The sequence below is a fragment of the Tauraco erythrolophus genome, chromosome 1 (assembly GCF_009769465.1).
Source record: "Tauraco erythrolophus isolate bTauEry1 chromosome 1, bTauEry1.pri, whole genome shotgun sequence".
Lineage (NCBI taxonomy): Eukaryota > Metazoa > Chordata > Aves > Musophagiformes > Musophagidae > Tauraco > Tauraco erythrolophus.
Window position 1 is genome coordinate 90,428,015 of NC_141465.1, and position 288,358 is coordinate 90,716,372.

The 288,358-nt window shown below is 38.9% G+C and overlaps 6 protein-coding genes across 6 annotated transcripts; 2 read left to right on the top strand and 4 right to left on the bottom strand.

Moving 5' to 3' along the window:
- Window positions 1-46,476: 46,476 nt before the first annotated feature.
- On the bottom strand, window positions 46,477-63,464 carry KLF5 (KLF transcription factor 5). The gene is made up of 4 exons (XM_086611643.1): window positions 63,225-63,464; window positions 60,358-61,228; window positions 59,201-59,260; window positions 46,477-46,655 (listed from the first exon to the last, which is right to left on the bottom strand). Exons 1-4 carry the CDS (start codon window positions 63,462-63,464, stop codon window positions 46,477-46,479), a joined length of 1,350 nt encoding a protein of 449 aa, XP_086467769.1.
- Window positions 63,465-83,793: 20,329 nt separating this feature from the next.
- PIBF1 (progesterone immunomodulatory binding factor 1) lies at window positions 83,794-212,127 on the bottom strand. Its single transcript, XM_086611658.1, has 17 exons — window positions 211,876-212,127; window positions 210,903-211,003; window positions 208,868-209,066; window positions 202,971-203,090; window positions 193,456-193,589; window positions 191,305-191,413; window positions 186,709-186,890; window positions 181,995-182,120; window positions 177,825-177,923; window positions 138,686-138,851; window positions 133,965-134,115; window positions 129,035-129,125; window positions 123,152-123,254; window positions 116,021-116,151; window positions 107,271-107,355; window positions 86,141-86,320; window positions 83,794-83,850 (listed from the first exon to the last, which is right to left on the bottom strand). Exons 1-17 carry the CDS (start codon window positions 212,125-212,127, stop codon window positions 83,794-83,796), a joined length of 2,286 nt encoding a protein of 761 aa, XP_086467784.1.
- On the bottom strand, window positions 120,011-122,250 carry LOC147529431 (uncharacterized). Its single transcript, XM_086622506.1, is given in 3 exon segments — window positions 120,011-120,505; window positions 120,507-120,553; window positions 122,184-122,250. Coding segments are annotated over 3 exon segments (609 nt in total).
- Window positions 212,128-213,292: 1,165 nt separating the features above from the next.
- On the top strand, window positions 213,293-239,759 carry DIS3 (DIS3 exosome endoribonuclease and 3'-5' exoribonuclease). The gene is made up of 21 exons (XM_086611669.1): window positions 213,293-213,523; window positions 215,658-215,815; window positions 218,767-218,960; window positions 219,076-219,149; window positions 220,910-221,077; window positions 222,026-222,190; window positions 223,122-223,235; window positions 223,357-223,494; window positions 224,536-224,682; window positions 225,943-226,059; window positions 226,860-226,961; window positions 227,629-227,693; window positions 227,789-227,873; window positions 228,493-228,620; window positions 229,102-229,188; window positions 230,207-230,363; window positions 231,945-232,159; window positions 233,215-233,383; window positions 233,804-233,962; window positions 234,344-234,466; window positions 239,638-239,759. The coding sequence occupies exons 1-21, from the start codon at window positions 213,293-213,295 to the stop codon at window positions 239,725-239,727; spliced, it is 2,886 nt and encodes a 961-aa protein (XP_086467795.1). The 3' UTR covers window positions 239,728-239,759.
- Window positions 239,760-244,448: 4,689 nt separating this feature from the next.
- Window positions 244,449-260,668, bottom strand: BORA (BORA aurora kinase A activator). Its single transcript, XM_009985672.2, is given in 12 exon segments — window positions 244,449-244,494; window positions 244,496-244,632; window positions 246,081-246,212; window positions 246,616-247,217; window positions 248,285-248,438; window positions 249,739-249,956; window positions 251,298-251,354; window positions 252,114-252,179; window positions 253,411-253,492; window positions 255,090-255,135; window positions 259,269-259,375; window positions 260,513-260,668. Coding segments are annotated over 12 exon segments (1,803 nt in total).
- Window positions 260,669-262,126: 1,458 nt separating this feature from the next.
- MZT1 (mitotic spindle organizing protein 1) lies at window positions 262,127-267,283 on the top strand. Its single transcript, XM_086611690.1, has 3 exons — window positions 262,127-262,175; window positions 265,568-265,713; window positions 267,254-267,283. The coding sequence occupies exons 1-3, from the start codon at window positions 262,127-262,129 to the stop codon at window positions 267,275-267,277; spliced, it is 219 nt and encodes a 72-aa protein (XP_086467816.1). The 3' UTR covers window positions 267,278-267,283.
- Window positions 267,284-288,358: the final 21,075 nt, after the last annotated feature.

The window sequence follows — 288,358 nt, forward strand, 5'->3', positions numbered from 1 at the left end:
AGGGTCTAGAAAGATAAGCAGCTCTAGAAACAGCAAAATTGTATCACTAAATGGAAGAATTACTGGGCTGTTGGTTCAAGTGGAAAGGAACTCAAATTGTCATTAAGTCTTGTCAAAGATGACAAAAGCTAAGTAGTTGTAATCTGTGTAGCTGGCCATTGGAGTGGAAACCAGAACCTATGTATGAGGCTTTACATACACAGGATAGGGAAGGTCAGGTGCCCCAAGACAGGATTCCAATCTACATTTTAACCATATTCACCATTCAGGCACTTTCAGCTACTTTACAACAAATACAAAGATCAAGACATGTCTTACTTTGCATTTACAGACCAGAACCTGTAAGTAGGTGCCTACATCTCCTCTTTCCAAAAGCATACTTCTGAAATGTATCGCAGATGGAAATGTTGCTGTTTATTTAGCACAAGTAAAGCTGTAGAGCGCGAAGTTGGAGATCAGGATTTAGTGTTTTCCAGTCTTTCAAGTGTCAGATCTTCTACTTGTCTGAATTGAATTCAAAGGATGTTGACCAGAAAGCCTATAAACAGGTCTCGAAAGAGGGAGCTCTGCCAAAATCTATTTGATGCAGGCTACAGAATAAATCATCTCTGTGGAGGTGTCTGTCCAGTGGCTTTTGAATTTTCTGCTACACAGTAAAGCAACTTCAACAGGAAGAGTAGAAAGCGTGCATGAAAGCCCATCTCTCCCCCTCTAAACAATGTCACCCCTGAGGAGGACATTTTCCTCGGAGAAATGTTGGTTTCAACCCCTTCAGTCAGAGCAAAGTGTTGAATCTGTCTAAGTTCCTAAGCAAACGGCTTAACCATGGAGTGTTGTATGAAAGGTGGGTGGCAGATCCTCCTCCACTGTCTGTTCTAAAAAAGCACCCACAAAGTATTTTTCAAGGAGTCTTCTGGGTGTGTATTAGGTGGGTTTTTTTAAGAATGCCTGCAGGTTTGAGCCCCCCGGGAGATTTTAGCAGAGGAATGCCTAGCTTCTTAGGTGGGAGATAGCTATCAGGCTGCTTAAACTCTTCTGGGCATATGCCAAAGCAGAGCTCTGGACACCCAGAAGAGCTGAAGCTCAGACAGGCAGGTGCCTTCAGCAAGATTCAAATAAAACACCTAAGCACTTATGGTGCAACCAAGGAGAATTTCATCAAAGAGAGAGACAAGTGATTTTCCCAATAACATTTGCCCCACTAAGGTACTCAAAATTTCCATTACAAAATTAACTTTGATGCTTAAAGTTACGCCACTGACATCTTGACTGAACTAAACACATAGGCTGCTGTTTCCCTGAGCGCAATTGGGATTTATGAAGTAGGTATTCTATTGCCTAAGGCCCCCAAGGATCCCAGTCTTCTGGGCATGCTTAGATCATGTCTAATGCATATCAACAGCACGGGGTTCAGCACAGGGCAGAGCTGCCGCGGTCACTTTAATTCAAAAACAGTGGTATAGGAGAAGCAGCAGCAGCGGTGGTGGTGGCATCCACCTTTTGCATACCAGCCTACAGGATCGATAGCCTACACAGCCATGGGTGACCCAGGTTCACTGAATTCTGGCATCGGACTGCAAGCACGAGAGCAGATAAATCCTTCCCAGTGAAGCCGTGGTGTTCTCTGGCAAGACTTTTATTATAAGGTAATTACTAGTTTTTTTCATGTTATTCCTAAAAAAATATATTTTTAAGAACTTATGGACATTCTTCCTGTCCCAGCTGACGTTCTTCATGGACCAGTTTGGTCCGTGGTTAGGTTAATTAACCTTTTTTGTTCAATAAGTTTCCCTGCTCTATGAAAAAATAACTCAGTTTAACTTGTCGCATTCCAAATGGATGGGGACTGCAACACCGCCAGTTATCCCCCGTTTGCGACTAGGATGAATTTAGCCCACTTCCACTGAAAAGGGCAAACAGTGACAGTAGCTGTCTGTTGGGACAAGATGATAAGGAAGTGTGAATAACAAGCCTCCCTTTCACGTTGATATTATGCAGATTATTCTTATTTGGTAACACCCGGAGTTACTGAGAAATTTAAACACATGCTCTTTGCTTAAGTAAACTATCAAAGAATATGGGAACCCAAAGGCACCATAAAAAAAACCCCAACCAACCTCATTGCCAGATTGGATTCAAAATTCTGCAAAGCTGGTGAACGTAGGCTGGAGAAAACAAAAGACAGCAATGCTATCTATGACACAAGAAGAAAAATAGGAAACTCAGCACAGGGTTTAAAGATGTCTGTGGAGGTGGGTGAGTCACTGTTGCTCACACTTTGAAGTGAGTGAGACAAGCCTGTGCGTCATATACTGTTTCCTCTTAATCTGCAGAGAACAGGCCATCCCAAGCCATTGATGGAAGCCAAACACTTGGAGCACAAATGAAACGTGACTGGACATGGGTTTCTCTTAGTCAAGCATCCTGGGAGCCTAGAACCGCAAGTCAGACTCTGTCAGCAGTTGAAATACCTTTGGTTTACAGGTTAACAACCTGACAATAAAAATGAACTGTGGCTGAAACTAAGCCTACGTGGGCCTAATGTAACGAGGAGCCAAGTTTCATACCGCTATAGGGCTGATACTACACCCACTGAAGTCAATGATAATCTTTCCATGAATAACAGAGGCAGGTCCTTTCATCTCTCAATGCCTGTACTTATAAAACGGGGATAACGGTACTTTCTTTCTCCTGTGTTTGCAGCCTCAAACACAATTTGTGGCAAGGACCATCTCTTTCTAGGCACTCCATGTGGCATTTGACACCTCTGAATTCCTCTCTTGCTTGGAATTTGAAGCTAGAAAAAAACATTAGGACTAGCATGACATTTCCAGCAGATATGATGTTTTTTGATTACAAGAGTCTATGGCTACCACTACAAACTCTGTAAACAAGAACTATTGGCAGTTTTTGAAACCCCTGTCTAAAAACACTGAGGTTTTTATTTCTGCTTTGAACAGCTAGAGTAGTATGAAGCTTGTGAAGGCAGTATAGCCGCTGAATAGCTAAGAATTTCATAGGGGTCTACAGGTGCAAAGCTGACTCCATTAGTGAAGATAACTGCTAAGTTGAGTAAGTTAGGTAGTTATGTATCTTTTATTCATACAGTGCTGCTTAAATGTGTAGCTCAATATATTACATTAAGAATAGTCTTTAGCACGTATAGGACATATGGCAAAAAAAAACACCTTACATGTTCTATATTCTATTGGTAATTGAGATGGACCTTTCATTTCATCTTTCATTTACTTATATGAACGTATGCTCGGTTTCGGTTTTTTTCCTTTTATGGGAAGCAACTATATTGCATAGACTGTTATTATTCACTGTTTTGGAAGAGATGTTGACAGACTTGTTAGTTTACATCCTTGGACGGTCTTGGGTCTTTTCTCTTTTTTTTTCTTTTCAAGTGAATATATGTTTACTTGAACATGACATGCTGGAAAAGCATTTTATTAGTTTTGTACCAAAATCACACACCATCAAATACTATGCAGACATATACACTACATGAAAGGATATTAATCTTTATTTAGGCTTACAGAGGCAAAGTCAAGCCCTTTCTAGGCTCTAAGCACCTTATTAATTAATATGATTAAGTAAAACAGTGTTAACACTCGAGAGGAATCTTTCGTCAGAGTCCTCAAGTGTCCTCAGTTAGACTTCAGATCCTGTCAAATTGCTGCCATGTCACAGCATACCTGAAAGGTCACAATTTCAGGAGAAAAGCCTGTCAGTCCTTCATAGCTTGCAGAGCTCCTTCCATCTTGAAAACCTGCTGTCTGTTCTAGTAGAAATGCCTGGTTTAAGGCTAGAAAAATCTCTCAAAATGATAGACTCTCCTCAGAACTTTTGTAAGCCAAATACTTTGTTGTTGCTCTTGGAAGAACACAAATCCTTGGGCAACTGAGCATAGAAAATAGGGCTGAACAACCTGTTTAGAAATCCCAACCTGCCTAAACACAGCAAGTTTCAGCTTGACGAAGACTGATTGTGCTGAGGATGGCCTGAAGCCCACATAACGCATCTAACTTCCGTGTCAGTTAATCAGGAGCCTCTATGAGCTGGGGCAGATGCTTTCATTTAAAGAGAAGGCTCCGATCAGCTATTGGAATCAAATTTCGTTTTGTTTACAAAATATAAATAGGACCAAGAAAAAAAAAAACCAGAATTGAAATAATCTGTATGGCAATTTTTCAATTATAGACATCATAATCTCTGAGAAGCTTGTCATGGTTTTATCTTCCACTGCTTACTCAGAAAGCTCCTAGACGTGGAAAATTTCCTTGAATCTCTCATGGTGGCAGTGAAAAAATGTAGAAGAAAGGAGCAAAGGGGACTGATTCTCTACAGTCTTTTAATCCAAAATGGCATATGAATATAATACTGCTGGGATCCATTGAGACAGGTGGACACAAAATTGGGTCAAAGAGACAGTGGATTTGTCTCGAATTATCTATTAGTGTTTTGAGGAAGGGGACGCTGAGTCCTGCTACTTCAAAACAATATGAAATGTTTTTTATGTAAAACAGTGGTGGCTGCCAATAATTCACCAGGCTGGTTGAAAACACTTTCACATGACTGCAGGTAACCATATGCTATAAACTAGCTGAGACCTGGGAAAACACTCTAGGCAGTGGTAGGCAGACAGGTAAACTTAGCTTCATGCTTTGCGTTTAGAAGTTCCAGTACGTACTGCCGTAACCAGTTTTTGTTTTGTTTTTTTTCCCAGAGAGCCAGTCTGTAACCACAGACAAATGTTTTTCTCTGTTGAAACTCATCCTTATGGCACGACAACCTGGCTAATTCTTGGTTATACTGCATACGTAATAAGAATGCTCAAACATAAAAGGGATGAAAGACCAAAGTGGGAGAAATTTTCCCTCAATATTATTTTCCAGAAAAGCAAAATCTGGCATACCCAAGTCTTTTTGTTTGTTCTCAATGCTCAAACAGTGGAACCGAACAACAGTCACTGATGCCAGTTAGTTTCCTAAATTTATTGAAGAAATTTTCTCTTAGGCTTCTCCTTTGTCAATTTTTTCCTACATGTCCTTTCTCTCATATTCTGGATTGAATTCATCCTGTTCAATAGCCCACAACGTACAGACTCTGTCTTCTAGTTTCTGATGTCTAGAATCTGTCATCTCGTTTCTGTTTTGTTCAACTTTTGTGACTAACCTTGTAAATCATCTCTTATCTCGCTTGTGTAATCATGCCAATAAAAATTTCAATAAAATGACGTTAAGAGGCCTTATGTTCATGTCCTGTGACTGCCAAAACACTGGAGTTAGCAGTTTAAGGTGAAAAAAAATTTTGCTCTTTGCTGCTTGCCGTAAATATTCATCCTTGACTTCTGAAAGTCAAACTGCTCTTCTCCCATACATTTAAACAGCTGTAAAAATTCAGCCATGGAAATCTGGGCTCTAGTTCAGCAAAGCACAACTATTTGCTTAATAATGGAAGATAAGAGGCTGATCCATCTCACTTTTCCATGTATGGGCTGTGGAAGGCCAGCCAGAGCTAGGGAAGTAAGAAAACTATTTTCATAAGCAGCGCAGGTGGGCACGACTGAAGGAAAACATACTCATTTCATGTTTATACATATTTGTGCTCCCGCTTTTCGTTCAATCAGGGATCCTCTGTCTTACGCAGGTGCTTACCACATCCCAGAGGAGATTTGGAGCTGCCATTATGGACTGAGCTGGGTATTACCAACGGGATCACGCTCACACAGAGCTCTTGTTCAGCTACCCAGCTGCACCAAAGGAGCTAATACTCTCTTGTTTAGTTGTACTCCAACTATCTTTACTCACAGTGAGTAATTCTTTTGAAGTCAGTGTGTCTACGCAAGTGAGTAATGGCCTCAGGATCCGGCCCTTCAACAGCGTATGACGTGTTAGGTTTCAAATGCTTCTGCACTGTTGTTTTTAATACTGCCTTGCAATTTACTTACTGGAATTATCTTCTGAATAGCTTCTTTCCATGGATTCCATTATGTATATTCTTTTATTTATTACATTTTCACTTTGATCTACATGCCAATCAAGATAAGCTCAATAAAGATAGAATTTTAATGAACACAAGGAACTATGTGTAGCTGCAACAGCCAGTTTTACTAGTTTTATGGGTGTGTGCATTTATTTTTACTTGTGTAATATCCAGATTGTAAGGTTGCTGTGTGCGAAGAACTTCTTCATATTCATTTGATTGCTGTAAAGAATGATATATCTTTATTATTTTCATTACTATCATAAGTATCTCATTTTATCTGTTTGATATTTTTTGTTCGATTAGACAGAACTAAAGGAGACTGTTAAGAAAAACAAATGCTAAACAGAATCATGACAAAGATTAGTATCTTTCAGAGAGAGTACCTAGGAGTCTTTAAGAACAGGGACCGCTAACAGTAAAATGTTTGCCATCTAGCTCCAGATAGGTTATAGATGGATGTTTCCAAGATTGAGATCAAAGAAACTTGACAGCCTTTGCCTGGAGTAGAAAGGGTTGGAGACAAGCAGCAGTTGCTGGGTGTCTGTTTTTTCTGGTAGGAAAGAAGTAGGGCAGGACTGAGGGGATCATATGGAAAACACACAAGGAAAGGCGAAGGCTCGGATGGAGACATGCAAGCCTTTTGACATCTTTATTTACTGTTACATATTTTTTGGTAAGTAATACATGGGTTACCTGAATAAGGTAATTAACCCAAGCTCTTGGAGAGGCGTTTCTGTACCTGGGTCAAATCCATTTTGATTATGATCAGAAGACAGAGGTAGCCTTTCTTAGTCCAAGGTCCAGCCATAGAGTTAAGGGGACAGTTTCTATTCACCATAGACTAAGGCCAGGAAAAAGAGCAGGTTCCAATCATGAGAGAGGTTTAAAAAAAAAAAAGGTAAGAGGAGAGGTCTGTGGTAGAAAAGGTCTTGCAAGAGGATCTAAAACACAGCTTGTCCGGCAAGAACAGAAGGTGCTTTAACAGATAACAGCCACCAGAGCTGTGTAGGTACATGAAATTAGTCAAAATATAAGGTTAGACTTCATTGTAATGTGACAGCATTAATGAAAGTGATCATTGCTTCATAATCAAAGTGGTTGTTACCAAAGAGATAATGTTTTGACTACAGTCAAGCATGCACTTTTTGTTCCTTTTCATTTTTCCGGCAGCACTGAATTACCACATCATTGAAGTCGCTTGTGGGTGTTTGGACTATGGTACAACCTGGAGAGCATATTGGACCACAAAGCAGTTCCCAGTGAGTGCATCCAAAGTAGCTAATGCTGAGGCCCAAAAAAAAGGAACAATCAGGGCTTGACTCAATGCTATTCATGTGGACCTATTCCACAATACATCAATTCCAGCAATGAAGTTGATATTATTTGCCTGTCCAGGGTGCACACTGCAACACAAAGTAGATTTCTGTACAGCTTTGCATTACAAACAGAACTGCGCACCTGCATGGAGTGTGAACTGCTTAAGGACATAGGGAAAATATGCTCTCTCCCTTTTTAGAGGTACCTTGCACCACTATTGGTGGAGTGCTCTGGATGGAGACCCGAGGCCTGGCTTCAGCCTCAGTTCCTGGGTTGAACTCACATGTGTGTTGCACAATTCCAAGAACAGACACAAGGCAAATTTGCACCTAAACAATCAATTCTCCAAAGAACTAAATTGCTAACATAGATGCACTGGCTGAACATCAACCTACCCCTCTGAATGAAACTTGACATGAAACAAACTCATTCTCCTTCCAAATTCCTGTATTGGAAGTTATCTATGCTTTTCTTAGCAAAGATTTACTACAGTTTAGCATCTGGCAACAAAGAGGAATCAGCATTACGTGTCCACCTAGCCCTCAGTGAAACACCAGTGGGGTATGAAGAATCACCTCAGACTCACCATCATGATTATTTGCTATATATTAAAACTGTTATGATAAACAAGGTGAGATGCAGCTGTCAGCCAGAAGAAGAAAGCAAAAGGCAGATTATCTTCCCTAAATCTATCCTTACCTCCCAGTACTCTTTCAGAAGCATGAGGTATTTGAGTATTCAAAGATCACTGCATTTTAATTTTAACCAGTTTCAAGAGTTCATGTGACCATTTTCTTGATGACATAGCTAACGCGCTTCTCGAGAAAATGACAAAAGGATTCCAGCAACGTAGGCAGATGTTGTAGCAGCTCAGGCAATTAGTGCCACAGAGATAATAATAATGTTCAGTGTCCATGAGACAGAGGAAGCGTGGAAAACACATGGCTTTGCCAGAAGGATTAGGAAAAGGAGGATGGAGTACACAAATGGGAATGAAGGATGAGACGCAGCATGTTGTTGCCATAGTAGAGACAGTATATTACACACACTAACAAAGAAACAAGGCTGTATGCCTGCCTCTAAATGATGCAGGAGGTTTGGCTGTTCATGATTTGTCACTGCTTCATCACAGAAGTCGTTTATGCTCCGTTCTGAATGTATGTATGAGAGATTTTGATCCTTGCCTTAATCTTTTGCTCAAATCCCCCATCTCACCCTGTCAAGCTCATTCTCTTTTTTTCAGAGTAGGACTTTTCCTCAACACATCCTCAGTGCAACATTGGACTTACCTGGACAGCCAGGGCTTGGTCTGTGCTCTGCATTTCTGCCGGGACAGCTCTGTCACTGTGTGTGGAATTTCCAGGTTTTGACAAATATGGACAAACCAGCAAGAGACCTGTCTCTACTGGCCATAGCCTTGGAAGAAGACCACTCTTACCCCAACTAAGTACTCCAGTGTAGACAGCTTCAAGCACAGAGTATCTATCTCTCTGTACTTTGTTCAGATTTGACGATAGTTTTCTGCCTTGTTTCAGAGAAAGTATTGCTTTGATTTGAAAGTTGTGGAAGAACCTCTGTTAATTTTCAAGCAGACATGATAAAATGTAAACAACTTCTTCAGGTCTGTGGTATTACAAGGCTTGATTTAAACTTGTTAGCAGAAAACTATTGCTAAAATTTTCGAATGTATAGCTGGATAAAAATCCATACAATAAAAAAAAAAGGTCTCTTGCTGGCTTAAGAATTGAGTTAATGTCTCATTTGGTCCCGATGCATCAGTTGGTACAACCTGCACTGTAAAGGCATAAGACGGTATAAATACGAGTTGGATCCCAGCCTCTGCACTTTCAAGAGCCAGTACTGCTTCATTGGCTTCGGGGAAACCTGAAGAACGAAACCAGAATACGGTGCCCTCCAGGCTGGGTAAATATGTCAGAAAGCTGTGCAGTGTTGCAGGTTCCATCAAGGAAAGCCAACAGCAAGAAAAAGGTGTTTGCCCATTACCACGAGGAAAATGAATGGCATATACCAGGCAAACAATTTCACCTCCCTTGCCTCATAGGGAAAATAACCGCAGGAGGTGCATCCTTGGTGTACACACACCTTCCCAGGCGAGCGGGCTGGAATAACGAGCATCTTTCCTGAGATCCCTGCAGGTGTTTGAAACTATGAGTGAACTCTTCCCAAGAAAGAGTCAAGTTCAGGTTGTTGATGGAAAGGGAATTTAAGCGGAATCCCTGGTAAAATCTCGCTGGGCAGACAAGAATGGCATGCAGGGTTGTTGATGATATGGAACCGAAAGGCGAAGCAGTGCACACACATAATCTACCAGTTGCTTTGACGTGCGTGGGGTGGCTTCGCTGAGGTGGCTCCATGCCTCAGAGGTCTGCTGGGCCACGCTGCCAGACGGCCTGCCTCTCTCGTCCCCCGGGGCTGCAACATTTTCTCCGCTGCCACCATCCCACTGGGAGCAGCCTTCCCTTTTCAGTCAGGCTTGGAACCCATGGCCCGTGGGCTGGGCTGGGTCTGGAGCTCCGTTCCAGAAGACCTGCAGCCACCCCAGTGGAAGGAAGGCGGACACAGGCATCTCGCTACCGCACGGGAGGTGAATGCTAATTACGTTTCTAGTCATCCTAGGAGAAGCTTTCTGCCTGTGTCGATGTGCAGCCTGAAGAGAAGGCACCAAAATCCCAGCTAAGTTAAAAAAAAACAAACTTCCCACCCTGTGACTGCAGAATCTCCTCTGCCTGTGAATCTACAGCAAACGATACAAGAGAGTCATGTTGGGTGCAGCAACATCTGATCCTTCACGTGCCATAAAGCAGACGGTTTATCATCTAACCCTCCACACAACAGAGCCTGCGTTATTATTACAATGAGCATAACCTTGTACTCTGTCAGTGATTAATTTATGTGTGTCTCTTCTGCTAACAAATGGATTTTGTAGTGAGCGCTAATGACAGGACACAACTACTTTTGCTGAAAGAAATGTGGATTTAAGTCAAAACATTTTTAAAAATTAGTGTCACATTTGCAATTTTTTCCTCAAGTGAAACTGTCTCTCCATTTCCTTTGCCGCAAAAACAAATGAAACATTTTGATTTTCTTTTAAGTAGAATGCTGAATTCAGTTTGAAATCTGCACAGTACATTTTATTTTCAATCAATCCGAGATGCTTTCTTAAGCAACAACAAAATCTTATAAAGATAAAAAGAAAGTCAATTATTCTCACAATCTTGTCTCATTGACTGTATTGAGGACATCATCAGAAATCGCTACTTACAGGTAACTATATTGTTAAAGGACAAGTGCTCTGAAATGAAAAACATTGCAAAGTGACGTAAATGAATCAAATGGGATGCAAATGAGCCTCCCTAGTGCCAGTGAGAAAATACTTTGATATATGGCTTGGAAACTGAAGCAACTGGATAATTAAAAAGTATTTAGAATCATGAGTTTTACAACTAAATTTCAGTATGTGCATTACACACAAATGTTACAATTTTTCTGAGAAATATATTAAAACTTTACCCTTTGTGATAAAATATCTGTGAAGAAACAGATTAAAGAGGCATTTGCCGTCTAACAAACACCTAAAACATTATAGCGAAACTCTTTGAAACATAATTCTGATTCAGAAAAGGCCTCCTAAAGCTTCAGTGTGAATATTCATGAAAATCATCGAGTACTAAAAAATACATTGACATCAGAATTACGAAATTATTTGTCTGTGGAAAAAAACGGTAGGGTGTTATTCTAAAAATATACTACCCAAAAAAGTCTCCTAATAATCTATTTAAAAATAGATGTTTGATTTCAGACGCAGTTTTATGGGGTGGGTCAATGAATCAAAACAATGTAAGGCTGGAAATGACCATAAGAGGTTGCTGAGAAGGAGCAAGTATTCCCAGATCATCCTTACAGGTGTTTTTCTAGTCCATCCTTTAAAGCCTCCAAAAAAATGAGATTATAAATTCTCTCAATTGAATCTATCTTTTTATGATAATTTTCTTGCTGTAGTAGACTTTTGCATTCCTTCCTCAGTCTTTTCCTTTTAGATCAAGCAATTTTTTTTTCTATGTCTCTTCTTTTGTATGTCATGTTTTCTAAACCTCCTACCGTGTTTGTTACCTTCCCCCGGAATTTGCCTACATCCTTGTTCAAGTGCAGCGCCTGAAAGTGGGCAGAGTCTTTAGCAGAGGTTTCACCAACGCCAAACAGAGCTAAGCCTCCCATCTCTTATGGATGACGTTCTTGATCCCATCATGCTGAATTTGTCTTGTTCACAATAGCCTCAGATTGCTGACTTGGTTTGTGCTTCACAGTAACCTCCAAATCCTTTCCTGTTGTGCTGCTGTATCTCTCATTCTCCATTTTCTTTGTGTGTTTGTTTTTTCCCTCTGAACTGCAGTTCTCTGCACTCCCCCCTGTTTAGTTTCATTCTGTGGATTTCAGGCCTCCCCTCCGCGTTACCTGTTTGATTTCTGAAGCTCTTCCCCAAAGTGCTTGGAGCATCATCCCGTCGGTGTCACGAGCAAATTAACTGTGTGTGTGTGTGTGCTCTCTAGCCTGTTGTCTAGACCTTTAACAAAAACCCAGATTAGGGCTGGGACCATGACAAAAATCTGCAAGGACCTCACTTGGAAGAACTTCACAATTTTGCAGTGAATCTCACACTTACTCTTTAAGAAAGACATTTCAGGCTGTCCTACTTCCCAATTATTTCCCACAGGCTGTGTTTCCTTACCTTGCTCATGACATCATGAGAGACAGTGTCAGAATCTAAGTCTCACCAAAATATTTATCTCCTGTTCCCATACGCCTCAGCAGGTTAGTTATTCACTTAAAGAAGGAGAAGAGCACACGAAGTCAATACTTTCACATTGAATCATGCAACAATCCTTACCTTCTTAACAAAATTCTATAGTAAAGCAATGTCTAAAATAAATTCCTGAACTCTCCTATCAGTGATTTAATAAACTTCCCATGTTTAAAAAAGAAAAAATAAAATAAAGAGACTCATACTACAGGTATGTATAAATACTTCTGATCAGACAGCAAATGAATAAAACTTACGCTTCACTTAGAAACTGTTTGCTTTGGCATTTGCCATATAAAGTGTCTGTACAAAGAGAAGGCTGGTCATGCAACAACATAATTATTTTCCCACCTATTCTTGTCACAAAGTTTCCCGAAAGTGCAGTTTCTTTCTTCACTCCCTGTATGTAACCTCAAAATAGTATCTCATGGTCACAAAACTCTCATGTTGTGTAAATATCTTTTAAGGCATTTGATCTTTTCTCTCTTCTTTCGTCCTCTTCCATTAGCAGTTTTTACTGCAGTTGCTTGAATACAAGGCAATGAAAGCTCACGTTTCTGTTTACACTAGGTCCGTATTGGTACACAGAACAAGAGAGGAAACAAAAAGTCTGGGCATCATTATAGAGATTGTCATCAAACAACTACTATTTTCTAGTTTGTACTTTAATCAGTGTCTGGAACCTGGCAGTTAACGCATTAAAGGGAATTTCTCAGGGATTTTTTGCAATTCTGCACACAGTGAAAGGCAGCATATTTTAACCTGGTAAATAATTTAAATTAGATAATAACTTATGCTTCTGTATGATGCATGGTCAATGAGTGATTTGTGATTGTGTAATGACTTCTGTTCTTCGGACAGGACATGTGGCCCCTCTCAGTAGTACGCAGGGATGGGAGATGAATCAGGCTGTTATTTGCATAGCCTAGGAGCCCTTTGGACTTTTCCGGGACAGCAATGGAAATTCTCTAACAGTGGGAATGGTGCTGTTATATCACACGAGGGACAACGATGATCAGAAAAGCCAGGCAGAGAGTCCCATAAAGCCTCAGTTTCGTGCTGAATTCCCTCTGCACAGTGACATAGTAGGTACTAAAGTCCAGTGGCTGTTTCATCCACTGCTCCTGTAAGGTCTGCAGGCAGCTTTAGTGTCATGCTGTGCACTAGAAGAGAATAATTTCTCTTCTTCTTCACTTGATCTGATTCATTAAACCAGTTCCTGTTTTCCTGTCCAGGGGATACTCTAGGGGATAGATGGAATCTCTGAGATTCAGGCCTCAAATGTATTTTATCTGGTTTTGTTATTATTCTTATTAAATGCACCACAGCCAGGCTCATTTAAAAACAAGTAAGTCATGTTGTGTCACTGTTCCTTTGAACCAGTGTATTTGAAGCAGAAATATGATCATCTTTTGGTATATTTATTGCAATTGACACTACTATTAATATCAACATTTCTAGAAGACAGTATTCCTAATTCTAAAAATAATTTTTTAATCATCCAAGCCAGTCAGAGCCAGGCCCTCAGTTCTGGGCTAGCAGTTGCTTAACAAACTAGCTCTCCTTGCTCATCGATTAACCTCCAGCTTACCGACAGCTCTTTCTTGGGGGACAGTTGACAATGTGACAGCAGCTTTCACAGAGCTAACTCTAAACTACCCAGACCGAGTGAGAGCAACATCAGTATGAAGTTTAGTACAGGCTGCATGTTGGTCTCAGCCAGGTAAATATTTGTGTGCTCAGCCCAAGCGGAGTCCTATACTGCTGCAGTTACACTCTTAGCTAATTTACAGCTAGTGTGGTGATATCAACACAGGCTACAGCGATACTCTTGATTGAAGTATAGGTACATCTTAAAAAGGAAGAGATTTACTAAGCTCATTTTCTAATAATTCTCGGTAATAGCCAACAAAGACTGTTGATCCTTATTTGGTCTTCTAACTCAGTACATTTTGTAACGTTCAGTAAAAAAAGCAAACACCCCAGTAGCAACACCTAAATGCCTTCAAATGTCTACACAGGAGCTGAATTGATCTCATTCAAAATGTGTGAATCCAGCTGAAAACCAGATAGAGCAAAAACACACAGGAATTTAGAAAACTGGAAAACTCGCCTATTTTCAAGGAAGAAGAGACATGCTGAATTGCAGTTTCAGTCATGTAAAACTCGAAGGATCAAACTGACTGTCAGTGCATTATTGATAGGAAACCGATAAATGAGAGAAGCGTGTAGAACAAATATTTTACTGAGACAACGCCGATAATATACATTAAGAATTTGTTATGGCGAGGTTAAGATAGATAGATAGATAGATAGATAGATAGATAGATAGATAGATAGATAGATAGATAGACAGATAGATAGAGGGACAGATCTGGAATGAGGAACTATCTACACTATATAAAGATAAGTGGTATGGGAAATGTTCTATTTGTATTCGAGTAGTACATAAATACTGCAGTTTCCATGGTGTTGGTATTTGTCAAACTACTTTCTAAGGAGAAGCTCAAATACTGAATAGTTAAATGACTAAGAATGTCATTTGAATGTTAGTTACTTCAAAAACTTAGTATGTAACAATATCCACCCAAAGCATTTACAAATTCCAAACCACCACAATTATTTTTGAAATTATAACCCCTCCCATGAAATATGTATAAACAGAACTCTCCCTAGTGAGTGCTTGAAAATCTGGCCCTTTGGCCCCAATCTTTGGTTCTTTGGTTAGTTAATTAATAGGCTTTTCCCAGAAAATAAATTTCATACAAATCTGAACAATGGACAAATTCATGGAAAACGTGAAGAACTCATAGGCGAACCATGAACAGAAGAAAGAGTTGGAGTTCTTCAAACAACTTGATAGATCATAAGACCTCTTATTTTGCTTAGTACCAGAAAGAGTGGGGTCCTGGTACATCTGAGAGGTCGCATGGTAATAAACCTGTAGGTGGTTAATGTAATTCTAGAGAGGAAATGACACTTGGGTATTGCAATCACTTAGTCTCTCTCTATTCCTGGCATTCCTGTTAAATTTAAGCTGGTTTTCCTAATTCCCCATGCTACAGAAACTGCAGTTTGTTGACATACGTTACTGTACAAGTGGGCTCTGCAATTGATATTCTCTACTTAGTACATGGAGTACTAAAGAAATCATTACAGAGGGAGTGAGGAACATGTTTAAGCGTCTTTAAAAATCCCATTGCACCGTGTCTATATTTTTAGTCACTTAAGCACTTACGAAAAGCTAGCTTTTTGCAGATGTATAATTTCAAGCCCACTGATAGCTCATCACAATCAGAGGATACCGTTCACACACTTGAAGTTACACATGTTCCTGAGTGCTCTGCAGAATAAAGGTCTGCTTTATCCGTCAAATGGAAGTACAAACAGCTGGAAACTCTTCATTAAGCAGTCGGAAGGGAGGGAAATAAAATGAGAACTTAATAATTCATAAAAATATTCCAATGATTGTTTTTGCACGAAAAAATCAAGCAAACCGAAAACATTTTTGGATGGAAGTCTCAAAGGCACATCAATGTATTCTGAGCAATAAAAACCCACCCTTGCACTTACATGTTTCATTTACCCACTTGCTGGCTTCATCCTGCACTTTTGAATAAGACAAACTCTCATTAAAACTAATGGCAGTTTTGCCTGAACATGCACCTGCAGGATCAGGCTTCAGTTGCTGAAACTCACATTTACTCCCTGAAACTACCAGCAGATCAGCATGTTGATAAGCACTGAATACATTACCGCAGGAGAACATACAAAGCTGCGTTTGAACAGGTGACATTTCCTTTTCAAGGCAGACCTGTTCAAAAGTTTAGCATTAATCATTTCCAAGCAGGCGTAACAGAATTATCTACTATATCTGTCAACTTTCTGCTTCTTATAAAGGTAAACTTCTTCAACCTGTAGAAAGCGATGACAAAAACAATAAAACAGGGCCACTGATTAACTACTCAGCGCAATTTAACAGCAGCATCAGAACTTGCTCTATCAACAGTTGCTATATGTCAGCAATATATATGTGTATATATGTACACATATTTATATACTGCTTGAAGTAAGAGACAATATTTGGTTTGGTTGCTTCAGGCTCAGTTCTGCAGAGCACTATGGTCACAAATGACTTTTCACAGATGAGTGAACACACTGAACACGTTGGCCTGGACTAGCAATCGATGTCCATGTATGCTACAAGAGTGTGGAACAGATGCACTTGCCTCCTATTTTGAAGGACCTCCACCAGTTTTGTTTCAAGTACTTGAACTACTACAACATATCGTTTGCAACAAACAGAAGCTAAAAGCACTTGCATACTTCTAACAGTACCTGTAGGACTCCAGAAGCATCTATTAGCAGCCACGAGGTTGCCCATGTGGCTGGGAAAGAGGGTTGTTCCCAATCCTTCCAGTTCCTGTGTGCCGTGGTGAGACTGACTGGCAAAGCTGCCTGGCAGACTGGGGGGTGTACAGCAGGACTGTGAACTGAGTGAGACTCCACAAAGTGGATTTCAGTCACAGCTGGGACTGCACTTGCAGATTTTACTGTTTGTGCAGCCCAGCTGCACTTACACTGATGAATGACGCTTGCATGGGACCATTCTCCAACATCAAAACTGGCAAACGCAGTGTACCGTGCCATTAGCATAAAACTCTCTTACACCCCAAAACAGGGTGGCTACACTCACACGGCCACCTGGGAGCAGTCCCTGGCCTCTGCTGAGTCCCCAGTCGAGACAGGGAATTGTTTCAGGGAAGTGCTTGATAGCCCAGGCCAAAAGCATGTCAGCAACTGCTCTGATGACTTCAATTCCAGTGCCCTGGCACTGTTTAATTTACTAGCGTAGAGGCAGACTCAGTGCATGTGGTCTTGGGAGCAGCCTCAGGGAACATCTCGGAGTGAATGTAGAAATATCCCCTGAGGCTATTGATGGGATAAGTAACTCCTTGATCTGAGCAAGATTATCAACATCTGGCCTATAATTAACACCACTGTCCGAGCTGGCATTACACCGATACAGTAATACTTAGCATTGTTGTAGCTTGCTCTGTTTTGATTAATGAGTATGCATTTAACTAAACGGTATACATTAACTATTATTAACAGCATATTAATTGTTAACTACACATTACCTAGGCACTTTATGAGATAATTGCCTCTCTGTTAATACATTAATCAATATGCTTATGGATTAAATTATTTGAAAAAAGGTCATCTATATATCAGAAATACATTTCTTAAATTATGACTCTGTGAGGATACTGATTAAAGAATTCTGAGCATTTTCATTTCTTTCCTACTGATATTTTTACTAATCTGGCTGTGGACATACCACTACTTGTATGATCACCAAACAGCTACCACATTTCTATAACCTCGGATTTTATCATCATCTCTACAACCTTTGCAGCACCAGTTATGAAAGTCTGCTCATCATGAAGCTTTTCATTCCACAATAAAAATGAATTTCAGTGCCAGAGTAATACCTGGATAAAGCTTCCTGATAACCCTGAACCCAGGAGTTTTTGTTTGGAATTAGACTCTTAGGTTTCCATCTCTATTTTCCTTCAACAGGAGGTTGAGCAAAACAGTATGTACTCAGATGCTAATGCCATAGGCACTAATTGAAAGATCAAGCTAAACTATGGATGGAGAAGGCCTTGTGTTTGTTGGTGCAGTGCTGAATGTGCCGAACTCTCTGTAATGATGAGTAACTTGGGCTAGGACTGGGAGAAGCCGGCAATGTGGGACTTAACCAGCATGTGAGCACCTACATCCAAGCCTGCTTTCCTGCAACTTCCCAGTACCACCACAGGCACTTTACTTTCACAAATTCTTTCCTTTCTGACTCAGGAAATCTCCCACACACCTAGAATTGTGCCCCAGATGTATTTCCCCTGTGACAGAGCTGAGAAATTTGGCCCCTGCTCAAGCCTCAGTCTCAGCGGTATCCACAGCCTGAGGAACTTTGGTCCATTGGTCTTTCCTAAGGCATCCTACACACTGTCTGGATCCATCTGCCTCCATACAACACAGTGGTTCATACCACTTTTTGTAAAACATAGCCAAAGGAAGAGCTGCCAAGAACCACTTTGTATACAACAATTTAGCGGCTAGGTTGTTCGTGAAGGATGGGTGATACAGAGCCTACGGTAGTTTCCCATATGGAGAGGTTCAGCTATCCATCTTCCAAGTCCTCAGGGAGTGCTCCAGCCACCGTTGTGTTAAATTTGCCAGGCTGTATGAAAAACAAACACAGGAACCTAGAGAGAGAGAGAAAGCAAGAAAGGGTATGGTTCTGCATCCATCGCCAAAGAGAAGAGTCCTATGTGTTTGTCCTTGTTCCAAGAGTTGTTTGTATATTTTATCTAGTGATTATTTCATGTAAACAGTCCTCCTGTGAGGGGTGGGAGTCTCTGGGGCCGATTCAAAGCCAATGGAAATCAAAGCCAACTGAAGTCAATAGAAACTTTTCCACAGATTTCAGTAGGCTTTGGATCACTTCGGGAATACTTCTTGGGTGGTAAAGGCTCCATGCCAATGCACTGAAGGCATGCACCGATTGCATACTAACACACACGTTGTTGTGGCTTATTGCTATATTGGAACCAGCCTTTGAAAACTATCATAACATCCTGAGGCAAACTAGAGAGTCAATTATTCAAAATGTTGGTCTTGAATGTTTAAAGGCCCACTCATGGGCTCCTTAGGCTAAGTTCCCACTGCCTGCAATGAGAACTCTCTCTGAGGAGGACAGGCAGAGTCAAGCTCTGAGACTCACATTTGCAGGGTATTTGGATGCCCTTGGCACAGCCACGACTGCAGTTTAATGCGGAGATAGCCAACCTGACTTGAAACTATGTAATGTGGGTAGCGAACACAATTTAGCCATATTAGCAGAGCACTTCATATGGGTTAATTAGCCCTGCCAAGAGGCAGAGTTCATTAGCCTGAGGAGAAAGCTGCATGAAGATAGACTACTTCCGACTCATTTAGAGGCAGCTTTGCAAAGCAGTGCTTTGTGCCATGCAGGCATGCAAACTATCCTATTCCAAACATTGCACAACTTCCGATTCTGCGGCAGCTACAGCAATTGTGCAGTTACTGTAGACCCATCTGCCCTCTCCATGGAAGGGTCTGTCATGCAGTTTGGTATTTTGGTTACCAGAGCACACACACTGAGGCTTCCCTCTGACCAGGCAAATCGGTCCCAGGTTAAAGTTTGGCATACAAAATTTTAGCAAAGATTTTAGTTGCTTTCCTTTTTCTAAAAAAAAAAAAAAACCAAAAACGCACAATCAGTTCTCTTAGTGATTTCAGCAGGGCAAGGCTTAGATTCCTGGAGACAATTTCCAGAATTTCCAGCACAAACCAGCATAGTCTCATCACCAAGCCTTGACCGTGTCCCTCATTCCTGCCTGCAGTGACCATCTCTCTAAGATTTGATGGTAGCCTTTTCACGCCTAAAGATTCTAGTTTGGATTCCTTTTTCTAAAGACATACCTTCCATTAGAACAGTTTTCCTGGCAACTCTGCAAGTCTAATTTGCCCAATGCAATTTTAAGCTTTGTTTATAATTTGCACAGGACTCCAGTTAACATGCAAGCCACTTTAGTATCCTGACTGTAATAACACGTAAAACTTTACTCTAGGAATAAATTCAGATACAGTACATGATTCTGCAATCCGCTTTATGCACTATTTATACTTTGGTATCTTGATGAATATTGTGCTGGATCTGTCCATGTCCATGTCTTCAGCTTAGGATCTACTCACGGCGTGTCATGGGTTCAGTCTCAGAAGATGTGCAATCTATGAGAGACCTAAATGAGAACTGAAGTTGCTCAACTGAGAACCCCACAGGATTTTACCTGTAAATGGAGATAAGATCTTCTCCCTGTAGATCTAAAAAGATAAATAAAACACAAGCAGACAGATAGACCAGACACCTGCCGTGTTTCTCAAGTGAGTTGCCACATTGTGAAAATTCGTATTACCAGCTGGTGAAGTGCAAGAAAAGGGAAGAGCAGCATTTGATTTAGTGTGATCCACCTTGATTCTAGGAGCATCTCTACGGCAATGAATTTCATACTAATTGCCTGTGCTGGGCACGTGACACCACACATCTGCACCCGGTAGGCAATGCAAAGTGTGTTTCTGTACAGTCACCCCAGACTGTTTTGCTGGCAGAATCATGCACTTGTGCAGGGTGCAAACTGCTGGAGGACACAGGGAAGATATGTTTTCCCCTTTTTGGAGGTACCTTGCGCCCATACTGCCAGTGAGATGCTCTCATGTGTATGCCGCATGACTCCTATTATAGACACAAGGCAAATTTGCACCTCAACAATAACTTCTCCAGAGCACTAAGTAGCTAAAATAGATAGACCCATATGGTGTAGTAAGCACCTCCTTACACAGACCCCTAGAAGCTACCATGGAGGCACTAAGACCCTTGCAGGTTCTGGCTGTAAATTTTATTTCATGTCACGGTAATGAAAGAGTTGTACAGTGCTAAGGTGAGATCCCAATGCAAAGTCAATTTTTGACTACTCCCATTGAAAGTTACATTTCAAAATCCACTCAGCCAGTTGCACTTAGAAAAATAACTGCTCAAAACAACAAAGTGATGTTCAAACTTAGAGAGGAGGTAAAGAATGCAGCTATCCCCATAACGTAGATGTACTTAAGAGGGAACCGTGCATTAGTTTTTGTGAAAAATCTGAACATTTAGATCTGTGAAAGCAAACGAGGGTTTCGACCAACATTTGCATTACTCAGAATTGCTGATTTTTAAAACTTTACAGAAATCCTCAATGGGCGAACATGCTATGTGCTTGTTGTACGTTCATATGCCCAATAGGCTGAATAACTTCAAAGAAATTTACTTCACTGTTTGCTAAAAAGCCTTTTTAACATTATATACCTTCAGAAATGTTATGGTATCTGGTGCCAAGAGTCTGTATTTTTAAAATTCCCTACTTCGGCCTGAGTTCTGAACCCACTAAACTCAGTAAGAGTTTTGACATTGACTTAAAAGAGTGAAAGATCAAACAATTATCTGACAGACTGTAACAAGACTCAGAAATAATTAGGGAGTTTTGAAGCCTATCCATACAGGGGATTTTTCTTTGCTTTTAAATAAGAAACATATTCACAAATGTATTTTGGAAATATTAGTTTAAATTTAGAAGTGGGAAGATCTAGCATTAAGGCAGATGTTTGACTCAAGCTTTTCGTCTTGTTTCATATATTTTGCATATTTTTGACATCTCTTCTTATCTAAGTAAGACTAGGGGAAGCCAGGATGACAGTTAGGTTGGAAATAATGTGATGTTTTATGGTTTTGATAGTCAGGGATGGCATTTTACACTGAAGTACACTTTAATTATCTTTTTCAAACTTTCTTCCTGTTCCAAAAATTCATCCTTATTCACAGAAGACATCATGAGAAAACCGTTTCACTGAACTGTGTGGGCTGCAGTAAGACTTTTGGTATCTCTGCAGTTACAGCTTGAGAGCTCTTCAGTGAGGCAACAACTGCAAATTGTTTCCAAAATTGAATTTATCAAATGAAAAATATGTGGATGCATACACGGGTCCCAAGTCATTGATTTCTGCTGAGACGTATTGTCAAAACACAGTGTTATTAATAGTGCAAGTTGCAGCTGCATGCAACAAAGCAACCACTTTTGTTATTCTCAGGCCATCAGAAAATTTGTGGAAAAGAGAAGCCACAACCCAGCCCAAACCGTTACTCTAGAAAAGGCCAATCTGTTTTTAGATTCAACTGCTGATACGCATCCTGTGCTCTCACCGATCTCCTAGAGCTGAGTAGTTGCTGGTCCTACTTGTGGATATGTCCATGTCACAGCCTCCTGAGCAACCAGCTGCCTAGACATGGTCTTTCCCAGGTCATGGAGATGTGGGAGACTGGGTGTCTCTGTTCCTGGGGAACAATATGACCAGGAAGTACAGAAACACATGAGTTAGTGAGAGAACTTGGTGTCTATGCAGGTGTCTATGCACAAATACACTCTTTACTCTTAAATGAGAGTATGGTAGCATCTCTTTGAAAAAATTAAGAAACCCTTGGGCACTCCTTGAGCGTCTTCTATGTTCCTCATGTGGGCTAATACTTTTAAAAGTGTCAATAGCTCTCCCAACAACACAGAATGCCTGAGTTTTTCTAAAATGTGCTGTTATTCTTGTTGAACCTACATATAAGTCATATCTTTTTTACCTTTAATTTGTTTAGCACCTAAATAGCAACATATGCCCTTTTCCTACCACTATGTGCAGTCACAAATCCTGAGATAAATAACAAGATAGTAGGAAAATGATGGATTGTGTTTCGTGATTTGTAAAAGACAAACTGACATGTATTATTCTCGTAACAGGACAACAAAATTTATATTTTGTAGATATTTTCAGGAGCTCATCACCATAGTACCACATTGCTGTATAAGAGTATCTGCTCCTAGTGCATAAAAGCGAAATTAAAATGTGGAATTGGTCAAGGTGTCACATATCATGTACTTGTTTCTGGAAAAGGTTCAGACACATCTGCATCAAGCACATAGTTATAAAAGACTACATATGTCAGTTTTCCAATGTTTGAAGTCATAGGAAACTTGAAGTTCAACAGGCCTCCAAAATTTGTGCCCTGTGGATGTATTGTTTTGTAGAATCATTTAAATAAAGTGCATTTTATCTCTTGATAAATTCACTGATCATTTTTTTTCTTTCAGTTTTGACTGAGAATCATAGTCTGATGGCTAACCTTGATGATATCTCTGCCATGACTGCCTAAAGGCACCCAATAGAAGGGCCTGAGCAAACCTGACCCTATGTAAAGCTTGAACAGGAAGTAATTTGAAAATCCAGACGACAGAGACGCAACCCAAGCAGTCTTGAATAAGCCCACAAAAAATGAATGAGCTGAAAGGCTCCATTTGGTTCCTTTTTGTCATGACTGAGTGGGCAAAGTAAGAAGAAAACCAAGAAGTCTAAATAAAGGAACAACATTGTTTTGAAGTTTCCTTTTTTTTTTTTCACCCCAAGGATAAAGTTTATAATTTTTGTTAACAAAATAAAAATTCTATTAACTACATTGCCTCCTGTATAGGAGGACCAACTTTTGGCGAGGAGAAAAGCGTCTATGAGTAAGGCCCAAGATTTTGCAGCCAAATGTTAAAGGCATTTTTTTTTTTCATTTGATTCCCACTGTTAGACCAATTCATTACCTGGTAACCCCAGATATTTCCTTTCATGTAAGGAGAGCACCCAGTAAGAAGATGTGGCTTTGTGTCCCACAGAGAACTTGGACAAGTAGTAGGAAAGCAGAAGACAAGGACTTTGACATTTCTTAGCCTCTCCAGTAAATCAGTGCTACTGGTAAGGAGTGAGAACTGAGCTGCATGCACCGGTGAGTGAAGTGGACAGAAAAAAGTGGATGAGACTCAATCTGCTGAGCAGGCCTCTGAGGAGGGCAAACCATTGAAGCTGAATGAGTCCCTACTATGAGTAAATAGGTTTTAGTGAAACCAATACATGGAAAGACTTTCTTCAGGTGCTGTCCACATACCCCAAAAACATTGAATTAATGGTATGGTTTCAGCTCATTAAAAAACAAAAATTGCCTCAAGTTTAGCTCAGTTCCCCTGCATAGATAATTGTAGATAATTCTTGGCTTTTTTTTTGCAACATGCAGCGTAATCCCAGAAAGTGCATTCAAAACTGTGTACAACCACTCATCTATAAAAACTGGAATATGCAGTCAGTTCAGTGGGGTCCAGAAAGCTATTTAGCTCATAGCAAGAACAACCTTTCTACCTTGTAAGAAGATCTACCACATAGCTCTCTGGACCTCACTAACTGTGTTGGCTAAAACTCCACTGACCATGCTGGTTTCTCAGACACTTGGCTTCCATGCTGTACTCGCAGCGACACCTAAGTTCAGGTGTCTACAACGTGGAGCTGAATCCCACTCCTTCAAACTGTCATTTGGGGCTCAGTTTAGTTGCCTGGACTCTAGTCTTTAGGGATTTCCAAGGTGTTGTGAAGCATCTCACACAGCCTCCAAAACATCCCAGTACTCCTGTGCCCTATCTGCCAGCCCCATGCAATTTCCCTGGCTGCCCTGGGAAGTCCAATGACACCAGACATTTAGCGTTCATCAAACAGCACTAGACACCTAAGCTCAGGCACCTGACGTGAACCTTTAGTTTGCATAGACACAGTCTACATCAAAAAGGGGAAATATCCAGCCAGATTGCATAGTCTCACTTGTTAATGATATTCTCTCAGCTTTGTGGCCCTTGCTCAGACAATGATTTCAGGACCACACATTTTTTCCCATCAAAATCCTTAAAAAAATGTTAGTTAAACTGTAGTTTGATTTCTTAAATTGTCTAAGGGGGAGTCATACCATTTTTTCAACCAGTGATGCAGAAGTTCTCCATGTGCCAGCCAAGTGCCTGCCCAGCAGCACAGGTCTGGGCTCCACAGTGTCCCTCCCCAGGCTCCCACACTCAGGTTTCCAATGGGGAACTCACCAGCCTGCATAGAAAATGTTAGGTTTTCTCTTCCCTTCTTACTCCATGCCTTCTGAGATTGAATAGCAGCCTGGTGAAGGCAGTGGGATGAGAGGGAGGAATGAGTAAAAGCAGCAGGTGACATCTGACAGACGGTTCAGATACTGAAGCACCCTGTCTTAAGTCGCAGTGGTGTTTCTCCGGAGTTGTCAGTGGCCCTTTAAGTAACCCAATCTGTTCTTGCTGCTGTTGAGATGGCTACTTTAAAACAAAAGGCTTTGTCAGACATAATCCTTCCAGTTTAAAATAGAGACAAGTTAAACGAGTTCTATATTTTGCTTCTTTAATCCGTTTCCTTATGACCAGCATTTATGGGAAAGCTTTAAACTTTTAAACTTGCAACTCGTAAGATTTCAAGCATCATGGATGCTTGGCTGTTACACTGAAATAAGAACTGTTACTCTGCAGCTGTTGTTGACATCACAAAAAAAAACTTACTGAAGTCTCAAAACCAAATAAAAATATTTTTATTAAGTCAGAATAATACAATGTTTCACATTATGCCATTGGCAATCTTACAAATAGTCAAGGACCTGAAGTTTGTTTACTTGAAGGGAAGATATTTTTTAGGATTCTATTACTGGGGACCTGAGTGGCCTTATTTGAATACTGTGTTTTAACCTTGGCCAGCAACTAAGCCCCACACAGCCACTCACTCTCTCCCCCCAGTTGGGATGGGGGAGAGAATCGGAAGAGTAAAAGTGAGAAAACTCCCAGGTTGAGATAAAAATGGTTTAATAGAGAAAGAAAAGCCACACACGCAAGCAAAGTAAAACAAGGAATTCATTCACTACTTCCCATCGGCAGGAAGGTGTTCAACCATCTCCAGGAAAGCAGGGCTGCATCATGCAGAATGGGTACTTGGGAAGACAAATGCCATCACTTCAAACGTCTCTCTCTTCCTTTTTCTTCCCCCAGCTTTACATATTGAGCATGACATCATACAGTGTGGAATATCCCTTTGGTCAGTTGGGGTCAGCTGTCCCGGCTGTGTCCCCTCCCAACTCCTTGTGCACCCCCAGCCTACTCGCTGGTGGCATGATGTGAGAAGCAGAAGAGGCCGTGACTCTGTGTAAGCACTGCTCAGCCATAGCTAAAACATCCCTGTGTCATCAACACTGTTTCCAGAACAAATCCAAAACATAGCCCCATACCATCTACTGTGAAGAAAATTAACTCTATCCCAGTCAAAACCAGCACAGCTGATAAGTTACCCAGCATGTTTTCCAAAGGTCTTATTATTTAGAGCCGATATAGTTAGGTTTATATTTATGAGTGTACTCAGTGGCATATTCATAATTTCCCACTTAATTTACTTACAGGTCTTACTAAGTTTATGAAACAAAAAAACAAGTGTACAGTGACAGACTTGGGTTTAAATCAAATACATATACACATACTCTCACAAATGAGATCAAAGCAACAACTTGGAAAATCCATCTAAAACTCTGTTTTGATCCCTTTGAATGAACCCATTTGCACTAACCACTGTGTTCAGAGAATAGAAATACCTTTTATTTTTTTCAGCTATCAGAGTAATGAATAAGAGGAATAATCTACTAAAGGATCAAGAGCATTCTCCACCTGAGACCCCTAAACAAAAACTAGATGGCCCTTTGAAAAGACATGTCCCAGCTAAACTGCCTGCAACGCTGGAGATTTGCTCATCTCTTTGTTACATTCTGTTTTCTTTAATCAGCTCCTGAGGAAGCTGCTATTGCTGTATTCCTATGTTGTGTTCAAATTAAAAGAGATGAGTCAAAATAGATCAAAGTGACTGATGGATAAGTAGTCACAGCATCTTGTTTAGAACATCTCTTTTCCTTAAACAAAATTGATTCAGATCTTGTGTGATAAATAAAGTGCGTTCCACAGAATCTGCTGTTCCACAAAGGGGTTTTTTTTCAGGATGGCTCCATGGTATTTGAAGTCCTGCCTCCTCCTCCTAGACATCAGTGAACCTCATCCTTTCCGTGGTCCTTAAGCAAATTTTTTTGTCTTGAATGCTCCTTTAGAGTTCCTTCTCTCCTGACTGGTTTTTCCTTTTGAATACCAAAATACACCCAATTGCCAACACCCTTGCTGTATTTAACAGAGGGCTGGCTGCTGGGAGCTATTAGGCATACAGAAGTTGTCAGTGCTCACTGCTTTGCAGAATCAGGCCAAACTTTGTATGCTACCTTGTGATGAAATGGTCACTGTCCTCTTCAGAGGGAAAAGGTTGACATGAATCAACCATGCACCCAACAGCAGCCCCCAGCACCTACGGAGAGGACAGCAAGAGATGGAGTCAGGTCCTTCACAGTGGTGTGTGGCAGGAAAACAAGAGGCGGTGGCCTTAAATTATAAAAGAGGAGGTTCCGAGTGGCTGTAAGGAAAAAAAATCACTGTGAAGATAACCAGCCCTTGGAAGTTTTCAAGACTCAACCAGATAAATCCCCAACACCCTGATCTGAGTTTGCGTCTCACCCTGCCTTAGGCAAGAGGTAGGATGAGAGACCTGCCAAGGTCTCTTCTTACCTAAGTGATTCTGTGATTCCGTATCTATTAGGAGCACATTTCCAGGTTGTACGTGTATATGAGTACAGTATCTGAGCTACAGACGTATTTATCTTTGCCTGAAACACTGCGGCGATTATCACAGGGTGCAGAGGAAGACTTTGTATTTTTGTATGGGCAACGTGAGGACAGAAGAAAGCTATATTCACATCATCTACGTTTACTATTTTAGATGTGTAGCACAGGTGCAATTTAAAATACCTAAAGTGAGGGGCTTGTGATCTTTATATAATCTTGGCAAAAACAGGTGCCTCCAGAAGGTGATCAGAACATCTATTTTGGATTCATAAAGCTAGCGTCAACGTCTCCTCCATCTTCAGGCTATGGATGTCGTTGATTTGGATGTATATACGGATATAGATGTAGTTCTCTCACTCCTTTCACACAACTAGTAGCTATATATGGACACTGTTATTTTGATCAGCAACTGGAGCTGAGATGTAATATGTTCCTGTTGGCTGTTATATTTTCAGCTGTATCGGAGAGATGTGAGTAATATGTTTATTTTGTATGTCAGTAATTTGCAGTTTGCATTCCACAGCACTTTCTGCACGTTTTTAGATTTCTCTTTTTTATCCTGGATGTTTCGTAGAGCGGCCTGTTGAGAATTTAGCTTTAGGACGAAGATACTTCTAAAAAATAAAGAAAAAAGCTTTACACGCACAGATAGCTTTAGAAAGTAACTGGTATGTGCATATGTTTGTTTAACCCCCTAATGCAAATACATACATTCTGAAACGTATTTTAGTCCACCAAGAAGCTAAGAGCAGCTCTCAAGATCACATGACAAGCAAAACATTTGTTAATCAGAAAAATTACAGCCTATTCATACTTACTGTTTGATTATTTCCACTCTGACCTCAAAGATCCCATTGTTGATTGAACTAGTTATAGTAACTTCTATTTATTTTTACAACTAGCTATTATGAGCGCAAACTATCCTTATCTCCAAGTGATTGATAGGCACATTAAGAAGCTGTTCAACAGGTTGCTAGGTTTGAAGAAATGCTTAAATCATGATTAGTTATTCCTTATCAGCCAAGAGTGGGAGCTAAGCTCAGATAAATACACGGTGACGAAAATTAAATTTTCAACGTCAAGTGCTCTCTCACTCTTTTCTGTTTGCTATCGTTAAGCAGAGGTGCAACAGCTTCCTTTCAGTTTTATTTAAGCAGCATTTGGGCTTTCTTGGCAAACTCAGTTGTCATGTTAGTGTGCTTACGAGAGCCAAAAATCTTGTTCAACGATAACTTTCTTCAAGGCCTCTATGTAGCTTTAGTGAGTAGAGAGCTGTGAGTTATACAAATATATATTCAAACTTTCTTCAATTAAGAATTAGAAATAAATAACTTTCATGAGTGAACATGTGTGGAGATGTTAGACTCGTTAAAATTCTCACATGGGGATTTATAGCTTTACTTGTGCTATTCAGAATAGCGTTTATATCAGCTCAGGCCAGCGTGCAACCTGTGGACAAAAAAAAAAAAACAAAAACAGAAAGGCAGCTATAGGCGGTACTGCGGTTTTAGTAATATAGTGAAGTCTCCCATATTAATAGTCTGCAGATAACTCGCACATTTTAGGTACGTTTCTGCCTTTATTCTCCAACGTTTATTACTCTGGGTAACAAGCAGTGTGATTTGATACAATTTGTGAACTCAGTATATGGGAAGAAGCACAACTTAAAAGACCAGAAAATAAAAAAGAACTCAGCTCATAAGTTCTTGTTTTTGGAAAAAGGAACTGGAAAATTCAAAGTCAGCTGTCTCAAAGGAGGGCTGTTTTAACATATTTGTCAAAATGTGCTCTACTCACTTTCTACTCCTTGAACTGTATTTGTAAATAAAGTCACAAAGCATGAACTGACAATCAAGTTGCAGGAGATTTTCTGCATGCAAGGTTTGCCAAAGCAGAATATTTCCTTCTCCGGTTTTAAACCACAACTACTCCAAACAAACTCTTCACACAATTAAAGGGCAGATGAGAGCAGGGACAGAGAACTAAGTGAAGATATCGATCTAAAAGCTAAAAAATGTTTCTGTTTTTTCTATCAACATCCTACAAAGGGTGAAAGGGCTGAGCTTTCACTCCAGTTTACCCTCAGAGTTAAGTGAAAGGGGGAAGGGAAAGATGGTTTTCAGGTGGCTCTGAAGCTATGAGATGCTCCATCAAAACCTCAAATGCTTTCAATTTGTTTTTTTAAAAAAAGAAAAAAAAAGAAGCAAGCGAGACAAAACCTGAAGGTGACATGTTTGCATCTGAGGTGATAAGTCCTTGAGTAGGACTGTGTGAAACAACTCGGCAGCAAAGCCTTCATGGGAAGCACAGAACCCAGCCATGGCTCTCTGCTTGAGCTGCAGGGCTCGGGGCACATGGAGCAGATAAGACAACAAACACCAAGTCTGGCTGAGAAAGGACAGGGTAGCAAATTCCTCTGTGCTCGGTACCTTGCAGTTAAAGTACTTGGACAAGGTTGGAGACACTGCTTCCATCCCTTTGTGTGCCTGAGGAGGTAGAGGAAGGTCACATATCTCACATCTTCTCACGGACATCCCTGCAATCAGCCAGGGATATCCAAGGTATGCGGATGAGCTTTCTGAACCTTACCTCAGAAACGGTCCCATGTTGAACAGAATAAATAAATATTCATTAAGCCAGGCAGAGAAAGATAAACAGAAATGAAAGAAAACACAATGCTACTGCAAGCAAGGGCTGCCAGGCAGGAACGAGAGAGCTGAGTGCCCCAAACGGTCCTGCATCAGCAAATCTGTCATAAAAAAAGCAGTGACGAACTCATTAGAGGTTATGGTCACCTCTAGTTATCACAGAACCACAGTTTCCAGGGTTCCCATATTTCCCCATGAAAACACACAGCAACAGTACGTAGGAACCCTTGCTGTGAGTCAAACACTGTTCATGAAGTCACCAGAGAACTGCTGCACCACAAACTAACATTTGCACTGAGGTTAGAGATGTCTCTGTGAGCGGTTGGCCTGTGAGGCTCATGTGATGATGGTGTTTCGGTAGGCAGCCCCCCTTTTCCAGCTTTCCAGCCCAAGTGGCTGGGAGTCCATATAGAGGTGGCCAACTGTAAGTAAGTGGCTCTTAACTGCAGCCCGCACCCAGGTTTGCACACACATCTCCAGCTCCTCAGCAAGATGCCTCAACCATTCTGCCATCTAACTGGTAAAAAACAAATTATGTTAACAAACTTCCAGATTATCATCTCCTTAGTGTTGTGTGTTTATCTTATGCTTCTCCTTGTTTACAAATGTCAAGTCAAGCATATGTGGGACTGCAAGATCAAGGCAACGCTGGATTCTCCCACTGTGACCTGTTTGCCATTGCTTCCAGTGTTAGCACAGAGTGAATTAAAGCTCTCTGTCCCATGATCTGTGGACTTTCCATCCCTCCATGTGGCAGAAGAAAAATATTTTGACCCCTGGATCGTAAAAGCTTTTCTATGCTGTCAGTCTGCTCACCTTAGAGACATACTACCTTAAAGGAAGGAAGCTTCATAGGGAAATCACGGATGCAAAATCTGCCTTAAGGAAATAAGTGGGTGGCAGCATGTAATTAATAGAAGAAACCCTCCAGAAAATACTTGCTACAGACAGAACCAGTCTTTGCAGGAGACAGCCGTGACAAAATCCAAACCCTAATCTAATTTTTGTGGTATGCGCATCTGAAAATAAATAAACAAAAGCAATCTTAAGAATACCTCTCCCATTCAAGTCAGGCTAGAACCTGATACAGCCGTGGAACAAAGAGACTGCAAATTGCTTGGTTTTGATAGGACAGATCTAGCTGAAAGTCCCAGCTCTCCTTGGCCGTACTAGCCAAAGGAGCATGAAGGATTTGGTGTCTTTGGGTTTAGGCTGACTTGGATGTGGTATGTGACCTGGGCTGTTTCATGGTGTTTTATGTCAGTCAGTCGGTAGACTTCAATGGCTCCATCAATTTTCATACGCACATCAAAGGAGCCAAGGAATCACTGAGAGAATATGAAGCGTACGAAGCCTGAACGCAAGGAGCTACAGGAGAGACACACTGGGAAAGAGAAAATACAGAAATGGGAACGACAGCAGTTCATGAAGAGAATGAGACAGCCGTTGACCCTCAGTGAATGTCAGCCTTTTGGGCAGTCCCTGAGAGGGGTGTATGTGTGGAGCCCCTCTGAGGTCCTGGGTCTGGGAGCACATTCCAGCCACATCCTGGACTCCAGAAAGAGGTAAAACACAGCAGCTTAGTGTGAGTGACCACAGCCCGGGACCATAACTGGTCCCAGCAGGCAGAGCTGAAGTGGGGATCAGACCCCAGTGACCTTACTGAACGCATGGCTAGTGATCCTGAGGGTTCTGCCCTCCAGCTGTCCCTTAAAGGCCATGCCCAGGTGAGACTGACATTTAAAGAACTCTTTTAAATATGTCCTAGAGATACGGGAAACTGAGTGCTTCTCATGAGCAGTCGGGCCCACGGAGTCATCCTATGCGGAGAGGAAAAGTCTTTGTGTCCCAGGCTCACGAAAACACACAGCACCAGACGGTCATGTCTGTGGGTGTAGCCTGAACCTGGCTAGCAATAGTATAGGCAGTGGTGGTTTCTTGGATTACTAGCAGCCATGGTGCAGCCACAGATCCAGTGGGCAGCTCAGAAATAAACCTGTCTGGAAGAGAGGCTGGTGGTGAGAGCACACGGGCTGCCTTCTCCGGCTCCTTCCAGGAGGACACAGCGTAAGGCTGGTGGCTGGTGCTTGGGTCCATCGTCCATCCCTGCAACAGTGAAAGATCAGAGAGCAGAATGGTACAAGTCCCACAGAGTCCTGCCCTTTTGGAATCTCTGGGCACTGCTTTATCCACCCTGTTCTTTGCCTTCTGGCTTCTTCTCCCACCCATTTAGATCCCTTAGGAGCACAATTGTAGGCATTTCCCAGCTGAGGTAAGATTGCTTATAATCTAACAAAATGTAACAATACAGCCTGAAATTTTACAGGTGTCTATCTCTTGCAGAGTTTTATTTTTATTCCCTACTATTTCTGAAATTATTTTTTGACATTTTGGCATGTGAATTACTTCTTGAGCTTTTCTGTTAAACAGACCTGGGTTTTCATGTTTTCTAGACCGTCCTCAGAAATCCAGCAATGATGGTAAACCTCATTCTGTGCCTTTCTCTGTCCCTATGGAAATCTACCCAAATTCAGGAAACTGAAAAATTTTAAAATTTGAGGTCTGCGTTTGCTCAGAGTTTTGTCTGAGCAGGTGTTTTAGCCTGCTCAGGCTAAAAACCTGCAGTGTTATTGAACATGTTTGAGTTTCTCACAAGTTCCTACATGGGACCATGCTGCACAAACATGGTCCCAGGCACCGCACGCAAGTCTGGGCAGGTACCTGATTCTAGATCACCTGTGCAGGACTCTGGTCTCACTGTGTAGGTAAAATCGAGTTCTTTGCTCACACTCTGATCAACACTATGTCCAAGGTATTTGGCATCAGCCCTTTAATGACCATGCTATAGGATCCTTTTCAGACCAGAGGTAGAAGCATGGCCTCTGTAGACCCAAGCACTGAGTGCCCCCACAAAGCAACTGACCTAGAGTAAAGCAGACTTCCTTCATGTCTTAGTGGCTGGTAGCAATGGTTAGGATTGGAAAGGGATCATGCAAGAGAACCAAAAGCAAGAAACTTGTTTCTCCTGCATCCTCTGGGATATCATTTCTGGGACCAAGGCAGCAGGAAGAGAAAGCAGAGATGTGGTTTGAAGGGCAAGATGATAAAAGTCAGACTAGAAGGTCAGAATGGGATCAACTGGGAGGAGAAGTTTTGTGAGATGGTCCCAAAGCAGGGAACTGAAACCGAGGCTGTCTGGGTGTGGAGACGGAGAGCGATGACTGAGTATGGAAAATTGGACTGGGACCTGGGACTAGAGAGCCAGTTAGCTGAGAAACAGCGGCTGCATCTGTACTTACTTGCTCTGCAGCATATCTTAGGGCCCTCATTTCCTGGTCATCCGAATTGTCAAGCCTGTTGGGACACGCTGCAGCTCCCATCCAGCACACATGTCCAGGTTTCCGTCCCAGCATGGAGCCAAGGCATGACTAAGCACACATCCAGACATGGGAACTGGGAAGCATTCTTGGGTCCAATGGTGTAAACACAGACAGCAAGTCTAGATAAGGAGCTTGAGAAAGAGGAAGACAATGACTACATGACCATGATTTGCTAATGGATATAAGTAGTTTGGGCATGAGGGAAGACTGGGCAGGATACAAAAAGACAATGAGATGAAGTGTAGGAGCTGCAAGTAGGCCTGGGGAGAGCGTGCCAGTGGCGTGGACATGGTATAGTGGCATGGAAAGACCAGCGGGCTGGGCATCGGGGCAAACCGCCTGACAAAGCCAAGAGGCTGGAGCAGTGTGATCAGGCTGCCCTCACAAGTCCTGGCAGAGGGCTGGGACCAGCTATGCAGGGAATCAGACATCAGGTGAGAGGCTGCACACAACTAGTGCCTATTTCTGACATTATCCACCATCCATTTAATCCCATTGTTTAATTCTTGCCCAAGTTGTTACATACAATTGGACATTACGATGCGTCTCCTCCAGTAAAAAAGATCATAGAGTCATAGAATGGTTTGGGCTGGAAGGGACCTTAAAGGTCATCTAGTTCCAACCCCCCTGCCAAGATACTTGGCTGGGTGATGATCTGCCTGGTTGTGGTACTTGCAAGTAGAACTTTCTTGCTAAATTAATGTATGCTTTTGCATCCATCTTAATTATGATTATTTTGGTCAGGGAGCCTGTTTTTTTGCTAGTCCTAACCTGAAATACTGAATACAGATTCTCTCACTTCTTTTTTATGCATCAAAAACATAGGTCAAGCCTTTACAGATCTCTCTGTCTAAAGCCAGTCTCTTGCACCTTTCTTTGATTGCTTTCCTGCTGCTCACATTATTCTTTAAAACATTTAAGGCTCTTTGTCCTCACCACTTAAACCAAAATCCTACTAGTCCTAAAAGCTTCTTTTAACATTGATAATAGAAACTGGGAATAGACTTTCCCAGAAACATTATGCTGAAAGCCTCAGCTCCTTTTTGTGGGATCACGTCCTTATATACAGCAGTCACAATGCATGTTTTGTCTCAGACAGGCTTTTCAATAAAATCGCGATGTAAATAACCTACCTCTGGACTTTATTCCACTACATTTTTTTCCCAGGTGCTCTATCTGCTTTGCAAATCTCAGGCTAGCGTCCAGTTTGCAATTCTTATATTGGTAACTGAAAAAAAATAAATAATTGTTTCCCAGCAAGATGCTTGCCAGGCCCCTTTTAGCAGTGGCAATAAGTAGTTTATGATCAGTTTCAACCGGCAAAGATTCCAATAAAGCTTTTTTACATCTCATGGCCTGAGATCAAGTCTTCCTTCTCTATTTGAGTGCTGTGACGTTTCATTTCTATAAGTACCCATGACACATGATCCACTGTATTGCTACTTCGCTGGTGTCCAACCAGCCAGGGCAGTTTTGCTGAAGCTTGTTAGCTGCTGGTGGAACAATTTAATCCTGGGTCTTCCTTATGTGAGGGGATTTGGGTATTGGTGTGGTAGGAAAGAGCAGAGGGAATGCAATGGTCCTGATGTGGTGAGGAAGAAGAGGTTGAGCCTCTTGCTGGCTTGGAAGAGGAAATCACCTTCCTGGTAGTAGGGTGGTGAAATGACCTCGGTTAGGATGGACATCCCACCACACCACCAGCCAAACTATGCCTAGAGCCACAGCTCCAACTAGGAGGAGAAAGAAAGGAGGAAAAGGCAGGCCATGAATGATCAGGATAATCTCGTGCTAGGGCTGGGAGATAATCGGGGAGGATGGGGAAAAGAGGGTGATTCAGGGCAAGGGAGATGAGGTGATGGGTTTTAGGTTGCTGCAGAAGTGAAGAGAGTTCCATCAGGACTATACAGAGACATCTTGATCGAAGGCCCAGAAGACCTGCAGTTCTCAGTCACTTCAGTGCTGAGAGGTTGATGGCTCTGAGAGTCAAAGTTTCAGCTAGGGAAAGAGACTTGTACCTCTAGATTGCTAATTTGTTTTCTGGTTTGAGTTAGTTTTGGTTTGCTTTTTTTTATTATTTATTTCAAAGGTTACAACCTTATCTGCAAGTTTAATCACATTACTGGAAGAGGTCTGAGCCAGTCCTGTCACAAAGATGTCTGGAGACAACTTCATCTTGCATTTAAAATCACAACATCTAGATTTTGGATGTCTGCTTTACTTCTATGCTCCATAACAGTCATTGGCTTCTGAATTTATTAGCTGAGACAAATCCAGTTTTCCCTTCTTCCAGTCTTCCTTTCCGAGGAGTCCTTGTACCCTTCCTTGCCTACCTGGGCAAGGCTACTAGGGATGCCATGCTGGTGGCAACCTCAAGAGTAGAATAATGTAAAATGTCTCGTGGACCTCTGAGTCCTTGGGAAAGTAGTCCTCTCACAAGCCTTTTATGCAAAAGCTGGCTACCACCATCATTATTCGTAATAAGCAGAAGGATCACTGGTTTTAGGCTGATTGTAGAGGTACCTTTAGAAGTAGGGCAGTACTAGCAAGCTGGCCATCTTGACCATCGTCCATGATTAGGCACCTAAGGTACCTTGAAATCTCAATTTAAAATCTTAATCTAGATCTAAGAAATTATTTAAAAGTAATTACAAGGGTTAGTATTTGCCTCAGAATCCAGACCTGCAGGTTCGGCTCCCAACTGGGCCACAGCCGTACCAGGTCTATCAATCAAGGTAGCTCTTAATGCTGTTATTTCCTCAGCCAGGATATTGTAGAAGCTACTTCACCAACTTTGGAACGTGCAGATTTTACCGAGGCTCCCACTTGAGTACTGTTAAAATGCTGTTGCCGTGTTCTCTTAAAACAACAGGCATCTCAGTCTAATGCAAATATTAGTAAAACGATTCCGATCATTTCCAAGTACGGCTGCAGGCGAGCATATTCTCACAGATGCCTGCTACGATGCAATGCAAGCAGCCTGGGAGCCAGAGGTCTGTGTGGCAACCGCTCATTTAAAAGGGCTGCTGTTAGCACGTCTCTCAGGTGGGCAGGCAGGCAGAGGAATAGCAGAAAATGCTGGAAGAGAAGGCATAAAGCCACAAGCAGACCTGTCTTTTGGAGAAGAGGGTCAAAGGAGAAGGTTGAAAATGAGAGGGCACCAAAGGAGCAGAAGAGGAGACTGATTTGGCAGCCCCTGCAAGAATGAAGGGAAGGGGCTGCCTGCACCTGTGAGATGACAAGGTGTTGAACTGCTCTAGCTCGAGAAGAGCCAATCAGCAGATTTAGGAAGAAGGATAAAGGCTGGGAAAAAACATGGATGCTGCTAGGAAAAGACGCCTTTATCACGGTGTCTTTCTCTACCATTTTGACTACTGAGTCTGCCCCTCCTTTGAGGTATTCTTATTTCAAGGTTTGTCAGTAAACGGGCAATGCTGCTTCTTGACAGGTCTCCTAAATCCTGAGCATCCTCTGAGAGATGTTGTCTGACAAAGTCAGCGTGGCTGGGTGCTAATCAATGGAAAGGTACCACTATGGCCACACTCAGGTATTAGAAATACGCTTACATGCCTAAAGGAGCCAGGTTGGTGTTTTTTTTTCAGCTCTCACCTGTCCAATGGTTTGTGGATTCCCAAGGTCAGGAGCAATAAAATATTAACATCTAATCTACCATATCACCAATGAAAACTATAATCTGGCCCATGACCTCACATGAGTAGCAGGCTGTTAACTAAAGAAAGGAATCAAATCTTCCTATCATAAATACTCCAGACTGTGACAGGTAAAACTCAGGTCATACGTCTCCTTTGAAGTTTTAATGGCCACTCCAATTTTATGATAAAGCCACTCACCTTATGTTTGTAGTAATTTTGCAAAGCCTGAAGCGGCTCTAGTCATCTTTGGTGCACAGTTCCCAAGGATAAAGCTCTCATAAAACTGCAAGCTTCAAAGGGATTAGACCTCTTCTTTTCTCTCCTTCTCTCTTTTTTTTTTTTTAAAAGGAACATTTCTGTAGATTTTCTCCCCTATTTTCTACATAACTCCCTCAGGACCCTCCCAATTGAGCCCCTCAACTAGAATTCTTCCTCAAGCTCTATCTCTCACTAAAATAAAATAAAATTAAATTAAATTAAAAAAAATAGAATAAAATAAAATAAAATAAAATAAAATAAAATAAAATAAAATAAAATAAAATAAAATAAAATAAAATAAAATAAAATAAAGTAAAATGCCTTTTCCCTTTTCATAGTAATAAGGCCATTTTCTGGGTAATTTCTGCTTTTTGTCTTTATTCTATTGTCAGTGAGGAGTAATTTGAAATAAATCAATAGAGCCTGTGTATTTGCATATTTCTCAGGCTCTAAGAAGGACCACATGCAGGACAACTGCTCCCCTGAATGCCGTTTTGTTTGTTTGTTTGTTTCCCTGCTTTTAAAGTCAGGGGGAAGCCAAGTTGAATCTGTCAAAGCTTGAACTCCAAAGCTAATGTCCATCTCGGTAAATGAAACAGTGCCGGGGAACATTCCCAGGCACTGGAAGGCAATTGTCTGTGCCGTTTAATTGTTAGCACAGTGCCTGGCATGACAGAGCCGGTGCCAACTTTCCCAAACAATTCCCAAGCACGGGCCAACAGCTGGCATGGGCCGGGGCCACACTCAACATGCAGTTTGGGTGTAGGACACGGAGCAGGGGGGAGGCCAGTAGTTTGGATGTGGCCATTTCCATCTCCATTGGCCTCAGCACCAGGGAACGGTCTCAACCACGCTTAATTTACTAGTACAGACACAGCGGTGGTTGGTTGAGCTTAATGCTTGTATAGCTACACGGTTGTGAGGAAAAAGCTGCTCATCCAGCTTCCTGGCATAAAGACAGTTATTTGCTCCCAGACTAATTTTATGCATTGCCTTGGCTGTAAGATTGATTTGTTTCCATTAATTGCTAAGGGTGTTTTTTTTCAGATGTTTATGCTTAAATGCCAAGGATGAGACACTTGGGCGAGGAGACCCCATTTGTCCATTTTGTTCATTCCCCAGTGGCGTTAACAGGTAAAAGTCTGAGCGGGAGCAGATGGGAACTTTCTGCACTTACTCTGAGCACTGGAAAACGGTTCAAATCAGGTGTCTGTCCAGGCATGGGCCAAACCATCCAAATCACAGTTGTTCAAACAGCATACAGTTCAAGTAGCGACAGCCCTAGATGTCTCTCCAGGCATGGCAAAGGCGCACCAAGCCACGCACATTATGGCAGTGGTAGCTGGCGGTATTTGCAAGAAAAGAATACCTGCTTGGAAACAGGTTGAAGATGGGGCAGATGGTCATTCTCCTTCCAGCCACCAGACCTCAGCTAACACCCTGTTCCCTTCTGCGGGGACAAAGTGAGCAACACGGAGAAGAAACAACAGGAGATGCCTGTAAGGGACCATCACAAGGTAGCTATGCCAGCTGCAAGCAAATGAAGGAACATCTACCAGTCATTATATGCAAGTTAAATAACGTAAATACACAAAATAATCTCACAAAGACAATAAAAGAGGAATATGTGAGTCCCCTGAGCCTAGTGTTTCTGTAGATGGTACATGTCAGGAATAGCTGGTGCTCAGAACTGTCTTTTCAGGGTATGCTTCTTTAAGGTTACTGAAAAGTTCTTTTATTCAAGAAATTAGCTTAAATGTCCTAAGGCACAGTATGTACTCTGAAAATACTCACATTTCATTTGATTGCTGTTGTTAATGTTTCAGAAATGAAGTAAGTTTTCCCCTGGGGACGTTTAGCCTGGCTTACCCATTTGTCTGAGCTTCTTCAAAGGAGGAATGATTCTTAGTTCTAGCCTGATAACAGCACAGGAGAAAAACCAAATGCAGTGTTAGGAAAACAGTGATTTATTAATTTTTGGGGTGGAGGGGAAGCCACAGGTAAATTTAGTAATAGCATACAAATATTTGTATAAGAACACTGCTGCTGTTTCATTATTTAGCTGAGAACATTGAGAACAAAAACCCAAGCCAAACCAATTTCAACTTTAAGCGTATCTGAACAAATTACTATTGCTTTTTCTTACCAACACTTTATGAATTTGAGTGTTCATTTAAGGGATTCATCAGAGATGGGCTGAGGGGAAAGGTTTAGACCATGTAAGGTTCCTACGGAGAAAACTGTGTTAATCTGGCAAGAATTCTGCCATCTTCCACAGCAGAAATCTTACAAATTTTGCTCTTGGGAGATTACTGTATTCGAACAAAGCTGGAAAATAAACTTCTTTTTGAGGATCAAATCTGGACCTGGCCCCAGGAGAGACTGCAGATTAAAAGACTGGAAGCCAGAAATTTTTTGTGAAAACTCCCCAAGAGCACTACACTCAGACTTGAAGTCTTCTTTTGTGTCATACTTAAATACAGCAGCTTTTCAAATTAAATCCTATTTCACTATATCATTTCAATCAGTGATGGAGGTTCCTGGTTCAGCCTGGAGTCTACAAGGTGCCCAGAGTCACCTACAAGGTGGTGGCAGCGCTCACCTGGTGCCAGCTCTGCACCATCAGTACCGAGGGCGAAGGCTGCTCCTACAGACCCAGACCTCAATATGGCTCTGGCGCCAGTGCAGCCTGCAGAAACAGATTTCTCAAGCCTTCTCCAGTCATGTGAGTTACTGAAGCTGCACATTGCTTCTTCTCACTGAAGCAAAACATCACGTCTGATCCGCCTAAAAGGGATTTAGCACCTAAGGTGGGGTGTAATGTAAGCACTTAATCCAGAAAACCTTCATACTGCTAATGTTTAACCCTACAGGTTGAACTCTGTATGTTGATAAATTTATGAGTTTAAAATTCCTTATGGTCCTAGAGCTGTGCCTGTGCAGATACGTGGCAGAGCCTCAGGCTTCGCACTGTTAGGGACTCAGGTCATGTTCATCCCTGGTCAGGCTCCAGAAACAAGGTATTGCCCTGCCTAAATCCTCTGGAAGTCTTAATGTCGAAGGCACTCTTCTGGCTCGCGTTCTGCACGTGTGCAGGGTGAAGCTTCTCACAAGCTGCAGCTGCTTTTCTTTGCAAAGATACTGGCTTGAAGGAATTTGGTGACGGTGTGCCTCTTTGATGGACTAACCTATGAAGCAGGACAATCCGCCAGTGGCCAGGAGATGCAGTACCCACTCCTCCTGGGCCTGAGAAAACCAAAAGCCAACATCCTGGACTTCCCAGGAGACCCACCAGGCCCTGGGCTATTCAGAGGCACAAAGAGGGCTCACTGTGTTTGCTTTAGTCCTCCTCTAGGCCAGATCAGCGAGAAGTCAAGAGCGTCGGATTCACAAGACTGGAAAAATAGGGCCATGAGTCCACAACCTTGCAGCACGGGTACTGACCTGGGAGACTGGGACTCTGGTCCCTCTGAGGGTGCCTACGTCCTTTTTTTGGTCCAGTGATCCACCCCAATGGGTTGGAAATAATGACAAACCACAATAACAATAGCCAGCTAAACAAAACAAGTATAAACAGAAACAACCACTGAGGCTGGGAAGAGAAATGGCCTTTGGGGATATTATTTAGAAGAGACTCGAGACTTTGATTTCCCAGGCAGAGGAGATGGCAAATCGGCCAGTGTGACTCCTCGGTTCTTGAGAAAAAGGCAAACCACATTTTCCTAAAGCTTCCTGTAGCCAAAGCCGTTGAACTGACTCTACTACAGTAAAAAAAGAATAAGGCAGGAAAATGGGGAGGTCAGCACAAAAAGCAAGGTTGGAAATCCCGTGACTCCATGCCGAACAACTAGACGTTTCTGAGTTGCTGCCTAGAAGTGCGAGAATCCCCCTTGGCATCACATGCCTTTGCTCGGTCCCACGGGACGGAGAAGGCTCTAATCGGCTTCCCGAGCCCCCACATGGAAAAAAGATCACACTGGGTGCAAAAGTCGTTACGCACATCGTAATAGCATGTGCTATGTATTGACACAAACACTGCATGTAAAGAAAAAAAAAGGAAGTTTGCCTGGGTTATACAACACAACGCAGGGAGACTGGCGGAAAGTAAACAAAGCTGTGCTGTTTTTCTTTATGGCACAAATTAAAACCTGGGGTAGGTGAGATACCTGCCCCGGCTGGGAGCAGGGCAGCAGCAGGGCACGTGCAGGTAGAAGCAGGGTCAGGGCCAGCGCTGGCCCAAGCCCATCACCGGCAGCTGGCTGGTGGGTTGGGAAGGAGCAACAGCATTAGCTGGAGCTGTGGGAGCAACCGGAAATCCCAATTAAGCCTGAGACTGATGGGCAGCAGAAATAGGGCCGAGTAGAGACCGGGAAGGAAAAGCAGAGCTAAGGGACGAGGAAGTCTACTTTGATAAGCTACACCTGAGACCCCATTTCAGTATGCTGCCTGCTGCTACCTGCACAGGTTCTCCTGCAGAAATAACTCACATTTTTATCTTGCCTAGCTGTATAGTTACTTTCTTTTTCAGTGTGAATTCACTTTGTTTCTGCAAGAAAACTGCCCTTCCCTCTCCCCACAGCTCTCTCTCTCTCTCTCTCTGAAATTCAGAAGACTGAAAAATAAAGAAATAACCTACTCCTTGAAAACAGAAGTTCATTGTCGCATTTCTTCCTCACTACAATACACATAGCTGGGAAAAGAGACCTTTAAATTTCCCCAGTGGTTTGGAATTTTGGTGTAGAAACACAGGAACACCCATTTTCTCCTCCCCCGTCCGCTCCTCAGCTAACCTGTGGAGCTCGCTGCCGGGACACGTCGTCAAAAGCAAGTGTTTGCCAAGATCCAGAATTGAACTGAATATGCAAATGAACACGCACGCACACACACGCACGTGCCAATATATATTTGCATACATATTTATATATAAACAGTAACTATTTTTAAAAAGCACAATAACAACATCAAAGAAATCTCGGGAACCACGGCACTCTTTGTTTGCCATAGACTGGCCTGTGCTCACCGTAGACAGACCAGACTCTGCCTGATCTACATTAGGCTTCTCCAGTGGCCTGTGTCAGCTCAAATCCCAAATCCCAAACAAGCAGTGTTGGTGAGGGTGCTAGAAACACAGCGGATGGCAACAACAACCTAATGGTTAGTGGTGGAGGAGAAGAGGAATAAGTCAACGCAAGCAAAGTATGTGAGTCGCTTTATCAAAAGCACACCCATCGGGCTGCTTCTGCTACCTCCGGTGGCCAATAAACTCCCTCAATCCTAATACTCTCGAACTGCCAGGGTGCATTATTCAGCACATGAGTAATTCACCACATTCTTTCAGATCATAGTCAGCTGTTGAGCCGGACTCGCTTTCAAGAAGGTCAACAGCAACACCACTATTGTGGTTGTCGAGCGTGGCAGAGCCTCGTGGCACTGAACCGACCAGATTAAAGCAAGGATCCACGCAAGGATCCCATGTAATGAAGGCCACAAGGTTCCCATGTGGGCACAGAGGCACTTCTGTGGAGGATCAGGCTCTAAAAGCACATTGAAAACCACAGGAAGGAACTCGGCACCCAGTCAAGGGGACAACAAGGTGTCCGTGTGGCCACCAGAAAAGCCAGTTGGCCAACTGGAGTTTCCCTCTTTATGTGGAACGATAATTCAGGTGCTGAAGGATAATGAGAGAGCTGCATTTGAGGATGGCCTCAGTACCTTGGGGGCACTCTGCACCAACTGCTTTAAATGAATCACACAGGGGCTGTGGCGACACTACTTTGTCTTGCAGGTTCTGAGATCAGTCATGCTGTCGAACTGCTGTATGGATACCGTGCGTTGAGGTTCAGCGCTTGCCAGCCAAGAAAGCTCCTCTACCTTTGGTTCCGTAATGTATTCTGCTGCATGGGTCGGCCGTGCCCGTCTCTCTGTTTGCATTAGGCCAAACACTGCTGAAGTGGATGGGCTTAATTACGGCCTTTCATTCCAGATTAATATGAAGCCATTAAGCCGGTTTATGCAACCAGGTAGCTGAGCAATAGAAACATCTAAAACAAGGATGAGGCAACGTTGGAGGCTGAAACCATGCAATCAGCCGGCTTTCGTTGTGAAAAAGCATGGGAAACGCAGAAGCGAGCGCTACCTTCCTCTACGGACTTGAGACAAAATGCAGGACGAGAGAAGATTCGCTGTGGAAGACAAGGAAGAGCGGTCAAACCCACCATCAGTCCAACCCCAAACCAGTGGGCAGAGCTCAACAGGGAGGCTCCGAACGCCCCGCGACACCGCTGTTGTTCACCTCACCCTGCGCTCAGCAAAATAAGCTCCGGTAGCTCTCTTTCGCGGCGACGGCACATGAACGATTGCCCAATTCCTTGCCAGCTTCCCCTCCAAGCAGAAACGCTCCACACAAACTCAGGTGTTTTTCTAATGGCTGGATCAAAACAAGGTAACGCCATGGCAATGCTCCTAGGAGTTACTGCTCCCTGGTCCCCAAAACATCGCTCTTTTGTTTGCGGTTGTACGGAGTTAGGTGAGGGGCAGGTAATTAACCAGGAGTTCATTGACTTCGTTAATGCTACCCTAGGTATTTTTAAAAAGGAGGGATTAGTCGATGTGTGGGAGAGGCTAATTAAGAGAGAAAAATCCATTAAAGAAAAATCAAAGTTAGGTTGTAAGGAAAGAACAGAGAAATTCGAGAAAGAATTTCGGAGCCACAGTTTGTGAGACAACAACTGAATTTTGAATCAATTGATAGTTGATTTAATTGGATTGTTATGATCTGGAATAGTAAATCAAATTTAAGATGGATCTTATATGGGTTTTAAGATCAATTTCTTTAAAAAAGCTCAGTGTGCCCATTGTCTTTATGCTCTGAGGAACGGACAAGAAAACAGCTGTAACCCAGATGTGAACGTACACATCAACTCGAATTTTTTAGTTGGACCGTACTTCCATCTTTCAAGGGAAAAAAACTGAAAAGGAGACATCACACTGTAGAGCGCTGCTACAGGACCTCCCTGTCTTTCTAGGGCATGAAAGGAACTTTTGGGGGAGAGAGGCGTTTTTGGCAACACTGTAGATGAGTGTGAAGAGGTTTTACCCATTTTGAAAGTGGGAGAGAATTTGTGTACTTCTTCTACGCACCCAACAGGTACCTTTAATCTACAATCGTGCTACTGTGGAAGGACTTCTGCAACCGTGTTCAGGCTGCTGTACGCTCCCTTGAAAGTTCTGATGGCAGAAAAGCACCATAAAATACTTCTCCCTTCACATTTATTATTTTCACCAAGGCAGGATGCAGAAGTGCCAGGTACTTTCCAAAGAGACAGCCCCTGCTGTGAAGAACAGACGTTCTTAGCTGAATATTGCCACCATTTCCAGCTCCCAGTGCAAAACCACAGCACTTTCATTGTCAAGAGCTACAGAGAGCACAGGCATGCACACATACAAACACACACACATTAGGCACTTTGTTTTATTTTGCAAAAAAAAAAAAGTCTTTATATATAAACCATTTCATTCTCTCTCAAAACATTCTACAACTATACAGCTGTTTGCTCCGTCATTTGCATAGGAAATACCACAATACAAAAATAAGGTAGGGGGGAGGCAAAAGAAGCAAAACAGCAACCAATTTATGCATGTGTTTCCACGTATAAACATTTGAAGCCTTACAAAATTATTTACATCGTTTGTCAACTATTTACATTAAGAGCAACATTTCTAACTATAACAAACAAAACTATAATTTATCAAGTATATGTAAAATTGTCTTAAAAAAAAAAGAGTCTATCATATACCACAAATAAATAAAGACAAACAACAGTTTTAACAAAGCTAGGTTTTCCTGCAAGACCCTTTTTTGGTATTTTGATTGTCTATTCTAGCCTTTGGTTGACAGCTTAATGTTACGGCTTGCGAAGTCCAGACACTTACTAGGTTCGTTTGGTTTTCTCCTGTTTTCTGGCCAAATCCTACGCGGTCTAACCTCATCTTTGGCCCTTCATCTACTATTTCAAGGCTGAACACTGTGAATCAAAGTCATTGTCAGCATAAACGGGCATCACTTCATTGACTTCAGTGGAGTTTCAGCTACTGTTGTCAGCAGTAAATTTTCCCCTGCGTCTGTCAATCTGAACAGTGGATTAACTAAACTTCACTGTAATTTTGAACAAAATTACTGTATCCTTTACCTTCTAGTAAATTACATGCAATATCCACACGAAACTAGATCATGCTGACCCAGCTTAACATGTCCGTATATGAAAATTGCATCCCAAATCCTTCTTTTAAAAGTGATACTAAGTTTAGCTTATAGTAAGAGGTTTAACATTCTGTGTTCGTTGTAACTATCCCCGTTATTTAAGCTTCTGACATTGACTTTACAGTTCATTCTAAACGTTTTACCCTTTTAAGCAATTTGAAAACAAAATCCTGCATTGAGTATTCAGTGCACACCGTTTGAGTTAACAGGTACAAAACATCTGAATGCTTAGCTCGTTTCTCTTAAAAAAAAAAAAGAAGCTAAGTTGGTACTGTTTTGAGAGGTATTTAAAAAACTTTTTTTGTAAATGTGCCGTGTTACCAAATGTAAAACAACCGCTTTTAACAGATGATTCTTAGAAAATTTTTGTATTAAACCTAAAAAGCTGATTTGCATATTTACAAAATCTTTGTCATAGCAAACATGCAACATAGAGAACAAAATGTTTTGTTCTATGGCTGTTTATGAATTTTTCTATGTATTTTAACTCCACAGAATGACTTAACATTTAAAAAAACCCCACAAGTACTAAATATGTCCAGTAAAAACCTGACAGATTACAACTCATGGCTTTTCCACTGCATTCACTCACCCGCAGCCTCTCATTAATTCGTTTACTAAACATTGTCACAATAATGACAGTGCTTTGGTCAAAACACCGCAAGAGAAAAAAAAATAAAAGTATAAAGCTGCAATGTGTCAGGACATAATACTTCTAAAGAGATGAAACCTGCTGACTAAAGCCATATACATCATGAGAGCAAACAAACGACCGAACACTCTGGTATTGTGATACAGTGTCTTCCCTTTTTTCTGCATAAATATACAAAATATACATTTCCAGTTTCCTTTGAGATTTCTTTTAAATGGATAAACCATACTCAAAAATTAAACTAATTTTAGTTGTACGTCGAGAGTCAATAGGAAATTGCATAGATACAAAACAGCCTCAACGACAAGTCCAGCTTTCAGTTCTGATGCCTCTTCATGTGGAGAGCCAGGTGATCGGAGCGGGAGAAGCTGCGATTGCAGACAGCGCACTGGAAGGGCTTTGCCCCCGTGTGCTTTCTGTAGTGGCGCGTTAATTCATCCGAGCGAGCGAATCTCCAGTCGCAGCCTTCCCACGTGCACTTGTAGGGTTTCTCACCTGAAAAACAGCACAGAGAAATCAAACTGTCAGCTGTCACTCCTCGGGAGAAAACTGATGTGGTATCACACTGAATGGCACTGCTGTTCAATTTAAAGGAGAAATAAACAACAAAATAGGAGCTGATGTTTCCTGGTTATTCACAACTCTATTTAATAGGCTCCAAACTAACAGCCCCTTCGTTTTTTTTCCAGTGAATTCAGCTCTTGAATCTGTGATTTAATACCTCCATAAAATGTAAGAAACTTTCAAACACACAAATTGGAGACAGCTACAGTACAGAAATGCACAGAAGTAAAAAAACCTGCATGAGATTGAAATAGGCTCCTTTGCAATCATCTCAATACGAGAAGGAATAGGAAAAAAAAAGCAGTCTCACGTGACAATCCAGCCTTGTTTGTCACTTACGCTTGCACTTTTTAAAAATAGGTAAATTAAGTTATACAGGGCTTTTTTTAAGAGGTCTGAAATGGGAAGGAAGATTTCTATAAAGATTCTTTGTAGTGTGCAGATCTTTTCAAGAGCTTCTGATGTGCAAAGAAAGGGGCACAGTGTGTTACAAACACAAGGGGGATAGTATTTTCTAAAACGTATGGGGCAATAAAAACTTGCGGTATCCTGCTTTGGGCTAGCTATATATAGGAGAAAGGACCTAAAAGATCAAAGCACCCGTTTTCAGAATTGCATGTCTACAATCAAGTGCTTAAATAGCCATATTTTAGAGGTGGTAAGTGCTCGCTGTCTCCATCAGTCTATACGGACACAGGGGCAGCACAGCATCTCTGAAAACTTGCTGTGTTACAGCAGCTCTGAATATAACTTCCAAGTATCCAGCTCGTCTTAAATACACCAGTCCAAGCACCCAAAATATTTGCATTCATCCATTTTAGAACTATAAATGGGGTATTTTAAATATGCCTATAATTTATAGATTCGTTTGTGGAAATGGGAGAAACGTGGGAGCCACAAAGCCAAGATGACTTCTGTGTGAAACCAGAACTTCAAGCATGTACATACACCTGCTCAGGAGCTGGTATGGACATGACGTCACCATGCAAGCAAGCTCCGTATAAATAAAGAGGCTACGATTATCTATTTATAGGCTATTGGTTGATGCTGGTTGACAAAAACACCTTTCAGTTGGGAGAGCTGACTGCTATCTATATCCTTTATATTAACTTGATCCATTTGGCAAAAAGAGAAAGAAAACCGACTTCAACAAAGCACTCGGCAGTAGCTTCATCTGGAGCAGAATCAGACCAAGGCTTCCCCAGAAGTCCTTTCCAACACATCTAACAGATCTTCTCCCTCTCCATTGGCCTCAGACCTTTACCCTCACAGACTCAATCCTACAGCACTGCAGAGCCACGACTCCTACTTTTCCCTGCTTTACCATCACACAAGCAAGTGAAAGAAGGACAGAAGCCAGTATCCTGCAATTAGACTGTTCTGCACTAGTTAGGCAGAGACCACCATCTGAGAAACTTAAAAACATTACTTCAGAGATGCTACTTTATCATTCAGATGAAATTATGAAACTGGTTTTGCCTAGGAGTTTCTACTGCTACTTCTGATTGACTAACTAATAACTTTGTCTACTACTAAGAGCAGAATCAGCCCTTTGCTCACAATGCAGATGTGACTTCACGTTGGCAGCACACTCACAACCAGAACCAGACCTCTACAAGGAAATCTAATGGTCCAGTCAAACGACCACCTCTTTCCATGAATGGTGACCAGGATTTATTGAAATCACAGTGGAAAAATATCATCCCTTAAGAAAAACAAACTTAGAGCCTGGCATAACTTCTCACCGAGTTCAAAATTATTTCATGCATGGCAAATCAGAACATAAGTTATTACAAATTTCTATTACAGTTGAATTTACTCTGCCTGATGCTGATTGAAGACTGGAATAATCTACTATATAGGACTCTTTTTTGCTTCGTGCAACGCATACTATAGGTTAAAATACAGACTTCATTCAAACTCAGTGCATAAAGCTTTTCTAACATTTGAGAAGCCAGTTCAAGATAATACATTTGTCTTCACGGCAGAATGACAGGAAGGGGCCTCTATTCAGAGAGGGATCTTTTGCAGTATACACATCATGTATTTCAGCTGGGTTACTAACGCAGTCTGCAAAAGTCCGCATTGCTGATCCATAGGCACAGCATCAGGGAGATCTTCTGTGAACACTTTGTGTTAAAACACATGTGCACACACAAAGGTTGCACAAAAGCATTACTTCTGCATTTGAAGCATCTTAATGTAAAGTCAGTGTATTCCTTTCTTCTTCTCCTTTCCTTCCCCTCTTCTCTCATATTAGTTTCAAACTATTTTTTAAAAACCTTCACCTAAAACTGTCACATTATACTTGATGCTAAACTCCCAGTCTTGTGATCCTGCCACTCTGACTGCCCAGAGAGAGCAGACAGGCCTCTGTATACTCCAAACACTTGCTTATCCATTTGCCAGAATTACATGGCGATGAGGGAAATGGTAAAGAGGTCAGCAAAATAGCACTTGTGGAACTTGTATCCAGATCGAACCAGACCAGAATGAGGACGAGGAGATTAAAATCAAGAGTTTCCGAACTTGGTGTTGAGGAGGTACCGAAGTATGTGAAACCTCACCGTGTGTCACACTACACTGTACTGGAAAAGCAGTCTCAAAGTTGTCCCGTGTAGGTGTTACGTGACCCTGCCTGCATCCAAACAAAACTGCTGCCCCCCATTAGAACTTTTTCTAACCTGCGAGCAGCGTCAGCAGGTGACATGAAGGCTCCTGGCATACAAACCGCCAGCATTTGGGGCAGCGGTGAACCCTGTGCCTTGCTGGGTGCCACAGCTTGCAAGTCGATACTGAATCCAATAGCCAGACTCCCATCAAATTCCAGGGGACCCAGATTCCCAGAGACACCATCTAGAAACCTCCCCACTGTCACAGTCACTTCACTGCCTGCCACAGCCACGAATCCTCCCAGGCAATGGCACTGCTCAGGGGAAAAAGCTCGACAGTGTCATGCAGAGCAGCACGGCTCCTCCTTGCCGGCCGACTTCGGCAGACCCCAGCTAAACCGAGCAGCGCTCAGGGGATGCGCGGAGGGGAACGAGCTGGTGCCTTACACAGATTGTTTTAACAGTGTTACTTTTATGCACTGGAAATTAAAGCCAGAATGCTGCTTTTAACCCCTGCTTTGGCCAACAGCAAGAACTGGAAAATGTATTTTTAGTGCCAATGCACAGGCCTGGATTATTTTGAATAAATCCTAGGGGTAAAATACTGAATATCTATGTTTGTAATGCTAGTTTCCGTTGGAAAGTTCTATTTAAGAACTGAATCAATTTCAAATGTTTTCCTTTTGGGCAAGGAGGAAGGGGGGGCAAAAAAAAAGAAGGTGGAGATTATTTTCACTCCTTTAAAGAAAGCAGAAGAACAACTAGCTGGTAGTATTTTCTCTCTCTCAACCTATACACATGCTTTTTGTCATTTAGCAGAAATAAGAATTCAGTTTAGGTTCCTGAGGCAAGGGAAAAAGAGCTTCATGTTACATATTTTCTGAAGTGATCCCACTTCTTTGCTTTGCTGACTTTAAAGCACGGAGAAATCTGGGGTTGCAGATTTATTTTTAAAAAAAGCAGGTATACACAACAAGGGACACTGAACTCTTTATCCACTGTTTTCATTGGCTACACAGTAATATAAGATTTGTTTACTTTAATGATTGTGCAAAATACAGTAGCTGTAAAGTTTCAGAAATATTTGGTTTTCCTCCAGCAATTTAGGGCTTCTATAGGGTGTTAAACCAAGAATGCCACTGGTCATCAAATCCAAAGGTAGTACGGCTCAGTTACTGGAACACGATCGCGGTATCAAACAGATATTTCACTGTAAAAGCAAGAAAACAGCTAACTCCTCCACTTCAGGGGAGCTTCCACGGGATTTGTTAGAATGTCAACACTGTTCAACTAAAACACCATGGAGGAAGCTGGTACCGATTTCCAGCCAAATAGCACACTCCAATCCTTTCTTCCCAAGCCAGAAATATTATACACAGCACTTCTGGGAAACAGAACTGCTTTCCTTTAAATTATACTTCAACAGGATAGGGATTTCATAAGTTTAATCGGATTTCTGCATAACCTCCTTCCAGTATCACTGATTTAAAATATTTTGCTAGGCTTATACATCACAAAATATATTTTTAAGTTCTTGCGCTGTTAATATGTATCCATTCTCCAGTTTAAAAAAAACACATTTGTAGAGCACGAGAAACAGACTTGGACTTGAGCACAGAAATTTTAAGCCCTCATGTTTAGTTTGGAAGCTCTTTTACAGAAAGCACCTCACAAGAGATAAGGGAGTTTAGCCTGAAAGGAGACTATTTTGCTTGCAGTGCGTGTCTGTTAAAAAAAAATAAAATATTTGTAACGGTGTGAGATTGCAAGGATGTCAAAAAGATGTCTGGATATCCACATAGAACATGCTAACCTAACCAGTCACTTCAACAGATAAGCCACTCCAAGGCAGATCCCAAGGTTTGGGATCCTTGCTGACACCACAAGACAATGGTCCGGACCAGTGAGGCACACTGCGTTGGCTCTTCCCCCTTTAATTTATCTTCTTGGGATTCAGTCATTTCAAAATATGCTCATTGCTTTCCTAACACTAATTCTAGCCACTGGCAGTGACCGTTGCGGCCGTCTTCACTTGGGTAAGGTACAGTGCCACTCGGAGGGCAGTGATGCCCATTTTGAAGACACCCTCCACCTTCAACACGTAGCCCCTATTCAAGAAAATGCTTCTGTTTAAAATTCTGTTTGGAAAAAGTGAGTCACCGAAAAACCTCCATTAGTGATGAATTTCCCCATTAACAAGAAAATAAGCTTCCTTACTTCACCAAAGAGTTGTGTGACTCTATTTCTGCAATTCACTGCTAGGACAGCTTTCTTTAAATACAAAGTTGCAAACAGCAAGGGCTGGATTTTCAAACCTGAAGTTTGGTAACTCTGTTGGTATGCAGAAATCCAAATACAGGTATTACAGCAGCCAACGCCTGCAACTTCTCTGATTTCCTATCAGAAATTTCTGTCATCAGTGAGTTCGCAGCTTCCTTAAGCAAAAGAAAGCAGTATGGTTTTCAAAGACTCCAAAAAGACACCACCTGATCACAGCTCATAAGGGTATAAAAGTATAAAGACAGCCCCTTGCCATTCCTTCCATCACTTCGTTACTTGTGTTTATTATGGAATTATTTCTAGTAGCAGGTGTTCGACCTTAAAAAACTAAGTGTGATAAAAAGGTGGGAGGTAAAGCAGAAACTTCCGCACTGTAATTGCACCAGTTATGTACATAACCTGTATTATGTCCAGTTTTAAAACAGGTTATTATAAAGATTTATGTTGTCTCAAAGTTTTCTGGTGCATTTGTGTTGAGATTTTTCACATCTCAACATCAGTTGTCTTAGTTCCCTGACATGCTATAGCCTCAAATTTTTAGAAAAAAATAAGAACAAATGAAATGTTTTTCCTCTGGTTTAGTTTGCCTGAAATAGCTTTCCTCTAGTTCATAGCATCACGATTTTAAACTCTGGTCTCTTCCAGGCTGACTGGAACCGAGAAGAAGCTACTTGGGTCTATGTCTGCGCTCATTCACAAGAAAGTTTTAGCTCCCTACGTTTACCTAAAATTAGACCTTCCTTGTGCTATTGACTAAGTGCTGTAGTCACTGTTAAAAGCAGCTTGTTGGTTGGGTTTTTGCCCTTTTTTAAGACAGGTTGTTTTTTTGAAGAAAGAGCAGAAAGCCAAAATTTCAAAATAAAAAAATCTCTCAGGTGTTCAAAAGCTCTTTAATGCACTGAAATTCAGGTGTTTAAAAGCTCTTTAATGCACTGAAATTCTCAGTTGTTCGAGAGGGAGACGGATCAGAGGGCTGATGGCATGCAAGGCACGCCCAGCTTATTTTGTGTGACGAAGTGAATTTCGTTCTTGAAACATCCAGCCCACCAGTGATATGATATCACATTTTCAAATGTGATAAAGCTTCTGTTAGCACAGTAACGGCTAGAGGGTGACCATTAAGTACTACTTCACCACAGCATTTTAAGGAATCCTGTAACAGGGAGCTGTTGCGCTTCGTAAGTCCGATCACTGACAAATCAAGCAGTATTCCATCTCTAACACCAGCATGAACAGGAAAAACGATACTGACTGGTAAGCAAAGAGGACGGTCAAAAGCGTTGTGCATCATTCACTTTCTGACTACAGAGGTGCAGGAGGCATTATCTTCTCGAAGCTCCCACCAGTGCCTGGAGCACTCTTATTTAGCTAAGTGTTGTCTTACGCAGTTCAAGGATTACTGGGGAATCTCGACTGGGCTGTGCAGTGGTTTATTTTCTTTCTGGCGTAACATTCTGTCTTAACAGAGGTGGTCTCTCTTCAAGGAGATATGCAAACAGAGAGGAAAGGAATTTTTATTTTTTTTAAAGTAGGTTTGTAAGAAATCCATGCTATCTGGGGTGCATGGCTGTGCTTACACGTCCTATGCTGAAGAACACATTTCCTCATCTACGCCTGCGGTGCAAGAACAGCTCTTTAGCTCTCACACCAATAACACTGGCTCTTGTACAGTCAGATAAGAGGTGCTCTTAAAATGGAATTTATTAAGCACGTACTGTACACTTCCAGATTTCCATCTACTGTATGCACACAGACATTGAAAAAAATAATTGAAAGCAATACATTAAAGCTTTTTTAACTCAAAGCGAAGCACTGTGCACTTGCCAAAATCAAAGGTTTTAATATGTCCTTAATCTGAGTTGTTAGACATCACTGAATATAAATAATGCAGCCTGACAGGACAGGAATGCTGCTACCAAGATACTCAGACTAAACTAGGACATTACTTAAATGTTTCTAATCTTTCACCAATGGGAGGTGCAGGTCATCTAACAAACAACAAACAACACACTACCCTGGAACCAGGAGTCAATCGTCACAGTCAAGCTCAGAAAGTAATTACAATAAGGAATGTCTAATCAAATAATGGAAAGTTTTAATCATCGGCAATTGCTGTGAATCTTGGGACTATATTAGCCTATGTAGGGCGGTCTCAAAATGAACTATATTTAAAGCCGGTCTCTTAGGTCAACAGTTTCCTTATCAGGAATCAAATATCCTGGAACTGAAGTTTAATCCTCTCAGGGAGCAATTGACAGAAACAACAGGTTTTTTTTTAAGCTTTCGTGCTTAGAGGGACTTTCTAGGCTTTTAATCAAAAGGAAAACATTAGGCTTTTCTTTTCAGTATCTAAAATCTAACAGGAGTACCCCGCACCTGACACCTTGGAATTTAATTCCTGCTTCATAAAAACTGTGTGCTGGACTCTGATGTGAACGACCAGTAATATCTAATTAAAATTTAGGTTTATATTGCTAAGATTTCACCCTCTTCTGAGCAACACATTCAAACATGTCTCATTTAGGTTATGACTACAGATAAAGAACGGGATCAATTAATCCCAAGGTCTGCGATCATTCACAAAATGTTTGAAAAAAATCCTGCATTATTTTCCCTCAAACTGTGGTTTGCACAGGAAAATAATGTACTTCCATTTCTCACACAGGCAACTAATGGATTTAGCAGCATTCATAAATAAAAGATATCAACATATTCTCCAGCAGTGTCTAGCAACATTGCACTTTAATGCGCTTTGTCAACAGTTTTATTTAACTCTCCTCCGTAGTGTCTCTATCGATGACGGCATTTACTGATATGTCTTTAAAGTATAATCTGTGCAACTGACTCATCTGACAGGTTAAAGAAGCAGAATCTGCACAGAAATATTACTTAATGTTATTTTCATGATGCAAAGATTTTTCCAGGAGGAGGTGTGCTACCGAATGCTGCAACCATGAGCATGGCAGAGTCTTTGGAGGCCTCCGTTCCCCACTTGCACACCAAGAGCGAAATCTCTCACCTACGTCTCAGGATAATTTGAGTCAATACGTGCTTTCGCAAGGCGCTTCTTTTGCCAGCAGCAGTCCAACTGCCACTCGTCTTCCCTGCTGAAGAACGGGCATTCTGAACTCCCAGGCAATTCTGAACGGTATCACTTTCAACAGCTACGGTAAACTCGGAGAGCCAAGTCCTACAGACTCCTGAAGCCTATTGCACACAACTGGTTCTAATTCCGATGTACCATCAGAGCCTAGTTCTGGATTTATCAAGGCAGAGATCTAAATTAAAATAAAACGTTTAACACCTTGAGGAACCACACCAGTCAGCAGCTGTCCCATGCCTATATAAACATTTGAAATAACTAGGGATGGTGGAAGTATTTTGAGTGCATCTCATTTAGAGAAATGCCATTTCTCTTGACTTATCTCGGCTTCCACTTCCCATCACCAAATACAAACTAGATCTATAGATAGAGACGAAATAGTTCTGCAGTTAATGCTAGAAACTATTAATGGCAAGCCCACCATGTGACCCAAGAACATGCCTGTACAAAGACTCTGTATACTGAAAACCAACATGCAGCTGGAAAACGTCCTCAATGTGCGTGCCTTGATGTGTTCAAAACAATGACAGATTTTCCTCTTAAAACCATACACAATTCTGAAGTGTGCAGCTGTTCACAGAAATAATAAAAAAATACCCCAGCCAGGAGCCAGCAGCTCTTCTGCAGCATTACAGGTAGGGTACAGGTAGGGCGTTCCAGGTGCCTGCATATCAAAGACTCAACTTCCACAGTCCAAACTTTTAACATATGAAGAAATGTAACAGGACAAGTTCTAGGACTGCTGTTTCTAAAGGATCACTTGAAATGTATGTATATACTCGGATGCCAGAAAAGGAACCCAATGAGGTTTATCTACAACACACAAGTAACTGCTTTTCACTGACATTTGGCACGTTTTTCAAGTGGGACATATAGCTGTTACGCCAGAGCCTTAAGGTGGTTTTACTGCTGGTCAGCCCTCAATAAATGCATAACCCCCTCCCCCATTATATACCGTAGTTGCACAACGCCGGCTATGAAATGAAACTTGTTCCGTGACTAACGGGTAAAATTATTTTAAAAGAAAATCCCGGCTTCAAAAGGTCAGAAAATCCAGTACGTTTTGAGAGATGTTCCAACAGGTACTTTAGCATACTGAATATCATTTCACCTGTTCCAGGCATAACTAATATCAAGTTAAGATATCACACTGAAGTATTTTAAGATATTAAAATGTACCAGACATCTGCTCCAAAGGTGCATGGAGATGGATACAAAACACCCTGTATCTTTGCAGCATTCAAATATTTGTTCATGTTCAATTATGAAGTCACCAGTTTACCAATAACTAAAATTTACTTCATAATTTACAAACACTAAAGCATTACCTAGAGAAAGAAAAATGTGTGCCTGCTTCAGTGACCGATACAAATACATTAATCTTGATTAGCTCTTTACGTGAATACTGGATTCCTAATCAACAGCAAAAGTCCAGTGTAATTACATTTAATCGGAATAACCATACCAGTTTATACCAGCTGACTTGGTGCAAGGTAAACACCTTGGGAACACCTGAGAAGAAAAATGCAAGGGATCTTCCTCTTGCCCATCTCCTATAGTTTTATTTAAATGTAATTTACTAAGTCTGACAGTGTGTTCATATCTGAATTAGAAAAAAGACTACCGGCTACATTCCACCTATCAAAGAAACAACACTTCCCTTCGGTTTGTTCTCAAAGAACATCTCCTAAACCCAGTGAAAGCCTTTCAGAAAAGAAAGGTTGCTAAATAAATACTGTGAAAAGGCTGAGATTTTCCGATACAAAAGGAAAACCTTAAGGTCTGTCTTGACTTCTAATGGCAGACAAACTTTGCTGCAGGCTCTTTTATTTTAAGATGACAGATTGCTGAGAAGGGTGGGGACTGGTTGGGATGAGAGAGAGACTGCAGCCAATTTTGAAAGGTATTGTTAAGAAACTAAGAATAAGGAGAAAACAACTTCAGTGGTCCATGATTACTAAAGAACGGGTTTAGCCAGATAAACAGGTCTGCTAACCCTGAAGGGATTTGAAAGAATATCACACACGACTTTATTAAAATGGATTACGTGACACTCGCTTTAGACTTTGAAGGTAAAAGCTTCACCTAAGTCCTTTAAAAAAAATAAAATTAAGAAATAAAAAAATAAAAGCCTAACAGTGCTGTATGAATCCATAGTTCTGGGGGATGGGATGCACAGAGGCACACACCCGAATTTAGCCCTCAGCTCCGAGCCCTTGTCTCTCTCTCGAGATCAATAGCGAGATTCCCCTGCACTCCCGGGGTAGCTGTGCAACTTCACAGCTCTCCCCGAGTTTGTGCCCATTTACTTTAACATCCATTTAATCGACTTACAGCACCGGCGAAGTCAGAGATCTTGCTGGTAATACACATTTCAACCAGTATGTTAAGGCAGAGAGCAGAATCGGTGCTGGAAATCTTCAAGTATTAAGTGCATACTCAAGAGAGCTAAACTAATGCAAACTCTGAAATAACACAGGTAACAGGATAAAGACTTCACATTCTTGCATGTAATGCACGCTTTCGACAGTTTATCCCCTCATTCACCTCCCCAGAAGACCCTTTGTATTACAGACCTGCTTAAGTTCACTAGATTTTTATCTAAAACAACATTCTTGTTTCCATGAATACATAGCTCCCTGACCTTTGCACATTTATCCACATTTCTAAGGTCAAATATCTACAGGTAAAAAAGTGAAGGCAACAATAAACATTAGTGACCCTAAGCAATGCCCATTAGCGATGTGCTATGTATCTCTACGCATACAAGTATTAACTTTATAAAGCCTAAAGTCATTACTACTCAAGGCACAAAAAAAGACATAAATTAATTTAAAAAAGGAAAAGTGTACATTTCAAATGCTGACTATGTAATGTTCATTTGTTTTGACTAAAGCTTTGCTTTTATCTCTCTTCCTACCCATTGTATAATAGAAAGTGAGATATTTAAAACCGGTATTTAGTTGCTGGCTTCAGTGGAAATTGTACACTCTTAAATTTGCAGATTATTTATTAAAGAGCAACAGGATTACACTCTGACATTATTCAGGTTTAGAGCCTCATGAAAATATTCCTTTCTTACTAAGTTTACTTCTAACAAGTGATTATATATATCAAAAATATTTTTTACAGTGTTCTTAAGTCTGTTACTAATGCAAAGCAACAACCTTTGTACAGTTGCTTTTAATTTTTTACTGTGACTGCAACACAGGTAACTCATTTATCAAAACAAAATTTCCGTAGTAACATTCAGCCTGAAGATACTCAATTTCTTTACGATAATCCACCGATCCATTCAAAATAGCTGCTGGATAGAAAGGCTTGTTTCCATAGAGACAGTGAAACATTTTGCTAGATCACAGCTCACCCTAAGTTTTGTTTTGACTTTTGGTTTAAACTTAGGTGAAACCCCATTACTCGAACGGCACAGCCGTAGCGCTGACAGGCTGCTTCAACAAGCGAGTCGCTCGAAGTGTGACTCCTGTTTTGCTCTGAATCAACATCCACACATAAAAGAGCTGGGGTTCAAGCTCAGTTTTAAACACAGGAGTCACAGTCCTCTCATTTGGTTTCTTTACAAAACCAGTCACATGCTTTTCACTGATTTACCATGAGCAGTTCTGTGCTAAGATCCCAGCAAAGAACCGTCCTGAATACTTTCAGACGTGCTGATGGTGAGCTACGTTTTCCTCCCCGTCTCCTCTCTCCTCCTTTGCCCTGCCTCCTTCCACCTCCCAGCCGCTGCCCGCCGCACGCGTGGTTCCTGCGCCCACGCACGAGCAGCGCTCTGTCCCCGGCCCCGCTCCACGCCGGCCCGTGAATGGGGACGGCCTCTGTGGCTGCAGGCAGAATTTGATCGAGGTACAGAAAAACAACTGTGACGCGCCGACACTTCTCATTTCCTCCATTTTAATGTCTTTCACTGACAAAAAATTGAAATTATGTCTTTTTTTAAAAAAAAGTAAATATATAGAAGCACTTGTCTTGGAAAAAAAAAAGAGCTCACTTAACGCTAAGGATGAAGCAAATGGGAGTTATCTTGGGAGTTTTCATGATGTTTCTGTAAAATGCTAAGATTAAATAATTCTAACAGGTCAAAGAGAAAGCCCAAACTGGAAAAATCTATTTAGATAAATCTTGAAAACTGTAACATGTTTACTATGCTTAATTCATTATTCAAGGGAAAAAAAGTCCTTTTTTTTAAACACTTTATAGCATTTTAGATTGAAAAGAAAAGTTTCCATCCATTTTATTCTTAGCTGTTTTGAGTTCTGTGTTATAAAAGGTTTAACAAAACTGCATTAAAAGTAATTTTTCTTCTCATTGACTAAACCTTAAGATTTTTCTTAACTGAACCGCCAGCCTGTACCCACATCACTCTACAGAAAGTAAGGAGAAGATAGCAGGTCAAACACGCTTGCTTTCTCAGAAAACACGTAAGCCATGAACGAACAAGAGACAGTGAGGGAGCAGCTACATACCCGTGTGAGTTCTCAGGTGCGCTTTTAAGTGAGAAGACTTTGTATAAACTTTTGTGCAGCCTAAAACAAAACAAAACAAAAAGCAGAGAGGCATTTCAATAGAGAGAACAGGAATGCTCCACGTTACGTTTCAAGCTCCTTAATGCTGAGGTACTATCTGGAAACATTTAAGTTTACTACCTTCTGGCACCATCATCATTTAGAAGTAAAATTTGATACAGAAAGCTCCTAGGGATATGTTGCTTTACATAGAAAAGAGAAAAATGCGTATGTTTCTCGTAGACTTACTATCTTGCAGTGCACTACAGACCAATAGCTGCTACAACCTACATACAGTAACACCTGCTACAGAAGTTAGCAACTCAGAGGGGGACTTTATTTTTTTTAAATTTCCTACAGAATTTGATCACGCCAGACTCGGTGTCATCATTACCCAGGGCTCAGCATAACTCTTCCACTGAGCACTTATGTATTTCTTATTTTATTATTTTTCTCTGTCTGTGCTCGGATGGGTGTGAGCGTCTTTTATGTGGGATCATGCACTACGTGGAGATATGCTTTATAGTCAGGTCTCTCTTCCATTTCAGCATAGGAGAAGGAGAGACTAGAAGGGAATCCGTTTTCAGAGGTAGCTTTAATAGATTTATTTATGTGGGCAGCTGAATCCCCTGTTCGTAACAGGGAAGATACAGCTGGGGCCTCGGCTACCAGGAGCTGAAATGATTCTTTCAGCGCCAGAGATTCAAACTGAGCTGTAGTGCCTTGGACAAACCGAGCCTCAGCTCCATCGCGGGTACTGGAAAAGTGAGAGCAGGAGCTGCGTGGTCACACTGACTTACATTAGACAAGGTCACCATGTTTATTTTTTTTTCCTACGGAATACAAGTTTTGTAACATGGTAAAATGAGCTTAGGTGTTTAAGACAACTACAAATGACATGCAGAAAAGGGTATATATTATTCAAAGAATATGAAAGTGTGACAGTGAAAATAAAACAACAAAGAAGGTAAATTCTACTTTGACAAGAAATTATTTGGTTCTCCCTAGGTGTAGGTAGACTACAGCTAAAGGAAACCACTAATACCTCGTCCACAATTATCCGTACTTTTTCTTATTTTTATTGCAAGAGCTGGGATTTTCTGGCACAGATCGCTTACCAGGATAGTCACAGTAGTGGATACGTCTTTTCTCCAAATCTGGGTTACTTCTCCTGTTGTATCTGACCGGTTGGATATTCTGGGGGGATATGGGCAGAGTCGCTGGTAAATTCGGATTGTGAATTGCCAGCTTGGAAGCTATAGTTGCAGCGTATGACGGAGGAGGGGTTAAATTCTGTAGCATCTCTGCTTGTCTGTCTGGACTTCCAGGCTCTGAGCTTGGGGGTGAAGGAGGGAAATAAGTGGCCTGCTGCTGCAGAAACTGGTTTGGCATGCTGTAGGTGCAGGGGGGGATGCCCTGGAACTGTTTCATTGCAGTCTGTGGAACAGCCGAGGAGAGGGTGTTAAGGCCCGCCATGGCTGACGGCATGGAGACATTGTTAAGAGAGTCCATCACAGCTGCCTGAGAAGTAGTGTTGGGCATATCTAAATCCGGTGAGCTCAGGAGCTGATATAACTGGCCTTGCTGGGGCGTGACAGAAAGATGAACATCTGGAGTAGGAAGCTCCTGCTTGATGAAAATGTTGTTCACATCGGGAGTTTGGTGGGAGCTGAAGATGCTGGTAAACTCGGGGAGGGCCTGAGTGGGGGCAGGGGTAGGGGCAGTAGTTTCGCTCTGGTGACTGAAGATGGTGACCGGCTCTGTCTTGATGTGGGTTACACAGGGTCGCTGAGATTTGTACAGGCCAGTTCTCAGGTGGCTAATGTCGGGGAGGAAGACGTTCATGTTGATGCTGTAAGGCAAGCCTTCGCTGTCAGTGAAAAACTGGTCTACGACCGAGGCACTGTCTCTTCTGTATTTCTTATGTTCGGGGATGACGGGAACGGGCGGGAGCTGAGGTGCCAGGTATTTCTCCATTTCGCATCTTGTCTACAAAAACAAAACATACCATAATCCACATGATGTGTTACCAACTAAGAAAGATGACGGCACGCAAGTCGCACGAGGCTTTGCAAATAAAAGGCAACACTGTTCAGCCAGCCGCAAGCTACCTACGGAGGAAGTTATAAACATTAACGCTAATGAAAACCTGTCTTTTATAATCGGTGCGCTAATCAACATCATCAAGGACAAGGAGATAAAGTCATGGCACAAGTCGTTCAAGCAGAGCAAGCATTAAGATCGATCTGATGTTTCAGCGTAGGACAAACTTTTCATCTTTTATGCCTACAAGACAGTGCGAGGTGCAGAAATGACAGGCGCTGTGCCTAATCTGCGGATCTCCTGCTCTGGAATTCACTGCTCGAGCAGGGTGACTGCCTATCTGTTTCACCCGCTTCTCTTTGAAATGCTAACTTTAAAAGCCACATCCTCAGCTGGCTATTTGAATGCTAATACTTCAAATAATGTTTGTGTGTATACATACATATATATATATATTTAATTTTTGTACTTCCAGGATTTTTCATCCTTAAAAGAAAGGTATTTGATTAGAAATACAACACCAAAGTGTAAAGTATCAAATAAAAAGAAGACCAGCTGACTGCATCGGAGTACCTTTTGTGTAAAGTGTCTCCGGGACTACACTTAAAACTGAAAAATAATAATCTATGCCGTCTATAATGGGCGAATAGCGTGATAAACACGTCCCTATCCATGCCTCGGTCCTAGGAGAGCTCTTTAATTACTGGGAAATCATTCTCTTAGCGTAGTGGTGCGAGGGAATCCGTGGGTGGCTGGAGCCCGATACATTACTGGTACAGTCATCGGCAAAACATTTATCACGCACTCTCCAGTGGGCAAATGCCACATTCCCCCCTGCCCCGTCAAGATCGCTCATACCAGACCCGTTCAGCGCCCCGCAAGAGAAAGCAGCTGACAAACAGCAACTCTTCCCGAGAAGTGGCGTTTAGGACTTTTCTTCAAAGACCCCCGGTAAACACCACAAACAAACAGAGCCGCCTTCCCGTCCCTTTGATCTGGATCTGCCCCGACATGCCAGGCTACTTTTTCCAGCTCTTGTTTACGAGCCGAGGGCAGCTCGCTTTGAAGGCGGGAGTTATTTATTCTTTGGGGAAGACACCCAGCGCCCGACACACCGCTGCCCGGCACCGCGGGCTCCCCGGGACCCCCCCTCCCGCCCCGTCCCACCACCGACCGCGGGGGCCAGGGCCGCGGGCAGCCCCCGCGCAGGGGGAGGCCGGTGCCTCACGGGCCGCCCGCCGCGGCCCACCGGACGCGAGAGCCGCCTCTCAAGCGAACACCGTCCGCGGGCTGAAGCGCGGCTGCGGTCGGCACCTCCCGCTTTCAGCTCCTCCAGCTGTTTGCGTGTGGATCCGCTCCCGAACGGCCTCCCGGAACGGGCAGAAAAGTCCCGGGAAGTCCCCCCTCGCCCGGTGTGTCGTGTCTCCCCCCGCCGCCCCCCTCCCCGAACATGACTCCCTGCGTGGGCGCGGAGGACAGGCGGCCGCTCTAATTCTGCCGCCGGGCAAGTGCAAAGGCAGCAGCTGTAGCTTTCAACACACCCGCGGGGGCAGCCCTGCTTCTCCCCCCCCGTCCCCGCCCGCCCTGGGACGGCCCGTCAGCCGCCGCCGGCGTCCGCGCCCCACCTCAGCGCCGGCCGCCTCAGCCGCCGCACCCCGGGCCGCTTCCCCGTGCTCCGCCGGCGGGAAGGCGGGAACCCCGACGCTCTCCCCGCTCCGCGGCCCTCCGCACAGGCGGGCCGGGCGGCGGCGCTCCCCCTCACGCACACAGCCGCCGCCTCAGCCCCGCACCTCGGGGTCCGCCGCCCTCGCCCCGCAGCCCGGCCCCACCCAGTCCCGCCCGGCCGCTCCTCAGCGGCCGCTCCCCGCCCGGGCGGCCCCGCCGCGGGAGAAGGGCGATGGCCGGCGAGGTGTGAGGGGGTGGAGGGGTGGCCGCTGCCTACCTGTACCATCTCCTCCGCCGGCAAGGTCGCGCCGCCGCCCCCGCCGCCGCCGCCTGGGTGCTGCTGCTGCTGCTGCGGCTGAGGCGGCGGCGGCGGCGGCTGCTGCTGCTTCAGGTCCTCCCCGGGGAAGATCGCCGCCTCCCTGGCCCCCAGCACGGGCTTGAGCTGCGCGAACACCGGCTCCTCGGGCTGCTGCACAGGACCCAGGCGGGCGCTCATGGTCAGCACCCTGGTGGCCATGAGGCGGTCTGGCGGCGGCGGCGGGCGCGGCGCGATCGGGCTCCCGCCCCGGCGCAGGGGGACTGGCCCGCGGGCGGCTCCGGGCGGCGGCTACTCGTGCGCTCGCTCCCCAGGAGCCCCGGCCCGAGAGCGCATCCACTTGCGGTGTCGTCAGTGCCTCCGCCTGTACCTGGCCGCGGGTACTACCCGGTGACACACGCCCGCCTCTATTTCACCCTACCCCACCCCCGGCCCCCCCTACACCCCACCCAGTCCGCCGAAGGGGGCCGGCCCTGCGGGATGCCCTGCCTACGGGGAGCGCGGGCAGCTCCTCCCCGCGCCGCGCCCGCCCGCCCTGCCCTGCCCTACCCTACCCTACCCCTCTGCGGCGTGACCGGCCCGGGAGAGCGGGGCGGCTGCGTCCGGGTCCCGCTCCCGGTCCCGGTCCCGATCCCGGCCCCGGCGCCGGCCTCGGTCCGAGCCCCGGTCCCGATCCCGGCCCTGGCCCCGGTCCCGGCGGGGCCGTAACGCGCGGCTGGCAGCCCGGCTTCCCCCGGCGTTGTGCCTCCGGCCCAGCGCCCCGGGGAGAGGTGCCCGGCGGAGGGGCAGGTGGCTGCCGGCGTGCCGCGCTGTGCGGGCAGGGGCTGGGTGCGGGCAGGGGCTGGTTGAGGGCAGAGGAGCCCTCGCAGCGAAGTGGAAGAAGGTTTTCCACAAGTGCGGCGGTTTGCCGAGGCCCCTCTCGTGCTTCAGTATTATTTATAGTCTTCTAAATAAGCGCAGCTAATGTAGGTATTTTAAAATAACCGTCTCCCCTACCTTTCATCTTCAAAAGGGTTTTAAAGGCAGTCATTGAAATTTATTATTTTGTGTCCCGAAGGCAACTCGTACGCGAAAACCTGCTGCTAATAAATTTCAGCGCTGCGATGTACCTCATCGTGCGCTGTGAAAATGCTGTTACAGAAACAGGTCAGAGGAGAAGGAAGACAGACAGGGAGAGGAAAAGAGATAGCGACAATTGTCGCTTCTCTTTTTCTCCTTTCTCAGATGAGGCAAGTTTCTATTTACTTGTTTTGAGGTGTGGTTTCGACGCAAAGTGTATTTCCTTGTAGACACCGGACGGTGAGCTAAGCTCCTGCGTGTTTCGCTGAAGGAGGAGAAAAAGGAGGGACGCCGTCCTGTGCAACAGCAAAGGGCTCACGTTGTATGGTAAAAGTACAGCGTGTAGTGGAGCCTTGGAAAAAAAAACAAACTTTCCACCTTTCTCCTGGCCCTGCCAGCCCTGTGCTCCCGGTTTGCAGGGAGAGAAGCTGTGAATGCGTGGAAATGTTGGCAACCTCCCTCTCCCCGCGTTTATCCCCTGTCATTTACAGACAAGGCTCTTTTTTTAAACTTAAAAAAAAATATTTTTCTCATAAACCTGGCAGTCTTCCTCTTTGCTTTCCAGGCCACTGCGAGTAGGATGTCTCAGAGCCTGCACGCAGAAAGCTAATTACAGAACCAGGAAAGAGTTCAGCATAACATTTCTTTACACAAACTGTCTGTTTAGCAATATGTAGCCGCTTGATGCTTGTTATTACTAACATAGATCCGGCTACTCCCGTCAGCGTAGCATTTAAAGTCATGCGGGCTAATTTCCATCCAACACTAACACGTATTCACATTCATATAATGTGCAACTTCAGTGTCCTTCTCCGAAGACTCATCGCCGGCATTTCTTTCCCCGTTCTAGCCTAGGAACACGGAACAGGTGTTTTAACCCACAGATTTTAAAATCACGTTTTGTTTTTGTGCGAATGCCCTTCACATAACTCTAGTTTAGGCTTCAGACTATGTCTTTGAATGCTCTTTGTGCACCCTATTTCAACCCAGGCAGGCTTTGAACTACGTTTTCATCTGAAATGACAAGTTTAGTATAAACTGCTCTTTAACAGTCTTAAAAATGTGAAACTAGTAACACTGCACTATGCTTTCTGGAAATTATTTTGGCTGTAATTCTCCTATAGGGCTAGGCAGCATCTGATGTAACGTATATACTAGTAACTTTCAGACATTTATGTAAATTGTATGGCTGTAGTAACTGAAATGTTTCTTAGACTTGCATACTTTAATTATATGTTTTACCTCTATCTGATTAAATGGATGATAAACAGATAATTTCAAAATTGTCTTTTTGTTTTGCTTTGTTTTATATATGTACATTTACAAAGGGCCTGCTCTGGCAAACGATTTGGCAGGTTAATTAGAACGGTATCACTGAGTAAAGCTCTGTGTATACTTAAACATTTCCAGAAGCAGCTCTGAATGTGTTTTAATTTTTTGAAAAGGATATAATTAGGTCTGAACTGCAGGTAAACAAATCCAATCCCATCGCCATGTTTTTGCACCAACGTTGAGCCTGGTCCTACAGTCTTTTGTCAAGCAACAGCTAATGGAACATTACCAAAGAATATATAATTTTTAAAGGGTGATTTTTTATTTTAGCATTTCTACTGTCACTAACAGTTAAACAAGTAAGTCAGAGATAATCGTTCCCGCTCAGGTTTGCTGCTTATCTGACCAACACAGTGCTGCACTATTTAGCTTACAGATAGTCTAAATGCATGTTTAGATCCAGATGAAAAAATGTTCAATGGCCCATTTTAAGAATTTCCATTGTAATTAGATTTTATACTTCTTTGAACAAATCATTTTTATTCACAAATTTAAAGTTTGTAAGAAGCTGCCAACTCCTAAACTAAATTGAAATGAGAGTTTGTTCAGAATTAATAATCAGAAAAAAAAATACCAGTTTACAGTTATAATCACTTTGGAACATTTCTGTTTCTTCCCTGATTTTGCAGGCAGAGTTAGAAGTGAGTTTGCATCTGAACAGGAAAATTTGCAGCAGAAAAATGGAGTAAGCTCTTTTAAAGACGTGTGTAAGACGTTCGTCAGAAGCCTTCAGGAGTTACGGTAAGTGATCATTCCTCTGCCACACAGTTGCCTCAGCATCTTATAAAAATGACAACTCAAGGTCTTAAATTACTGCCCCGAAGAGCAAGAAGGAGAAATAAAAGGTTGAGTGGTAAGCACCTAAAGCTGGATACGTGAAGGACACCTTCCAGCGTTTTCGGTCGCTGATAAGAGAAGCGCAATGCTCTGCGCTCGAAAAAGCGTTACCAGGATCAGCGAAAAGGGGTTAAACTTTCTGAAACTATGTGAATGCTGCAGGTTCTGAGTGGGCAGGGATCCAGGCTTTCTGAACGACTGTAGACTCAATTACTTTGAACTCTCTTGTTCTGTGCATTCCTCTTCGCTTAGTAGTGCTATACCCATTAGGGGAGGCAGGAGAAAACAAGAACAAATGTCAAGTCCCAGGCGGTGGGTCGGGAGCTTGGCAGTGGTGGAGCACAGCACTGCCTTGTGGGAGAAGGGCTGGGAGCGAAGGAGTTCAGGATGGGTGGGATGGGGGGACGGGATGGACGGAGACGGGCTCCCTGCCCTCCTAACTCATCAGCTCCAGCAGATGTACCTTTAGGGAAGGTACCTGTGTTCCACTGTCTTGGTGGGGAGGACCAGGGCCAGAGTTTACAGGGACCTGCACGTGCGTTGCTTGGAGGGGTAGGGGAGGGGTGGAAAGGCATGGATAAGTTGTTTTGTAATGATGAGGTGAGGGAAACCTGAGGACCTCAGCTGAACTGAGCCAGACTTGAAGCCATAGCAAGATGTGCGATAACTTCGGGAGCTTTTAGCACATTCAGAGGCCTGTTCTGAGTCAGCAAACACCCACCTCATTGTTTCATGTAAACTTACTAGAGAAATGGAAAGAAATTTTCTTCTTGAAAAATCAGTAGCTGCCTGTACTTTTGGTCACCCATTAGACTCCAGCTCCCCAAGGGAAGAAATGGTTTATCTTCTTACTTTTAGCTTTCAGAAGAGAGCCAGTATGATCCTTATACCTCAAGAAAGTAATTATTTTTCTTGTTTTAACTTTCCAGTGAAAACAGGATTGCACTTGCCACGGGGTACCATCTAAACTCATGACAGGCTTTGCAAATGCCACTCGTGCTATATAATACAGCACCACCACAATCAGGAATGTAGCAGGGTGACTTTCTGTTAAAGTGAATGTGGAAAATCATGAAACGATAGTCTATTGCTGCGTACCTTTATCTGTTGCCATTTCAGGATTAGCTTACAGAGATGTTCCCTTTCCTTACACAAAAGCAAGCCTGGTTCCCATTTTTCATTTAACTTTACCAAAAATCCTGTGATAGACCCTGCAGAGAAAAGGATATGCTTCCTGAAACAACAAATGGCGTTCCCTAATTAGTTCAGCGTGGTGTTTTAAGTAAAAATACACTTCAGTTCTTTCCCTTCTTAACATTTCAGTAGTTATCCAGTTCCACCTTTCTGCTCTAGTGTGCAAAGTCTTACAATCAGGAAAATGCCTCTAGTTCCCCTTGGACAAGGCTTTGTTGTGAAGCGTGTACAGAAAGTGAGTTTTTGTTTTGCCAACTCCCCTGTATACCCTAGGACAGTTGTGTAAGAACTTCCTATTCCCAGTGAAGTCCCTCCGGATTTCTTTGCCGCGCTGCTGGGAGTGAAGAGCCTACCTTCCTGAACCAGCATGGCATTTCTTGTTGCTGGAATTGAAATGGCACATCATGAAGTAGAAACGTGCTCAATAGAGTGACTCCAGCATCAGAGAACTGGATTTGACAGTTTGTTAGAAAATAAAGATCTAAAACCTGCAAAACAACCGATTCCTCTATTCCACAGGCCAAGGGAAAGTCATCATTGCAAAGCTTGGTACGATTTTATATTTACAAAATGAGTGGTGTACGCAAGCTCTTTTGCACAGTTAAAGCGAGGCAAAACTTTTAATGTTCAAAGGTTGCTGAAATTACTAAAAGCACCCAGATGTAGTTGTACTTGTGGTTTGTTTTTATCCTTTAGCTAAACATATTTTTCTTCCACTGCAAGATGAGTAAGTTAGTATAGCAGTGAAGGCTTGTGACAACTAAATGATGGTATGTAAACTTACCCGCAAACAACCTTTGAAAAAATTTTTTGCAGCAGCAGGTAAAGATCCTACCATGTCTGCATTTTCTGTGCTTTGACCTGAGTCAGCCTGCACTGTGTAAAGCTTAATTACAGATTAATTATATAAATCTGTCCATGCAGAGATCTGTTCAAGTATTTTCCCTCAAGTTTAACTTGAGCATGTGTGTATACACTTGCATGCATCAGTCTGATTTGCTATTTATCAAGGCCAGTGCTGACTTGGCGGAACAGATGCTTCAAGATGGAAACTTCAACTGCTCATTACTTGAATTCTTGGATTAAGAATCATCAACCTGTCTGGAGGAAACAAGACATCTTACTCAGTAGCTGAACTCAGTCTTTACTCGGATTTTAGGGAGTCTTAATAACTTCAGGTAACAGCCTCGTATTTCATGGTTTCAGGTACATTTCAAATATTTTCAGCCTGTCTGAGAAGAGGAAGTAGAGAAAAATCTTTTATTGTTTCCAGTCTCATTTTTTGACTTCTATGGGTTTAATGTATATCTGAACTGGAGGCTGTTTATTACAACAGGCCTTTCTGAGAACAACAGGTCACTGACTCAGCTTTAAGAGATGAGTGTTTCCTGTATTTTCATCCGTTGTCATACAGCCGCTCGGCTCTGACTTGTTGCACAGCAGGGCCAGAAACTACAACAGCACGCTCCTTAAGCATGTCATTTAATTATTTATGTACTATTAGTGCAGATGGAAATCTGTACACGGGGGTAATTAAGCAAGATTAATTAGAATGCGCACTTAGAAAATAACATTCGTGAGTTTTGGAAAGGGGGGGTTTGCCTGTCACTTGGAAGTTTGGTGGGAGCCACTACCACTCTTTTCTTCCACCTCCCCCGTGCCACGCAGAGGCTGCCCGCTTTATCAAAGTGAACGGTGTTGGCAACGTTTGTTAGCAATGGGTGGTCCTATGCTGATGTTTAACTGCTTGACTATATGAGACAAACCCACATTCTTTACTACTAAAGAAAGCATTTTTGGCTCCGGAGTGTTTATGCTGAAAATTTGTTAACAAACGCTAACTGTAAAACTGTCATACTTGAATGTTTTGGCTGAAATCTCCTAATTAGAGAAATACCGTAGAGTGGTTTGGGTTTTGTGAAGTACTGGTCTGCCAGCTGGGAGATGGAGCTTTTACAGGATCGGACGTGGCAGAAGGGATGGTCTGGCTGGACAAGCTAGGAGGGCATTAAAGCAACGACATGCTACTTGTTTAACAATCCCTAGGAGCATAATGAGGTAGGGCAGCGAATACTCATTTGGAACTAAATCCTGACGTTGAGAGCAAAAATAATTAAGGGATGTGGTCAGAAAAAAATTCCTTCACCTCTTACGCTGCGTTCTTTCAAGCAGAGGAAGAAAGGATAAGCTCCTTAATCAACTGCCTACAATGTGCATAAAGAAGATGCTGGGGATTTTACAGTGTAATATCTGCATGGTACAGTGTGCTGCTCACTGCGATGCTGGGAGCACTGCAGAGACCCTGACAGACCATTTTGCCTGTCCAGAGAAGCTACTGACCCTGTGTTGCTATGTTCCCTGTGGTACCTGAACTGCCTTATTCAGAGCAAGGGTAAGCACCTAAATTTCAGTGTGTCATGTAGCTGTAACTCTTAGTGGTGAGGCAGGAGAGCTCGTGCTATTGGCACTAATGTCTTCACAATTTCTAAAATTAAGTGGTAGTCTCTGTACTCAAAAAATCTTGTCATCCGGCATAGGAGAATTCTGCATACACAAGTTTATTACATCAGATCTGATAACCAGTCAAAAAAAGGGAAACTTTTGGTGGACATTACAAAACAGTTATTTAATCATACTGTCTGAAACAAAAAGGTATCAACTTGGTGATTTAAAGGGGCTAATTTGACAAAGCTGAAATAAATAGTAGGCTTAAGTGGTGACCAGTGAATAATTAAGCAGAGTCTGAGTGAGGTGAGTACAGTCCTCAAAGTCTACCATCCCACAGAAGATAAGTCCAAACAAACCACCCCTTCCTCCAAAGAACGACCTCTTTCCTTCTGCCTCTTTAGAGGGCATTTTGTAAAGCAGTTATAATTATAGATACCCAACAGCTGGGAAAAGAACTAGTAACAGCAAATATAACTTTGACGGCAGTGATTATGGAAAAATAATACGGAGGAAGAAAGATGCCTGAGAAGTCAATGACCCGCATTGAAAAGAACATCTAAAAAAAGTCCATGAAATGTAATAAGAACTCTAAAAATTGTCTGGTTTTAGAGAAAAGATGTAGAACTGTTGATAAGCGCGGAGAAGAAACATCCCAACTATTTTTGTGCTGTATTTGGGAAAAGAGTAGTTAATGTATTTGTATTATATGATAATGACAAAGTATTTTCCATTTCAACAGTAATTCAAGAGCATATTAAAATAGCTGCTATTAATGGTCTTAGATGAGTATGTCTGGATAACTTCACACCAAGAATTTTAAAAGAGCTGGTAAGTGAGCTTTCAGGATTAATATTCAGTAATTGTTGGAATATTAGACATGTTCCAGCAGACTGTTAAGAACGTTAGAGTTAGAACCAATACTTAAAAGAAAATGTAAATTAAATAATGTAGGTAATTATAAATTTGCATTGTGACATTAATTTGAGCAGCTTAATGTGAATAGTCAAAGTGAGGATTTATTAAAATAGAAAGATGATTTATGCCACTTAGTATGTGCTTACGAAAAATAAGACCTTGTTGAACTACCTTTGAATAAAGTTGGTCACAAAAGATAACAGAGTTTATGCAAAATACATTTTTGTGAACTGTCTCACTCGATACAGCTCAACATTTTTTACTAAAGTTTCTAATCGACAAGTCTCAACTTTTTTCAAATGGAGTATCGCTGGGTTGGTGTGTAAGGTCTTATGGTGAATTGGTTTTTAACAACAATCTTTTTAAAGAAAACATAATAATTCATCAATTTTATTGAGGAGATTAAGCATGAGGGAGAAATAAATAATGAAGGTGGAAAATCTGTGTACTGAAAAAACAAACCCCTAGATTCCTTGGTACATGGGATGCTTCTAAACTATACCTCTTCCAGTATAGATATATATGAAAGCATGAAAAGGCTCTTGGCTTCATGAGGGTTAGTTAGCTCAAGCTGATTCCTCAGGTGGCCAAGAAGGATGTACATCTTAGATACCTAAACAGGTGAACCTCATGTAGAGCCGTTATACTGTATCTGGCACCAGTGACGGTGTTTTACTGAAATGCTCAATCTTTTTGAGCATCCACAGTTCAAGAAGGGTTCAGATCCACTCTCTCGCACTGAGCTGTTGAGCCTGCACCCACCTGTAGTGCCTACTGAAACAGTCTGTGTGTAGCCGATGGAGAGGGGCAGGGCTCCAGGTAAAGGCAGACACTACTTCCCTCTGAAGGCCTTAATTCTGTACTGACTGTGCAGTAAACGGAGGTAAACTTATGCTCCTCCCGCCCCCCTTTTTCTCCATTAAAAATAAAAAAGCTTGTGTAATGACTTCAAACTTATTTCCAATAGGCTTGACTTTCTGAGTTCCCTCTTGAGTAGTCCATGAGCACAAGCTCACAGACTTATAGCTCCTTAGAAAGACCTTTTCAGTACGTGCTTAAAACTTAGGTGCTGTTAGAGATGCCTGAAGAGAGGAAAAACTGCAAGAATGGATTCTTTGAGCTGTCAGATAAAGATCTACCAAGGTTGGAGGTTAAATGGCTGGAGTTCAACCTAAGCTCCTGATCAGTCTGCCAAAGTGAAGTTGCTTCAGTATCACTGTTTTATATTCCAGTGGATCTTTTTTGTTAGTATTTGAGAATCACTCTGAAGCAGCTTATAGAGCACTAATGGCATTTGCACCATAGCTCAGGAATTTCCAATTTAAGTAAACTGGTAATGTGTTTTTGTTGCTTCATTTTTGCTGTTGCCTACCCCGATTCCATGATCCATTCAGAGGAGCCACCTCAACTCAAAAGAGCACAAAGAATTAGGCAGTATCTCCTGTCTATCTAAACAGTATGCCCCTGAGGAGAGAAAAAAAAACCCCAGTGGGAAGGAACCAGCCCTTGTGCTATCAGAAACGGCTGCAGCAGTAGTGAAAGGACGATTTTCAGTCAGTCAGAGGATATTAAAATTACGACAGGGTTGTCTCTTGCTTAATGATAATAACTCAGATGACCATTACATTTTTCAACATATCCTGGTAGCTTGATTAACATTCTTTGAAAAAAAGAGGAAGTTGAGGAATGAGCAAGTAATTTCAAAAAACGTCAATAGCAAGTACTGATTTTCCATGCATCTGCCTCAAGACTAAGAGAGGTTTGACCTCCACTGAAGACACACTAAACATCTTTCAATAGTGAGCTGAGTAACTGGATGTCACTTGTCAGGAACGATCACCGCGAAGTACAGATTACATAAACCTACCTCCGGCTGCAGTAGAAGGGTGAGTCAGGTCTTTGAAAGGTGCTTCCCATGAAAGCTTCTGAAGGTGTACTTGATTTTTCATCCCAGTCACACCATAGAAAAGGAATGACATTTTGTGATGAGAACACCAGAACATCTGCTGCATTAATGGCCATCACAAGGTCTTAGTTGACCGATAAGAAAGATGAATGAACCAAATGCTACCAACCTCAGAGGCTCCAGTCCTCCACTGTAAGAAACCTGATCAATCTTGATAAAATGTGGCTGCACACGAGTGCTATCTCCTGTTCACTTGGGGGCTCATAGAGTTGGTGACAATATTCACCTTGGTGGATGGGGAAATTTCTGTATTTCTAATCATGTACTGTAATGAAAAGGCATAGCTGCATCCCCCTTCGTGGTTTCTATTTGCCTCATGGTGAACCCCTCCCATCAGGGAAGCAACTGCCTCCACGCAGTTTGTCTAGTTTCATTTACTTAGGTAAGGCATAGTCAGAAAACGACCGATTTGCCAACACTGGAACAATCTAGAAACAAGATGACAGGAGAAAAATGACAGTGCTTATCGGTGATGACTCAAATATCTGTTCACAATAGGGCTTTAGAACTGTCATACATCTATCCAAATGCATGCACACGGAAATGTCTCTCTTCTCAAAAAAGTAACATAAGTACACGTCCTTTTTTTTTTTTTAAAAAGTCAAATCAAATGTTATAGAAGGTCAGATGTCTAATGACATAGGACAGTATTACAGATCTCACCTTAGTTTAACTAACTATATTATTCCCATGAGCTGCAGATGCATTCAATTTCAAAGCCCTTTAGAATGTTTTTAACTTCCGTTCTCAAAGTAATAGATTATGTTAAATAATATACAACATAGTTAAACAGTTAATTAACACAATGTTGCTTTTTTCCCTCGTTATTTTCTGCCCTTCTGAAAATACTTAAAGCCTGATCAACACAAGTAAATAATTTTTCAGTGAGAAAACCAGGAAACACTTTGTTGAAGTATTAGCACTTGCAGCTTCAAGTATTACATTGTTTTCTACAAAACCTGCTGGAAAAACATGCAACACAATATTCAGTAAAATACTCAATCCAGCTTTATTCTATGCTTATTTTAAGGATAATCATTTATTCAGGTAATTAAGGATACTGTTTTCCAAACAGAGAGATTTAAATTGCAGTCATCTGTTAACAACCAGCTTAGCTAGTTTCCACTTGTAATATACTAATAATTTTTAAATGTTCATTTTTTCATATTTTTTGAAAATGCTTTTTGAAATATTAAAAAATAAATAAGTAAAAATAAATGTTTACTTTCGGAACAAGAGACCAGACAAAACCCCCTTCTCCATTTTAATGATATTTTGTTCATATATATTTTTTTTTTTCACTAGAGCAGCTCTAGATAAAAATATTTACGTATTAGCATGTTTGCACTTGACCCATAAGTATTTTTGTTGCTGGATGACTTAATGAAAACTTGGTCTACGTCTGCCGTGTTACGATATGGAAAACTGCCGTTCGTGAACGCGCAGCACATTTCAAACGCGTTTACCTGACCGGTTGGTAACGTGCTTAGTTAAGCTACGGAGCCCGCTTACGCAGGAACTTGTAACTAGTGTGGCAAGTAGGATGAGGCAAGGTCTTAACAACATGTCTTAATCCCTGTGCTGCTTGAAAGATATAAATAAGATAAAGCAGAGGAAAAGTTGATTCAATCTTTTAACAAAACAAGGCTTCGGTCTCTCTAGATTGCATGTTGATAACTTCGTAGAGTAAAAATACAAAGCATTTTTTTACTGATTAGAAAATCTTGCTTCTGTGCAATTCATGAGGAAGGCCTAATGATTAATAAATCTGGCACACAGTATTGGGTACCAATTGCCATAAGATACTACATAACTGCATGTAACCTGTGGGGAAAAAAAAAATCTGTATTCTGTTGCACTAGAGAAACAAACTAATATTAAACCATATATTTTGGCAGGACCGGGATAAAAATCGCATCTTGTTCTACATGTTTGAAAGTGTTTTACTATGCAGGACTACAGTTTTTTAAATTTTTAAGTTTTGTATTCAGATATGACTTCACTGAAAAGAGAAAGAAGTAGAAGTGGAAGGGACAAAGAGGATGAACTCTGCTTCATGTTAGGATTGCCAGATCATGTGAATAGAACAGGCTGCAATTGCACAAACTGTCTTTCATCAATACCACATCTGCATCCATCCCTATTATTTCAAATCTTACATTAAAACAATTATTTGAACATAGTGAAATTCACCTATGAGATAATTATTAATCACAGTAGGTTAGACCAGCTTGGTCCGCTGTGTTCTATCAGCAGAAGCATTTTGCAATGATCCATTGCAGCACTTCCAATCCAGGTGATGTTATTTATAGTATGAAGCAGTGGCAATAAGCTTTCCTGGTATTGAATTTAAGAAGAACAAAACCAGCTCTATGCTCTTTATCCCAAGGACATTGTGATACCATTAAACTAGTCTCAAATCAGTGTTTCTTTCAAAAATATGGCACTGAGAGACAGTGTGATGCAATGCCTGCTTCCCTCTACTCTGAACGCAGGAGTGAAAACTGCTCATGGAAAGCAAAGTAATTACCACAAGAGCCAAAGAAGTTGCCTGTTCACACTGAATTATGCAACTTAAGGAATTCCCCTCTACAAAGACTTTAAGGAACATTAATGCATTATATTTTTAAATATCCAGCTTCCATCAAACGCTATGGCCCCATAATTCGTTTTATTGGACTAAATCTACTCTTACTGGCAACCTGAAACTGAAAAGTAAGTACTAACCTTTGCAAAGTTGAATGTCGAAGTAGTCATGGTATCCATATTATTCAAGGTTCCTTATTGCTTCAAGAAGTTAGGTTCTTAAGAATGAGATAAATAAAAACTAGAAAACTAGCATTTTTAAAGTAGACATCAGAAGAAGAAGAAGGAAGGGGCATCTATTAAATTCAGCACCTTGTCAGTACTTAGGAGCTTTATGTAGTCTGCAAGAGATGCTTCAAGGTAATAGATTGGAAGCTCTACTTTTTGTCTTGGCCATTTCTTTCCAGAGCTCAAGGGCTGGCAATCCCTCCTTTCTTCAGAAATGCTCCCATCATTATCTTGCCCAAAGTTAACTTCTATGAACACTCAACAGGGATGATCAGATTCCATCCTATCCACTACCTGAGGAAAATGGTAACATACTCAGTTTTCTATGGAAGCAGTAGAACAACTATAGAGCACTGTGAATGAAGCCAACAGCCTTGCCAGTTCTGTTCAGAACCGGGTTCCAGTTTCTGGTCCAATATATATGTATTCCGGATCACACTTGTTCTTACTACCAAACCTAAAAATTGGTATTTCATACAGAGTGAGGCATTGTTAGTGCTGTCATGTCTCTGTGCAGAAGTAGGACTTGGTGGTGTCATGACCAGGCCAAGTCTAGGTGGCAACTGAGAAGGCAGGCGTATCTGTCCTTCTGGTACCTCCATGGCTGAGTGGCACCAAAGCAGAGTTTTAAGAACCTTACAGTTACATCTTTATGTTTTCAGAAATTAGATCGAAATGATAAAGAACACAGAAAATCTCTTACATCAAAGAATAACAAAAATGTAGCTGAGGAGGTGGATCTGGTATTCCTGTTTCCAGAAACATCCAGGGAATCTGAAAGCTTACATATTAAAGATACTGTGTATTTTTATGAAAACTAGGGCTGTCGTTCAATTCAGGAAGTGTGTTGCTGTCTACTCTTGGCCCATGGGGACTTTGCACCTTTCTGTCATGAACCTGACAATTCTTGCAGACAGGACAGTAGATCAGACAAGCCCATGAAGATGATGCAGTACAGAAACTTTTGTACTTTTAAGTAAAATTAATTTCAGGATACATTATTGGCATTTCATTCATAACCAAAAGCACCTTAAGCATGAATGTTCACAGAAAAATATTTTGCTTTGTATTAAAAATAAATATAATTAACCCCAAATAATTTAACTTACATTCATGTTAAAAATGTATTTGTATTTAGATACAATATTTCAGTTTACAACTACAAAAGAATTAATAGTGAATTATCAAAGATTCTTGACGTTACTGCAGCTGGAAACGTAAGAACTTTACAGAGTTTGTTTCTTTGTAATTCCTCAGAGTTTAATGGATTGAAAATACTCTGTACCTGTTTTTAAGTCATTCAGCTATCTCAGAATTACTATCCTGGTGTAAAACTCTTTGACAAAGGTTTGTACACATGGCCTGTACAGATTTGGCATGGTGTGTCAGAATGAAAGAACGCTATATTTCATAGGATCGGGTATCTGGTTTTCATTGACAGCAGATCTAATCAGCTCGCTTAGGCTTCCCTAAGGGAGGTTTCAGACGGTCTCCATTGTGTCGGAGGGCACCCTCGCTGTGCATCGAGATTAGCCTGCAGAGATTTTAGGGGGTTGAGAAAGAGAGGTAAGCTCCCTCCTGCTGTTGGTAAACACTGTCACTGTTCTCCCTCCCCTGCTGAATGGAACAAACGCAATTCTGCACAGTTAATTACTGCAATAATGAAAGAAATGACACAAAATGACAAAGAACGTGCTAATTCAGTAAGGCTCAAGTCATTGACATATTAGTTGCTTTACTGCTCCTTGCTGCTTTCAGGCACGTACTCCTTTACTCATAAATACTGAGTGGATTTGAGGGACTTAATATTTAAGTATTAAGTTAATAAAATAAAGATTAATGTGTAAGAAGCGGTGCCTAATGATCTCTTAGGAGTTGTCTGGTCAGTACCTGAGATCTGAACACAGAAGACCTCTGATGAAGTATCTGAAAGAAAGGATTTAGCCATCCTTGCAGGACTTGCAGCATGCATCCTTTCCAATGTCTGAGAATGAAGACTCGGTAGAATTTTATTTACATGCTAAAATAATTTAACCCCCGAGAAGGAAAATGTGGCCAGTGAATAGACTGCACCAAAACATTGTATTTTTTCCTTGCCTACGCTTCCCACAGTATCACAGAAGAGATGAGTGATATTAATTTTTGTGTGAACATCTTACACATAGCTGTGGATGACAACTTGTGAATTTCCGTTTACGCGGCTCCACTGGCACCGGGAGCTGCGCGCTTGGAAACCACAGGCCTGTGAAACAGAGAGTGACAAGTCTCCTGTATGTGTGGCACTGTACCAGTGATGGGGAGCACAAGAAAGCTTGGGCACGGAAACGACCCTCTCTCAAGGTCTCAGAGAGAACTTGGTGGGAATATTTCCAACTCTTTCTTTTACAAAGGGCCACTGCACTTAGGTAACAATCCTGTTAAAAATTCACATATAAATTCTGGCAACTCCCTCGTAAAAGTCAAAAGTACTACATTGCCAGGCTCTACTTTATAATAATGCACAAAGAAACAAATTCTTCTAAAGAACTGAATGAGAAAGCAAAAGAGAAAGTCTTGCATGCTGCAGTATGTATTTCTAAAATCATGATAAAAAGGAGCCCTGGGAATTGCTAACAACTTCGGCTGCAACACTGAATAATCTAAGTAATCCTTCTTCTATTTAACCAAAAGGAAAAATGAAAAGACTTTCATTGAAATACAGTCATAAATTCCATCCATAAGACTTTTCCTGCAATTAAGTTACATTTACTGATCCACTACTCCTTAAAAGAAGCATTAACACAAAGACTTCAATTATTCATGGTCAAACAAAGTTGATTCTTTTGCTTCAATCAAAGCGGCATTCTCTTTTACAGTGGTTATTTCTGTAGTATCTTCAAAAAGGGCACAGAGTCTATGAAAACACGTAAGTTTCTGAGTAAAAGCTATTTCCATGCTCAATCTTAACTTTTTGCATTTAGTACTTCTGCCATTTCCTGCTTTCAAGGGGATGAAATTTGCTGGATTTCAAAGTCCTGAAAAAAAGGAGTCTCTCTCTCTGGAAAAAACAAAAAACCGAAAAAAAAATCCCCACAGCCATTTACTGTTATGAAAAACTTATCAGTGAGGAAAGAAACCCAGGGAGCTCTGCAAAATTAGCTCTGTGGAACGAAGCTGGTGGTTCTTGTGCTGTCAGTAGAGGGCTTAAAGAGTTGCAGAGGATCTCTCATCTGTAGAGCCATACCTACTTCTGCTGCTGCTAAAAGCTTCTGCAATACCCGCCACTCACTCTTCCGTAATTCCCAACTGCTGCCCATTTCCTCTAGCGATGCCGTCCCCAAGAGTTAGCACCTTGTACTGCTCCTGATTGCTGCCCAGCTTCAGCCTGAAATACCCGAAGTGTAACTGCCTTAATTAAGCTACGGAAGTATGCGTTTTAAAGGTCAAGAGTTCCCAATCAATCCTAGGAATTTAAGAAGGGGATAATATTGCCCAAAGACACTAAGCAAAACTTGATCTTCTAGAGATACTTGTTTCATTTTCAAAGGTCGAGAATGAATACAGATTCTCAATGTTCTTTGGGATAAGAGAATACCAGGGATAGACTTCTTTGACTCACTAGTAAGTCTGGCATGTGTTCTATCAAATGCAATGTTAACAGGGAGATAAATTCTTTCCTCAGTAGACCTCCCTAATAACACCAAGCCTGAAAAATGACAGGCTGTTGCACACTTAAACTGTTGTGCATAAATCTATTTTAATGTAAACATGCAACAGACTGACGACTGAGGCACATACATAATAACATAAACACTTCTTCAAAAAAGTATTATTTTTTTTCTAGAAAGTCATGCTCTCCGAGTCATGTCTTCCAAAGACATGGAAGTTGATGAACGCACACCAGCAGCTAAAGAATTCTATCTGACCATGTTGCAGATGTCAGAGGTTTAGTAGAGTTGGCGTTCCTTTTTTGCTGGAACTAGGTATCATACAAAAGGATAACTGAAATGGAAAATAACAGGTAAAGCGTGAGAGGTCGCAAATCATATCCCAGAGATACTGACAAGTATTCAGAAAAATAATATTTGAATTTACAGTTGTTCCTCTTTTACCAGGTTTCATCACTGTTTTGTAAAGAAAGCGCTGAAGGGGAGGAAGACTACAAATCCCAGTGACATATCGTTTCTTTGCACAGAAAATATTTTGAAACTACAACGCCAGTGAAGTATGACCACAGGATTCAGCAACAAGCCTTAAAAGTTTAGGTCCTTATTAAAAAAAGCCATTTCATGCTTTCAATTTTTTCCTCAAACAAGATATTTCCTTGAAGCTTTAGAGCTTCTTTGCTTCTAGCAAGGGACAGAAAGGTGAGAAAACAACTATACTGTTAAAAAAAATAAATCCTAACCTGCTCTAAACCAACAGTCCCTCCTTCTTTCCTGTTCAGCCCATGTATTTATGAAACTTATCACTTAAGTAACACCAACTTAATGTACCAAGAAATGTAATAATGGATAGAGATTTTTCTATTTTTGGTTCTTTTGGTTTGAAAAAGAGGAACTGAGGATGAATATTTGGGTTGGGCACTTCAGTCACAAGTTGCTTACATGCATGACTACCCTTAGAAATTTCTCTTTACTTCATTATTTTTGACTCACACATCATTTACACAAGGGCTACTACAACGGGAAACTGCACAGACCATTTCATGAAGAAGAATTTTGGAATAATTCATTTGACAACTATGTTTGTGGGAAATAACATCAGTAAAAATGCTGTACAGGTAACACAACAGAACCTTCTCATTACTTAAAGAGCAAAAAGGTTCATTCATTTTTCCTGTAGGGCATTTCACATTTGAATAGTTATATTTAAGTGACATTCTAGCTTTCACATGAAAAGCTTAGAAGGTCTCCTCCTAGATAATTAATTATAGTCTTGGAGTTTAGTGAGGAGACACAGGAAAAATACTAAGTCTTGAACTGGAAAAAGAATTACATACTGAAATTTACACGGGGACTATGTAGATTACAAGAATTTACCAACAGCATTGTGTGTTATCAGTATATGCTAACAAATTGTTTTTATTTTTGCAAATGTAAAGATGGACCTTGTTAGTAATTTTCTAAAAAACACCCCAACTTTGCCAGAATATGTCACTCTCTCATCTGAAGAACTGTTTAAATGTCAATAAAACTTCACAAATCAGCCTAATTTTCTGTCAGCCTTCTTAGAAAATCAGGCTGCCTGGAGGACACAGAAATTTACCATGCAGAATTCATTCTGGAAGCATCAAAATGTTGTTGTGTATTGTATTTCCATGGAAGAATTAAATGCTTTGTGTCTTTTGAATGGTAAGAAGTAAATTAATGTCACTATCTTATATCAGTATACTTAGAAATATAGAGTGATTTAGGTTGGACAGGAATTCTGAAAATCAATAATATAGTCCATCTTAAAGTCAGGTCCAATTATATCAGGTTGCTCAGGACTTTGTCCAGTTGAGTTCTGAATATCTGCAAGGATGAAGATTCCATCACCTCTCTGGGCAACCTGTTCCAGTATTTGAGCACCCTCACAGTAAAAACATTTTCCAGGATTGCTATCTGAATTTTCTAGTGCTCTGCCTTGTGTCCAATGCCTCTTACGCTATTCCTGTGCACCTCTGAGAGGAGTCTGGCTCTGTTGTCTCTGCACCATCCCATTAGGTAGTTGGAGACTGCAACAAGTTCCCCCCCTAAGCCCTCTATTCTTAAGGCTGAACAAGTCCAGTTCTTTCAGCCTCCCCTTCTACATCAGGTGCTCCAGCCCCAGATCATCTTCGTGAATCTCTGCTGGACTCACTTCAATACATCAACGTCTGTCTTGAACAAGCCCAAAACTGGATGCAACACTCCAGATGTGGTCCCAAACAGAAGGAAATGATCACTTCCCTCCATCTGCTGGCTATCCTGTTGTTAATACCACCCAGGATGTGGCTGGCTGGCACATTGCTGACTCATGTTCAATTTGTTGTCCACTAGGACCTTGAGGTCTGTTTCTGCTAAGCTGCTTTTCAGCCATGGAGACCCCAGCCTGTACCAGCATATGGGGTTGTTCCATCCTAGATATGAGACTGCAGTTGCTTTTGTTGAACTTCATAAGGTTCTTGTTGATCCAGTTTCCAGCCTGTTGAGGTCTCTCCGAGACCCTGCCCTCCAGTGTATAGACTACCCCCCCCCAATTTGGTATTGCCTAAGAGCTTGCTGAGGGATGCTACTATTCGCCAGTTGTCCGTTGGACTTTGCATCAATGATCACATTTCCTTGAGTTTGGTGTGGCAGCCAATTTTCCACTCACCTTACAGTGCATGTCTCATCAATTTGTCTATAATGGTAATATAGGAGAACAAATTGTGAGTATTTAAGATTCCAACTAGTATCTTCCCTAAAATAGCTCACAGTCCTTCTAGATAATACAATTTATTAATTATTGGGTGATAACAGACAAACAGGATAGTCTGGGAAGTTGAACTAAGAACTGTGAATCATAAACAAGCTACAAAATTAGTATCTGCGTATGGGAGCTGTTTCACATGAAAAACATGTTAATGACTCTATTCACATAAAAATACAAGTTAGATAAAACGCTAGACTCCAGGAAACCAAAGTTTATTCAGGAATGTCTGTACAGGTAGGTTTATGAGCCCAAAAGTTTTTGTATTTTTTTCCTCAGTGAACATTAGTCAGTCTAATAAAAGATATTACCTCTATTTAAACACTTGGCCTCCCTCACTCACAGAATAGCAATTTTAATCCTGTGATGTGCAATTGCGAGTGTTTCTACCTCAACCTCTCAGAATTAGAAAAAAAATAATAAAGAAACGGAAGCTTACCTGGAGCAGAGGAAGAACTGTTGTGCTTCAAACTGCTGTTTGGAAAATGAAAAGTCTATCTAGGAATTGTAAGCTTGATATAGCTCAGTATTATACAGTAAATAATTATTGTTCATGTCCAGGTAGGAACAATAAATCAGTTGAAGAGATATTGTCAAGGAAAAAGGAAGTAAGAAAAAAGAGCTTCCTCTTAAATGAAATCTAAGCAATATTTCCAGTAGATAGTCACTTACACAATATCATCTATATTTATGTTATATACAGAAATGTACCATATGCAGTCAAAAGCGCTTTAAAATATTAGAGACATTTTCTATAGTCTAAAGAGATGGTGAAGTGGAATAAATAAGTGGACTGTGTTCTTGGAAGAAGGGGCTTATTTTCATACAATTAAATATGGCAAGTTATCTATTTCGCCATTACATGTTACAGTACTCTCACGTCATGGTTCTGTTTTTATTATTACACTGATGTAACTACACTAGAGCAAGTATATCTAGCCCATTAAGTATTGGTGCTGATAATTAACATGTATTTTATTGCATCTTTAGAATATTTTTAATGCCTGATTGGTAGAACAAATGGTATCAAATGACAAACCATACAAAACAAAGGCCGATAAGAAATTAATTTTCTTTTCCACCTAACGTGAATTTCCTTCATAGAAAGCAGGATATAGTCTGATGCTAACTCATGTATATTTTTGAAATTTCTATGAGCCAGAATAGTTGCAAGGAACGTGGCATGAAACAAAAGGTCCAAGAAAAACAATATAAATAAGCTGAAACACGCATTAATTTGAACACTCTGAATAACACATCCTTTAATTGCCCAGATCATAAATGTGTACAATATGCTAGTGTTTATTTATTTTTTAAAATTCAAATATATGTTAGTAAAATAATTGCATGCATTATTTCCACACATTTTATTCACATAACAGATCTAAAAATTACTTTATGAAGCATAAGATCATTTGACAGGTATAAAAGAACAGTTAAAACCAAAACAGTTGTTTGCTTTCATGGTAAAAAGGGCATCATTATGGTGAAAGTATCTTTCTTCACAGAAAAGCTCCCCAAAGGATTATTTTGAATAATTTTGGAAAAATGCTATGGTGGTGTTTTCTTCTGCAGTTTCTTGTACCATACAGGTGTCTCTTTATTTGTCTGTAAAATAAAGAATGTTTTAATTGTGAGACAGTGAAAGTCAGAAGAAAAACATGCAATCTACATTAAAGCCTCTTTCCTTCCTACGTAGTTCACAGTGATAATTCAGTTCTTTGCTTAAATGCAAATAAGTTCCAAATAAGCCTATGCATTTAAGGTTATTATTACTACATATCTGTATTAAAACCTCCCTATTTCTAGGTTATAAAAAGCAGTAAGAAGCAAATGATTTGTTTTAAAATATCTATCACAATGAAAACATGCATCAACTGTGCCATAAATAGATTTCATTTGAAATAGCATCATCTGACTTTCCCATTTGAGAAAGGGATGGAACTTAGAAAAGACATCTTAGGTATGCCAAAATTGACCAACACTCTATGCTGAAATATAGCTCTTAAAAAATTGTAATTAAAAATAAAAGAATTTGTCAGTTTTCCGACAGTGTAGAAAGTATTTTAATTGCAGAGAACGATCTGTGAGCAACTTTGCCTTGCCTTCGTAATTCTACGGGCTACTGCTACGCAGTCAGGACTGCGTAACGTTCTTGTGGCAAATTAGGTGGTTGGTTATATAGAGAAATAAAACTAAAGAAAAGGAGGTGGAACAAGGTAAGGACTATTCTGCTTTCAGGGCAGGGTATAATCTCTGGCGTTAGTGAGTACTGTCTCTATTGTCTGTTGTCCCTGAACTTGTCCTGTTCTAGTTCTGTTGCCTGTCTGCTCTCTATTTGTTCTTTCCTCCAAGACTTACTAACCATGCAATTTAAAAATCAACTTTATTCAGCTGGCCTTGTGGTGGTGGTTATCATCACATTTTAATCTCCACCTTCGTCTCATTTTGAAGATTTCAGTTACAAAAATAAATCTGCTTTATTTATGCAAGCTTTTAAAATGTCTAGAAATTGACCTAAATTGGCAGGATTTTCACAGGACTACTAACTTCTTTCCCCACCTAAGAAGAAACCCTGCCATCTGCCCACTTTCAGTTCCCTACTCTAAAGTCTGAAAAGACTAGAATTTTTCTAAGAGAAATTGGTTACAATTTCTAAATGTAAAAACTTTTTTTTTTTCTAGATTCCTACACCATTTCTATATCTCTAAGTCAGACAAGACAGATTAAACACTGAAACCCTGGATCATCTACACAACCCAATTGTTAGCTCATATTTTGGCTCTGTTTTGGATCACTGAAGAGCTCCATCAAAGACAAAGTTTGGGCAGTATGAATTAGCACTACTAAAAGGATTGTGGATGAGACAACACTGGCTATGCTTGTCTTTAGTCTCATAACACTATCCAAGCAAATTCTGAACCCCTAAAACCCCCAAATGCCCTCATATCATGTCCCAGAGATGCAACCATTTCCTACATTTTGTATTATGAAAGTGGTATCTGATGTGCTGCAATACAAAACTCATACTGTTAATTTAAGACACTGAATTTTAAAGTCTCCACCAGGAAATAAAAGAACAGAAAAAAATTATACAGATGTATGTTTGGACCAAAATAGCACATATGCTATGCAGCGTGGATACAACCGGTTTACCCTAGAAAAAGGTAGCCTCAAGAAGTGTAGATAAGAGTCATGATTTGTTTTGTGATTCAGCATTGTAACTTGGCTCTCTTAAATTTATCAGTTCAGACACAGTCATAGTCAGAAACTTCTAAACCATTTTCATGAAGCTTTCACATACTAGAGCCACTAAATTTGAAGCAGACCACTTGAAGTATTTAAATCCAAACATTTAGTTTCGAAAGGAATAAAAGAGAGTTTTATAACATCAGGTATCCTTAGTAACAGAAACGGTATAAACACTGGGCATGTATTTTTTAATATATATATAAATATATACACACATTAATATACATATATATATATGAATATAAGTATACATAAATACACCCATTTCCTCACTCCTGCTCCTCAATATGTACACACACACATTCAGTTCATACCTGATCAGGGTAGATTTAAAATTGTATACATAGTCTGTGGATCCCTTCAGCTATTCAACATTTGCTAACTACTCTTAATATTGTAATGGCATTTAAAAAAAAAAACTAATTTGCTGTGAACTTAAGATGTAGAAACCACCAAGTAGCTAAATAACATCATAAACTGTAATTTGTTTCCTCAACATTGACCATTCTCACAAAGAGCTGCAAGTATTCAGCTGAATTAGTTGTACATCTCCTTCAAGTATGGACCCACATTTTTCTTTTTATTTAAAAAGTAAGAGGAATTATGAAAAAAAGCTTATGGCACTTACTCTTATCATAGTACTTACAAATAATGTTGGTTTAGGTGTAAATACATTTTCTTCTTCATGTTCTGGCAGCAGTTTTACTGAGGGGTTTGATTTGCTTTTTGCAGTTGCACTTATTACATCAATATGAGGCTGAGGTAAATTTTGTTCATAGCGTTTACCATGCAGACTAATTAGTATCTGTTTCATTGTGGCTAGTTCCTATAAAACCACAAAAGAACAATGCTAAGTTATTCAGTAAAATTACATTTGAACCTACTAAATGTTTATTTGTTAATAATAAATTTATATTCACCAAACTAAATGTGTAAGTGGATCAGTAAATCTAACAAGCATGAACATATACTTGCCATAAGTAATAAGATTACTAATTGGACACTAGTAAAAGTAAGAAAATTAAAAAGGCACATAGGATTTACGCAACTCAAATTTTGTATTGCTTAAAGGCTGTAAAAGAGAACATTTACTGTGTAGTAAGGAACCCACTATCTCCTTTAACTAAAGCTTCTATTTAATTTAAAAGAATTCTTTTTGTCAGGCCGAGGGAGTTTACAAATCTCATTTGAATGACTGTGACAAATTGTACTTTCCAGTGCTGGGTCTTGCACAGAAGTCTTATAAATACATTATTAGAAATACATATGTGTTTTTATACCCAGATCAGAAAAGAAAAACCAATGAAAAACCTTAAGAGGACCTACAGCAAAAATGAGATCAGAGTGGAAAAGAAATTTTGTGAAAAATGAAAGTTCCAACATGGGAAAAGAAAAACAAGAGCACAGAAATGCAGACTTTTTTTTTGGATATTTTAATAATTTGCTTTGTAAACAATTTGGATTAATTGAAAAACTAACCTTTTTTACTACTTATCAGAACAAAACAGATTATTCAAAATATACCGCAGAGTGAGAAAGGAAAAAACATAATATTTTGTGACTTTAAATGGACTCTTTTTTTGTCATCTTGCATCACCTACTGCCGAACGTTCTCTTCCCCGACATGTAGTGGTTGTAATTAGTATAAAAGCAATATTTATTATTATTATTTATTGTACTACTGTTATTTAGAGCATTCATTATTGCAGAACTAGAATAGCAAAGTCAGTAGAAAAGTCTTTCAAAGTAAATTTTTAGACAATTTTACATTTTTTAAACTGTTAATGCTTTTGCTTGCTTGCTTTTTACAAATGCTGTTGTCTTCAACAAGCAACACTGTTAATGTATTAGCATTCTATATAATTAACATTCTATCTTATCTCTCAACCAGAACAGGGTAACTCATAGTTATAGCTGAATGACAAAATTTGTTATATCTTACCTATTTCTTAATACTTGTCAGAAAATTACATTGATGCACATTCTATTTTCATTGCATTATTAGTAATGAGTTAAAAAAAAAAACCCTCAGCCTTTTAAAACATTCTGCCATATACCTTCTCTCTGTCCACTGCTGCCTTTAATAGAAGACACAAAGTCAAAAGAATCATGTTGTTGCGTTTAAATTTGTCCCACACTAACTCGGTTATATGAATGGATGTTACACTCCACAGACCAGCTTTATCGAGTGTACAAATTGTTCTTGTATCTCAGTCATTTAATATTAACTATTTGCATAATTCAGCCATGTGTGGTGGCATGTTGAAACAGCATGACTGCAGAGCAGCTGTTTAAAAGGACTGCATAGTTGATGCCAACATGTTTTTCAAAGTTGTAAACTCTGCAAAGATGTTGCCAAAGCGACACATAGACAGAATTTCTTGATGAAAATAACTCAAGCAAGTACACAGCAAATAAATACACCATCACAGGAGATTAAATTGTACACAAACAACATTTTGACACTAACAAGTGCTGTTCCTATACTTAAACTGCCTTATTCTGTGCACCAAATAGTTGCACGTTTGAAGAAGGCAAAACCCAAAAAGCGTCACGCAGGTTTATTTCAGAAACAGAGCTGAACCCTGTATGTGTAGGGTCAAATTCTCTTGCGCCAAGATCCACTCGGCAGTCTAAGGTCTTCTCTACTTCACAGAATCTGTCCTGTACTTGACAGCCCTGTCTGTTTTCAGCCTTGGAATAGGCTCTGGAGAGTCAGCTCTCACACAAGCTTCCCCTGTGACAGGAGAATTCTCTAACGTGAAGCTATGGGAAGGAATGACAGGGAGTGGGGATGACAAATTAGCCCACAATGAATAAATTATTTTGGCATCACAGCCAAATTTACCACGATAATTTAACTAAAGTTGCCTCAATATTTCCTCTAAAATCCCTCGATATTTAGTGAGAAAGACCTTAACAAACTTGGCAAAATAGCACAGGAAACACTGAGTCCAATAGAATCATTGGTATGTGTACTGCTAAACAAGAAAAGAAAATCAGCCCAACACATTTTGCAAGAGAATTGCTGTTTTCGACCACGTAAATACTGAAAGCAAAGCTCTGTCTTGAACTGCAATATTTTTACCCATCTCTTTAGATTTCTCTGCTTAAGAGAAACAAGAACACAATCTTAATTCTTAGCTTCACTTTTAAATTCTAAACAAAGAGTCACTAGCATTACCTGCTACTGTTAGCATGCTACCATGATTCAATAATATTTTCCAATTCTAAAAACTGGCAAGTCGGTCTAGAAAGCTAGCAAGGAAAAAGAAGCTCTGGAGATTGTGCTTAGCAGAAATATGTGAACTTGTTCCAGTGTGAACAGAATCTTGAAGAAAAAACAGGGAAAGTAAGTATAGCGTTCAAATGGATGGGAAGAATATTTTGTGTAGAAGGACATGTATTAGTTTCAGGATAATCTAAGTAAAGGAAGATGTGGAGAGAAATGGATGGTTAAAATTTGTATACATTTCTACTCTGTCAAGTTCACAGTCCTATGTCCAGGCAGAGCTGTGCAAATTGTTTACTTACAGTATTCACTTTAGTTACTCAGTGTGCTGTAGAAACAGCGTTGCTAAAGCTCTGCATGTCCCAATTTCCCTGTGGAGGTGTTTGGTCCTTGCCACGCTGGCTTCTGGACGTATAAGCAAGCCATGCTATGCAAGCTGTGTGTCACTGCGTTGAAGCTTCCAGGTCTGAGGGCTTTGGAGAGCCAGAAAGCAATCCTTCTTGGGAGGACTACGAGTACTAACACCTCTGAGTGGATTCACCCAGCTTCTCTCTGCACTGGCTTTACAGCTTTGGTCTCACTGTCCCAAACTTTGGCAACACAAGCACCCACTCCTCGCTTACACAATATTCTGTGGGGATGTGGCAGTGCAGATACATGGAAAACAATGCAGTTACCAAGAAGAGGTGGGTTAAGATGAAACAAGAAAAAAATTAAAGCATGCAGCTGGCACAAAAACAGTTTATGTGCAATAAGTGTCACCCATACAAACAAATATCAGGGCTATACTCTAGTATTAGATATTCTGAAAGTCTGTCCACAGAAACCTGATAAATTTTTGTTAATGATGCTAACCTGCTCTGCCTACCAGCACAAATGCCAAAAACCAGAGTAATGAGCACTGTGATGCATTAAATGGGATTTAACTCAAGCTTGTAACACCTAAATTTATGTGTCTAAACTTAAGTACCTACACATGAGCTAGGAATCTAGTTTTCCATTACAGACAGCGTATCTTGGAAAGTGATTCAACTCATTCAGAAGTGGACACCTATTGGTGCATCAGCTGAATCGTGTTGTAAAAACATGAGCCATATTGACTAGGCTGCTATTGACTATAAAGCAAAGTAAGATGCTTACCTCACTGCAGACACCTCCATTTAGATACCTAAATTTAGCTGTCATAAGTTGAATCCATTTCTCACCTCACTCTCCTTATCAGTGAAGCAGGCTTCTGCTTCACCTGAAACAACTGTCATCCTGAATAGCCAACGTGCAATCATAATTCCCTTTGCACACGTCTGAAGTATTGAACTGCTGGGTTAAAAAGAACTGCACTTTTAGAACACACATTCTCACCACAGATCATCTACTTGTGTAGGCTTTCCTAAACATACATAGGTCCGTATTTCAGAACAATCTAACATTCTTTATTCTGCTTACTTATGCACATTAATTCACATTTAATGAAAGTTACTTGCACTATAGAAGAATCACTGAAACTTTTGCATACATAACCAGAAAGTAGCCAGAATTCAAAACAAGTGATTAGAATGAATGGACTGAGAACAATGGGAGCAATGTAGCATGAAGTGAGATAAAGTAACATGTATTGCATTGTAAATAGTATCAGAATAACTTAGCAAGTTTGCAGATGACACCAAGCTGTGTGGTGGTGTGGACATGCTGAAGGGAAGGAATGCCATCCAGAGGGACCTTGACAGGCTTGAGAGATGGGCCTGTGAGAACCTCATCAAGTTCAACAAGGCCAAGTGCAAGGTCCTGTACGTGGGTCAGGGCAATCCCAAGCACAAGTACAGGCTGGGTGGAGAATGGATTGAGAGCGGCCCTGAGGAAAAGGACTTGGGAGTGCTGGTGGATGAGAAGCTCAATATGAGCTGGCAATGTGCACTGGCAGCCCAGAAAGCCAACCGTGTCCTGGGCTGCATCCAAAGAAGCATGGCCAGCAGGCCGAGGGAGATGATTCTGCCCCTCTGCTCTGCTCTAGTGAGACCCCACCTGGAATACTGTGTTCAGCTCTGGAGTCCCCAACACAAGAAGGACATGGAGCTGTTGGAGTAGGTCCAGAAGAGGGCCACGATCATCCGAGGGCTGAAGCACTTCTACTGTGAAGACAGGCTGAGAGTTGGGGCTGTTCAGCCTGGAGAAGAGAAGGCTCCGGGGTGACCTTATAGCAGCTTTCCAGTACCTAAAGGGGGCCTACAGGAAAGCTGGAGAGGGGCTTTTTACAAGGGTGTGTACTGATAGGACAAGGGGTAATGGCGTTAAACTGAAAGAGGGCAGATTTCGATTAGATATAAGGAAGAAATTTTTTACAATGAAGATGGTGAAACACTGGAACAGGCTGCCCAGAGGAGTTGTGGATGCTCCATCCCTGGAGGTGTTCAAAGCCAGGTCGGATGAGGCTTTAAGCAACCTGATCTAGTGGAAGGTGTCCTTGCCCATGGCAGGGGTGTTAGAACTAGATGATCTTTAAAGTCCCTTCAAACTCGAACCATTCTGTGATTCTATGATTCTAACTTATTCGCTTATTTCCATTCATTTTTGGTACTGTGATGTCGAAAAACCTTAGTTAAAAAAAGCAAAAAGCAATTTTGTGTGCCAATACACAGACAGAGAATGAGATATTTAAGTACCGATAAAGGATAAGCACATACCTTTTCCATAATGTTCATTAATTAAAATGTTTTCTGTTTTGGAATTTTACCCTAATTCTACCTTGTTAATTTATTAGGCCTTATGTTATCAGTGGTGTGCTGTGGAACTATTACAGTCTGTAAAAACTGTGTCATATTAAACTCATCAAGCTTTAAAAACAGTGTTAAAGGAACCAAAACAACGAAGTGTCTATCATTTTTAAAGGTAAAGTAAAAAAGGCAAAATAGTTGGATGGTATCTGCTCATATTACTCATTATTTCATAAGAATCTGAGATTCTTATGAAAATGTTTGATCTTGAAGCGAGTAAAAATAAGTTATATTTTATTTAAAATTGTTTTTACCTGTTTATTATAGATAGTTGAAATAGTACCTAGAAAAATGGAGAATGAAGATGTCATGGTTTGATGTGGAGGGGGGTTGGTTCTGGTGGCAGGAGAGGGGCTTTGCTCCCTGCGACCTCCCCGGTTTTGGAACCGGGTTAGGCTTAGTTCTGGCCACCAGATCAGACTGCCATCCCCCTCGGGGTTGAGCCAATAGGGCGCCTCTGCGAATTGCCCTATTTAAGTCAGGACAAAGGAACCGGAAAAGGTGCTTTGCCCAGGATCGAGCAGAGAAGGGAGGAGGGCACTGCCCCCGCTCCCTGGCTCCCGGCTGGGCAGCTGCCTGCGTCGGGCTGGCGCTGCCCACTGAGGATGGCGGCGGCGGAGCCAGCTGGGGAACTCGGGGGCACCCCACTCCCGGGGTGCCCACTGGGCTGAGTTCACCTGGAGAGGACTGAGATCTGAGAGAAACAGCCGCATCGACAGCAGGTCAGTGAGGATGGAGCGGGAGGAGGTGTGCCGGAGCCGAGTTTCCCCTGCGGCTGATGGTGAGATGGCAGGCGGCCCCCCTGCAACCAGGATGGCCTCGGTGGAGCAGAGACCCAGTCACAGCCCGTGGGGAGAAGATGCCTGAGCCTGAGGATGGTCGTGTTGGGGTGCACGACAAGGCAGAGAGGCATCTGGAGTCTGCGTGACGACCCACGCCGGAGCGAGTGGCTACAGCTCCCTAAGTACCCGAGACTGTGGTAAAGCCCACACCGGAGCAATCTGTGGGGAAGGATTGTTTCCAGTGGGCTGGACTCACGCTGGAGAAGTTTGTGGATTTTTCCTCGTGGGTAGGGGATCCACTGGAGCAGAGGAAAAAAAGGGTGTAAGGACTCCTTCTTTAAGAAAGAAGCAGCAGTAACAGCACGGAATGAACTGACCTGCACTCCCCCAGTCCCTGCCCCCTGTGCTGCTGGGGGGAGGAGGTAGAGCTGGGAGGAAAAGGAAAGGGGGGGGGAAGGTGTCGGTTTTAAGATCTGGTTTTGTTTCTTTCTGTCCTCTCAAGTAATCGTGGTTTTTTTTTTTTGTTTCCCTTTGTCCTTCTAAGTAATCATTAATAAACTGTTTTGCTTTGAGAAAAGCTCTGCCTGTTTTGCCCGGGACCATGGTTGGTGGGTGCTCCCTCCATTCTTGTCTCAACCCTCAGGCCCTTTGTTTTTTTTTTCTCTCCTCTCTACTTTACTGGAGAAGGAGAGACTGTGTGAGTTTTAGTTGCTGGATCAGCCTAAAACCACGACAGAAGATCAGTTTGGGAATATGAAGGATAAGATTTTATTCCTTCAACTAGCAATGCAACAAGAAGATAGAGATGAGCAAATGCAAAAATAAGGCATGCAGTCATATAAAATGTAAATGTACTTCAAGTTATAGATACTATAAAGGGATCTCTATTAACATTGTTTTTGTTATCCTTGATAAATGCTCAAACACACATGTATCAGAAAAGCATCTTACATTTTCCTAATTTGGTACTAAACCAATTCAAAATTAGTATAATATTAAATATTATAACAAAATCATAACTTTCATAATCAAAACAAAATTAAAAAGAACTCCCTGATATGGAAAATGATTGAGGCATAAAAAGGAATGCTGTTTTATCAAGTAAATAATTGATTAAGTGTATGCAAAAATTGACTGCATTAAGCACAACAGAAGATATCAAAATAGTAAATATCAAGATAGTAATTCCATTTCTTTTCAGTGTGTTGTCAACAAGTATAAAGATTTTTCTTCTATGTCATGTAGCTATAACCAAAGCAAGCAAGAATCCTCTCTGTGCACTCAAAAGCTTGCCAATGCACTTACCATTATGTATGTGTGTCTATAATAGTAATAAATATGTAAATTCATGTAAGCAGTTAAAATGCTATATATTTAAATATCATGCTCTGGAAGCAGATGCAAAATAACAGTCTAAAGAAAAAGCAACTAGCTTACAGGAATCAATTACATAAATGCCAATTCTTATGTTCTTATGGCAAGGATGTTTTCTAGATTCAAAGAATTTCCATACAATGATCTCAAAAGAAACAGATCAAACTGAACAGTAGGAAATGCTCAGCAGGAAGACACATCTACCTTTCTGGCCTGAAGATAATTAATTCTGATGGTAAATTTAGTGTTTTTCCTATCACTAAAATCATCACAGAAGAAGCCAATGGGTGTCAGGTCCATCTGGCTCCTTCCTCATGCACTAAAGCCCATGGTTACTGCACTCAGATAAATATTCTCAAAAGCAAAAGTGACCCTAACAATAGCACATACAGTTAACTGAACCTTTACCATGACAAACGATATTCTACTTTTAGCTTTACATATAGAATTTATGATTGCAAACTTCACCTTGCATTGGAACTCCATTTTGAAGCAGAGAACTTGTATTGTGGAAGCTGAAAAAGAAATTTCTTCCTAGAAAATGTATCAGGTTCTGGCAAAACTACTGAATTTTGATGACTGACAAGTGTTCCCAGAGAAGAAAACCGCATAAATTGCCAGTGAAAGAATGGAAACACAGAAAAGGCACTAAATACTACAATCTTTAAACAAGAAAACCAATTACACTGGTAGTACTCTTCAGTAGCATTGGAGTTCACCAGTTAAAATGGAGGTAAACAAATGAAGCCTTCTGTACAGATTGTTAGCATAGAACATCAAGTCACTGACATATTTATGGAGAACAACAGACCAGAGGACTGAAATAGAACCTGGTTCCACCTTTCAACATATGTAATGACTTGTATACAACATTCTGAAGAAGAAGTTTGAGTATGGTTTTCTAACTTTGGCGTGCACTTAGAGAGACATGTGTGTCATTATCAAGGAATGAGGCTCTCGAGCAAAAGTAGTACCTAGAATGTCTTCTCTTTAGAAGTACTGACAATTCACACAAAGAATTATTTTAGAACTGTTCTTCACAGGTTTTATTTCTGCCAAACAGCTAGAGACACGCTGCAGAAGAGCTATAGCCTATAACCTGGAATAAATCATTTGTCTCCCTTTTTTGGCTGAAAGTGGAAAAAAGACCAAGACTATTAGCACAGAATTAACAACACTGGACATTAATATTAATGATGACAAAGTGTGAAATAGTAGCAAGACACTACATAAGCTCCATTTTGATGTGACAGCAAAATGAAGCAAATGATAAGTCAGACCATTCCACTATTTATGACTGCAGATGGATAGGATGCAGTGGCACAAATGGTGCAAATTTAGCTTCAACAGAGGAATGCTCTGGGCCTGTGCCTATCAGGAGTAGAACTTACATGCGTAACAGAGCTCAGAGAAGATTTTAACAACCACCTATGCAACTAAGAAAACATCACAAGTCCTGGTTTAATCCCTCAAGTAAGGCAGAGTTTATTTGACACAGTTGCATCCTCAATTGCAGCTGTACTGGAAATATGAGAAGTCAGCAAGAATTCTGGTGTGAGATTTGCACATATGGTCATCTCAGGCACATGGATACACGTTGTGAAGCTGGAAACTGGAAGACAGTATGAAATGTCCTGATCAAACAAATGAACCTGATAACTGGGTGGAGGAAAGACGCCAGACCATATGTAGGATGTTGATAGCTTCGCTGCGCTACATTTAATTCAGGAGTTCTCTATATCCCAGTGCATATAAAAACTTAAAATGAACTGACAGATCTCTGACTATATGGATCTACAAACTAATTCCAGTTTTATAAGGTGAATGCATTAGAACTGTGGCAACAATAAAATGGTCCAGTCATTGCACTGAACAGCTTCTGTCCTTTTAGATACATAAAAATCTCCGCCTATTTCAGCTGTATCTTGAATTTGTTCTTAACAGTTAAATCTTTCTAACTTCTTAAGAAAAATAGAAAAGAATTTGCCTCATAATTCAGAACTTGCATATCAAATTCTATTTTTGTTTTCACTTTTTGTATTGAAGATCAGAAATCTATTTGCAATTATAACTAGGACTAAATCCCCAAACATTTTTTTTTTTCTGAGTCATTGTGACATTCATTTGCTCAAATTCCAGTTTAATAAGAAGTATGCTTTCTTGAGTAAGTTCTACTTACAGGAAACAGATGTTAAAAATGCAATATATCAAAACAGCCTTATTTGTATAAATTATTAGGTAGAAGTTCCTGTATTTTCTGAGAGGGTAACATTTTAGTTTGCTTCTCCCTGTCTTTGGTATTTCTCACAGAGCATTTAAATTCACTTTGCACTTGGTAATCTTCAAATGCTACCATAAAGTGAACAAAAGTAAAATTTTTGCACAGCTGGATAAACAGCAGAATGTGATGGAAATATTCACAGTCAATACAGGAAAAAATATAACAGAACATCAGTTAAACGTGCAGAATATCTGAACAATTTCAGAATGTTCAACAGCCAACAATTTCTTGTTTAAATGTTTATCACTTTAACTGATTCTTGCTTTCTCAAAAACATGTAATTTAAAATACACATGCCAATTCCATCACATAATCCATAAATAAGTGGCATTTTGCCTATGAAACTTCCTATTTTTGAGAGCAAAAAATGTATTAATATTTTATTTATATTAACTGACATTACTAAATGCTGTGTTATTATTACAGTTTCTAAGATTCTAAAAAAAAAATTAAAAAATTGCTGAATAGAAATCACCATTTAGTACACAATTGTTTAGTGTATACCAATGGAAAGATAACTTGTAAGAGAATATATATGAAAACTAGTAAAACATTCTGAATAATACAGCTCCCAGAAAAGAATGAATGTGCCCAACTGTTAAATCTTTCCTCTTCCTAAATTCAGTACTATTTGGAATTCAAGTTTTATTAAAGCTTGAGAGCAACAAAATAGATAACAAAAATGAGAAATACTGCTTAGGAGCATATTTTTTCCTTGTAAAAAATGAGCCAGAAACTTCTCTACACTCATTTTGCAATGTAAATGTCACTTTGTTTCTCCAAGCTTTAAGCTGAGAATAGCTCCGGGGCTTACTTGTGATGCAGAAATGTCCCTGTAATCTACTTAGAAAACATGCAGAACATTAATAGAAACTAGAATCTTGGAACATAAACGTAGCATAAGAAAAATGATAATTACTCTGTGGCTTAACATTTAAAAAGAGAGCTAAGCATTGTACATCAGCATTTTTTTTTATATAAAACAAGTTGCAGCACATAGATGAGCAGGAAGTCATTCACTTTAGAAACACAAATAATTTTGACATTATCATGTACAATCTTTTACACAGAAAAGAGGGGAAAGAGGCAGAGCTAGAGATTGTTTGAAGGCACCTGTTACCAATCACTTCTTTTCAGTCGTGTCTTCCCAACCCCTGCAGATATCCCTTCCTTCCCCTCTCGCCCAACAAAGCAGTTTTCTCCTTTTATCCACTAAGCTTCCATCCCAGATTAAACACGTACTGCCCTCCCCTTATGACTCCAAAGCTTTTTATGAGCCTCTGAACTCCTCTTTACGTCTGTTTTTTTCAGATGGCAGCTGTTGCTATTCTCCAGGTTCCTAAATCCAACACATTGGCTTTCTGTCCTGGGTTACTTCTAGTCAATCTTCTTCAGTATAACTTAATTACAGCTAAGGATAGTATTAGCCATACTTCAAAGTATGACTAATGATGAAATGCTGAAAACTCATCTGGAATCCTCAAGGTCATTGCTGAGATGGAATGAAACTGCGGGAGTAGAGAATTCAGCAATGAGGGGCATTCCCCAAGAGGAACACAAAAGTTGGAAAGATAAACATGGGACTATAGGAGTAAATGGTCAAAGTAAGGTAAAGCACAGATACTTCAGGAGACCTTACTTCTTCTCAAAAGAGGAAAAAAAGAAGAAAAGCACCTGTCTTTTCTTTCACTTTTGTGGGCCAGATAGTGGGATAACTATTGAGAACTAACAGGGTTTTGTGCAGGACATAGGCATGAGATGAGTATGTGCAAGCACAAGGCCTACTAGATTCTCAGACTCTGGAAACATTAAAATTTGGAACAATGTCACGGAATTGCAAATGCTTCTGATAATTCAAGTGGCCGTGTTCAACATCCAACATTCATCAAGATTTAAAAAAATCCTCAGAAACCTTAGCCTGATCTTTAGAGAAGCTCTCTAGAAACTTTTGGAGCCATTAACAAACTATGCATATCCTAATAGGACTAATTAGTAGCTGTTCCTCCTGCTTGATCATCTGGACTCTCCAATCTTACACACACTTGGAAAATGCATTTGGCAGCCATTTATTATAAAAGAAAAAAAGAAGCCAGATTTTCTACATTTTAAAGATAAATGAAATAACTATTTTTGGTTCTTAACTTCACCTTTCTCTCTCATTTGTTCTGTCTTTTTCTCTATTCTTACTACCTGCACAATGTTGCCTTATGTTTATCACCTTTTTTGCACCCCATCAGATCCTCTGTTTGCTTGGACAAAACAAGATACACTTTTAATCTCATTCACATAAGAGCTCCAGCCTGCTGTGAATTTTTTTTTCTCTTTTTTCAGCTAGAAGAAAAAAAAACTTTTAAAAAAGACTTTTTAAAACAACTAGCTGAAAATAAAGAAGACTAGATTTCTGTAAAAGTAGCTAACAATAGCATCACCCAGTCTCTATGGGTGTATCAGGACTGCTTAGCAGCATAGTGCCAGGACTGAGCTGGAGCACTAAACCCTGCCAACCTATATTGCATAAGCATTACCTTGCTCCCTGACTCTGTTCTGGATGATTTCAGCTAGCTCTCACCTAGATACGGTTCTAGGAACAGTTCATTCCTCAGATTGCTCTGAAAAAGAAGGAAGAACCAGATTTGTCTCCTTCGGTTCTGCAGTTTCCCAGCACTATCCCAGCTGGCTTTGCATACTCAAGCATGTCACATGCCTTCAAGTCATATTCTACCCTTACATTACTTCAGATACTTTGAATTAAAACAAAAAAATCAAACAGAAATAACAGCTCAGTGTTAGGGTAATATAACCATCACATGGGCCTAGATGCCACTGTTGTGGACATGGCTAGCGTGGTCCAGAGGACAGGTAGCCATAAGCAGCATGGAACCAATCTGGCTGTGCCACTTATTTCCAGGAACAAGGAGAAGCCTCTGGCCTTTAATAGCACAGATAAGACTTCTGAAATGAAGGCCCAAACTAAGAACCACTATTCCAAAGTGTGGATGTAAGATACAGGTGCACGCATATTGATTATGAAAAAAATAAAATAAAATACCCATTCTATAGTTGGAATAAAAAAATCATTAGATTTCATTTTTTAAAGACTCACAGGACTTTGGAAAGTGGCCTTTTTCAGGAGATGTGGATTAAAAAATGAATGTAAAGGTAAATTCTGAGAACAATACAAAGTGAAAACGAAATTTGTTTGTGAAACTACTTCCAAATTACTATAAGTTCATATGTAAGAAGATGACTTAGAGAAAAGAGTTAATTTGTGTCTAGTTCTGAAAAATAAATGCTAAGGAGATTTTCTTTTTGGGCTTTTGAACTGAAACATGTAAAGAAAGAAGAAAGGCTGTGATTAAGATACTGTATTAGGACACATGAACTCTTAACCTCTACCACAAACTCTGGGGAGTCTGGGCAAACCACCATTTCTTTCATTTTTGTTGTTGCTTCTGCAAAACAGGGGTAATGATACTTTTCTGCTTTAAGTTGTGAGGATAATATTCGTGAGGTGTTTAGTTACTGTGGTGAAAGCCAGAGAAATACTGAGTTACTAAACAGGATTATTTTGACATATTGTTGAGAAAACCTGCAAATCTGGAAAAGGAGAAGAGATACATGTAAGTAACAAAAAAACCCACTAGGTTTACTCATAAATGGTGAGTTATCCATCATATTTGGAAAGCTTTTGACCTGCCAATTGGAAAATAAGTTAAACATAACTGTCACTTAGGCAAACAGCATTTTAATATTAAACTGGTAGACTATTCTCAGCAAGAACAGCTCAGTAAGAGTGTTTTATACTTTAGTATGCTTTAAAAACAATAGGAGCTTGCAATGGTTAACCCAAATAAATTTTAACCCAGTCCAGCTGAAGATTCATACCAATTCAGGTCCACATATTTAGACAGATTTAGCACTCAATTCAATTTGAGCGACACAACAATTTACTGACATAAGCTAACCAGATTTAAGTAAACAAGCAGCAATCAAACCCCATGTGTTTGTATCCATTTCACTGACTGATATCAAATAGGTTTATTTAAACTACTACTACACGTTTTCTACTTTGTCCCACAGCAGACAGCCAGAGCCTGGTTTCTAGTTGCTAACTTCACTTGAAGAGCCTTGGCACAGTTAACACGTGAATGTGTCAATAAGGCAGGTGACCAGTTCAGCAAGTTTACATTCTATCACTTGTATGCACAGCTGCTAATGTACCACAAGTGCACAGATGTGTAAAGGAGATAAAATATCAGCAGGTTTTCCTATCTTTTTAACCAGACTATAATATTCATGTGCTGATAATTACTCATGTCTGCATAAACAATTGTGTTATAGGAAATTAATGTGTGTTATAAACTGCCTTCATTTGCACTGTTTATGTCATAAATGTTACTCTTTCTTACTACAATAGTTTCACAATATTCATTTTACTTTTGCAGATTAAAAATTACTGTATTGCCAGGCTGCACTGCACACAGATGATTTCAAGCAGTGTAAAAAAAAAGGGTAGTGTAAATTAAGTTATCTTCCTTATATTCATATAAACTGAAACTGTTCTTAGCACTTAGAGGAATACCTATTTAAAGCCTTTTATTCATGTCTCTTACACCACTGTCTTATTTTTGTTTCTTTTTATGCCTCCTAGAATATTTTTATTTAAAGCATAAAAATAACTTCATTTGTTATACTTGTTTTATTTTCCCGAAAAACCAATGAACTCCACATTAAAAATATAAACAATAGTTTAAATTTCAAGATTTTAGAAGTCAGTTTCTACAATTTGTACTTTGAATTGGGGAAGCTAAAATAGACTTAATTATGCACATTATTGTTTTTCTTTACCGTGACACATCTGCACCTTAAACATCTGAAGAAACAGTACAATGCCATACATCAAAGCATAGCAAATTTATAACCTCCTAAATGTAACCTCAGAAAAAGATTACTAAAACTTCTTGCCAAATATCTGAGTGCTGACAGACTGCCCTTCCAAGTTAAATCTGAAGTTTGCAATCCAATGGGTAAAGTCTAAAATTGCACTTCTGATGTTCCAAAATACTAACAACCGCATCAAGCATGAATGGCAATGGAAGTGCCAAGAATACAGAGCTCACAGTAAATATTTCTTTTAGTCAAAGGCTGACTGCTGGAAAAGAAGGAAAAAAATCCCCAACAGATAAAAGGAGTCACGGATCAAGAGCTTCAGTTAAAAAAATTTAGTGGATTCATCCCACTTAACTTTAGCACTTAACAGAGAACTGCATTTTGGTGCCTCTGAGTTACAGATTCCCATTACATATACAAAAGGATAAAGTTTGGATGCAGATAAAGGACGGCACAGCAGCTTGGTGTGTTATACTCTACAGTTTTGGACCCAAAATGCCCTCTTTTTCACAGGTAAGTAATATTGACATATAAATATTTTTACTTGCTCTTTTCCTTGCTGGACCCTTTCCAAAGGTGATCCAAACTGCTAACCTAACAGACAGCAATTCACTTCTGTGGTTTTCATTTTTTAGTCAGGTTAAGTTTCTGCTTAGTGATCTGAATGGTCTCACTGCAGCATCAGAGATGTGGCAGAGCTGGTGCAAGAGGGAGAGAGAGAGGGAGGATCGGGAGCAAAGCGGTAAGGCAGTGTTACAGCTATCGGGTCAACTTGGGCATAATGTGTAATTTCATCTTGATTAATGCTTTGATGTAACCTCCTTCTTAATTGTGTTCCCCTGATTATACAAAGACATTAGGGCAACAAGGGTCCACATTTGGGGGTATAAGGTAAGCGCTGAAGTTGGAATGGGAAAAACCATGACCACAAGTCTTTTTTTCTGGTGTGGTTTGGTTATCCACAGTTAAAGATAGAGGGTCAAAAGTGTCAAGTTCAGCTGATTAAAAAGAGAACACTGACTACAAATAATAATGCAAAAAATAAATCTGGATTTGAAATACCCTTTTTTAAAAAAAACAACACTGTTTACTAGAAAGTTATTAACGGGAGACCCCATTGTTCCTCCAAACAATGTTTTATGTTCTTCTAATGGATTTGGAAAAAGAATTAAAAACTCTAATGGTTATCTGGAAAAAACATAAAATTTCTTAGTCTGAAACAACCTGAAATATTTGGCTGTACTAACTGTACTTGCTATCACGCATTGAGGGGTTTACAAATGGCATCGCAACACTGTGTACCCCAGTTTCTTCTGACAGATCAAAGAGGGCAGCAGCACTGTGAAGGCTTTATAATGCACCTCTAAGAACATGATCTCAGCATGATCCTGGTCTATGATACTGATCATTCACGATGATGCCATTGAACTCCCTCTCAAATAGTGAAGTTTGCATTTATCCATATGAAGATAAGAAATGTTACCATACCAGATGATTCTCAATGATCTAAATGAGAAGCTAGATTAAAAAGTTTTCCACATTCATTTACTAATTAATTCAGAAAAAAAAAAAAAAGGAAATAGAAGGCCAAGAAACAATTAAGAATTTGGGCCAAGAATATAGCCTAAAAAAAAAAGGCTTAGATTTTTTTCCTGTATGCGTAGACACAACCTTTTTAGAATATGTATAGTCAAATGACCAATTTTCACTTTAATTTCCCACAGAAAAACATAATGATCATCATTGAATTAGCTCAGTCTACATAACTTGAAGTAATGAACTATTTTATTATGTGAATATCTAGTGTCATTTTTTTCCTGTAATGAAAGAGCTCATGTAGGAGCCCTGTGTGAATTCTTCCAAGATTCAGACTTTAACATTTAACTTTTTTCTTCCAAAATTAAAATATATGAAAAGGGAAGTAAGATTAAACATGAATGTATTTCTGTATCTAAAAAGTGTATGAAATGCTGTAATTATCTCCAAAGCAAGCATTATGATTCCAGCTGATATCACAAGCAGATAATAATAAAAAAACCAACCCCTCAAATTCTAACATTTCATTAAAAAGAGTTAATATAGTCTGAGACCACACAGGCTTGAATATCTTAAGTCAAAACTGTACACGTATTGAAACATGTCACTGTAAGACAGCACTAACTCTGTTTTGGCATTTTGCTTGTACTTTTAACATACCTGAACTTCAATTTGTGTTAATTATGAAGATCTTGGATTTATCTATTCAACAATTCTAATACTTTTACTTGAAACACAAGGGTAACAAGGTAATTCCTAACAAAACACGACAGTTTAGTATGTGCACTGACTAAACAAGACTGATGGTAATCATATTACATAATAGCATGTACAGAACATATAAATCCATAATTATATTTTTTCAAATTGCATGTATCTGTATTTATAGATTGCATGTTACTTTTATTTAAAAACACACACCTTGTCTAAATGAAGTTAAGTCTTTATTAGCTCAAGATTAGAAAATTTGGATCATCCTTTTTTTTTTATTAGCAAGGATATTTACTGTGAAATTGTGATGTTTCTGCATATTTAACTTTTTTACTAAGATAGCAAAAATTTTAGTTAAAGACTAATTCACTGTAAACAAAGTTGTCCTATGCTGTACAAAGACTTCAATACATGAGATAATTGCTTTTTAGAGAAATTCATTAACCGTAAAACTACTGGGAGAGGTCTGCATTCAAAGTAAAAAATAAAGGGCAGCATTAGGAATAAACAGAAATGACAAGTTAAACATACAAATACATTTGCTATTTTCACACATTTTTGTAAAACAACGGTAGCTTATATTTGTGTTTCTTTGTTGTTTTTTTTGGGTGTGCTGTACTGGCATTTAATAATTTTCTTCTCCAAAACATGCAACTTCTAATGTTTATTTTTCAGCGTTTATATCCTTTTCTGCGTAGGTGACTTAAAAAAAAACTTTATCACTGTTAGGTAAAACAATATGGCTAATACAGCCTATTTTTAACAGATATAAAATGGAATTTGATAAAACCATAGTAATTTTGGAAACACTCGCTCAATTTCTTAACATCCAGGGTATGAGGAACATTCAAGATGATGTCTGTTTCAGAGTCAAGTATTTATTTTATTTTTTATAAAGCCTGCCTCACTCAGCCTTGCTTGCATTGTTGGCCACAGTTTGAAAATTTTAAGTGATGAAATGACCCGAAGAAGTAAACTACTGTGAATCAGGAATTCTTTATAACGGTAGTCATAGGGGCTAATGTTGTTTGGATGTAAACAACGTTGCATAGCTTTGAGATAGAAATTTTACAGTTTTCTTGCAGAACATCGTTAAATTTTACCTTTCTTTATCACTTTCTACTGATTTTAATCAGCTGCAATGCATGTTGGTTGATAAGACACTACTAAAACTAGGCACCCAAGGCATAACTAATTGAGAGCACAACTACTTGGCAGCAACACTACTTGGGGTAGGAGTAGGAACAGGAAATTTTGAAAGAAATTAATTTGAAATTACCCTGCCAAGGGCCTATTCTATTAGAAATTCAGAAAATTCATGACATATTTATAGAATTAAGTCATGTTTCATCAGAGTATTTTTCATATAATTAATATAATGATATGATAATGCATTGATAAAATTATAAGGCTTATAAATTATCTAGAAATGCTTTAAATGTTTTCTATTACATTAATAGGGAGCAGTGGGTTTCATATGAACAAAAAATCACAAAAAAAAAAAAAAAGAAAAAAGCAAATCCAAATATAACCTAACCTAAATATTTGCCTTAGTCTCAGACTTGAATTTCAAATTTAAATATACGATGTGGATACAGGCATCAGAAATAAGAGCTATTGAATGATTACTTCCGGTGCACAGATGATCCTGCAAGGCCAATGACACCTACGGGTTGCTATAAGGAAGCATGTTCAATTACTCTCTTCTGTAATGACACTATTTCGATCTCTATGCATGGAACTTCACAAGCACTGCAATCAATTCAAAGAATTAAATGTAAAAACTGTTCTAGGAGGAAATTGCATCAGACAAACACTCAGCGTGATTCAGCACAGAAAGAAAACAACTTAAGAATTGTTTCCTTTTTACTTTTGTTTAAGGTCATTGTTTCACTTTTGAGATCTGCACTCAGGAACAGAATTAGTACAGTTTTCACTTGAGGCTCACTTAGACTCAGCTGTCACAAAACAGCGAAATTGTTTTGGTCCGGTTCTAACAAAAAATGGTTTTGTAACTGGTAGCAGAAAAACTAGTTTGGACTAATTCATGACATGGTGTTTTGTTTGCTGATCTAAGAAGGGACTCTGAGGGAATAGCAAGGAAAGGAGATGGAGAAGAATAGTTTTGGAGGTGGAGTGAAAGGACTTCAAGAGGTGCATGAATAGTTAGGTTTCTATGGAAATAATGATATTAGAATGAGTGATATTGCAATCTCAGACAGGATAATCTAGGGGAGTTGCGGATTCCTTAAAAGGAATCTCCCTATCTTCTCCTTTCCTCCCGGTCAGAGAATTGAAACAGTATTTTCAGAGAACTATTGATATAATGACTCTATGATGATCTTTCTGAACAGGTAACTGGCTATTTAGATCCCAGCACTGTGTATATATAACTTGTGTTGTTTTTCCTCACATTCATAACTTTTGATTCATTGATGTTGCATTTTCTCTGCAAATCCTTGCCAAATCATTCATCAGCTCTGGAAGATCATTTAATAGCTGCTCGTGGTCAGCTTTTGGGTTTATACCTTCAGTATTCTGTAGCTTCAGTGAACTTTCCATATTACTATTCGCCCTTTTTCAGATAATTTGTGTATGGGACTCCTTCAGTAAACTTCCTTTATTTCTATTTTTTGTTTCAGATAACTAATCTGCAGAAATAATTTCTCTCATGCTCCATAACATGTTGATTTCTTAAGATTGTTTAGAGAGAAATCTGGACAAAAGCCTTATAGAGCATTTATGTCTAAATGGCAAGACATTACATACTTTTAGATCTGAAAGCGTATTTGAGAAACACTCTTGACTACTTGCTTGGATGAAACTTAGGTGAGTACACAGAGAAGTACCCTGACTCTTGTCTGAATGAAACCTGAGTGACTTCCTCCTGTTTCCTCTCCCACATCCTATTTTGGAGCTGAAAAGAAACTCAGATGTGTGTACTGGAAATGAATTGCACAATGTTTTGTCCAGGTTTTTGGTCTCAACGATTAGGGAGTGGGGAGAGATCCGGGGGCATACTGTGGCACATGCAGGCCTTGAAGATTATATGAGTATCGACTTCATCACCTTTATCTAAATACTTGTCAAATCCTTGTCAACGCTAAATAGTTTGCAAGGCAAGTCTGTTGTACGCATAAGAAAAGAAAGAACAGTGAGACTAAGTCAACAGAGAGGCCTGTGTGAACCTCATCAAGTTCAACAAGGCCAAGTGCAAGGTCCTGCACGTGGGTTGGGGCAATCCCAAGCACAAGTACTGGCTGGGCAGAGAATGGATTGAGAGCAGCACGGAGGAAAAGGACTTGGGAGTGCTGGTGGATGAGAAACTCAACATGAGCCGGCAATGTGCGCTGGCAGATCAGAAAGCCAACCGTATCCTGGGCTGCATCAAAAGGAGTGTGGCCAGCAGGTCGAGGGAAGTGATTCTGCCCCTCTACTCAGCTCTCGTGAGACCCCACCTAGAATACTGTGTTCAGCTCTGGAGTCCCCAACATAGACATGGAGCTACTGGACATGGAGCTACTGGACATGGAGCTACTGGAACGAGTCCAAAGGAGGGCCACGAAGATGATCTGAGGGCTGGAGCACCTCTGCTATGAAGACAGGCTGAGAGAGTTGGGGCTGTTCAGCCTGAAGAGAAGGCTCCGGGGTGATCTTATAGCAGCTTTCCAGTACCTAAAGGGGGCCTACAGGAAAGCTGGAGAGGGACTTTTTACAAGGGTGTGTACCGATAGGACAAGGGGCAATGGCGTTAAACTGAAAGAGGGGAGATTTCAATTAGATATAAGGAAGAAATTTTTTACATTGAGGGTGGTGAGGCAGTGGAACAGGTTGCCCAGAGAAGTTGTGGATGCCCCATCCCTGGCAGTGTTCAAGGCCAGGTTAGACGAGGCTTTGGGCAACCTGGTGTAGTGGAGGGCTTCCCTGTCCATGGCAGGGGGGTTGGAACTAGATGATCTTTAAGGTCCCTTCCAACCCGAACCACTCTATGATTCTATGATTTTAATTTAGCAACTCTGTACAACTGAGAGCCTCCTGGATGCCTGACACACACCATCACTTGTGTTTCTGTAAATGACACAGACAAAAAAACCCTCAACAAATCAAACCAAACTAAACCAATCTTTTTTTTTTCCCCATGGTTTAAGGGTAAGGAGAGAGAAAACATACTTATAGTAGTAATGTTAAAACACGAAGATTACCTCACGATGATTTAGAAGTCTTTCCAAATCTGCTGCCATTTGATTCTTGACACGAAGCAAAGCTGTCTTGTCTTTATTTAAAAGACTGGTAGAAAGAGGATAGGAAATGCAGTAATAGCAACAGATAATCACTTTTAATCTTGTATGCTGGCTGAAACATGCATTTTCTAAAGCTAAATACTGGCAACAATGAAAATCTGCTCAAGTAACTGTATCAAAGGATCCTTCTCTATGTTCAAGCATTGGAATTTTTATAAATGGGCCTGAATGCACTGATACATACAAAATCTTATTTTAGTCTAACAGCAATACTATTCAAAATCTTCATAAAATATGGGGCTTTTTTTTGATTTTCTGAAAGGTAATTTAAATTATCAGAATCTTCTATTATTATCTCTTGGTTTCTTCTAGGTGAAATGAGCTCATTTTATAAGTAAAGTAAGGCTCCTTATACCTACACTTCTATATCAAAATGTGGATTTCTTTGTTGTATGCATCACTAGTAGCAGCACACACTGTTCTCTCAATATCACCTCCTTTGATAATACTGTATTTAGAATTTTGAAAATAACAAATACAAGGAAGAACAACATTCAGCTCTCCCTTTTAGCTGTGTAGTTTCTGCAGAAACTGTAAATTTATTTTTGCCATTTTTTATTTTATATTTCGGGAGAATGCATGGGATCAAGTTACTCTTGTGAACCGAAAAGCATGAAGGCATGCTTTTATTGCACCAAGTTTAACTTTAATTGTTCTTTGTTTTCATAGTTAAAGAATATGGGCATTTGAAATGTTTCGCCTACATTTTCCGATTCTAGGCAGCAATTCTAATATAATTAAATGTATTTTCATATTTAGCCCCAACATCAGTTTCCAACAATAAACTTCAGATTAGTGCATACATAATGCCGGTTTATAATCTAGTTTGTTAAAACGGCCATAGAGATTTTCTTGAAAGATCAATGTTATATATGCCATTATCATGACTTAACTAAATAGGTTGTACAATATGAACTACGACATAAATCAGCAGCTATATAAAATGCAATTCTGCATATGGAGAGCAAACATGTAGTAATAAGTACAGGTCAGGAGTTCAAAAGTAAATGTATTAAAATTTTATAAATAGAATGCAGCAATTAGATATGTTGCAAACACAAATTATTTAATATTCACAGTATTTAATCCAGAAATGATCAACAAAATAAATCAACCTTTTCTTTAATTGGCTCTGTATCATCTGCTTGTTTCAAATAAGCAACATCATCCTTTGCCCTGGAGATTTTCTGGCAGTTTCTTGCAAGCTCTGTACTGTAAATTATAACTGTCCTTCTAGGCATTCATTAATTCTCAGAAAAAATGTATGCTTCAGCTAAATTGCTTAGTTGTCTAAGTTATTTAAAAGGAAAGTGGTAACATTTATGAAAAACTACAAAGATATTTTAGTATTTTCAAGAGTTTTATTTTTGGTGACATTTTTAATCATGATGAAATTGCTGTGCTATTTTTTTTCCTGAGTTCATGTGTTGCAACTTACTGATATGTCAGTTTTTCTTGGATTTCTGTACTTCCTAACAGCATAAACCAATCATTTTAGAAAATGACTCACAAACTTATTAGAGTAGCAATAATAAAAGTTCCTTTATGCCTTAAATAGTGTACTGAATAACCATAAACATCAGTGTTTATGACTAAACCAGACGTTCATGTTCAAGGTTGAGTTTCATTTACGGAACAGAACCTATTCTAGTTACACGTTCTGAAACAAAACGACATGACTGATCCATGTGGAGTAGCTCTAATTTTCTTTGTATATGGTCAAATACAGGAATTATATTGCTACATCATTCAGTATCACTTGATATGTGTCTGTCATACATATAAATATACAATTATCAAAGCACGTGCAGACTTCTGATTTAGTAGTTTTGCAGTAGTTCTGCTTTTTAATCATTGCAGATAGAAGGAAATAATTCATATACTTCTGAAAGACTACTGAGAAGAGGCATATATACATTTAACAGAGTGAGAAAGTAGAGTTACCAGACACCACGTTAACAAATTTACACCTGTAATGACCCAGTAAAGCAGAAATACCTTCAAAAGTTCAATTTTGGGAAAAGACTAACCAGTTCAGTCCTAGTTAAGAAAACATTCTGAACCATCATCTTGGATATCAGCAGTCAATGAAGTTCATGCTTTAATCTACACTACACTTCCATCAAAGTAGTTTAAACTAATCCAATTTTAATTGGCAGTGTAACAAATCAGAGAGCAGCTTTACAGTTCATTTCAGCTGACTTAAGTGAAAACTGCTGCTGAAAGATCATCCTTCCCTAACCACCTACTGGTACCCGCAATTTGTGTCAGGACTGGAAATTTGTGACCACCTGTGTAGGTCACTACACTGACCTAGATGGAAGCTGGAGTCTTTTTAAAGGTTATTTTTCACGTGGATCACCAAAACAACTTGATTTACCATGTAGAGCGGAAGGTAAGGATGAGACTGTTCCATTTGGAGAGGGAGTGCCTAAACTGTCTTGCTGTAATTCTGAAATCACAACCTATAAGTCTAGACAAACCAGCTTCTCGCACCTCAGCTCAAGGATTATAACTTTCACCTGAAGAGACAGGATCTTCCTGACCATCTTTAACTAACTATACTTTTAAATTTTCATGATACAGAGATATATTAAAGTACCAGAGTACTAAACAACATTAAGAGAAATCTTCCAATGACTTGTTCTTGGGGTGAAAACGTGAACACTTGAAATAGACTGTGTTGAAATGATCTAATATCCTTGGAGTTATTTAACAACATAAATGGCTGTTGTTACACTGCAGAGCAAGTGTAGTCCATGCTGTGCTTCACAGTCCTGGTCACTGACTGCTCCATCATGAGCGTGGAGAAGGTGCTCTTTGTGATACATCATATAACCATAGCCCCAAAAGTCCAGGTTGGAGAATTAACTCAAGAGCAGTGCAGGTCCTGCATTTTCTGCGTGCCTGGCTTTCCAGAAGAAACCAGAATGTCTGGAAGAAGATTCGGTCTCATTCCATCATGCTTTCAAAACCTAGTCAGGTATGAATCCAGGTACCAGGAACGCAGGACTTAGCATGGAATAGGCTTGTCATATACATGCACGTTGCTCATAGCAACCACTGGCTTGTTTTGGTTTGCTTTCCTCCGGATCTAAAGGTAGTTTGGGTATCGTAAGACAATTTTAGTTGACTTGATTTTTCTGGAGAATGGGGACTAACATACGTAGTTAGAAAGGGAGGTATAAAAAAATTCTGCCAATACAAGTTCTTTAGAAGACAGAATACAAGAAAAATCTGTGATCTCTCATTGCACAGCTAAATAATCACAGATCAGATTTTTAAAGACACTTAGGAGATTATTGCTTAATGATTTCAAGTAGGGTGCTTTAGGTAGCTTAAGTACTTGTCTGTGTAGTGTCCAAATTGGAAGAAAGAATTACTTTTTTAAATTGTAAAAAAAAAACAACAACCAAATAACTTTTAAAAAGTTGTTATATAGGTCAAAATACATTCATTTGTAGAAAAAGAAGTATATTTCTACAATTTTTTTTTGAGCACTTCTCGGGTAAATTGCAGTAGTGTTTGAATAGATGATGCATATTTCACAGAATGATAATGTTCTCATAAAAAGCTCATTGCCCATTCTGCAATGGGAAAAGCTCAGCTAACACTCTATGCTGAGCTTTATAATGTTTGGATGGCAATTAGAGAACCCAAAATATTTAGGTAAGAAACCTTTCAGTACATAGCTTCTTAATGAGAAAAATCCTTGTACTGCTTCTAGATTTGCCACACAGTTAGGCTTTTGAGGAGTGCTTTTGGGTAAGCCAACCACTTTTAAAACCAGTCATTGGTACTGAGAAATTTGAGTAACTGCATTTAAAATAAATAACCTCTCTTTATGAATGAAGTCCTGTTCAATGTCTCCAGTTATTTATAAACCTAGATTTTTTTTTTAGCAGAAAATTATGTACTAAAACTACAATTACTTCACTACGCACATAAGAATGAAATTCAGGCATTTGTTTTCCCACAGCATGACAAAGTTACAAGGCATTTCTTTTCAAAAGAAGTGCTAAATGTGGTGTTTTCATTTCTGGTTAAAGAGGCGTATGCTAGAGAGATCTCTCTATAATAGGAAGAAGTCATCCTCATACATACCACTGCTCTTATTAACCATCACTATTTTCTTTTATTCATGAGAGTGCTATGTGGACTAACATAAGAGGTTACTTAACAGAATATTTTGAGATATGCAGACCACCTATAAATTTACGCTGTGAATGTCCCGTCACTCAAGACCACAGGTTTTGTATTCGAAGCGTATCTGCAGGTGATCTGCTGAGCATATCTGCTCAGCGCACAAGCACATGAGGTGTCCTGCTCCCAGGGCCACCTCGGTTCTCCCCATGGCCAAGTGCCAGCGCAGCCCGTGGCCTGCCTAGGAGAACTCTAAGGGGATGGGAAGGAGCGTGGGCAACATCTGACAGAGCTTCGATTACCCCTAAACAACCTCTCCTTTTATCCTTGAGTGATAATACACTTGTGCCTTCACACTTGAATCTAAGTAGTGATGTCACACACCTGTAATAACCTAGAGCTGGGTCCCTAAGTTGCTCATGCAAATAACTAGCAGCAATGACAGCTGCTCAGCTAAGCATTTACCCCAACCACAATAGCTCTTGCAGTTCTTAGTGAAGGCATGGCTAAAGATCTACAGAGCTCTGCAAAAGATGTCCTGAACAGACACACTTCTCAGCAAGCCATGAAAATAGCTCCAGCTTTGGTGGAATATACTACTTAAAGGCCCTGATTCAGTTTGGTACCTATTTTGACTATTTCTCTCTTTTCCAGGTGAGATTGGATGGGACTTAGAGCAACCTAATCTAGTGGAAGATGTCCTTGCCCATGGCAGGGGGGTTGGAAGGGACCTTTCTATGATTCAGTTTTACAGCTATTACCACAAGCAACCTTCAGTGCTATTTGAACAGCTCTTCCAAGTGGGGAATACATTTTGATAACGGAGTGTCTGAAAGAGCCTTAGCTCTAGAGGTATGATGCTTAAGGATGAAGGCACGTAAGCTGCTCTGCCTAAAGTGAACTTTGAAGACCACATTGGAAGGAAACTTAGATGAATCTGCAGGACTTTTCAAGAGTATTGTTATCAAAATGATCTGCCTGAATCTGTCCCACTCCTCTTTGGAAATAGCTCCTGTCAGAAATGACACTTTAATAAAATGATGAAGTGTGAAGAACCCTGAACACATCTGTTGCCTGTCAAGGGACAACATAACAAGTCACTTTAGACCATTGTGCAAACAGTCGGTAAAAATATGGCACAAGAACACCCACAGCCCAAACTAAGGAGATTGCTGTCATAGATAGCCTTCCTCATAGTTGCCTTCCTCTTGTGCTGATTTCATCAAGACTGTCTATTTCATCACACAATCAAAACCTCATCTAGTTGCAACCAACAGCCTTCTCAATAGACAAGGAAATGCAAAGCACTGCAGGCTGCTGCAAAACATTTATAAGATTGCAAGAAAGTACTGACTCATCATCCTGGGAAATATGCTGGAACCTAACCACCCTAGGAGTATGTTCTAAAAAGATTATTGGCCGTCATCACTGTACACAGAAGCCAATTATGGATTAAATCTAAAAAAAGTACATTCACTTGCAAATTAGTCCTTGCTGATCCTTCCACATTCAAGTTAAGTGAGAGGTGATAGAGAACACCGGCACTGACAACACAGATGTGACTGCTCTACTTAGGGAATCCACGATTTACATAATGCAGAACCATCTCTCTTGATGGGCAGATGAGATAAAAAATATTCAGAAAGAACACTCCTCCACCATAGATTCTGCACACTAAACACGAAGGAAAAAAAAGCATGATCAAGCATAGGGTAGCTGTGAGGATAAAACTAAGTATTCAGTCTTGATTGTCAAGGTGCAGGTATATCAACATTATGTTAATTTGACTACAATCTGGAATTCCGATATGAGATTTTAAAAAAAATATATTCAAAAAAGTCACTGATATTTTTCAAAGGCTGTCTGAAAACAAGAATTTGAATATTATTTTTCTGTTAGTTGGTACTCGTGAATTGCCTTCTAGAAATAAAACTAATACATGTATTATATGTAAAATTTTAAAAAATAATAATGTACTTTGTGTAACTGTAGCATGAATTAAACCTAAACTTAAAAAGGCTACTGCAGAACTGCAGTATTAACTTTTAATTATAGGTAATGGTTGAAAAAATAATTTAATTTTGAAATGGCTTTACAAATATTATCTTACTCCCTTCTCTGAGATACAGAGAAACCAGGCTTCATAACCATGTTTTGTATTTCCCTGTTACTTTTCTAATAGCACCAACACTATCTGCAGAATTTAGGGCCCTCCTTGAGGAGCATTAATTCTCTGAACTCATCCTCTCAAAAACATTCCACACACAAACCAACAAAATGCTGTTTAATAAACTAAGGCAGACAGATAGGAATAGTGGTCTAAATCTTTCGATCCCGTAGAGCTTTGCTTGGCATATATTTGTTAGGGATTATCATTAATTTACTTAAATCCCATTCTGATTCAGTTCTGGAATAGCTGGGAGCTAGACTGGTCCACAAAGTAACCTGAAATCACCTAAAGGATATTTTAATTTAAAACTGTCATCAGCACATTCCAAAAGGCTATCCTCATGACAAAAGACTGCTGGAAGATAATGGTTCTCTGGTTAGAAATCCCTTCTTCTAACTTTCCCCTCACTTACGGGAAAGTAAAGGGTCAACATTATCGATTTTATACCAGATTATGATTTCTCCTGGGCTCCACGGAATATCAAGACAGCAATTCAGGACATTTGTTTTAAATGTGGAGTCATGAATAGCAAAATTAGGGACTACTGATATGTACCAAAAGCACTAAGACATTAGGCTGTTTCCAAGAATTTCACTGGCCTATGAAACTATGGCAAAGTGGAGGCAAAATTGTGATAAGGGAATAAAAGTTATTTTTATTTTACAAGGAATATTGGAAACTACCAGAAAAAAACTTCTTGCCAAAACATTTGATGTGCATAGTAAGTGCTACTTTTTTGCTGCAAAACCATTGAGGTTAAAAATATTTTTTTGTCAGACCACACTTTCATTTACAGAAACATGGACTAGTGGTGAGCACACCCGAGCTCACCACAGTAGACCACTGCTGGTATGTTTGCCTTGAATGCTCTCACTGTGGTACAGATCCATTTTCTTCCTTAACCTCAGGCACTTTAAGATGCCAAAAATTCCCTTTATAGTTAATAGAAAGTAACAGGCATCTCTAGCAAATGACTCACTCCATCCAAAATCTGAATTGCTTTTTGGAGATGCCACTTCCTCTATGAACCACTGAGGAAAGCTGACATGACTAAGTTCCTAATTTAGGTGTCTTAATTTGCAGGCTAAGTTTAGGAAGAATATCTGGGCATACAGATTATTTGTAATGAGCCATAAAAACTCAAGAGAATCAATGCCAATAACGCATTTAAGTTCTTACACATTTCAAAGGCATGAAACATACATTTTCAGAAATGACCTCACCTATCTACTGCCATTTTTTTCTGTCTTTTGAGAGACTTTTAGACTACTATGAGAATAACAAAAGAAGTTTTCATATTACCATAAACTGAAAATTTAATTTGAAAATATTAAAAACACTTGACTGAAATAAAAAAAAGATCTATTCTTACTGAATCAAAGTTAAGCCCAGTGAAATATATCTTGTCAGGAAGTATGAATCAATATTTCAGTTTATTTATAAATGTATTGATTTCTGTATAAATTTACTTGGATAATAAGCATTTTCAGGTATTCATCAAGGCATAACAAATACTATCCCAAATCATCAAAACACTCTGAATAGATACGTATGTAAGATAGTATGTAGGATAAAGCAGCTACAGTGAGTCCTACTTTTTCTATTTTCATTGCTTCAGCAGATTTGCTGGAAAAAACTGTATTTTTCATGTAATTGCTTCATAACACAATCACATTAATGCTTCATAATTGTCACTGTATGCACTTCCTAAACCAAGATACCACATAAGCACTTAATAGTTAAAATGTGAATTCTTCCACAGTGCAGTGGAACTCAGCTATCAAGGTTTCTTGAAAATCGAGGGGCAGAGTATTTTGTAACAGCTTATTTGGGAAACAGATGTTAAACATAGTTTATAAAGCTGCATGATGGTGGGAAGGTGCTCAGAGGTCAAAGAGTTCTGACAGCTGGATATAACAGCAAATCAGAGAGTCTCCTCTAGAGGAAGGCTGCTCGAGTTATGCCCGAAATACCCTTTACTGGTGGACTAGTCTATGATTTTTCCTCTGATTTTATTTCTTTGTTTTTACTTTTGTATATCTGGTGTGTCATTCTTTCTTTTTACTCTTCTGAACTTTCCTCTACTTCATGAGAGCTCTTCTCAACTCCAAACTCACTTTAAACCTGTCATTGCTGCTTTTCCAAACCTATTTCCTATTTTTCTGATAGTATGAGAGAAATCACAGATGATACGAGTTCCAGCATGAAGACTGGGCTTACTCAATGATGGAGTGTCAACATCTCCTGCTTTATGGCCAATCACATAATTGTTTTCTAATGATAAACATGTAAGTGATTTTATTTTCAGTTTAAAATAAAACCCAGTGATTTTAATTACCTGATGTCTTTTTCAAGTTGTGCAATACGTTCTTTCTGTAGACTTATTTGAGAATCTCTCTGTTGCACAGTTTCAATGAGGTATTTGTATGGCTGTTGTACTTGATTCAACAAAGAATTTGCTCTGTCAAGCTGCCAAAAAAAGAAATATTACTACTATAAATTTTATAATTTATAAAGCACAATTACTTGATTATTATTGAATTACTATTGGATATTATTGATTATTACTAATTGCATAATAATATAAAACACAAACCTGTTATTTCACAAAAAAACCCCAAACTACCCTAGAATTACTATCTAGTACATTATCCTCTCACTTTTCTACTCTGATTGTACGATATTTTCACTGCAATCATGCTACTGCTCTCTACACTTCCCTCATCTGCCTTTTGAAGAGTTTTAATGTAACAGCTTCCATTGATGAAAAAAATTAGTATAGACAAGGCCTATGTTTCTTCACCTTATCCACCACAAGTGACTTTTCTAAAACAGTGTACTATTACAATGGAATTTTCCGCTCGGAAATCAAATCTAAATAAAGAAAGGGTAATAATGGAATAAAAGTCCCCTTTCCTCTAATCAATAACTGTATATGAACAGTGAAATCCAACAGGATGTTTACAAGAGTAGTACAAAATGACTGTCATACAGATAAGTAGAAAACAAACCTTTCTAGCCCTATTCCCTGAACAAATTAGGATCACTAGGTCTAAAAGCTTGCATGACATGGCTTGCATCTTGAGCAATATAACAAGATCATTCCCTAAAGTATGTACAGAATTAAGATCACACATCAAGATTTAGCAGCTTCAGCAGCTGGTGTACATATGAGTCAAGAATACCAACTAGATTCTTTGAAAAAGAAATCAAAATCTTTTAAAGTTTAGATACAGGTCTAATGGAATGAATTAAATGGAAAATGGTTAAGCTTTCCCATTAGTTCATAAAATTTCTCAATAGATTAAACAATCTTCATTTACCAAATCAGACTCAGAAGCCAGTTGTCCTATTTTGTGTTGTTCCAAACAAGCAGGTAACACCCCCCCCCCCCCCCTTTCCTATAGAACTAGTCTATTTAAATAATATTTCAGGACTTTCTTAAAATCAGATTTTTCTCCTATTCACAATTTTCAAAACATGAGACTGTGTTTCCTTCTTTCTCTGATTTGATTATATTCTTATTGCAGTTTTAGTTCTGCCCCCTCTACTCTGTCAAATATGCAAAGAACTTATAATGTAATGGTTCACATTTATTAAAAAACAGAACAGAGACAAAAGTTTGCTGCTCACCTTACTGGCCTTACTAAAAGGAGAGTTAACGCCACCTCATGTCTTAAAAAGTGAAATGAGAAACAATAACACTACACTTTTTCAAATTAATGCAAATCCTTAAGTATTATTTAAATACATTAGTTCCATCAGGAAATACCTATTCTAGTCCACAGAGAAATTTCAAGTTTATTGCAGAGAAGTGATAAATAGAGGCAACCATGTTCTTGAAGAAACTAATTATCTTCAATAAACTGATAGGTAATTAAAAAAGCTATTATTTTTCTAAGAGTACAAGCTATCAAAAAAGATATCTTTCAGGAAGACAACAAAAAGAGTCTTTACATGACAAACAGGTAATTCTAAGACATGGAGTACTAATCTCTAGCATGGTCTAAAAATTACTCTATAAAACTTTGAGGCTGCCATTATAGGAGAAAATTAATCCAACTGATCTTGTTTGGAATCCTGTTCTTGATAGCCTAAGAACTTTCAAAGGATGCTGTCATCACAGTGTGATGCTCCTCATTGTTCTCACTAGTAAGAACGAAAGTACTTCAGTTGGAAAGGACAAGTGAGGTGGTGTAAGCTTTGTTTGATGCTGCTAAGTTATCTGTTAACTTGCTAACTTTACCAGCTAAAAGGCATGCTGCTGTTAGGAAAAAAGGCTATCCCTTCTCTCTTCATGGTGGTGCTTTGCTGCCTGTTTGATTCTATAAATTTAAAAGAGGTTGTCATTAAACTGTAACCAATTAAGCATTAAATGCATTTAATAGATCAATTTTAATATTATAGACACATGTATCTAAATTAAGCATTATCCTTGAGCAAAAGCATTATTTATGTAAGCAACTTTGATTTCTTTCTGCCTTAATGTACAAGATTTACTTAAGTATTTCTGTGCCATTCTTTTAAGCAATAAATCTAATACCTTGCAATTGGACATTTATTATTTATTCCTCAATGGACATCTCTATCAAGCTGAAGGATTTAATCATTGTTCAGCTTAACCTATACTCTCTTTCAGAGCGAAATGTAAACCTGCTTTTGGTGAAAATGTTTCAATTGAGGCACATGAAAAGCACAAATACAACGTCTTGATGAAGGCTCGAAAAAGTCATTCAGCAGCAAGCCAAACATATCAGCTTAGTAAATTTCTTTATTTATGATATCACTTTTATGGTATAATGATTCAGTATATGCTTTTTAAGTCTCCCAAAGACCATATTAGCCTTCTAGACACAAGAGATCGTCTATCCATCAGTTTTGGCGCTGTTGTCCAAAACCTCTGCAAAGTGAATTCACTCCAAAATTTACACTGGACACTACATGTACTAATTGCAGATCACTGCTTTGTGGAAGCTGATATGTATCCTTCCAGTTACTTAAACTGAGAGTAACAAAGTGAGTTGCAGAGGCAATAAACTGATTATCACTAGCTGAGGATCTTTCTTGGATCAGGTAATGAGAATTCCTTTATTCTGTTTGTCCTAGACACGGTCAACAAACCTTCTGTAGTATGAAAGAGTCTCAATACCTACTTTAACATTGCAGGTCACTGCTACAAAGCAACAGAAAGACAACTTAAAGGGAAAATTCTTTTCTAAGGCTGTATCACAGACCTGAAAATGTATGGGATCCTGCAGTTAAATAAAGCCTGACAAACTATAATGGCACTAACTGAAGACTAAGTTTTTTTCAGCAGCTGAGCTTTTCCATAGGGTTCTAACTTCCAAGCAGGCACATTATATCAGACTTCCACCAAATGAATGAAATAATGAGGTCAATATTTTCCTCTTGGTAATGCTAGACTTTGCCAGAAGATCAATATGATTCCTTTTTGTAAAATTCAACAGCAGTTGGTTGAGGACAGTCCAAAAAAAGAATCTTAGAAAGAGCATCCATTGTAGTTACTGCAATCTTTTTCTTTTCCTCCTTCCTTTAAAGAGCTTAAAAAAAGAGTTGTATCATAAATACTGCAGTGAAATACCAGTATTTAATCCAAGTTCAAAAGAAAAGTTGGTCCAATCACTTTGACATCAACTTTCATCAACTTTTTTGCCTCATAATTCACTAGCGACCTCTGTTCTCACACCACTTGAGTGGATGCAACACAAGATGGGGACTGGAGGAGCAAAGTCTCTCCCACTGTAAGAGAAGATCAAGTTCATGACCACCTGAGGAACCTCAACATACATAAGCCTATGGGACCTGACGAGATGCATCCCAGAGTCCAGAGGGAATTGCTGATGTAGTTGCCAAGCCACTCTCGATGACATTTGAAAAGTCACAGCAGTCAGACGAAGTCCCTGGTGACTGGGAAAAGGGAAATATTGCAACCATTTTTAAAAAGGATAGGAAGGAGGACCCTGGGAACTACTGACCTGTCAGCCTCACTTCTGTGCCTAGGAAGATCATGGAAAGGATCCTCCTAGAAGCTATGCTAAGACACATGGAGGACAGAGAGGTGATTTGAGACAGCCAGCATGGCTTCACCAAGGGCAAGACTTGCCTGACCAACCTAGTGGCCTTCTATGATGGAGTGACTACATCAGTGGACAAGGGAAGAGCTATGGATGTCATCTATCTGGACTTCTATAAAGCCTTTGACACGATCCTCCACAACATCCTTCTCTCTAAACTGGAGAGATATGGATTTGATGAGTGGACGAGGAATTGGCTGCATGGTCATATCCAGAGGGTAGCAGTCAATGCCTCAATGTCCAGATGGAGACTTGTGACAAGTGGGGTCCCTCAGGGGTCTGTATAGGGACCGGTACAGTTTAATATCTTCATCAGTGACCTAGAGAGTGGGATTGAGTGCACCCTCAGCAAGTTTGCAGATGACACTAAGCTGACTGGTGCAGTTGACATGACTGAGGGATGGGATGCAATCCAGAGGGACCTGGACGAGCTCAAGAAGTGGGCTGATGCGAATCTCGTGAGGTTCAACAAGGCCAAGTGCAAAGTCCTGCACATGGGTGGGGGCAATCCTAAGCACAAGTGCAGGCTTGGAAATGAAGGGATTGAGAGCAGTTCTGTGGAGAAGGACTTGAAGGTACTGATGGATAAAATGCTGGACATAAGCCGGCAACGTGCACTCACAGGCCAGAATTCCAACTGTATCTTGGGCTGCATCAAAAGAAGCATGGCCAGCAGGTCGAGGGAGGTGATTATGTCCCTTTACTCTGCTCTGATGAGACCTCACCTGGAGTATTGCATCCAGCTCTGCGATCCTCAGCACAGGAAAGACATAGATCTGTTGGAGCAGGTCCAGAGGAGGGCCATAAAAATGATCAGACAGATGTAACACCTCTTCTATGAAGAAAGGCTGAGAGAGTTGGAGTTGTTCAGCCTGGAGAAGAGAAAGCTCTGGAGAGATCTTGTTGAAGCTTTTCAGTACTTAAAGAGGGCTTATAAGAACAATGGGGACAAACTTTTTAGCAGGGTCTGTTGCAATAGGGCAAGGGGTAATGATCTTAAACTAAAAGAGGGTAAATTTAGACTACATATAAGAAAGAAAGTTTTTACAATGAGGGTGGTGAAACACTGGAACAGGTTGCCCGGAGAGGTGGTAGATACCCCATTCCTGGAAACATTCAAGATCAGGTTGGACGGGGCTCTGAGCAACCTGATCTAGTTGAAGATGTCCCTGCTCACTGCAGGGAACTTAGACTAGATGACCTTTAAAGGTCCCTTCCAACTCAAACCATTCTATGATTCTACGATTTAATCCATGTTCTAGATTTCATCTACATAACTGAATAAACTGTCAATCAAAACAATAATAATGGGCTACATGAGCATGCTGTAGTCTACAGGATCTCTGTTTTGCTCTTTAAAAAAAAAAAAAATATGAACAAAGAAAGATGATAGCTTGGAGTAAAAATCTATCTTTGCTCAGGGGATGCAGTAGAGAACAAACGGAAGTTTAAGAACTTTAAGTATATAAAGAAAGATAATAGATAGCAATCAGTATAAGTATGAAATATAGAAAATTTACAAGAGGAGCTAAAACTTCAAGGGAAAAGTTGATACCAGCAGACATAGAACTCCTAGAATGAAAAAAAAGGGAGCAAATAAATCTTAGAAATAGTACAACCCATTATGTCAGAGACACGGTAAAACTGCATAGAACGGTGAAGAAAATACAGAAATTTTCAATAAAATTTTTTTCCCTCTGTTTGAAAGGAAGTCAGATGATCAGTTTGTATAACATGAGAATGATGAACTATTTTCCAGTCCATTAATAACAAGTGTAAACTCTTTCTGCACGTATTGAAGGATGGCAAGCAGAATGGCTTAAGTAATTGTTATTGAAGAAAATGGCCTTAACTCATATGCAATTTTTTTTTTTTTAAAAAAGAGGAAGAAATTTGATGAAGCATTCAGGCCTGAATGCCAGACATGAGTCTAATAGCAAGCAGATCTTAAAAGACTTTATTTAACCTTAGGAGTTTGATGTTAGTAGGTTTAGTAGTTGTGTATTGGCTATCTGCAAGACATTTAACTTCCTACTGCATGACATTCTGATTTAAACTACACAACTATATGATAAAAGATCAAGAAAAGGCAACATGACATCTCATGGGAGAATAAAAATGAGGTGAAGATGTTTAGTGGAATTTTGCAGGAATTTGAACTGAGGTCACTGAATCTTTCATAAGTGATGTAGAAGCAAACATAAAACCACTGTGGGTAAGAAGAAATGTACTGAAGTAGAAACAAGACAGATTTAAGTGGTAAATTAAGCACAGATTTTATTAACGATAGTGCAAGAACAGTGATAAAGAAACATAGCAAGGATAACATTGGATTCACAAATCTGATATCTTCAAGTCAGGATTTAAAAAATATGTTTTAGTCAAATACAAATTACTAGGATATACCTAAGACAAATCCATAATAAATTATAGTGTTGGTTAAAAAGTCCTGGACAAAAACTTCACTGTTCATATAGCTTTCATTGAAATAATACATATAATCATATATATACACATATAAATAGATAAAATACAGGTAATTTTAGAATATTAGAAAATACAGAATTTGCACTGTGAAGTACTTTGGTGTACTTATCCTAATTCATAGTTACCATGACTTTAAAAATCAAATTGTTAACCAAATTCCTGGAACAGTCAGCCTAGAAATTCCATATGGTGGCAATATCTAACAGTAAATCTAGAAGTTCTTTAGTTCCTAAGAGAAACTTAGAAGACAATCTTAAAAATATTTAAAAAAATCAGTTCACCCTAATTCTAGGAGATTTCAAGTGGAGTTTTGTTTAGTGTTTGTTCTCCATGTCAATGTAATATGTGATTTCATGTATTATACATAGAATTTTAAAGGATCATTAAATTAAGCTCATTGTAATAAAGTCAAAAATAAATTAATTTTAGTTTTTTTTAAAAAGCAGCATATGTTAAACATTCCTGAAATTTGTATTTTCAAAAGACTCAAGACCTGAACAATGTAGAAAAAGATTTACAGAAATATCTTCAAAAGTGATTTAAGAGAAGAGCTGTGTAAAAAGTAATGAGGTATTCATTGAACAATTAACTATCAAACAGAACAAACTAGTTTGGCTAGCTGGTCTTCTATTCAGAAATCAGAACATTGTCTGTCTGGCTTACATTCTTGTTTAGCCTGTAAAGTAATCCCTCTTTTGATCTTCGTTTCAAAATACAATATAAACTTCTTTGAAAACGTTTAACACAGCGTTTTGGTTAATTATGAGGCCGTTTTTTGACATCAAATAGATAATAAACACTGTTTAGAAAATATTTCATTTTATGAACAGCTGTTCTGCAATGTTTATAGTCTCTACAGATTTTATTTTTTTGTAACAGTAATTTACCTCTTGTGAAATCTGTGTTACTTGTTCCTTCTGATGTTCCAGATCTTTTACAAGCAATGAGTTTTGCTTTTCTAGCTGCAGTAACCTCCTTGCCAAGTGAACACTGTGCCAATAAAAAGCAAGCTCAAGTTGATTTTTTTCCAAAATATGCAAAAGAAATTCTCACATTTATACTTCAGAACTTGATTGCCTTAATTTTTCACCAACGCTTAAATATTAATATATATAAACTACACAGTGAAACATGCCGAATGGCCAAAGTTAGAAAAACAATGAAAATATTACAAAATTTAACGGCACAGAAATAGCATTGCTACGTTATGACATTGTAGTATTTTTTACAATGTAATTAACTTTATAATTTGTGCAACACTACACAATTGCAGTAATCATGTCAAAATGTGTCAACTTTTGAGTATTTACTTTTTAGCAACTTTAGGGAATCACTGTAAATGGTTTCTCCTTAAATCATTTTTTAAAAAAATGCACATTAATATACATTTTGTAGTGGAACACTGAAAAATGTAGTATTTAATCATTTTCAAAACAGAGGCAAAATTGTTTTGTCTGACATTTCATATGCTAAATAATTAAATGTCACTTTAAAAAAAAATAAACTCTTACGCAGATCCTCAAATTAACTTAGAAGTGAAGAGAAAGGATTATTGAGTTACTTAAACATCGTCGTTAAAAAATGAGACCCTCCTCAACCCCTTTCATGCTTCGTGTCCAAAGTCAAAATAATTTATCATCAGTTCAACAGCATAGTTCCATAGGCAGCAGTGGGAACACTCAGTACGCAACTGCAGAGCCTACTTCCAGATATCTAACCTCGTCTTCCAAGCTGTTATTAATCATTTAGTCCTGTTTGATACAGTCTGTAGAGCCTGACTATATTCCACTAAAATTGACTCCTGGATGGTGAACTGAAACGTACTCCAAACTCCACTGATTGTATTGATTAGAATTAAATTGGTTATAAGGGGAGGTTAGACGCCAAGTCTCTGTCTTAAACCTATGATTAGATGTCTAAATTTATGTATCCTGTAATGAATCCTGCCATCTTTGTAGGATTCAGCAGCTTGGTGCCTTATTATCAGAAATTGTATCTACAGAATTTATCACTGTGCCCCTCTGTGTTTAGGTACCATAGTCACCAACCTGTTTCACAATATGACACCGGAAATTCAGAGCCCTAAAAATAAGGAAGATATATAGGGCTAATACCCCTTTTTTAGCGTGCCTTAACCACTGGACTAATGGCTCTCCACAACCATCTATCCTTCCAGTCAAATGTGCGCCATTTTTCAGAAACTTGTATACTGAAGAAAGGGAGAAGTCACCCCAGTTCAGATCTTAAGACTCTCGATGCCTATTGTCCATAAACTGAAAATGTAAGACTGCAAGTCTCCAAATAATGGATAACAAAGTATTATCCAGTTCTTCACCATGATACTGAATCTATAAGCGTGTAAGTGGTCTAAAACAGACGAACAATGAGATTATATTCACCTTCAAGCTAAGGCTTAGAGTGTGTAAAACTACATGGGTGTCTAAACTCTTTGAAAACTTGACCAGTCATAACCTCCACCTTCTCATCCGTAAAAGGGAATACACTTTTAGATTTGGCAGAAGTCTTAATATTCTTCACCTGCATTATAAATCTGTCCTTTCATATGGACAATCTTTTACTTTCATCTTGTATGAGAGGAATTAATTACCTGAAATCCTCAATAGCATTCACTAAGAGGTTGGTTCTCTCAGTGCCTCCTACAAGGAGCATTAGACTGTGCAAACAATAACTGAGAAAAAGAGAAATTAATTCTCCAAACTAGTTATCTGGATTTTTATTTAGGAGATACGAGTTCAGCCTGGAGAAGAGGAGGCTCCGGGGTGACCTTATAGCGGTCTTCCAGTACCTCAAGGGGGCCTACAAGAAAGATGGGGAGAGGCTGTTCAGGAGGGCCTGTTGTGATAGGACAAGAGGTAATGGTTTTAAAATAGAGGGAGGTAGATTCAGATTGGATATTAGGAAAAAATTTTTTACCATGAGAGTTGTAGAACACTGGAACAGGTTGCCCAGAGAGGTGGTGGATGCTCCATCTCTGGAGATGTTCAAGGCCAGGTTGGACGAGGCCCTGAGCAACCTGATCTAGTTGGAGATATCCCTGTTCCTTGCAGGGGGGTTGGACTAGATGACCTTTGAAGGTCCCTTCCAGCCCTAACCATTCTATGATTCTATGATTCTATGTGTTTTAAGATCCCTCAAGCAGAAAAGAGAAACCAATCACTTCTCTGATATCTCTAGTTAGGGATCTTATACATTAGCTATTAGAGCACAAGGGGAAACGTGGATAATTTCCCATGGCACCTTGAGGAATAATTTTCCCAGCTACAACTATTCAGTGAACTTGATCTGAATTTGCAAGATTTTGCAAGTATTTAAGGATAAACACAAGTACGTCTTTCCAGTATGCTTGTCAACATGTTTTTGATCAGTTTAAATTTAAAGCAAAGGGACAAAGGGACTGATCTGCAAAGACATTTTATTCTGGAAAACTTTGATTCCAACTATACCAGAAAATTATGCAGTACTCAAGAATGTGATAATTTATTGCTAGCAAACCACTAGAGCGTTCCTGGTAGTATTGTGGCATTTACTCATCAATGCTCTTCCAAACAGTTCCTAGGCATAGCTGAAGAGCTAGTATGGGCAAGTAACCATTGCCAATACATAGATCACATGCAGCTAGCCTACATTCAGAGTTTAGTTTTATGAGAGTGGACTACTACATGCCATTTGGTCTTGATGGTTGAGAATTGTGCTGGGTTTGGCTGGAATAGAGTTAATTTTCTTCATAGCAGCTAGTATGGGGCTATGTTTTGGATTTATTCTGAAAACAGTGTTGGTAACACAGGGATGTTCTAGTTATTGCTGAGCAGTGCTTACACAGAGTCACGGCCTTTTCTGCTTCTCACACCACCCCACCAGTGAGTAGGCTGGGGGTGCACAAGGAGCTGGGAGGGGACACAGCTGGGACAGCTGACCCCAACTGACCAAAGGGATATTCCACACCATATGATGTCACGCTCAGCATATAAAGCTGGGGAAAAAGAAGGAAGAGGGGAATGTTTGGAGTGATGACGTTTGTCTTCCCAAGTAACTATTCCAAGTGATGGAGCCCTGCGTTCCTGGAGATGGCTAAATACCTGCCTGCTGATGGGAAGCAGTGAATTAATTCCTTCTTTTGCTTTGCTTGTGTGCACAGCTTTTGCCTTAGGCTACAGTCTTTATCTCAACTCAGGAGTTTTCTCACTTTTACCCATCAGATTCTCTCCTCCATTCCAACTGGGGGGAGTGAGCGAGTGTCTATGTGGGGCTTAGTTGCCAGCTGGGGTTAAACCACAAGAAGAATGTTCCCAGGCATGTTTAATTTACCAGTATGGGTGTACGGTGCCTACATCCAAAGTCATGAAATAGTTGTAAGGTAGGTAAAGAGGTAAATAGCAAGTAGGTAAAGAGGTTTAGACCCCACAATGCACTATGCTTGAATAGGTGGGTTTGTACAAAGTTTCAGAGACTGAAGTGCATGCTGTGAACTTATAAGAGCTCTTCATTTAGGATCTCATATGTCTGGAATGAAAGAGTAGGTAGCGGACTCCAAAAGGTTATTCACATTTGTAATAGATTTTCTTTCATTAAGCAATCCTGGAGCGCAGAAAACTTATCTGTGTTTCTTTAACAGCTTTAAACATAGAAGTTGGTGTCACAGAAACTTTGCTTTAAAGCTTAGGGAGCCAAAGGCATCACACACATTTTATGCATAGCAGTTTTCCTTGAGTCAGAACAGCAGCAGGTAAACTATACACAAACTTTGATGATTTTTTTTTAATATTCTTAATTTTAAAAGAGAAAGAAAATCTATGAAGTCTCCAACACCATCATGAAGGATTAAATCAGCTTTACCTGCCAATGCCTTTTGGAACAAAAGAGGAGTATATGAAGCATTCTGATGGAGCCACTTGTAAGTTCAGAAAGTATCTTCCAAACACATCTGAAATCCTGGCTTATGGATCATCAGATTCACCATTCAAAGGTGATTTAGCAGAACATGTAAATAATCTAAACTAAACCTAATAAGGTGGTGAAAAAGTAGCATCTAAGCTAAAACTCATAATAAGCTCACAAACTATTGACACAAGAGGAAGGAACTGAAGTTTTAGGAAATGATGCTATAGAACTCTCAGCAGTCTCCTAAAACAACATACAACAAGGTTATGGATTCCCCCTTCCCCTCTTCTCCCCACTCCCCCCCTGCCCCCCCTTGAATTTTATGCAATATAAAAAGAAATCTTACAAGGAAACAATCTGAAGAGGCTTAAAAACGTGGAAGAGCAAATTAAGTCATGCCAAGTTAAGTACTACATAAAATCTTTATGAGTTTTGTCAGCAATATGTAACTCTGCACAACAGGTCTAATCTAATTGACAATCATATCAACATTTACGTGAAAAACAAATATAAAGGACAAAAGAAACAGCAAGTGGCTCATAAATCTTTGTTGCAAACATGAACAGACTGTCATTTGCCCTTAATTCTCATCAGTAACTTTTGATGTTAAATATTCTGTTGCAATGGAGAAGGTGAGGGTCAAGACAACAAAACCAACTGAACAAACCAACAGTTGTAGTAAGAGACAGCTACACACGACAAGAACTGCACTTTCAGCTCCTGAATGCTAGAAATGTACACTGTGAAGTTACAGTTCATGTTCGCCCTGTCTTTATACTCTTCTTTGTGTGTCCACCAACCATGGTGGAGTTTCTTGTTTTGGTAGAAGACAGCATGGTCAAAGTCTACCACTAACACAAATGATGTAGTTGACTTTCCTGCATTTGAGCAAATTGTGGGCACACTCAAAGTGCAAGCAATGAGTCTAATCCTGGGAGAATCACCATCTTAATTGTGGTGTATCCTCTGCCAGGCTAGAGACACCTGATACTGTGAAGGATGTGGAATCTCTATCCACAAAGAAAATAGAAACTTAGCTGGACAAAATCTTGAACAATTTGATTTGCTCTGAGCATGGTCATAGACCCTGCTGACCTCCAGATGTTCCTTTCAACCTAGATCATCCCAGTATTTCAATCTTAGGTTATGTTTCTTTTTATACTATCTATACATATTTTGAACAACAGCAAAAGTTTTTGTGTGGTCACAGTTTAAAAATATTATATATAAATCCACATTCCCTATACTTTACAGTGAGTTGTAGCCTTTATGCTCACAATGAGCCATTCGAATGTCATTATTACTTCTTAAAGACAATGCATAACATAAACTTATTATTTAAAAATGACTATGATCAAGAGGTATGTTATTGGGCCACGCATCATTTTTATATATTGATCAAATGGTATCAAAGCAAACTGAAGAAATATAACTGGAATCAGGTCCTGCATTTGAAAAGATGAAATACCGATGCTCTGAAACCCTGGCCTTCTTAATTTCCTGACAGATGCGTCTTTGTTACAATTACATACAATAATTTTTAGGGTATAAAAAACTTATTTCCTACTATATATATGCAAACAATGTAACTAGTCTGGTTTTATAGATGTTTAATTTTATATGATTAAAATTAATCTTTCTGAAAGACAAGGAAAAAATATCTCAAAATTATCTAGAAAATTACGTATATGCTCATTTATATGCATCAACCACAATAACAGGTCCTAATCGTCATTCTATTCCTGTATACTTAGGTCATTAAAAAAACTTCTTTATGTTAATCAAATTGGCTGGATTCTAAGACAAAACATAATGCACATATCTTTATTTAGTTTATCTTGAACAAGTAAATTCAGGAGGCACATTTTTACCTTTGCTTCAGTCGTCTTTTGGCTGTTGTAGGAATATTAGCTCCATATCCATATGAGAAGAGAACCCTTTCAGCTTCGGCTTCATTTTCCACTGCAAAAAATTGCAGAAAGGTATTGTTGAAGAACATAATTACAGTGAAAGAATTAAAAAACTTCTAAGTAATTCTATTTATAATTATACACGTGCACAAGCATTTTTCTAGAAGCTAGATTTTCAGTTGGTGTAACCTTCTGGACTTCAGTGGAACAATTTTGTTCACAATTAGTGTTAATACAGTGTCATACATTAATTTAGAACACTGGCAGGTTTTTCATTTTTTATTTTTCTGATTAACATAAGACTTATGCAATATGAAAGTAAAGAGTTCAGCGTCCTTGAGTATTCATATTATTGGTATAGTCAGAAAATATACACTAATAGTATAAGTTTAATACAGCAGTACAGGGTGAGGTTGCTTAGGTTTTTTTACCACAAGGATTAATTTTCTGTGCATACATGTTGAAGCAGAGGAAGATAAAATTAGGGATTGTTTAAGCCAACTGGACATAAACAAATTCACAGGACAACAAGGAACACATCCAAAGTTGCTGAGGGAGCTGATGTCGCTGTGACGCTGCTCACTATCATCTCTGAAAGACTACAGTGATCAGAAATTTCTGATAATCTGAGGAAAACAAATGCCATACTCATCTTCAGAGAAGGGCAAGAAAGAGATTCCAGAGAATGACAAACCAGTCAGCCTTGCATCAGCCTTTGGGAAAGTTATGAAGCAAATTCCCCTCAAAGCTACCTCCAAGCATGGACAAGAAGGTGGCTGGGAACAGCTAGCAAAACCAAATCGTGTGCGACTAACTAGCTAGCCTTCTGAGTTGAAGTGACTGGTGGTGTTGGTAAGAGGGAGCAGCAGAAGTTGTACACTTGAATAGTGTCAAGAGAAAGTCTTTGACAAAATCTCTTATAGTATCCTCAAAGTCAAACTAGCAAGATATGTTCCTGTTCCCACATCCTAAGGTAGACTTGTAGTTTGGAGGTAGCAGACTGCTGCTGAGCACAGCTTCCAGGAACGCCTGATCAGACAGCAACTGTCTGTGCTGAGGTGCTTATCTCAGGGCTTAAACTAGCACCTCCACATAAGCGGATCTGGGAGATGCTTCCTCTTCTGCCACTGTTTGGCAACGGCTCAGTGACCTTGTGTCACTTGCACACCCCTAACATCATACTTGCTACAATCTGGAAACCTCAGACATTAACTGAAACGCTTCATGAATATACAAATAAAATCGTTGACCACTTAATTAATATTACCCATGGGCCTTTTCAATGTCATTTATGATAACATAACAAAAAGTAGTTCTCATCGACAAGCAGACTTTGTTTATGAGACAATATGCTACAGTGTAATTAAGTATTCTAAGTTAAACAACTATGTACAGTCCTAAATATTTATTGGCAGATTATCTCATCTGAAAAAAAACATGTCTAACCTATCATTAGATTCTAAGCAAATTAAAATTATATAATGTAAATATATAAAGATAGAAGTAAGTTAAATACTTATGCTTATGCAAAGTAAAAATATTCAAAATAATCTCTGCCTCCATAGGTGACTGATTTCTGGAAATGTATTTAAAGGATTTAAAGCACATTGGAATTGCTTTGAAAAGAAATCCCAATAAAAGCAAGATTCAAACGTGTAGAGATTTTAATATTTCAGCTTGTGTAATTCAGGTTTCCTCTCTGTAAGATAAAGTGGGCTGGGGTGAGGGGGGGAAGTGTGTGTATGAGGTAGGTAGGGGCAGAGGGAGAGATTGAGAGGAGGGGTAAGAGAGAGGCAGGGGTGTGAGAGAGGGAGGGAGCACAAGCAAACACCGGCCCAGACACCACCCAACAGCTTGGATGAATTGAGTAGTCGTGAACAGGAGAAATAAATTTAGGAAACGACGTGACGGTCCTATCTGACTCATCTTTGCTAATGTTCAAGTGCCTCAAAATCAGAAATATGTTCTCCTCTCAACAACTTGCACAAAGCTACGGCTTCTTTCGTCACTTGTCTAATACCTTTTTAACGCTATTTTAAACAAGGATTCTTAAAACACATTTAGAAAGAAAAAAGCCTCTAGTAAAGCACTTGTGGAAAGCCACATATCTAGTTACATGAAAAACACCACAGAAATTCCAGTAAGTATGATAGAAGATTACTGATGTGGCAGCACACAGGCACCAGAACTTCAGATTGTTGAGGCTGTCTTAGTTATGACAGGAATTCCTAGTACCTTAAACACCTCTGGTTCAGAAAAACATAAGAAATAATTTAACCTGCCTTTGCCATAACCCTTCTTTTTGGTTACACACTCAGTGTTGCTATGTCTTACAAAAATGTAATATCCTTCCCTATAAATTCGTATCTGTCAGTAGCATCCCCATAAATGTCAGATCATGAAGACAAACATAAAAAAATTGGAAATGTTGTAGATATCAAGTCAAAGTAATGTTCTGTATCAGTGTGTGCTTCTTTTATCTTCTTTTTTGTCTTCCCAGGCTCTTCACCTGACTTTGTGGTGTAAAATACGTATTTTACAAGTTAGGGGACACTTTTCAATGACAGTTTTTTACACTACTAAGCAAAAAAGTGCCATTGTAAGGATATAGATAGGTTCAACGTTCTTCTTAAAAAGATACTGACCAATGGAAATAAGAAAAAAATCAAACCAGTCTACAACAAAAATATCCCAAAGTTAATATTTTACCCTGCAAAGGAAGAACAGACAAATACCAAAAAAGTTTACTACTGTTATTCATGTGGAAACCACTAAGATGCTGCAAGGAGTGGCTACATAAATCCTTGATAGCTTCCTGAACAGGCTGTTTCACATTATTTCAATATTAATAAAGTGAGGCATAATGATGAGGGAGTAACAGTCACAATTCAGTGATCTCTTCCACATGCACACTCTCCAAAGAAAAACAATGAAAAGCTTCTATGATTATATGACAAAAGCCACCTCACATGTGCAAACATACAGTTTATTAAAAAGTCCAGAGATCTCAACCCCACCAGCATCCCCAAATATTGTCGAACAGCAGAGGGTTCATAACTCAAGGAGAAGAAAAAAATATTACATGGTATTGAAATATAAAGAAGTGACCACAGGACTGACGAGTAAAATCTTACTCTCACTAAAGTCCATAGAAAATTCTAATTGTCTTCCACACAATGCTTCAGCCTGTATTACGTTCTCTGAAACATAGACTGGAGTATTTCTAGAAAACATTAAATGTGAAAAATAGTTATATTTCATTTTTTTCAACTATTTTTCTACTTTTAGCTATTTATGACATGTAAATACCAGGACATAATTTGAGACATAGGAGGAAGAATGTCTGTGTTCTCTTTCAAAGTGTTTTTAAAAAAGAAATACACTGATTTCTTCTGATTTTCCTCAGAAGTTGGTGCTGGAATTCAGTCTTAATTACTATCAATCCTAACTTTCAATATCAAATACACTGTAATAATAGTAAGAAAAAACAATTTAGTTATTAAATAGAAAGCATATTGAAATAAACTGTAACTCCCTTTTTTCTCCAACAAAATCAGAAAATAAATTAATTATATTTTAATAGAACAGTCTATTTGGAAACTTTCATTTAAGTCATATTCTGTAGCATAGAATACAAATTGTAATTAAAATATATACTTAAGAAGAAGTTAAGAATGATTTCATTCTGTAAAAAACTTTACTGCCCTGCCAAGATGCATAAGAAAATGTAAATCACTGTAAACAAAAAACAGCACTCTCAACTCTATCTTCTCCTTGGAAAAAATGAAGGTAATGTCCAAAAATTCTGGGTTAATATATAAATAACCCTTAGGCAAGTTTACTTCAAAAAACACGTTACTGACTAAAACACAAGCATGTATATAGCAAACACACTTATGGTCAGACTGGAACCTTTGGGTAGTCATGCCATTCTAACAAGTACAAGCTGCAGTGTATAAAATTAGTAAAGTACGTACAGTCTAATTACTAAAGATACCCAAACATCACTGCATCCCAGTAATACATAATTTGCTCCACACTACTGTTTATATATATAAAGCTTATGAAATGATTTTCTGACTGGAAAACATTATTTATAAATTGTGATTATTTTTTGGAGAAGCAAAGAAAGAGAAAAGTACAAGAAGATATATGCATTAGTTCGAAATCTTAAAACGTCCTACTTTGTTTACATATAGGCTAAAAGACTTCAAGATTACAGACTTAGTTTCAAATAAGAAATCACTTGCTTTGTGGATTAATTTAGTCTGAGAATCAAATCAATAAAGAATTCATAGAAATTTTGCTGTGTCTGAGAACAGACATTGTTATTTTTGCCAATCATAAACAAAAATTTTCACAAACAATCAAGCCTGAATTTAATTCAAAGCTTAGTACTTGGAATAGACTGATCTGCCACAAGCAACTACTTTATGTCTAATTATTATTAATTCAATACAAGGAAGAGCTTTTTTCCCCCCAGTTCATCCAATAATTCACATTAATCACTGTACTGTATTATGAAATCAAAAAAACCCAGGGTTTTCTGGTATTCAAAATATACTTAAATAATAGGAGAATCCTAAAAAACATATATAGTTATAATGGATGATTAGAATAAGGAAAAGAGAAATGAGGGAAAAAGAAACACTGAGATGATTTTTAATATCCATATGTCTAAGTTCATGTTTACTTGATACATATTTACAAATACATTTAGAAACCCATCATTAATACTTTTTATCAAAATAATTACTGTATCTTAATTGTCAGGCATGAGAAGGGAGAACAACAGGCATTGTAACACTTCCCAAGTGCCATAAGAAACAAGACATCTTGTCATAATGTCAGAAACACCGACAGATACAATATAATTTGTGACAGAACTTACCTTCTGCTGTCTGTAATATTATCTCATCAAGCTCTTTTTCAAGCTTTTCGTAAGTATCTAGCCTTGCTTGAAACTCAGAATTCTGTGTTTGCAGTTCAATAATGCGTGTTTCACTAGAAGACTGAAGACTATAAAATTCCTTAGTAAGCACCTGTGAGAATGAATAATGGAAAGATCAGGGATTTGGCATTACAGCTGTTTATAAAAGAGGCAAAATGTAATACATGTAAAATGCTTAGCAGTATGATACTAAATATTTGATGTAACTTTTGCACAGAAAAGATTAAAATACTTTAAAAAGCAGTTATTTTTTCAGCTATATTATCTGGCAGCGATTACACTCTGAGGTCATATAACTTATGCCCACCTCCTAAGGTCTTAGTAATTCTAAGACTCTCTGAAAAAGCTAAAAGAATTTTAAAGAAGAGTTAGGAAAAGCAAAGCAACACCTAAAAAATTACTACACAGAAGTCAAAACAGTATAAATGCATTTATTGTTGTTGCTTTAACTGGATTCAGATTTCAGTTATCAATTAAAAAAAGAAGTTCCTTTATAGAATGGTAAATGCACAAATAACAAAATTTGTTGTTTAAGATATTCCTAAATTCCAGATTCTTATTATTTACTTATTACTGGAAGGAAATATAACATTAAAATTTAGAACTAATGTAAATACTTAATCCACTAAGCTTAAACTAAAACCATATATTCAAAAGTAAAAGTTATGAAGGTTTGTATAAGAACTAAAGTTTGATACAGTGCTTGAAAATAGGAATCAACATTGACAACATAAATATTATAAAACCAATTGGAATAAAAAAGTCCTTGGTAAGTAAAGTAGTAATCTACATGCTTTGCAGAAAAAATCCCACCCAAACAGGTAAAGTAATAACCAAGTAGTACTGTAGCTAAGTTTAATACTAACTTCCCAAATAAAAATCCTAAACATTCAAGATGACAACTGAATGTAGATCTTGAGATACTGAAATATATGCATAGTGTATACAGCATTAATATCAGACTCACTGTCAGAAACTAAAGAATGCACAATACTTGGAGAAACCAGCCACTCGAATATAAAAGATTGGTCTAGTGTCACAGAAGGATAAATGTTCAAATTTGACAACATATAAACCATCTGTTTCCTAGTTTTAGCATGCATAAGAAGAGAAACTGCTCTATGCTAAAATCCAAACAAAAACAAGAGTTGGTTCACAAAGCAGCTGTAGCTGAGCCACAAGACACTAGTGACTACCCTATTAATTAAGATCAATATCCTATAAGAAGGACGAGAAAAAACCCTTAGTACATGGATACTATATGTAAGACAGGAAATTGAAATATTAAGAATTCAGTCAAAAGGAACAAAAGTAAAAGCTTCAAACATTGAATATTTAAATTCTGCAAGAACACTTTTTAATGAAAGAGCACTGGTTTCAAAGCGTCTCTCCAAAGAGAACAGGAAGTGCCAAAAGCATTAGTAGAATTGAATGCCAAATACTGAAGATGTTATTCAGATCAAATAAATATCCACAAAGAAAATGGAAATATAACTTGAATTTAACTATCTTCTGAAAGTTTAGATATGTCCTGTGCAATTAAAAATCTGTTTAGCAACCTCAAAGTCTAGCAAAACTGGCACTCCCAGTGCTCGTGACCACAACTAACCTCATCAGCCAGGATCTGAATGTCCCAATACAGAAAATACAAGAAATTACATTTTTTCTAAAACTCTCTAATTCTGTTTCCACTCTGTAGTTCCTTTTCATAAACACCCTAGGCAGGTTCAGCACTAGAAATGCGGGGACTTGAAGGACAGCATCCTTCTCCAAAAAATGAAAGCTGCCATAGCTGGCAGTTGGAAAAAAGGTTGTTATTCTGTCCTGTCCAGTTTGTATCCTGACATTTGTTTTAGACATACGCTACCAATCTCATTTAAATCTCACAAATTCTCCTCAGTGATATGATTTTGAGACTAACTTCACACAGGTGAAGAAATTTTTTTCTAAAGTAAGTTTGCTCCGCTGAATACTCGTCACCTTTCCAATACTAAAATAGGTGAACAGGATAGGATCCATTTTTGAAAGTACATGTTTGAGAGACAATAAATCCTAAGCTTGCAGAGACAAACAGGTCTAAGGCACTCAACTCTATGTACACAGGTACATTAGGCGCAGGTGCCCAGGCACTGGCGGGGATCTGCAGGGCAGCCTGCGTGAGGAGCGGCTGGGGCTGCCCCGTGCTGGACACGGCTCCGACTGACCCACCGCAGGGCACGGCTGAGCCCCTCAGCCATGGTGGAGGCACCTCGAGGAAAATGTATTAAGAAAGGACAAAGATGCTGCATGGCAGTGAGGGAAAAATGTGAGAGAAACAGCCTTGGTGCAGACACCAAGGTGAAAGAAGGAGGGGAGGAGGTGCTCCAGGTTCTAGAGCAGAGATTCTCTCGTACTCTGTGGAGTAGGTCATGGTGAAGAAGGTTGTCGTCCTGCAGACCATGAAACACCATGTGTCGAAGGTTTTTTTTTTTTGGGACTGAGGGTCGAGACAAGAACCGAAAAGGGAGCACCCACCAACCATGGTCTCGGGCAAAACATGACTCAGGCTTTCTTCATAAAAACAAAACAATTTATTAACAGTTACTAAACAAAAGACAAAAGGGAACGAAACCGGTTACTTGAGAGGAGAAAGAGAAAACAAGGCCCGATCTTAAAACAACAACCTCCCCACCCCCTATTTTCCTTTCGTTCCTGGCTCTGCCTTCCCCCCAGCGGCGCAGGGAGACAGGGAATGGGGGAGTACAGGTCAGTTCATCCATGTTGTTACTGCCGCTCCTTTCTTAAAGGAGGAGGAGTCTTTACACCATTTTTCCCTTGCTTCGGTGGATCCCCTACTCACAAAGAAAAAGTCCCCAAACTTTTCCAAAGTAAGTCCTGCCCGCAGGATTGCAATCCTCCCCATGGATCGCACCAGTTCGGGCTTTACCAGTCTCGGCCTCTTAGGGAGCTGCTGCCACTCGCGTCGGCGTGGGTCGTCCCACGGTCTCCAGATGCCTCCACGACCTCGTCGTGCATTCCATGCCCCATTATCAACAGTACCTGGTCGCGCATCCCCTGCTCCACGACCTCTCCTGGGCTCAGGCATCTCCTTCCCGACGTGGGTTTCTCCACAGGCCGCGAGTGGGTCGCTGCTCCGCCGAGTACACCCTGGCTGCAGGGGGGCCGCCTGCAATCTCACACCGATTTGCAAGGGAAGCCTCAGCTCCAGTACACCTCCTCCTGCTCCATCTTTGCTGACCCGGTCGTTGTGGTTGTCTTCTCTTAGATATTAATCCTCTCTAGGGGAAGCTCGGCCCGGCGGGCACCCCGGGAGTGGGGCGCTTACCGAGTCCCCCATGTGGCTCCCCGGCGCCATCTTGAGCACATGGCGCCGGCCCGGGCCCGAGCGGCCGCTCGGCCGGGAGCCGGGAGCGAGGGCAGCGCCCTCCTGCTCTCTCCTCGCTCCTGAGCAAAAAGCCCCTTTCCCGCCCCTTTGTCTCAACTTAAATAGGGCAATTCGCAGAGGCGCCGCCTTGGCTCAACCTCCCCCGGGGGGGGATGGGACTCAGATCTGGTGGCACAGGGAGCAAATCCCCTCCCCTGCCACCAGAACACCCCCCCACACATCAAACTATCACACCATGCCAGAGCAGATATCCACACTGCAGCCCATGCTGGAGCACATCAACGTACCCTGAAGGAACTGCAACCTGTGAAAAGCCCAGGTAGGAGAAGATTTTCTCCTGAAGGAAGCTGCAGCCCATGGAGGATCCACACTGGAGCAGGGCAAAAGCGTGAGCAGGAAGGAACGGCAAAGAGAGGCGGCGATGCACTGATCTTAACCATCATTTCCCATCCCTCCCTGCACTGCTCAGGGAGGGCGAGGCAGAGGAGTCAGAAATGAAGGAAGAAAAAGGGGTGGGAAAAGATGTTCGTCTTCGTTTGGCACCATTCAAATCTATTTCAATTGGTAAAATAAGTGAAATCAATTTTCCCCAGGTCAAGTCTCTTCTGCCCATGATGGTAATTGCTAAGTAATCTTCTTATCTTCATATCAACCCATGAGCTTTCTCAGCTTATTTACCTCCCCACCCCGTCCTCTTGAGGAGGGGGAGTGCATGAGTGGCTGGGTGGGTGTCCGGCAGCTGGCCAAGGTCAACCCATCAGGATAGGATTAGCAATGTTAGCTCTTTTCAATGCTGTAAACACTGTGCTCTCTGTGACTTCTTCAGCTGTAAAAATTTGTTCCAGAATTGTGTATCAATAAAAAGTATTTTTATTGTGTAACAACGCTACTACAAATCCTAGTTTTTAATAATGGTACTGAATTCACCGTAACTGTTCTGGTCCAACCGTCTTCTTTCCCTACAATAATCACATAGACTGATATAAGCAGCTTTGTGATACGAGCATATGTGTTCCTCACGTGAATGAAGTACTGCCTTCAACATCTCTCTGTAAAAGATTGTTTTGCTTTCTTCCTCTCCCCTGAGTCTTGTTTTCCATTGAACTGGTCAAATTTAATAAGCTGTGTCATTAGATTCTGCTTCAGCAGAATTTGGTGGAAATATTAGTTCGGCCATGTATGTTCTTTGCTACTTTCTCCCCAAGCTTCTCCATTTTACATTCTAACTGAAAACAACTATGTAATGCTCTGTAAATTGTCTCTTCATACAACATACCTCCAGCTTTCTCTGATACTTCTCACATTCCATTTGGCACTGCGAAAGATTCTTAGCTGTTTCTTGTTGCATGAGTTGAACATGTTCACTTTCAAAAGACTTTAACTTACTTTGGTGAAGAAGTTCAGCTACTTTGCTTTCTGTGCCAAGCTGCATTTGTCTATACCTAAAAGAAAAAAAAAAAAACCAAAAAAACCAAACCAAAACGTTTTGACAACTCAAAAATAAACAAACTTCGAATACATGCTAGTTCTGTTCATTACAGGTATAAATTTCAGAAATTAATATAGTATTTCTAAGAGTTTAATAAACATTAGTAGGGTTATCTATGTAACTATTGTAACCTGTATTTGAAACATCAAACCTGTATTTGAAACATCATTAGGAAAATGCAATACTATAAATGACAATAAAACACAGAAGGCGGAAAACTCAGTCCATGGCTCTTCTGAGAATGTTGTTAATGCACAATCAAATGAGAATGACCTTACAGTATACTCTATTTTTTAAAAATGTTAGATCAATGCAAATCTCTTTCTCGGTACACAAATGTATGCACTGAAGTTGTTCCATGGGAGAGATACTAAGAAGATATTGTCTTCTGTCTTCATCACCAAGTGTTATAGGCGATAGGGAGGAGTGGTATTAGACATCAGTGACATCAATGGCACATCCCTTGGGGATATCATGGATATCAGCTACACTGCTTTTTCCCATAACCAAAGATAAGAAGAAATATTAGACCACAATGGTGTATTAATTTCCACAATCATTCAGAACCACAGGTCCTTTTCAAAAAACAGAAATTAAGTATATTTTTGAGAATATCACTATAAGATAATTATAGGTGACAGATAAATAATATTCCACTTAGAAGTGGACTTCATTCATTCTACTCATTATACTTCACAGGCAATCTCAAAAAAGCGGGGTAAAAAAGTTTGCTGATAGAATTCTAAATTACTGGAATGTAGAAAAGCTTAAGAATATTGGCATTAAATAGCAAGAAATTCAAAGGAGATATATGCAAAGTAATTCACAGGCTGTAAAAACGATCCTAACCTTATACAGAAAACAATGAACTTCTAGCTGTTTTCATTCACAAGTGAGATCTTGGGGTTATACTAGATAAATCCATGAAAACTTTGGCTCAGTTTTACATAATGGTCAAAACCAACATTTTGGGAATTACTGTGAAAGCAATAGAGAAAATTCGGAAATCACCATGTCACTTTACAATTCCATGATGCTACCTGCATTCTCAACACTGACTACCTTTCTAGTACGTCACCTCACAAAGAATATAACAGAACTGGTGAAGCATCAGAGAAGGGTAATAAGGATTAGCTTTGACAACCAGCAACATTATGCACTTACACAGTTGCACTGTGTGGAAAAAAATTACTTAATTAGGACTCTACAGCTTGGAAAAGAGATGGTGTAAGGAAAAGGAAGAAATAAGGGAGCCCTGTGACATCATGAGTGGCATAGAGAATGAGAATAAGAATCAACTGTATTTTCCAATAGATGAATGAGAAGGCATCTAATAAAGCTAGCAGATGCAGAATCAAAACAAATAGAAGTCGTTCTTCACACACGAAAGCTGTGAAATTCCGTACCATAAGATGCTGTGGATGCTAAAAATTAACACTTACTCAAGAGGATACTGAAAAAACTTGGAGCAGAGAAACCCTTTGACAACTATTAAATGCAAGATGGTACATCTCACACAAAAGTCTTTCAACAACGAATTGTTAGAATGTCAGATAAACCTTTACTCTAACCCAGCACGGCTGTTATGTGAGCTGTCATTTGTCAAAAAGCAGATGCAACACAATTCCATCCTGTTTAGCACCTGATCTTTAGGTGGGATTGAGAGTGTTTAACAAAAACAAGGGGATTACTTCAAATGCTTTCCTGGAGGACTTCACATGTAGGAATGTTTCTAAGGCACAAAGAGGAAGCAATTTTCACTGGAATTAACTTGAACAGAACAAAAGGTGTCATTATGATGCCCTTTATAATCACTCTGTAGACATCCGTGTACAAGTAAACAATTCAATGCATGAATGAGATTGTTCCCACACAGGCTGTGTGAGCAGAGATCGGAAGTTCTGCCTACTGAGCTCATGAAAAGGTCGCTCTTTTTTAAGCAATTTTATTTTTCAGTAGTATGACATTTATTCTCAGAGTTACTGCATTTGAACTGCTAAATGCCAATTATCTATCTGGTTACCGACTACGGCTGTCAATTTTGCTTGAGGATGATTTTCAAGTGCTGATACTTTCAGTATTCCATCACTGCTCTCTGACTGTATGTTCCTATTATCATTTTACCACACAAAAATAGTTTCAGCACTCTTACATTCTCCACGCTTTGTACACGATTGGCTGCAGGCATAACACTAAATCTATTCTGCTATACACATTGTTTACAATCCTGGGAAGACTGTTTTGTTCCAAAATTAGTAAGTCTTCACAAAGATATGTGTCACCCAGTCAACTGACGTGCAGTGCAACACACAAATGAAACTTACCTACAAATCATATTTATTGACTTTCAACAGTCAATTCATATTTTCTGCCCTTACACAAAATAAATGACAACGCCTTCCAGTACACAGCTTCAGACCTTAAATTAGTCTGAGGTTCAATGATCTGTTCTGTGCAGAGCTTACACACTGGAAACATGAAAAAACATAGGCTGTATATACTTCTCTGCATCTACTTTCTGTACTTTCCAGAGAAGTCTCTAGTTCTCTGAGGATTTTGCAAGCCTACTCAATCAGCTGGGTGCTTCCGGAGCATGCCTATCAACCCAATCATGAACAGTAACTTCAGAAAAAAATTTCGCACTTTGTTTTCCAAATTTGAAGTAGCTTCCATGTGCATGATCTGTTTTGTGCTGGGAAGGTTACGAAGGGTCGGTTTTCTTTTGACCTTACGACACTGTTGAGCTCACTAGTAACTCCTCCACCGTAGCACCGTTCAGAGTTTCTTTGTCATATCTGCTCTTACTTGGCCAGATAGTACCTCTGGTTTCTTGGCTACTATTTCAGCGCAAGCGTGTGTGCACGTGTGTACAGAGTCCTGTAACACAATGTCAAAATACATTCCTTAATCTGCCTAGATGATCTCTAAGGGAAAACAAAAGAAAACAAAACCATTCCATGATTTAATACTACTATTATGTAAAAAAAAATACTGGAATGCGGGTGTGCAGGATTTTTCTCCGTCAAGAAACTTTAGCAAACTTGACATAGTGAAAGAGTAGAGGCTTTTGTCTCACAGTAGAATAAGGGTTGGGAATAAAAGGGAAATTACAGACTGAGTTGATGAGGGAAATGGAAAAAAAAAACCCCACATGTAAGAATCATCTGGAATGAGAGTTCAACTTCATTACGCTGAAAGGCCAGGAGGCCTGCATGGATGAAAAAGGAGCTCCTGAATAAACTCAAACACAAAAGGGAAGCCTACAGAGGGTGGAAGCAAGGACAGGTAGTCTGGGAGGAATATAGAGAAATTGTCTGAGCAGTCAGGGATCAGGTTAGGAAAGCTAAAGCCCTGATAGGGTTAAATCTGGCCAGGGACATCAAGGGCAACAAGAAAAACTCCTATAGATATGTCAGTGATAAAAAGAGAACTAGAGAAAACATGGGCCCTCTCCAGAAAGAAACGGGAGACCTGGTTACCCGGGATATGGAGAAGGCTGAGGTACTCAATGACTTGTTTGCCTCAGTCTTCACTGGCAAGAGCTCTAACCGCACAGCCCAAGTCACAGAAGGCAAAGGCAGGGTCTGGGAGAATGAAGAACCGCCCACTGCAGGAGAAGATCAGGTCTGAGATCATCTAAGGAACCTGAACGTGCACAAGTCCAAGGGGCCTGATGAGATACATCTGCAGGTCCTGAGGGAACTGGCAGGTGAAGTTGCTAAGCCACTATCCATCATATTTTAGTAGTCGTGGCAGTCCGGTGAAGTTCCCAATGACTAGAAAAGGGGAAACATAGTCCCCATCTTTAAAAAGGGAAAAAAGAAGACCCAGGGAACTACAGGCCATTCAGTCTCACCTCTGTGCCCGGCAAGATCATGGAGCAGATCCTCCTGGCGACTATGCTAAGGCACATGGAAGTTAAGAAGGTGACTGATGACAACCAACATGGTTTCACTAAGGGCAAATCCTGCCTGACTAATTTGGTGGCCTTCTATGATGGGGTTACAGCATTGATGGATAAGGGAAGAGCAATTGACATCATCTACCTGGACTTGTCCAAAGCATTTGATACTGTCCCACACAACATCCTTGTCTCTAAACTGGAGAGACAGGGATTTGTCGAATGGAACATTCTGTGGATAAGGAATTGGCTGGAAGGTTGCACTCAAAGAGTTGTCAACAGCTCAATGTTGAGGTGGAGACAAGTGATGAGTGGTGCTCCTCAGGGGTCAGTACTGGGACCTGTGCTGTTTAAAATCTTTGTTGGTGACATGGACAGTGGGATCGAGGGCACCCTCAGCAAGTTTGCAGATGACACCAAGTTGTGTGGTGTTGTGGACACACTGTAAGGAAGGGATGTCACCCAGAAGGACCTTGACAGGCTGGAAAGATGGGCCTGTGAGAACCTCATCAAGTTCAACAAGGCCAAGTGTAATGTCCTGCATGTGGGTCAGGGCAATCCCAAGCACAAGTACAGGCTGAGTGGAGAATGGATTGAGAGCAGCCCTGAGGAGAAGGACTTGGGAGTGCTGGTGGATGAGAAGCTCAACATGAGCCAGCAATATGTGCTTGCAGCCCAGAAAGCCAGACGTATCCTGGGCTGCATCCAAAAAAGCGTGGCCAGCAGGTTGAGGGAGGTGATTGAGAGGCTCTCCTCCCCCTCTGCTCTGCCCTGGTGAGGCCGCATCTGGAATATTGTGTCCAGTTCTGGGCCCCTCAGCTCAAGAAGGACAAGGAACTGCTTGAGAGAGTCCAGCACAGGGCCACAAAGATGATTAAGGGAGTGGAGCATCTCCCTTATGAGGAAAGGCTGAGGGAGCTGGGTCTCTTCAGCTTGGAGAAGAGGAGACTGAGGGGAGAACTCATTAATGTCCATAAATATGTAAAGGGTGACTGTCATGAGGATGGAGCCAGGCTCTTCTCACTGGCATCCAATGATAGGACAAGGGGAAATGGATATAAGCTGAAACATAGGAGGTTCCACTTAAACATGAGGAAGAACTTCACAGTAACAGAACACTGGAACAGGATGCCCAGAGAGGTTGTAGAGTCTCCTTCTTTGGAGATGTTCAAAACCCGCCTGGACGTGTTCTTGTGTGATCTAATCTAGGTGGTCCTGCTCCGGCAGGGAGATTGGACTAGATGATCCTTTGAGGTCTCTTCCAATCCCTAACATTCTGTGATTCTGCGTGATTCTGCCCCTCTACTCTGCTCTCGTGAGACCCCACCTGGAATACTGCATTCAGCTCTGGAGTCCCCAACACAAGAAGGACATGGAGCTGCCGGAGTGAGTCCAGAGGAGGGCCACAAAGATGATCCAAGGGCTGGAGCACCTCTCCTGTGAAGACAGGCTGAGATTTGGGATTATTCAGCCTGGAAAAGAGAAGGCTCCAAGGAGATCTTATAGCAGCCTTTCAGTACCTAAAGTGGGCCTACAAGAAAGCTGAAGAGGAGGTTTTTACAAGGGTATGTAGTGCTAGGACCAGGGACAATGGTTTTAAACTGAAAGAGGGTAGATTTCGATTAGATCTAAGGAAGACATTTTTTACAATGAGGGTGGTGAAACACTGGAACAGGTTGTCCAGAGAAGTTGTGGATGCCCCATCCGTGGCAGTGTTCAAGGCCAGGCTGGATGAGGCTTTAAGCAACCTGGTCTAGTAGAAGGTGTCTCTGCCTCTGACAGAGGGGTCGGAACAAGATGATCTTTAAGGTCTCTTTCCAACCCAAACTATTCTGTGATTCTGTCTCTGTGCCATTAGCATAATTAGTCAACAATGCCTGAATTTTGCCAAAGCAGAATCACAAAATGGTTATCAAAAGGGTTATTTCTAGAGTAAAGTAGAAGAGACTATATTCAGAGAGGGACTTGTTTGAAAGGATGGTTTTAAGATTTTAAAGACTCCTCCTTCATCAGAGGAGTCTGGTTTTGGAAATGGTGTATAATGACAACATTTCACAATCTGCGTATGATGAGAGTAAAGTGAAAGATTTCATGGTAAAATCATGTAGTCCATATACTGAAGAAACAGCAGCCAACTGTTTTTTGAGTGGAGGAACTACAAAACACATCCAGCACAGCCTAATCTAATATTGATATTCAAAGATTTCTATAATTTATGTGCGTAAAGTGAGATTCACTTAACATTTCCAATTTCTTATAAGCATCCCACAAGTACTGAGATAGCAACCCTGATCTGTTTTTACCGAACATAAATAGGCTCTTTTTTACCATTGTCTATCCCATTGACAAAACCAGATATGTACGGCAGTACTCTTCAAAAGTGTAATTGAACAATGAAGTACTTTAGATGACAATAAATTTGTAAAATTAAGCATTCAAGATGCAACAAATCCTAGTATTAAGATTAATAGGAAAGAATGCTAAGCAAATACACACAAATAATACATTTTCCAAAGGTAGTCCTACCAAAATTATACAAAACACCAATCTTTTCTAATTTTGCAAACTTGATTATACCACCCTAAAACTCTTTAGGATATATTTTAGACATTATTTTCAAGTTTAAAAATGGAAAACACCCTGTAAGTTGTGAAATCATCCTGACTCCACAGATGGGTCAGTTCCAGATCTAAGATCTTTAGAGTAATTGCAATACACTCTCTTATTTGTACAAATGTCTGTGCTTTGGTTCAGTGCCAAACTTGCTGAGAAACCTAAATGCTAAAGACATTTCCTCCCTAACCTGTCCTATTGCAAATCTCCCACTTCCAGCCCCGACATGTCCTCTAATGTTCCTGCCCTCCTCCCTTGCTGTCCCAGCACCAGCCCTGATTTCTCCTGATTTCCAATTCTATTTTCTTTCTTTCTACTCGAGATATTTGTTTTTCTTCTCCCCTTTTCTTCATTGAGCCACTTGGAGACACAGAAGGAGTAACAGCAGTCTAGACAGGCCTAAACTAAACTCAGTCGCATTACAGACTGCACATACGCTTTCCATACACGTAGCAAACTGTGAGACTCCGGTTCAAACATGAGCACTCAAAGGATCTTGTTTTCACTGGTTCTCTTTTTGATCCTTGATACTAGAAACTGGTTGGCTTGTTTCTGAGCAATCAAAAATTTCCCATGAATTGAGTTCACACGCTACCCACTAAGTAACCAAAAATACAGGAACTCTGATCCTTAGTTTCAAATGCTTTCATTGCTTGGCTTCTGAAGCATTAAACATAAGCCTGATGCTTCATGTATCTGGCTGTTTTCATAAACTGAAAGTCTGTTTTAATATTTACTACAAAATGGGCAAGAAAACGGTCATTCTTCATTTAAATACACGTATTTTATGGAGATTGTTACACAAACTTTATAGACATTTTCTGTCTTTTGTACCATTTATTGCTTCATTCATTCTATCTGTTCAGTCTATCAAATATGTTAAATTATTTCTAATGTAGACTAAAATAACAATGCATTTAGTAACAAAATATTTTAATACCTCCAACAAAAGAAAAAAAAGCTCTGAGTATAATGATTAAACAGAAAATGAGGGATGCCATCTACAAATTGTTAAAACAATGAAAAATTTGTTTGCTGAAATAGTTTTCACTTAAAATGTTTTCCCCAAATAATGTCCTGAGATTTTTTCAGCATACTATTCCTGTTTTAGATTGTTATTAAAAAAAAAAAATCCAGAAACATATAGCTTAAATGCTAAAGGGTAAACATGATTTAACATGCAAGTTCTTGCCAGATGTTACATTTGCTTCGTATCAAGTAATTAAACATCCAGTACTTTTGCATGTGGTTTAGTAAAATCTGTTTGAGAGAGAAAGCTTAGAAGCTTTGTTTAAAGCTGCTTGCTTCAAAGTAGATTTTTGTGTTTTGCAGCATTCTAAGCATTTGTTATGTGTTGGCCTCTGATCCTCAGTCTGTCGAAACATCTTCCTTGGAGGCAACGCTTCCACACACTATTTTGTAGTCTGTAGGAAGTGCTAGTTCCAAACATTAAGATTCAGTAAAATGAATAGCTGTTTCACACTACCTGTAGTTTCAGGACACCTAAACCCAAAATTACGTATGCGATAAGTGGAGTTCCTCGGTACGTAGAACCCACGTACTCTTTCTACCTAACTAGACTAACGCCTGGATCACACTAGATTGGACAGGCATACTTCCCATGTATTCCTGTTCCTTACACTAGACAGAGAAACAGTTCAGCTGCTGCACACATCTTCTCACTAACCTCTAACATGACCGGCAAAGAGCAAAGTTAAAGGTGGGGTTGTAGAATATACATATAAAAGGCACATCTTGATGAGTGGTAGTTGCTTATCTTCCTGTTTATTCCACTGGGACAGCTACAGTGACCTAATTACCACAATGAGTGTTCCATCTCTTTTAAGAATGGGAAGAATTAACACTACAAAAGATAAGTCTGCTTTAGGTATATCTGCTAAATCATGCTGACTGGCAGGGACTGAAATCCATGGCCGTTTCCTTGTCTCTGGACTATGCAGTTGTGCTTCCTTTTATTTGACTCTGACTCTGTGAAACTTAAGATACGCTCCTGCACCGAGACACAGCTTCAACAGTAATGGTAGAGACTGCTTCAGCCCAGCCTAGCCTGCGCTCAGGAGTTCTATTTCAGTCACAAGAATTTCAAAATAAAACTTCACTAGGGAGTTTTCTCTCAGTCCTGGAGCTCTGAGGGACGTGGAACCCAGTCTTCCACTTCCTAAAAGTGCGCATTTACTTTCGAGCTACTGTAAAAAACACGAGCAAATCCTGTCATGCTTTTTTTGTAAAAATGAAACAGGATGTGGTTGCTACACTGTGTTAATTCAGTGCTGCTGATGCATGCTTAGTTTGCTCACAGTCACTTACCTAGACTGTTATTACTTGGTTTAACTAATCAGCATCTTGATTGAGTTAACTCTTTTGTTACTTGATTCAATGAAATAAACACAAAATATATTCAAATAACCTAATTGAACTTTTTCAGTATAGTGACATTAATAACAGCATCCTTAACAAAAAGAATGGATCTGAAGAAACCAATAAGCATATAATAAGGAATGGGATATAATTCCACTGTGTCCTCCTCAAAAACTGTTTTTTAGATAAATTAATAGAAGGAAAGAGTCACTCTGGTAATTTTGAGGAATCTAATGGTAGCTGCTTTTCTCTCTGCCTACACATCTCAGTCAAGATCTATATCCTTTGCGTTCTCATTTACATTTCTGGGGATGAAGAATTCTAAATCTATGTAGAACTACAAACTTGAAACATAGAAAGTATCAGTATACACAGTTGGCCAGAGAATACCTACCAACCAGGTATTTTAAGAGATGCAGGCACAAAGGTATCTAGTTTGTGAATCCAAAATTGAAACTATCAGCTCACAAGATCCTTTCAATAAAACTTCAAAATAACCCCAAAGATAAATGATTCCTCTTTTTAAAACACAAAGGCTATTAAAAGAGTTCTCCAAAGCCTAGTGAAGAGATATCAAAAGAAATAACTTTATAGAATTCTCCTAGACAACAATCTAAAAGGGAAACATAGACAAGTTAAAGGGTTGTCGTGGTTTTAGGCTGATCCAGCAACTAAAACTCACACAGTCTCTGCTTCTCCAGTAAAGTGGAGAGGATAAAAATATAATAAAGGGACTGAAGGATGAGACAAGAACAGAGGGAGCACCCACCAACCATGGTCCCGGGCAAAACAGGCAGAGCTTTCTTAAAAGCAAAACAATTTATTGATGGTTACTTAAAAGGACAAAGGGAAACAAAACCGGTTACTCGAGAGGACAGAAAGAAACAAAAACAGATCTTAAAACCGACACCTTCCCCTCCCCGCCCCCTTCCTTTTCCTCCCGGCTCTACCTCCTCCCCCCAGCAGCACAGGGGGCAGGGACTGGGGGAGTGCAGGTCAGTTCATTCCGTGCTGTTACTGCTGCTTCTTTCTTAAAGGAGGAGGAGTCCTTACACCCTTTTCCCCTGCTCCAATGGATCCCCTACCCACGAGGAAAAATCCACAAACTTCTCCAGCGTGAGTCCAGCCCACTGGAAACAATCCTTCCCCACAGATTGCTCCAGTGTGGGCTTAATCACAGTCTCGGATTCTTAGGGAGCTGTAGCCACTCGCTCCGGCGTGGGTCGTCACACAGACTCCAGATGCCTCTCTGTCTTGTTGTGCGTCCCAACACGACCATCCTCAGGCTCAGGCATCTTCTCCCCACGGGCTGCGAGTGGGTCTCTGCTCCACCGAGGCCGTCCTGGTTGCAGGGGGGCCGCCTGCTATCTCACCATCAGCCGCAGGGGAAACTCGGCTGCAGCACACCTCCTCCCGCTCCATCCTCACTGACCTGCTGTCGATGCGGCTGTTTCTCTCAGATCTCAGTCCTCTCCAGGTGAACTCAGCCCAGTGGGCACCCCGGGAGTGGGGTGCCCCCGAGTTCCCCAGCTGGCTCCGCCGCCGCCATTCTCCGTGGGCGGCGCCGGCCCGACGCAGGCAGCCGCCCGGCCGGGAGCCAGGGAGCGGGGGCAGTGCCCTCCTCCCTTCTCTCCTCGATCCTGGGCAAAACACCTTTTCCGGTCCCTTTGTCCCGACTTAAATAGGGCAATTCGCAGAGGCACCCTATTGGCTCAACCCCGAGGGGGATGGGAGTCCGATCTGGTGGCCAGAACCAAGTCTAACCTGGTTCCAAAACCAGGAAGGTCACAGGGACCAAAACCCTTCTCCTGCCACCAGAATCCCCACCCCCTCCACATCAAACCATGACAAGGGTGCAGACACCAGCAGCTCTACCTCAAGCCAAAACCAGTCAGAAGAAGCTGAGCAGTTCTACTGTCTCTGGCACAGCCTCAATACACTGCACAAAGCTATCTTTCACACTGTGTGCACTAGCACATAAAATGGCAAAAGTCTCCAACCTTGAAAGAATGAGAAACATGCTGAACTGAGGTGGAACACACATCTGGACAAGCAGCAGAATAAGCATGATTAGGTTTCTCATTGCCTAAGCAACATCTTTGCTCAAACAGATAAATACTTTTTTTTAAAAAAATTCACTTTGAAGTGACAGATTGAAAAGGATCCCTTCTATACAATACAGTTTTGTCTGTTGTATATTTTTAATCCAAGAGAAAAAAATTGAAGTATATTTAATAAAACTTCATTATGTCTTTAGTCACATTTTCTGTGCACACTATTCTCTATTTGATTTCCCATGGCATCCCAAATCATTAACTTTATCAAACTGCTATTTTTATCTCATGGTTTACTTCAGTCCTTGCAAAAATTGCAATGTTAACAAAGCTGAATTTTGTACTAAGTAAAAAAAAAAGGCAAGGAATAGCAGAGAGACTTATTCCTCAAAAAGGTATATTGATTGGTACAGAAAATAATTAATGTGAATTGTAACTGTAAGAGATTTTTGATATCAAAAATATATAACAGACCTGAATTAAGAAAATACCAGCAAATTCCTTGCTATAAATCACTAGAAAAAGAAAAACATCAACTTTTAATATTACTCTATACTAATTTAAAATTTGTAACATACACTTAGATTTGCTTCATCACTTTTTCTGCTCTTCCTAATTATTTTTTTAAGCTACCATACAATTTCAAATGACTCAACAGCTTACCTCCTTAAACCAAGTATTAGCTTTTCCAGAAATATTATTACTTCATGAAAATATTTAATAATAGTAGTAGTATTTGTGTTTCTGGAATATAATTGAAAGAAATTGCTATTGTAGCAGATGAAACACACTTGAACAGATTTGGGGGATATAGGAAGCTACAGAAATTGTTCATTACATTTTTATTATTGCACTGTGAACATTGTTTTTCATTGCTCAAGCAAACTAAGAAATTGCAGTCAATAGTTATACAAGGACTCTGAAACTGTTGCTTGAATTGTTTTTTCCTCTTGGATAAAACATACAAAAGTGTATCTTTCAAAATTCTCCTCTCCTACTAGTCACAGAAGTTATTTTTCATCAGATATTCAGTTAAATCAACATATTTTCAGGTCTTTCTTGAGATTCTGAATAGAGTGACTATTGCTTGCTAGGCTAATTCAGTATTCAGGGGTTGTCAGAGTGCCAATATGTGCATGCAGTTCTACTTTACATGAATCAAATATATTTTAATGAGGGAAGAGATGCCATCCAGAGGGACCTTGATAGGCTTGAGAAATGGGACAGTGCAAACTGCATGAGCTTCAACAAGTCAAAATACAAGGTCCTTCACCTGGGTCGGGCCAATCCTAGGCACAAATACAAACTGGGCACAGAGTGGGTTGAGAGTAGCCCTGAAGGGAAGGATTTGGGGGTGTTTATGGATGAGAAGCTCAACATGAGCCGGCAGTGCGCTCATGTGGCCCAGAAGGCCCACCGCATCCTGGGATGTATCAAGAGAAGCGTGGTCAGCAGGTCAAGAGAGGCGATTCTCCCCCTTTACTCTGCTCTTGTGAGACCCCACCTCGAATACTGCATCCTGTTCTGGTGTCCCCACCGTAAGAGAGACGTAGATCTGTTGGAGAGTGTTCAGAGGAGGGCCACAAAGATGATCCAGGGGCTGGAGCACCTCTGCTATGAGGACAGGTTGCGGGAGCTGGGATTGTTCAGCCTTGAAAAGAGAAGACTTCGGGGGGACCTAATAGCTGCCTTCTAATAGCTGCCTTCCAATACCTGAAGGGAACCTACAGGAAGGCTGGGGAGGGACTTTTTACAAGAGTGTCCACTGATAGGACAAGGGGAAATGGGTTTAAGTTGAAGGAGAACAGATTTAGATTAGACTGCAGGAAGAAATTCTTCAGTACGAGCGTGGTAAGACTTTGGAATAAATTGCCCAGAGAGGTTGTGGATGCCCCCTCCCTGGAGGTGTTCAAGGCCAGGTTGGACAGAGCCTTGAGCAGCCTGATCTAGTTGAGAGGTGTCCCTGCCCAAGGCGTCCCCTTCTCTTGATACATCCCAGGATGCGGTTGGCCTTCTGGGCCACATGAGCGCACTGCCAGCTCATGTTGAGCTTCTCATCCATAAACACCCCCAAATCCTTCTCTTCAGGGCTACTCTCAACCCACTCTGTGCCCAGTTTGTATTTGTGCCTAGGATTGGCCCGACCCAGGTGACAGACCTTGTATTTTGACTTGTTGAAGCTCATACAGTTTGCACTGTCCCATTTCTCAAGCCTATCAAGGTCTCTCTGGATGGCATCTCTTCCCTCAAGTGAGTCCACGGCACCACACAGCTTGGTGTCATCGGCAAACTTACTGAGGGTGCACTCCATGCCATCATTCACGTCATTGACAAAGATGTTGAACAGCACTGGACCCAGAACAGACCCCTGAGGGACACTGCTTGACACTGGTCTCCATGTAGACATCGCACCATTGACCACAACTCTTTGAGTGCGACCATCCAGCCAGTTCTTTATCCACCGAGTGGTCCATCTGTCAAATCTGTGTCTCTCCATTTTAGAGACAAGGATGTCATGTGGGACAGTGTCAAACACCTTGCACAAGTCCAGGAAAACAACATCCGTTGCTTTACCCACGTCAACCAGCGCTGTAGCTTTGTCGTAGAAGGCCACTAAATTAGTCAGGCACGACTTGCCCCTAGTGAAGCCATGTTGGCTGTCACCAACCACTTGGTTATTTTTTATGTGCCTTAGTACAGCTACCAGGAGAATCTGTTCCATGATTTTACCTGGCACAGAGGTAAGGCTGACTGGTCTGTAGTTTCCCAGGTTGTCCTTGGTCCCTTTTTTAAAGATGGGGATTATGTTGGCCCTTTTCCAATCTGTAGGAACCTCACCAGACTGCCAGGACCTCTCAAAGTGGCCTAGCAACTTCAGCTGCCAGTTCCTTCAGGATCCGTGGATGTATCTCATCAGGTCCCATGGACTTGTGCACCTTCAGGTTCTCTAGGTGTTCTCGGACCTGATCTACTCCTACCCTGGGTGGTTCTTCACTCTCCCAGACCCAGCCAACATCCTCTGTGATTTGGGTGGTGTGGTTCGAGTGGTTGCCAGTGAAGACTATTCTAGTCAGTGATGAAAAAAAGTAGCTTTTTGGATGATCAGCAATGAAAAACTAAGAAAAGGAAATATCACCACTGAAGCTTCCCAGAAAAGGACAGGGAGAGAAATGAGAAAGTAGAGACAAATCTTTTGAGATAGGCCTAACTGGGAGAACATCAGACAATATGCTCCTTTGACATCTGAAAAAGAAAAGATATTTGTAACTACCGTATCAGCAGAGAGACTGCTCCCTCCCTCCATTTTCCCCACTGAGAGTCTGGCAGAGAAGGTCAGAAGGTTAGGGTTCAAACTGCCATAATTTAGGAAATGAATGGTATGTCCTTTATATCACACATAACAGGTTTGATTTCCTGATAAGCAGAGTTCAAAGTACAGGCATTCCTTGTTATCTGTCAAGGATGTTCCTAAAAGTGCTATGATTCGCAATGATAGACAGCAAAGCAATTTTTTCCCTAAGAATTAAGGTAATGGAGGGTCTTGGTGTTTGCAGTGACTTAAGAAATAAGCAAAATTTAAATGCCAGAATATTGCTGCATAATTTTCCATTTATTCCCCAGTAAAATTGCCCCTTAAAACCAATATCTCAACAATGCAAATGCAAAACAGAATTACTCAATGATTCAGGTTGGAAGGGATTTCAGTGGGTATCTAGTGCAACATCCTGCTCAGAGCAAGGTCAGCTATGTAATCAGATCAGGTTGCTCAAAGCTTCAGCCACTTGAGTCTTGAACACTCCCAAGGATGGAGACTGCCCATAGTGATGCTTGGCTGTAGTGAAAAAGTTTTTCCATATACAAAGTCAGAATCTCCTGTTCCAACTGATGTTCTCTCATCCTCCCACCATGCCCTGCTGTGAAGGGCCTGGCTCAATCATACTGGTGACCTCCTCACAGGCACTGCGGGTGTTGCTGTTAGGTGCCCCAGCAGTCAGACTGAACAAATCCCCTCCTCAGCCTCTCCTCATGGGGCAAGTGCTCCAGCCCTGGCCATTCTGGTGGCCTTCACTAGATTCGCTCCAGTTTATCATTATGTTCCTTGTATTGGATGTCCCCAAACTGGACAACCCTTGATGACTTGACTATTCTCCTGCTAAATACAGCCCAGGATGCTGTCAGAGTACGCTGCTGGCTAATACTGAGCTTGCCGTTTACAAGAAAAGTTTGTTCCCTTCAAAGACAAGAAGGATGATGTGCAGTCACACACAAGATAATTTGCATTTACTTATTAGCATTTGAAAGCTACCCAAAAGCTACTGAAATACTAAAAACCATGTACTAAAGACTACTTCAAAAACGCAGTAACTATTTTGAAAAATAATCAGTTAACTCTGAGCTGTCTCTATTCTTGAACATGTTTGCTTTCACAACATACTTTTCTATATTTTATCAGTTGTTTGACAAGTTTAACAAAATTTTTATAGACAGATACAACTTTGCCTTTATGCAGCTTTTTGACTTTTCTACTACTAAAGTTATTAATTTGAGAAGAGTAGTCCTGTGGGAAGCAGCTGAAAAAAAAAAAAGAAAAAAACATAATCTAGGTTTGAAAAGAAGAAAAGGAAGTCAGAATTCATGAATTATGGGAATACTACCAAGCTTTGCAATAAAAGTTTCAAGCATGCCTTCTAAGACAACCCTTGTATGTGATATAACCATCACCTAGCTCCTGAGAGATTACAGCAAAAAACAGTGAAATTTATTTTATTGCATACAATTCTTAGAGTAAGTTTTCTGTTTCTCTGCTTCCTCTAATTATGTCCAGCTCTCTTTTCCATTCCTACATATCTTTGTCTTATTTTTTTTAAATTTTTCTCCCATTTTCTTCATTCTCTCTCACCATTTAAACAATTCTTTCTTCAGCTGAACTATCATAATCCCTGCAATAACCACACCTGAGAAATACAATTTTCCTCCTTCTTCTTGTAGTGGGCTTGAAAACAAATGTTTGTTCTTTTAGGTCTTTTCCCCTAATGGGACTTGTCTACAAGACACTCCTCACCTCCTGTCCCAACTGAGTACTTGGAGACTATAACCTTTTCTTTTTAACTTTTAGATCACAGCATATCAAAGTAGATATCTTTTTATTGTGGAATAGAAAGAGAAAGCTCCTACTACTCTGTGTGTTCAGTGCTTGTATCATTTCATCCGTGTCATCACCCATTCTTTCTGCTAGGAGCCACAGAATACGGCTACATCTATCACACAACTAACGAAGCAACTGAAGATGCAATTCTTGTACTCACTGAAAAGCAGCTGGAAAGTTCCTTCTAACATAGCCATATTGTTAAGATTAACTCCTTTGATAAAAGTAAAGGAATCCATTCACTGAACAATATGTTAAAACATGGCGTTAACCCTTTGTATTCCTATGGTTTACAAGAAAGACTTTCATTCACTGGAGGTTTAGATATAGATAGGAAAAATTAATTTCCCTTTAAAATTTGAAGAACGAACTGTTGCACTTCAGTCTGACCATGCTAAGTTACTTACCAGTTTTCTGTGAACACTTAGGTCATGACTGAAAAACAGCCTAGTTACTACTGTACTTCATTTAACCTTATTTTGTGTGATATGTAATTCCTTTGTCGTCTTTATTACAAGAAGGTTTAAGTAGATGGAGGTGTTTAATATTTTTCCACAGTAAACTCTATTCCACTCTGAGCTCCATTCTCAGCATTCCATTCTTCCACTGTTAAAGTCTGAAGCAGGTTGGAACCAGACTCTAAACTTAATCTAAAACCACTTAATAGGCTAACAGTTCAACTTGCCTTAATTCAAAATGGAGTCAGTCTTTCAGAAAACAAGAAAATCTGCTTACTGTCAGCTGTTCTTGAAGATGCAGTGTTTATAGGTACATGACACTGAAGTACGCTTGTCTGAGCAATACTAATGGACACAGTCTAATACTTTGCTGTTATATAAACAGGGTGGAGTTTGGCCCGCATTTTCACTACTTCCCAATTTCAGAATTCCTGGTAACCAGAAATGAACATTCAAAGGCAAGAAATGCAGAGAGTGCACTGTGAACATGCATAGAGAGCACACACCTTAAAGAACAGTTATAGGTTAATTTGATTTCTGCTTCAGGACATCCACAATATTAGTGACTCCAAACTGTATTCCCTACAAAAATACCATGAGCATGGGTACTGACTCTTCATTAAGAACTGCAGAATTATCATCCTGAAAGGAACATAAAGTCTAAGGGTCCCAGGAGTTAAAATAGAACAGTGCAAATCTCAGGGGTGAACTTGTGCTCAGAACCATCAATGTGACACAGTCTCGACTAGATATGATTACAAATACTAGAGCTTTTTCACTGGATGAAAAAGCTCTGAGACATCAAGGTTCTCTAGGTTCTCTCTGCTACATACATCAAAGTATTTAAAAGTTTTGAGTCTATTAACATCAAATGAAAGCATGTCAGCTACAGAAGCAGTGTAGAACTTAACTGTAGAAAAGTAAGAGGGAAAGAAATTCTTCTTGTTGCCTGACACAGTTAATGGGCCAAACATTTCAAACTACAGTACGTAATGAAGCACTAGACACATTACTGCAAAAAAGGTCAACAATCTAGCCATAAAATAAGTCAAGAATCTGAATGATTCCACCACACATGTCAACAAATACTTCCTTATATCAGGCTACCCAATGCCTGAGATGAGTAGGAAAACTCTTTCTGACAATCTAGCAGTCCTCCTGATAGGGGAGACATCTGAGGCTTACATGACAAATCTGACCCAATTAAAAAGCAAAATTTTGAAGAATACTATCAGTCTCCTCAAATTCTATGTAGAAAGTCTTATAATAAAGAACTTTATTAGTTACATTACCATTAGCAGAATCCCCACTGTTACACAGTGTTGGGGATATATGATACCGATGATTCTGGTCAGTAAAAGCAACATCAGCAAAACACTCAGTAGCTTCCCCAGCTAAGAAATCAAAAAACTTCTCAGATTCATTCCTGATTCATCCTATTCTGAAGAGAAAGATTTACACTTACTTCCTGTTGGTGTCTATGGTAAGATGACCAATCTTGTGTTATCTCCAAGCTCTTTAAAACCAGCTCTTAAATCATTACTCCCCACTTTAATTATCTTTTAACTGAGAACAAGCAATCCTATTTACTGTGTTTGACACTCCTGTCAGCTGATGAACCAATTCCATTTGATGAGTTATTCCTAAGTGAGGAGATCTCATTTTGACTTCTGTTAGTAAATGATATGTAAATAGTGTCACCTCATCATTACTCATCTAATGATACTGAACTTACAGGGAGAGGACTTTGTGAATATTTTTTCCTATTCTTAAGTTCCAGGGATACGGAAGCGTAAACTGTCCTCCAGAGTGAAGCTTAAGCCTTACATCAGCAGATTACTGGAATGAAGTCCTTAGATGAGGTAAAAGATCTCTGTCATGGGAGTGAAGATCTTAGGAAGCTCGAAAACACTTTTACTCAAAACAGGACCAACATCCAGGTTTCCTGTTTTTGTCAAGGAGCTCATAGATTCTTTCAGAAGAGACTGTTTCTGGAGTTTTTGATAACAGCTTTTTTTTTGTCAGTGTTTTGACCCGTGCACAAAATGTCCATTTTCCTTCTTTAAAGCAGAGTAAGCAAAACGTGAGTGTCAAATTTGAGAAAGTTACCTTCAGTGAGAAAGCTAACAATGGAGGCAACGCCCCTAGAGAAGTGAAGAAAAAGCAGAAATCACAGTATAGTTCTGGACCTCATGCTCTGTATCCACAGCTTTGTGGTGAAAGAGAGCAAGTATGAGAATGCAGGACTTGCTTATAAGTGACATGCATGAATACTGATAAACAAAGGAAACCATCCTTAGACTTCAGTGTATGAATGCGCATACATGGAGATAAATACCTATGGGAATCAGTATTTAATTAAAAAGTTGTTACTACTGGATGAATGCTGCTAAGATGTGCAATTCTTTTGGCCACAGCAGGTTTTCAAAAGAGGTCTGGGCTTTCAATAATGAAGAGCATTTTCCAAGACTCCAGTCAATACATAAGCTAAGCAGAACAGTAAATTAGTCTTCACTTTGCTTTGTTCTGAAACTAGTAACAGTATATGAGCAGTCTAGTATAAAGTTAGATCAGATGTGTTCAAAACCACATTTAACTGTGTATATGTAGCCCTAGACACAGCCAAAAGTAACCACAGAGATCAGCTTGTTTGACCCGCATAAAGCACAGGACTTTCCTGAATTAATTCTTGTTTGAATTAGAACACGTCGGTAAGAGTAAAGAATATTTACTCTGAGGGAAATAGTATTTTAGATATGTGTCAAATTCTAAACAGGGATTATTTTGAAGTGGCCAGTGGCTTAAACTGTTTGAATAATTTTCTTTGAATTTTCAAGAGACATTCCTCCTGTCAGAGTAATAACAAATGTCAATCCAATTCAACTCTGCCTATAACACCAACATTGGGAAGATAAAGAATATTTAGCATTTTACCCCATCTTAAAATTGCTTCCTCAAAATAGAATAAATTTGTCTTAATAATTAATAATTATTACTGTTCTTAATAATAATAATAATAATTGTTGCCAGGACTGTTGGTACATTATGTGCTACACTGTTGAGTCTGTGCCATTACCTCTCTTGTGTTCCTACAATAGTGTGCATTAATACTAGACTTAGCATTATTATACACGATGCTCTGTAATTCAGTACTCCTGTGTTATTAATACTTTTCCTTGACTTTTCAAATTTCCATTTACTCTATTATCTTATATTCTTTCTAAAAATGACAAGCAATCTCTATGTGAATTATTCTCATAAGCACATGGAATGAATTTAAAGACTCTAGCTGATCATGTCAACACTAAAATAAGACAAATATGTTGCTTTGGCACAGTAAAGTCAAATCCAGGCCACAAAAGTTTGGATTACGTACAGACAACTCCCCTCTTCACCATTCCTAAGTATGCTATCATTTACACATACTCTACAATATGAAAATACAAACAATTAAAAAAATTCTTGCAAACATATTTACTTAAAACAAGGAATACAAGAAATTAGGTGCATTTGAAATTAATGAAAGCAGAGATTATTTCTTTCATTCAGATATTGCACATTTACTGAATTGGAACATAATCCTTGACAGTTTGTAAACCCAACATCCACACCTCAAGTACCTTTAACTCCAGTCTAGATAAAGGCATCTTAAATTCATTTTTTTTTCTACTTTGACCTAAGTCAACTACTGTTTGAGTGTTTTCCTAAAACACTACATTTCTCAGCTGTAACAGCATCTGTCATTCTTGGCCTGGAAGTAAGCTCTTATATGAATGTGAGCAATCTTTTTTTGCTTCTTTAGAAATGCAGGGTATGTTCAACAACTGTACTATGGATCTATAGGAATCTAAAGCATGTGTTTAAAGTAATTCAATGCATCTCTCAGATCATGATCAAATACGGCATGCAGTATGATTAATAAAATAAACAGCATACGGCAGTATTCAGTACTCTTATTAAGACAGAAAATAGGACCATAAACTTTGCAGAGAGGAAAGTAATTAAAATATATCCTAGAAGGAGAATTGTAATTTGCATATTCATTTATTTTATGGATTTAATGAAAAAAAGTCTATTGCCATTGCAAATATTTTTGTTAGGTTTTATACTTTAAATTACAACAACAAAAGTAACAATACTTAGGGCTCTGGTACTATTCTCCTATGAACTCAAGATTCCACAGCTCTAATGGTATGTACAGTTCCCATTCTACATTTCTCACTGTCTTCAACTTAGTTTATGCAGTTTCAAAAAAAAGAAATGCAGAGGTTGAGACTTTTCAGAAGAATATCAAAGAGTAAAATAGATCTTTTTTTTAAAAAAAGAGTGAAAGAGACCATTTGACATTGAATTGACTCAAGAAGAGAAAAGAAACCGTTCTACAGTATTATTTAAAATGATGTTTCTTTCACTCTCTATGATTGAGAAGTCATGCTGCTGGTTTTTGCCACTGAGTTTCAATAGTAGAATTGTATGTCTGTTTTTTTGATTGTAATAAACACCACCATCTTTTTCTCAAGGCCTCTCAAAGTAGTATTAGTTTTATATGTATTTTTAGTTCTCAAAGCATTATCATTATTAACATGAAATAAAGATGAAATTTCTGAAATTGTAATGTGAAAAAAATGACAGAAAAAGCAAGAGGTCTTGAGCACAGTTCAGTTGATAGGGCTAGAACTCAGATTTTCCTAAAGATCTAGAAAACCATTTAAATGCCTCAGTGTCTTATTGGCTAAACTATTGTTCTTTCATTTGGCACAATCACATTTCTTTTACCTTTCAATTTTTTTTTTTTCCTTATTTTAGGAGATCCTCCTTTTGAAAAATTTCTTCACCGAACGGGTGGTCAAGCATTGGAACAGGCTGCCCAGGGGAGTGGTTGAGTCACCATCCCTGGAGGCATTTAAAAGATGTGTAGATGTGGTGCTTCAGGACATGGTTTAGTGGCGGACTTGCCAGTGTGTCAGGTTAATGGTGGGACTCGATGACCTTAAACGTCTTTTCCAACCTAAGCGATTCTATGATTCTATATTCCTTCCACAGATACAGAAACTTAATTTTTATTTTGGAAAATATATCATGGTTCTAATTTTCAAACAAATTTAGTTTAGAATTTTGGAAGATTGTTTTTAAATGGTTCATTTACTATTTTAGCATTAATGTGGCAGTAACAGAAAACGACTACTTTCTAACCATATTTAAAGACCATTGAATTGATATGAAATGTGCACACATGCAAGATCAACAATCTTTTTCAGTGATTGTACATTTATATTTATAAATGTATCTGACTCATTTCACAGGAATGTACTAGCACACCATTAAATGCTCTAAGAGTTTGTAAGATGAATCACACATTATAATTTGTACCGCTGGCATCTTGGCATCGGTTTGAATATACAAAGATTTATTTTGTAAGGTGGTAAGCGGAGTAGGAAGGCCAAGGCAAGTAAGTACAAAAACTGCTGGAACCGCAAACATTATGGAAAGATAACAAGTACTAATACTGTAAGACAGAATTTAAGAAGTGATGCTTAAACATGTCTAATCATTTCACAGACGAGCTATAATACATCGGTAAAATACTAAGCTGTAGCAGGCAAGTGAAAGGTAAGCCTATTGCTTGAACTGTAACATAATTTATGCTACTCTCGTCCTAAAACCCAGAGCGTATTAAAAAGGCTTTCTTACAGATCAAATGTTTTCTGTTTAATACAGCACAGAAGGATAGTCCTTTTGACTAGCAATTAGCAAGACAAATGTGATTAAAACCTACATATTTCTAAAAGACAAAAAAGTAACATTAGTCAACATTTTCATAACAACTGAATCTAGTAGCTGCTAAATAAAATGTACAGAAGAGTTAAAACTTACGCAAGTACAAAAATTACAGAGAAACCTGTGTAATTTGTTTTATGTTTTTTCATAACTACCTAATAAAGAAAAAAAATGTCTTGACAGGTTTGTACGAACTGTTAAATGATAAAAACAAGGAATCAACTTACAAGTATTTGTACTTTTCACAAACGTTATTTTTTCCCCCACAATTCAGTAATGCAAGTTCACATTGATTAGTATCATGCACCAGAGCTAAAATTATAAGTTTTAAAACTTATTTCATTTCTTAAGCAATTCAATTTCTGTATGCTACTGACACATCACTGAACAGCTGAAAATTTGAAAAAAAATATTAAAAATATTGATTAAAAACATGTTTCAGGAATTGTTGCTTAGGCAATATCACATCTCAGTCTAGAGAATGCTGTAGGAAAGGAAGATGTGACAGGAAAACAGAAATAAAACCTACTCACAGCCAATCTACTCTTATCTCATTAACGTACGACTGGTTTGTATCTCATATCATTGAATTTTGCTAAATTCAATTCTAAAATGTTTCAAACGTTTCCTTTATGAAAGTGCTGTAGGGGTTAGGTTGTAGAGATTCCTTGACATCCATGCAACATCATCTTTTATTGTATCATCGTACTACTGCTTACAGCTTCTACATTAAAGACTCCATTGGTTGCTTAGATGATACAGTTCATTACCACTGGGTACATGTAAGAGCACTAAAAAGGCGCACAGAGGACGGAGCCAGGCTTTTTCCAGTGGTGCCCAGTGACAGGACTAGAGACGACTGGCACAAAACGAAACACAAAAGGTTCCATCCGGACACCAGGTAACACTTTTTTTTTTTTTCTTTACTGTGAAGGTAACTGAGCACTTAAACCGGTTGCCCAGAGAGGTTGTGGAGTCTTCATCCTTGGAGATACTCAAAAGTCATCTGGACATGGTCCTGGGCCACTGGCTCTAGGTGGCCCTGCTTGAGCGGGGTAGTTTGGACCAGATGACCTCCAGAGGTCCCTTTTAAAGTCAATTATTCTGCGATTTTTTTAAATCTAAGTTTAGAAAGGCTTAGGCATCTACCTGTAAGTTAGGCCCCCAGTATGACTGGTAGAAATCTAGTTACCGCAGTCAAAGGTTTATAAAGAGAACCCTTTGCAGCCCTGAAGCAGCAAACTTTATTTGGTCACCTGAGTGGCTCTCCAAACCCCACTGATTGTGCTTACTAAGTTTCTGCTTACTATAATGATTTCTTAGATGTTCGCAACTCCTTTGTAGTACCCATGCTGTACATGCTTACATTTAGGTGAGCTGTATCTCATGTTAAGTACTTGAAGCAAAAAGATTGCACATCTTCCAGACTGATGTGTCCCTCTGATATGCTGGAGAGAGTGATTCTTGTATTGGTAGCATAATCATAAAAACAAATAAGAATGCATATAGAAATCCAGGACTTACAGCAGGGCTAGAAAACTTAAGGTGGTGCTTCTTTTTCATCCAGACACTTAGACAGAACAGACTGAGGAAAAGGATCTAGATTCATTACATGATATCAGGATAAATAAACTGCAAACGCGATCCAACTATGCAAAAGACATCAGTTCCAGGAATCACTAAGGTACATCTAGTGGAAAAGATGGTATCATACAAGATAGAGCAGGAAATTATCTGAAACATTGTTCAGAATTCCAGTTATCTGTATTGAAGGAAGGCCAAGATTAAAAGAAATGGTAATTGGATGTTCAGGAGAACAAGGAATCTATCCCATGAGAAGTTAGATAAGCTACAATCTAGGAAAATAAAGTCTGACTAAGATTTTAAGAGGGCAAAACAACAGATATTTAAGGACAAACGCTGGCATTAGAACTCCTTGCTATAAACCAGGAGAAAATAATGTTAGAACAGAAATTAAAACTCCATCTGAACATCACAAGTAGAATAGCTTCCAATAGGAATAGTAGAGATAAGAGTTTAATTTACGATGGTTACATGCAATGACAAAAGAATCAAAGATCCAAAAGGCTCACTCTTAAAATTATGTTTATAAACCTTATAGGTAACTACTTCATTTCCAATATCCACATTTGTAGGTTTGTTTGATTTTTTTTTTTTAATATTGGCAAAAGAAATGCAAAAAGGCAATTAACATAGCTAAAAAGGTCTAAAAGTTATACTTTAATTGCCTTTTTATAATTTGGTTTAGGATTTGTACGATTGGCTTTCACAAAAAAAATAAATGTTTATTTTCCCTCTTTTGTGGCATTTTGCTTAACTCATGCATTGTGTATGTCAACACTCGTTGCCAATAATTCTGAGCAAATTGACATAACTTCCAGGTGACACCAAAACCTGTTTAAACAATTATGGAGACTGAGAACGAAAGGACCAAGGTCTTGAACTTCCTGGGCGGGTGCTCAAAGCACGTTACAAAAGATGCAAGCTTAGCTATTACCTCCTCTCCTAACAGCGTTCCAGAGTGAACTCAGTGCTTTTGAATGAGTTAGCCGTGATCTAATGAAAACAGGCCCTTCAGGGACTTGAAAAGAGTTCAAGCACCTCCCTACCCATATCAAAATAAGCACTTAGCTTTCCAAACCAGGAGACTTCCGAGCATGCACAGGGACCTCTACCTAGATGTGCTCCAACTTGGAATGCAAACTGATTTTAAGTGCCTCTGAGGTTAGGTGGTGCTTGAGGACAGGAGGTATTGGTAAGACTTCAGTGGAGCCTAGTTAAGGAAAATCTGCCCCCACATATCACTATGACAACCAGCTGGAAAACTATCAGCATGTGCAAAACCTGTACTTATCAACCATGTATTAAAGTACCGTTATCCCATGTTTTGTTTAATGGTGCTATCACATTCATACTCCTTCAAGGGACTTACATGCATTTTACATTATGGAAGCAGTATGGTGTATTACTCAATTTTTGTCTGTCCTTTCTCCTCTTTTCTCTAAAAAGATAAATGCAAGCTTCCTCTTCATTTGGAAGAGTTACTGTAAAATAGCTAAGATTGAAAATTTTGAAGGAGCATGGTATCTTTCTACCTTCTGTAGTTTCATTTACCAGACCTAATCCTTTGTACAATCACAACTCCAGACCTATATAATCTGAACGAACTTCTGTCAATCAAAATCTCTCCCAACCATGGAAGACAGAGAGCCCATTAAAAAAAAAAACCACAAACAAACAAACAAAAAACCCGCAGCATACAAAGTATGTCATGCTTCATATTAAAACATTCACTTTTATGACCAGCATTTGACAAATGCATAAAAGATTCTGCATTGGAAGAGGACTCAGTAAGAGTGATGGTAAAGCATAAAAGCTCCAAAACCCATGAATTTGTGAAAAGAGCCTATGTTAACTCATTTAACTCAGAAAAGACAGGTGGACTTGCCTCATCTAGCTGCAGGTGTTTACAATGTACCTACATCTGAGCTAATCGTGTAGACTGCCTTTATAAGTCAACGGAAAGAAACAAGTACCTCACAGACATGATTTCATCCCGGCACAGACATTTAAAGTTGGACAAGACTGAAGTCAGTCACAGTAAAAGCTGTACTGAAATCCATGATGCATTTACTTACTTCTCTCAGAAACGAATATTTCGACTCATCCAAAGTCTAACAGTTTATTACATTTAAAAAAGGCTTCAAAAAGATCACAAAATTCTGAAACAGTGGTATGAACGACATGGAGATCTCTGAAAATGGATGTTCAAGGGTTTTCAGTGTTGGAACTGGAAGGAGATGTTCACCTTGTGCTGAGCAAAATGCATACAAGTAAGTTACCATCATAAGATTTACAGCTTCCACCTCTGCAAATAGCTATACAGAAGTAACTGGACAGGCAGAATGGAAGAAATGGACTCTGCCACCATACCCAACACATTGCCTTCCACTCATGTAATCCCTTCATGCAACTGTGTTCTCTTTGTCTGGCTTAGACCACTCTTCCAAAGAGAAAGACTGGCAAAGCGCGCTACATACTCAACATTTAGACAAATCTCACTCAGTAAAGTTTTCATGGCTGCTATCTTTTTTGTCTTTTTTTTTTTTTAATTCACATTATGCCTTTCCCCATCCCCACATCTTTTCCCCTTTCGTCTTTTGCCTATCATGAATCTTCTGGAAGTTTCACAACAACTTAGACATAATGGAAGGAGAAGAATGTATTTGTTTGACAAAATAATTAAGAGTCTCAGTCCCCTAAACTAACTTCTCCCTCTCCTTTTTTCGATTTTCTTCTGGATGAAAAGTTAATCTATGAAGACCAATTTGAGGAGGAAGAGGAAGAAGCATTTTGAAACAGGTTTCCTTTTTATGTTATATCACACAACTGGGAGAAAAGGGATCCCAGAAAAGCTTTAAATGAAAGACTAATAATTCAAGTTTTAAACATTTTCCCCATCTTCTTCTGGGTCTAATAAAAAGCTAAAGAAATTAAGTGTGGTAATCACAGTAAGAACAACTTACTGATAACATGGTGTTGCACTGTGGACAACATACAGATGGTGAAAGTTGGAACGGAGAATAATCACAGACTTGCAAAGTTACACCTACTGACAAGAAAAATGCTGCCAACATTTGGAAAAAAATTAGGGTGGTATTCAAATCCAGAATGTAGAAATGTGAGTGTGTCTAAGTACAGGTATCAACATGTGAGCAAAGTGTTTAAGGTCTCATTGTAATAAATGTTCCAGATACCAGGAAAAGAAAGTTAAAATAAGAAATACTCTAAGTAATAGATAAATGAAAATAAACTTTCTCACAACGGAATACTGGTGATTTCGAGCTGGGTTTTTTTTGTGTTTGGTTGTTTTTTTCTTTTAAATCTAAGTATGCCTGGTCTGTCTCCCTCATTTTCCTCCCACTCCACCCCCATTACTGGTAAGTTCCTTTTAATCATACAAACTATTTAGTCTTGAGTTCTCTTCTAATATTTGAGCAGTCAAGGTAACGTATTAGGAAACAGATTAAAGGGTGGAACAGCATATATAACCTTAAACAATATCATATTAAACTAGAGATAGCACTATATTTATTTTAAAAAAGTTGTAAAATTGTAAAATAAAACAGCATGAAATTTTGCAAAATTCAGTTCATATACCTAAAGAAAGCTATCACAGAATCATAGAACCATTAGGGTTGGAAGGAACCTCAAAGATCATCTAGTTCCAACTCCCCTGCCATGGGCAGGGACACCCTCCACTACACTATCACTTGCCTGGCTAATATACTCCATTTAACACACTTTGCCTGTAAACCGTAAGTCTTTTTCACAAAAATATTCTCCCTATTTTACAGAATGGTTAAACCAAAACATGTTAAAGGTTTTTTTTTTTTAAAAAAAAAAAGATTTTTAAATGCTTTTAGGCTTATCACAAAGGACACTTCTGCATTCTGAAAGGTCTATTCACAGTCATCATGTTAGTAAAACATTATTTGGAAGTAGTTTCTAAAACTGGATGTAACATTCATTTACATGTACCTGCCAAGTTTTTAAATGTTTTAGGAGCTAAACTAAAACATGTTGAAAATGATTCATCGTGGTACCAGAATATGTACTGTAGGAAATAAGAACTCATTTACAAGTGGGAGAAATACACTCACACTTCATCTGTGGGAATTCACTAGACTTCCCTTCCAGTAAACATTATACTTCAAAATAATTGTGGAAAATATGTTTCTTTTAACTGAAGTTTATGAAAAGATTTAGACAGCTGGCCTAACAAGAGGGACAAAGATAAATGTAAAAATGATCTTCAAAAATAATTCACAAATAATTCTGCCAAAAGATATCAATTTAGTAATAAAAAAAAGTTGCAATTATTTTTGCTTACTCTAATGGATAAACTAAAACTGTTTAATACAGTTGTTCTATATAAACAGATACCCATTCAAGACAGAGGACAAAAGGAAGATTTGATTATTTTACAAAGTAAGAAAATGCAGAGCGAGGAGAGATCTGGCAGGCACACAAATTATCATAAGGTAGCTCTTTTCTAATTTGTAGTATGTCAACTAGTTTCTGTTCATCTGCACGCTTTAATAAAGCAATACCTTGCAGCAAATGCACTCCTTTAAAAAGTTTTTTTCTTTCTTTGAAAAGAGGCATTCATCTGGCACTGAGAAAATAAACCTGAAATGTACCCCATTTACCTATGCATATAGAATACTTTGAAAAAAGCCCAGAACTTTGACATAACACAGAAATTAGATCCAGATTTCACAACTTATGACTGGGAACAAAGTGTCATAAGAGACAAATCTAAAACCAAAAAACCCAGCCCCACTAGCTTCTAAAAAGTACACTGCCTGTAAAAACAAAAATGTCCTAGATAAAAAAGATAGAATATTTCCTCACATGGCTTTAGGGCTAAAAATCTTAGAATTGAGGCTTCACTGATCAATCAAGGCTTCACTCCACTTAATTCTGGGCATTTCACAGGGGCCCAGGCTTTACGTCAGCCACACTGTGCTCGTCCTCTGCTATTTAGAGAAACAGTCTATACTGAGTATACTCACGAGATTCAAGAGTCAGTTAATTGCCTGAAGTGACAGGCGTATGAAGACAAGAGGAGGACTTGGGTTTCTAATTACTTTCATCTACTTAAGGTACCATTTTGCACAAACAAAACTTTCTCCTCTTTCCATAGGGTTTTGAACGGGACAAATTCTTCCCCTTCCTACAACCCACAACCGATTCTAGTGACCCCAGCAATGTATCCAAGGTAAAATGGGAAGATGTAACTTTCTGAAGCATCTTGAAACTTATGATCTAGATTATATTTCTGGAAAGGAAAAGGTTAAGATCTCAGAGAAATCAGAGCAAACATTAAGCAAAATTTCAGAAGGGATGAATCAGATGAATCAGTGCAGTTCTATATCTGTTTACCCATGGTAACGAACACTTTCCATGAAACAATTAGAATATCCATGAAAACAATTCCAGATGACAAGTTCCACATCAAAGCTTAAACTAGATCATACACGAACACATGCAGTAGTATTTATGTTTAAATATTAGCCAAGAGTTGCAGCATTTTGACAATATATCCAGTATTTAAATTTTAGAAGATATATACAAATAGGCTTGGAATTGAAAGTGTCTACGTTTACATTTCACGTGTGTATTATGAAATCTAACATTTTAAGAAAAGACTGAATGAGTGACAGGTATAAGTGTTTTACATAGTGCCCAAGATCCATCTCAAAGGAACCTAAATTATGTTTCTAGTACACTTATTTCTACAATTACCCTGCCACTTGATTAAAAAGTTCCCTTTAAAAGAAAGTTTCTCAAGTTATGCTGCCTGTATGAATACTTATTCTGTGGGTGAGAAGCTAGCAAAAACTACGGCATTTTTTTTGCTTCTGGAGCACCTATAAGGGGCACACACACAATCCCTACCCTCTCCATTTTTCATGAAAGGAGTTTGCGGGGTGGTCTGTGCAACATCACCCACAGTCATCAACATTAGTTTCAAGTACAAAAAGCTGTTATTAACAGGCCTTTAAGAAAGGGTTGGGCAATATATGTTCACATGAGCAATGTCTTTACGAATTCTACCTAGTGGCAAAAACTACAGAAGCCCCTTACTGCTCATAGTAAAGCCCCCTGCTTTACTCTTTCCTATGCACTCTTCCGTTCCATCTCTGCTGGGTCTCTTCAACTACCAGGTTCTCTGTTCTTACTGCCTCTCACCACACTCCTGCTACCATAGAATTACAAATCCTCTCACTAATCATCACAAGCTACCATCATCAGCAGTCTGGCATATCTACTTTTCATGCAGTGCTCCCCTCAGAGGCCCATCCAGAACAAACGTTTCCATCTCACTTTGGTCTTGCTAAAGTTCTGTTTATAAGTAACTTTAAAAAAAAAAAAAAAAAAAAAAAAAGCAGTTCATACCTATATACTCACTGATATCATAAATAACTCAAAGTAGCACCGCCTTTTTCATGTCCCCACAATTCAAATGTCATGTCACATCTAAGTGCCACTACGGCTATACGATGTTTGGTACAAACACTGCTAACATGTCACATTCCAGCTATCCAGGATCAAGGTATTCCTTAGCATGCTCTTGAATTCTGGTTAACTATGCATTGAACATTAATTGCACATTCATTTTGCTGGTTTCGCAGAATATTCTAACAGAGTTACCCAGATAGTCACATAACTAGACACAATTGTGCCTTTAGATCATTTAGAAACACAAACAGCTGTAAAAATTATCTAAATAGCTCTGCACTCAGTAAACCAAAGGACATGGCCTTCCCACTATCCAATATGTGATGCAATACTTCAGTGCTGAAGGCATGTAGTTTCAAAAAAAAATTTACTGGTCTCCTTGAATGTAAGTAACTTTCTGAGCCAACCTTGACAAAGTCTGGGATGCATTCTTGCGGAAATCTTATCTAGAAACAAGACCATACAAAAGGGAAGCCAGCCCTCCAACCCTGGTCTTCCCATTCTCATCGAGTCACCCCAGACAAGCCAATCTCATGAAGAGACAAAGCAGCAAACAGGCTGCCAAGGACTTGCATGGTTGTTCTATCAGTTGTGAACGGCGGTTTCATCAGTTGTGAGCCTCACATGTAAATATCATACATCCCTCTCTTTTGGGAAGTTTTCAATGTGATTAAGATAAATTAGGCATATTCAATGCTGGATAGACTAACGTCCAAGGCAGCTCCCTGGGGCTTACAGCCTGAAAGTACCTTGGCTCACTATGTACACTGTTTTGGTAGCGTGTTCATGAACATGGTATGATGGTTCTTCATTTACTCATGGTCCTCCATTTATTCATTTACAAACGGACTAGCTAGCCTCAATTCCAGAACAATATGCTATCATCTTCCTTATTCACGAGAGAGAGTTACATGAAACGGATATCACCACCATGCAAGTGAAAGCAGTAGAGTTAGGCTTCCAATTATATCTAACATTTTCTCAACACTTTGAATGGGATTCTGCAGAAGACAAGCTCTGGCCAAAACTCAGCCCAAAGTGCTCTCTCATGAATGTTAGTCTTCATTACTAACATTTCAGAATTTCCCGTGAGTTTACTATGAGGTTCATAAGGTTACAAAACTGTAACTTCCTTCTCAAACCACATAAACACCTGTTTGGACAGATTGTTCTTCAAGTTAGTTGTCCAGATATGAGTATGGCATCACATCCTTTTCCAGAAGGTAATCAAAATGTAACCACAGATTCAGAATGTAATTCCAGAAGATATATTAAAAGAAAACTTCTATGGTTTTATTAGGCTGAAATATATTACTTAAATAGTTATCATTTGAATATCAAAATTTTTGCACAGCCATCCAGAAAATACTACTTTGAAGAATTTAGCTTTTGAATAGGCATTACAACACACAGTTTTGGTAGATGCAACTAACAATCACTGCACGTATTTACAGTCATGTTGTTATTTGTGACTTGGTTTTCTTCTCTATTACAAAAAACGTGCACTTGGAGTTCCCTATAAATAGGTTCTTTTCTCATCTGCCACTGAAGTGTTAATATTGGGCTACCTAACGCTGCTAGGGACTTCCCACACAAATTTAATCCTTCAAGCTCAGATGGTTAGAAACATTCCAGAAATAAATATTATTTGCATAGGTAACCTGATATATGTAATAAACTTTAAAAAAAAAAAAATAAAATCACACTAACTCCATCTTCAGATAAATGCTCTCAATTGTATCTTGTCATTACATCCAGCCTAGGCTTTTCAAAGGGACACAAAGTTCACACAGCAAACAGGCTGAGAAGTTTCCCAGTGTTTCATAGCTGCTGTTCTACACAGGGTAGCTGTACATAGAATAGCTGTAGTGTATCAGACGAAAGGCCCATGTAGCCTGATAATCCCGTCTCCAACTATAGCCAAAGTTTATGTTTTGAGAAGAGCAAGAAAAACTTCAGTATAGATTGTATTTTTCCCTAATCCTCTGCCACTAGTGTTAAACTATTTCTAGCTCAAGGATTTCCTGAATTGGATGTGGTTTCTCCTGGTTAAGTAACTCTTAAATTTATCTCTTTTTCAGTCTCCTTTTGAACCCATAGAAACTTTTAGAACCTGAAACACCATTCAGTAATGAGTTCCAAAGGACCCTATTTGCTTAACCTGTCCATGTTCATCTTTAATGAGAGGCTGAGCGCACTGAATCACAAAATTGCATGTACATCTGAGGGATACTAACAATCATAGCAAAATCATGGACTGCAGTGCAAGTTTCAACCTTAAAATTCCAGAAATATATGAAGTCTGAGCAGCTGCACCCTTATATCATATAATGTGCCTTTGAAGGAATTTATAACTGCTTTCGAAGTTGTTCTCAAAGGACACTGTTTTCAACATTTCTAGGCTAACAAAAAAACTAAGGACTGAAAAGAGTAAATAGTTACTTAGGTACTCACCATAATAGCCATCAGAGAATTTTAACATTTTGCCTTTACTAATCTTAATGTTTCCAGATTAAGGCATTTTGACTAGCAGGAAATGAACAGGTAAAATGAGAACGTCGAAGCTTAAGGAAAACCTTTATGATATGAGGATATGTTCATACTACAACCTTCCCAAAGCACCCTTCAGAGGCTAGTAATATTTTGTGAGAATTATTTCTTAGGAGCTGGGGCAAAAGAGACTGCAATAAAAAGACTTCTAGAGCCATAAACATCATCACTGAACATTCCTTGCACAGTAAGCGAATAAACTTCAAAGACTGTGTTGCAGATGTGATGAAGCTCAGAAAGGTCAGCCATCAGCCTAACTTACCATTCCTACGAGTTTTGACATTGATAATTCTACAACATGAAGACAGTTACAGTTATGAGGTGACTGGCTACGGAGCTTAAAGCATTCATTCTGGAAGAGCACTATCTTAGATAAGAATGTAAAATTTTGAGATCCTTATTAGGGAACAACCAAAGACAACTAGGCATGCCTTAGCAAGTATGCAGTCTTCCTAACACTACTACCCATCTATGTGATCAAATCAGTTAATTAGATCTTCTCCTGTTTATTAAAATGCAGCTTAGAATCATCCATTAAGATGTAACCTCCAAATAAACATATCCTCAGAAGAAAAGGCAAAAAGAGTAGGAGTCTCCCTAGTCATTTCAGTAGAAACATGGGATGCATAGAACCAGTTTTGTTATGGATTTCAGTGCTTCTTCTACGGCTTGGAAACAAACTAGACCCAGTCTAGTCCATGGGAAATGGACTTTTTCTCTGCTTCTCCATCATACTATAACTCCTGGTCCTTTTACTGCCTTCTTTGCATTGATTCTGAAGTTCCAAGAGGATGTTTTTCAGCAACTTCCATGGCATTAATGGAATTTTATCCTTTTAGCTGCACCTCGTACTTAACTTTGTCATCAAGAGAACAAGTTGAAGGCAGTCTTTAAGGGAAATGTATAATAGTTACATTGGCTAGGGCTGAAATCTAGACAAAATCTAACAAAGACAGTAAAGGGCTCGGCTTTATTCTGATAGAAATCTTAAGTGTTATCGAAATCATATATACATATCATACCATAGAAGTCAAAAATGAATACAGCAGGAGCAAACTATTATTATCGAAAAAGTATTTTAGAAAACAGTAATGAAGTTAGTTGAAACTGAAGATTTAAAGCAGTAGTAATTTTCAAGACCTACATAGCTCTTCAATTCAAGGGATTACAAAACATTTATATGTAAAAGTAGAAGCCATGTCTAAAAGGCTATGACAGTAGTTTTTAATACAGGGTTATGAGAGCTTTGGGAAATAAATATTTTGGCCAGAAGTTTTCAGCATGGATCTGTTTTTTATTCATATTTAAATCTTTGTCTTATACAAATACTCTTGAAGAGAGAATAGGCCCTTATTTAAATATTAGCAGTAAATTCAGCACACAAATACATTGACTTAATAATTTTAAGATTAGAATCCTGTTGTTGCAGTCAGCAACATCTGGATTATAAAAACACGTTAGTAGAGGGAGCAAATAATTAATTTTAATGTTTCTATTAATAATGAATGTGTAACATCATAATTGCTAATCTAACAATGAGATTCCTGCATACTTAGCAGAGATTCTAAATGCAAAGTAGAACATTTCTTTATTCAAGTAAATTTATCCAATTATCTTCTCATCTAAGACAGTCCTCTAGGCTTGTCTGCAATTAATAAGAAGATATAGGGATATTAATTTCATCTAATTTAAACACTTGCTTTATTAACAGGATTGATCACCTCTCTCCATCACCTACAAAGTTTAGGACAGATGGCTAAAGCCACATAGCATTAATCTTGCCTCCAAGCGAATTCTAAAAACTACCACAATTACAAAGAAAACGGGTAAAAAAAAAAAAGATTCAAATTGTAAAGACTAATGGATAGACCAAAAGAAATCTCCAAAATGTATACATGGCTTGCAGCTCACCGGAAAGAAAAGCATTAGATAGGTAAACACGAACATGCAGAGAACTTTTTGCCTACTTTTTTTTGAACTACGAAGCATAGGCAATTGCTATCAAAAAAGGTCAATGACTTTTTTTCTATTTTGCTTTTATTTGAGAAAGGCATTTCTAAATGGAAACACTAAAAATACTCCTGAAAGTATTTTCACCTTAGCAGATTGTCCATTACAAATCTAATAGTTTTATATGGCAGAGTTACATGTATCAATCCAGAAATGTTTAAATAATACTCCTTTGAAAAATTTGTAGAATTCCTCTGAAATCTTTGTAGAACAAACCTAAGACTCTAAACTACTTTTTGCAGCCATCATCCTGACTTTACTCAACCCAACTACAAAAACATTGTTTAAAAACGCCCTTTCATCACCTGTTCATAATCAAATAAGAAAAAAAATAAAATATCCTATTACCTCATATACGGAGGCAGGAAATTAAACATCCCATTAGCTTTTACGAAACTGAGTTTTTTTATAAATAAAAACTACGAAGTTGAAGGAATAGTATTGCTGTAGCATTGCCATAACGCAATTTTCTTGGACACTCTTTTTCTGTTTACTGCATACCTGTTTTGTTTCACGCCATTTTTCTACACTTCTCATTTCATCATTACAAAGACAGGAAAAGAAAAATCACCTTGAGTATATCATGTGAGTAGCAATCAAGTGTAGCAGAGTACAGGTTTTTTTTGTCACTGAGAAAAATAAGATTTTGTAAAATCACACCATCTACGGATTTCCCTTGTGTTCCCAGTAATTCTGGAATTTTTAAATCAGTTTCCACTGATAAAGCTGAGCTGTACAGTCCTGGAAAAAGACATTATACTCCTTATGGTTTAAACAAAGTGAACAATCAAAGGCAAGGAATGGCTCTTGCAGGCGTTCCCTGAGGTGAGGTGCTCTTGTACGGGTCCACCCCATATTAGATCTTAGAGTCCACTTTGAACAAAGGAACCATTTCGGTTCTGTGTTGCACCTTGTATGTAACTAGAAAATTTAACCAGAAGGAAAAAAAGATAGGAAACCCAGGATGCATTTCTTCTACTTTTCGGTTCTGTTTTCTTGTTGTTGTTTTGTTGGGTTGCTTTTTTTGGCAAGAAGAAGTAAGTAACAAATCAACAGTCAATAGTTTGAAAATAATACTCAAGGAATATTACAGAGAAGGAAAAGTGGGAACATATTTAGTATCTACACTTTACTACGTAGTAGAGGATGGAGCTGTTATAGAATTGCTCTCCTCATTCAACCTCAAGACTTTCAGTAGCGGTAATATAGCTTTAAAATTGGAAAAAAATCTTAGTCACATTACCAGTGGTTTAAAACAAAGTGAAAATGTTTGCATTTGGTCAAAATTTTTCAAGAACATATGTGACATTGACCACAGTTTAATCCAAAATATCAGTTAAATTTTTTCATTGTCACAGACATGTGTCGACAGAAACGTGGATTCTCACATAGAATTTAGAGCTGTATAACAGCAAAGACAGCAACAAAACTTACATCCTGACATCAGTGATCTACTTTGAGGTTAAAACAGCAATTCTTTCTCAGTGCAACTCTTTCATGAGTATTATAACCTTGATATTTTCTCAGCATTTGTAAACAGCTGTTTACCAAAAGCTATCATGAACACCAGTAAAAAAAAAAAAAAAGAAAATAACTGCACTTGACTAGAAAATTGAGTATTAGTTACACTTCTGATCACAAGATTTGCCAGAGGTTTTATTTAACCACCATTCAGGCCAGTCAACATTCCACATACTTCTAAAGCTTTCAAACATGTTTGTTTATACAGATTATGATACCACTGGTAACTACGATGAGTCACCTTGTTTTCACTGAAGTAGAACTAGCTGTTATAATCACTTAAATATAGAATTGGACAACACAGGTATTCCTTGTTTATCTTAGAGGGTTCTGGTGATATGAGAAAATTTCTTTGTTCCACAGAATTTCCACATGTCAGTCCACAGTAAATTCAGAATTTGGGGTCTTTTAAGTTAAGGCACTTATTATATCTCATCATGCCAGTGTGTTACTTTGCAGTTCATTTAGGCAGATGATTTGGAATGTGGAAAAAGTCACAGTCTTGACACCTGTACTTTGGTTAGAACGGAGGTAGTTCTAAAGACAGACACCTATATTTTAAGAAGGGAAGTATAGGGTTTCCATCTTCCCAAGTAGAAGTTTTTTCTCTAAAAGGCATAATCTTCTGACGAATAATCTATTTCTTTGAACTCCAAAAAACAGTATTAATCAACTTATTAACTTACTTAAATTGAGGAAAGAATTTTACTTCATTGGTGAGCTTATCACTAGAAAAAGCTACAGAAGACAGAAGCACAAGTGTATCCAACAAGATGACAACAAATGGCATATTGCTAACTCTTTTTTTCCCCTCTAAAGCTTGCATTTTAAAATCTTCTTTCTATGTTTCTGATTGAAGCGGACCTTCCCTCCTCAAAAAAGCAACAGTACGAATAAAAAGGCACATCATATGAGTGAGAATACAGCAGAATAGAAAACTATTTTCTCTGTGGTTCTTAAGTCTAAAACTAAATACAGTAAGAACTATAAAGTTGATATTTTCATTATAAACAAGAAAGTGTGTATACTCAAATTATCATATGCAAGACCTACATTTCAGAGGAGTTTCCAGTTAGATATGAACTCCCCACACATCATAGTGAGTCTCATCACAGTGAAAGGCAGGAGTCTCATCAGAAAGAAACACATAGCTGGCTCACATTCACATTTTATTTTGACTCAGGAGATCAGTTTTGAACCAAGTTTCCTGGTTGTCTCCACTTAACTAGTTTGATTTCCACATTTTGATTTGCATTGTGGAGCCATCATATCAGAGTTTGCTAAGTGAATCCCTTTTTGGGAATCCCAGAACACCTACAACGGACTCTATCCACTACAAGGCATTCAGCCTGGGCCCATTCAGCCCAAACTAGAATTAATCTGAAGTCAAACCCCTGAAACTCAGCATGAATATCAAGTCCTCTGACCCATCTCATTTACTCTAGAACTACCCCTATTGTTTCACACCACTAGTTAGCACTGACATGTTTTTCAGTCCTTTGGGACTACGGTGGGGCAATGCTATTTCTTCAGTAATATCACCACTGCAATTTAGGAGTTATATATAAAAATTAAAAGCTTTAATTAATTTGTGCCTAGGCTTAAGCTAACAACCTTTTAACAAATAATTACTTGCAATCAAAAACAATTCTAAGCAAAACCAGTTCACATCAAGTACTTTCTTTGAGTAGATGACAAGGTGGCACAGTTGTTTAATGAACTGACCTTTTCATTTGGGAAAAAAAAAAAAGGATTAAACAATGAATCAAGTTCAAAATTAAGGGCACATAACAAACTTACCCAGAACAGCTTTGATTATCATCCATAGTTCTAAATTACCTCATAATTTACCATAGCTAATATTCTAAATTTACAAAAAATGAAGACAAGGTGCTGTAGAGCTTGCAAATAGGCAGAAAAATCAATCCTAGTTTCGTTCCTCATGAATAGAATTGTACGTTCGCATTGACACTATGTTTTATACATGGACTATGGAAGACTGAGAAGAGACAGCAGTAAGATAAGAAGCATGTAGGAAGCGTAACTGTTCATGACAACTGCTCTCTATTCACATTTAAAAAAAAAAATTAAGTAATCATACAAGATAATTTTCTACTTTCAACTAAAGAAAAAAGCCCAACAGAACAGGTTCAGAGTTTGACCACTGCTACTGTACAGTATGAAATCCATATTCTTGCTATGAGATGCATAATTACGTTTATTTGTCTTGACAGGATTGTAGGAGAAGAATCAAACTTTCACATTGTTTGGTAGTGGAAAAAAAAATTACTACTAGAATTAAATCTATAACTTCATTTAAACAAAATGTTTGTAATTCAAATTATTCTTTAGAGCTGTAAGCTAAAGCAATCATTTCTCCTATCTGAAACTCCTTAGATATAAATATAGTTATATATTTAGGTTTTTTTTAATATGCATTTTAAAGGATAAAGATTTAAACACTTACTGTTCCAAGAGTTGATCATATTTTCTTAAAGCATCCTTCTCAGCAATAACTGCTCTTTCTTTTTCAGCGACAGCATTATCTCTCGCTTCTCTCAAATTTCTGAAGGAAACAAAAGTTATTCTGTCAAGAATCTGCTAGGAAAAAGACTTTTTTTGCTTCTTGAATTACTACTGAGTGACCTTAACTCCAACACTACCTTCTTCAATTCTCATCAACTGATAGAAGGGTCTGTTTATGTATATGCCTGACCATTACAGAGGCTTTACTTCAGATTACTTTCATATATGCCAGCAAAGTTTCCAGTTCTGAAATTCTAAACACAATTATCAAACCACCTATTTATATGTAGAAATATATGAATAATTCTAGAATACTAGAACTGTAAGTTACTTATTTTTTGCAGAAATTGAATAAATTCCAGTAACTTTGCTGGTACTTCACTAACAGCTAGGGGAATGCTGTCCTCCTACCTAAGATGATTGACAACTTTTATGACAGAGCAGAAAAATATTAACTAGGCATAGAAATCCTACTTCCACGTACAACTAATTGGCTAGTAAGTCCAATATATAGGTTATTGCATATCATTGGTGTCTCCTTCAGCTTCTATTGCTGGCATCACTTTTGATCTGTACAGAACCACAAAATAACACAAACGTTTCATTTTAATCGATCTACACTTTTTCAATTCTTTAACCAAGAATCAGTCAAGACTTGCAAACTATTTCATTCTTATTTCACTGACACAAACAAGAACAGTACCATATGAAGAATAACACGTAGAAGTACTCGTGTTAAAAAAATTTTATGGGTATTAATAGTCTGTTAATCTGTAGTCTGCCTGTAGCATACCATTGCAATAAACTGTACGAAGGGGAAGCACTGCTTAGATAGTGCCTATAAATTGTTTCTCCATCATTTAGTGCAACACAGTAACAATCAATTTGCAGAGCAAACAGTGGTTGTTGAGGACCAGGCACTTACGTTACAATCACTTTTGAGGATTTTCCTTTAAGCTACTTCTGGTTTGCTCCTGTGACCTGAACGCCCACTAGCATTTGGAATATATTAGATGATTTTAGACACTCCTTTCAGTTTCGTTTAATCTAAAAGGAATCCTGTTCATGTGCTACAAACGTGAGCACAATACCGTAAACAAAAGCACAAACTGTGAGGCAAGCAAAAAGGTGGCAAGCAGCAATGACTAGGGGTTTTCACTTCAAAACCACCTTCTTCATCTGAGCTAAACTGTTAATGTAGATGTAACCAAGCTCTTCCCGCTGAAGTTGCTTCTTCCTCCCTCCTCCACAGGAACTTTTTGATTTAAAGCAAAGTGAAATTACAGGCAAATTTTGAAGAAAAGAGAAAAGTCAAGATATGGAGGTAAATAGAAAATTATTAAGCCCATGTAAATGTTATCCTAGGTAATTTTAGCCACACTAAAAGGTATATAATTTTTGGATGAAAGACTATTTTCTAGACTAAGGAAATGTTATCAACATTATTTTTCTGAACTCTAAGTAATTCAAATGAATAGGAAATTGTTACGTATGAAGAATAGAGATCAGAATTATGTAACAGTTAACTGGTTATGAGAGAAAGATAACAAAATTTTCTTTAAAAATTGAGTTACTGGGCTACAGAATTTAACGATGAAATTCAAGGACTGATCTAGAGAGTAGATTCTTTAAAACTGACTCATACCAAAATATAAGAACATAGTAATTAATTTTGTTAACAGCATTAACATTGAGCATATTATGTCTCAGAGTAGGAGTGCAATGTTGTATCCTTAAGACTAGAATAACAGAAACAGGATAAAAATTAAACGGTAGGAGATATACAACAAGTCGTTTAGACAATAAAATATTTTGCATTTTGCTTAACTGAATAGCTAATCAATTAAAAATGCAATAGAAAAAGGACACAAGTGAGGTACTACTCAACCAACTGTATGACAATCACAGATGTGATGTAACTTCTGCTAAAATATTTTCAACAGAGCTAGGAAACACACTAGTGATACTGCCAGTTTTCAAATAGTGTGATTGCAGTTTTAAAAGAGGTAAAGCACCTATCTGATGGCTGCACGTACAGGCCATATGGACCATCAGGTGTCTTCCAAGCCTATCATACAAGTGAAAGCACTTTTCTAAAATGAGACAGAAATACTACCTACAGATTCATGAACAAGTATGGGGGGAAAAAAAAAAAAAAAAAAAAGAGAGATGAGGGCAGGGGAGGAGAAGCAGAAGTACAAGGGCATCTACACTAGCTTTTGAAATGAAGCTCTTTGCAAATGCCATTTATTGCACTTAAGTTTACATCCCTAAACTAGAATGCACAAATTGGATTCCAGTGAGATTGAACCAAGTCAGAAGACGTGCTCAGGGAGAGCATCTAACATGCTCAAAACTAATAAATTGCCCATTGAAATATGGGAACAGACCACAGCTAATCAAAAGTCAAACCTCATGCAGACATTCACGTGCTCTGTGGATTCACTCCTGCTTGCTAATGCAAACATAGCCCATGCTTACTACAGCTAAACAAGTGAAACAGATCCCAAACAAAACTAAGCATGAAAACATCACCTTTTTATCAGTACTCCCCCTCCCCCGACCCCATCTCCATTTTATCTTCTCCAAATGACTCATTCAAGCACCAATAAATTCAAGAGAAACATCAGGTCCACCAGGCTTGGCAAAGCAGTAAGGAGTAAGAGCGACTGAACAGCAGATTATCTTAGCTGTAAAACCACTCCATGCTTCGAGCCTGAAGATGAAGCAATCATCTTAGCTTTATTTTCAGTCACAATCAGCATCTCATCACATCACACAACTTCACTGCAAACTGCTTTGCTCACAATTTGGGGTTCCATTTGTCTCACCACTGAGGGGCACCTCAGATTGGAAAGCACCGTCTTATGGTGGAATTTTTCAGTATTTTATAGCAAAAGCAGATGCTAAAAATCCTTTTTTGGCAAAATATGAAGCCAAATCTAAGGGATTCACATTTCAGAAGTAATTATTTCAAAATGAGGAACAAAGCTTCTGTAAATTGGTTCCAGTCACAAATGAAATACCTTTCAGTAGCTTTCTCAATGATAACCTCCACCAACAGTGGAGGCTTAAATTCATACTTTGTAATTCAAAATAGATTTGCACACAGGAAGTGGTGTGGATGTATGTGTGTGTGTATATATATTTTATTCACACTTGCAAAACTACACAATGATGTAATTTTCTTTTAATTAGAACCTTTCAGTTGACTGGAAGACAGACAGCAGGAGTCATGTTCTTTTTTCACTCTTCCGAGCAGTAACAAAACTACCTATTAGAGGAACAGATGCTGATGCCACAAATATCTTTTTACTACAGTCATTTCCTTCTCCACAAGACACTTTCAGGACATCTACAATGAAGTTATAATGAATTATTAAGCACTTCTCCCATTTCAAAGGAATAAAAGGGGCAAAAAACAAGCTCAAAAAGAAATCCCGTGCCAAAAGTCCAAATCTTTAGATCTCTAAAGGCTTATGTATGTGCCTAACTGCATATAATTCCACGGAATTCAACAAGATGACACACACATAAAATTCAATATGCAGGTCTCTCCAGGACTAGGATCTTCTTCAAAAGGGGATTTTATAACGATTGACAGGAAATCAATGCTTTTGTGAATCATAATGTTGTAAACAATCTCAAATAGATTTACTTTAGAAAGGCACAAGTCTTATTGGTTTCCCTCATTTTTTCCTGCTTTACTTTCTGCATCAACACCTTCTCTTCTGGTTTCCTGGCACAGTTTCAAAATTGCCCATACAGCATGACAAGTAAGCCAACACATTTTGTACTAATTAACTAACACTATACATCCGAACAAACTTTAAACCACTAATATTTATCTAGAACATGAATTTAAATAATACTTTTCATTGACAATGTTGGATGCCCATTATTTAATAATAAATATATCAAATATTTACTGTACAAGTATCATTTCATTTTAGTTTTTACCAGATTCTCACTGGGTTTATGACTGAACTTGAATTCTCACATTTTGATCACCTCTCAAAGAGCCAAGCTAGCCAACCAGGATTATACCTAAACACAAATCAGTACTTGGTCATTTTGGTCGTAATTAGGTTACTGGCTGCATTTTATCTACCTGTTTTCACGTTCATACATCTCTTTTGAAGTGCTTCTTAGTTGCTCGATTTCTTGATCTGTTTTCAATCTTATTTGTTCTAACTCCTCATGCAGTCTCTTTTCATATTCTGTTTTATAGTGGTCTCTGAAAATAAACAAATACATAACATGGAATTCAAAATTAATTGCACTGGCCAAAATATCAAACTTCAGGTACAGCTGTACAAGTATAACAGATCACTTCTTGATTTTACATTTTATTTTAATTCTTAGCCATTTTCCTCCCAAACTGCTTGAAATGCATATTAGCTTATGTTGTTATGCAAACTGAGTGAAAACCAATCAGGAATAAATAATATTTAATTGTGAATAAATGAAAGCTTTCTGTATACTGTTTTCATTTTTTAAAAGTAATTTAACATTGATTAATCATGTAAGAAATCATTCTAGAAATTCTTTGTCAGCCTCTACATGAGGTTTTTTTCTTAAGTAGTTAATTAATATGAAGTTAATGACTCACTTTCTGAATTTTTCCTAGCTTCTTCACCACTGGGTAATGTTTGATTAACTTGCTAACTTAGAACACTGCCATGCTACTTCAAGACTTTGTTGTGTGCTATTTGCATCTCATATGGGGAAAAAAACATCACAATAAACATTGAAGATTTACATGCTGTGGAGATTTGTGAAGTCAAAAACCCCAAGATTTGGGAATTTATCTTGTTGATGTGACTTATAAATTATTTAAAATACAGACTTAAGTTTTTAAGTAGCAGATATCAGAAGATTACAAGATAACAGAATTTCATTTCAGAGTAACATTGACATCTTTTTGTAACTTTGGAAGCCCATACCAGATTGTAGAGAATCCCATAAAGGATTTCTGCTACAAAACTACAAAAAAAAAAAAAGGCTCATACTGTAAGTGTTTAACAGTTAAGGAATGTTAAAATTTTATAGCATCTAGTTGATGTTCAAGAATAATCAAGCAGCAGTAAAGGAACTGGTAGAAATTACGCGCTTCGAAATAAAAGCATGTTTATGAAGAAACATGCATTTACTACTGTAAAAGGTTTTAGATTTCTTCCAATTTCCAATTGTGTGATAGCCCAAAATTTTTTGAAATCAGTACTTCAGCTGGCCAAAAACTCCTTCATGTTAACTAAAAGCCCCAAATACTTAAGTGTCAGAATGCTCACTGTCCAGGTTTTCCTGTTTTCTTTTTCTTGAGACACTGAATTTCAGTTGACCCTTCAAGCTAAAAGTAAATTTATCTCCTCTCTTTCCTCAAGTGCACCACACTAAAGCAAAAGACTTTATGAGGATCTTTGATACAATGAAGACATTTATAATAAACAAAACAAAAAAAAACCAAAACCATCCCAAAACCCACACTGGAATGTACTGGAGTGTAAGTTCCCTATTAGAAACTTTTTGTGTTCTTTATGTGTTATATGGCTCAATATGGGGGGGGGGGGGGTGTGTGTCGCGGAGAAAGGAATGCTGAAGATCAGGACCTCAGGAAAGAATTCTTATGTGCAGAGTCAACAAGCATTACCATTTTCTTGATACTGAGACAATTTACTATTACCATTACTACTTGCCAAAAATAAATTTCTGTCATTGCAGAAATTACACCTTCCCTCCCATGGCAAGACTGCTAAAAGTCAGTAAGGTTCACTGAAAAAATTACAAGAATCTGGAAAAGTCTTGAACACCCACAGTGATGTCACCAGAAGAGAGTTCAAAGTGACGCTTATCTTTATGATGACTAAAATAAACAAATGGTATAGTAAAGGGCATATTCCGAGTATATAGCTTGACTGCCCTGCCAATGCCTTTTAATAAACACCAACTGAGTTGCTGCTGAAGCAAAGGACCATCATTTGTGATTTTTATTCCTGACCTGCTGTTATGGTCTTTTGCTTAAGCAGTAAATAAAACGTTTTTGCCTTATCAAGTTGTTTCATCTTCTTCAGGCTGCAGGCTTTAATGAGCTTCTTTCCAGGCCTGTTATTCCTAAGGCTTTATGCTACGAATAAACTAGATGTGATCTGGGCATCTCAATGCAACTATGGATTGTGTTTTAAGATTAAACATATAAAGGGAAATATTTTGTGTTCATCTGTGCTTACACATAGATTCCCGAGAACCGTGGCTATGAGCTGCTGCCATTCATCTTGCCACAATCTCAACCTGTTTTGAAGCTCATCTTTTTAAAAATTTGGCAGGTTAATCCCTCAGTTTCCTAAAGTCTGTAATTTTCTAACTACAGTACTCCAATGTCAGCAGTTCTGATGGTGACCAGAAGGTGAATTATTCTTCATTCTTAAAAATAGATATCTGGGTTTGTTTTTATCATCTTCATTCCTGAACTACGGCAACCAAAAGAGATTCAGATGTGAAGGGAGCATTAATAAGCCTCAAATTCTTCAAAACGTAGAAAATAGAAGCTTATCACCCAAACTGATGTCACCTCCAGGTAGCACTGAGGACTGTATAATGTCCATTAGTTGGTACAGTTTTCTCCTGCTCTACTTCTGTATCTTTCCAATTTATCTAACAAATAAACAGGATTCTGTAGAGTGCTCTGTAAGAAACCTAAACCATAGATATTTGACCTGAGATAGATGGTTTGCATTTCTGAATAGAGAGGAATCCCCACTATGGGACGCAGTCTCACAACACGCATACAAAGTGTATACACGAGGGTGTGAAAATGTAAAGAAGGGGCCGTTTCTGCAGCATTGCAGATCATATGTAGGCTTTAAAGCACTTTATAAAAGGATAGCATTACTCCCACTTTACAAAAGAAATCTTACATTAACATTTTTACATTTTACATTACGAACTGACTTCTCCAAAGTCCATCAGCAGAACCTTGAACACAACCTAGGCTGCCCAAGCTGCAGTGCGGTCTGGCACATGCTGCTCAGTGCACTACCTTGTCTCCTCTGCTATGCTGTACTGCCTCTGCAAATGACAATAAACAGTCTCTAGAGGAAGGCAGACATACCTGCACTATTCATTAGAGTTAACACCTGTCCTCTGAAAATTAGCATCGTGAAGAGAGTCACCAATACCGATGGTGTCAAGAGAGAGATTTGGTAGCAGTACAGAATCCCAGTGAGAGTATCAGGATCTCTAAAGGCAAAGTAAGAGCCACAGAATTTCTCTTTAGCTGGTATCAGAAGGCAAGAGATGGAGACCTCTGATGTTCCAGAGTACAGTGATGCAGGCTTGCACAGTATCCCAAACTGTGGCAGAGGCAAGCTACATATGTGTCTTTCTAGGTTCCTCAAACAGAGACAGCTCTGTAAAAGTGCCTCTGCATCATTATTACAGGATAAGGATTTCACAGTGGTTTTCTAGAAATAGAAATCTAGCTACAAGAGCCAGTGCTTACAAGCACAGTTCTAGAGGCAGAGTGCTCAGAACTACATGAATTTTTAAAAACTCATTTAAAAGCAAGTCTCAAAAATTTCTTTAAAATGCAGAAGTTCCAGGTGAATGTAGTTCTGAGATATACACATGTAAAACAAACTAAAAAAAAAAAGTTTAAGTGACTGTATTGAAAGGAAAAATAGTATTAAAACCACTTCTGATAAGCAATATGGGCTGGAACTCCATAGCTGATAATTTCAGTAGAGTGCTCTTCTATTTCCATTTAGATAACAATTTATCTTTTAGTTGCACTACAGGAAAGTCATATTAGCCCACTTCATCTTAGTTATACGACAACATAAGATTTATAGATGCTGTTGGCAGTTCCATCTTCTTGATTCGAACAGAAGGCAGCGGCTGAAGAGAAGCTGAACCTACTTCATATTCTAAGCTCATTCATTCATTCAATCCACAGGTCTTTTTTAAGGACACTACTAACCAAAAATGGTTTTGTGTTCATTAATGAAGTACATACAGGCAAACATTTGATGTCATTTTGGGAGATATATATATTGAAATGGTATTTTTTGGCATCTAGATGTAAGAATAACACGAACTGGATAACCTTGAAATCTGAATAAGAAAAATCTAAATGTGGTTTGAAATTTTGTAGTATAGCATTATATATGTAGCAAGTTGTAGCTGAATAGCGTGTTTCCTGTTCAACATCCCATACATACACATATCTGAACACATTCAAATAGCATAAGTATTTGACACTGTTTACCATTGTGGCTAGCACACAGCAATCAATTTCTTTCTCAAGACTACCTTTAGAGAATCCGTATTCAAATTTGAGATATGAAAGACTGATAGCTCTCATAACTGACATGAAACATGCTATGTCCTATTTTAAACATTTGTGATAATTAAATATATTTTGTTCTGCAATAATAATTTAGATTGTCTTTCAGATACTCCTGTTTTTAATGAAGGTCATTTGGGGTTTGGGGGGGGGGGGGGGAGATCTGTAACATAGTCACTTTAAACAGTTTTTGTCTTTTGTAATTAATTAGTTACCTCTGTAAATTTCTATATACATCTAAGAGTAGTCGCCCTAAACTTTCAATACTGACATCTTCACTGCTATGGCCTTATATCAAAGGTTTCAAAAAAATTTTCTGATACATATTAAGAGGCAACAGAAGTGTTCTGATTCTAGTCACATAAATACGGACTAGCTTTCAGAAAAGTTAATTTTTTAAAAATAAAACAGGATTTGTGCAAGAAACAAGGGAAAACAGTTAAATAACTTATCTACTGATAGAAGTGAACACACAATAACTTACCTGGATGCAACATATTTTTCATACATTTCTTCTCTAGCTTTTTTGGCATCCTCTAGCTGAATTTGAAGTCTTTCAAGACGATCTTCTTCATGTGCACGGCGAACACTAAGCTCCATGTTCTGGCGATTAAGATAATCTTTATCTTTTTGCAACAAGTTGAGGGATTGTTGTACGGTTGCCAGCTATAAAAGGCATTAAAAAGAACTCTTAAACATGAACTTCAAGGTTAGTATTTAACCTATGTACACATTCTTGCGATTTCATTTTAACTCTCTTTTGTGAAATCACCCGAACCAAACAACTCTACTTACACTTACATTTAATGTAACTTGGTGAAGCTTTATGATGAAAAAAAAGACTTTAATAAAATTATAATTTTATGAGTTATCATTATTTATTTCTGGTAGCTGGCATCTGAAAAAGAGGTGAAGTACCCCTTAATCTTCCTCAGGACCTAAACAGTACTGAGGTACTGAATAGTGATAGTACTGAATTACTACATTAGAAATACCGATGTTGAGTCTTGGTGCCAACCTGTCATCTTACTGGTTACAACATTCTCAGAAACAGAAGTTTAAGTGCACCAGAGTGATTATTTCTCTGTAAAGAAAGAGTAAAACTACCAGGTCTGGGGCTGAAGTATATGACTGTCATGAACACGGTTATGTTCCAGGCTAGCACCAAGGGCAAAGAGGGTTGTGCATGCCTTGTTTTGACTTTCATTTAGGATGGTGTTGCTACAGAAGGCTGAACTGATGCCCAAGTAGAAACATGAATATCCTGTGAGACTCTGTAACAACATTCACAATCACCAGATCAGTCATCTTTACTAGTCCAAGAAGAAAGTGAGGTGAGAGAGAGTAGTCTCCATCTGTTCGAGGTGAACATTGTCAAAGAACAGCCATAGAGCATAATGGCACTGATGCAGAGTGGCCCAGCTCCTTACTCCTTGTGATAGCAAAACACAGTTTTATCACTTTAAATAATATTGCCGTTCAAGATACTGAGGATGTCACATGCCAAGTTCTGAGAATGATAAACTAATAACTTATCAGAAATATGCCCCCAGAAACTATAAAGACATCACGTACATGTTTCAGATAGAATTCAGCCTTTCCAAGTCATAAAAGAATTAAAAGCTATTTAAGGGAGATACTGGAGTCAAAGACATGGAGCAACTAGTTGAATAGCTGAAAAATCATACCACACACACACAAAAAAAAAGCTTTTAGAGGCATGCTTCTCTCCATCCACCCACTTGCTGAGCACCACAGAGGATGAGACACAAAGGCCTGCCCTATACATTGTTTTATTTTTATTTAAGAAAAAAACAAAACTGCCCCTTCTCTCCAAGCAACAGGTTCTACGTACATCCACAGTGAACACAGACATCATGGATTACTACGTGAAGAAAGAAATCTAAGAAAGTATCTACCTCCCCTCTAATTCCTCCTCCCCTGGAATAAATATTGTGTAAACACTTACAATTGTTGCTTGTCCGATTCCAAACTTGTGATACTATATCAGCGTACACAAAAAACACCACGCACCTTCCAAGACATTCAAGTAATCACATAGTTTGAAGCGGTATTTTAGTTTAAATTAGTGCTACTTTTATTTCCTCTCAGATTACTTTATACTAAAGTTAATGAAAAAAAGCCATTGTTGCTGCTACAGTGCAGTACTTGATGCGTACACACAAACTTGATGTACATGATAATACTATTTTGGCCATTGTTATATGCTGAGAACAAATCAGCATTTTCATGTCCTCTTAGAATTCTAGAACACTGTTGAATAAACAACCTAACAAAGCCTTCAGACTGATATAAAAGAGGAGAATACACAAGATGTTTTCTAATAGAAACTCAGTTTTCTTTCCTAGTGTTTCAGAGTATCTCTCTGGCTACCTGTAAAATTAGTCAGAGGAGTACTATCTCTAAAGTGGTAGTTATAGCCACTGTTTCATCTGTAACACTGTTACACAGAGACACCAAGGAACCTCCCCTGAATTCTCTCAGGTGTAATTGGTCTCATTTACTCACCTGCCAAAATGTTAACACACAAAGATCCTCCATTTGATTCTTGCCTGGACCAGTACAGAAGTCAAGAACAACTCTCATGCAGTGCCCCTTTCATATTACATTAAAAAATAATTTCACAAATTAATTCAGAACAACCAATCAATTATTTCTCTATTCCTTTTGATGTTTCCTAAAAAGATTTCTGTACAGAAACACAGCTTAAAAAATAGTCTTATTTTTGCGGTGAAGTTGCACTGAGCTACAAACCATCTGATAGTCAATGACAATATAAAACAAAAAAGTTGCATTCTTGAGATTCAGTAAAAGCCTCCCTCTCAAAAAGCTGTTGCAAAGATAATCGTACATCGGACAAAGGGAAAAATCCCTTAGTGATACCAATAGTTTTGGATGATTCTAACTCACTTACTTAAGGTGAATAATTAATCCTGAAGGTTCAGTGAAGCAATCTTCCCTATGAACAATTTCGATGCAGAAATAGTGAAAATGGATACTGAGCAATGGAAGCTTGTACTGATATAAATCATCGAAAGTCCTATAGATTAAGGCAGTGGACTTGGAAACATTGTCTACATACATTTCGTCTTTGAGACCCTTGACCCAAAAGTTATCATACATGGTCAGTAAGGGAGTCATCACTGAAGACAACTCGTGACTCTTGGATGAATTAATTAATGAACAGAGAAGCAGCAAGGGACATTTCTCTTGACCTGACAGGCCTCTGGCTCTTGGAATATCTTTGGAGCGGCAGAAACACAATCCCCTGTGAAATATTAGTGCTACCTGAAGGGCAATGACCAAGACCTAAGTGAAGTGACTGGCTTAACTGGATCAGAACTCACTGGAACCCTAACGAAGATGAGAAAGATGATATATGGCGTTTATTCTTTTCTCCAGCAGAAGGACTTTCAAAGACTAATAGAGACGTGTTAGAGAAAAAACAGTCCATCAACCCTAGCAGACAATCCAGCCCAAAAGGGAAGCAGCACTGGAACTCTTCTTGTCAACAGGCAGTATCACAGAAAGGAGAGGTCTGGAATAGCAGTCTCCCTATTCCTGACTCAGAACTAACTTCTGTAAAGGTGAAGTGAAGGAAACTTTGAGCAACTGAACTACTACTTTACTAGAGTCACCAAGAAGAAAAACTGTCTTCTGTAGATGTCTAGAAAAAACATACATAACAAAACATAACCATACAGTAGCTCTGCCCTACTGTCACTATTGGTCAGAAAGAGTTAGTATGTTATAACTAGTTCTGCACCTTTTGAGGGATAGAGCATACTCACAGCATTCAGCCTTCACTAGTAAATTTTGCCCTTGGGCCTCCCAGGTTCCCGAGCTTATTGACAGAGTTTGGAAGACTGAAGCAAAGGAAGACTAAGCTAGAGACCTAGGAAAACATGTACATAATGCCTAGGGAAAAATGGAAAGCACTTGACCAATGTTGAGGGAGATAGCCAAAGTCGCTGTGAGGTCAGCCAGTTGTTTGAAAGATCATAGCAAGTGAGCAAGGCTTCTGATAACCAGAATCCACCTTCAAGGAGGAGGAGCCAGGGAACTGTGGGTTGGTAAATCTAGTCTCAGTCCCTGCAAAGGTTATGAATCAAATCCTCCTGGAAGCCATATCCATGCATATGGAGGAAAAAGTGACTGGAAACAACTAGCATGGATTTACCAAGGCCAAACTGTGCCTAGCAAACCTGGCAAGAAAGCTGGACAGCTGTCTCCCATCCATAGAGTCATGTCATTTACTTGGACATTTGCATGGCTTTCAGCCACCTCCCATAATATCTGTATGGAAAAATTGGCAAAACATGGATAAGCAAGTATCAGTTGAACAAACTAAACACGAGCCAGAAGTGTGCCCTGACAGCAAAGGTGGCCAAGTGCCTACTAGACTGTGTTAGCAACAATGGAGACGATAGGTTGAAGAAAATTATTATCCAATGTTTAGTACTTGTGAGACTGTATTTGGTGTGCCACGTCACATTTCGAGTGCATCATAAACACACACATTAACATACTGGAGCAAGATCAGAAGAGCTCTATCAAGATGGTCATTGACTGCAGCACATGATGCACAAGGAGTTCAGAGAAATGGAGGGATTTTTCAGCCTTCAGAAGAGAAATCTGGGTGGGGAAAATCTTATTGTTATCTTCACCTACCCAACTGGAACACACAGAAAGAATCAGACTCTTGGAAGAGCATAGTAACAGGGCAAAAGACAACAGAAAAAAGCTGCAATAACTCACATTAGGTTTTACAAAAACTTTTTCACAAAGAAGGTGGACCAACACTGGAACAAATTGTCCAGAAAGGTGGTGGAACCTCTATCCTTGGAGATAGCCAAAACTTGACAAAGATCTAAGCAACCTGACCTAAGCTGGCTCTGCACTGCGTGGGAGGGCTGGACCAGCTGGTCTCCTGAGGACTATTCTTATCTAAATTATTCTGTGATCCTACAGGTGATCCTGACAGATTCAATTAGACAACGAATCAAATTCCCGTGGTGAAGAAATAGACAATTACTTGAAATAAGAACTTCACATTTACCTCTTTTGATAAGTCATTTCTTTCTTTAGCTTGTGCTTTGTGTGACACCTCTAATATTTCGTATTTTCTTCTGAGTTCTGACAACTCATGTTCAAATACATCACGTTCACTGTTAAAATAAAGTAAAACTATTAGATGCATAAAGTGTAATGAAAAAGATTCCTGTGCACTTGTAGTTTCTCAGCTTTCTTTCAGTTCATGACACTGTCTTCTTCCAACCAGTCCTACTCACAGAGCAGTTAGAGATAATATTACCTCTTTTAGTTATTAACACCTGTAAGTCTCTTATTATATGAAAGAACTTTCTTCTTTTTTAAGTATTTAAAAAATAAACCTAAACTATAATGCAATAATCCTGAATTCCCATCCTGAATTATTTCATCCTTCTCTGATTATTCCTCTTTAGCGTAACTTTGGGCTATATAATTATCCTCTTACTAATGAACTGTAAGACCCATTGTCCATTCTTTTAGCTTTATCAAGCTTTTGGTGCTATTTCCCATGACATTCTCTTGAATCTTTTGCAGACATTGAAGTCCAATGAAAACTAAAGCAGCTTCATTCCCATCTTCCTGATCAAACAGAAAGCAATGTATACTTGTTCTCAGTTGCTACTCTCCCTTGTACACAGCCCCTTGATGCCAGAGAGGGTTATATTACTCTTCTCATGTTTAAAATATACATGACACAGCTGCAAAAATTATGTTGGTCTCCTGAATAAGAGTGCTTTCCACATACACAAAGAAGCAGCTCTATGTTTCCACTCTATCTGACCCTGTCAGAACAGTAAAATGAATGAGCCAGTATGAACTTGCAATTTGGAAAAAAGCTAACCAGTTTTATATTAAGCATAGCATAGCTTTAAAACTGAGATAACGTGTAGTATAACAGAACTAGAAGATTTGATATAGTATTTTTAAAGGCAGAAACGAGCCTGGAAGCGATTAACTCCGCAATGCTCCCAAATATCCTCATGTAGTCATGCCAGCAGTGCTCTCTCCCCTCCCCTTCATCTGTGCCTACCCAGATGAATACAACCTACTCTCTCAAATACAGTTTTGGCACGTTCATTCATGCCTTTTTCAACTCGTGACTATTTTAAATGTACACTGTTAAACACTGGGGCCATTCACATGAGCGTTATTACAATCCACTTATTAAGATGCAGTTGCACATAGGAAGCAAACCATAGCATCAATCCATCCTATTTGCAACAAGCTTTCAGGTAGATTCCAAGGTTGATTTAGTACATATAGCTGTGAACAGTTATCCAGAAGACAGACTCTCCTTCAAATGGTAAAGTCATTTGTGTCAGTAACTGTGCCTGAGTTCATTCGGTATGAACAACTAAGGAGCTGACAGGGTGTTTTCTATTCATAACCCCCATTTTTTAACCCATTCCCCAACAAATGTGCCAAAGGCAGATTTCTTGTACTTTCAAGCACACTGGAAAAGCCATTTGGGAGCTGGACTGTGAAGTATATGTCTGTGAGCGTATTTATAAGAAGTCCATTTTCACTACTTTGCAATTGCCATTTACAAGATGGGCATTCAAAGCACAGGCTAGAACTGTAAAATCTGTATTTTAAAAATTAAGAGACACTGGAACCTCCTGCAGTTAAACCAATTCACTAAGGTAATCCTAAGACTCGCTAACAAAGAGTTCTCATAACAGCCCTTTCAAATTTATGGTTACAAGGATATCTCAAGTCATAAATACCAATTCCCAAGATCCTACCCTCTTAATTCACTGTGTAGGCACCACACAGTAGAGCACAGGGCCTTTTTTTAGAGCATTGCTTTTAAACTAGGGAAAAAAAAAAAAGAGTATGTTTTCTCAGATGCTTGGCATCAACAGCTCCCACTTCTTTAGTTTCAATGAGAGTGGTAGGCTCTTCTGAAAATACAGTAAATCCCTAAAAATAAACTTTTAGGAAGATAACTTGATGCATCAGATTTCAAAACATTGTTCATCTTATGACTGCAATATACTATAGGAGATAATTGAACTGTTAGCAGATTGAGGTAAAAATAAATATCTGTGATGCACATAAGCCAAAAATCAAATGAAAAACTGTAGTCGATCAAGGTTGAAGTTTATCTATTAACATTTGTATGTTAGTAGAACACTTGAACTATAGAGATACCTACCATTTTACCTTATCGTAGTTCTCTTGTCTGTAATCACCTTGCTGAATCATCTGCTTGGTATCAGCCAGTTCCAGTGTTAAACGCTGGCATCTAACCTCAAGTTCTGACCGATTCCTCCTCTCGTCTTCATAGCTCTAGAAGGTAAGACATTTTTAAATGATCACAGCTACCCTTATATTTACTTAAAGCAATCACTGACTAAGTTTTGTGAAGACCTCGTATGAATATTCAAGTGGCAGTATTTTCATTTGTCTCAGTAATTGGAAATCTAGCATATGTCACAAAGTCACCAGCTATACTAAGATACTCAACTTATTTTTATCTTATTCTAAATAGTTGAATAATGTACCTATTTTTTCTAACACATTTGTCCATTAGCACAACTTCCAAGATCAGTAACCCTCATATATACAGCCAGTGGTCTACAAGCCCACAGTAGGAGCACAAAAGTCGCACCACTTTGACTACATTTTCAAACAAGTTTCCTTGTGAAGATACTTCACAAGGATACTGGTCCATTTGAAAAAAAGAAAGAGGATTGGCTGCTCAGAAACTTTGGCAACTTCTGTCATTATATGAAAAATTTAATCCAGTTACTCCCAAATTCTATCTGGTAACTCATTTTTGCTGAAGTATATCATCCACAGCTTTGGTGGAGGAAGTAAAAAAACAAACAAAAGAAGTGCTTATTTAACGGTCTATGAGCATTAATTTCCATTTTTCCTTCCTTTCCCTCCTCATAGGCTTTGAGAGACTACTACAGGAACTTGAAAAAAGGGACCAAAGCAAGAGAACACACAGAAAGCATTTGTCTTTTAAAACACTGGTTACTCCTTTTGAAGATAAACAGATTTCCTAATCATCATACTATTCCCACTGGAATAGCAGATTTTTGTACCTTAATCCCTAGACTCCATTTCTCAAATTTTTCTACAAAGTAGGTATTTATTTTCACAAACTTACTTGCTTGTCCTAAATGCGGTACTACTTAGTAATTTCAAAAACAACTAAAAAATAATGCTCATCCACCTATACTAGGGAAAACTGATGGACGGCAAAAAGAATTGCTTGTTAAAAATGAGAATACTCCCTGGGTATCTAGATTTTTTCCATATTCTGTTTCTCAGAATACTGCTGAGTTCTGCATTTTTCTGCTATGGTTGATACATGGCAAGCTCTACAATGGATGCTTCATAAAAAATAATTCCATCTGGTTATATCGAACAGACATCACAACATTATTCATTGAAAGCGAACACAAACCAAATGACTGCCTTAAAATTCAATTACTGGACCAACCAATTAGCCACTGCAAATTAAATTTACTTTGTAGTGAGGGACACTGTATGAGTGCATGATTTTTCAAAATATATCTGTGTAACGCATGGCTTTCAGTTAGAGACCATAGTAGTTGTGTCTAACTAGACAAGAAGAGTTTAGGACAATAGCATGTATGGAGTGGATGACTCCTAAATACGGCTTCCTAAGAGGAATGAACACACGGATAATACTCTGGGATAGGGATGGAAAGACAAAGAACACCCTGATCAAATTCACAAGCATATAAGCTGAAAGACTGACAGAAAGTCTTCTTGAAAAAACACACCTAAATGCTTGTAAGACACTACAGAAAGGCCCCCTGAGCTACTAAACGTACTGTAATTGTTCTGCTGATAAATAAGAAATTTTTGGTTTATATTTCACAAATTATTAATTTTAACTTTCACTAAAATCACATTAGATCACAATGACAAAAAATCACACACTGAGAAAGTTTTCATGAGGATTTCGGATGGTATATCGTTAAGAACACATCATCTGAAGACACAATTGTTATTCATCCTAACCTACTGACATATATGGATTATTTTTATGTTTACCCTGATTAATGGATTAAGTAAATTAACTCTATAAAGCACTTTCTTCTTAAACCAATTAACATTCCACCATTTATAAAGATGGGATTATCATAATGGTAAAGCCTCTGACAGATGTTTTTAGAAGTGTTGTCTACAAGTCAGCTAGAGTTTCAAATATTTAACCTACAGGTGCAAGTACCCAGCCAGTTATACAGTGTGAACACGACTCATCTCGCAATAGGAAACGGTGGTAAGGGCACTTCACTTTTCAGTGCAAATCGAAAGATTAAGTTTGGATATAACTCCTCTGAGGATACCCTGTGCCATTGTGCTGCTAATACCATGCTAGAATTCATACGCCCTTCGCAGAGTGGGCTACTGAAGCTCCTATAGCGTCGAACATTTAGCAGCTAGAAGACAACTATCAAAAGTATAAAATAAAACTGGTTAACCTCCGAACAAATTTGTCATAAAGAGCACTAAAGCACCAATTAACAGAATAGTTAAATACCTACAAAATTATTTCCTTCTAATACCTGAGGCCTAAACTGGGTTTTGAATTTTATTTAACAAATCAGTTGTTAACATCACGTAACAACATGATAACTCCAGAGAAGAGGAGAGAACTTAAATTCTACTTTTGAAAAGTGATACTAAGACATACTGAAAGTATCAGACTGTTAAACAGACAAAGAAAGCAGGTTTGTTTTAGTTTGGTGTTTTTTTTAAGATTTATTAAAGTTTTTGAAGAAATACTAATTTTACCGCCTAGGTAACTGTTTTCCAAGTACTTAATCTTTTAGGCGTCAAAATTGTATTTTAATCACAAGAAGAAACATGACAAGACAAGCTAATAAACATTCTACAAGCTAATGCAAAAAAAACCACCCTCCATATGGTATGCATATCTCCAGGTAGCAGATATACAAGCTTCTGGACTTCTACAGCAATACATCTTAAAGACACACAATCAAGCTGCCTGTGCTTAGGAAGAATAAGCCTTGCTTTGCATGTGATGAAGTTAATTCAGTTTATAACAATGTCCATATATCCCAGACTGATTTTAAGATCTCTGCAATGGAACAGCTTTATCTTTCAATTTATCTTCAAGAGATAGCTTGGAAGTCTTGATGAACAGCTTTGTCCTGCTGAAGCAAAAAGGGGGCTTTTAAAAGGATCAAGATACAGAGCACTTTCAAGGACATGAATGAGGTCCTGGAAATAACACCAATAAAAATAACTTAAGTTCATAAACCTCAAAAAAAAAAAAAAAGATAAACAGTACTTGCTCACATGGAATGTGATTGTGATGATCCCAACAACAATGCATGACTCTTCTTCAGCTTCTTACTAATTTCTGCTACTGCAGAGAGCAGCAACTCAGATGAGGTGGTAAAAACAAACAAACCTGTTCTGTGTGTGATGAGTAGGCAACCATTGCCTAAAGAAATTAACAGAGCTGTCCAAGAGACCCAGTATTAACCAGTACAGGTGGTTTCTACAGAGCATGTGAAGCAGTCCCTACCAAGAAGCGCTTCCATTTGGTTTACAAATGCTGTCGACAGATGGATGTTTCAAGCAAGAAGATTCTGAACTTGCCTGATCTGCACCATTTAAAACACAAACTGTTACAGAAACTAAAGATGTAATGACAGACCTCAGTTTTATGATATTAAGCTTCACTGTTATCCTCCATCTGGAATGAATAGCAGCTTATAGCAGTCACTGAAATGAACACCTACCTAAATTTCAAGCACAAAAACTGGATGACATACTTTTTGAACAAAGTTAGTGACACATAATACATGGTAGGAATTAGTTGATCTTTCAAAAATCCTTTGGGGATAAGAAGATAAACAACAGAAATGCAGGGAAAAGATTCATCAGCCAATCAAGCAGAAGCAGCATGACTTCTTCGCAGCCTATAGATAAGCCTGTGGAAGAAAGTGATCTTGCTTCTGAAAAGCTTATTTAAAAGAACTTCATCTCTGAAGGATCATGTACATAAGCCGGCACTTTCTGTTCACATCCTAAGGTACCTAAGGCCCTATACTATTGGGATGTGAAAACCATTTCCCTCAAGTTATTTGGATGAGGTGCTGCTACTTAGTAAAGATGACATCTTGCTTCAATCTGTTTGCATAGTATGCATTCAAAAATTATTGGTCAATACATACATTGACCAATACATTACATACCAATACATACATTATTGGACAATACAATACATTTATTTGAATACAACTGCCCAAATGTCAGGAACAAGTTATACATAAACAGGATGAATAAGACATCTCTTCTAGTATGTTGATATGAAATTGGTAATCTGCCAAGGACTGTAGATGGGGCATTATCTGCCACTAAAAAATACAAAAAAGCCACAACTAAACCACCAACACTGAGCTACTTCCAAAATAGGGAAGCTCTGCAAGAAAGGTAAGAAAAAAGCTTTGGTATAAATGCCTCTATTGCAAAAGAAAGTAGGGGGAATAAATAGCACTTTCTTTCTGAATCTGAGCTGACAAGAATCTGCAGTGAAATATTCTCAGGTGAATTTAAGCTATTTGGTTCTTCTCAACAAAAACTAGCAGTCTATACGAGTCTATATATCAAAAGATGTAGAAAGATATTGGATAGGAACGTGAACTTTCATAGATACATAAGTTCTCTTGAGCCTTCGAAATGTTAAACTGCTGCCCCAAGCTCATAGTTATTGGTAGAGTATTTTCCTTTGCACCTTTTTTCCTGAACAAGGTAAGTATTAACAATAATGAAATAAAGGAGGCACATACCTCACCTAAGACTGAGGCCTCATGTCCTTTCTAGAGAGAGACATGAAGACCAAGTAATCAAAGCACTGCTTGAAAGAATTCGTACCAGGGGGCTGGGGAAGGGTTCTAGAGTGCAGCCTTTAATTACAGATGTGCAAGCTTCAGAACAAATCTTAGTGAACCTGGTCCTTCTGGAGTGACAACAGTGGCCTACATTTTACCACATTCAGATACATCTAGTGATCCTTTGAGTGCAATAGCTTAGTTCATTCTCTGAAGACTATTGATTTTCCTCCAGCTGGGAAACATTATCACAGAGAAAATTGTTAGGTTTGTCTAGCAAAACCTGACAGCTACTAATCCTGATTCAGAGACGAGGTCTTAGAAGAGATCTTTGTCCTACATACATCCAGCTTCGTCTTTAGGTTAACCATAGCTTTTAGATAACTGTCATACTATAAATTTGATTGCAAGTCCTGAAGACAACTTTACAGAAAATAAAAATAACTAAAGAAAGGAAGCCCTGATAAAACTGTATCATGACCAAATTCCAGCAAAACATTGCCAACAAACTCATAGCCAGAAGAAAAAAAGCAATACTTAATCTTCTAGAGCTACAAAGAAAAGCAGAATTTCTTTCTCAGACTCTCTCCCAGCCTTGAGAGGAACACACGAGTAGTAAATTACATCTGTTTGAGGGAAGGTTCTAACCACTTTGGAAGCAAACAACTCTGAAAATAGTATACTGATGTTTAGCATGGGAACACACACATCAGAAGCTGGTTTTGTTTCTGGGAAGCTCCTGCTAATACAACACTACAGCTGGACTTTCTTCTCTATCTTCACCTCCAAAGGTGGTGTTGCCAACATTATTTGTACTTGAAATGCTGAGCACTGCAAAAGAAGGACTGAAACAAGTCTGCACTATACATTTGGTAACAGATCAGTCAGCATTGCAATACGAGAACATCACTTTTACCACTTCCACTCCCTCCCCCCAGTCTATTGCTGCTGCACCTAGAATCAGAGGAACTGCACTGGTATAAATCACAGATAGGACAACTCTGTGCAGACAGTCGTTAACTTAGTGATGGTACTGCAGAATCACTTATACTGATCACTTTAAAAACAGAAAGTGGTGACAAAGATCTTTAGACACTAGCTGTGTTAATCAGATTGTGTTCCTGTGCTAGAAATCAGCCTTTACACACTGTTCTTTGCTACCAGTTGTCACAAGCAGCTCCCCACCCTATTGGGTCTGTGCTACAGATTCATCAGGCTTTGATTAAGTGCTAACTCAGAGCAGCAACAGACAATCAACAAGAGAACTTCGTAACAAAGTCATAGAGTTTTAGTGGTCTTACTTCTCAGCATACTGAGAATCAAATGGGTGCTTACAGAGGCTAATACACACTTAGGACCTTCTGTCCCTTCTGAACAAACAAAATATGTTTTCATATACCTAGAGTACAAATACAGCTGACAAACATTTGAAAGACGTCTTTTATGCCCTGAAGTCAGAAATAAAAGTTTTTCTAATACGAATGAATTAATGAATTGCCAAGAGATAAAGAACATGTGGATTTGTCAAGTCTTAGAAGACTAGCTTCTACAAGGCTACAATGACAATTCAATTTTTACAGAACCAAGCTTCCTAGCTGGTACAGCTTGGATGTTTACAAACTCAGTTGGCTGACAGGCCATAATACCAAGCCACTGCACTCATGCTCATGCCAGGCTAGATCTGCTGTGCCAATAATGAGTTTTGTTTGGTGTTTTTCCCCCCTCCCCCAACACAAAAAAAAAAAAAAAAAAAAATGGCAGCATGTAGCAAAAAAAGATTGTGGGTTTGAACATCTCATTTTATATAACTGATAATCAGCTATATCAGCTCACCATAATAGCATCCAAAGAATATAACTGTGCTGCTCTGCTTTCCCACAACACAGTATAGAGAGGCTCATGAGCGGAGTAAGCAAAACAACGTGTCTTACATGCACACTCCAAAACAAGAACAGTAAAATTAGAGCTCGTTTCCTTTCACCAGATTAAAGGATTACAGCCATCCTGTCATAAAATAACATAGCTGATGTTAGGCAATGGTTGCCTTATTTGATTAATTCATTTCACATTTAAATTTTCCTAGAGTTGGCTTAATACATTAGACAAGTTTGGATTTTCCTTTAAACTTCTTTAATTCTCTGTTGGCTAGACAGACTTTCCTATGAGTTTATACCTAATTCTCTCATATTTCTCATGACTATTTCTGGGTGAATATCTACATCTATGATTCTATGTATAAAACTTACTCAAACCTACTCTGTCAGCCATGAACAACCTGAAAAGCCAGTAAAATCCTCCTCCCTCAAGCCATTAATAGTTAATAGAAAGATCTGGGATAAGCATGTATTTTATTTCCTCTCCATGTTCCACAAAGAGGAAAAAAATCATGTTGAAACTTATTAGGAAGAACCTTAATTATCTGCAATAGTAGAAAAAAAGGAATACTTGTTGTAGGAATTGGTTTATTCTCACAGAAAAAAAAAAAGACAAAAAAGACTGTCTTAACTTCATTGATCACTATTTAAAAAAATCCATATTAGTAGTTTCCTAAAGAAATTTTAAACCCAAAACAGACACTTTGTTGATAAACTATGTAGAGAACAGGAATATTGCGACTGTTGGAGAAAATTTAAAATTTAAGGAATATTGAATGAGATACCAAAGGAAAAATTTGAAGAGTATCAGTTATTTAAGTAACAGTCAAGGAACTTCAGCAACAAGTTTCATGTAGCTGGAAATAAAGAATGATTAGAATACCACAAAAACTGTATAAGAAGAGTGTTAAGAGCTTAAGACTCCAAATGAAACTGCTTTATTTCCTACTGATAAATTTCCTTGAAAAAAAAACTTGACCTTATCAAAGGAGCTCAAATAAATAAGCTACCCCAACGTCACATCTTGAAACCACTTCTTTGTAAACTGCAAGAGATGGTTAGGGAAGTTGCCTTTAGTGTGCTAAGTGTATTAGAGATTCCAAAGCACTCTCACGTGATGCTCCTCTTACCTTATTATCTGAAACAGTCTGAGGTACCTTGTTAAAGTGACACTCGTCAAGTCACCAGGTCAAACCTGAACTTGCCAGAAGTAAAATACAGACTCTTAAGTGTCTCTATACATAAAATACCTTGTATCAGGTCACATTTCACTAAATATCCAAAACACATCATCTCTATGTGTAACAGATAGAGTGAAGACTGAGTTTGGGGGATTTTTGTGCATATGGAAGAACTGTAGTAAGTTATCTTAACTGGAACTTGAGAATCCTAAGGAATAATTTTTATTAACAACTGTAAGCTTTTTATTTTCTTGTGACATTTCAACATCTGGATCTCTTCTCTGATTTTTTTTTTTTAAACTAGACATTTGTTCTCACTAATCGTCTCTCATTTTAAGCACGATTATGCAAACAGGACATAAGGTTCAAAGAACCACCTCAGTTCAACACAGGCAACATTCTAGTGCTTTCTCATCAGAATCAAAACAAAAGCACAGTAAACTTTAAACTTCGAAAAATAAATCAGGAAGAAAGGTGGATACTGCCACCATGTGGTACAAAAAGAGCAAAATTTGAAGTTTCAATATTAAAGAAAAGTCAATGTACCAAGTAAATTGTTTCTAGCACAACTTTAATTATTGCAATCTACTATCCTGTTAAATCGCTGCAGCAAAAATTAACACAGTTGTCAGTCAAATCTCAGAAGGCTGAAATCTTCCTGTAGAATTTTATTAAATCAGAGAATATTAAATGTACAATGAAGGAAAATGCTCATGTAAATCAAAGTTAACAGGATTAATATAATCTCAATTATGATCAGAGATGACGACACAAAATAATGCTGCACAAATTTTATTGACCACTTTTTCTAATTCAATCAAAAAGAGAAGTGAAAACTATACGAATTTCACAAGAGAATTGTGTATAATTAATATTTCTTTACGCCGGATTACTCCATAAGCAAATTTCAGAAAAAAAAAAAGAAGATGTGGTGACTAAACAACAATTTCAAAAGTAGTAAAATGACAGTGGCATTTAAGTCCCTATTGGCCATGGCTTGGATAAATACGTTCTGTGGAGTTGAAACTGTCTTATCACGACTCCAGATTTTTGTTGAACTAAACTAAAATACAAACCATCCTGGCTGGATACATACTAGGAATTCTACAAATATTCATAAATATCTTAAAAACAATATTCTTCTTATACCGTTTCAACCGCTTTACTTTTTGAAAATAAAAATTAAATATATTTAGAGAATTTGTTTCTCTACTTCAGATGTTTATACCTTACCTGAAAGCAAATTATCTTTTTCTTTAGTATAGAAATAAATAGGAAAATTAAAGTATAAAAAGTTGAAAAATATAATAGAGAAGAGACAACTCCAAAGAATGATTAAAAAATGTATTTTCACATCATTAAAACAAAAGAGGAGGCAAATTACTACCAAAACATGACCATCTCAAAAACCATACACTGAACCATCATTGCATCTTCAACTACTGCTGGATGTATCTCCTGCCTCAGTTTCTCCACCTCGAACCTTGCCCTCAGAAAGCAAAACACAGCTGTTAAGAGTCTACCCTGAACAGTCTCATGAGCGAATCTTGCAGAGTAGCCACAACGTAAAATTAGCTGTTATGCAAGGACATACATAGTACGTTTCCCCTCTCCCTCCCTTTCCACCCTCTCTTCCCTGCAGTAATTTTTATACAGCAAAAAAACTTTTCTATCTTACACATGAATAATGATTTGGAGAATTAGTTTTTTGCAATATATATATATATTTACACCATTTCTTAATTGAGATGAATAAGGTGCACAGACCTCTGTCAGACACTTCAGTTGGGATTTGTACCCATTTAGTTCTTCTGTTAGGCTCTCCTTTTTCATCTGTAGGTCACTTAGCTCTTTTCTTAAGGAATGGACTACTTCATAGAATCGGATCTGGAAGAATAAGACACATATACAAAATTGAGACTAGCAAAACTGCAATCCCAAAACAAGTCAGCTCAACAATTTTATGGTACTAATTCACCAAACGATTTCTAGTGCATAGCAGGAACCTGTTTGAAACGAGGAGTGGGGTGGGAAAGGCAAAGTGTTAAAGACAGTGTCTTTCTTCAGCCTTTGACAGCAGCAGCTAAGAAATAATCAGCTTGTGTTTGGCACTGAATAAAAACAGAGGAATAATGTTAAATATATACATTTCTGTTCAACTAAGGCAGCTCCCAATCAGGCTGCCCACTTAAAAAATACAGCTGCTAATGGACCACATGGTCCCACACTTTTACTTGTGCCAAGTCTAGAGCCTATTTGATTAACTGTGTAAAAAGAAAAAAAAAAAAAAAAAGCCTATTTAGCAATAAACCAACTTAACATACTATCTTCCCCCAAGCCAACATAAATTTTTATGGGGTGTGTAGAAATGGAGAGATTAGTTTTGTTTTCTGCCAGTTCAGTGTGCTGAATCTGCACCAAGAAAAATGTAAAAGCAAGCACAGGAAGCAGGAATAGCACATAACCAGGAAGAATCGTGACACCTTCCTTACACACACTTTCAGCAGTAACTCCTTGCTATATGGGTTCAGCTGCATCATGCAACTAAGCCTCTGAAAGACTATACTCTGTGAAACTAAAGCTGAAAAAAAGCCTTGTAAAATGATTTAAAAAAGCAACCAACAAACAGTCTTTAATACATACTCCTCTCTCTTTTCCCCCTCCAGTCATAGGCATAGTCTCAGACAAATAACTCTCAGATCTGTAATGTTCTTTTCCAGAACATTTATACTGAACAAGAAAAAATACTAGAAAACACAGCAGTAAAACACAAAAAGAGACAAAACAAAGAAGAAAGAGCTTTTTTGATATACACCCACTCACACAAGTACACAGAGGTTATTATCCCAGGTTAACTTGATACCTTAAAATGTTTATTTTGGAGAATGAAAAGAAAATAATAGATAATTAAGCAATATTTTCATGCAAAAGCTACTCCATAACCCCCATCATTAATGCTTTGTTTGATATACAGATTGAAGAACAAACGCAAGTAAGAAAGCAAAGATAAAGTAGGCATTCAAGAGCAAGCTGTACTGCACTTCCACACATGAGGAAGACAGGTCTCTCTTTTGCTACCTAAATAGCAGAAGACAAAGAAAAGTTCCAGGTATATTCTGTACAATTGACAGCATACAATTCTAAAAAACACAGAAGCCATGGAAATACACGGTGTAAACATAGGTGTAGTTTGCTTTACACAATAAAGCAAGCGTGCCACAAGACTGGAAGATTAGTAGTAGGGCAGAAGAGTGAAGTTTTCTAAAAAGTGATTTGTTTTGTTTGAAATTTTTGCAAATACCATGCTTGTTGAAAGCTGCAGTTTTCTGAATTTGTTGTGCTCAACAAGAGACTTCCACTTTTCATCCTACCTTTAGATGCAAAACAAACACAAGCTAAAATAGGACATATGCTACACATTTATAGTTACTTTCTTATAGAAAAAAAAGGCAAGCTTTCCCAAAATGTAGTTGCTATTTCATTTTTTTTTTTAAGATAGTAATAAGGCATTCTCAATATGTTAAGTCTAAGTTTACACATAAAATGAACACAATTAAGGACGGTTTTAAAAACTACAATTCAACTAAACCTAAAAAAACAGTATGACAATTTTTTTGTTCATGCTCTGAAAATTCCAAATGCCAAAATGAACCATCAGATGCTACAGTTAAAACTATAAATTGTTCTTCCATTCTGGGAAGTGAACTAACTGCACATTATTGCCTTATTTTACTGCTTCATTACTATTTTTTTCTTGCAGTATTCCATTCCTTCAATATTTAAGGAGTTTTTTCATGTTCATCTGTGAAATCACATTGCTTCTAATGGGTCTGCATGAATTCAAACAGTGAAGTTAGTTTTGTGGCTTCTTTCTAACTTCCAAACAACAGGCTTCAAATACCTCCTTAGGAAAAAAACCCCAAAACTTTAGAAACATACATGCAAAGCAGTAAGTAAAATTTTAGTCTCTTAACTACAGCTTTTGCTGACTACAGTTTTCTTCTATTTGGATTAAGAAGTTGTCTGATTACATCTGAAACTGAGCAACTGAATTTCAATCAAACCACCTTTTTTTAAAAAAAACAAAAACTACCAAACAACAAGTTATTACAAAGTTTTTATTTTCTTAACAAGTAACCTTGATTGTCACTAATTGGTAACCATTTAAAGTACTGTGGGGTTTTTTAAACCACACCTAGCTTTTCCCTAAAGTACTTGTATTTTTGCTGCAATTTCCCTAGGAAACCTAACTTATGCCATCATGCTACATTTACTTCCCAAACCACAACAACCCTAAAACAGATCAGGCAGTATCAAACCAAGATGATGTGGGATACAGGTATCGAGGATAAACCTATGCACACAGCCTTCCCAAGAAAAGATCAATCCATGCTGATAAGAAAGTGCAAATGAATGCAGCAGATGAGGGGATGGATGGTTGCAGCAGAAATTCAAGTCTTACTATTATTTAGCTTGCTTGATGGCCAATAAACATTCATATAGCTCAACAGTCAAAGCACACATCGCCTCTTGCCAAGTCAATATAGCAGCAACGAAAGTTACTGTAACGAGATTTCAGAACAATGGCATACCTTAAAAATTACAAATATATATAGATGTGCTGTAAGGAAAAAGTTACCACTTTCCAGGAAACTTTTAAAAAACTCTTAGCATGTGCCCATCACTTTTTATGGAAAACTAGAGTTAAACTAAAAATGGGTGGGTGCAGAGGATGAGGAAGTTGAATTCTGTTAAATGAAGTCATGAGAAAGCAGTTGCGCCAGTTAACTGCCTTCTTAAACAAAGAGCAACTGAGCTGTAGTTAAGCAAAACGATGCAACTGAAAGACATGGTGATTAAAATCCGACCAAACAGAATTCACAGATACCAATATGAAACAACTTGATGAAAACTTTTGGCAGGAGAATACGCAAGAGCCTCACTTTACCAAACAAATTAAGTGATTCAGCTGCCAAGTACCAGTTCAAAGACCTGAAGTGCTTTAAAATTTTGCATATACTGTTTCTAAAAAATGATTCGTAAAAATTTTGTCCCTACTTATGGCAGGGCAGTTAGAACTAGATGATCTTTAAGGCCCCTTCCAACTCAAAGCATTCTATGATTCATTCTATGATTCTAAATGGTTAAAAAAAAGATGTAAAATTTTACACGTAAGTTCAAAACAAAAAAGTGTGATTTTAAGAGAAAGATGCTTAAAACATCATTTTTCATTTGTCATCATTAACACTAAATATTGCAATATTGCCTAGTCTTTGCTCTAACATGTCACTATTGCACCCCCTTGTGGAAGAACAGTGAAAAACATCTCACATTTGTAGTATTTTCAACTTGCAATATGTCTATACACAAAATCTGTATTCAAGCACTTCTACAGAGGGCAGTGGGTACAGTAGACGGCTAACAGGACCTAAGCTAAGTATCACAGAATCACAGAATGTTAGGGATTGGAAGCGACCTCAAAGGATCATCTAGTCCAAACCCCCTGTCTGAGCAGGACCACCTAGATCACATCACTCAGAGCCTTAAGATTTTTCTGGTACTTTCAAAAGACCAAGTTTTGGAATTTGTGAAAACATGTTCCCAAGGACATCATTCAGGTAAGAATGACAAATTTTACTCCTGTGTACCTATTTAGAGCACAGTATACCATGCTTTCATCCAGCAAGAGAACTCATTCACACAGACAGCATTTATACCTCAACAAACACACCAAGCTTTTTACCATCATATTATTTGCAGCTTCCTTAAGAACTAGCTCTACAGACAAGTAAAACGCTAATACTTTGGTGAATTAAGGTTTACAAGTCTAAATCTCCTTCATTCTCAGAAGTGATCCAGGATGCTCTGGATATGCCCTACAGACTGTGAAGGCATTGCCTTTTTACTGCAAGCAGACTACCCCTCTACCTCTCCATCTACCCATCAGCCATAATGAACAAACTTCTTAAATCAAGAAAATGAGTCTTAAAGCATGCTTTACGGTACACTTTATCTCCTGCATTTAGTCAGATAGGAAAGCATGACGGAAAGGTAAGAGATATTAGCGCAATGTGCGCTGGCAGCCCAGAAAGCAAATCGTATCCTGGGCTGTATCAAAAGGAGCGTGGCCAGCAGGTCGAGGGAAGTGATTCTGCCCCTCTACTCAGCTCTCGTGAGACCCCACCTGGAATACTGTGTTCAGCTCTGGAGTCCCCAACATAAGAAGGACATGGAGCTGCTGGAACGGGTCCAGAGGAGGGCCATGAAGATGATCCAAGGGCTGGAACACCTCTGCTATGAAGACAGGCTGAGAGAGTTGGGGCTGTTCAGCCTGGAGAAGAGAAGGCTCCGGGGTGATCTTATAGCAGCTTTCCAGTACCTAAAGGGGGCCTACAGGAAAGCTGAAGAGGGACTTTTTACAAGGGCATGTAGTGATAGGACAAGGGGCAACGGATTCAAACTGAAAGAGGGGAGATTTCGATTAGATCTAAGGAAGAAATTTTTTACATTGAGGGTGGTGAGGTGCTGGAACAGGTTGCCCAGAGAAGTTGTGGCTGCCCCATCCCTGGAAGTGTTCAAGGCCAGGTTGGATGAGGCTTTGGGCAACCTGGTATAGTGGAGGATTTCTCTGCCCATGGCAGGGGGGTTGGAACTAGATGATCTTTAAGGTGCCTTCCAACCCAAACCGTTCTATGATTCTGTATTTGCAAGAGCCGTCTCAACTTGTGGTTCTGGCAAGCCAAATTTCAAATTCTTGTTTTCAGCCTGCTGCATTTCATAGCAATGCATACCCACCATTTCATTGTAACACCCCATCTGCCTAACCTTTCTAAAATACATCAGCAGTTCTACTCTCTTTGAGACATCAGAGTCTGGGATTTAAAAGTTCCTGTCTTTACTGCAATCCAGTCAAAACAGACTGATCAAGAAGCACATCTGCTTCTGAAGGTCCTTCATTTCTAGTTGGGGAAGAATAAGAATACTAGAAGTATAGACTGGCTTCTAGTGTATGCACATCACTTTAATTCTAAATAAAATAAATTTACAGCTTGTGGTGGGTTAACCCTGGCCAGCAGTCAAGCACCCATATGGCTCACTCGCAGCCTCCAGTGGGAGCAGGACAAAAGAGAGAGTGGGCAGAACAAAAGCAAGAAAACTCAGGTGTCAAGTCTTCTTTAGTTTAATTAGTGAAGGAAAGAGAGAGGTGAATTTAAAAAAAAAAAAGAAAGCCAAAGACAATCACTCACCACCTCCCACAAGCAGACCAATGCCTAGCCAGTCTCTGAGCAACAACCACCATGGAAGCCACCCCTCCACCGCCTTTTTCTTCCTCTACCTCAAGTTTATATTGCTGAGCACGACATTAGATGCTATAGAATATTCCTTTGGTCAATTCGTCAGCTGTCCAGCTACGTCCCCTCTCAATCTCATGACCACCCCTAGATCACCGGGGACAGAGGGAGGCAGAATGGGGAAAAGAGTAAGCCTTGATGCTGTGCGAGCACTGTCCAGCAATAGCCAAAACACTGGTGTGTTACCAACACTGCTTTAGCCACAAACCCAAAGCACAGCAAGATTCAGGCTGCTATGAAGAAAGTTAACTCCATCCCAGCCAGACCCAGGATACAGCTGCATTTTAAACCAATACAAAACACAATACTCACAGAAACATATTCAGGGATAGAAAGCTGATCTTCAGGAAGAGACTTTAGCTTCTCATAGCAATCATCTGTTAATTCCAAGTCTCGCAAGCTACGACGGATGTCTCCAGCCCTTTCCCTTAACTGATGATTTGTTTCCTCCAGTTGCTTCTGTCTCAATAAAATAGTTTCCATTTCTTGTTTCATTAGAGCCTGATGTTTCCTTCAAGATTGATTTGAAAACAGAAGACATTAAGTAGCGAGTAACACAAGTGATATACCTTCACAATACTCTGGCAAGAGAGTGACTTATGCTCATTTTGTAGAGGGAAAATTTACAGAGAGATAAGGTAATTAGCACAAGAGTGCATACCACCATGGTTACACAACCATATCAGACACAGCATATATAAAAAGCCAGAAACTTCATAGTTATTGACAATACAAAGATGAATCCGAGAAGTGACAATTAATCTCCACATATGCTGACTTGAATTTATAAATTAGTCTTACTTTACCAATTAAAAGGTTAAAACCATGAAAAAGTAGAATATATTTCCACACAAAACACAAGGAACCAGTAAATCGCCAAATAAAGCAATAATAACTTCAATTTATGCCTTATCAAGTTTCAGCACATAGATACTTTTGGCCTATTCCACACACAATCCTTGATTTTCTACCCAGTATAACATACAAAGTTAGGGTCCTTTTGAAAAACTAAAACAAACCACAAACATCACTACATTTAAACAAGCAACCTTATTCCCGGCCTTAAAACAATATCGTGACTACCGTCACCAATGGCAAGGTATTACACAGCAAGAGAAACTGCACATCACTTAAGAGATGTTTCAAAGTGTTTATTTTATTTTATTTCAATCAAAGGTGACTGTCCTATTTTTTTGGAGGTTTTAGCTGTAACTCTTGAAAACATATTCAAATTAAATTGTTCTTCAAAACATAATAATTCCTACATTATTTAAAAAGTAATATTAAAAATACTAGATAGTACTACAAGGTGATGTCTGCCCCACTTGTTTCAAAAAGACAAAAGAAAGTCCCAGGTCAGCAAAGCAGTCACACAGGACATATTCCGTACACAGCACACGAATCTGTTCAGCGGGGACAAAAAGTGAGGTAAAAGGTAGACAGGAAAATTAATGAAAAGAGTGGGGAATGGAAAGCAGTTCAACTTTTTTGTGCCATAACGATTTGCACATCAGTACTTTTTTACTGAGCACTCCTCAGAACACTCAAGTATGGTCAACATCAAAATATTCTACTCTGGAGCAAATCAGCATACAGAATGACCAAGATTTTTCTGACATCTGCTCTTAGTTGAAAGACTTTCCTGTAACTAATCTCAGGTCTGGCCTCACATCCCTGTATCTGTTCTAGGCTTACTACAGAATATGACTTTGAATTAGCCACAGCTGTAAGCTGGTGCATCCTCTACTGTAACATGAGACTATTAAGTAATCCTCTTCCTCCACACATTGACACATTTAATTGACAAAGTAATTTGGAGAAGCCTGCTAGCCTGTCTGTTTTCAGCTATAGGGTAATTCAAGATGTTTCGCAAAAGCAAGATGAAAAGTAAGTTTTTACATCATCAACTGAAAGCATTTCTGACCAATAAGCAATCCTGAATGGAAGTGCTAAACATATCCCCTTACCTTTCCCAAGTCATGTAGGCTGCAGAGTTATTAAAAACTCAGTTTGAATTGATGGAAAGTCTGCCCCCTCTACCTACTCCTTTTGCTCTTTACTGGTTTTAAGAATGTGCTTACTCTCAGTTTCGATTAAACTTCGAAATCGGGTAGCAATAAAACCAAAACCACAAACTTCAGCCAGTGAGTGCTGAATCCAAATTTACTTACATGTAAATTAAATATGTAAATCACATTTTAAGAATGGAAATACTAATATAACTTGTGAAATAAATCCTATTCCTGCAATCCATAATCATCAGTTTCCATTGACTGTCCATTCATTAATTTGAATTCATATTAATAAGTTATTAAAGAAGGAGTTCCGAGTTTTACTTCCATCATACCTAGCATCTTCTTGCTGTAATGCCAGCTGACTATCCAGTCGTAATGACAACAGCTGCTTTTGATGGATTGCATCATTAAGCTTCTCTTCTAGCTCTTCAATCTAAATGTAAAGAATATAAGCATAAAATGAAGAGGTTACCTTGGTAATTTTTAAAAAATATTCTACAAAAAGAATGACTTGTAAGAAAAAAGTGGAGAGCCCAATGCCCTGGGAAGTGTAATAACGACTGTCTAACAAGACCTCTAAATATGCTACGGCTTCATAAAATATTATATGGATTTTGCCCTTATGAGCTACAAAATAACAAAGCCTTAGTTCTAAAATTCATCTTATTGAGCCAAATAGCTACTTGTTCAGCTAATTTCAAAGTAGGCTGAAAGTCAGAGCAGCAAGCCAGTGAATGCCACAGTTAGTATATAGTAGGTCGTAAAAGTGGACTGCACACAAGAGTGGCAAAGCTTCTACACTTAGTTTCATGAATGTGAAGGAAAACTGTACACAACAAAACCTCCTACTGTTAGCACGTTGGTATACTCTAGCCACATCTTCATTAACAGATCATTAAATAGTATTCAGATTACTTTTTCCAGTATTCTACAAGTTCAGGTTAAAAGCACTATCAAATTGCTCACATCAGTAACAAAATTGTTCTTCATTTCTGAAAGAAAGCAGGTCTTTTCTTCCTTTGTTTTTAGAAAAAGAAAAACTAATTAGATCTCACCTCATTCATTTATAAGTATAATGACTTGGACAAATCAGCTAAGTTTTCTAGAATTGTTTCCTCCTTTTCTCATTAAAAAAACTCCACAAAACCAACCAAACAAAACCCTACCCAAAAACTAAAAACCCAACTAAGTAGGCTTCTAGCATGCAATTCACAGAAATTCTTTCAAGAACAGAAGTTTCTACCATACTCTAAAAGCACCAGAAACAAGAAAAGATTATACAATGAAAGGAACAACACTTCTTACCTTAGTCAAATATTCTACTTTCAAGTTGTCAATCATCAAGTTTTTTTGAGACAGTTCTATTTTAAGCAGCTGAAGGTTATGGAGCAACTCCTTCCGTTCAATCAGCTGCTTAGTGATTTTAACAGTACCTTCTCTCTCTTCAGAGGAAGAAACATCATCCGTTGGTATTGTGGTTTCTAAGCTAATATCTTCAGACTCCAAGGAGCTAGAAATGTTTACTCTTCTGATTTCCTTAGAGCTTTTATGTGACATTTTCTCCAGCTATTTGCAATGCTTAAGTTATACTTTGAGATGAGCCCCCTGAAGAATCAACTGCAAGAATCAAAACAATTAAGTGAAAGGTATTATGTCATTACAAAAAGAGTCCACCAGTTAAACAAGACCACTAAGCAACACTTCTCAGCATCACATGAATATATTTTTTGTTCACCCAAGAAAAACATTTTAAGAAGCCCTGAAGAGGGCAGTTGCCTGAGGACTCTCTTCCTAAATAATTATTAACAAGGGTTTTGCCTGCAGTAAGCTAAACACTGGTGTGAATCAAGCTTACTAGAAAGACGATACAGCTAAATCAAGATGTGCACTTGCCATTCACACCGCCAGAAGAGCATGCACCGAGAAATCCCCAAGCCCATAAGGAATACAGCGTCAGGGAACATCCAGTAAGGGGCATAGCAAGACTCGCTGGAGAAAACGGCAAAGGAACGCTTTGATGGCCACCTTTGCCTTCCCTGAAGAAGTAGCTCCGTCGTTCTTACCAGGCTCGTTTGCCCAACAGTCACGCATACCACACCCGCTACTGGCGCAGACCGCAGCTTTTACTCAAGAGATGCACAGACCGACGCGGGCTGCTCAAGGCCCCACAGAGAAAGGAGACGCCGTGCCCGGAGCCCAGGCCAGCGCCGGCCGGGCCGCCCCGCAGCGAGGGGCGCGGAGCCCGCCGGGCGACAGCTCCCCCGCGCCGCTGCCGCCTCCACAGCGCAGCGCCAGCACCCCCCTCCCCGCAGCAGCTCGGTGAGGGAGACGCCGTTCTACCCGCCAGGTACCCGGCTCGGCGGGAGGCGACGGACAACCGCCCAACCGGTAACGCCGCACAGCGGCGGCAGCAGAGCGCGGGGGAGCGTGCTCCGTGTCGCCGATCCGCGCGCGCACCCGGGGAGCGCGCTCACCAGCCCCCGCGCCCCGCTGAACGCTCACCTCCGCCGGCGGCCGCGCGCGCAGCGGCGCATGCGCGCCCTTCCGCTTTCCCTCGGGGCGGCCGAGGCGGGGTCGCTGCGCGCGGCTTCCCGCGCGTTGCTTCCCCCCGCGCGGCACGATGGGAGGCGGAATCTCTGCCCCCTCGTTCGCGGTGCGGTGCCGTGTGGCGCGCGCCGGGTAGGCGGCGGGCCGGCCGGCGGCGCGCGCGGGTGCGCGCGCCATGACCTCGCGGACGTTCCTGAAGCGCACGCGGGCCGGCGGCGTGGTGAAGGTGGTGCGCGAGCACTACCTGCGCGAGGACATCCCGTGCGGCGCCGCCGCGTGCCGCCTCTGCCCGCCGCGCACCGCTGGGCCCGGCCTCGGCCTGGAGGCGCGGCCCAGCGGCGCCGCCAGCAGCCTCTGCCCCGGGCCGCACTACATCCTGCCCGACACCAACCTCCTCCTTCACCAGGTGAGCCGCTGCTGCTGCTGCCTCCGCCGGCGGCTCCGGGAGGGAGCGGGCGGGCGCCGGGCGGCGGCTGCGGCAGCGGAGCCGCAGGCCCGAGCGCCGGAGAGGGCCCAGCCGTGCTCCCTGTGGGGCCGGCCGCGCTCTCTCCGGAGCCGTGAGCCCCGCTCCAGCCTTGGTTAAATCCGGGCGAGTGTGCGATATCCCGCTCCCCGTAGGCGCGGGGTTCAGGCATCGTTTCTGGAGGGGCGCGTTAGCGGTACGCCGTGGGGCTCGTGTCTTGCCGTTGTGACTTGTGTCTGCTTGATCCCCGAACGGGTAGTCTTCCTGCCATCGTGTGTGTAGGAAGCCATCAGGAGTGCAGCCTGGTTTTAGACTATGTTTCCGTTTGGTGTTTTCGTGCCTGAACGGTAGGAACAAAGAAGAGCGTGGGGGTTTTTTTTGTTTGTTTGTCGTGGTCTGATATGGGTATATAGTCAGGCAAGGAGAGTGAATACACTGTGAAGCTGCGATTGGGATTTTCAGGTGGTCACTGGATTTTCCTGTCAACCTGAATTTTTCCTAAATACCTGCTCTCTTTTTCAGAGACTGTTGCAGGCTTAGTGTCTTTATACTGTGATACTGATTTCAGGTGATGGATAGAGACTGCAAAATCATCTCGTGTACAATTCTGGAAGCATAGAATGCACTTTACTCTGCAGCCCATCACTAATTTTGCAAAGGCTTGAATCTGGGCAGCGCAGACAGTAGAACATCAGGATGGGAGGCAGTGAATTCCCGAGCTCGATGTTTGACACTTTTTTTGATTGTTTTTGAGTACATCTGCAGAAAGTAGAACATTCCTGTGCGGATATGGGAGACTGGCAGTAATTCATGAATCCTAACATGGATTACTTGGGAGAGGGGCACAACAATCACATGTTTTAGCAGTGATGTTTTAGCACCATCCCAAAAGTTGTAGGTAAGGATTTTCTTCCCAGAATAGCAAGTCAAGAGACATTTTCAGTCTGTTAACCCATGGACTTCTTGGTGTCTGTTGACAAACATTGTATGTACATACTATAGAGCACTCTGAGAATGTTCCAGTGTACGCTGCCATGAACTGGAGCGGCGGGGATTAGAAAATCTTGGTAACAGTAGGAAAAAGTTTTTACCTGGGAACTGGAACAGGATTGCAACAGTAAGATTTGGCCTGGTAATTCAGCTTGTGCCTATAATGATATTGAATTTCTTGCCCTGTGAATATGACCCTAAATCTTTCAGGTCATCTAAATATCAGGTTCAGAGAAGCTTGGTCTGGCATTGCTTTTAATTCTTCTAGTCCTACCCTCTGGAGCCTTTTTGCTGTCTCTTTTTGGAGATGGTTTTGCGGAGTTCCCTGCCACAAGCTTAGGAAATTAAGATTACCTTTTTCTCCTGACAGGAGCGTGGATTTTTAGTGTATGTTTTTGTCTTGCACACCAGGGCCACCAGGGATTGGCAAAGAAAAGTGCTGAAAATTTTATAACGAAGTTCCTTGAAAAACAGGGTCTTTGAAAAGGTGAAGAGCAGCTAACAGAATTCCAGTTGAATTGAATCTGCAGAAATTACAATTGCAGTGCAACAGTGGGATTGTTTTTGGAGAACTTGAGCCTGTGCGTGCACAGGGATATCTGTGTTAGCTGTGTAACAGTGGTCAGGTAGTATTTTATGGTTTGTATTGCTCACAAAGACATATGCTGGAGGGCCTTTGGATTCCAGTCAGATTGTGCATCGATGTCTTTTGTTTACAAAGATTATAATTTACAAGAACCCCATTTTATGTGAACAAAATGTCTAGGGTATATCTGGCCTTAAATTTGACTGGAGTTCTCCGTATGTTGGGGCTTAATTTGGTGGAACTCAGAATGAGTCCTTATCTTTACTCCAGCAAAATTCAGGTCATGAAGAAACTGGAAAATCCTATTTGAACTTTTTGCCCGCAAGCAGGAGGAAGCAGCTTAATATACTGTTGAGTTTCCCAACGTTGAGAGAAAAAGGCATCAGTAGTGCAACTGATTATTCATCTTAGCTTCTTATATATTAACAGAACAAATATTTCAAGTCCTGTTATTGGATGGAATTAAACAAGAATTTTTATTTTTTTCATTTTGTTCCTCAGATTGATATACTAGAAGATCCTGTTATTAAGAATGTCATTGTGCTACAGACAGTCTTACAAGAAGTCAGGAATCGGAGTGCACCAGTGTACAAGCGAATCAGGGACGTGATTGGAAACCCTGAAAAACACTTCTATTCTTTCACCAATGAACATCATCGGTAAGGTGTGGAATAGACTATACTAAAGTTGTACTGATGTCCAGTAAAAGAAACTGGGAAACATAACTGGGACATGTGAACCGGAACATAGGTAAAAAAAAAAATATTAGTCTGAGGTGTGTAGAACTGTAAACTTCTAAGGAATCCTATTGGAAAATAGTTGTGTGTTTCAGGAGCTTTTCTATTTTATAGTTAGGATAAGCATATATATCGTGAAAAAGTGATCAGAATATTGAATAAAGTTTATAGGCAAGACCGACTTGGGCAATGGAATAGAATCATAGAATCATAGAATGGTTAGGGCTGGAAGAGACCTTCAAAGGTCATCTAGTCCAACCCCCCTGCAAGGAACAGGGATATCTCCAACTAGATCAGGTTGCTCAGGGCCTCGTCCAACCTGGCCTTGAATGTCTCCAGGGATGGAGCATCCACCACCTCTCTGGGCAACCTGTTCCAGTGTTCTACCACTCTCATGGTAAAAAATTTTTTCCTAATATCCAATCTGAATCTACCTCCCTCTATTTTAAAACTATTACCCCTTGTCCTATCACAACTGGCCCTCCTGAACAGCCTCTCCCCATCTTTCCTGTAGGCCCCCTTGAGGTACTGGAAGACCACTATAAGGTCACCACAGAGCCAGGTTGAACAGCCCCAACTCTTTCAGCCTGTCCTCATAGGAAAGGTGCTCCAGCCCTCTTATCATCTTCGTGGCCCTCTTCTGGACCCTCTCCAACTGGTCCATGTCCTTCTTATGTTGGGGACTCCAGAACTGGACGCAGTACTCCAGGTGAGGTCTCACGAGGGCAGAGTAGAGGGGGAGAATCACCTCTCTCGACCTGCTGGCCACACTCCTCTTGATGCAGCCCAGGATGCGGTTGGCCTTCTGGGCCGCAAGAGCACATTGCCGGCTCATATTGAGCTTCTCGTCCACCAGTACTCCCAAGTCCTTCTCCTCAGGGCTGCTCACGATCCATTCTCCGCCCAGTCTGTAATTGTGCCTGGGATTGCCACGACCCAGATGTAGGACCTTGCATTTGGCCTGGTTGAACTTCATGAGGTTGACACGGGCCCACCTCTCCAGCCTGTCGAGGTCCCTCTGGATGGCATCCCTCCCTTCCAGCGTGTCGACGGCACCACACAGCTTGGTGTCATCGGCGAACTTGCTGAGGGTGCACTCCATGCCACTGTCCACGTCACCGACAAAGATGTTGAAGAGGGCCGGGCCCAACACGGACCCCTGAGGGACGCCACTTGTGACCGGTCTCCACTTGGACATTGAGCCATTGACCACTACTCTCTGAGTGCGGCCATTGAGCCAATTCCTTATCCACCGAGTGGTCCATCCATCAAACCCATGCCTCTCTACTTTAGAGAGAAGAATGTCATGCGGGACAGTGTCAAAAGCTTTGCACAAGTCCAGGTAGATGATATCCATTGGTCGACCCTTGTCCACCGATGCTGTCACCCCATCATAAAAGGCCACCAAGTTGGTCAGGCACGATCTGCCTTTGGTGAAGCCATGTTGGCTGTCACCCACCACCTCCTTGCTCTCCATGTGCCTTAGCATGTTTCCCAGGACAATCTGCTCCATGACCTTGCCAGGCACAGAGGTGAGGCTGACCGGCCTGTAGTTGCCCGGCTCCTCCTTGTTCCCCTTTTTAAAAATGGGGGTTATGTTCCCTCTCTCCCAGTCATCGGGGACCTCGCCAGACCGCCACGACTTCTCAAATACAATGGCCAGTGGCTTGGCAACTTCATCCGCCAGTTCCTTCAGGCCCCGCGGATGGATCTCATCAGGTCCCATGGACTTGTGCACCTTCAAGTTCCTCAGATGTTCCCAAACCTGCTCTTCAAGTACAGTGGGCGGTGGTTCATCCTCACAGTCCCTGCTAGTTCTTTCCACAGCTTGGGTGGTAAGCCAAGAGGCTTCATCAGTGAAGACTGAGGCAAAAAAGTCATTGAGTAACTCAGCCTTCTCTATGTCCCGGGTAACCAGAGCACCAGTATCCTTCCGGAGGGGGCCTACGTTCTCCTTGGACTTCCTTTTGTCCCCTACATACCTATAGAAGCTTTTCTTATTGCTTTTTATATCCCTTGCCAAATTCAATTCCTTCAGGGCTTTAGCCTTCCTCACCTGATCCCTGGTCACTCGTACAGCTTCTCTGTATTCCTCCCAGGCTATCTGTCTCCGCTTCCACCCTCTGTAGGCTAACCTCTTCATTTTCAGTTGGTCCAGGAGCTCCTTGCTCATCCACGCGGGCTTGCTGGTCTTTTTGCCCGACTTGTTCTTCATCAGGATGCACCTCTGCTGAGCTTGGAGGAGGTGCTCCTTGAATGTGGACCAACTTTCCTGGGCCCCTCGTCCCTCCAGGGCCGCCTCCCATGGCACTTTGCCCATCAGGTCCTTGAAGAGGCCGAAGTCCACCTTCTTGAAGTCTAGGGCACAGAGCTTGCTGTATAGTTGCCTTGCTGCCCCGTGGATCTTGAACTCCACTGTGTCGTGGTCACTGCAGCCAAGGAATAATGCTATCCCATTTTAGTATCCCTTTTAAACATTAAAAGTTTGCTGGTTCGTGACAGAAAAGCTCTAAGAAACGAGGATGCAATTAATTTGCCTTTGTCTGGGCTCACAAGTAGTTTCAGCTACTGCGGTATCATAATTCTAGGAATCTTGAATGCATATTTCTAGCATCTTGAATGCAGTCCTCTTCAATCGTAGGTGACAAGCTTGTATTAGAAGTTAACGCTTCCTTGCTATTTTTCTTGACTTTTCTAGAAGCCTCCTGATCCTTCTTCAGTAGCCTGTAGAGTGTTATACATACTATGAAAATAGATACAGAAGTGATTATTTTGGCCTCGCAGTCTTGATCTTGTTTGTCTGAAGAATTTTTGTACGTATGGATAGATGTCAAGATTCACTTGGTTTTATTTTCCCCCTCTTATTTCTTTAGAGAAACATACATAGAGCAAAACCGAGGAGAAACTTCTAATGACCGCAACGACAGAGCCATTCGGGTAGCAGTGAATTGGTATAATGAACACTTGAAGAAAATAGAGGATGAGGAGAAGATCCAAGTTATCTTTTTAACAAATGACAGAAGTAATAAAGAGAAAGCTCTAGAGGAAGGGATAACTGCTTATACATGTAAGTGAAGTGGCGTGTATGTTTAATTTATTGCTCAGATACACAATCTCAGAGTGTTCTTGTACCTAAATCCCATGCATCACTTGCATAAATATTTGTGTGTGTGTTTTTGTAGGTGAGGAGTATATCAAAAGCTTGACAGCCAATCCTGACCTTGTAGATCGTCTTGCTTGTGTATCTGATGAAGGGGTATGTTTTTATTTTCTTTTTATAAAATAAATTAATCACAAACGGTTTGCAATATATTATTGGACACAATATGTCAGGCTACTGGTATCAGTTTAGAAAATGAGGACTCTGGACTTTATTACCATTTTGGTGATAGAACTTTTTGACAACTGAAGAGAAGGAAGGAGATATTGCAGCTGTTTTTACTGCTGCTTATATGCCTATTAGTAGGTATCTACTTATTTGTAAAAAGCCAGTTGCTTTAGCTAACTGGTGTGAAGATGACAATAATAATTGGTTAAAGAAAGTTTATAAATATTAGAAATATTTATATAATAATATTAGATATATTAGAAATATTAGGAATATTTATATTAGAAACAAAATGAAATTTTCTTTCTAATTTACATTAGAAATTTACATTCTGAATTTACATTAGAAACAAAATGAAAATGCAAAAGTGTATATTGCAAACCATTTAGGTCTCTGTTTTGTGTCTATTATTTGAAAGTTTATGTTAACTTATTATTATTAAAAGCATTTTCTGTCAAAAGCTCTGATTTTTCTGTTGAATTGACATAAGTGCAGGCTGCAGTTCGAAGATGAGCTACAGCCTCTTCTGTTTACTTGTACTTTATGTTTATCAGAATCAAGATGTATTTTCACATAAGAGTGATACAGCTGAAAATTACCACCACTAAAAAATGGGAAGGTTAATTTAATGAGTGAGTTCTAACAGAATGGAGTGGGACACGAAAGAGTAGGGATCATAGAATCATAGAATCGTTAGGGCTGGAAGGGACCTTCAAAGGTCATCTAGTCCAACCCCCCTGCAAGGAACAGGGATATCTCCAACTAGATCAGGTTGCTCAGGGCCTCGTCCAACCTGGCCTTGAATGTCTCCAGGGATGGAGCATCCACCACCTCTCTGGGCAACCTGTTCCAGTGTTCTACAACTCTCATGGTAAAAAATTTTTTCCTAATATCCAGTCTGAATCTACCTCCCTCTATTTTAAAACCATTACCCCTTGTCCTATCACAACAGGCCCTCCTGAATAGCCTCTCCCCGTCTTTCCTGTAGGCCCCCTTGAGGTACTGGAAGACCGCTATAAGGTCACCCCGGAGCCTCCTCTTCTCCAGGCTGAACAGCCCCAACTCTTTCAGCCTGTCCTCATAGGAAAGGTGCTCCAGCCCTCTTATCATCTTCGTGGCCCTCTTCTGGACCCTCTCCAACTGGTCCATGTCCTTCTTATGTTGGGGACTCCAGAACTGGATCAGCTGATCTTTTCAGCGATGAGGTGCCGTTCATTCAGGTTTAGCTAATTGTCTGACTGCTCCAAAGTTTAGTCACAGTCATGTGTTTTCGCAATGTTCCGTATAGCTCACAGTATACACTTCCCCTGGGTGCTGTGCTCTTTACTATGTAGTACTATGCTGGTGTTTTCTTCACTAAGTATTTGTTTGGTCAGCATATCCAAATCAATGTAAAAATGTGTGTCAATTGTGCAGTGTCTTTTTAAGTAACTGCAGGCAAACAGGAAAAGAAAAGGAGGCATTCTTGGAACTGTCATGTTTCTGTGTTCTTTATGCTTTTCATGCGTCATTAGAAAAACTACTGCTTAATAGTAGCTTTTCCTTATTGTACGTATTTGTACCTACACATAATTACAATTTTGGAGTTTGCCAGCTTGAGTGTCATGTTTCTGAGCTGGCTTTTGGAATAATCATGATCACAAAAGAGTGAAAATTTTCTTTTTTTTTTCTTTTTTTTTTTTTTAAAGAAAGAAATAGAAAGTGGAAAAATAATTTTCCCAGAACATATTCCTCTTAGCAAACTGCAGCAAGGAGTAAAGTCTGGTGTTTACCTCCAAGGAACTTACAGGGCAAGCAGAGATAATTATCTCGAAGCTACTGTTTGGGTTCATGGAGACGCTGAAGAAAACAAAGAGGTGAGTTTTTCATTTTGACTTCATGCTGTGAACTTTTACTGGCCTCAGTAATGACTTAAAATGTGATTTTAAATGTAATTTTGATGTACATTGTTAAAAGAGAGCATTATAGTAATTTTTCCTCTTCCGTGTTTTTTCCGACTTTTTTGCTTTGTTTTTGTTTATTTGTATGGATATAGACTACTGAAATGTTGAGTGTGCTCTTTTTGAAAAGAGAATAATGTGTTTAAAACAATACTTTATGCTTTGGTAAAGTATTTGATAAAGCTTAATCTTAGTCGTTAATAGTTTTTCAATTGACTCAACTTTAAACACTTTTTTTAAATTAGCGTGAAATATATGGTGAATGACAGAGAAACAAGTTTGTAGGAGTATTTTCAGAAAAACTGTGGTGAGCCCTGGTGGGGCATTCCCACTTTATTTCCCCCGCTATTTTCATGCTGGCGATGAGCAGATGGATTGTTCCCCTCCAAGCAGTTAACCCAGCTGTCTGCCTACTGAATTCTCTGCTGGTGCAGTTGTAAAGACGCTGTTTCCAAGCAGCAGCAGTAGTTGTCTCCTCCCTTCCTGTTTGTAGTGGCAGCTGGAGATGCTTCTCTGGCTCTCCATTTCTTTTATTCCTTTATCTTAGTAGTCTGTGGAGTCCCTAGCCTGCAAAAATAGAAGGATTGTCTGTTGTTTTTTTTTTTAAATAAAGTCTGAGGAAAACCAATTATTTTTGTAGAAGCAATTGAAATCCTGAAATAACATCATCAGTACTGAAAGAAACCTAGCAGAGGAAGGAAATTCCTCACAAACATGCCTTAAAATGTTCTTAGAGCATGGAGCCTGTTATACATGGATACTCTTCTGTTGTGCTGCTTTGATTTGGGTCTTCTGTTGCTGCAATCATGAATATTTGCATTTTCATTTTTTGTTTGTTGGTTTTGTTTTTTTTTTTAAATCCAGATAATTATACAGGGGCTGAAACATATAAACCGAGCAGTTCATGAAGATATTGTAGCTGTGGAGTTGTTGGCAAAAAATGAATGGGTGGCACCGTCCGCAGTGGTCTTGCAGGATGATGGTCAGAATGAAGATGACATTGAAAATGAAGAGGAGAAAGAAAACATTGTATGAATTAAATAATTTTTTATGTAACTTACATTATGAGAGAGATGAAATCTGCAATGCCCTGACAATGTTGTTAAGGCTTTAAGTGTATATACCCTTTTTATACTGACTCCTAAAAGCTATTGTGAATATGGAAATTATAAAACGTAATTTTAGTCCTACAGTTGCATTAAATACGTCAATATGTATAAAATGGATACTTCTTAATTTTTTAATTAATCCCAATCAGAAATTCCCACATTACTTTGTTAAACTTAATAAATCTGAAAGTTACAGAGTGGTAGTCAGGTAATAATGCAAAGCTATATACTGATGTGCAGATTAGGATTTGCTAGAATAGGAGCAGATGTTGTGTCATAATGACAGTTGGCTTTTATAGGCAATGCATACATTTGGAACCAGTTGTAAAATATTCTTCAGCTTCCTGCAGTAGTTCTGCTTAATTCTGCTTAAATAGTCTGTCCAACAGATATTCTTTAGGAGTGTGATCTTCCCACTGAATTCCATGGGAATGTTTTTTTTAATTACTGTGTTTAGAATTGCTGGAGCATTTTCAAGCAACATAAAAGCGTTCCTAAAAATTATAATAATAGCTTGGAAAAGAAAATGGAGATAGTTGTGGAGTAAGCAGAGACAGTGAAACAAGGTAACCTTTCTTCAGAGCTTTTTTCCGCCGTTCATTGTTTTTCTGAAACAATGTCCATTAAAAAACTAACAAAATAACAAAGTAGTCATGTCACATGCTAAAAATGTTAGAAGTCGTGCAAAGCACAGAGAGACATAGTTCTGTTTATGAAGTCGTAATATAAGTTGTGGCGTTACGGTGACACAGAAGTTGTTAACTACCGAAGTTTGAGATACATGCTGTAGTCAAACATGTTAACATGAGTTCGAAGAGTTTTGTGGTTTTAACCTCTGTGTTTTCTACCAGCTGAAGACTTCTGCTAACAAGGACATGCTGAGACCTACAGGAAAAGTAGTGGGCATTATAAAACGAAACTGGCGACCGTTTTGTGGCATGCTTTCCAAATCACAAATCAAAGAGGTATAGAAATAAGCAAGTTCTTGCAAGTGCAGATCTATTTTTTTTTTTCCCTCCCCCTTTAATTAGAAAGTTATTTGTTCCATTTTTTTCCTTTTTTGTTCCTTTTTCTGGCTGTTAATAGGCAAGGCGCCATTTGTTTACACCAGCGGATCGCAGAATCCCTCGCATTCGAATAGAAACAAGACAAGCAGATATATTGGAAGGACAAAGAATAATTGTTGCTATTGACGGTTGGCCGAGGAATTCCAGGTATCCTAATGTAAGTTTGTGTTTTCTTCTAAACTTTTCTCTATCCAATTATATATGTTTATTAGGTAAGATGTTTACTATTATCTGCAATGCTGAGTATCTTCAAAAAGCATTGACATGAATTTTAAGTTCTTTGAGTGCTATTCTTTGATGGTGCAAATGATTTAGTGTGCTCTTACCCTCAAAAAACAGGTATGGGTTATCATACTTAAAAAGCTTTGTCCTCAGGTTCTGCAGTGAACATGTATGTGCCAGCTAAGGTGTTTTATTTAGACTAACTAGGGACCACCTTGTTTTAGTCTGGGTTCCTGGAAAAGTGAACCTTTTGCTGTCCACACACTGATCACCATCCTGGCAAGTGGTTTCAAATACATTGGCCAAATTCAGTTAAATTGCCAGTGGGACAGAGTTACAGATACTTAAGTTCTTAAAAGTTCTTTGTAAATAAACAGGAAGATATAAGAGAAGTTGAGGATGCTGCGTTGAACACTAACTAGGTTTGAAGATGCTTCCGTTGCCTTGTGTAGAAATGCACAGCTTGTAATGAACGAGAGCACAGCTGTCTCACTCGTGTTTAAAGAAATGAAGGAAACTTGGAAGGAGTGTTAAGACAAAGACAGCATTACTGCAGAGGAGGACAGATGTGAGGAAGGAAGTAGAGTTAATGTGGTGTCAGGGAGTGGGATGTGTGACTCAACCTATAGAGAAATTAGACCTTATTAGTTTTGCTGCTTATGCAGCCATGTTTTTTTCTTTCCTATAAAATTGAATTGCTACGTTTACAATTTTTACGGTCTTAAATGTGGAGAATTTAGTACCATTCTAGGAAAAAAGGAGTAAGTACAAAGTTCGGACTTACTGAACCAATTAATTGTGTGAAATTAAATTTCTCTTTTAAAGATGAGAAAATTAACTGAAGAAGGAAGGATTACTCCTTGTCGTTTCATATACTAATAACTTATGAGATAATGATCTCAAATACTTATTTTTGAGCAAACAATATTGATTGATGTGCATGTGTGTATTTGTATGAATGTATATTGTTTCTCAGGGTCATTTTGTAAAGAACTTGGGAAGTGCTGGAGATAAAGAGACGGAGACAGAAGTTCTGCTGCTTGAACATGATGTCCCTCATCAGCCTTTTTCCCAGGTTGTCCATAGTTTCCTACCAAAAATGCCATGGAGCATTACAGAACAGGTAATAATTTTAAAATTATTGTAATGCTTACTGTGCCTTCTCCTTCAAATTACACTGTGATGTTCTTAGGTATCCCAATACACAATAAATAGAGGAAAAATGTTGTCCAAAACCATTTTGTCTTTAGGTAGACTTTCAGCCTATGGAAATGAGGCCTCTGCAAGTTTTTGGGTTTTGGCTAAAACTGTGTTTGGTAGGGATAGAGATTTTAATATAAAAATGATATTACAGGTTTCATTTAAAAAGATACATTAAAAAAGATTATTTTTTTTTTTGCAAAGGAGAGAGACTACAATTCAGATAATTGTAAAATCCTCCCAAAGTTTTTTTCATCTTGCTAAATAGCTTTGTAACCAAATGTGGCAGCTTATGTCATCACTAAAATAATCTGAGGAGAGGAGACTTTAATATATCCTGCTATAATCCAGTAAAGTAATTAAAGAAATTGGTATTTGCAGAACTGCTCATTTTAAATGCTGTTAGTGAATTTCAGGTTCTACCCAGTAGCTTAATTATGGGGAAATAGTTGCTTTAGAATGTATGGAAAAATATCATCAGGGAACAATTTGATCATGATATATTTTTGTTTTGGGCTGAACTAGGTTGATTTGTTTGTGCATTTTGTGTATTTTAATTTTTTTGAGGTGGGCTACTTTTATTATAATTTATTACCTACTCCTGTTTCTTTTGAACATGGAAACTGAAAGAGGGATCTTTGTGTAAATTAACTGTCTAAGAGTTGTCTTCTCTAAGATACCTATCTGACATTTTTTTTTTGTCTCCATCATACAAAGGTAGATACTTCCAAAGTGTGCAGTTCCTTTCAGCTATCTAGACATCTAAGCCTCAGAAAGCTAAAGTTAGTTGAGAGCAATCGTATCCTAAACAATTTGTCCAACTGGACATCCGTCAAAATTTCACTTAAAAAATCTTGATTCCTGTTCCTACTAATTCTGAGATGATGAAAAGATTGTAGTTTTATTCTGTTTCTCTTCCTGTTTGCTTTAAAGAGGATTTTTCAGTACTTGATCATCTTCTGTCTTAGTTTTTCTGTCACTGTAGTTTCTGCATGTCTGTTTTGATCTTATAATAAATATTACTGCAAATCTTGTCCTAAGACAAAAAAAACCCCAAAAACCAACCCACTCTGAAAATACTTGGTTGCTTTGGAAAAATCTTATGCAAAGTGCCTTTCTCAAATGGTAACTTTTACTTTGATATAGAAGATGTTCTTGAAAACAACTTTTTTTTTTTTTTCAGGATATGAAATACAGGGAGGACTTAAGGCATCTGTATGTTTGTAGTGTTGATCCTCCTGGCTGTACGGATATTGATGATGCATTACATTGTCGAGAAGTAGGAAATGGAAATATAGAGGTATTGGTTCTTTATTTTTAATCAAATCAGTCATTTATTTATTTACTTTTTCCATTATTTTACAAACAATGCAGTAGTGGTAATAGTAAATGACATGAGCAAAGCTTCAGATCTGTTGTAGAAGACATTAATGGTGTTTGCACAACTGTGAGATGGTAATAGAGAAAAGGAGTTGATTTGCATTCAAGGAGTTGATTTGCATTCAGAAGTGGGAATTTAATGTCATCTAAATTCACCCTGCTTTCTGCTCATTTGGCATGGGAAATTAATACAGAATTGGATATCTACACCTAGGATAAGGAATTATCAGTAGAAAAAGTGAATATAGTGGTGTAATCCCTAAGGAATTATTGTTTTATTTAAACAAAAAAAAAGGCATCGAAAAGCTACAGACTTAACACCAGCTCTCTACCCCATATATCTGACTTGGTCAGGTTTTCTTCATTATAAATTAATTTGTAATTGTAATAGCAGAGTGTGCCAAAATGAGAGGTCTAGCAAACAGAAAAGCAAAAACAAATTTCCAGTGAGCCTTGAGGAAAATGAAAGTTACTTGAGCTCCCTGGCAAGAGAGTTGCATTGGTGATGCGTATAATTTTCCACTAAATGTGCACATGCCCTCATTTTGCATAATTGCTGCAACTATTCACCTTTTTAAAATCAGTATGATAGGTTTTACCTATTCCTATTACTGCATCCAGGAGCTGCTGGAATGGGTAAATAAAGACTTGAGAAAGTTTCTTTCCTGTTGAGAACTGTTTCTGTTCCATAAGATGCATAATATGATGCTTGTTTTTTAGGTTGGTGTACATATTGCAGATGTCAGTCATTTTATTCGCCCAGGAAATGCTTTGGATGAGGAGTCGGCAAGAAGAGGAACAACAGTGTATCTGTGTGAAAAAGTAATTGTTTCCTATATAGCAAGCTTTTTGTACAATTAAGTGGTTGGAGTTTTCATTCCTTTCATTTTTAATTCTTGGGAGTAGAGACATTATCTCTAAATTAAGGAGGAAAAAAAAAAAAAGTAGTCTCCTTTGGGCCACACTTAATTTGCCTAAGACTATCAAAATGAAGGTGCTTTCTGTCGTTCAGCCTGCACAGCAAGAGGGAGAAAATTTTTTCTTTTTTTAAAATCCATTATCTGGAGAATATCTCTTTCAACGCCTGTTTGAAGCATTAATAACTTACAGTTCTGAAACTAGATTACTGGTTTAATATCGATCTGGAATTGCAGAAGTGCCCTAGTTTTGCCTTTTTCAGTGTTTTTTCTTGTGGTAGCTAAATTTCTGTTTCCTGTGATTTGTGTTCATGACAGCTGTAGGCTTAGGCCTGTTTATTTTAACTTACTTCTCATAAACGACAATTTCTTTTCAGAAATAACTGTTACTAAAAAATTGATAATTAAAATAGATCTTGGAATTAATTTTCTCTGAAGTAGCTGACTTTTCTTACAGAAATTTGAGCTTTCTTAGCAAAGAAATAAAGTAATTATTTCCAAGCTTTCAGTGTATTAAAAATCAGGAAATTAAAAACCATAACTAGTCATAATTTTTATTCTTTACTTTGCAGAGGATTGATATGGTTCCAGAGTTACTTAGTTCCAATTTATGCTCCCTGAGATCTAATGTGGACAGGTATATGTATATGATTCACACTTTGATACTGACAAGAAACTCTAGATGTTTATATGTGGATTTTAACAGATTTCCCTCCCTTCTCCCTCTCATAGGCTTGCATTTTCATGTATATGGGAGATGAACCATAAGGCTGAAATTCTAAAAACCAGATTTACGAAGAGTATCATTAATTCCAAGGTTAGTTACAAAATATTATTGTACTTCTGAAAAAAAGCTGGAGACCCTTTTGTAAAAACAATGATCAACAGACTTGATAATGAAGTTTTCTTCTGTTTATTGATTTATATTTTCTTAGAATTAGAAAATGATTCATAAATTCTAAAAGTAAAGAAAATGTTTGATTCTGTCCTGTTCTTTTAAACCTCTAACGCCGCAATGATTTTTGTGCGATTACTTTATTTACTACATTTCATTTTAAAAGTATGAATGTATTGATACGTATATCGGACATGGTTGGTAATACCAGTTAGTCATAATTTTCAGTTAAATTCAGTAGATTCTATAGGTTTCTAATATATTTCTGAAGATTAGACTTCTAATGTATAAAATAGATCTGTGATCAGCATAAAAAAAACACTGAGAATGCCTGGTATTGCTTCATCTCTTGCATAGATCTGTCCTGTTTTGTCCATTATTCTTTGAGAATGACATGCATTTAGGTGTTGAATGTAAACCTTTCTGTTATTGTGAACCAACTTTGACAGAAAACTGCAGTTTCTGGAAGACTGAAATATGTTTTTCTTTTCAGTCTTCAATGATGTATCATTACATCTCTCTTTTTTTCTGTCTCTTCAAGGCTTCTCTTACGTATGCCGAAGCACAGATGAGAATTGATTCAGCCACCATGAACGATGATATTACTACCAGCCTACGTGGACTAAACAAATTAGCAAAAATTCTGAAGAAGAAAAGAATTGATAATGGGTAAACTGTGCAGTGTCCCTGTTACCTTTTTTCCTGTTGTTTTTTTTTTTCTGGCTATATTTTCCTGTCAAACTGTATAATGGTATTCTTTGTCCATTTTTCAGTGAAAATCTTTTGAAAGAGAGGTATTTTGGTGTTTCAGTTTGCAATGCAATTAAAAATGCCTATCTTCATTTCCCCAAAAATATAAACTTGGGATGTTAGCTTTTCCTACACAAGATCAATCAATATAGATCTCTCACAGTCATTATAAAAACTCAACCAGAGGAGTAGCATTTGAAACTTTAGGAGCTAATGTTGATGATGTGTGTCAGCATCATAATTTCTGCTAATTTTAACATGAATTCCACAATTGTATTTTTAATTTCTGCTAATTTTAAATTACAGTTTCATGATAAACCCAGACGTTGTGTGCAGGCCTACAACTCAGCTGCTGTTTCTGCTTTACTGTAGTTCATTAATACCACTTCCTGTCTTCTAGAGCCTTGACACTTTCCTCACCAGAAGTTCGTTTCCACATGGACAGTGAAACTCACGATCCTATTGATCTGCAGACTAAGGAGCTCAAGTATGTGTTTTATTTTCCTCAAGTAGTTAGTTTAGGGCAGGGATGGAAGTAAAGGCATATATAAGTAGCAACATTACCTAATAGTGTACAAAGTTCATATAATAGTGCAGGTAGAATTGTAGAATTATAGAATGGTTTGGGTTGGAAGGCACCTTAAACGATCATCTAGTTCGAGCCCTCCTGCCATGGGCAGGGACACCTTCCACTAGATCAGGTGGCTGAAGCCCCATCCAACCTGGCCTTGAACATCTCCAGGGATGAGGCATCCACAACTTCTCTGGGCAAGCTGATCCTAGAAAAGAGGATTCCTCTGTGTTTTCCTGCACTATTAATGAAGCAAGTTTTGAACTGTACGCTTCATATATGAACTTAAGTCTTTACTATTGACTTAATGGAGCACTAAGGTCCAAACTCTACATCCTACTGGCTTCTCTGTGATGCTCTTCTGGTGTTACTAAAGGAGCGAATACAACTTGGGAGTTGCAGATTACTGAAACCTTAAGAACAACAGAGCAGTTATTGCACTTGTGCAGAGCGCTATAGACAGTCTTGCTGAGTTCTAGAAATGGAGCTACTGATTAAATTTCTGAAGTTAGATACATTCTCTCGTATTACCACTTAGTTTGTGTGCAAAACTCTACACTTAGTTACGTATACCGTCACAACTTTATGGTGTGCAACGTGGTGCTTTCAAACTTCATATGCACAATATTTGAACAGTACTCTTAGGAAGAAATCAAGCAGCTTATCTGTTGGTCTTTTGGGGCATTTTAAAGAGCATTTTTTTTTATTTTAGATCTTTGAGGTTATTTTTTTTTCTGACTCAGTATTTGAAACTTAACAAATACTTGTTATGTTTTTAGTCATAAAAATGTTTGCCTAATTGTATAAAAGTTCAAAACCACAATTTTCTGTTACACAATGTTGATAGGATGGTGGAATGCTTCTTCCGTAGGTACTCAAAGTAAATATACAATCTAATGCTTTTCTAACAATACAAAATATTTTACGTTGATAGAGAAACAAATTCCATGGTTGAAGAGTTCATGTTGCTTGCCAATGTCTCTGTAGCACAAAAAATTTACGATGAGTTCCCAGAGTTTGCTTTGCTCCGGAAACATCCTGCACCTCCCCCATCAAATTATGACATCCTTGTGAAGGCAGCAAAGTCCAAGGCAAGTTTCTACCATGCTAATCAAGTGATTTAATTATAAAAAGCTCTGTTTTCTCTCTGTTTGGCCACTTATCCAAGAATAAGGGTTGGAAAGCAGTATTTTGAAAGTGTTATCAGCTACACTTGGAAATTGGTGGTACTTGTAGCAAGGTATCTGTACCTCTAGATGAAAGGTAGACTCTTGCTCTTTTTGGAAACCTTCTCTTGGATAAAGAAAGCAAATCGCTCTTTATGTCTGTTGTATTGTAACTCTTGTGTGCTGTGAGTGTTTCTCTCCAAGCCACAAGCGACTTTTGAGCCAGCTTTTGGCACATTATTGGTGTACTTAAAAATTGGTCAGTCACATCAAACAACATATCTCAAAGTCAGGAAGTAGGAAAATGTGTTCATATGTGTTTATAGTTTCCATCCTTTCCTTAGATCAGCTAGAGGTTAATTTATCCCGAAACAAGTCTGATTTAATTAACAAGTCTGAACTGAAAAATGATTTTTCCAGTCTCAAGATATTTTATTTGAGCTAAACTTTTAAAATTAACTTTCTAGACATTGTGATGTGCATTCATAATTCCTTTCCTTCAGCTCCGCCCCCCCCCCCTTTTTTTTCCAGGTTCTCTCAGTATAAGATTAATAGATGAGCCCTTTTCATTTTCCACTGCTATAAAACTAGAATAATGACAATTTTTGCATGTATACTCTGAAAATTATTTTAAAGTACTGTTTTATTTGGAAAGCTAAATTCCTGTGCATAGACAAGTGTTCTTTTAATTTAATAAACCAAAGTGACTTTTCACTACTCTGACAGAACCATGACATTTAGGTATTAATATGCTATATTTCTGTTACACTTTTTAAATAAATATGCAATTATTTTACCGTAATACAAGGATAATTTGATCTCTAGATCATAGTTTCAGCAGTGTACATGAAGGAAAGTACATTCAGCTGATGCTGTGAGGAAACTTATTTTGTCTGACTGGAAATTAAAAATGAATTATTTATTTTCACACTACCTGAATTTTTATTAGGCAACACTGGCAAACAGGGAACAAACTGAGTGTCGTACAGTACTAGTTTCACAAATGACTTTTCCAAGTGTTATGTTTCCATAATTTTGTGGAGGACATACAACAAGGTTGATTACTGCTTACGTTGTGCTCAGATGAGAATCTTTGTGTGGCATAAGTACTTTTTTCTTTTTATTTTTGCATATCCCCTTTGATTTATTCAATAAAGGGATGGAAAAAAATCAAAGGAAATAAAAAAACTTGTTAATATTAGCATGCAGTGTTTCTTAGTTCCGAATGGATGTCTTTTCTGAATTCCTAGGCTACTGACTTAGCTTTTCATTGTTTGCATAAAGCACTACTAATAATGAGGGAGGGATCTTGCATGAGTGGATCCTTTTTTTTTTTTTTTTTTGTAATAGTGGCATTCCATTACGTTGTTATTAGGTGTGATACCTGTGCCAGTTGCTAAGATCAGCATGGATGTAGCTGTTACATTTCTGCTTACATTTCGTTAATATTTTCTAGTAATACCTAACCTTTTTTCACTTTATTTTTTTTTTTTTTCCTCCCTCCAGAATTTGGAAATTAAGACAGATTCAGCAAAGGCGCTAGCTGAATCATTAGACAAAGCTGAATCTCCGAAGTTCCCCTACCTAAATACACTGTTGCGAATTTTGACCACTCGCTGCATGATGCAAGCTGTTTATTTCTGCTCTGGAATGGATAATGATTTCCATCACTATGGTTTAGCCTCACCTATTTATACCCACTTCACCTCACCCATTAGAAGGTACTTTTACTTTAGGTCACAAAAAGAAGTGATTTATTTGTGAAGAAATTCTGTTTTAAATTGTGGTGGTGTCCATTTCAAACACAACACTGTGTCTGTTCAGATTTCACTTGAAATAGCAGTGGATTTACACAGTGATCTGTCTTTCATGTGAGCTTCTAGGTTCACTAACATCTAATAACATTTCTTAAAAAGACTCAAGAGAAATTCGTCCCTTCTGACATAGAAATTCACTTCGGGATCAGTTAGTGTTGTATAAGTCAACTAGAGACTGAGGTGGGAGAGCTGTGTTTAAATTTTGAGGAGACTGTATTTAACATGTAAAAACATTGCTAATTAGAAACTTGCTGCTGTAGCTGTTGCATTGTAATGAAATTGTACATCTTGGAAAACTGAGGGATTGTCATCTTTTTAACCAAGAGGTATCTAAGTTTTGAGGAAAATAATTATCGTCGTGTTTTGCTCCTAAGAAATATTTCAAGTGAAATCTCTTACAGGTGGATTAAAATTCCTATGCATTTGTGTGAATAATTTGTGGAGCTTCTGGAAGTCTTAATAGTAAATTTTAGTTGCTACAGATGTGTTAAAAAGTTCCTGGCTGAAATTCTGGTAAAAGTTATGTACCAAGAAGTTGAAGTGTGATTATGCTTTGCAGATCAAAGGCATTGAAATACCATTCTACACTAAATTTGTCTAGTTCATAGGAAAGGGAAGAGAGAGCGGCTTAAGCTGCGACTTAAGACATCATTCTTTAGTCTAAAAGTAAAAGTTTGTGTCTGTAAACATTCAGCAATACAGACTCTGTTGGTAGAATACAGTGAAGAAGTTCTCTTAGAAAACAGTACCGTTCATTCTGGAATTGCAGACTGTATCTTTGGTCAGCACAGAGTGGTCATGAGTTAATACAGGGAGTTATCAGCAGACTCATTATTAGAAAAAACTTTTTGATGTATAAGAGTTATAAAAACAAATTATATTTAGAAGCTTTTTTTTTTTCTTACATTAAGGAAGTATGTTTGTACATGTCATTGATCGTTCAGTCTCATCTGTTGCAGGTACGCTGACATTATAGTACACCGACTTTTGGCCGTGGCCATAGGAGCAGACAGTACTTACCCAGAACTGACAGACAAACATAAACTAGCAGATATGTGTAAAAATCTCAATTACCGACACAAAATGGCTCAATACGCACAAAGAGCATCTGTTGCATTCCATACACAGGTAAGTAGTTCTGAGATGTGAGGATTAACTATGGGCAGGACGGGAGGAAACACTGAGTTGTGCTTTGTGGAGCAAAACCAACCAAGTCTGCAGGAACGATTAAGAACAAGGGCTGCTTCTTTGGGAAAGAACTTCAACATTGCACTGCTGGTTCTGAAAAATGGAGAATAATGGCATCTTGAGAATTCTTTTTACTTTGTGGTTTTTATAAATATGACGAATGCTTAATCAGTAATGTTATAAACAGTTTATGGATTTTTTTTTTTTAATCTGCTTTCAGTATATGGTGTGTAATTATCATTAAGTATAGATTTGTATTTTAATGGGATTTTTTTAAGCCAGTATATTTCTAATCCAAAAGAGAACATTCTAGTGTTTTGTTTTATTTTTTCTTAGTCATGTATTTTACTTTTGTTACAGTTGTTCTTCAAAAGCAAAGGAGTAGTGAATGAAGATGCATATATATTATTTGTAAGAAAAAATGCAGTTGTAGTTCTGATTCCCAAATATGGGTTAGAAGGAACAGTCTTCTTTGAAGAAAAAGGTAAACCAACACCAAGACTGGATTACAACAATGAGGTATGTTTTATAAGGTTTGTTCTTAAGTACCTTTATTTTTTGATGAGTATCTAGTTGGATTTAGAAGGGCAAGAGAGGTTTTTCTAAATGCAAGTTTATTAATCTGTAGTAGTAGTACCACTATGGTCTTTGTAAGTCTAATAAACAGGTTCTGAGAGAAACTCGGTTCTGTAATAAGATGCTACTAATATCTAATGATCTGAGTAAATACTGAGAAAACGTATATACCAAGTATTATTATGACACTCTGAACATTCGGGACAGTAATTTGTGTTCGTTTTTCTTGACATGTAACATTAATAATTTCCTAAAAAAGATTTTTTGTATAAAAACATAAGACATGGTAAGCAGTGAGTATTTATACAGAATTTGAACTTTCAGGTACCATCACTTACTGTGGAAGACACAACATTACGTGTATTTGATAAAGTTAAAGTGAACATTATGTTAGATGCTTCCAACATCCAACATCAGAAAATTCGGATGGTGTTGGTAGAACCAAAGGTAAGGCACAAGGTTTGTGATTCATAGAATCATATTACCCTTCGGTAATCTTAAAAAATCAGCATATGGTACAATTGAAATTTAACCCAGAAGAAAAAAATCATTTAGCAGCAGATTGTAGCGATTGCTTCACATCTGCTCTCAAAAAACCACAGGTCTGCTTTCACTGGCTGTTGAAAAGAAGAAAGGGCTCTAAATTAAATTTCCCTTCTGGGCCCATCAGGGATATTTCCACTGATGGGAAAGATGATCATCTGAATTTCACGGTTCTGTAATCAAATCTCCCTTTTGAAAATCTGCCAAAACTCAGTAGGGTCGTCTTTTTGCTCCAGTAAATTACAGTGTAACTGTGATGGGTGGCTCAGAAGGCAACTCTGTAATTGCTGGCTGTAAATGGCAGTCTTTCTTACACCTTCTGCAGTATAAGAATTCTCTCTTGATAACGTCGTGGAAACTGTAATGTCCTAATAACTGTGTCTCTGGTCTTAAGGCTTTTCAGTTCTAGCTTCTTAGTGCATCTGGGACACTGGGGTTTTCACGTGGTCTCGCACCGCAGGCCTGATGAGTATTTTGCATGCCGTTACAAGACGTGTACTTTCATTAAGTTTTACATGTGACTTTTTTGGTAAACAGATGGTTGCAGTAATTGGGTATCTGTAATCATGGAGGAAAAAGAAAACCCAAAAAAAGCAAGAGGTCCTCATTGTTTATACAGTCAAACATTATTATTTTTTTTCTGAGAAATCATCTGTTCCCAAACACATGTAAATATTTTGATCTTAGAGCTGTTATATTACCTTGAGTTGAAGGCAATCCTCATCATTTCAAAAAGTGGGAGTAGATAAGGAAATATGTTTTAGAAAGAAACCTTGCAACCTGCTGTGCGTTCACATGCTGAGCTACCACTGCTTGTGCTCACCAACTAGTGTTTGTGGGCATAACTCCGGAACACTCCTGTTGCAACAACTCCAGTCCCTGAGGGGCACACTTTGTTGAAAATGGACACACAGTAAGGCTAATGCAAGCTGATTTCATGTATCCGTGTCCATCCCCCTCCTTCCCTTCTACTTGTTGTACTAATTTCTGTGAACATCCTTGCTCTACATTGAAGTCAGTGCTGTCATTTTAGTATATCCCTTGATAGAGGAATGGCTGTACTGGTTAATCCAAAATCTTTGTCTTCCTAAACATCAGTTAGTTACTAGTCCTCCTTCCTGGTAAGGAACGAGTATAGGAGTAAGATGCACATACAGCGATCATTCCCTTTGTGTCCATTCAAAGCTTCCAGCAATTTACAACTTAAATACTGCCTCACCCAGAGATACACATCTTTGTGTTCAGTAGAGTCTTGTTCTGTGAATTTGTTTAATTGCTTTTTTTCCCCAGCTTACACTTTTGACTCCCACAGTATCTTGTAACAGTGAGTTCCACAGCTCACCATGGAAAAAGTACTTGACCTTTCATTTGTTTCAAGTATAACGCCTAACATTTTTACTTGATGATACACTGTATTTCCTACACTATGAAAAATAGTCTTTTATTCCTATTTACCATTCCCAGGCCACTCAATTCTATGAACTTCTGTTATCCACTGTGTCATCTCCTGCTTTTCTGGAAACTTATTTTGTATCTTTGATCTTCCTCATCACTTCTATGTTTTTGTAGTTCTGTTATATGATTTTTTTGGAGCTGGGAGGAACAGCAGCACATGCGTGATTCTGAATGTGAGCACACTGTAGATCCATATGGGATCACATACATACAGAGATACCTACAGGATTTTGTGTTTGTGGTGTTATGTGGCAGCACTTTGCATCATCTTTTGGCTTTAAACTGAAAGAGGGCAGATTTAGATTAGATATAAAGAAGAAATTTTTCACTCAGAGGGTGGTGAGGCACTGGAACAGGTTGCCCAGAGAAGTTGTAGATGCCCCATCCCTGGAAGAGTTCAAGGCCAGGTTGGATGAGGCTTTGGGCAACCTGGTGTAGTGGAGGGTGTCCCTGCCCATGGCAGGGGGGTTGGAACTAGATGATCTTTGAGGTCCCTTCCAACCCAAACTATTTTGTGAACTATCATTCCTTCTAGTACCCAGATCAGTTTTAAGCTCTCAGTTTATATGCACCCACAGTTGCTAGCTGACAGTTTCACACTTGCTTTTAGAACGCTACAATGAACAGTGTCTAGTCCTGGCACTGTTGGTATTCCTCTTACCCAGTTTGTTCTAAACATTTTTTTATTATTATTATTTTTTTATATGATGGTCATTTGTAAGAGTTTTCTTGATGATGGGTTTAATTTTCTGAGTGCTTCAGACACACTTGTTGTTCATGCCTGCTTTAGGCTTTTATTATCATCAAGCTATCCATTGACAGAGGACTGAGGAAGAATTCCCCACCTCTCCTTTAGAGAATTTTTGTTACTGTTTGTCGTGGGTTAAGCCGATCCGGCAACTAAACCCACGCAGCTCTCCCAGTCCAGTAAGATGGAGAGGAGAGAAAAATGTAAAAAAAGAGCTGAGGATCGAGACAGGAACAGAGGAGCACCCACCAACCACGGTCCCGGGCAAAAGAGGCTGTTTTCTTAAAGCAAAACTATTTATTAACAGCTACCTACAAAAAAGAAAAGCACACAAAAACGGTTACTTGAGACAATAACAAGAAAACAAGGCCAGGTCTTAACAACACACACACCCCCCCCCCCCCTTTTGCCTCTTCTTCCCGGCTCTACCTCCTCCTCCCCCCAGTGGCACAGGGGGGCAGGGAATGGGGGAGTGCAGGTCAGTTCATTCCAAGTTGTTACTGCCGCTTGTCTTAAAGGAAAAGGAGTCCTTACACCATTGTCCCTTGCTCCAGTGGATCCCCTACTCACGGCGAAAGCGTGAATCCTACCCGCTGGGGGGCAAATCCTTACCCCATTGGATTTGCCCCAAGCGCGGGCTTTACCAGTCCTGGACCTTTAAGGAGCTGTAGCCACTCGCTCTGGCGTGGGTCATCATACAGACTTCAAATGGGCTCCAGCGTGGGTCGTCATATCGACCTTAAATGCGTCTCCATAGAGACTTTAAATGCATAAGTGCATAAATGCGAAATGCGTAAATGTGTCTCTACCTGTGCCCATGATTCACAATAGTCTCAGGCTCGGGCATCTCCTTTAACAAATACCGTGCTCAGGCTCTGGCATCTCTTCCCGACGTGGGTCATCCACGGGCTGCGAGTGGGTCTCTGCTTGCTCCACCGAGGACTTGTTACAAGGGGCCGCTGGCAAGGGGGACTCAGCCGCGGCACACGTTGTTCCGTTCCATCTTCACTGACCTCTTATGTGTGTGGCCGTTTCTCTTAGATTTCAGTCCTTTCTGGGTGAAATCGGCCCGGTGGGCGCCCCGGCAGCGGGGCTCTCCCCGAGTTCCCCAAGCGGCTCCGCCACCACCATCCTCGATGGGGCAGGCATCGGGCCCGGCCCGGGCCGCCGGCCCGGCCGGGAGCGGGGGCCGTGCCCCCCTCCCTTCTCCTTGCTCCTGGGCAAAGGCACACCTTTCCGGTTCCTTTGTCCGACGTAAATAGGGCAATTCGCAGAGGCGCCGATTGGCTCAAGCCCCGAGGGGGATGGGAGTCCGGTGTGATGGGCAGCTTCTGCCACCCGGACCTCCCCCCCACTTCAAACCATAACACTGTTCCTCGGTCTTTCGGCTTGACTGTTTATTTTAACTTAATTTTGCACTTCTTTCTTCATTTGGACAGGATTGTCACTTCTTAAAGGAGGTCTGTGGACTCATAATACTAATCGTTTTACTGACTTTTTTTTAACTGTTCTCTTGGAATTCTATTGATAAATGGCATATTCTTACCCCTGACAGCATTTAATCTTTTTGCAACCTCCTTTAATAAAATCTTCATTAAATTCCTTATTGTTGCTCATGTAATGCATTTTAAAGTTTGTTGGTTTTTTTTTTTCTTTCTGCTGTGGTGATGTGTTTTGAGTAAGTACACCGAAATCGGTATCACAGGGATGGTTCTGTGGGCAACCTCTTAAGCAGGCCCTTGAGCAAGAGTTGCTTCTCCCTTTTTAATGGGTTCTCTGACTAGTTGCTGCAAGGAACAGACCTTTATGGCACCTTGAAGTCTCTCTTGAGCCTTCTTGTGACACTCATTGAAGGTAATTTATCTTTACCGTGTTATCTGTTCTCACAGCCTCTCTGATACCCCTTAGCCCATCATAATCACTGCCATGCTATCTAGCTGACCAAAACCACAGCCTTCAGCTTACGGCAGTGGGTTTAATTCCAGTACAGATGCCCATGTTACTCTAACTCAATTAAATAACTCTTCTACTGGTAAATCCTGTTGTTGCTTTCATGTGATTTGTAACCTGGAATTAAAGTCCAAGTGATCACCTTCCTCACATCAAGCTTCTGCAGTGCCTGTTACCTTCACTAATCAGGCATTACAGTTTGCCCACAGACTCAAGTGTAGAGGTCCAGTTGTTTTAGGAACATTCTTAAAGGAACTGTATTCCATGAGAGCCTGCTTCACCCCTCTGCTTGAATGCTCTCATTTCCACATTCTCAAAGAAAGCAGAGCATGCTTCTTGATGACCCCCTTTCCTTGAGGACAAGTCATTCTCTGTAAACATACAGGCTTTTCTCTGTTCTTGTTGTTCCTTGCTTTATGAGAAGTCTATTTTCCATTTATTTTAAAAGTTTTTCCAGTTTCTACCAAAGCTAAATGCCTTTTTGCTGTGCCATGTCCTGAGCCTGATGGGGCCTCTGCTTGACAGGAGCAGCACTTCAGAAAGCCCTGCAGTGGTGATTGTTTTAAAAGCAAAATGAAAACTGTTGGGTTAAGACCCTTTTCACCTCTCTCATTCGTACCCCCCACCCCCCCCTTACAAGCACTTGCTGAGGCATCACATACGATCTGGTGCAGAGAACTGGTGGCAGCTTAGTCAGGAGGGTGCTGCTACCTGCAGTTCCCTTGGCTTGTTCCAGCTTCTACTGCAGTTGAGTGTTCTACCATATGATGGTAGATCAGCTTTTTGGTGACCACTAACAGAACTTTCTCATGTGGATACAGTGTTTGTAAAAGATTTGTACAAGTAAACTCATTTTATCAGGACAGGATAAGCTAAAATGGAATTAAAAGTGTTCTGACTTGCAATTCTTTTCTTACTGTAGATACTTGGAAGTGATGTGCCTGCAAATCTTTCTACCGAGACAAGCAGCAAGAATGAACCAGAAAAAAAGAAAAAGAAGCTACAAGAATAGCTGGATATAAGTTAATAGGAAGTCACACAAGTTATTTGTATTTACGTATTTTTTCCCCTATGGACAAAATGTTAGAAACAGATTTTGTTTACTTTTAAATACTCATTTTAATAATTTGTAAAACCAGATTTTTTTAAAAAAACTTTTTATGAATATATGTATGCAGGAGAACAATAGTTTTAAAACCAAGTTTGTCTAGAGTTTTGTGTTGTAGCTGAAAATAAATGCTTCTGCAACATAAAGGAGTAGTTGCAGTATTTTTATTAATGACCTTAGGGCCGTTCAAGAGCCTGACTGACAAAAGTCTGTTTTTTCTGTGCATTCTGTTTAGCACCTCAGAGCTGAAAGAATAACTGTGCTAGTTACTGGTCTTAACTGCTAACAGAATTTACTCCTGAAAGATAAATTCCCCAGACTTACACTTCCTTCTCAGAAAGTTCTCCTGCACATGAGCTGTGTGTATATATGCAAACAATAGAGATGGAGAAACCCTATTACAGAAGTGCATTAGTCTCTGTCATAGGCCTTAAGGCAATTTAAAATCATTGCTTAGCCTCTAATGAACTGCCTTTAAAAAAAAAAAAAAACAGTTATATTTGTGCTACACAAAAATCCGTAACAAGTTTTGTGGTGATCGTTTTAGCTTGTATTGCCAAGAGGCTAGAATTTTTAGTTAGTTGGTTAGAATTCTCAAAAAAACCTCAAATGTTTTGTGCTTTGTTAGTCACGCTACATCACCTGGCTGTGTAGTCATAAAGCATGTTTTATGTGCTGTGAGGACTGAAGTAATTTTAAGTGTGCTCCTAGTCTCAGCACTGAACCCCCACCACAGGGACTGTGAGGTGGTTGCTACTGAATTCTCTAAGTCCGTTTCAGTAGAACTGTCCTCCAAAGTGCCTGGGATTATAGTAGTTTTCTTAGACTGGTTCCCCGTTGATGCCAATTCCTAGCTCTCAAAGCCAAGAAACTGCAATCCCACATGTTACAGATGTTCCTCAGAGACCTTACAGGTCACAAACGTCTATACTAGTCACTCCTCAGCGGCTTCCTTGGGTAATCGCTGGGTCAAAGCTGATCAATACATGGTTATCACTTGGCCATATTTACTCAGCTCCCTGTGTGCTGTCATTTGAAAGGACTGGATCAGATTTATAAAGTACATATTTAGAAAAGGCATCAAAAGGAGACAATTACCATGTTTAACTGGTTGCAACAGAAAAATAAAACACAGCCCATGAACAAGATGTTTGAATCCTGTCACCACTACTCTGAAAGGCTTCAGAAACTTCAAAATTGACTTTCAAGAAAGATGTGCAGAGCACTGCATCTGTAACTGGTACTGCCCTTTCAATTCAGCACCCTGTTTTAGAGTAACTGAAACCAGTTTTCAACTGTCTGCACAAGAGCAAAAGCTCCTCACCCCGTCCCCCCTGCCCCCCACCCAAACAATATACACACACATGTGCGACAGGCAGTGCTCACAGGAAAGATGCTGCAAATCGTAGCAAAAAAAAAACCAAACAAACCCACAACAAATTAAGTATGAAAGAGCTGTCTTTATTCTGTTTCACTACTCAATTTACAATTAAACATGGTAAAGGACTCTTGTTAAAACTACTGAAATTAATTTAATGTAAACAATGACCATTTTGTGCAATGTGTGCCAAGCAACGGAGTAAGTACAACCAGAGAAACAGAATGGTCAGATGATTTCCATGGTAATGTGCACAGTAGGTTTCTTCTACAAAACAATTACACAAACATAATAAGAAATATGCATGTTTTCATAAAATAAATAACTCCCATCTAATTGAAGACTATAAAACAGGACAGAGAATACAGGTAATTTATTTGGGGGATCCTTCAATTCTCACATTCATCCATTTCTGCTGTTATTTTTCCCTTACCTTTACGGGTGCAATTAAATATTTTAGTGATTGCTTTTTTTATTTGTGAATACTTTGAAAGCCGCTGATTATTGAACACATCATTATGAAGAATATAGCATTGAACACATCTTTATAAAGGATCAAAAATCTTAATTCAAAATAAAACCAAATCTTAATTATACATATATCATGCCAAACAGTTCAGAAGCAGATCATAATTTGGACGACCCTCTTCTCATCTTCCCATTGACATTACTACTATTTTTAGTAATCACACTTGCAAAAACAAACCCTTTGTACAATCCAGAAATCTGGAATTCACCCTTTCAATTGATTGTTGTTAAAGAGAATTACCATGAAAACCAGAAAAAAGACTTAAGGTCATGAATAACTTTTAAATCTCAGACAAGTTGTGTCTTGTCTACAAGAGCTACAAACATTACAAGCTACAGCTAAGAACATTTTGAAGGCCTTATTCAACAAATTCATTTTCCAGAAATCTAAGTTCATTCTGTACTTCAACAAAATTCATCCCCTAAAAGTTACCAATTTAGTATTACTTCAGCTTTTAGCAGGACACATGCTTCCAGATCACGAAATAGATCAATCAGGACATTGGGTTCAACTGCTGTCAATCTGATAGGCGTTACTGAAATACTGATAAAGTTACTATGGAAGTGAAAACAATGCATGTCATGTTTGCTGGTCAGAAATATAAAGTTATTTTTTAATTATTATTTTTGCAGTGTGATAACTAAAACCATATGATGCTTTACTGTTGTTATGGAAGTTTCCCTTTATATTTTTTACGAAGCCTTCACTGGTGAATCATCAATGAAAATATTTCAAGAACTGTTCTAGTTGTACAACGTTTGCACACAAGTCTCAGGTCTATCCCGTTGCTTTTTAATGCTATGCAATTCTGTTCCTATCTCCGCTTTTGAGATTTAAAAAAAAAAAAAAAAAAAAATCTGTGTCAGTTGCCTTCAAATTTAGGTCTGACCAACTGTTTCAGGCTTAGCGTGCCCATAGCTACTCATCAGCCACGGTCCGTCACTTTGGTATAAGTTTTTTTGTGAGATGTGGAATGGAACAGGAAGGAGAACTTCCACCCAGTGTCCCAGGACTGGATATCCTTGCTCTGAAAGAGCGAAAGACTGCTTCACCTGGAGAACACACTAGAATGGACTTTTATTTTTGATTAATCCAACAAAGTTTATTTCAGAGCTCTACAAACACAGAGCGCTAAAATCTCAGCCTTTCCCTTACCTCTTGTTCCGCTCTTAGTCACTAGGGCTAGAGGACTACAACATGAATTTTTTTTTTCCCCATTGACATTTATAAATTCCAGAAGCTTCTTTCAAAGAAATCCAATCACATTCAAGCGAATCTGATTTGATTAGGCAAGGGGAATTCTGGGCTTCCAGACCCTCCTCATTCTGCTACTTTTGTTCAATGATGCTTTTCTTGAAAGAGTTTGTTTATATTAGTACTTTTTGCAATAAGTGGCATGCAAAAGTTAATTATATTTCTAAATGTTTTGGTAATTTCTGTAAGAAACATAATAATATTGGGAAATAAAACAAAAGATGGATGTAAAAGGGTAATGGTTTACTAAGGAAGGCTGCACTGTTCTCTTAGTGATGTACGGAGACCAGTTAACCTTGTTGTACCTTCCTTACATTCCTTCGAAAGGGTTCTGGAGCATCCATTTGGACACAAGTGTTCTTAGGAGACACTGGTGGAGCCAGGTGATCAACTTCAAGATTAGTATTACCACAATTACTGAAGTAACCCCACTATCATTTAATTTTAAAGTAACCAATAGTCTATTTTACTTAAGTACACAGTAAAACTAACTGATGGATATGCAGTTTTCTGTCAGACCAAGGGAAAAACTATTCAAAGAATTGCTAAAAGGCTTCTTTTGATATAAAGCTTATTTTATCACTAAGAGAATTAAACTTTTTTTTTATTGTGGAAAAGTATGTATGTGATTTCCATAACTAGAATAGCGTTTTCATGCAGCTATTCACAAGGAAAAGGACTAGCCTGTATTCAAATCAAAGCACCCATTTCTAACAGTTTGCAGTCTACTATAAAACATAGATATATTCCAGGGACCCATTTCTGGAACTCTAGTTCTGTTCTTTCCTTGTGAAAGTCACAGCTGAGTTTCATCGCTGTTACTTTAGACTGATACTGACAGACACTCACCCCTCTCGTTTCCCCAGCCCTGCTCTCATCACACCTCTGGCAGCTGATTTCTGTCCACTGACTCTGGTACCTGTGCTGGCATTCCTGAAGCCACAGAATAAATGTGATTGCAGGAAAAAGCAATCCAAATCAAAACTAATGCTCCTTTCCTTTTTCTGTCCCCCAAAGAAAAATTTCTGCAATGCCTTTAGAGAGTTGTGTCTTAAATTGTAAGTGTTTCTGCAGTTACATTGGCTCCTGTGCAAGTTACCCTAGATATGGTCAGTCTGTCTGAAATATTCCTCTTGAAGCTGAAGTTATGTCCAAACTTTCAAAACAAGGCTCCTCATGGAATCTACACTCATCATAGAAGGAACGCAATTCTGAAAAAAAACACTATTTTTCCTTTGTACCAAGTCTAGCCGCCTTAATTTTCAAAAAGATCGCTTAATGATAGCAATAAATCTGTAAACAAGACCCAAAAAATCCAACATCACTTAAAAATTCCCTTAATATATACCAGACAATTTCTTACATTTGCATTAAAAAAGAAAACTAGCCTGTATAATCCAGGTAGCTGAGGTCATACGTATAAAAATTTATTAGATAACACAATTTAAGCTCTCCATCAGAAAACTACATACCATTTTTGTGAAATCCCTGAACTTGATTTTCATTTTTGTTTCCAGGCAGAAATGTTGCAAGTTGCATTTTGACCAAATACTGTACTATGTGGTTTTGCTTTTTGGAAACAGGATTGCTTCTCTGGAGATTTTGCTCTCAGCAACTGATTGTCCTTATGGTTTAAAACTGAACACTCCTAGGTGAATAAGGAAAAGTTAGTTTTAAAACCATCGTCACAAAAATTCCCCAAAACTAATAAGATCCAAACTTACTATCTGAAAATTTCAAGTTACAATTAGTACCTCTGCCTCCCATCTCTCCCCTTCTGAAATGAAAAAGAAACTCAAGATAACGTTTTCTCTGCACAGATCTTTGAGACTTGCTGCCAGCAAGAACCTCCTTTGGGAGCACACATGCTCTGCATGAGCCAGACCAGGTTCTTTCAGCCAGCAACGTCCACACTTTTTTCTTTTCATTCTCTCTGGGTTCTCTGTTGTGAGGGTCAAATGAAGTACTTAATGCCTCCACGCTTAAACCCTAATCCAAAATGCAAAGTTGGGCTTAGTCAGGATCTAGCAATGGAAAGACATTCCGGCACTGGGAGAAGACAGCTGCATGACATTGTTGAGTATCTAGGAGATTTGACATTAGACAACTGATTCTGAGGAGTACATACATCCACATGTATCATCCATGTCCAACAGGGTGACTGGGGCAAGACCTCAGATGGGATATTTTTAGAAGTCAAAGACAAAATATCCATCCATTCTTCCTGTTATCCTAACATTAAATGAGCAGATTTCAAAATTTGATGTCAATGGTCTACATGACACCATCAATCTTCTCTTCACCTTGGCAGAGAAGTGGCTATTACCATGTCAGATACAGAAGTGTAGTCAGGGTTGAGAGGGCTTACTTGGAGGTTTTTTATAGGCTGGTACTACTGGTCAGCACTGTCTCCCTTCCAAGGATTGTAAATAACATTAAGCAGTAGACCACAGACTACTAAGTTTGTAAGACCATAATTACTGAGAGGAGATGATCTTCGCTCTCTCCTCCAAAGAAATTAGCCTTGCTTTCCATCCTCTGGAAGAAGTAGAACCCCTTCCCATCAGTCACAAGATGAAGAGCTTCGGAGTCTTGCTAGATACATGTGGTCTTTTGTCATTTGTTTTGTTTCTAAGACAGGTCATTCAACGGCTTTATCTACCCAAGCAGAAAGTTCCCCACCAAGTCAGCACGCCACACAGAGTTCAGGGAACCTGAAGCTAGTTTATGAAAATTAGCAGCAAACAATTTTTCTCCAAAAATGTGCTTTTTCCACTGGCACACATTTAAAAACTTAGCAGTAAAAAAGCAGCAAGAACAACAGAAACAAAAACAACAGACTACAATGCATCAGAAGCCATGAGCAGCCTCACAACTACCCTTCGTGCATATACCTCAGTTTCCTCTGAAACCACCTCTGCCTTTCTCATAGAACACATTCATTTTATTGCCAGTTTACAATCTTTGTCCTGCATTTACTCCTTGTTTTCAACATAATACTGAAAATGATGCTACAGTAGCATGCTCTCCGTTATCACCTCACTGTCCCTCCCCTCAGGGAAGCCCATCACTTTTGTATCACAGTTTAACTCCTACCTTTGTTCTAAGCAGCTGAGATTTATTCTGAAACATGTTAGTATTCACATCATTTTCTCTGCAACTGTTTTCAGTCCCCGCAGTGTCCATAATGCTGCTTCCACAAGTCTGTGTATTATAACCACTGTCCACCTGAAATCAAGAAGCAGGGCTTTAAAGATGTACTGCAATTAAACACCAATAAACCCTTTCAGAGTCTCATACCTGGTATGACTTGTGTTTGATCAACAGAACTTAATCCAACAAATCAACTACCATCAGGTAGTAACAGCAGCAAGTTGTAAATGGGTCTGTCAGAATTAGTTTGCATTATGTTAAATGTATTACTGTACATAATAACACAAAAATAATTTATAATTGCTATGTTAACTTCTCTGAGAGAGGAAAAAGGGATTGGAGGGGGAAGGAATAAAAGTCACAATACTACCTGCATGCCACATCCAAAAGGAGAAAACAGACAATTACTTCCAGAATGGTATACATACTGAAAGATCAGCCTTACAGAGAAGCAAACAAAAATATTTATTTTTTTTACCTGAATGCTACTGTTGTCACAAGGAATTGCACTGCTTTCTGCAAGAGGCGACATGCACATGCGAGAGTTTTCAATACTGAAAGTAATCCCCGTCATAAAGCTGGTCATTGGTGCATTGCTATTGCCAATTGTTTCTTTTATCCAAGTGTTTTCCTCTGACACTTCAGCTGCATCAGCCATATCTACTGTATTATTTTCCTTTGAGCCTTCTATATCCCGAAATGACGACAGCCTTTGATGACAAGCTTCGGAGTGATCTGGTGCAATGGACACAGTTGCTACCACAAGATGTGTACCGTGTGCAAAAGTATCACCGTCTGGCGGACACAAGTTTATTCCGTTATCTATTTCGGGGAACCGAGCTTCTGCTGGAGAAGCATTTTCCTTGTCTTCCTCATCCTCACTGTGATTCTCAACTGCAATTGGTATTCTAATGACAGAAGTCTGATACTGAGCAGTTCCTCTACACGCTCCAAGCCTCATAGGAGAACAATTTTTAATTGGAGAACAACCATCTATATAAGGGCTTCTCATACTTGGGGGTGTCATTCTATTTGAGGAAGAAGGAATATCTGGAGAACGAAATGTAAATTTTCTTTGGTCTGTAAAAAAAACCCACAAAGTTATTCTATCAGATATTAGGTGGAGTTAAAGTCACCATCCTCAAAGCCCTATAGTCCTTTCAATAATTACAGCCAACTACATAGTAATTCTCTGACCACAGTCTTCCAGCAACAAAGACTTCTTGAAAAAACAAAGCAAAAAACTAACCAACCAAAGAAAAAAAACTAACCCCTCCAAAAAAAACCCACCAAAAACCAAACCACCAGCACATTTAAACTATGATGGTAAAGGTGAGTTTTTATCCCATTTTTACCACCGAATTTGTTTCCTATACCATGGTTTTCTTTTTGAAAGCCTTGCATTTTCAAATGTCCATACTACAGAGTGTTCAAAGGAAAATGTGTGAAGGCTGGTTCTGTGGATTTTTTTCTGAACAAATATCAATACACATATTCTATAGGCATTTAAAAAATTTGGGGCAGCAATGAAGTTTTCAAGAAAATCAAGTTAAGTGAGAAAACGCCTATGCGATCTCCACACATAATGGTGTTGAAACACCACAAAGCTCATCAGAGCAAAATCATGTATGAACATGGCATTAAGTCTTAATGAAACATGAAATACTGACATCTTCCAGAGCAACGAGGACACAAAATGCTTGTCATTCCTTCACTAGTCACTTTCAATCCAAATAATGTTCACAATCACATGATTTGAAAACTCAGGCTAAATGTTCTTTGTCCAATTAAAGCACTTCAGGCTGGGCCAAATCAGAATTGTGACCGGACTTAGTTCAGGCATATGGCTTTAACCCCCTTCTCACACTTGAATAATCTTTAACTTTTTTTAATTCCTATTAGGTCTCAACTCCTTCTTCTAAAATATTTTCCCTACTTGACTTTTTGCAAGCAGATACTCCTCACTGTTTCACATCATTATCATATTTCACTGCTAAACAGTAAATGTGTCATAGCAGTAGACTGCTGGTCAGCCCAGCACCGTAACTGGTCTCTGAACAGAAAGAAGTTCCAGTAAGAACGCAGCAGTTTTTATGATAAAAATATAGAAATCAAGAAAAAGCAATACATATACAATTAAACCATACCTGACAGCGGTGTCTTTCTTATGTGAAATGCAATTGGTGAAAAAGTAGGAGAACCATTACGTGCAGGAGACCCTTCTGGAAACGGGGGACTGGTTATACTTCCCAGACTATAAGCCCTTGCTCCTCCCTGAATAGGACTTGATGAAAACTGACCCTTCAGTTAAAAAAAGAAAGAAAAAGAAAAAAAAAAAGCATATTTTCATAATGTAAATTTTGGCTAATACATATATATAAAAAGTGTCCTATCTAAAAAGCTCACTATAGCAGTACTGAGGAAAACTAATCCTGTACAGTAACAATCTCTATCATTAGTTTAGTTTAAATATTCCAGTCACAGCTCTTCACTTGGACTTTATGCGTCCACACAGGAAAAAAGCAATGGACTCAAACTGTCACATAATACCAATTAAGACTATAATATCCGTTACATTTCAGAACTATAAGCAGCCTAAACAGAGAATTAATGCTATCTGTGTGCATAGTCAAGTATTTAATCTCGATTTTAATCTCAATTTCTTACTCATACCAACACAGCTGAAAGTCAGCCGCTATTTATATTTTAATGCAATCCATATAACCTGAATTATTTAACTCAGCAGCAGACAAAATATTTTTCCTTAAGAAAAGAGAATAATGGTTGTGATCTTGCAAAAAGAAAAGTCACTTCTAGCAGTATAATTATGCTATAGGAATTCTTTGCTAAGATACCACAGTGAAGAATTTTTTTTTTTTAGCCACATTTTTGCTGGGGTAGTTTTTTTCCATGCAGTTCAGCCACAAAACAGACAAAAATCATACCGCCTAAACCAGTTTAGCTGTGCTATGTCCACCTGGGAACAAGACTCATCTCAATTTAAAAAGCAGACATTAGGTTCTGTGTTCTAACAGATGTCTATTCATCTGAAATCTCTGGTCAATGTAAAAGCAAAAAGCATATTTAGCACTGCATTCAAAGATCCACAAGTCATTTCTTTCACCATAAATGGGTTTATGAGCTGTAAGGGAAATAATTATAGCACCTGTTCATATCAACTAGTATTTTAGAGAGTTCATGGATTTAAACAAAGATTTTTTTGGATACACATTTTACAAAAAAAAAGTTTCAACATGCTTTCAGCAAATCTTGTATATGTATCCATTCCTACTTCCTTTTCATAACATAAAATTAAAGCATAATTCCTTCTATTCAAAAGAACAGCAGCACAACATAATTTGATAGAATAAAAAGTCAGTAATAGATTACTTCAAGAACTTTTTTGTTCAAAAAACCCACCAAAAAACAACCACCACACTACCCTTTGGTTCAACACCCACTCTCTCATAAAGCAGTTGTAGCTTATCAAAAACATGGTTGTTCACCTTGTGAAGTCTGTTAGAACACAGAATTGGTACAGGCTGCTCTAAGAACTACTTTGTGCCAGAACTACTTGCAGCCCCCAAACCAGGCTACTTACTGAACTAGATGTTTCCAGAGGGCTTCTGCACCGGACTGGAGATATGTCTATTGAACAAAGCACTCCAAGTGGCTGACTACCACACGGACTATGCAGAGAAGGGGACAAACACTCAGATACACGTCCGTTTTCTTCTAAAAACAACTTTCTTCTCAGTGATGAAGAGCTCAGATTTTCCTGAGACTGATCTGCAAATTCTTCAGTTCTAAAATATTCACCTAGAAAAGTCAAGGAGAAGTAATTTCCAGTGAGAGTAAGGAAAAAAAATAAATCTTCCACTAAAGCGACATATGTAACTAAATTAAAACATTTAATCGAATTTACAAATACCGCAAGTAATGAATCTAATTTAGACACCTCTCCCAAAGCATCACTTGTTAACATTACAGAAAGTCTGCTCTGTGTACTAAGGTTCCACTTCTGCCTACCATCCTTTAGTACTAAAGTCTGCATTTTAAAAAAACGTAAATATTGGCCAGCATCTACTTACTGCCTTTTCCCAAAATTGTATTATTCTTCACATCTGAGTTGCAAAAAAGCAGTTATACTACCCGAGCAAAACTAAACTCTTTTTTCAGGTCTCCTATATGCTTTGATGGTCATCATGATAAATCCAGAGGCAAACCAGATTCAACTTGAAGAAAAGTCAAACCAGTTTACAGTAGAAAAGCATACAGATGTTAAAAGACATAAAGACTCTACCTATGTTGAAACTTTCCAGACTCTTATTTTTTTTTCTCCTGGCTCTATTCTAATTGGATATTCCTCATAGCAGAACGAGGAATGAAGAATTTTCAGGAATTCACAAATTATGCATTGATGGAAGCATTTGTTAAGATGAAACACGAAAGCAGCAGACATGGTTCTGGTTCTCTGTTTTAATTTTGATGGTCCACAATCAGGGTTGTGAGCTTCAATACAGGAACAGGAGCACACAGCCAAAGACCTCTGAGCTGCTATACCCACTATTCCCACATATGAGCTGTAGGAACAGGCCTTTCCAGCCCCCTTGCCTGAGGAAGCTGGCAGCAATTGCTTTATACAGCAGTTATAATCAGACTGTTAATTTGGACTCTTGTCTCCCTGCTTAGTGGTCACGGCTGTTTTGCCACCACACAACTTCGTCACCTTCATGGCTTCAGTCAAATTAAAGGCACAGAATTACAGCACAGCTTTGCTCACGGCAAGGTTGGGCTACGAGCCTCGTGGCCAGCAACCTGTAAGTCAAACAGCCCTGATAAGTCAAATAACTGCTCCATTTGGGTGAAGAGAGGGTGCCTCCCGCTTACTACCTTTTATGCATCCGGAATTGTTATTTAATTTCCAGTTGTCCTCCATATCCCTCCTCTCTTATCTTTATGTCTACATTCAAATCATATCCTTTAAGTCAGATGTCCCACACAACACATAGTAACTGTATATTTAGAACACATACTTAAAACTTGCATTCATACATTAGGTTTTCAATATTTCATAAGACAAAAAAAATCAAAACAGCAAGCAATATAGAAACAAGTTTTCTACTCAGACATTCCTAATTAAATTTAGATACAACATACCTAGTATTTTCTCTAAATTAAAATCCACTGGCAAAGACAGTACTGTCTGACAAGCAGCTGCAATGAATAAAACCAAGAAAATTAGCTTGCAGTGACCTTTTACTAAAACTATGGAAACAAAAGTTTATTTTCAAATTGCATTGCAATTGAGCTATTCAAGTTACAGACGCAATAAGGAAAAGAGTTAATTAAAGCTAGTATTCTAATTTGATATCATATGCAGCACACACAGGCCTAGAGATAAAAAAAGCAAGGGTTGTAACATAAAAGCCTCTAGAGAGGCATTCTTATCTGAGGAGAGAGGTCTCTGAAGAAAGGAAAGATTCAAAGGGAAATAGGAGAAAAAAATTATCAAAATACCCTCGGGAAAAACACTACCTATTTATCTAAAATGAAATAGGTTAAAAAAGGTCTTAAGATTTCTGCTATTTATTTGGCAGAGAAAATAATCAAGATCCTCTAAACCAAAATGATCCAGCACATTGAAGGTTTCTTGAAACTGTAATTTACCCATAAACCTGAGGCTTATATTCACTTTTTAATTCAGAAAAAGTGCATACACTGAGTTGGAAAAAATGCACCCTACAGTCTACAGAGGACTTCAGTTTTTACTTCAGAAAAAATATAAGAGACTATAAGAGAATGAAATTACTATGAGAAATAGATATTGAAATTAGTACCATACAAGTTAAGAAAAAATATTACTACGGGAATATTAACAACAAAAAAATTGCTTTTGAAATTAAGTAGCCATTAAAAAATGGATTATTTTGCTTCACAGGAAGCCTGTAATTTCAGACATTGCCTTTTACCCACCGTTGCTTTTCCCAGGCTGCAAAGTTAGCTGTCTTCCAATTGGAGAAATGTTATTTAGATCTATGGCTGTAAAATAGATAAGAACTTAAATTTAAGCATGTGTTGCATATAGTTTTGAAACCTAGCAGCAGTAAGTTAGAATATTTAATACAACTAAACAAAATTTTTGCATCAAAGTTTGGAAGTGATTAGAAAGGAGTACTGAGGAAAAGTTACTACTATTGATGATGAAGAGAATTTCAGCACCTTTCTACTCAAAAAAAGCTCAGTGACGTAGCATCGACTTGGCCCAAATCTTTGTCCCGTGCAGCCTCCTCTATGTTTTTTTTACAGAGATTTCAAACAAACTCAGTTTATGCTTAGCCAAACAGGCTGTGACCAAGTAAAACACACTTCCAGAAAACCATGCAGTCTGGACTTGCAGACAAAGATGAAGAATCTACCACTCTTTTTATACAGCTAAGGAACACATTAGGCTATTTTCTTTCACCACTCAGCTTTCCCAGGTCTGGGATTATGACTTACGACCTCTGCCCAAGTGATGATCTTACCACTGACAATTAAAAATACACTATCCACATACACTATCCATAAGATGCATCTCCTAGATAAAAAATTTTAAGTTCAGCCTCTTGCAAATCTTGCAAAAATCCCCAAAGATTTTTTTAAGAATTTCCCACCAAACAATACTGAATGCAAACAATACATTATAGCTGACATTTGTCCAGCTGGTAATCCATTTACTATGTATTCTGTTGGTTATCTATAAACTTTAATAAAAGCAGCATTAATAATAAAATCTAATAATGGCATAAATGAAATAAACTTAGAAAAATCCACAACCTTATGTACAGTGACAGTGAGCTAATGAGACAAGAGGCATCTACATTGCAAGTAAGGGTAGAAAAACATGGAATTCAGTTTCCCACATTCTGATTGCGTTCCTGACAATAAAGTCAGACATGCAGATACCAGAAGAAAAGAACGAAGTAGAAGACTTGGGTATTGACACAGCGAAGTTGTGTCTGTAATTTAAACTGGTTGAAGACAGGTCATGAAAGCAAAAAGATTTAAGAGCAGGAACCAAAAGAACAAAAAGGAAAAATTAAGTAAAATTCTGAATTAATAAATCATTTTTAAACAAAGAAAGCACTTGGAGAGAACAGCTAACAATCTATCAGTTGTGCCATCTTCTATCATTGCTTCTTCAAATTTAAATTGAGGTTCAAAAATTTTTGCTTGATAATTTCTCCAAAAGCTAGATAATTGTGAGTGAACACACAAAAAAGTAACTTACATTTAGTTGAATTAAACTGAGAAACTTGCTTGCCTTCATGTTCAATCCAAGGAGAAGGAACTATGAGTCTTTTTGTGAAAAACTAGAGTAGAATAGAAACAAACCATCTTAGCACTTTTAAAAATTGGACATTCAGCTTAGATTTAGATTAGTACTCTGAACAAGAAAAATTTGAGTCATACCTTTTGCTACTCACAGCTCTATGTTTTAAAAATTTTAACTCTTCCTTCCCCCAAACCTATATAGTTATCCCTTATACTCAAAATATATACCATTATTTCAGGCCCCGAGATGTTAAAGAAAAAATTTGATTTGAAGATGATTCCCATTTTCTTTATGACACATACTACCTCAGATTTTTCAAGTCTGCACAGTGAAAACTGTACAAAAGTTTCATTTAACGCCAATTACTCCTTTAAAAATTTGCATCATCTCTACCATACTTCTTGCACAGCAGTTTAACACAATTCTTTTCAAATTTTCGGTTTGTTAAATCATTGTATTTTGACAGCAGAGCTATTTTGCAGAAGTGCTACAGAGACACTGTAGTAACAGTAAAAGAAGTGGACAACCAAGGCTTTTTGGCAATATTATTAGGGTATTTGGCCAAACTGGTTAGCAGTGAAGCATTTACAAGTACTGGCACTTTGGTGATTTTCTCTGAACCTGAAACCATATCTGCTGTCACAGCTGCACTCCAGAACACCCTGATGCTGAAGAGACCAACACTATTACAGCAGCTTCAAAAAACACATGGCAAATTCTGTTCTTACCACAAAAGCAAGACTCAAAGCAAATGAAAAAAACTCAGCTTGAAATAACTCAACCATTAAAGGCATAATCTTTTTCAGAGACATGGTTTCAAGCTGTTCAGCTGCATAATCCATAAGTCTATGCCTCACAAAGAAGAAATATCCATTTTTTAAGGCAGATTTAAAACAACAGAGTACCTTAGCTGCAGGTCACTGTACATAGCTCTTTTATGGAATCATAAAACATATCTTTTGTTTGTAGAGACAGAAATTCATAATGGCACGATACAATACGAAACAGTCAGTAACCCTGAGGAAGACTTGTCTAATGGAGACTGATTTTATTTTCTTTAAATTGAAACTGGAATAACATTGAAGACTTCTGTAGTGAAGATTTGAAACACTTTACTTTTCTTTCTCCGCTAGACAAATGGATAGTAAAAAATAAAATGAAAAATGGATGAAAAGAATTACAAGCTACCAGAAGAAAGTCTTGCCTCCAACTAAGCAGACTTTGGAAGAAACATAAAATCACCAAGGTTCTGCTATATTTTTAAAAATGCAATAAAAGAAACTAACCTGCCTAACACTAAGAGTTACTGTAAAATCCAAAATACTCAATCGTTTTTAACCTTAAATTAACTATTTATAAGACTTATCTTACAGCTACATTCCCACTAGCCAAGCAACACGAAAGAAACAAAATCTGCTGGTTTGACCTACAGATGTGTGAAAGAAGATGGGAAGAAAAAGACCACGTGGATTCCAACTACAACTGCAAGGGCTGAAGACTGAAAGTTACTTTCTTACTGACCGGAAAAATATAATAGGCTTCTGGGTTTTGAAATTCTGTAACAGACATGGATCTTTTTTGTAGGTACGTAGCTAAAACAAATCAATACTTGACGGCATAGAAAGTTTTATTACCTCCTCAATGGCTCTTTGCCTCCTGTCTTCTGTCTCCTTATCAATTCTAAGTAACAAATGAAAAACAACTCAATTATCAAAACCATCACATTACTGGAAAAAAAAGTCCAACCATGTAATCTTCTACAGATGCTTAAGAGAAATATTATACATGAAATTGCACTAAACCCTGAATTTTATGTTTTTACTGTTATGTGCAATAATCTCATAGTATAAATTTAGAAGTATAAATGCACTTCTCAGTTACTTCAGGTCATTTGAAAAAGATCTGTAATATTTATACATACTTATTTGCAAATCTTCTATATACTCCTTGTATCAGGAAGTATTTTTATCTGGACAAAAACTCAGTCATAACTGATCTTCCAAAATAACCCATTTAGTTTTATGTTGAACTTGTCACATGAATAGATTTTACTATTCAAGTTGCCATGAGATTAGGCTTACAAAGAAACTCACTACAAAATCAAGCAGAATAAAAACTGAGGCCTAAGGAACAAAAGGGCAACAGAAGACACTCATACAGTGCTTGCATATTCAAATTCCTGACACACACACTTTCCCAGCACAGAGTTCCCCCTTTCAAGTAGTTAGTCTGCTGTATTGCCTTCAGTTCAGGAAGTTCATCATAGTTCAGTTTAAAGCAATTAACACATTTCCTTATGCAGTTTTTAACCTAGTTTTAAAAAAAATACTGTAGTTACTTCAGCCATCTTCAAATGATGTGTGAGATTCTACATTTATACTTTCTTTAGCAGTCACCTTCAAGTCTCACTTGAGAGTTACTACTACGTAATTTAATTTACAGGCTTTAAAAAATTTTACAGTGAATATTCATCATCATCCTAGCTGAATCACGTAATACTTTCATACAGTTAGTATACCTGAAATTACCCTTGAATAATTTTATAAATTTAGATAATAGACAATTAGCTACACAAACACATGTAGATGTACCTAATACATACACAAACTTTCCCTCACAGCCCCCCTTCTTTGATGCTAATCAGATTTTGAATATATCTGCAATACTTAGACATGCCATCTTCAACTACATAGGCAACAGTTGTATGAAGGCACTTGCACAAAATTCAGTTATTTTACCAAAAAGATGAGTATGCAATCATTGTGCATTTATGCATAGTGGATCATGACTAATAAGCATCTTTACAAGTCAGATTCCAATGGAGAAAGAGAGAAACTGGGAAAACAGCTCCCACTAAAAGTGCTAGTTAGTGCAGAAGAGGATGTTTTTTCTTTAGTGCGTAACTCTAGGAAAATAACGAAGTGAAAACACCATACATATTTAAAAAGAATAAAACCAAGCCAGCCTTGTATGCAACTTCAAGCAATAGAATCAGAATGGTTCGGGTTGGAAGGGACCTCAAAGATCATCTAGTTCCAACCCCCCTGCCATGGGCAGGGAAACCCTCCACTACACCAGGTTGCCCAAAGCCTCATCCAACCTGGCCTTGAACACTTCAGGGATGGGGCATCCACAGCTTCTCTAGGAAACCTGTTCCAGTGCCTCACCACCCTCAGAGTGAAAAATTTCTTTCTTATATCTAATCGAAATCTGCCCTCTTTCAGTTTAAAGCCATTGCCCCTTGTCTTATCACTACATGCCCTTTAAAAAAGTCCCTCTCCAGCTTTCCTGTAGGCCCCCTTTAAGTACTGGAAGGGGGCACTTGCAACTCTGACACACAGTATGCAAGATGAAGTACAGATTTTTTAATGCTTAACATGTAATAACACAGCAACCAATTTTGAAACACTCAATTTCTACCAGTAGAAATAAAAAATAGGAAAGCTTGTCAACAAGACTGTGTCACTGTCTGGTCAGTTACTGACAGATTATTTTTCACTAATGTAATGTGCCAGAAAAAAGTTGTCCTAATCATTTTATAAGCAGTGCAATAAACACACAGCACATAAATGATGCTCAGTGTATGGAAACAGAAATACTGCACAAAATCAAGTCTACACATGATATGCACTTGTTCACAAAGTGCTCATGAGCTTTTACGCTGTGCTGCTACCCAAACTACATAACGAAGAATTAACAGTTTGAAATATTTATACACCAAATTTCTTATGCTTGTGGTTCTTTGCAACTAAGTGAGAAAATGACTTGTTAACAGGCATTATTAAAATGAAGTATACAGTTTGTGTAACATTATGCATGGGCTTCAGAAACTCCATGCTTTTGTTAGGAACTTTTAATATCTAGAGCTGTATTTATGACACTTCAGTTTCTGTAAAGCAGTATTTATGACATGCAAATTAAAATCAGTTGCCATACAAAAATCTTACACAAATGTACATATATATATATAAAAAAATGCATTTAACCATGTACAGTTTGCAGCCACTAGAAATAACCATCTCAGTCTGTACTACACTGAAACACACAAGTGTGGACACAGCAAATCTGCACACAGACAAACTAGCCTCTTTCTAGTCATATCAGATGATTTTTTTTTAAAATTAATCACAGCAGGTATGAAACAGCAGAACAGACTGAAAGGACCCATCAAGGCAACGCATGCTTCTGTCTATAGGCTATGCCACTAATCATCATTGGAATTGTCACCCAAGCCATCTAAATTAAAGCTAGTTTATGTGTGTCCTAATAGACTTCCCAGAAACAGTAATCAACTCCCTAAAAACATAAGGCTTAATAACACATAAAAAGCATTAGAGTCTGAAACCTACTGGCTGCTAGAGGAAGGCCAGAAAACAAATAGTTGTTAAGAAAAATAATATCAACATTAAGACATGGTGATTCAGCTACAACTGAGGACAGTTGTATTGTCCATCTCTACTGTAGCAAGAAATTAATTTTCCTTCTTATATCTCTTCCTGTTCAAAAAGAGAGATGTAGGTTCAGTCAGACACTAAGAACAATAGGTCTAATTTACAATTTTTCTACGATGAGGGTGGTAAAGCACTGAAACAGGTTGCCCAGAGAGGCTGTAGATGCCCCATCCCTGGAAGCATTCGAGGTCAGGTTGGATGAGGCTCTGAGCAACCTGATCTAGTTGAAGATGTCCCTGCTTATTGCAGGGGCGTTGGACTAGATGACCCTTAAAGGTCCCTTCCAACCCAAACCCTTCTATGAATGTTCAAAGGAATCTCGGCATAAATAGCCCTCTGTGTTTCATTTCACTAACACAACTTGAAAGTCCTATAGACATGAACAGGATGGAGGACTGGTTTACTACTCTACTACTGTGGTACTTCACACCATAAGGTTCGATTCTTCGTGCCAGTTTCTATCTGAGAAATGTATAGGAGTGTTTACAGGATTCACCATTGTGGCCTTCCCTTGGTATGTTGTTCTATACTATTAGTGTGTAAGACTATCCTTCAAGATGAGCTGTGAATACCAAGCCTGTTTTACTTAGTCATTTGTTTTCCACATGGAAGTTACTTTCAGAGAAAGGAAAAAGTTAAGATAAAGATCCCCAAAGTATTTCAAGTAATTATTTCTCCTTCTCCTCAAAGACAACAAGCTTATTGGTCTTCCCTGCTTCACATTAAGTCAAATCTATACCTTTCAAAAAGGGTACTGGCTTACCTAGCTAGCTTTTGCAGCTCTACCCTTCTGCAGGAGTCCCAAAGACCTAAGAGGCCTGCGCTTTACAGGTCTCAGCATGGAACACTCAGAGCATAAACTGTGTTGTGAGCAGGAGAGGTAGCTTGGTAACAATCACCGGCAAGACAGTCCAACAACACTGGAACAGGTTGCCCAGAGAGGTGGTGGATGCTCCATCCCTGGAGACATTCAAGGCCAGGCTGGATGAGGCCCTGAGCAACCTGATCTAGTTGGAGATATCCCTGTTCCTTGCAGGGGGGTTGGACTAGATGACCTTTGAAGGTTCCTTCCAGTCCTAACGATTCTATGATTCTATGATTCTAAGACATTTTCTTTCTTCTGTTGACTGCTTTTATCTGGCTGTCTACCAGACTGCAGTCAGAGTGGACCAGCAGTTCTTAACATTAAAAAAGAGTGACACAGAGGCGGCCTCATCTAAATATTATATCTGCATTAGGGACACAAAAATCTATGTTAAAAGATTTGAATAAAAAGTCTTTAATACCATGTCAATAAAGCAAAAGAACGGTCTTCTAGTATTCAAGCTAAGTTAAACTGCATGAAAACAGATGGTAAGTTACCTGGCATGACTCAAATACATTGCTTGGCGTCGAACGTCTTCCGAGTCAATTTCCACAGGATTTATTAGAGCAAGCTGATCAATAGACCATCTAAATTTTCCTGGTGTCTAAAAAAAGAAATGGACATTTTAATGCTTGCCAGTCTAAAAAGATAAAAATAAAACCACAGGACAAATCTCAATGGAACAATGCAATCATCACCTCTATATATTTTCTGTCAAAGACAATCAAAAAAGTTTCTACTGAAGTGATTTACTTAAAAAAAATGAGTAAGTCAATCAGGCTTCTTTACCCTAGTAGTGGCATTACAATGACTTACAAGATAATACAGAGCGGAGTTACAGCTAATATTTACAAACTGAGGTGTCAGTTTCTTCTCAATTTCTGAGGACAGATCTACTAAAGACAAAGAACCTGGGATAAAATTTAGTTGCTTCTATATGGCCACAATCAAAATTGTGGTTCCATGAAAACTCAGTGTCCGTATCTAACCCAAGTTATTCAAACAACAGAGCAGCCCTCCTTTCACCTCACATGTCCAAGAGGACTTAGCAGTTGCAACCCCATACACATATCTCAAAGTCTGCCTCATAACACCACCACCCATAGTTCACAACAAAACCCAATTCATATGTAAAGCAGCTTCAACCCTTTAACAATTAATTACAAAATACTGTTCAAATTTGTTTGAAAAATGATCTACCAAATGAGTCTTTTTAGTTTCATTAGCAAAGCATCATCTCTGCTTATCAGATAGTAATTTCAACTGCAAACCAGAATGTAATTTGCAACTAAAAAGTTATATAGAGAGAAAATCATTAACTTGATTCTGTGAAAATGCAAATAGCTCACAACAGAAGTGCAATTAAGTTTTACTTGCATCCAGCCTGCTTCGCATGTAGGTAGGAACTGGGTTTTTTTCCACTTTAAGTGGGCCAAGAACACTACATCCAACAACTGTCGTTTATCTACTTACAACTAGTTTGGGCACTTAGTGGGTATATGCTAATCTACTGATACACCTAATATCTAAAGAAAAAAAAAATCAGGAAAGTAGGAAGACTAAGTGACAACGTTAGTATTAAAAGCAGCATACTCCTGTGATCAGAAGAACCACCAAACGTCACCAAAATTCTCTGGCTTAGTGTATACATTAAAGTACATTAAATAGAATGCACTTTTAACACATTTCAAAATATTAGCATTACATCTGTATAGTTACAGAACTGAAGACTAGATCTTACAGATGAGGATTTTGTTGATTTGAAAACTGAAGGACTGGAGACAATCTGCTCCTGAAGAGTGTAATAATCACTGGGACTTTCAAAAGGATTCAGGATTGTGACTCGTCCTGGAGTTTCTGGTGTTATCTGCATTTTAGCTTCTTTTGTATCACCCATAACACTAAACTATACCTGGAAAAGAGAAAGAGAGGGGAAAAATGAAGGGGGGAAAAAAAAGGAAATCATAATTTTGACTTTTTAGAGTCATCCCGAAAGTTTGGGGAAGAGATGATCAATCATTTTCAAGGAGCCAGAAAACATTCAGAAGACTAACCAAAGAGAAGTTTTGGCATGGACCTACTGACATGCGGAGAGCTCATATAAATAAGGCAATGAACGACAGCTAAAAATAAATAGGACCTATGAAAACGAGACAAGAAAGGACACTGAAAAGCAGATTAAAAAAAAAAAAAAGACAAACACACAAACAACAACAACAACAAAAAAACACTAGGAAAAAAAAAAACTGTGATGAAGCCAAATACATTCCCAGAGGGCAGCTCACACACCAAACGCTGGCACTCAAGGGCTTCAGAAATGAAGATGTGTCACTGGAACGCGGGTAGCACAGGGACGATCTCCCCGCTCGCCCTGAGCTCAGTGCCAGCCAGCCCTGCGTTACCGCAAGCCCAGCAGCAGGCGCAGAGGTTACCGGAGAGCCACAGCGGGGAGGGGGGGCTGCCGGCGAGCCTGCCGCCGCCCACACCGGGCAACCCCAGAAGCTTCTGGTCGCGGGCAGCCAACCCCGGGCGGCGGGAAGCAGCTGTGCCGGCCCCTGGGGAGCCGCACGGCGCTGCCCGTGCGGCCGGCAGGCAGTAACGCCCTCAGAACGGACCCGCTTTGGCCGGGCGCCAAAAATCAACCCCCCCCCAGCCCACCACCACCCCCGGCTCCGGGCCGCGGCCAGCCTCAGCCGCTGAGAAGCGCCACGACTCTCTCGCCTGAAGAGCGGGGGGAGAAGGGGCCGGTGGCTCCGCTACTCGCCATCAGGCCGCGTCCCGGTGGGCTCCCTCGCCTGATATGGCGGAAGGGCACGGGGACCTCAGGAAGACACCTCCGCTCGGTCCCCTCTGAGAACAGCCCCCTTCTCCCTCTTCCCCGCAGGACGGTGCCACCGAGGCTCGCTCCGAGCCGCTCCCCTCAGCCCCGGGAGGCCGATGCGGGGCCGAGGCCCGCGGAGCAGCTACCTGCCGCCGTTACCCGGCGCCCTCTCATGCTCACCCTGGTCACGGCTCCCGCCTGCGCCGCGCCGGGCGGCTCTTTAACTAGCTCCTCCCCCTCCCGGGCTTTGCCCAATCACGACGCGCCGTCTCCGCTGCCAGGCCAATGGTAGGGCCTCTCCCGCTCTCGAACGGGCCAATCGCCAGGGCGGTCGCTGCACAAATTCGAAAGAAATCCCGCCCCGCGCCTGCCTGCTGTTGAGCGCGTGGGTTCCGTTCGGGGCGTCACGTGGGGCGAGGGGAGGCGGGAGCGTTTGAACGGAGCCGGGAAAAGTGAGGGGAAACGGGAGGGGGGACGGACACGGACGGGCTGTTCCGCTTCCGGGTGGGAGGTGAGGGGCGGCGCGGGGTCGCCATGGCGAGCAACGCCGCTAGTCTCAACGCGGTGCGGGAGACGATGGACGGTGGGTGGCGGAGCGGCGCCCGGGGGCGGCGGGGCGGCTCCGTGCCGGGGGCAGCTCCGTGTTTCGAGTAATGTCTGAAACGCTTCACGTATCTGTGTAGCGCTAGTGTCTTTGCGCCTCGTGTGACGTCTCTTGTTTGTCTGGGTTTTTTTTTACTTAGCTGTTAAATGTTTAACTGAGAATAACGTTATCTTTAAATGTTTATATACGTTTACTGTTCTTTCTCATTATTCGAAATGGTTAATGCGAATTAATGTTGCCAGGCTCTGTTCACCCTGGATTTAAACTGAGGGAGGGGAAGGACCAACCCTGCGGTGCTGTAAGTGGCAGCACTTGGGCTGATCCGAACCCCAAAGTCTTGTCCCTATGGATAGCTCGTGTCAAAACAAAACAAAGTAAATTAATAATAATAAAAAAAAATCTCCCCAAAAATAGTGAAAAAGTTTTGAGAAGGGCAGTCAGTGTTACTAAATTAGAATAGTTTTTGATGCAAAAAAAACCTGGCACTGTTGTGGGATGGGGGAATGTGGCACTGGGAGTAGTGGAAAACATTTCAGAGATTTGTAAGCCACGAGAAGCATGAGTAGGGCGAGTGAGGATCAGGTGTTCGCTTTCCCTTCTAGCCTGACTGTGAGGAATCAAAGCTGGCAGGTTCAGGAGGTGTTCCTTAGTAATGTGTAGTGTGCGACTTTGGAATTCCATGGAATAGTTATGCCAAAAGCTTATATGAGTTTCAGGCAGAGTGGAAAGCTGCCAGGAATTTCCCTGAGGGTTGTTAAATATGAAGGCTTTGTCTGGAAGTGCCCCAATGCGGGTCTAGAGGCTAGGGAGAGTGTTCAGTGGGGATATTGCTGTGCGTGCTTTCTTTTCTCATGGTCTTCCCTGGTATTACAGTTGTGGTTACTGTTCAGTAAGGATTCCGTAGCAAAGACCTTTGTGAGTTGACCTGGTGTAAAAATTAGTGTTTCAGCTGCTGATCTACCCACTCTGACCTGCTGCTGGAGACAAGGCAGAACTAGCAGGATTATTGTGGCTGCTCTGATGCTTCAAGAGGATAAAACCATTCTGCGCAGATGGGGAGAGATTTGTTTGGGAAGGACAGTGATTCTAAGTTCTTGTAACTTTACTTGACACCTACCCTCTCCGCTTCTGCAGGAACGTTTTACACGGGAGGGAAAATAGGCAGATTTAAAGACAAAGTGAAGCTTTTGAGAACTGCTGCGGAAAGTGTACTAGCCTTCAGATTTAGGAGCCCAGGCTTCCTGTGTAACAATGCTTGTATTTTGTTTAGGATGAACATTCCTAATTTAATCTCTTCCTGAGGTCAGGTGTCTTTACAAGAAAACAAATTTCCATTAACTTCAAAATACGCTTGATCTTTAAACACTTACTCAAACAGAGTCTTAGAAATACCCTCATGTTTGAACTTTCACTGCACTCAATAAATAGTTTTGTTATTTTTTTTACTGTTCAAAATAACATTAATCTTTTGAAATTTCCATTGTAAGAGTATTTGTTTAAAATGCGTTGGTGAAGTAACTGAAAATGTAAAGCACTATGACAGCTGTGTCCATGTAATGAGGTTTTTCTTGATGGTGGCCCGGCATAACGAGTCTAAAAAATATTTGTAGGATAATTTTTTTAGACCTTTTAAAATAGAACATGAAACCTGTGTTGCATCTTAACTTACTGCGTAAGAAGTAGGCACCTAATGGAAGTAAATGAGTTAATATTAAAAAAGTGTTCCTTTGTATCTTTAGTAGTTTGTAAAAGTAAAATGCTTAATCTAGAATCTCAGATACAAATATTTAGCAGCTGTTCTCTGCAGAATTGTTAAAAGCTCAGATTTTTTGTGGAGAAACTGCTACATCTCTGAAAGATGCTACCTCAACACCTAAAGATGTTTTCTATTAGAAACTAGTGACGACAGCTCTTGCAGAAGTAGGGAATTAGAACTTATCTTTAGTTAGATTTACTGCTCTGCCTTCAAATTCATCACATGCTTAGTAAATTTTATGATAAACTTTAAATGGTTGAAGAAAGCAAGAATTCTTTGTTTCTGGGAGGTTGTCAGTCTTAGTCAGTTCTGTAGCTCCTGATGTTCAATGGTGTTTTATTGCAGATGCACCGGTTTGTTGTCGCTGTATCTGGTTGTTGAAGATGCTTTTATGTGGGCAGGGTGCAGACGTGTGACGTGTTTGGAATGGTTTGCTTTCAAGCCAGTGGGAACAGAAAGACTTGTTGTGGAGAAGGAAAGCTCCTCCCGTGGCTTGGGTTTTGATCTAACAAACTGCATTCATGTCTTCAACTTGTGCTTGATCTTAATCCAACCTACTTGTGTGAGCTTCAAGAGTATTGTCACACTTAGAGGTTTTTTTTGTAGCATCTGGCATTTCCCTGTGACTTCAGTGGAATTGACTGGATGCATTAGGCCTTTAATGTCTTGGCCTGGGTAGGTGTGACTCTGAGGATACTCTGCAGTATGCCTTTGGTATACCAAGATAGAATATCTTCGTAGCTGTCAAGTGGACAGTAGTCACTTGCCATGCTGGTTTTACATGGTAAGAAAGACCTTCTGCTTCGCTTTCTCCTTGTTTGGGGGAGGTTTGATTACAGAAACAGTGTGAATAACATCTGTTCAAAATCAACCTGTGTTGCTAAAGGCTTAGCCTCAGGATGGAGATTACTGTAGCAACCAGAAATAAAATCTCAGTGAGTTGTTCTATTACATATTATAACAAACTGTTTATATGAATCAAAGAAAAGGGGTCTTCTAGGGAAGATTTGGAAGGGGAGAGAGGGATAATCTTTATTTCTGCACAAAGCTGACTGAAATATCATTCTATAAAAGATTTCATACTGACATGTGATGCTGCCCTTGAGTCAAGTCATGTAAAAATCAAATAGTATTAATTATCCTTAAACCAATGCTGATGTTAATTCTAAAGCCAGGTTTAGTCATGGAAGGAGTTGGCTAGAAAACTCCTGATGTTCTCTGTAAAAACCTTAATGTGCTTCCAGTCCATTTTAGTAGGACTTACTCAGTATCTGAAGTTCAAAAGCACAAATTGTTCTTAGAGCCTACCTTTTACATGATTGGCAAACATGTTAATTATTGAATTCTTCATTTCTTTATTTTTCAAAACCCATTATCCATTATTAAGTCTGCTGAAGTAGAAAACCATGGCATTTATGTTAGAAGCTGTGGCTTCTAGCTTATGCTGGAAAGCTGAACACGAATGCTGTTGTTGAGGTTCAGACTGCAAGAGCTTTCCACAACTGCCATGTTTGCAGACTCTGCTGTAGAAATTAAATAATGATAAATAACATTTTCGATTGTTGAAATTACATAGTCTGCAGGGACTAAAGTGCCTTCATTTTTTCTGTTGCAGTTCTATTTGAGATTTCAAGAATACTAAACACTGGCTTGGATATGGAGACGTTATCTATTTGTGTGCGGCTTTGTGAACAGGGGATCAATCCAGAAGCCTTGTCATCTGTTATTAAAGAACTGCGTAAGGCCACAGAGGCTCTAAAGGTAATACTTTTGCTTAAAAAGCTTATAAATTTGGTTTTAAGAGTCAGATGTATGTTCACCTGCCATACTTCAATTTGTAAATTGTACTTTAAGATATGACTTATTTTGAAATTAGCTGTTCCATAGAAAGGGCCATGAACATGACTGAATGGAACATGAAGCAAGAAATGATACAGATAAAATCTTTTCAGAAATTATTAGGTTAACTCTCTTCAAGTAAAAAAACAACAACCACAACCAACAGATTTTTATTCTAGGCATTTGTAGCCACCATTTGCTCCCTTATCTGCATCATACCACAAATAAATTGCTACTTTGTCCTGTAACCGGTATCACCTCGTTCCCACAACCTCAGGCCTATAGTATGCAGCAGTACTTGTAAACAGGAACATGCAGCTTGCTAATGTAATCTTCACATACTGCTTTTGCCACCTTAACCTGTGCTTTGAATCTCTCTAAAGACAAACAAGGGCACTTCATGGTGTGTGTTTATATAGGGCTTTTCATAATTTAGCATTTACCTGTTTAGCTGGTAGTGAGGGTAACTATGGTTTTAAAAAAAATCCTCACTTGCCTTTATAAGGATTTTTGTTCTTTACTGTCTACCTAAAATCATGATTTCTTTTCCACTGTATCTTGTATTTGTTTATTTCTGGGGAGGTGGAGGGGAGACTTATATCTAACCTGCCTATCTCTGTTCTGGAAGACTGTGTTCTGATTCTTAGAAAATTCCACCTAGAGATTTTTTTTTTTTTACTAAATGGATGCTAGTCAGAGCAATTTTTCACTGTTTTTTTTTTACTTCATTTTTAACTTAACATTTTTCTGTGTTCATACTCATGCATATTTTATATTTGTGTACATGCTTAAATGAGTGCATACATGTATGTTTAACTATGTGTATATAAGTGATTCAGGACTGTTTTACTTCTCCCTTTACTTTTACAGAGTTATTTCCGTTGCTGTCCTTTGCCTGTTTGTCCCATAATTGGCTTAAAATCTACCAATGTCAGTCTCCAACAACTGTACCTTGTTGGCTGGGTTGAGTTATTCAGTAATAAAAATACTTACTGATGACCTTGATCAAATAATAGGCAGTTTGATTTATGCAGTTATGATTAGTGTCATTCGTCTAAGTTTTGTGTCAGTAATTTATCTGTATGAGTGGAGGTAACAATTAATATAAATTTTGTAAAGAAGTAAACTCCAGAGGAAAAAGCAAACCTCATGCATTTGAGTACTCCTTGAAAGCATTGGGGTAAAATGTACAGGATACATACTGCCCAGTTACAAGATACACAATTTAACACAAACGAATGGCTATGTTAAGAAAGGCTAATGGCAGTTGACAGTGTTATTTTTTTAAAAAATAGAAGTGTTCATTAGAGAACAACACTACACATATTATAATTTTTGTAAGTAGCATATTCTTAGACTTTTCTCCAGGTAAACGAAAATAGTTTCAAGAAAAAATTAAATTTAATCTACATGATGTCTACTTTTGGTGGCTTGCAATATATGTTTTTTTTCCTGTTTCCAGGCTGCTGAAAATATGACAGGCTGACATGAGAGAAGATTTCTGCATGAGAAGAAGGCCAAGTTAGTTAACAGAGGCTTTGAAGATTGCCACTATTCAGAAAAAAAGTTAAATAAGTGTGTATGTGAAGGTTTCAGAATATTTCTGTAACTTCTTGAAAAGAATGATGTATAGAATACCTTTGAAAATATCTTTAAGATAAGTTCACCAATAATCTCATTACTTGATATTTTTGTGAACTATTTATTTGTGAATATAGTGCAATTGCTCTTCTTTGGCATGCAGTATTTTTTAAACCATGTTAAATGCTGCACACTTTCTGAACTTCCTAGTGTGTAGCAATGAATATTGTTATGATGAGTACAGCTTAGTCATATGATGCTTGTCAATGCATCCTTTAGAAATGCTAATATATCCTGGGTTTTTATCTCTTGCTTTGATGAAAAACTACATGTACAATTTTAGTTTTGTGTTATGGGCCAGATAGGAATGAAGCCCATCCTGACTTTATTTTAATTAAAGTGGTGACTTAAGTCTCAATCTGAAAGTAAGAAATAAAGCACTTTTTATTATGTAGGTAATTGTCCTTTTGATTCAAATCACTGGAAAAAGTCTTTTTTTTTGACTTGGTTAACAGAGGAACTTCAGTTATCCATGCAGAAATGTATGTAAATTTAAAACGTAGATTACATGGAATATTTTATGGAGTTCGGATGCTACATTTGTTAATTTGTTATGACTACTAGACTTAAAAATATTGAGGCTATATTGTTATTGCCTAGTTCAAAGCATATATGAGAACCATCAGATCTGGCTGATGGGAATCAGTGAGTCTTAAACAGTCATTTAGTATACAAATGTCTTCTCATTCAGCACTAGGAATCTTCACTGATGCCAAAACAAATGTTTATAATATATACAGTAAACTGTTTATCATGTTACTTTCCAGGAAATATCCTTGCATCCAGGAATTCTACTTCATAAGATAATAATTTCTTGTGTATTCTTCATCTGCTGCTGTTTCAGCTTTTTCGATTTTTTTGTTATCATGATTTCAAGGTATAGTGTTGACGGAACCTAAAGTAACCTCCAAGGTTAATAGGGTGGAGCATGTTTGGAAATGAACTTGGAATCTTAGTTAAACCAAACATTATATTTGAGTTCTTTCTACTTTAAGAGTTTACATTGTATGCAGTCTAGGTCATAGCTCTACAAAAAGTAACCAAGGAGGCAAAATACTTCATATTGCTGGCAGAGAGAGTAGAAATATACATATATATTGCACTGAATCACTTACCATTATTTCCAGTTAGCCTGGCCAAAAAAATAATTCCACGAGGATGCTGAGAAAACTTCTGGATAACCAAGCTTGGGGACTTTTAAGCCGGATCATTTTTCTTACTCGTGAACACTTACAATCCTTTGTAAATTGGTGTTGTAACTTCAGTTTTATCACTTTTGAAAACTGATTGTAATGTTTTTTGAAAACATTAAAGTATTCCTAGTATGAAAAGATAGCAACAATGAAATTCATCCTAGGAAATCTGAAAATTCAGTTAAACATGAAAACACCAGGTCAGATCAACACAAGTTAGCAATTAGCTGTTTTACTTAATCTTATCTAGGCTCAGTGCAACATGTCAAAAATGAGAAAAGAATGGGGAGCATTCTTGCTGTTTTCAGGAGTCACATCTAAGTCTGTGAGTTCTGACTTGTGGAACTTAAACTCACAGTTTTCTGTAAACTATAACAAATGTGCCCAAAATTATTATGAAATCATATTAGAGTGCATGTTTCTTGCTGGTGCTTTTGCTTTTCCTCTGTTGCCAGACCTTTGGGCAAAACCGATGACTTCCCTTGAATGTTACTCTATTCATTACTTTTACACATTTGTATTTCCAGGGTTTTTTCTAACTTACTAGCTAGATTTCAGTTTTGGATGAATGTCCTTGAAATGCTTAAAACCAGCAATATGAGAACATTTTTAAATAATTCTTGATCTGTCCAAGTTGCACTTATCATTTTGCCATCAATAAGCTTACTGGGTTTTATGCCCTTAGACGCTTGCTGGTAGACCATTTTTCTTGCAGAATTATAGAAGCAGGACATGTTTTCTGGCATTCAAAACCTCAGTCTGACATATATAAAGCTAAAAATGCATTGTTTTCATTATTATATGGAACTAAATGGTAATATTGCTTGTTTATTTACAAAATGAAATGTAAACATTAAGGTTGAATATTTAACATTCTTGGGCTGAAAGCAGGAAGGATATCTTGTTTCTTAAAACTGTCATATGTGTCATTACCTAGAAAGTCTACATACTTTTTCTCAGCATACTTGGCAAAGTTTCTTTGAAAATACTGTTTGGATAAATGTGCTTAGGAATTAACGGATAAATGTGCTTAACGGAATTCCCAGTCACTTTTGATTTGGGGTACCATCCAGAACAAATACAAGAAATATTTTTTCTTCCTCTTGGTAAGAAAAAAAAGAAGTAAATCCCTCTGGTAGGAAGTTTCATACTGGAAATGTTTCTGTGCTGTAAAATAAGTCTATCACTTTATTAGCATCCCCACTATGTGAACATGAGTGCTCGAAGTTTGCATTGGTGGCTGAGAGGCCTTGACTGCATTTGTAACACACACCACCTTTTTCTGCGTTTACCTAAGAAGCCAAGCAAACAAGAGCCTCTGGGCTCCTTACATGCTCTTGGAACTCTTGAAAAGATAAACATAGGAATAACTGTACAGGTCCTGACCAAAGGTTTTTCTAACACAATAGACTTGCAGTCAAAAACAGCTGCTTGAGGAAGGATAAGAATAATGCAAGCACATTTGGTTCTTTTCCTTCTGTGTTCTCCTAGCTTCCAAGTGTCTTCTATTCCAGGCTTTCCTGAACATCATATGGTTTTTCAATTTAGTAATCCCCAATGCTTCTTTTTCTAGCACTTGTCCAGTTTCCCTTGGATTATACGTGCTTCCTGAGTAACACCAGCCTTTATCAATTGTTGTCTGTTGCATAAAGAATTGCCACTTCTTGTTTATTTTGAACCTGATTTTTACTATGTTCATGTTCCGTGCACAGTAAACTTTAACCTACTATACTTGTACCAGTCATGGTTCTGCAGGTACATAACGTTCACCTTTAAATTTCCTATTCTAAGATGGAATGCATTAGTTAAAATATTCCTTTGCTGACCAAAGGCATGGAATAGCTTCTGTACTTATTGTCCTTTGATGCTTCTCTGGGTCTCATATATTATTTTCTGAGAAGGGAACTGAAATGGCACGCAGCATTAGCCATGTGGTTAAGTACTGACCTGTTTGTTTACTTTCTTATTCTTCATTCCTTTACAAGCAATTCCTAATACTTGACTTGCTTTTTTAGTTTGAACCGAGCCCGACCTGTTTATGTGGCATCATCTGTCATAACTGTAGGATCACACTCTTGAGTGGTAATAATAATCTCAGAGACTATTGTTTCATATGTGAAACTACAGTTGTTTATCTCCATGTGTATCACTTATTTATCTATGCTGAATTGCATCTGCCATTTTACTTCCTAATGAGTCTTGTACATCTTTCTGCAGTTCTTCACAGTTTACCAGTAGTCTTACTACCCTTACTAACTTTATCATTGGTAAATTTTGTTGCTTTGTTGCTTTTTTGAGATTGATTATGAATAGGTCAAACAGCACACGACCTAGCAAAGACTGTGTGGTGCCACTGGTGACCTATGGCAGGAACTGACTGTTTATTCCCATTCCTTTTCCATGATTATTAATAAAATGCAGTCCTGCCTACCACTTAAAGTTTCTCATTCTTATACCAAGAATCTTAATTTCGAGGAATGGCTGATAAAGGCCATGCTGCTCAAGGCCACCCTCACAGCTGTGAGAGCTTAAGCACAATCATGAATCCAGTCCTGCACAGGACATGGCATTCTAGATAACTTTTGGGATCACTGACATTTTTAGTTATAGAATTATGTTTTAGAAATTTAAACTTAGGTAAGAAAATAACTTTACAGGAGATAGCAGATTACTAGAACAAAAAGACAAATATATGATCCTGAAGTCTCCATGTTAAGACCACGGAGTTTTTGTTTCTTAGGCAATTATGTTAACCAAAATGTCTGTTTCAAAAAAAAAAAAAAAGAAAAAAAAGATGGATGGTAATTAAGCCAAGACACTTGACCTAATAAAACTGTATCCATGAAAAGTGCATGTGTATTTGTCAGATAATGTTCTTTTCCCACCTGCTGCTCCCAGCAGGCTGTACCAGGTTGGGTCCTTCCATTCTTCTCTAACACTTTTCGCTTTGAAGCTCTCCCATCTACTTATGCATGCTTACAGCTTCATGCTATAGAAACCTCTCAGCCCTTGATATTTGAATAAACTTTGAATTAAAAGAAAAAGTACAAAAAATGACAATAACCTGAGAATCAGCAGTGACCTGTGAGAAAACGCCATGTAGTGTGGCTGTAGACAACCTGCTTTAAAGAGAGTGGAGATTCAAATCTTTGAACAAATATTACTTTTAATTAAAGTTTGGAAAACAGAATTCCAAAGAATGAAAGGTGTGACAAAGTAATTTCAACCTTTAAAAGAGCAAGGGTCATAACATAGAATTGAAGACCAGTCACCTAACATCAGCGCTACCAGTGAGCCGGTGAACTTGGGATTTAATCAACAAAGAAAGACAAAAAAATGTACTGAATTCCATTTGAACATTGTTTGATGGAAATGTTAGTGGGCTAATTTTTCTATTAGTTAGGGGTTTACATGTGAGTTGTTGATGTAGTATACTTCAATTTATGCAGGACAATCTTCACTTAAAATGCATCATTGGCATCGCTAAGTAAAACCCCAAATGTACTGTGTTGTTACCTGATTTGCTGTCTTGTTACTTTAGGAGTGAGATTTGGAAAAAACCAAAACCAACCCACCTTCAAAAATGTAAGAGATCAAAATCTCAGTTCTTGAAAAATGGTAAAGTGAGAAGGATTTTTGAAGCACCACAAACAACTCCTTCACTGTGAGGATTTTGTGAAGTTGTAGCAAGAGTTCCTGTTATATATAGAAAATAGATTTATCAAGTAAAAATAGCAAAGTAAAACCCTAGTGCTGTCTGGTTACTTCTTCCGGGCTCACTGTTTATACTTCAAGAAAGTTGTGGAGACACACGGATAATTTAAATGAAAGCTGTAAAACTGTTTTGTGAGCGGAGAACAAGCCTGATGTGGTCTGAAAGAACTCAGAAGTGTGCAGGTTCTCAAAGAGAAGTTGAGAAGAGACATACTGACCATGGGTATGCCCTTGAACATAGAAGGAAGTCTGGTGGCTACATCTTTTTAACTTGTCAGAGAAAACATACCAGATCCAGTAGCTGATATTAAACAAATTATACCTTAAGAATAACTTCCCAGGAGTGAAGGTAAGTAAACTTTGATGTAGCATACTAGGGAAATGCCAAACTGGCTACTGCTTGGTGGTGGTAAAATGTGATTAAGAATACTTCTAAAAGACATGGTTTAATCCAGTTTCTGGGGAAAAATCTACAATACTTCGCTACAGGGTGTCAGGCACGCTGACTGTAGCATTACCTTCTGACTGCAAAGTCCATGAAGGGCAGTATAAACCAGCTCGAAGTAAAAGTAATGTAAAGAAAATTAGGAATATTTAGGATAAGTATCGGTGATGTTTCTGTCAGTAAGATAAATGGAAGCCTGGTTTCCGAGATATTTACATGTTACCTGATAAAGAAAAAACAACCACCACAACTATTAATTATCTGAACTGGCTATCTGGAATATATTGAGTCTGAGCACTTTTATTATCGCTTCATAAATATTCCTCTTTTCACACCTCTGATTCTTACATGTAAGGAGAGACCACCTCATGAAAATGGATCTCTGAAAGAGCTCAATGGTGTCACTACGTGAGTGAGCAGGAGTTTAACGCCCGAGTGTAACTTCCACTTAAAGGAGGTGGAAAACGTGGGAGCGGAGGAGGCGGCGCTTGACCGTGCTGTGGTTCTCCAGGGGAGCAACTGGCAGGACTCCGAGTGGAGAAGAAGAGGAAGGAGGCCAAGGGAGCATGAAGAGGCTGAGGGGCATCCCAGCTTGACTTTATTATTATTTCATCTGTACACCAAATCTAAAATTAGTATGTTTGAAGATAGTGACAGATCTTCCTATTTAATGGACAATAGGCACAAGAAAGAGAGACTCGGTCTAACAGGTGGACATATTGCCCTACTCCTCACCTGCAGGTTCGGTCCCTTTAGCAACAGACTTTTTAAGCAGTCGGAGTCATTCGTTGGCCACTCTCAGCAGTGCTGAAGCTGTGCCAGGGTCCTGCACAGGTGTGGTGGGGCTGCCCAAGGTGCGTCAGGGGAGAGCCTGGCCACCGTGTCCTGTCCCACTGCCCCAGCCCGGTAAAGGGAGCCGGGGTCAGATGCAGGCCTGGAGTGGCCATGCTAAAACCTTTGGGAGTTTTACTGTGGTTTTCTGGCCTTGAAGCCGGCAGCAGTGAGATGAGGCCACCGACCTCGGCCGTCACTGCCCATTGGTGCAGCTTGTGAAGACGCGACTGAAAGGAGCCGACTTGTCAGCTATTGCTCCGTCCCATCTCATCAGCTATTGCTCCATCCTGCTTCCCTATGCTCCCAGAGAAGCTCCTCGTGACATTTCTTCCTGTCTTCTTGGATAGCTGGTTTTGTTCCCAAGCTAGATTATAAGGGCAGATGATTGCGAACAGGATGAATTATAACTTTGGGTGGGGACAGCTAATCAAGGACAGAGAAATAGTCTCATTCCTATGACCAGAGAACTTATGTTGAACTCAAAGTATATGGTGGTTCTTTACTATTTGTGATTTAGAGTTGTGAAAAACCCGGGATGTTACATTAACATGCACCTTACACGTAAAGGTGAAGACTTTATGAGAAACAAATGCTGCAAGAAAAATGTTAAGGAAAAATATTAATCACATGCAAATACAGTACTCTGGCATACATAGATTTAATGAGGGATTTAAAGGAGAATCATACACTGGCCTTACACATTTTGAAGTAAAGATACCAACAAAAATATCTAGACAAACATTTACTCTGAGGTATCAAAAGAAGCCTCACTATTCTCTTAGGGAGAATTCAGGCTACAGTCTGAATTGTATACGATATTGTACATAAAGGGAGACAGGCTGAAGGAAAACTCAGGCTCTTTTCAAATCCAGTGCTTTTCTAATTCAAAAATGAATGTTTTGTTTAAATTTACTGTTCAGGTGAAACCAATCTCAGGCATAGGAACAACTCAGCAAGGTACATGCACAGCTGTTTATTCCTACTTGCTGTGACAATTGCACTCACATTGAAGGCAGAAAAATATCTATGGCACGTGTACAGACTGATAATCTGGTTTGTATTTTTAGCGTGGTATCTCACACTATGCATTTCACTGTTAGAGAATGAAATCAGTAATAAAACTGCCAGTCTTTGTCAATCAGTGACTGGCTGGCTGCTCTGGTTAGGTGACTTTGCAGCAGCTGTTCCATTTTTAGATGTGTTGGGCCAAATTCAGCATTGACATGCACCCTGTGAAGTTTTATTGAAATTAGTGAAATAACAATACAGGTCATGAACCAACAGTGGATATGGGCATTGTTCATCTGAACTGTGACATAAACACATGATTTTGTTTGGGCAGATCCTTTAGCTTTCCCATGGGAGGGCACTCTAGTTAAAATTGTTTTCTTTCATCAAAATATTTAAAAAAAAAATAATTTACTGAAGCTCCAAAGATTTTCATTCAGTGTAGTGTTATCATAATTTGTCGTTCTACATCTTCTACTCCCATTTCTCTTCTGTGAGCTGGGTTTTCTGCCAACTACATTGGCCACGATGCACTATTTTCCTCTCTTCCCTCAATTTTAGTTCTCTCATTAGAGGGGGTCATCATTCAATGTTTTCCAATTTTTCAGAAGCCATTTCTACAATATTTCCCCAAGATAATCAGGCACTACTCCATAAAGAGTCTTCTTGGCGATCTATTTTTCTCCTGGAAAGTTTTCACAGCATCATTTCGATTGGTCCTGATATGTGCACAGCTATCAGAGAGACTGGAGTCTCACAATATTCTGCATGACCAGATCTGCTCTGTGTCCTGCACAAACTTCTGTATTTATGTATCCCTAAAATATCTTTAGAGTGTTACCATGTGTGGTGTAGGTATCCAATGTATTGGCATATGTATGCCAATCTTGTGTGTAGAGACAGCACATCAATAGCAGGGATATCCTTCATTGTTCTAAAATACAACTTTTATTTGCTTTTATTATTACCATCCTGTGCTGTGTCAAATACTGGGTGTCCAGGTCACATTTGGCATCTGTTTATAGATTTACGTTTGGCAAAAAAATCTCTAGGAAAAAATCTCAGGCAGAAGAAAAAACAGCGCTTTACCCTGTTTTCAACATATTCGTCTTTTTCTATTTGAGCTTCAGCTGACACAACCTGATTTGTGTTAGACTCTTATATCCACAAAGGTGACCATTTTGTCTTTGTAGCAATTAAATTTTGTTGTTTAAGAATTTTATGAGGAGGGCACTGTAATAATTTTCATGATTACTCTGTAATTACTTTTTTAGGAATTTGTGATATTTTTAAAATACAAACCAGGAGGATAAATATAAATATTTCTGAAAACTGTTGCATATTCCACTAGATGGCAGACAAACATTTGCAACCACTGCTGCAGCTTTATAAAATATCCCTCGTAGTTTTGCATGAATTCTAATAAATAGTACTTTAGGATCAATTTCCAGTTTAATGAAAGATTGGTGCAATTTAACCTTTTGATTTATTTTTGAAAACATTTTAAAACTAGAAGGACGAATAAAAAAGTGTGCTATTGATTGCATGACTGGCTCACAAAGGAGAGAACCGATGTTCAAGCACTTAACATTTTGTATTTCATGCATTTAAATTTTACTCAAATGGGATATACCAGTGGTAAAATAGCCACAACACAAAGAGTTTTCAGCATAGCAAATCTGTAGTGGCATCTTTTTCCTTTCATTCAGAATAAAAAAATTTTACACAAAGTTTCTTAGAAACTGCACCGCAGGAAGTTCTGCAAGCCTCTGTAGTTCATAACCACTTAGCTTTTCCTTTTTGGTGTTTATTTGCTTTCTGGCAGTTAGGCCAGTTACAATGTTTAAGACAAGAAGGCACAATCAAGATAAGGATGACACATAGACAAACTGTACTGTAGGAAGATACGCCTCCCTGGTGAGGATATGCCAATGGATATACCAATACCATAGTAGCATCACAGGTTAAAATAAATACCAAATAATTAGCCACATTTATTCGATGTGGTAGATCGAGTGAGAATTAAGACAACTCCTACCATTTCCAGTAGTGAAAAAAGAAAGTAGAGGCAGGACGAACTCTCCAACCTGCCCTCTGGCCAGGATCTCATTTCTGTCCACCAAATCTGTTTCTGGATCTGATGGTTGTCTGTGGCCTCCAAAATGAGAGGGGAATGGAGGAAGGATGAAGATTTCCTAAAGTAGGATATTTAAGGGAGTGGGAAAGAAGTGCCATGTTAATCTTCATCCTCTCGCTTTAGGTGATAATGTCTCAGGGACAATCTGTAGCTCTCAGCATAATCAGATTAGGTTATCAAGGGTTAGTTAGTGAAAATAGAGTTGGCCCCATCCCCATCCCCATCCCCATCCTCATCCTCATCCTCCCTGCAGTTCACCCACTAAGCCATTTCCCAAATATTTAATAATATTGTAATTTTATACTTTAGCATGGTGGTATTTTAGTGAAAAGCCCAGATGATTTCAACTATCCTTAAACCTCTGTTATTCTCTGCAGTCAGCGGAGAGAGGCAAGCTCTCGGTGGAGAGGGGCAAATCAGAGCACTAAAGTTGTTCTTCGTCTCTGAATTGCTCTCTAAAGGAAACTATTGACTGAAGAGGTAACCCAAGGAGACTAGTATCCTGAGGCTAAGATTAGTCTTTGCAAATATTCCCATTAGATCATCTACTCTGACTTCCTGTATTTCACAAGCCTTTGAATTTCACCCCACAGCCTCTCTATTGAGTTCAGTAACTTGTGTTTAGATAAAGCATATCCAAAAAGATATTTGTTCTTGAGTTGAAGACATTAATAGAGATAGTGTATCCACTGCTTCCTCTGTTGGTTTGTTTCATGGTTAATCATCTCCAGTGTTAAACTTTGTGTGCCTTATTTCTTGTTTTAATTTGTCTGGCTTGAGCTCAGTACACAGCTGCTTGTTATGTTTTTTTCCTTCTTAACTAAAGAACCCTTTAGTCTGTGGGATTTTCTCCTGAGGGAGCTATTACAATCAAGTCACCACTCTGTCTTCTTTTTGATAAGCTGAAAGGATTTTCCTTTCTGTAAAGCGTTTTTCTTCTTCACTCCAGTGCTCATTCCAGTCTTCCCTGCAGCCTGTGGGGTTTTTTTTTGCCTTCCCTTCTGTCTGATAGCAATCTCACCTGTGCTCTGTGTGAAGATAAGATCAGTCTACTCTATTCATTGTTTTGCTCCAATACTGCACTCACAGTTCCTTTTGAGTTATGCTTTCTCAGAGATCCCTTAAGTCTTTTCTGGAGTTACTGTTTTGCGGAACATGGTCCTCCACTTTTCAAGTATGGCCCAGCTTGTCCCCAGTTGTTTAGCTTTTCATGTGTCTGCATTAAAATGGATTTCATTTGAATTGGTCCACCATACTGAACAGTTCAAAACCCCTCTTTCTGTCTGACTTGTCTTTGCATTTACCCCTCTGTCAGCTTTTGTGTAATCTACAAACCGTATGAGCAACAATATTTTCATTTAGTTCTAGGTTATCAATGACAAAGTATCATCTCAGCTACTGAACCTTGCAGCTCCCTGATAAAATCAGGACGGGTGCTCCTACTTTGTGGGTGCTCTTGCATTATATAATATGGCCATAGCTTGCACTTACGTATGTGTCCTGTCCTTGTTTAAATCAAGTCTCGACAATATCTTTGCTTTTGGAAACCGAATTTTCGAAGATTTACTCATTTCTGAATCCTGTGAAAGGAGTTTTTACTGAGATTGTTTAGGCCATTAAAAAAAAAAAAAAGAAAAGGAAAGGCTGTCAGACTTTATAAAGTCAAAACTCCCTACAAAAGTCCAAAAGTATGCAGTTACAGATAGAATGGTGATTTGATTATGAACCAAATCAATAACCCCATCAAAGAATGAAGTAAGTTTTATTTAACAAGACCTATTTTCTACAAAACTATGTTGACCATCATTAATTACATTCATTCCTTTAATTTTGTATTAATTGAATCCCACATCAGCTTATTAGCTTTTCCATTAATTTTCCCTGGGGTTTTTGTGATGCTTGTTGGCCTTAAGTTACCCGGGTCATCGCAGTTGCCCTTTAAAAAGAATGGTACATTATTCGTGCTAATTCAAGATTTATCTTAGTTCTCCAGATTTTAAAACGTGTAACTTTGGACTAAAGATCTTTTGCTTACGTTCTCCTTCATCCCATTATTTTCCCTAGCTGTCCATAAGTAGCTCCTTTGTAGTTCCAAGTATGTGCATATTAACATATGATGTAATATTTTAATATTTTTATTTTCTAAGGTTTTGTATGTCTTACTCTTTTGACTGCTGCTTATAAAAATAGAAAGTAATCAGAGCCCTTCCCTGACTCCAGACGGTATCCAGACAGAAATGGAAATTCATTTATTTTTAGCTGGTTGAAATGAGAATTAAGACATTCCTAATTATTGTGGGTATCCGTTGTGCTACAAACTTGCAACTGTTGAAGATGAATCCTGTGGTTAGGGCTGACTGCGTGGCAGTCACGAGATGGCACTGTTGCAAGGGTCTTGGCGATTCTTTTGTCTAGAGGAAACTATGCAAAAATAGGCCTTGAAAGATATGCTCAGTTGTTGTTTGTTTATTTTTCCCTTACGGTAGCATAGCCCAACTCTATCACAAGCTAAATATTTTCTCACAGGCATTGTGGTAGTCCGAAGGTTTTGCCTGTGTACGAACTGAACGTAACGCTCAGACTACAAACCTCTCAAGAACCAGTCAGCCCAAGTGGTGGCCAGGGCTATCACGTTCTTTGATTGTCCAAAATGTTTTTGGAAAGTAAGAGTCATTCTTTGGAGGGTGAGAAGTTTAAGCAGCTCTTACACAGCCTAGCAATATTTAAAGCATCCTGAACTACAAAAATATGGGGGAAAACATTCTTTTATTTGCTACTTTGAGTCGGACAGAAAGGTAGGGACATTTATAATGTTTCTTTATCTAAATTGAGAAGAAAAAAGGGGAATGATAAAGTTATTTTAGTGTAATGCAGCTTCTGGTGAAGTTCTGAAAATGTTCACAAGTCAATTTCAAATCTGACACACAGTGATGAGCAGAAAGACTGAGGACTGACAAAGACAGTGACAGTAAAAGTACGTGGCTGTGTAATGAAGCTCATACAGTTCTTACACTGATTTACTTACCAAACTGCTCATTGTTGTAAGTTAATATAAAGCATAACATTTGCAGGAATATATGGAATATCATTGCAACTATACGTGCTACTTTGATGGGGTTTGTGTTGCATATTTCCCATATAATTATTTTCATGTGTTAGTAAAGCTGTGAATCTAGCTCCACTTGTTTAGATCCTGTACACTTAAGCTTTATTTATTTATCTATTTGCTACTCAGTACAAGAACTATGCCTGGTTATGTACATGTGAAATATTCCTGCTTAATCTTTATTTTGCAATATACATATTAGAAGTGCAGAGCTTAGTATTTGACACTTATTTAGCACCTGGTTAAACACCATTAAACTACTTGACACTGAATGTGCGATAATATTTTCTCAATTAAAATGCCTGTTGGCATTCAATAGAATAAGGATAATCAGTTTCATAGGGAATGTCCCCATAAAACACCTGTCCAAGTGTAACCTATCCCAGTGAAGCAAAAAGAAATTATATCCGTATTTATCCGAATGCATAATCTTTGTATTTTATATGTTATATTCCTGTAATGGTTTAAATTAGACTCACCCCATGTCCAGCATAATTCCCTGAGAAAATATTTAGTACACCGGCACTCGACAAATCCTTATTCACACAAAATGAAGCACAGGAACGTTAGTCTATACATTTAACATAAGCTTCGGGTTTAAAGTCGTGTCCAGAATAAGTGCCCTGTAAGCAGCATAGAGTACCATTTCTCTCACTAGAAGATGGAGGCCTAACCAATGCTTGTACACTTGTACAAGTGTTTCCTAGAGTGCAGACGTTTAAGATGGAATGTTAAACAAATATTTTAATTGCTTCTGTAAGCTTATTCATAGCCACTTCACATCTGAGTGCACTGCCTTACGGTGCTCCTAGTGATTTTGCTACATCTCTTTTTGTAGATGGTAATCTTTATGCAAAGAATCAAGAACTGCTGTTAGAACACAGCGTTGAACTATATATGAGAAAGAAAAATTCCTCATTGTTCATGTCAGGAGCAAAGGTAGGTGGGAATAACTCCTTTTGGGGCCACAGCAACTACCTAGGCATTCAGGAGCATTTTGGGAGCTAACATCTCTTGCAGCCCTGTGCTGTGAGTAGAAGGAGTCTCCCTCTCTTTTACTAGGCACTGGCTAGAGTTTCCTAGCTCTCCTGAATGTATCTCAAATTACCAGTTTAAATGCATTGATGAATAAGGGCCTTCAGATAAAGGTACAGAGGTGTTTCAGATACTATAGCGATAAAAGCCACATATAAGTACTTCGGTGGATTCCTCGTGTTGTTTGTTTGTAGCCACATTTTTCCCTGTATCCCTTGCCAGAGATAATCATAGTCATCTTGCTTTTCATGTTCTTTAGTAGTCGTTTACATGCCATCCTCACTATGCTTTTTACTCATTTATGTGCTAGCTTTTGCTGGGTTGAGGATAATATTTTCTCAGGCCACAGCTGAAATGCTAATCCATATAGTACTTCTGCCACCTCTAAGGTGGATTATTGTAATTCCTTTCTGGTGTCTACCTGATTGTAAAACTTCACAAGTTCTGTTTTACATAAAATGCTGCGGCTGACATGCTTATTCATCTTAAACCAAATTAGCATATCACTCTGGTCTTTTGATCCATGCTATGGCTGCCAGTTAGAGTAGTGCTTCCTTCCTATACGACCTGGCATGCATTGATGCATGATGATGGATTCCGACCACAAGTATTAACACAAGCATATAGTTCAGACAGTAAAATATTGCCTTGCTCCTTTTGCACACTTTAAATTGCGTTTTTCTTTGCTTTATATTGATGTGCTAACACTTCTAATAGCCATGTTTAAGAATAATTAATACATTCCTAGATATTAGGAGTGGGAACAGACTCCTCAGGCATTCTAGTTGAAGTAATGTGTCCTCTAGCTGCAGAAAGTCATGTTGTAAAGTGCTCTTTTAAATGAGGCTTTTAGGAGACAAACAGGACTCTGCTGCTTGTTGTTTCCGCTTTCTATATGGGATAAGGAACTATTTAAGCCTTTGTGCACATGACTTCGTTATGGAATAGCACAGTAAGGAAAGAAATTTCACAAGGAGCTTCCCCCAGACTCTATCCAGGGTTTGAAAGTCTTCAGCAATATAGGGAATCAAGCCCAAATGTCATTCTCCCTGAAACTGAAACATTTCCATGGTGAATAATACCACTGAAGCAGAACACTGGGCAGGGAAACAATATTAATTTTGCTGATGAGAATATCATTAATAAACTACTATTATTTGAAGTGAGCCTATTTAAGAAAGGTTGACAATAAGGAACAAATGGCTCAAAGAGTGTTACTGGATTCTTTCGTGCCTATATAGCAAGCATTCACCTTGTTCCTGCTTTGGATTACGATCTGTCTTGAATTTATTTATTTTTCCCTTATGAGTTATGGAAGAATTCCCAGGCACTTGAATAGTTTGGGATGGAGACCTGTTTTCCTCACACTAGAACCTGACTTTGCAGATGTTTAGCTTAGAGATTCTCCTTGTCTAACTTCACATTTGCCATAATGAGGTCTACTACTGAGCTAGTTGCCTTAGGCATGTTTGTTTGTGGGTGGAGAGATTCAATTTCGGGGCACAGTCTGACTTGTTTTAGACTACTGTTATGGATAAATCAAATTATATTAATCTGCTAATTATCTAGATTAAATTAGACACAGCCTTTTATTATCGATCAGATGAATTCCATTCTCAGAGACATAACTACCATTATTCATGTAGTGTTTTTGCCGAGTGCAGTGGAACTGGTCGTATGTATAAATGTTCACAGGCTGAGGACCTTATACGATGAATATCTGAAAGTCAGCCGATTTGGAAAGTGTCAGTAGATAGTATAGCAATTAAAAGACACCAGAGGAAATTCTCAGCTATTGTTGTAATCTGATGGCTATTCAGTGCTTTCACCCTGCTCACTACTGTGTTACACCTATATTAGGCAAGCAAAAGAATAAAGCCTCAAAGCACGGTGCATGTATACACATGCTTACACATAGTAAAAAATACATTTTACCTGTGTCCGTAGTGCTGTGCATTTTTTATTCTAGTCTATAGATTGAAAAAAAACTGCAACACAGAAGGATGTAGTAACTTGGTATACAACCTGGGTCACATTCTCCTTGTCTTAAATGAATATGCGCATGAATAATGAGACCCATTTCTTGGCCTTCTCTAGTAGCAGAAGTAAAATTAAAAACAAGAGCTTCTTGAATTCCTTCCACTATAATGCTGTTCATCTCAGCAAACTTGAGAAACTTGCATGATTCTAAAGCCAGCATTTTTGTACTTATTTTAGGTATAATTATTTGAAAAATTAAATTGAAATATAACATGGAGAAATAGCAAAATAGACTTGTTATTTAGTAAAATGGTTACATTATTTCCATTAAATTGCCCATGCCTCTTAAGTAGTGAATATGTAATATTTACTTTTTGCAAAGAAAATGAAGCAATTATGTTTTCTAAGCATGTCATGTTACTTGGCTATTAAGTTTCCTTATATACAGTGCTATTTAATGATAAATACAGAGGAAGATCAAAAAAGAATTATGCATATAGTAAGTCATAGGTTGAAATTCCTGAAATGTCTAACATAAACAAGTATCTCTGGAAAGTTATTGTGTATTTTCTCTTGAGTAAACACACACACACATATATATGCTTAAATATACACCAGATAATTAGATGTATTTGTACTATTGCATAAAGACTGCTGTTCACTGAAACATCTCATGTTTAGCCTGTTTGCCATAAATATTCAATCTTGATTTATCCTTAGAGCTGCAATGAAATACAAACATGTATACACACATATGTATCACCAATTATAAAACCTGAAATACACAGTGGAATATTCTAACGGGTTGGTCCTCTGTATATTCTCAAAATTCTTTCCCTCAGGCTCCATTTCTGCTACTGCACCATCTCAAGTAGATTTGAATTTGAAAGCGTTCTGTAGTTTTGAATGTTAATGGATGTCATTGCACTATGACTCTACAAGAAGGAAGAATATTACTATCAAATAAAAACACTACAAGTTTTGAAGATGTTTTTTAAGTCACAGAGCTGATAAAAATAAGGATGCTTTCATTTTCGCACATAAACCCAAATTAATCTTCCTCTATAAATAAATTTATTTATTTATGCAGAAAGCATACTAAAGCTTGTTTAAATGTGCAAAGTAAAATAATGGGATGAAATTATGATTGATAAGAAATGGTAATTCATATTATTGTGACACTCTGAACAAGGTTAAGACCTATTCTGGGTTCTGCATAGAATAAAAGAAAATCATTCTGGTGTTTCTTAAAATTTGACTTATGCTAGTAATGAATATAAAAAAACTGAATACCTAGCCAGTAATCCATCCTCAGCGAAGATTCAGCTAAATCTTGTAACATAAATTGGTTTTTGGTTCAGCTTATTTATTTTAAATCTAGGACTCTCTTATTTGGGATTTTAGAAGAAGGCCATTTTTTATGGAGATTGCAGTGCAGTAGATTAAATGGTAGCAGTATTTGTTTACATAAGATTTGGTAGAAGGAAGATATTTGAGTTCATACCAAAATATCAGCAAGCTGTATGCCACACTGTAAATCATGCTGTACGCATTAAAAGCTCTCACGTATCAATATGAATATGAAATTTGCCTAAAGAAGTTATTTTCAGAAACCAGACAATCTGAGAGGATAGCATATAGGTCATTAATTTGTTGGGTTTTGTTTTTTTTTTTAATTTTCTTTTCTCTCAACCAGTCTTTCCATATTAGCACTTTTTGATATTAAAAGGTAATATAAGTTATTAATCACCTTGCTTTTCAAGATTTTGTGTTCTGGATATTCTGGCCCTTACTTTTATGAACACTTTTTAGTCCCACAAACACACCTACTGGTGTCCATGAAATTATGAATGTTGGCATTGCTTGTTTTAGAAAAGATGTAAGAATTGTGCCTTTGGACCTCGGAAATACGAAAACAAAGCTGTAGGAAAAATTGGTATAAATCAGATTTTCTGGAAGTTTTTCAAAAGTATGGCACGGAAAAATTAGTAAGATTCAGTGTGGTGCTCACTTAGATGAGAGAAGTAACAACAGTATGAGAACTTTGTATGGATCTTGGCATTCACATGTAGTGAATTAATGCACAAAATGTTTTGTTCTGATTATTTGCTAGTAAAAGCCCGGGCAGCCAATGGTTCAGTTACTCACTATATTAAATAAGAAGTTACGTAGGTATGGTTTCCCAGCTCTCTCTCTCCTTGATCTTTGAAGTGTGTCACTCTTTCATTTTGCCATTCAACAGCCTGACATGCAAAAGCTTTGTTCAGACAGTTTAATTTAATCACTGCCACTGGTTCAACAAGATGATAAAATCCCCTGTGCTGTACAACATCCAACATCCAGCTCGCTGTTATCTGATACTGTTTGAAGCTCCTCTCATGAATGTATGCTGATAACACAAGAACTCCAAACATGTCATAAACAATATATTAATACCCTTGATTGAATTCCATTAGAATAGGAACGAGATGAGGTTTAGGCCGTCGAAGCAGGCCAACGTAATAAAATGTAATTTGGACTAATCTTTCCAAAGAATGCCTCGTGTTTGAAGCTGACAGTCTCCCATCACGAGCAGAAGTAATTGCTCGTTGAATACACTGGGAACTCCTTTGAATTCTGGCCTTTGTACTTTGTGCACCTTCCAGGTGTCTCCTGCAGCAGACAATCTACCCTTTTGTTTCAGTGGAGAGATGGCAGGAGTGCAAATAATAAAATAGGCAGTGTTTGTTTAATGAACGGTGGAGGGCCGGATGGAATTTCTGGGAGCTTAAGACTAGAAGCGGGGCTGTTTAAGGCAAAAACAAAGCAAAGGACTTAATAGGTAACGTTAATTCAAGTAATCTGTTTCCTTAAATTGAACCAGGAAGAGGTAGGAAGGTATTCCAGCCAATGCATACCTGCAGATATCAGAAAGCATATAGATTCATCTGTTTCTGGAATAGATCTTTTCACAACGGAGGAGCAGCACCAAAAACTTCTTTAGCCAGAGTATTTAACTGGTTTAAACTGGAATTTTGAGAGTATGTAATTTGTTAAGTTGATATGACTTACATATAAAACATTTTTCTTTGCTTTTACAAATTAAAAAGAATTTCCTAGATTATTTCAGAAGCAGTAAACTAAAAAAAATGGCAGCACTATGAATTTGTTATAAATGTAGTATGAATTTGTTATCAATTTTTAATCAATTTGTTTATTTACAGCTATTACTCGTATTTATTAAATATTGCCAGGTGTTGACAATATTCTTCTTTTTGTAAAAAGCCTGTGAAGGCAGGGATTTTGCTTAGAAATTAAATGTTTAAAGGAAAAACAAAACAAAACAACAACAACAAAAAAGAAGGCTCTGTTTAGAAGGGGAAATAGCTTTGCTTTGTTTTGCTTGTTTTCTGTTTAGTACTGCTTGGTCACTTCTAAATCTCAGGAACTGTGGGATAAGGACAGCCCAAACACAAAGTGATAGGAAACTGGGTGTCTGGACAGTAGTCGGTGCAAAAGTGTAGCAAGTTTATTGTAGATTAGTTTCATGAACATTTCTACTGAACTCAACAGCACTTTACAATCTGGTCCAGTAAGTGCTTTTTTAGTCTTTTTTCTCTGAAAAAAAAATCAAAATTATGTCATCATGGTTTTACATGGAGACCGTTTGTCCCCTGTTCAAGAAACATTTAAATCCAGATGAAGAGTGTGTTCCCACTGTGGGAAGCTGAACTTTTCAGTTTCAGCATGGATTTTTTCCCTGTTAGAAATCGGACTGCTGCCACGGGATCTCTACCTTTTAGCCCAATTACAGAATTTTGATTCTGCTGCTTGCAGAATTCTTTCACAGCTGGTGAATGCTCTTCCAAATCAAACTCTACTCTGCAAAGGCAGGTTGGTACCATTTCCCCATTCAGACTTTATTTTTTCTACCATTTACTGAGCTCTTAGCTCTGTTATGTGAACATCAAAATATCAACTGAGACCACTGAAATTGCTCTTGTGAAAATACTTGACCTAACTGACAAAATTCTAAAGCATCTCAATACCTTGAAATCCTACTTCCTCTTAGCAGTTTGTACAGGTGGAGTAAATTAACTTCTTTTTCTCTCTCCCTCTCCCATAACTAAGGAGATGCAATATTGTCTTTGGCAGAAGAATAGTTTCAAGGTTGCTCTGTTTGTCTCAGTAAATACGTGTAGTTTTCAGCACTATCGTGACAGCACTTTCACCATTTCCTTTTCTCTTTCCAAGAGGCTGCAAAATATAGCTACTTGAGGAAAGGTAATAGCTGCGATCTTAATTTGGGGCAATTTGAAATAAATACAGCTGGTGTTGCACACAGATAAATTCTGATTATGACAGAACTGTTTTCTGTAATATCTCAGCTTCTTTTAAGCTAGAATCTGCAAACACATATGCTTAACTTAAAATCTGTGAAATCAGCTGCGCCTCACTAGAGCTACTTGTATGTTTGCAGGAATCAAATGCTTGGGGGAAGCAAGTGTAAAGTGTTTGCTGGATTAAGATCTTCAACGCTGCGTTCTGGGTGTTTGTGATATGCACAGCATACATCAACAGCCATTAAAATATGTCTCAGGAAAAAAATCTAGAGATTGATTGTTTCTTCAAAAATTACTCCAAAAATCAATCAGAACTGTTTTAGAAATATGCCTACTATGCGCCAAGATCTGGTTTTCTTTTTTTTTTTAACAAAATTTATCAATCCATTAAAGAGGAGACAAGTAAACAAAAATGAATTGTCATTTATGTTATTTTATTAGTGTCACATGAGATTACAGCGTATTATTGACTTTAAGAATATTTTACCCAGGGAGACTTGTTTTAACATGCACAAATCAGGATCAATACTGGATATGCGTTAATTTTCATAAAAAGCTACAAGGCAATATTTTTTTACAAATCCCATGATTATACTTATAGTTCTATTAAAAAAAATTATCATTACTACCAAATGAGGACCTAGCTAAGATTTAATTATTAAAAAATGGATTATTATTTGCATTGTTATTTACTTTCCCAGGTGTATTATTTACTGACCAAATGTAATTTATGTGCTCACCCGGTTATAGAACGAAGTTAGATCGCTTGTGCAATTTTTGCTGACTTTGCTGCATTAGCTTGCTTTATCAGTTCCTTTTTTTCCCCTTTTTTTCATTAGAGATCACATATAGTTTAAGAACTGTAATCTGAAACCTTACAGCTCTAGTGGGTGCTTAAAGGACTCATTGATACACTTTGAAACCTAGTCAATTGAACAGCATTAGCAACAGCAGCATCTAGCCATTAGGCTATTAGGATCATTTGCCGAGGCACTAAAATTAAATATAGGGACTCTAGCAATTCCCCAATTATATTGTGTTAGTATAATGGCAGTGAAAAGGATATTATTTTAGTCAGCTCAGTGCCACTATTGCAAGAATCAGGATGCTTTCTGTTTTGTGGATGTAGATACGTATTGGCCAGGAGACTTT

Bases quoted from the DNA above. Each gene is read 5' to 3' on its own strand.
- MZT1 (XM_086611690.1), top strand. From the start codon at position 262,127: ATGGCGAGCAACGCCGCTAGTCTCAACGCGGTGCGGGAGACGATGGAC. The intron at 262,176-265,567 runs GTGGGTGGCGGA...TTTCTGTTGCAG, and splicing joins GGTGCGGGAGACGATGGACG to TTCTATTTGAGATTTCAAGA. The intron at 265,714-267,253 runs GTAATACTTTTG...TCCTGTTTCCAG, and splicing joins AGGCCACAGAGGCTCTAAAG to GCTGCTGAAAATATGACAGG.
- PIBF1 (XM_086611658.1), bottom strand. From the start codon at position 212,127: ATGTCACATAAAAGCTCTAAGGAAATCAGAAGAGTAAACATTTCTAGC. The intron at 129,126-133,964 runs GTAAGTTCTGTC...AATTTTTTGCAG, and splicing joins AATATTACAGACAGCAGAAG to TGGAAAATGAAGCCGAAGCT. The intron at 116,152-123,151 runs GTAAATTACTGT...TTTTTTTGGCAG, and splicing joins TAACACAGATTTCACAAGAG to CTTGACAGAGCAAATTCTTT.
- KLF5 (XM_086611643.1), bottom strand. From the start codon at position 63,464: ATGGCCACCAGGGTGCTGACCATGAGCGCCCGCCTGGGTCCTGTGCAG. The intron at 59,261-60,357 runs GTAAGCGATCTG...GTTTTGTTTTAG, and splicing joins CCACTACTGTGACTATCCTG to GCTGCACAAAAGTTTATACA. The intron at 46,656-59,200 runs GTATGTAGCTGC...GCTGTTTTTCAG, and splicing joins GCACCTGAGAACTCACACGG to GTGAGAAACCCTACAAGTGC.
- DIS3 (XM_086611669.1), top strand. From the start codon at position 213,293: ATGACCTCGCGGACGTTCCTGAAGCGCACGCGGGCCGGCGGCGTGGTG. The intron at 213,524-215,657 runs GTGAGCCGCTGC...TTTGTTCCTCAG, and splicing joins CCAACCTCCTCCTTCACCAG to ATTGATATACTAGAAGATCC. The intron at 219,150-220,909 runs GTATGTTTTTAT...TTTTTTTTAAAG, and splicing joins CTTGTGTATCTGATGAAGGG to AAAGAAATAGAAAGTGGAAA.